Source organism: Girardinichthys multiradiatus, chromosome 11, assembly GCF_021462225.1.
Source record: "Girardinichthys multiradiatus isolate DD_20200921_A chromosome 11, DD_fGirMul_XY1, whole genome shotgun sequence".
In the NCBI taxonomy this organism is placed as follows: Eukaryota; Metazoa; Chordata; class Actinopteri; order Cyprinodontiformes; family Goodeidae; genus Girardinichthys; species Girardinichthys multiradiatus.
Window position 1 is genome coordinate 18,270,931 of NC_061804.1, and position 238,042 is coordinate 18,508,972.

Below are 238,042 nucleotides of genomic sequence, written 5' to 3' on the forward strand. Positions count from 1 at the left end.
TCTCTACCAGAGTGTGTACAATTTCATGAGCACAGTATCAGCAAAGTACTCTCCCAATTTTTTGTTGCATTCAGTTTGACCCATAAGAATGAACTTATGTATTGCATTGCATGATTCAACTAATAAAAGCTTAAGAAAACATTGAGATAAAATAGGCTTATATACACTTAGAAAAAATATTTGCTCATAGAAAGGAAATTAGCTTAACAGCTTTTGCATATTGGTTACATACAATTTTAATCAAATGGTCTTGAATACTTAACCTAATTATTACATACCATATCCTTTCCTGCAGGCCATGTGCAATATTATTACATCTGCTGTGTTGCTTTTATGTTATATTTATAGACAAGTTTTGCCAAACATCATTCAAAGATAATGTTCTCAAAGGATGTAAAGATTTGCGAACTCATCATTACGGTGCCAAACTAACTTTAAATTTGGGCTAAATTGTTAAACTCCTAGTGGTCATAGATCTAATTTTAGACTAATAGGTAATACACATTTGCCGGCTACTTTATTAGATACACGCTACAAGTACTTGGTTGGATCGCCTTCTGCCTTCAGAGCTGTGCTAATTAATCTTGGCATAGATTCAACACGATGTCGGAAACATTCCTAGGAGATTGTGGTCCATATTGGCATGATAGCATCACCAGTTGCTGCTGATTTGTCTTCTCTACATCCCTGATGCAAATCTTAACATCTCACTGGATATTTTCTCTTTTTCAAACCAGCTTTTGAAAACCTGAGAGATTGTTGTGAATAAAAATCCAAGCAGGTGCAGCTTGTTTTTACCACTGAGAGGAACTCATCTCCATATGGACCACACCAACAAAATGGGAAAAAAAAGTCAAATTATTTAGCTGAGGTGAATACTTCTACTTGTTTGTAATTTTCTATGTTAGTCACACCACAATCATTATAAATACTCCAGAGTAGCTTTAATAAATGTTTTTCTCTAATCATTACATGTTGGACTATGTGATTGCACCTTATTTTAGCAATTTCACAGAATTTCCTCTCTACTTCAGCCAACGCTAATGTATCCTTCTTCAAAAAACAATAGCTTTTCTTAACGTAATGCTGTAATAAAAGATTAATTGTTGTAATCGATAAATTTTGTCTTTAATTTGCACCATAATTTGCCAAAAATATGTGCACAAGATGCAGCAGCCAGGTAGGGAGATGGAAGAGTGACAATATGCTGCAAGGTGACTGAGATAAAAGAAAAAAACTGTTCTAAATTGCTGGAAAAATGTTATGTATATATTGATCATTTTAATCTGTTGAATATAAATCAATTTATTTTCCGATGAAAACTCATATTTATGCTTACATTTTTGTTACTCTGGAAAATATTGGTGTCAGACCCATTACTGGTGCAGGCAAAGCTGAAATTAAATTTATTGTTGACCCAAAATCTTCACAAATAAACCAGCTTACGCAGGATGGATTTGAGGTGACTGAGCTACAGGTAGAAAAATACACTTGACATTTTATTCTGTAATTCATTTTGTCCCATACCGAAAGTAGCTATTGTATCTGTTGAACATGACATTGCATTTATCTGACATAAGATCAGCTTTAAAAATGTTCAATGTTGTTTTTTAAGAGTTAAGGATAAAAAAAGGGAAGACTTTTTAGGGTGACTTTTTTTAATTGGATATTTTAAAAGAACACATATGTAACGTTGCATGTTTGGACTAGGACTCAAGTGCAGATAGAAATGTTGGATGAACATGGTGAAGATTTAATAAATAAGAAAAAGTACAAACATACAGGGAAGCACAAGGAGAAGAGGACTGGGAGGACAGGCAGAACAAAGGGCATGGAAACTCATAGTAATGGAAATCTAACGGAACGTGTAATTGGAGGATCTAGTAAAAAACATTGACCAACAGTGAACTTAAATATGGAGGTAGGTCTGGAGAAAGACAGTAGAAGCTGGTTTGTTAATCAGAAGATGATGTGGAGCAGCTGAGGTAGAAGGTAAGGGGGAGACTGAGGGACTAAGACTAATTAATACAGAGGAGCTAAACTATGACACAAGGAAACAGTATACCAAGGGGAAAAACAAATACTAACCTAATGGGAATAAACTAGAATACACAGGGAACAGAACACAGGAATAAACTAAGAAAATTAGCACAAATGAATAACTAATATGGCAACACCTTAGAGACTATAATGACCACAGAGAAATTAACATGACATGACAAAACCTCGTCGTACTCGTCGTCTTCTTTATCCGGGGGGCAGCAGACTCAGCAGAGACACCCAGACGTCCCTCTCCTCAGACACCTCCTCCAGCTCCTCCGGGGGGCGCCCAACGCGTTCCCAGGCCAGCCGAGAGACATAGTCCCTCCGGCATGTCCTAGGCCGTCCCCTGGGCCTCCTCCCGGTGGAACGGGCCTGGAACACCTCCCATGGAAGGCGTCCAGGAGGCATCCGTTATAGGTGGCAGTTCAAGGAGGGGACGACAAAACCTTATAGAGCATAATAAACAACTGGGAGATAATAGGAACAAAAACACAGATGAAAACCAAAATCTAACACTAAATTAATCACCATGACAGAGGTACATGACTGTAAAAAATGGTTTAGCTGATGCTAGTGTATTCTTGTTTTGTCTTGTTAAAGAGTTGACAATTTACCAGCACAAATTGATGTTAATGATCAATAAACTAATTAATTTGCATTGTGTGTCTGCTGAGTTTGCAAGTAGATTTGCATAAATTTTGGACAGCGTCATAGATACAGGTTCCTGTTTTTCTCTCCTTCACTTTGTGAGTGGTTTTTGTGAATACGTCAGAATTACAACAAATGAGTTCAAGAAAGGGGTTTAAGGATATCAGTAAGGAAAAACTATTGTTCTTTAACATTGACTTTATACCTGTTAGAGCTGGAGTAATAGTAGAATCATCAGTCTGAGTTTACACTGATAAAACTAATTGTTAGAATTTACCCAAATAAAACTAGTGGAAAAATGTGCAGTTTTTCTGACTTGATTGGTTTTTATTAAAGATTTTAAAACTTTAACTCTGTATGCTTAACTGCTTAACACTTAAATGAATGCATTAGATTCAAATCAAGCTATAAAATATATCTATTCATCTACACATGTCAAATCCTACTTAAGAAAATTTTGCTCATCGGTTTATTTCACTACAAATTAAAAATAAAGTAAAAAAGAATCAGTTCATGGTAATGGCATAAATAATCGGTGAACTTGTATTAAACTTTTTAAAGTTTATTTTATGCTGAAGTAAACAAAATAATTTCAGTGACTAACATCGAAAACCCTCCAAAATTAATTTTTATAGTGTATATACATGCCGATTATTGTTGCTGATGGATATTTGACTTGCTGAGCATTAGTGAGCTATACAATTATATTAATTGTATTACATTTAATTAGGAACATACGTAATTATTCATTTTCAAATAATACTTAGCTACTTAGCAACTTAGCTCGTCTCACTGAAGTGAACAGCTAGCTAAGTTGTTATAATGGAAACACTAAGAAAACCATTAATTGCATCTGCATCTGTGTCCATTTTCCCATTCGTGCCATCTGTCTTTGTCTCTCAATGCGTGCGAATATGGAGGACCGATCCTGACAAAATAAAAGTTGATAAAAGCAGAAATATATATATTTCTGCTTTTATTTTTATTTCTGTCAGGATCGGTCCTCCATATAGGTACGCAGATCCAGCGTGTGCAGATTTACAGCGAGCTCTCTTGTGTGTTGGTTTGTCTGCAACCACATGGTGACACGCAAAGAGGAGTTGGTCTGAGGGGACAGAGGCGGAGAGGGGACAGAAGGGACGGAGAAGGACAAGAGGAGTTGGACTTTTTCAGCGGAGGAAAACAAAACTGAAGATTATAAAGTAGTAAAACTGCATTCCTGCACCTTTTATTCGAAGTTTAATTTAGTGAGCAGCAAGGAAATTGAAGCGCCATGAGCGGGAAGTCGAAAGGCAAGGAGAATAATGCCACCAAAGGTGAGTGGAAAATTTGAATTAGATTATTAGGAAAAGAAGAAGCGGGCATCGGATAATGTTGTACACAATGCTGAGATCAGCATATTGGTCATTTGTTTTCTTTGTTCTTACCATCTATAGTGTTGTGCAAGAATTTAAGCCTGTAAAATTGACCAAACCTGTTTCTGAAAGTTTTAATAATTAATGATACAGATATTAAACCATATTTTTTTTCTCTATATTCCGCAAGCTTATGGTGGATTCATTTACTATATCAAATAAAGAACGAGGAGTCTCAAAATTCTCTACTTTCAAAATATCATCCAGGAATATATATCTACTATCGATTCCCCCTTGTAAAATCTCTACTATTGTGTATTGTTCTTCAGCTGAATTCTGCGAGCCTCCCAGATCTCATTATAGTAGCGGACACACCTTCCGTCATTAAGCAGAAACATCACCCGCAATGGAAACTGGGAAGCTATCATCGCCATGGAAACAAAAATGAGTTTTTAGCAACCAGACCACCATCATTTATGCAGTTAAATAATTTCATTGCACTCGTTCACAACAAAATACATCTCAGGGGTTTTCATAGGAAATACATTTCGAATAATTAAATGAGAAATGTGATTTATAGGTATTATTTCATGAGGCACATTTAAAAAGAATTCATGCAGTAACAAAAGAGAAAGATCTCATTCTAAAATTATTGTAAAAAAAACATAGCTCAATGATTTCAACTAGACTTCCTCCCTCCATCAACTTCAATTTAAATGTCAATTTTTTGTCCGTTTTTCGCTATTTTTTCATTGAGTTAAAACTGAAGAATATTTGACTTTTATTTCATGAACCAGGCTATGAAAAATGTATATTTCAAATATGACAACTTTTGTTTTTATTTATGTGCATACTTGATTAACAAAAATAATTAAACAGCTTTACGCTCTTCTGTAGGCTGCAAGTCAATGTTAAAGTTAAAGATCATTTGGTTACATGGTACAATATTTGTTTATATATTCAGCGCAAAGTTAATTTGTTTATTATAACCTAATTCACTACCTAAAAACAAGAAAACTTTCCAAATATGTCTAGTTGCTGGTTATAAAATAATGAATGTGGGTGCCACCAGACAGCTACTCTTTCTATGGTGCATGTAACTATAAAGATTCCATTTGTCAAAAAATCATGTTTAAAAAGTGTCTTTTACTGTCTAGTATACCCATGCAAAAACGTGCTATAGCACCAGTTTATCTTTAAGTGAGGTTGCAATAGTTTGACCACTGTAAACTTGCTAAATAATTTGCATTGTCCTCAGAAACAACTTTAGTTATTTAAACAAAATTTATTTTACAACACTTTTTGTGCTAATGAAACCACAAGTGTATTTGTGTGTGTAATTCCTCCCAACAGTCACTAGGAGCAGCAGCGTATATTGAAATACAAAGTGCAAAAACTGCAACTGCTTATATTTTAATGTTAGGTATTGTTTTAGAAAGCCTACATAATAAAGACTGAATACTTTGCGTTAATATATCAACTACAGTAGATCCCAGTGAAAGAACAGTGAACACCTTTGTGAAATAGGATTGATGCATAGAAAACAAAGCCCCACAGAGGTAATATTAACTGAGGAAATTAAATAACACTGACATTTCAGAAAATAATAAACAATGCTTTTAGTATTTATACATATTTTACCAACTGAAGCAACATTTAAGTAATCCTAACTGCTACTTTTAAAGAGCTGCATCAATATTAGGGGTTAGTGGTTCTTCTTTTGCCCAGCTCCAGAGGGTACAAAACACACCAGTGTGTCTTTTAACTTGCACAAGTAAGTATTAGCACATTGCCCCCAATTTTAGTCTCCCTCCAATGGCTTCCGGTACATTTTAGGATTCTTTTTATAATCATTGTATTTGTTTTTAAAGCCCTCATCTCTTTGTTTTGGCTTTTGGCACCTCTTCAGATGCTGAGTTTTACTCTATTGTGTTGTTTTACCTGTTTTTTTTTTTATTGCATGTTTGCTCATACCCCTGTTTTGTGTTTCTTAGTTCATTTTGGTGTCTTTTAATATGTATTGCATATTGGTCCTGTATGGTGTTTTAATGTGCTTTATATAGTTGGATTGGATTAGACTACAATCACCAATTCACCATATTTTAATGGGATTTCATTTGATAGGTCCAACACAAACTATTACCTAATTGTGGAGTAAAATGAAAATAAGGCATTGTTTTCAAACCTTTTCACAAATAGGAATCAAAGAATTGTGGCATGCATTTGTATTCAATCCCGTCTAGAACTCTGAGGAGCTACAAAGATCCACAGCTCAGGTGGGAAGCTCCTGTTGACAAGTCAATTATTAGCTACAAATTTGGCAACATGTGGATGAAGCTTTCTGGTCAGATGAGACTAGAGATGTGCTTTTTGTTCTGAATGCAAAATGTCATATGCAATGAAAGACTAACACTGCACATAATCCTCAGTAAATGTTGTAAAAGTCGTCATTTTGTGGTGTCTCTTTAAGGACAGTTCAACATATTGATCAGTGATGTTGGAAGTATGCAGCACTACTTTGTTGGGAGTTATGGGAGCGTGAGATGGACTTTTATAATTAATTCCCTTAACTCATAGGTACAGTTAAAGGTTCTGTGAGGTGTGGATTGTGTGGACTCTGTTCGCTTTATATATAATAATACAGCAGCTGTCCAACCACGCATTTTAAGGTCGATGAAGAGTGTGTTCAATAAAAAGACAAGCATTGTGGAATTCCCAGTACCAGTGCGGCAATGACATTTTGAGTGTCGTGATATTTGCAAATTCCTCTCAAATACTAAAGACAAATCCAGCCCACGTTGCAAAGTCCACAGCTAAATCTATTTGAGAATGTATGGAAAACCCTCAAAACTGACGTACACAGATGCTTTGAATCAAATTTTATTGAGCTTGAGCTATTTTACAAAGACAAATATTTAATCTTCTAGTCGTGCAAAGATGCTAGAGACGATCGCCAAAAGACTTGCGGCTGTAGTTTCAGCGGAAGGTGGTTCTAAAAAGTATGGATTCAGGGTTGTGTTCCACAAATGCACGACACAGTTTTCAACGACATTGTTAGATCTTCTCTACCTGTAAAGCTGTGCTAATTCATTTTTATGTCTAATACCACAGCAATACTCCTTCCAACTTTGTAGCAGGTCTTGGAATATTTTGAGAGGAACCGGTAATCATATAAAAATACCACTCTGTGCTGATTTTATATCTGATTACATATAATGCATTTGGAGGAGCATGTGCTTGACACATTTTTTCCTGGAAAAGCTTGACATTTTCTTTATAATATCAATTTTTATGAGCACTGCCTTTTTTAACTTGTAGGTAACTAATAATATGGCGCCATCTAGTGGCTGAAAATGTGTAAAAGGTTGTAATTGACAGAAGCTATTGTGAGAAATCTGTTGTAGAACAACAGCTGCAGAGACCTCTTTTTGGAAGAGGCTGCAGGGTTTGTTTGCTGGCCACCTGCCCAGACCTGGATTGTTTTTAGCCAAAATGGACATGCTGGCATCGTTACCATTTGCTATTTCATGCCTAGGATAAAGAGCTATTTTTGGAGAAATTATCTGTTTTTCAAGAAGAGTTCAAATCAGATCAGTTGAGACAAGAAGCATTAAAAAAGTTAGAAAGGGTTAAATAGCTAATCTGCTTTAATCTAAACAGAGCAATGTAATCATACTATACATCTATGTTACTAGTTATGCAACAACTGTAAAATGACTGCTCTGGAATTACTGCTCATCCTAAAGAGAGAGACAGTTATTTCCAAGATGCTGTCTCAGATAACTTACATTTTCTTTCTCTTCTATCAGCTTTACTGTAGAAGCTGCTGAGTTTGCACATTCCCCTGCAACATCTTGCTTCACTGCCTTCGACAACTTTTATGTCTGTGCTGCAGACTGTGCTGCACCAGACACTCTTCAATCCAGAATATTAAAACAGAAATGTGCTCACTGTTGTGTTTTAACCTTTAAAGACTTGATGCAACATACTGCTACAGTGGTTTTCAGCAAACTGAAAGCATGTGAAGTTGTCCTGTTATGATGCTTCAGAGGAGGCATTGTTAGCTGTAGTAGTTTAAATATAACGCTGTATAATATGATGTAAACATTAAGAAAATAACAACAGATCTACTGTTTTGTGTGAAAATCTAGAGTCAATCCTTATTTCTTTCTGTAGGTCTTTCTGAAGGTCTTTTAGATGTTTTTCTTTTGTACTTTCTTTTCACAAATTTTAAGTGTTTGCTGAGCCACTTAATTCATGATTTATTCAGGCAATAAGGTTCTAAACTAAAGGGATGAACCTGTGTTGTGTCTACAAAGAAAACTTGGTTGAGAAATAACCAATTTAATTTGGATTATTTGGCATTTTGTTTCTAGAATCGTGTCACAATAATTCATTTTGTTTTATTTTGGCAGTCTGAGAGAGAAGATGAATTTAACACCAGCAATGTGATCTTCAAAGAGCTTTTACCTGAGAACTTGGCTTATAGTAGATGGTTAACTCCATGATGCTCAGGTCCTGTGTCAGGTCTTTACTCAATTTTTTTTTTGTTACTTAAAGATGTGACTTTTATATATTGCTGATCTGCTGTGGGTAGTTTTTATTTTTAGGTTTTTCTTGTTTTTCCCTCAAATTTTCCAGTTTTCTAGTTTTTAAGCAGACTGTGTGCAATATTCTATCTTGGTCAGGTACAATGTCAGATCAGAAAGTAAAAGAAAAAGCAGCCTAGGGAAAACTTTAAAGGAGCCCCAGAAATCATGAAATAACATTGATCAAGATTCCTTAACAGGATCACAAGAAAGTCTGTTTTCAGCAGGACAATGTAAATAAATTAGTTGCTTCAATCTTTCGCAGAGTATTGTGGAACCAAATGTTGTATGTTTACGGTTACCTCAAATTTGAGAAGGCTTCAAGTGGATGGTGAATACCTATTAATATTAATTTATTGTACATCAAAATTATGATGTTTTATGCCTCCCTGAATACTAAAAATGATCTAGCATTCAGACAGTACAATTTGTGTTCTTAATATGTTTAATAAAAACCGCTTTTGAACAATCAAAACTTATAACAAAATATGTAAGCAAGAGAAAAAACTAAACAGACCATCAAAAATGTATTCATTGTTTTCAAATGTCTTATGCTTATTTTGGACGCTTAAATTATTTTGGTACTGAAAATGACTCCACAAATACTAAAGTCTGCATTATTAGTCTCTCTCATTTGATTAGTTATTTCTGTATCTTTTTTGATGGATAACAGCCTGCAGTCATGACTCAAATCTCTGTCTCAAATCATGAGGAATCCCAGCCCATTCTTCTATTGTCTTCAGGAGGTAGTTCTCTACCAGCAGTGATGTATGTTTTTGGCCATTGTCATAAAGACAAATGTTTAACTTTTAAAATCTGCACACATTCTTCTCTCTTCTTGATTCCTTCCACCTTGAGGAGATTGCCAGTTCCAGATGCAGTGACGTGTCCCTAAAGCATAATACTCCCACCACCATGTTTCACTGTAAAGACAGGATGCCTCCCTCTTCTTTAAAAAAAAAAATATAAAAAAGAAAAAGAAAAAAAATAAACAAAAAGAGTTAATGTTTTCAAAATGCAAATAGTATTTAAGATCTGCTAATTTCTTGCCCTGGTAAAAAAAACAACATGGGATTTTTTTTTTTCAAACATAAATAGTTTTTATAGTATAGTATATAATCATTATGCACCGAACTGCTGTGGAGAGAAGAACAAAGAAATAAAAATGACCATGACTGTAAAAAGAACAATATTAGTGTTTATTCAAGGGCCTAAATTAATGACTTTTTTAACCAAAAAATGTTAAACTTCAGTTCCATAGTACTTAGCCTCACTCAAAACTGTATTACAAAAGACATGGTTCATCAAAAATATATCAACATATTCTCAGATTACCAGGTCTAGAGGAGGAACAAGTAGCACATTTATAATATCAGATTCAGTGCGGAAAGGATATTTTTATATTTTTACCTATGTCTATTGCAGTACTTTTGTGTTTGGCATACAGCAGAATTTTTTAATTCTTTAAGATTCATCCTATTAAATCGGCTATTTGGATCAAAATATTGAGTCAAGACAGGGTAGGGCTGGGTAACCCGCACAACTGAAATTATACGTAAGGTAGTTCAAAGTAAATTACTGGAAAATAAAGAAACAAATGAAAGAAAATTACAATAAAAACAAAAAAGTACTTGAAAATATGAATGCTCATACCACCCTGAATTTATTTGTCATTTTTTTATTTCTTTGCTGTATAACTATGTAAGAATATAAAGCGAGATAGTGCTTCTGCCCCCGAAGACAACTTCGCCTTTTAATATCTGGCAGTTACTCAGTATTAGTGTGTGGTTCTGACTGTGCAATAACAGTTTAAAGGTGGGGAACACTCCCGCTAAATCCTGACTTGTTGATGATAAAAGAGTCAATAGAAAAAAAATTATTAGCTCATAATAGGAGGAAAACTGTATCATGCAAATTTCAGACAAACAGCTAAGACATGATTAAAAATGTTTCACTAGACAGTCATTAAAATAATCTTGTGTTGGACTGCTTTTTTATTCTCATGCTTTTAGAGTAAAAGGGTAAAACAACAAGTATCATGTACCATATGGAACCCGGCCTGCATAGGCTAATAAATATAATCTGTTTGTGCCCACTAGTGTATCACTCTCACTTTTATTTCACTTATAAACACAAAAACACTGTAAGAAGCAAAGCAGTCATTGTTGTCAATAGATCCTTGCATTTGGGAATGGCCTGCTGGCTCCATCCCTCTCTGTCTGTGCCAGATCAGCTGGGTCTGGTGATGAATCATTGATGACTAGTTCCAACAGCTTAATGGCCTCTAATGTTCTGTAATGATCCCCCGTCAACGCCACGCGCACGGCCTTAATGGATCCAATACCATGGGGACTTCTGCGGGTTGGACTCCAATAGCTTGGCCTTTGTCCGTGGAGCGGCGCACAACAGGAAGTGCGAATAGCCATGAGCACACGGCCGCGGAGGAGCTCCATGGGTGCAGCATGGCTTTTCCTCTCCGTCGATCAACCTCAGGTAGGGCCAGAAGCGAAAACTGAGAAACTGAGAAATCTGAAGTGTTGTCATAAAGATGAATGGATATCATCTGGATTTCAAGGACAAGTTATTATTCTTGGGTTTAAGGTTCTGTGTTTTTATTTGTAAGTTATAGCTGTCAAACTGTTCTTAAATACTTAACTAAGTTTAACTACCATAATTGAAAAACCTTCATGTTTAGGCGGTATATACGGGATAAAACCTGTGTTTTTTGCTTGGAAAAAGTCTTGAAGAGCTGTCCTTGGTGCTGAAATTGCGCAGGACGCACCCTTTATCCTGACTGTGAAGGATTCTACTGTATGTGCTGTACACATACTGTGCATATGGAAACACTCATGTAAACTGTGAATTATATAAACTGTACTGTTGATTGTAAATATTTTTTTTAAAGTTTGTTTTATTTTTGCATTGAGAATGATCTATTCATTTTAGGAATTTAAGCCTAAAACTGCATCTTTCCTCTAGGCTCATAGGGAAAAACCTTTTACCTCTAATAAAAGTTATTATTGAGCTAAACTAATACAGATTCCTGTGATAAAAAGTAAATTATTGATTAATTTGGTTATTTGTTGATTATTGCCACAATTTCCCTGAAAAGCCAAATTCTTTGCACTTGGACTAATGTCTTTAATACCTTATTGCTATAATCTATCTAATTCAATTCAAGTTTATTTATATAGCGCCAATTCACAACACATGTTGTCTCAAGGTAATTCACAAAAGTCAGGTACATACATTCCAATTAATCCTAATCATTGAACAGTGCAGTCAGATTCAGTTATTTATTCAAATTGGATAAAATAAATATCTATCTATCTATCTATCTATCTATCTATCTATCTATCTATCTATCTATCTATCTATCTATCTATCTATCTATCTATCTATCTATCTATCTATCTATCTGTCTGTCTGTCTGTCTGTCTGTCTGTCTGTCTGTCTGTCTGTCTGTCTGTCTGTCTGTCTGTCTGTCTGTCTGTCTGTCTGTCTGTCTGTCTGTCTGTCTGTCTGTCTGTCTGTCTGTCTGTCTGTCTGTCTGTCTGTCTGTCTGTCTGTCTGTCTGTCTGTCTGTCTGTCTAATGATGTCTATTTTATACAGCCTTAACTCGTTTCACATTCTGTTTGATTTAAAAGTTAAAGTTGTTGAGCCAACAATGAATTCTAAAAAGCAGTAGTTTGTATTTACAGTCTAGAGTTTATCAAAGTGATGCTAAGAGCACAGAGGATTTGTACCATCTTTAAACAACTGCAATATCTAAATTTTCATCACAGTTTAGGATAATGCTGTTTTATCAACCTCTAAGTCATTGCCATGTGTTAACTAGAATATTTTAATCTTGTCTTGTAGAAGTTCAAATGTTCTTAGGGCTCCCTAAGCAGCTGCATGTACTGTTTATGCTTTGGGCGGGCTCTGACAAATGCCCTTATCCATCGTCTTTGGTACAACTATGAAAACCATCAGTAGGAGGCACTGTAAAACTCTAAACAAACATAAAAGTTTCTGACTTGCGAACGAAACTGGTTGAATAACAGTTAATTGATTATTTTTGTTTTCTCGTCTTATCTTTGGATTAGGGGATCGGTAGTTCTTTGCTTGCTTTTGTTTAGCAGCTTTTAGTAACATTTCACTTTGTCATCAGCTAGAAACAGAACTGATGAACTGGTTGGTGTTAGTGCTGTTCAGAATCACCTTGTGTCTGATTTGTTATCAATGCTCTTAATTTAATATATTTCCAGTGATTTGCAAAAGCACTCCCATTTTCTTACATTACAACCACAACTTTCAAAGTATTTTATTTAAATATTTGATATACTAACAAAACATAGTGCCTAATTGTTTATGTAAGGACAATAATATATGGTTTTTACCAAATCAACGTATTAACAACTTATAAAACAAAAAATTATGATGTGCATTTGCATTTAGCCTCCCTAAATCAATACAATGTAGAACCACTTTTTGCTGTTATTACATCTACCAGTCTTTGGAGATTGCATAGTGTGTCTGTTTTATTAGCTGTCTGGTAAGTATTGACACAGATTCTCAATTAGATTTAGGTCTGGGCCATTTCAACATATGAATAGGCATTTATTTAAACCATTCCATTCGAGCTCTGGCTGTATGTTTTGGCTCATTGTAAACCTTAGTGCCAGTCTCAAGTATTTTGTAGCATCTAACAGGTGTTCATCTATAGTATGACCCTGTACTCAGCTCCAACCATCCTCCCATTAACTGTGAGCACCTTTTCTGTCCCTGCTGAAGAAGACCATACCATAATATGCAGTACCCACCATATTTCATGGTAAACTAAAGAGCGGACAATGCCTTTCTTTCAGCTTTCTTTGGATTCAACAAACTTGTATATCTCTCACAAAGGTCAGATTTTTGGAGTGCATTGTCAATGGATGTTGTGTCAATAGATCCCACCCCCACACACACCATTGAGGTGTGGATTTCTGCAGCTCCTTCAAAGTTACAATAGGCCTCTTAACAGCTCGTCTCTTTAATGCACTTGTTTCCTCTTTTCTATAACCACACTAAATGTTTTAGTTTTAAATATATTGCACTCAGTGGTCGAAGAGAGACTGCTTCAATAACAATTTGTGATGTGTGTTCTTGGTTACTTGGAATGTAGATAAACACTATAGAGCATACGGCAATAAAAAATACATTACGTTTCACGGCCTATTTGTGTAATGACCACCATTTAGTGACACGCTTCAGATTTCTACCAACTTACATTTAGATTACTTTCCACAACTACTAAAGAGCAAGAACCAGTTGTATTCTATAGTTTAGAATGGTTAGGAAACAATGTTTGCACAAATGTGGATTAAAGGTACAGTGAAGACTGTTTTTACCTTCCTATTTTAAAGTTGTAGACATAGCTTTCTATCAGTGTCCATCACGTTTTTCAACTTGTAATTCTTTTCTACGGAAGGTAGTAGATCATGTAATTTACCCCTTACAATCTTTGCTTGATGATTTCCAGCATCTATTCCTTTAAGAAGAACATGTATTGGCTTCTATTTAGCCTCTTAACCTTGGCTGTTAGACTATTAGTCCCTTGTCCACCACCCCCTCTCCATGTTTTGGGGTGCTCGCTCTGCTCCATCCTAGCTGTATCCGGCTAAAACAGTTGTGCATCTGTTTTCCTGTGGGGGCCGCCTGTAGGCAGTAGACATGCGTGAAGTGGCTGATTGCTGCTCTGTGCTTGTCTCCACTCAAGTGCTAATGCAAAGGAAATGTCTACAAAATGGCACACCTCATCTAATCTGAATTGCTCACTCTGTTATTCACCTCCTTCTAGCTGCTGCGTTTCAGCAGTGGTAAACCTCTGCACCAAAAGGTAGTTAGAGGCATCTCCTCTTTGTTTTAAAGATACTATCCAGTGGTGTGTTTTTTTAACTAATAATTGTACTCTGCCAATGAAAACAGAGCAGGGTAATGAAGTATGGATTTTCTATGCAGGACTTCACAAAATTCACAATATTTTCAAAAATGCATCACAAAATAACAAATTCTGATTTTTGTGTATTTTGGTCAGTGACTTGCCATTCCAGTGTGTCCTGCTCATATTGACTCCTGCAGGTTTTATTTAGTGATGAGAACGAATGAAAAAATAACCGAATTTTATATTGGCTTTGCAATTAATTCATCTTAATTAGGCGTATTTTATCAGGTAGCCATATTTAACAGAATACGTTTTTAACCCAAATTAATGCACTTGAAGATATACACAAACTTAAACAGTCATGTCAGACAAAGAATTACTTTGTTCGGGTTCTGAACCAGGCCTGCATGGCACAGTTGGTAGTGCTGTTGCCTTGCAGCAAGAAGGTCCTGGGCTCGACTTTTTATAAAACTCAGAAGTGCATGAGTTTATATTACACACTAAAAATGCAGGAAGCTCTTAGCTTTTATGCATTAAATGACAAAATTGATTGCTTATTATTTAAACTGACGACCACGCATTAGAGCCAATGGTGGGAAATTGGCTGATTTCAATATCTGGCTTGGTGCAAATATTTGCAATCATTCTTTACATTTTCACTTTCTTTACAAAGTGCCTTCACATTAATATGATTCTTCCTTATCCATTCCATCTCTCTCCTGTCTCTTGCATCCATCATTCACTTTTAAATCCTATTTGCGGGTTCATTTTTGCTTCTTTCTCACTCAGCCACACTCAGTATCTCATTTTCTCCCTCAACCCCTCCTCTTCTATTATTCCTCCTCTCATTCATTCACTCAGTCTCGCCTCTCCCTCTTGTTTTTCTTGTATATTCTCCTCCTCATATATTACACCCCCCTCCGTTCTCCGAACACCCAGCCCTTCTGTCTAGCCCTGCCTATCACAGATCAGTGGAACATGTAAATATCATGCCACGTGGGGTGCAGGGCTACAGGTGTCCTATATCTGACAGCTTCCAGAACCCCCTCCTCACCCCATCCCCTTCACCCCCTCCTCTCCCTATGCATGCCCCCACCGCCCCCTTCATCGCTCCTCTTCCTCTGAGTGGGCTGGGCTGCAGCAGTTTTATGAACGGCACGGCAGCATCATGATCCCCTTCCAGCCGATCGCGCCCCAAGTTGTTTCATTGATAAACATTGCGGCTGCTGCATTTCTGTCACGGACGGCGTCGTGGTGCGGAGTGTCTCCGTGGAGAGGAGCAGGAGAAGAGGACCAGAGAAGGCAGCAGCTGCAGTGATCATCAACAACAACACAGCCGGCGCCGTTCACACCAGTTTAGAAGCTGTTGATTCGCCACTTGGACTCGAAGTGGATCTTTACGCAGCCTCTGCTCTCCTTCCACGTTCTCTCGGGACACTTGGGGGGGGGGAAAAATCACCTGAGCGGGTTGTCAGACAGCTTTTGCCACTCAAGACCCCCCACCTCCCTCCCTGGGGGATGGGAGGCGTCGTCGTTAAGGTTCAGGCACTGGAACATTTATGCATCTACTTCCATGAGGCGTCCGGACGCGCCGATGGAGGATTCTGGATGTTTTCCCCCCCAAAAAAACCCACGGAAATCTGCGAGCATTCACCGGCCCGGTGTGTGATGCGAACTGAGTCGTGGGTGGCATAGAACCCCTCACTTTTAGCCCTCTCTTCACACACATACACACACACCCCTACCGGCTTGTCTGCGAACACTCCCTCCAGCCGGGACGCACAGCCTCGTTTCACGCAGCCGGGGTGAGCAGCATGTCCCGCGCAGCGGCCATCGCCAGCTCCCTGATCCGCCAGAAGCGGCAGGCGAGGGAGCGGGAGAAGGCGAACGCCTGCCGCGGCAGCAGCAGCCCGAGCAACAGCAAGGGCGCCAACGAGAAGCCGAGCAAGCTTAATGTGTTCTCTCGAGTTAAATTGTTTGGATCGAGGAAGAAGAGGAAGAGAAGGCGACCACCAGGTTTGAGGGAGGGAGGGGGAAAGAAAGAACCAGCCATCATCATCAACACCATCACCATCCAACTCCATTTTTTCTTCATCACCAAGGCAGGGTCATCATCTCTTCAATTGTCACCATCTAGATGGCTATGGTGTTATTGAGGTTGAAATGTACAGCCTGCATTTATTTAACTTTATTCCGTCCCACTGTGAAGTCCTGTAGCAGCAGGTGTCTGCAAACATCTTGCAAAACAGAAGACTGAGGCTCTGTCACGTGACATCACTTCATATTCATCTGATTTTAATAAAAGCAGCAAAGACTGTCGATATTAACACTTCCTGCCTCTTGGAGTCATGGCTTTGACATGAACAAATAGATTTAATGTTTCCTTTTCTCGTCTCTCCTTTCTTTCAGAGCCCCAGCTAAAGGGCATAGTGACCAGGCTTTCCAGTCGGCAGGGCTTCCAGCTACAGATGCAGCCAGATGGCACCATCGATGGAACCAAGGATGAGGACAGCACCTATGGTAAGACAGCATCCAATTTCACACCTTGTCTCGAATACATGCCAATGTTTTTTTCTTCTCACCAAGCAAGGAAAACAGAAAAATACTTTGTAGTACTTCTCTAAAACGTATTTTTTCCATGTACAAAAACGGGAAATAAGGTGAGATTTGTAGTTTAGTATATTCTGATGTATTACCTTTACAAAACATTATTGTATTAAGTAAAGTTTTGAAATATTTAAGTATTAATCAGATTAGTATGCTAATTAAAGTGTGCTATTTTGTTATAACTTTATATCTAGTAGTATACACTTTTAGTACATTGGCTAGTATAAATATAATTGAAAATTCAAATACATTAAAATTCAATTATTTTTTTAATAGTATATATATTAGTATTACATGTTGTTCTTCCTCAAGTGGAATATTTTTTCAGTGGAAGGACTTCTGGAATTAAATGCGGAGGGTCAGAGGATGCAGGGAGTTTTGTTAGGAATAACCTTGAGAAATGGGAGCTTTGTCCTGCTGCCACATGTTTCTAAGGGATAGGGCTAAGGGATCTGAGGTTTCAGCCCTGAAAATCAGAGATTCTTCAGGGGAAGAAGAATCAGAGGCGAAGGAGCTGTGTTTACACAAACAAATATAAATATTTTTCGCTGTTAACACATTGCAATGGCACAATAACAATACAATTTCTAGTTTGAACATTTTTATTATCTGTAGGTATTTTTGTTAATCAGCATCACAAACAAAAACATTTTTTTTCAATAAAATATTTTACCATACCCATTTTTACCAATACAAATGTGTAGTTTGATGTATTTTAATTTACTGCAATAGTAAAAAAACAAAGGTATAAACTCAACCTTTTAAACTTTTGACAGTGTATTAGAGGCCAAGTGATTAAACTAGGCAAACAGAACACATCAAGATAAGAACATCCATCCATCTATTGTCTACACCTGCTTATCCTTACAGGATCGCATGGGTGCTGGTGCCTATCTCCAGTGATCATTGGGCGAGAGGCAGGGTAAACCCTGGACAGGTCTCCAGTCTGTCACAGGGCACCACAGAGACAAACAGAAGGAACAACCATACACAGAAACACTCATACCGAAGGGTAATTTAGAGTGACTAATTAACCACACATTCAGCCAGAGAACCCACCTATGCATGTAGAGAACATGCAAACTAGATCATTTCTAACATGGAAGCTCTGCCTTCTAGCAAGCTGGACCTGTGCATTAGTGCCATTGCTAGACAAGCTAAAGCAAGGTTCTAACTTGAATTCTTGCTGCAATAGAGCGCTTTCTCAAATACAATAGCCCTTTTCATAGCCTCTAGAGTCAAGTAACATAAAGAAAAACGCATACCCTATTTTGTGCTCTCCATAGTTATAGCATGGATTTAACTTCACACAATTGAAGAGTATTGCATCATGGTAAAAGTTTGGTATCTAGCAAACACTATCTCCAATTTAATTTAGCACCTTTATAAGCACTTTGGGGTTAGCATCTAACTCTGGTTAAATCCAATTTAAAGATTAACGTCACTCTATGGAAACGCTGTTGGATCCTGAACATTTAATTCAGGGAGTCGCTCAACATGTCAAATGCTCATTTAATTAGTAAGATGGAGCACGTTTTTTCTTCCAAATGTCAGATGTCAGCGCTATCTGTGAAATCTATCCATGCTGGTTAAATTAATTGACTAAGCATAAACAGAAAACATGGCATGGTTTTCCAATTTCAGAAATAATGACAGAAATGGGGCTGCACCAGAAAAACGTTCTCCTTCACCTCTTCTGTTGCATTTTCCCTCCTCCTTCACATGAACGCATGCATACATACAAAATTATTAGATTGATACAGCTAAATTCAATTTTGTTGGTGTTTTTAAGATGACAATCTTGTCTTCTTGTGCAAAGTTGATTTGGCAGCATCTTGCATTTATCTGCTGCTTCTCGGGCCACTAACTGCTGAGCACAAATGAAAACACAGGGAAGCGTTTGCTTTAAATAAATGATTCTATGCAGTATACATCATGTAAATGCCTACATGAACCCGGTCACCCATGTTAGGGGTTTGGAAAGATTATCCCTGTAATCCAAGTCTCCAAACAACTGCAGTCATTAAAAAGAACATGGTTGGCTGGTTGATTGTAATTAAATAAAGGCTCCACACACAAAAAGCGAGAAATAATCATATCCCTTCGACAGCTTCTCTTACTGTAGTGACTTTTCAATATGAATGGAAGATATCACAAATAAATACTGCTGACAGTATTTATAGTGCCTGTTAGTTTACCTATGTAAACAGGGATGTGAGTGTCAAATTAATTTTGGACTTTTAATAAAACAACATTTTACCAGGGTTAAGTGATTATACATTAGACAACTTCAATAAATAAAAAAAACCAAACACTCAGGTGCACAAGTTTAAATTTCATGAATATTTTGCTATTATGCATACATTATGCATACATTTGTATATGTCCCTTTGTCTTGTTCTGTGAGGACTCGAATGCAGAGAAGCAGGCAGGTAGGTAGGCAGAAATATGAATGAAACTAAACTGAACTAAAACGAAACTCAAGTTCAGCAGGAACTGGAAGCAAAACCGGTACAAAATGGAGAGCGAGAACCAGAAGGTTCTCACACTGAACTGAGACAAACCAGAGATATATACATGCTCTGAGAAAGGTTACTGAAGCAAGGAACAGGTTAGACTGATTAAATGAGTGGAAGCAGCTGGGAGACAGGAGGCTAGAGGCAACTCAGGACACCCTTATCAAGTTGCAGAACAAAAATAGATGGGTTTATAGCAATTACCAAACTTCTGACATAATTCTGGCTGATTTTTTTTACTTATCTTCTTATAAGAAATAAGCGAGCTCAATTAAATGAGTGGGTTTCCTGCCATGGACTTTCAAACTTCAGAAGAGAGTCTCCACTTTTTCGATAGGTCAATCCTAAAGTTTCATTTACATATGCCTGCTTTATCCATTTTAAAACCTAGTTATACTGTTTGTTGGGATCATAGTTAAACCATCTAGCTTGATTTCATGTAAAGATGAATTATGTAGAGGTAGTCAACCTTCTTTGTTATGCCACTGACTTTAAAGCTATTTATTAACTTCTCCATTTTTCCTGTTCTTGTGGCCGGATAACTTCTAATCAGAAGGCAATGGTTTCTGCTTAGTGGTACTGATTTTCTTTCTTGGTTTGATGTAAGAATCACTTCATCATGGACACTGGTGTTCGAGCACCTTTCAGTTTATAATGGCTCTAGCCTTGGTGGTTCCTGGGTTTTCCCTAAACATCATAAAAAAAATCTTCCTTCGTATGAAGGTGACAGCTTGGGTCAGATGGCTAAAACATCAACATAGTTTGATGTTCCCACAGGCTCCAGTCTTGCAACTGCAAACCATTCTGATTTTAAGAAAGGGGAATACTATTATATTTATGTTTATGCATTTGGCAGATGATTTGATCCAAAGCAACTCATAGATAAGGATATAACAATGCAGTTAATATCAAAGTGAACAACAAGCTACTTAGAAGGAAGACCACTAGTCAGGTTCCGTCAGAGGTGACGGGTGACTGTCCTACAAAGTGATATTTATTTTTGATGTAAATCTGTGAATTGTAGGTAGTATGACTTTAACACGTGGACACAGTGACCTTTTTACACCAAAGTACAGCCATCTCTATAACCCAGGTACCCCCTTGCTGTCAGCATCACACATAGATATCGGCAGCTCAGGACCCAGAGCTTTGGGGTGTTTCAGAGAAGCCCGGCTCATCAGTCTACCTCAACATACTTTCTCTACGTCTCATTAGCCTCTTGTTAAAATGAATACAGGAAATCATCAAACCTTAATCACGCCCCTCTGTCTTCATAATTGCCTATGGAATAATCTAGCACTGCATGAAACTATTGAGTTACCAGAAAAGCAGATCACACTTTGACCAAACCTTTTCATTTGATGAATTTTGCAGCGATGAAGTATGTAGCTCAGCCTTTGTGAATGGAGATAAGGTTAAAAGAGCCATGGAAGATGGCTAACTGTTCTCTACTACATCTATCATTGCCATAAGTGGGGCATTTTAAACCTATCACCAAAAACATTAAACAAATTTGACGCAAAAATCTCTTTCAATTTATGTTTTATAGTATAGTTACTTTAACTCATTAAATCTGATGTACTAACTGGTTTATTTACTTTATCTGAATGCATTCAGCTGAACTGTATTGGTATTAATTGGAATGAGTTGATTTTGAAATCACCTGGATTGAATTCAGCTGCATGTGTTTAAATTTCAGTCTTATTCTTATACCTTGAATTGTAACTGAAATGCACCCAAACCGAATGAACTGAACATATTTGATCCTTTTATTGTGATTAGATATTTTTCTATTTTTCTATTGTGCCCAGTGATGAGTATCGGCTCTACATAAATAAACTAAACTGAATCTCCATGATATAATGCCTGCCTGGGAAAAAGCTGCATCTCAGCTTTCTCTTGCATTTTGCTTTGAGACTAAACCTAAACATTACTGCAGACCAATCACACCTCCCACTCAGCAGCAGCACTCCCCTGGAAATGCAGCCCCTTACTCTAAGAGATAGCAGTGGTGCTGCAAAAATCTACTTAGGAGTGGCTCAAATCACATAGAGAGTTCATGGTGTTTTCCAAGTTCCCAAAATACCAATCTGATGTCATATCAACAATAGGTGGATGCTCAGAAAAAATGGCGTCATACTCAATAATAAGTGGGAGGTCGTAACTTCATGGCTGAATGGTGTTCATTGACATGGATGATTTCCCTATGGAATTACACTGCAACCATTCCAGAGTTACAGCTGTTTTGCCCAAATTTGTAGTGATTTTTTTCAAATAGTATTATTGTTTTAAATAGGTATAAAATCAACAGATGGGGATATAGCACTCACAATAAAAAGGCCAGAAACGCTATTCTTGTATTCAAGTTAATTATTTTGCAGTCACTTCCAACATGTCTAAAATGGCTTTTAAATAACTTATTAATAGATTGAAGCATGTGTTTGTAATGTGGCAAAATCTGAAAAAGTTCAAGGGGTATGAATATTTGCAAGGCCATGTACCGGCTGATTAACATAAGTATATTTCATATTCTTTATATCAAAGAAAACAGCTTTCTCTCCTTTTTTGTAATATGTTTTACAAACTTTGTTGGCCATACCTACCTATTTTCTTGCATATATTGTCCAGGAAGCTAAATGGTTTGTGCCATTCAGTGGCGGCTGTGCCTGACTGAACTTTCAAAATAGCTTCTCTGTGGCAAAATGGAAGTGCCATTATGTCAGTGATATTGATGAGGATCGTTCTCTGCTTTCCTCCCTCTGAACATCTATTTGTTTTCTCTGTGTCTGTGTTGTTTGTTTGGCTCTTTGTGCAGCCGTGTTCAACCTGATCCCTGTGGGGCTCCGTGTGGTGGCCATCCAGGGTGTCCAGACCAAACTCTACCTGGCAATGAACAACGAAGGCTTTCTCTACACCTCTGTAGGACACTAAAAAAGGCACGACTCATGACTAATATACTAAATCTCTGTCACATTGAGTAATGAAGCAAAAGCTTCCACTGATTCTTGCGCCATTGTCACATCAGCACCTTAGTGACACACCATCTGAGCCTAACTTATATGTCTGTTGATATTCTTCTAAGGATTGATTTCTTCTGCTCACCCTCTTGTTTATACGCCTTTGGTCATTCTTGATGAAAAGATTTCTCCTGAAATTTGTCCTCATGTCGTTTCTAGCTCGACACACACAAAACTCGGCAGTGCTGCGTTTATTTAATCAGACAGGCCAGAAGGTTGGAGTTGGCTGCCGGGCTGTGCTTCGAGCACCTCGTTTTAGCTCTTCAGTGCTGGTGGTGGGTGGTGTGGAAGCAATAACAAGAAGAACCAACAAAACACACACAAACACACACAGACATAGTTCTAGCAATCTGTACAAGCAAAGCTACAAGACCAAGTGATGAAAACTGACAAAGAGGAAATAAAATAAAAACGATGCCCACCTCCGCTTTTGCAATCAGGTATACTAGCGCAATATCTGGTCCATCATATTCTCTGTGCTTTCTGCTGTTTTTCTAACCTCTGTCATAACACTGATATCACTTGTTCCATCTTCTACCTTGATATAAAAAAAAACAGAACACAGCACATTCTTCTGCTTTTCACACCAGGGCTGTTCAGATGTCTTGCAGCACAAGCCTAATCAACATTCTTGCTGTATTAACACATGTGAGTAAGAAACAGCGTCCTTTCTATATCTTCTTGTTTCCCTCAGCAACCTGGCCACCATCTTTCCCAGTGGGCTGGTTGGTATTCAAGGGAGTAGCTGGTTGCTATGGAGACCCAGGAATAAGGAAATGCAAATGTCAGCTGTCCTAAGTTGGCGCAGCTTGTTTCTTTGCGACCACAGCCCGGCCGAGATAATGATTCTTAATGCAGAGCGCCTGATGGATGAAAGGAGGAACTGATTAGAAAGTTTTTTAAACAGAACTGCTGTTACAAAGCGCATGTGTTTTGTATCTTTGCTCTCTTGCTGCACCTAACACTTCCACCTTTTTACATCCGCTAAATCACCCCGCTGCACTTTTCTTAAGCAATTTGTTCTAATATACTTCACATTCTCCACTCAGGAACATTTTACCCCGGAGTGTAAGTTCAAGGAGTCAGTGTTTGAGAACTACTACGTCACCTACTCATCTATGCTGTACCGACAGCAGCAGTCAGGCCGGGCGTGGTACTTGGGACTCAACAAGGAGGGAGCAATCATGAAGGGAAACCATGTAAAGAAGAACAAGGCCGCCGCACACTTCTTACCGAAACCACTCAAAGGTAGGAGTGCACAAAGGTTTTGAAAAATGCTCCTGTTCTGCTTATTTAAAAGCATATTTAATTGTAGTGTCTGCTATACAGTGTTGGTGAGAAGATAAATACACTGATCATGGACATGAAAGGACACAACATCCTCTGTGATTTTTAAAACCAATAATTGGGTGTACAAGTTTGAATTTATGAGACCTATCAGAAAACAGCCAAAAAAAGATTGTGGTTTCTCTGCAGCATGTTAATACCCATATAACAGTATTGTGATCTGCATTTTGTCTCAGTGGCGTAGGAAGAAACACTACCTTAGATAAATATCATCATCCAGCAGTGTCATCCTACGTATTTAAAACTGAAACACATAATTTGATTACAAACTAAGCCAGGCTGCAACAGATTCTTTGGCCCTGTTGGAAAATTCTCCAGCATGAACACTACTGCACTTGCATTTCATATGTTAGCCACTACTGGAGCATTTAAAAAACTGCTACTCTAATATTGCAGCAATGACCCAATAGTTATAATACACAATGTCTTGGAACACTATGCAGACACTCTGTCTTCACTGATAAAGATTCGCTCAATTTGGGATGCCAGACGCTTGAATCTGAAACGGACAGCATGACCCACTTTCTGGTTAATTAGGCTAATAATTATTTGGCCACTTGAGGGCGCTCATAGAGCATCAAAATTCAGTCGGCAGTTAATTTTGAAAAAAACAAAAACAAGATGGCGATGCCATGGCAAAAGCAACGTACCGTGTCCTCATACAGCAGAACATTGGGAGCCTTGATGCCAATGGACATGCACTATTCAGAACAGGAGTGCATCAAAGAGACACATATACATTAGAGATTTCCTCATGGTTTGACCTAACAGACGTTTTTCCAGTATGTCAACATACATGGCAGGATAGGAAACAGTGAGACAGCAGCCTAAGAGACATTTAACTAGATGTTAGTAGAGGTGTATGCATATAATTCTACTTGTATGGAATGAGGAAAATTCCCAATATATTGACATATGAGTAGTTAATTCTTGTTCTTAAAAACATTGAATTTGCATGTCATCATTTAACCCTGTAAAAACAAAGTCCTTCCATATATTGATGCCCACAATGAGTGTATGGTAAACGTCTCGCAGGCACTTAATGTCCTTTAAAGGTAAAAATTCACATTATTGTATACATCCTGTACACTAGTGTGGCAAGTCTTATGACGTCTTTGAAGTGCTCTGTTTTGGTTTTATTTTAGTCTTTTTATAGGTCCTCAATTTTAAAAATCTGCACTGACTGGTCAGCCATTTGTTTAGAAAATGGTGTAATAAGAGGCAGCTGTTCAGTCCTTGCTTAAGAAGTGCCAAGCTAGGCACATGCTGATGCATAATAGTGAGAGAAGAAAAATCTGGTGTGCTATTAAAGCATTTCATGCAGTTCAGAAGCAGAGTCTTGAGTGGCGGAAAATTACTCCCTTGCTGTGGCCTTTGTGACTTTGAAGAACACCAAAGAGAAAACTTAACTTAAAAAGCATAAAATGGAATCCTAACATCAGAAATAAAATCAAGTCTTTTTCCCTAATGAAAAAAATCCCCTGAAAATGCATTATTTTCATTCTTTATTTACTTTATTGTTTTAACTTTATTGTACAACACAATGTAAGCTTTGAGCAGCGATTTAACATATTTGACCGATTTTCACATGAATCTGTTGCTGTTCCTTTGAAGATAGCCCTAAGTCTGATAAAGAGAAAAACAGTTGATGTTTGTATTGGTTTAATTCAATTTGCAGCTTATACAACTGTAACGTGGAAAGGCGTGATTTTTTTAGAACAAACACAAGGTACGGTAATTAACCTTTTCCCTCAAGATGGCCTAATGTAACATTATGAATGTTCATGATAAAATATATTAACATATTTACAGATATGAAAGTTACAAAAAGCTGATTACTTATAGGTCTTAAAACATGTTTGGATTACATTTTCAAATATGTACTAAAAAATATGCAATTTTCAAAGTAAATATAAAGAATCATCATTTAATATGGTGGAATAACCCAAAGCAAACTCTTGAATTGGCCTAAGGTCATATGGCTTAAATGCAAGTCTCTCTGCTTTTTTCCTGGCAGTTTGATAAGTAAGGATTTTTGAAGAAAACACTGCAAAAACATACATCCAGGAGGACAAAGTAACAACTAGGATGTTTAACTTTGGCTTGAAGTTGTTTCTGCTTAAACTACTTCATTTATTAAAACATTTCCAACCAAGTCAGTTTTGAAAGTTATAGACTCAACCAGAGCAAAATTGTAGTAAGTTTTGTATTTTAATTAGTTCATTTCATTCTCTCATAGATCAGTTGATAGATTGGCCTCATAAGATTAGCCCTGATCAGTACAAGATTTTTAATATGCTGAAAGAGAAAATGGGTTAACAGTGATCTTATTTTTTGACTGATAACAGTAGAAAATGTGTTCCAAACAAGGTTGTCCAGCTTTGCATGCATTGTAGAAGTAGTGGCTATCTGCTCTCCTCTATCAGACACTTGACGCATCAGTGACAGTGGTAAATCTCGGAGTTTGTTCAGGCAGACATACTTATTTATACTTATATTTAATTGGATCTGCATTAAAGAAAAACTTAAAGGTTTTTATCTCCTACAGTGCAGATCAGTGACTCATAACTAAACGTAACTTTCATCCTTGGGTTAGTACTGATTCTGTTTAGCCCACTGTAGCCTCTGATCAACTGTTAGCGGGGGGGGGGGGGGGGTTCTTGTTCAGATATTTTGCTTGCTTCAGTTTGAGTATGTCAGTTGTTATTTTGGTGTATTTTTAAGGCCATTTGCTTTCTGTCTTCCATTGTCTTCCACAGCTCAGGGCCCCTAACTATTAGAAGATGGCAATGAAAAAAAAACATGCACTGGGACTGGTGGTGGCAATGAATAAAGCATTCAGTTCACAGCTTCCAAGATAGTGTTATGTTAAAGGGCTATTTACCTATTATTAAAAGCTCCAGTCTTCATTTGATCGTTTCTATTTCAATATTTAACATGTAGTTGAGTAAACAGGGTGTAGCCTTGCAATGCTTGCTCATGGCATTAGTCCCAAACATAATGTAGTCCTGCTACATTGCTAAAGGGACCGCAAGCTACCAGGAAATTACATGTATTGTGTTTCATAACAAAGATTTTTGGCCAGGTCAAAAATCGAATGTGTCGAGTCACTGTTTATCACAATGCCCATACATGTGACAACTGCCACCAAGAGTAGCAGCAACCTAAGTAATAGCTACGACCTAACCAAAAATCATAATTTCCTACACTATTTTTTAAACTACAAAAACAAGAAAAAGACATATCTTCTCTCTTTCAGCCTGAATGAACAGCAGACATCTCCTGACCAACAAAGGAAATACAGTTTCTTTCTAAATACACTCTAAGCCCCAAACTATTCCTACTGCTTCTAGATAAAGGTTTAAAATTTTCTTTAAATTTTACAGCCCAATGTTTCTAATATTAGCATTTTGGAGTGGCCAAGCCAGAGTCCCGGGATGAATCTGATTCAGAATCTGTGGTGGGAGCTAAAGATTAGGGTGATGTGAAGGAGGCCTTCTAACCTCAAATGCTCTGAGCTCATCGCAGTCTATCTGTCTGTCAATAATATATCTAAAAACAGCCACTGGCTATATGTTGCTCTTTTAGCAAAATTCATGCTCCAAATGTTGGAGGCAGCTTAAAGGAAACTACTTTCATACACTCGAATTACTTGTTCTAAGGAGTTTTATAATCCTTTTTCCATTGTCTCCGGCTGACAGCTCTCTTGTTAAGGCCCATGTTTCCTGTCAATCAGCCGGCTGAAAATGCTCATAAAAGTCTGCAAGCGTTCTCTCTTCACTGTGGAATCATTCAGTAATATTCAGTTTATTCGCACAGCACCAATTCACAAATGTTTCACCAAACGTCATCTCAAGGCACTTTACAAGATGAACAGATCCAATTTATATACAGAAGTAAATACAGTAGTTGAATCAATTCAATTCATAAAGATTATGTGCAAACTACCATATTTTGGAAATGTAAAAAATCATTAAAACTCTTTTTAAAAATTGTATTCAAAACATCAATTACTCCTTAATTTTTAAGGGATATTTTACAAAGCCAAAGTATAATGTCTAAATATATATATATTTTATTATATTAGTAATTTACATGTTTTTTCTTAATCAAAATTAAACAGTTGAAGAAACATGCTCCAAATGCAGTTATTCCACATTTCTTTTAGCCTGGGGTTCTAATCAATATTACTGTGTGATCAACAGATCCAATAACTATTAAATGACTAACAGCTACTGTCAGTAATGGACCCTTACTGAGCTAAGGACTTCAGTGTTTAGCATTTGCCTGCTTGTCTGCTTGACTTGCAAATGCTTCTGATTTGTTTGGATGCCTGCTTCTGTACACAGCAGGCAGCAGCTTCTAATGGCAAAGCTCTAAAAGCAAGTCAAGTAGCTCTAAAAAGCTCCTTGACTTACCAGATGCACCAGGTTAGCGTAAGAGTGGTAAATTTCCCTTGGGAATCAGCGGAGAGCAAAACAAAGCTGAAAATGAATTGGCTATGGGATTTGCATCATTAAATGGACGCAAACCTGACTCAAAACAAGTGCTAAGGCTGCTTCTGATCTGCTTGTTTGTTAATCAGCAACTGTTTACTAATTGATTATTTAATAAAGTTATTGTTTCTTTGTTAATTTCTTACATTATTGTCAATTAATTACAGGAAAAATCTTAATTTATTGCACTCAAATGCATTGGACAGCTCAAACCTATCATTAAGGAGGAACTGAAGCACACTAAATGCACCGACTAAACATGGCTTGCGCACTTGTGAATGCGACTTGAGGTGTAAAGTGCTCCGAGTGGTCGATAAGACCAGAAAAGGGTTATGTAAATGCATGCATGAGTGGTACAGTAACCGAGTCAATAATTAATGTGTGTGTTTGTGTGTGTGTTTGTGTAGTGGCTATGTACAAGGAACCCTCCCTCCATGACCTGACAGAACTCTCACGTTCCGGCAGCGGGACGCCGACCAAGAGCCGCAGCGCTTCGGCCCTGCTCAACGGTGGAGGGAAGACGCCCAGCAATGATGACCTATCCTAGCCTCTTGACCTCCTCACTGATGCTTTCAAACACAGGCACTTATCCCAACAGGAACAAACACTCACCCCCAAACACACAGATCTCAGGCCAACATTCCCATTACTTCAGAGAGGTAGGAGGCGATGAGGTCAAAAAGCAGGAAGAACAAGTTCTTTCTCTTTTGAGAGCTCACTGTGACTGACTGTGATGTAGATAAATCAAAGACAATCAATCCTTTCCGGCTCTGCTGCCCCTGGCAACGGGAACGTGACTTGTGGATCTCTTTCCTCCAACCCAAACACAACACTACAGAAGAGGGAGAGATAAAGAACGGACAGACAAGTTCAGTCAGTCACACAGTACGTTCAACAGACTGTTACAGAGAACCAAAGAGTTTAAGTATTATCTAACTGGGTATGAAAGAGGCCAGAGAGTTACACAGAGTTACAAAAGTGAGGAGGACAGTCTTTATCTATAGGTGCATATCAATAAATTTGAAATCAGAAAATTTATTTTTCAATTCAAAATGTGAAACTCCTATCATACAGATTCTTTACACAAAGGCACATATTTATGGGGTTTTATTTTAGTTACAACTTGACTTAGAGCTAATTAACAATCACAAAATTCAATTTCTTAGTTAATTAGGATGTCACGAGAACAATTAAAAAAGGATTTATAAAAGTTATCCCTATTGCTTGAGCATCTTTTTCCACCTCCCTTTTTCCTTCCACTCAATTTTACTGTAACATACTTGGATACAGGTCTCTTTGAATAACTAACTTCTTTAGCAATTTCTCTTTGTGGCTTAACTTCTTTGTGGAAGGCATCAGCTACTGTCTGCTGGACAACTGTCAAGTCAGCTCCATTATTGTTTGGCCATATGCATGGCAATAACAAAACATTTCTCTATTAATTAATTCAATTTCTTTTTTTTTTTGCCAGACAGTCATTGACATCCTCCATAACAAGGGTAAACCAATAAAAAGTTATTGAGAAAGAAGCAGGCTCTTCGGAATGTTGTATCTGAGCGTATTATTGGAAGGTTGAGTGAAAGGAAAAAATGTGGTAGATAAGGCTGAACAAGCAAAAGGGAACACTAATATAATATCCTTATTGTGGGAATAACTGAATTTTGGATTTTCTTAAGCTGTAAGCAATATTTCACCCTATGTGCAATGAATCTATTATTGAAATGCACCTGTATTCTACTGTATGTTATGTTTACACACAGCTCATAGGGTTAAGTCATAATTTCAAAAATGACGGATGTATTCCTTGTAAGCTTATGAGGATTTATATGTTTGCATGCATGTGCGCCTGTGTGTGTGTGTGTGTGTGTGTGTGTGTGTGTGTGTGTGTGTGTGTGCATGTGTGTGTGTATGAACGGTGTTTGCAGTTGGCATGTGTGAGTGCGCACGTATGTGTCTTTTACCTTTTTAAGGTCTGATGGAAATAGATGAACCTCCCGAGGGCTTCAGCAGGTCACAATTAAGGTTTACTGTATATGCTTCCATGCTCACTTGTTACAGGTGACGCTGTTGTTTATCCTTCTGTTGGTAGCTGTCGTCCTTTGCTGTTTGTTTGTTTGTTGTTGCATGGACGCTCGTGGACCTCTGCTCAGTAGCAGCATGCCGAAGGTACCCCTGGCCTTTTTTTCTTTTTTTACATGTTAACGACCACAAGTGAACACTAGTGAGCCAATAGTGTGATGCCAGAACACTAGTGAACCAATGTGAGGGTGTTAGATCACTACTGGACCAATAGTATTGCACCAGTGTGGACCAATGGTGTTTAACCAGAACTTTGTTAAACCAACGGGAGCACAGATTAACTTCATATTTTTGTTCCTGCTGTGGACAAACTAGAAATGCACTAAATAAACTTTGTAAAGAAGCAAACTGTTTTTGTCTATTTTTCATGTACACCTAGTTAATATAAACGTTGTTTGTGATTAAAACGTTGCTGGGCGCCCTGCTGGTTCTGCACCGTGGGTCCAGGGGTGTTTTGGGCTTGCCGTTGGTGTGCCCTCTTTTGCGTGGTGTATTCTTGTTGCGGGTGTTGCACTGGGCTAGCTGGTTGGCTCTTTTTGTAGCAGTGGGGCTGTTTTCTTGGTTGCTGCTGCATGCGTCCAGCTGGTACCTCTTCGTTGGGGCTTGGCATCTTCTTTGGTCGGAAGCCAGGTGTCGGGGCTCGGGGTTTGAGGCTTTGGGCTTTTCCTGGATGTTGGACCCAGTTCTGGTTAGTTTTTGGGGCTTGGTGGTGTTGCAGCCATTGGCCCTGGTGTGGATGTGCCAGTGCCTCCCTTCCTTGGTGGATCTCGGTGAATGGGGGTGCCTGGGAGAGCATTTTGCCCCCCACTCCTTCCCATCCCCAGGTATCTTCCTCATCCACTCCATCACACTACCGCTCATACAGGGCCTTGGGGTGCAGGGCGGGTCTTCCTTCTCAGAGGTCCCATGGTGGCCTGGGCTCCACATTTATTGTATAACTTACTTATAACATTCTCACTTATAACATTTACATGTGGGGCCTTGGAGGTGGGCATACTTAATGGCATTCAGAGAGGGATCTATTTAATTAGCCTCATCTCTGGTGCCTACGCCGACCTCTAAATGGTAAATTGCATGTAGACATTAAGGGTTCTGGGTGGGGGGGGCGTGCTGGTACCAGCTGCTGTCTGGTGAGGAGGTGGCTGCTCCATCTAGTGCTGGAGGCCAAGGGAAGGAGCCGTCTGGTCTGGATTTGGGCTTTGGCTGGGCATCAGACGTATCGGGTCTCCCTGGGTCATTTGGATTTTTTTGGATTTTGGTTCCTGGTTTCTGGGCCTGGTCTGATGACTAGGGTGGCTGCTGGGTTCCAGGCGGAGGGGTGGGGCAACTGGGCAGTGTGCGGCAGAGATTAGTGGTGTGCAGCGGTGGGGGTGGGGGGTGCATGGGCAACATGCTTGGGTGCCTCTAGATTTGTGGTGTGGGGTTGGTGGGGTGCCCTGGTGATTGGGTGGGCTCGACAGTATGCTGCACTGCTCACTGTCAGGTTCATAGAAGAGGATGCCGCAGAGGGGTGGTGGGGGGTTGCGTCCCTTTTCGGATGTGGAGTTGCCAGCATTTGGATTGGTCGTGCGGTGACGGTGGAGCTAAGCTGGTTGGCGGTTCTCACTGAGTTGACGTTGCAGTAGCGGTGATGTTGTGTACTTGTGTGTTGATGGTGGCATTGTGGGGGCCGTTGGCCCCAGGTGCATGAAGCCTTCCAGGGCCCGTTTGGCAGGTGAGTTGATCCCATCTTGGTGTGGGGTTGGACGTCTGGTGTAGGTGTGGGGCACAATGGTGTCTGCTCAGTTGCACTTGCGTGCGGGGGTTGCTTGTATCTTCATCACCTTTTCGGTGTCTCTGCCTGTCGGTGCATTGGTGGTGCTCTGTGTCCAGGTGTGTCCCGGTTCACTTACAGTGAACAGGGAGTTGCTTGGTGGGGCCTGGGCCCCCTTGTTCTGTCGGCCTCTGCTGGGGTGTGGTGTGCCCTTGGGCCTCAGATCTCTGGATCTGGATCTGCTCCAGTGTAGCCGGGTGCTGGCAGGGCCTGTGGGCTTGTCGCTGCAGCTCCCTAGGGCTACAGCAGTGGCAGAGTGGTTCCCCCAGGGCTCACTGCTCTTCTCTGGCAGAGTGGGGGTAGTCCTGGTGGTGGGCCTCCCAGGGCCCCCTTGCTCTGGGGACCTTTTGGATGTCTGTGGCTCCGATCTCCTCCATCTCTGCTTGGGCTGTGGTATGACCACTGTTGTCCTCATCCCCCAGCTTTGGAATGTTTCTTCTCTTAAAGAGAAGTTTCTGCATAAGATTTGTTTCGTATTCCAGTTGATTTGTAATAAAGCTTTTTGTATAAATCAAGTGCCAGGGACATGCACAGAGAGACTCTAGATGGTGCTATAGAGCACCTACCCTTTTTTCGTCTGGGCAAAAAAAGTGCCCCACTGAATCAATTTATTATTTTTTTTTTTACAGTGTATAATGTGTGGCCCAAGATAACATTTCTGAATTTAAAGGCCTATAATACCAGTGCCCCACGTTTTTGTAATTTTGCATGACAATCCCTCCCCCTAACCCACAAAGGTGACGTGCCCTGTCTCGTGTGTCTCTCAACGGGGACGGGCTGCGCACAGAGCGGAAAGGTGTACACGTACTGGTGCAGCAGGTTAATACCTCCTCTCTCCTCTCCTCCGCCGTCAGACAGAGCCCTGCCCTGCCGACAGGCAGGCTAAAATTCCAGATAACAAACAAAAGGAGTGCATTTGTTTCCTAAACCTCAGATGAAAAAGTTAAAACTTCACTTGACTCAATTTGATCTATACAGACCAGGCCAATCAATGGCATACCTTAACCTGCTATGTCTACTATGGCCGCCACCAGGCACCAATAGAATGTTTACAATTTAGTCTTAGATTAAATTTAAAGAGAAACATATATTCAAGAGTATCTCATAGATGTAGTTACTACACTTGCTATAATGGTCCCTGCTGACTTCTATTTCACTCATGTTTTTTATTGCAAATATAGTAGACAAGTTTAATATTTCATTTAAATTCATATAAGCCCAAATGTGCTGGGTAACATTACAATTCATACATATACAATTTCCTTAAATAAAGTTCAGTAAATGTGGAGCATGTAGGCTAAGTTGTATTTTCTATTTCTGTGTGCGTAAAAATGATGATGTGATCAGAGTATTTTAATATGTAAATAGACATCTTGTTATCAACTCTCAGGATTTGTAGTTATTTTCACTAAGAATAATTTCTCTCATATATCACACTGGCTACATGCAGAAGTATAGACCATTCTTCTTATAATCATATTATCTGCTGCTGGTTTCATTTTGACTAAAAATTTTATAACTCTTTTTCTGGTTATATTTGATTTACACTGTAGAATAATCACTGGTTACTCAAATTTCTGAGGATAACTCATTTAGTGTGACCTACCTGGTAAATTTGGAAGGGTAACCTGCTTTGCTACAAGATAAGGTTATATGATGCAGAAGATGTTTTGTAATAATAGTACAGAAAGATATTGTCAAGACAAACATGTTGTGCTCGTTGTGTAAAAAGAAAAAGAACTGAGGCAAATGTAAGTTTCAAATTTGACTCAGAAAGTTCAAGTAAAAGCCTGGTTGTGAGTCAGTAATCTTACTTTTAATCAGTCTATGATCATTTTGTTGCTTTATTAATCTTAAGAATTTTGTAAAATGCACTTAAAATGCATCCTTATTATGAGTTAATATTTTTTCCCGGGTGGTAATTTCCCTAGATCCTACAGGACTGCTTGTTTTGTGGGTGCTTACTAATACATAAAGTAAGATTTTGAAAATTGTGCAGGAAGCTCAATAGAAAATCTTTCCCAGTGCACCAAATTGTCTAGGGCTGATTTTGTTGTGAAGAAAGTCTCATCTTGTACCTTTTTAAAAGGGCTTAGTCATGTACTGTGACAATAAAAAAACAAAGTATATGCCAAGCGTTTGTCCTGATAGTGTTTTTTAGTCCTTTTAGAGTCTGAAAATATTTTTTTGCACTTGGTTCGATCAGCAGAAATAAACATTGGTGTGCGAAACTCTGCTGGCAGTACCGCAGAACTAAACACCAATAATGAACACCAACGCTCATATTGTATTCCCAGCACTACTCCTGTCTTATGCCTCTTGGCATCAAATATTTATTTGTGCCTTTTTGCATTTGATCTCTGACTTTTCCTTTTTCTGTTTTCACCATTTATATAAACTGTATACCTATAGGTGTATATTCATGATGTGCAAGCTGTGTCTGTAATAAATCTTACACTACAAAGGCAGCCAACAGGTCTATGTGCCACACAAGGTGCCCTTTTTTTCCACTTGAGCACCTGCCCCCCAAAATGTTTGTGTACGCTACTGTCAACTAAGGCATTATAGCGAAAGCCATTTTACTCCACTTGTGAAGTAAATCTGTTGGGCTTCTGCTTTGCACTCAGACACCTACACTGCCGGACAGAACACGTAAAAAATAAAAAGAAATGCTTGGCATTTGGTATAGAATTAAAAGCCTGATTTGGACCCTGCGAACATCTATAATATATGGAATCATTATTATTATTATTGTACTGTTTAAATGTATTTAGAAGGTAGGCATCTATTTGTTATTTTTCCTCTATTTTTGTGGCACCTTGTAGGAACTGCTCTCTAAATTTCCAATTACTATGTACAATGACAATAAAGACATTCTTCAGGCATTCATTCATTCATATCTGTACACAAAGGTCATTGAAGGTTTGTTGTATATTCATACCACCCTCAAAGAATAACAGTTAAAATAAATAATTAAAACCCCTGGATTAATGTTATTTATGCCAATTATGAGTGGGTGCACACTTTTGACTAGAAGCTAATTAGACATTAAGAGCACCAAGTTGTTCAATTAATGGTTTTATTTCAATTGCAGTGATGAGACAAGAAAATACTTTTCTGAAAAAAGTTGCAGTTATTGTGAATTTCTCCCTTAGAAGAAAGATAGAGCAGGAGAAACGCAAGCTTTCTGTCTTAAAATTACAAGTTCTGAATATGTAATATGTTTGCAGAATAAAATATAAGGCAGATTGCGAGGCACTCCTACCTCCCATGATGTCCTTTCTAAAAGAAATTGAGGTCTACGACTTATGAGAAAAATCAAGGGATAATATTTAATTGTGAGCTGCTTTTAAAAGAAAGAGCAAAAGCACAGATATATTGTCTGCATTAGATTTATTCTACACAATATTTACAAAGTAGGTTCCAACACCCACTTTATTTTGATGTTGCCACTAGATGGTGCTTGTAGGTCCAAAGTTTAACTTAACTCTGGGTTTTTTATTTATAACTTATAACCTCCAATGCAGAGAAGCTTAACCAGCAGAAGTCTTGCAGTAAAACAAAATAACAATAAAAAATAGCAATGAAGATCTTGTGAAACAATCGTTTACTCCATCATGTGTGTTTTGTTCACATCTGTGCAATGACCATGAAAAGCAAACATGGCATTTTTTTCCTTCAAATAGTTTGGGAACAAGGCGCATGTATGCAATAACTGAAAACATTTAGATAATTACAAATACAGCATAAAGTGCAAAAGTTAAATATATATATATAAACATACAATGTTTAGGGTAATCACTTCACATTGCAACAATAAACTTTGGCTTATTTATTTTAGGTGCAGTGTCACACTAATTAGAATGAAAAAAACATGAAAATATGAGATACCCATCCCAAAATCTCAAAGACATTGCTTATTTAGGACATTTTGTTTTGATTTTTAATTTTAACTTATGCGTTTTGTATTAAAAAAAAAACAAACAATATATTTAAGAATCATCCGTCTATCCCTTTACTTTCTGTTAAACAGTTACATGTTCACTTTTTGCAACCATGTGCAATAAACATGTAAACAGTCATGAACACGAGACTTAACTCATGGTTAGAGTGATCCCATTAATACTGTGCTGGTTTTAATCGGTCAAGTCTGTCACATTTACAGTAGCCGAGTTAGCATCAGCCTGTCCATGTAGTTCCGTTATGTTGAAAGAGCAAAAAATATCCTCTTTATCCTCTTCCTTCCTTTCTTCTCATCATCTTCGTTGATAGGTGGTCTCCTCATGCTTTTATCTGGTACAAATTCTCCTGTTCCTTTCTTTTCTCCCCATGATTCCTGTCAATCTGTTTGTATAAAGTCTAGGTCCCCTTCTTTGATTCCCACTCCTGAAAACCATTAGAGAAAGACCAGGACTTCTTGAATAATTTTCTTTGGACACGTTAGTCTAAAGTTATTTCAATCTGTTACCGTGCATTAGAGGGTGCTTGAGGAAAATGTGAGACCGTCTGTTAAACATTTCAAGCTGAACCATAAGTGGACCCTGCAACATGACTGTGACCCAAAGCATACCAGTAAATCCAACAAGAACTGGCTTAAAACTCTCAGGAAAATGCTGACTTGAAACAGGCTTTAAATGAAAGAAAACCTTAAAATATCTCACAGCTGAAAATGAGGAGTGGGGCAAACTTTCCTCAGACTGTTGTCAGAAACTGGTGGCAACAAAAAGCATTCTACTGACATTATCTCATCCAGAGAGGGTAAGACTAGTTATTACAGGGTAGGGTATCCTACATTTGTTCCCTATAGTATATTATTATAAACATATGTACATGCTCATCTATTGTTATTGAACTATACATCTTTCCATTTAGACATTTAGGCTTCTATATACTTCGAAGCACACAACTTTACACTGGTTTCTATTTGACTCAGGACGTCTTTTATTTGAGCTCAGGAGGACGGCTGTCTTTTTGATTCCAGCTCCCCTGGCATTTGCATCGGACTGGGACATTGAACCATGGGTTGGCCACAGTTTGTGGATCGATCTGCGAATGTGTGTGAATAGGCAAGAGTGGCTTGTAGTGTAAAACGCACTTTCAGTCGTCAAGGTGATTAAAACAATGCCATATAAATGCAGTTCGTTTATCATTTACTAATTTTCTTCATAATGAAAGAGGGAGCCTATGTCATGCAAAAGCCCAGATCCACATAGTACTCCAAATGTTTCCTTAAGGTTCAAACTGGGATTTTGAATCAGAACAGAGGGCAGCTGTCATCACTGTCCTATGCATTTAACATCAACAGAACATATTTTACCTTGGCTTTCTGCATGACATTCCCCCTGGAAGAAGCACAAAGAGATGGGGGGCGTTTACGAAGCTCAGATGCTGAGTTGACAGGAACGGTCTCATTGTAAACCTTTTCAATCTTATTTCCTGGAGTCTGTAGATGAAGAGAAAGCCACATGCAAACATACTGTAACTGTGAGATATCGAAAACTCTACCAATGTTTCAAATCAATATTTAGTTTCCAAAATAGTTTTGAAGTTGCATAAAGGATGTGTTGATGCCCACCTTGACGCTAATCTTTGTGTCCACGGGTGGACCCAGTGCGCCTCTAGCCAGTGATTTCTTCAGATTCTCTTTTACTTCTGTCAGTTGGAGCTCCAGCTCTACCCTCTCCTCCTCCTTCTGTTTGCACAGTGTCTCTATCTCATGTAACCGCTTTTCCATAGCATCACCTAAACACACATGCACACACGCTGAGAAATGGTATCAGTCCAAAGCAGGAGTCTAAACAGTGCTGCCTGATGTCTGTCAGACCTGTGTCACTCTTCATTTGCGCCTTCAACTCCTTCTTTTCCTTACGGAGGGAGATTAGTGCGTTTCTTAGCTCCTCCTTCCGCTTCTCCAACTCCTCTTTCTGTCTCAGGTACCGCCTGGCATCTTCCTCTGCACGCATCTTCCCATAGCGCCCATACTGATTCACATCTAAGGGAAAAAATAAATAGGCATTTGAAGAGAGCAATGCTGGTAATGAACTGTGAGAAAAGTAACATCAGTCATCCAGCTAAATCAACAAGAACCACTACAAGAACCAGCTGTGGCAACACTTTCTCCCATGAAATTTTCATGAGGCAAGACCAATAAATTATGAAATAAAAAGGTGACTCACTGGAGGCATGCCTCTTGATGGCAGCCTGTTGTTCGGTTTTTTCTGAGTCCCTGCTGGAGAAGGAGGCATGACGTCTCACTTGACCTGTTTTGCTCTCTACATCCTCATCCTGCAGCCATTGGAAAAATAAAACCCTTTTTACTGACTTTCCATGATGAATTTTATTGTTTAGCCAACAGCCAAAAGCAAAGGAGTTATCTGTATTTAAAACCCAGCAGAGATGCAATCAAAAGCAAACAGATTTCTTCTGTTTTTGCTTTTTGTCACATTTAAATGCTTCAAATGATGAAACGGGAATTAAAATCATACTAACATGACCTGAGTAAATTCAAAATGTGCCAACATACAGCATCAAGTGTTTGCAAATTTTTGAAATTTGACCCACTCTTCTATGCACAATTATTTTAATTGTGGAAAGAATAGTAATTATTATTAGTAGAAGAAGCAGTAGTAGTAGTAGTAGTAGTAGTAGTAGTATTACTATTGCTAAGCCATTTGAGGCATTCAAAGGTGGACTTGCTGATCCCCTTTAGATTGTTGACCTGTAGCATAATCTAAATGGCCTTGCATCATTTTTCTCCAGAATTTTCTAGTACAGATCAGAATTCAACGTTAATTAATTAAAGGCAAGTGTCCAGGTCCTAAAGCAGCAAAGCAGCCCCACACTATAACATAACCACTGTGTTTGCCTTTGAGTAGAACAATGTTTTTGGAAATGCTGTGTTTGTCTTACACCAGATGCAACAGGACACAAACATTCGCCTTTTATCTAGGCAGTCGACAAAATATTTTCCCAAAATCTTAGGGGATCTTCATTTGTGTTCTTTTTAATCAGCAGTTGTTTTAGCCTTGGAACTCCCCTATTTTTGCCGAGTCTCTTTATTACATCATGAACATTGTCCTTAACTGTGAGACAAGTGAGGCCTGCAGTGCTTTAGATGTTGTCCTGGGTTCTTTTGTGACCTCCTGCATGAGTCATCCATATTCTGTCGGGAGTAATTTTGGTTGGGCAGCCACTTTTAGGAAAGTTATTCAGTGTTCGATCTTTTTCAGTGGCTCTCACTGTGATTTGTTGGAGTCCCAAAGTCTAAGAAATGACATTGTAACCGTTTCCAAACAGATATAGGTCAGTTGCTTTGTTTGTCATATGTTCTTAAATTGCCTTTTCACCTGTTTAATGTTGCCAGACACATTCGGTTTAAGTGATTCCTTGATTCTCCAAGCCTAACAGCAATCAGGTCTGGGTATAGCTACTGAAATTGAATTCAGCTTCCCAAAAAATTAGGTAAATCACAGTAATTTACAAAGGACGCCATTGCTTTTACAGATGGGGCAGGCTGGTGTGGATGGTGAATTGACCTAAATCTGTTCAGATTACGTAATAAAACCATCTAAACATTTCAGGTTTTCTCACCGCAATGCTTTCATAGACTTCATCGTAAGTTTTGGAATCTATTGATGCACTGCTGGAGGAAGTAGCAGTGGTAGTAGCCCACCTACCAGAGGAAAGAACAGGGGGATAGTTAAAACTGAAGAAACACTCAGGGATAAAGGAAACTCTTAAGTACATGCAGTAGCACACTGTTAGAAATGACCCACAAGAAGGAGTGCCTGGCTGCGTGCCGTATGTCGGTGAGTGTGTCCACGTCGATGTAGTCGTAGTGCAGCTCTTCAGGGAGGGTGGTACTGCCGGTCTCAGCAAACAAAATGCCCAGCCAGCGGCCAAGATCCTCAGAGGAACTCGCCTAATGCACACACGCACATATAGAAATATAAATATCTAACTAGGTAACTTGATTTCCAAATAAATTTCATTCTGGCTGATCTGTACACGCCCTGACTTTATTTCCCATCTGGATCTATACTGATATGAAAAAAGTCATAAAAACACATCCGTCTGCCTACATGTAAATTCCTCTTCCAGATGGAGTTGTTCTAGATGTTTCAGTGCTACTTCAGTGAAGAGAATTTGGGCTATTAAAACTCATTTTACCAGACTTAACGAACAGCTAATTTACATAAAATATAGTAGAACATTTAAACATTACATAATTAGGGCAAACCTAACAAAAGTTAGAGATGTATGATGACATTGCTAATTTTTAAGTTAGAGATGTCAATGGTGTGCCATTGATTGGCCTGCTCGTTATTTTCTGAATCTGAGACAAATAGTGTAATTTCAATAGGAATGAATTAAAAATATGAAACTCTTGATGAAAACACAAATAAAGAAATTAGAAGAATTTCTCCCAGGATAAACACAAATCAGTTGTGTACAGTTCACTAATTATGAACTAAAATTTTCAGTCTAGGTTCATAAAATAAAATGGGAAAAAATAGATACCTGCACTGTTATATTGTGTATATAAAAGAACTAAAAAAGTCTCTTAATTCATAGCTGGCCGAGTAATTGAAAGGAAAAAAATTATAACAGAAATAACAAAAATTATTAATATCTTATGATTGCATTAGCTCATACCATTAGATGAGATATTTAAAATGTTTCTTGTCATTATTGCGTTTCTGATGTCAGCAACTGCAGATACCAAAATAACATGGCAGACATTTGACACCACACATCAACCACAGTTACAACTGCTCTCCAGATGAAGCCATTATAGAAATAAAAAGGTGTATATAACAAACAATGAATCCGGTTAATAAGTGTTATAGTAAAAACCAAAATACCAACACCAGAATAATAATTGTGACCCAAAAAAGTTTGTAAAACAGCATGTCCTGGTAAAACACTAAAATAAAACCAAAGGTGCCTTGCAAACGTATTTACATACCTTGACCTTTATATTGTGCCTGGCTAGACCAACAGAAAGTGTGGTATAACTGTTAAAAGAAGACTTTTTGTTGTTGTTGTTACAAATAAAAATCTAAAAAGTGTACCGTGCATTTGTAGTCAATGCTTTGTAGAGCCACCATTTATGGTTGTTTGCAAAACGTAGCTCAAGCTCAGCCAGATTGGACAGAGAGTGTCTGTGAACAGCCATTTTCAAGCAGTGCCACAGATTCCCAATTGGAATGAGGTCTGAACTTTGAGTTTTTTAATCCCATCAACTAAAACCAGCTTTCCTGTCCCTACAAAAGAAAACGGTGGATCTCTTTAGTTCCTCCAAAATTACCATGGGTCTCCAGGTAGTATCTCGGATTCATACTATAGTTTCCTGGAACAATGGTCTGTTAGATGTTCAAAGCTTGAGAAATTGTTTTATAATGTAACCCTGCTTTAAACTGCTCTACGCAACTTTCTCCCTGACCTGTCTGCTGTGCTCCTTGGTCTTCATGATGCTGTTTGTTCACTGAGGCCTTCACTGAACATCTCCATTTAACTAGAGAATAAGCTGCACTGAATTTAATAGGGTGCTATTAAAGAGGGTAATACACAGGCATGCCACACTTTTCAGATTTTATTTGTGAAAACAATTACAAACCATCTATTCTTCTCCTTCCCCTTCACAATTATACACCACTTTGTGTTGGTTTATCACATAAAATCCCGAAAAGATATCATTAAAGAAGCCAAAAGAATCTGTACACAAACCCTACAAACAAAATATTACATCACATAAAACATAAGTGAAATTAGTATCCTAAATATTAGTATTTTACCTCTAAAGCTGCCAGCTCATTGCCCCCTTGCATGATATGAAAAGAAAAGGGATGTTTGGGTCCCAGGCCCCCTGGCACCACCTCTGCCCCTTTGAGGGGCACCACAATAACTGGGGGCCGCTGGTCTCCGGGGTCCTTTTGCAAGTACAGGTTTCCACCTCGGACAACACACCAGCGCTCCTTCCAAGAGCCACTGAGACACACACTGAGATAACCTGCGGAGGTGGTTGGATAAAAGCAGGCAGTCAGATAAGCTCCATGTACATATTCCAATAAATACTCTCTGCACTTTATAAGAACCCGTCTATTTGTTACTGAGCACGTCATATGAAAGTGTTTAGTTCTAAGCACACATTTTAGTTAATTCATCTCAATAGCTGCTCATTTAAAGATGAGTAGTAAAAACATTTTGAAATTAGAAGACTTAAATCCTCTAATTCACAAAAGCTTAATATTTTTGAAAAACTGTACGAATGTGTGGTGAAATCATCAGTAAATGAGGATCGACCAGCTGATCATCCAACCAATCAGTGGAATAGCTTCTTGCTGAGATTGTGTCCTCACCACAGCGGGGGTTGTCATGGTGGCCAGAAGATGAGGGAGGGTCTCCTGGTAACGGAGGCTTCTTTTTGGAGAATGTGATGATCCGATTGATTTTCTTTCCTGCCGCTCGGCTCATCGACCCAGTCAGTTCTGAGAATGCGCCCCGCTTTCCCCTGTCTGAAGGCAAACATACACCTGAATAAAATTCAACACTATTGTCACCTACTGGTATTAGGTTAATATTATTATAGTCTTTCTGCATCAAAAGCACATGGATATAAGGATAAAATGTTAATAAGAATAATCAGGCTTAATGGAGCTTTTAATATAAATCAAGCATTTTGTTGATGTCTCTGATGATTTCAGACAATTCGAGTGTGTTTGCAAGTTTATTGTCCATGGACCAGGTGCAGCAGCAGTCTGTTCGTCCAGCTTCCTATGATGTCAGTGGGAGACAATTACAGGAAGAGAACAGGAAGGATGTCATATCTGCTTGAGCCTTGCTTCCTGTCTCTTCCTTACTCACTCTCTCATGTCTCTTCAGGCTCAGTGTTGCTTGATCAGTAAACAACACTGAAACAACATGACTTTGTTTGACTTATTATACATCGCTTATATCCTGGGTGTTTCCTTCCGAAATCAAAGGACAGAAGAACAAAAATATTTATTGTGCTTTTGATCAGTCTCTTGAAAGCATCAGTTTGTGTGTGTGTGTTTTTCTACACTCTTAGGGACTTGAGTGTCCCACTCTTAAAAAGGAATAAAATTAGACAGTGATGTGAGATATACACTGTTTAATTCACCCTGAGTGACACAATTGTGATAATTATATTCAGTGGTGGTTGCATTAATGGCGCCCTAGGCGAGCCCTTCCAGCTGATGCTTTCCATCCAATTAAATTATCTAAGATTCTGGGGCAGGATAAAATGCAGCACATTCCCGCAGAAAGCACCGAACTTTGTTTCCCTATCATTAGCCGCAAGCAGGGGACTAGAGAATGCAAAAGTATCTGTCAAAGTGTTGAAATGTAGTAATTATAGGCAATGCTTCTGAAATAAGTCATTTAGTTTTCTTTCTATGTGTGTCTCAACTGTTAGGTTGCCAACATACATGAAAATGTGCTGTTTTTGGAACCAATCCCACATTAAACTGATAAAAACACTTTTTAGTACATAAATATGTCAAGAATGTTTTACATAAGACAATACAGCGAGAAAAAAGCTTACAGAACCATGGTGTCCAACATGGTTTCCTATATCTATATTTATATACAGATGGTTAAAGGAAGCTGTTCTCACTGTACTATAAGTATTTTATTGATTATAATAAAAAAGTATGTATTGGCATATGGTAAAAGAAGTTCCATAAAGTTTGAATGGAAATGTATTTATTTGTTGCTTTGTTTTTATATGTGCATGTTTTATGTATTCATTCATTCATTAATGGTTGTGCTGCTGGTAAAAAAAAGTGAAGGAACTCTTAATAAAAGCACAACTTCAACCATCAAACATCTAATTTATGCTGTCAAATACTGAACTTTACCATTAATCACATCCCACATACACCAAAAAGTACTGAGTGAAAATACTGGGAATCAGCCATGACTTTGGAATTAAAAATTGCTCAAATTTAATTAATCTTAGTTGCAATTTTGCCCATTGCTGAAACATTTGTACAGCAGAGGCCAGACAGAAAAAACTGAGCAATCAACAGTAGTGCATTCTGCCAAAGCCATGCCTCTAACAATGTTTGCAAAAGTCTGTTCAAAAATCCCATAAAACTTTGCAAACTACACATTTTTTCTTTAAAATAAGCCGTAAAGACTTTAAATACATTGCTACAATTCTCAGGTGATCTAAAAGGAACATAAAGAGAATGTGGAACTTCAAAAACATTCGAAACAAATCACACAGAAAATATTGTTACCTTTCTGAAATAATGGCCTAAATCATTTTTGAAGTTTTTCAGGAAACACAAAATACTTCACAAAATATATATAATATTCATTAACAATTTCACCCAAAAAGGTAATAACAGAGTGTTGACAGCCATTTCCTATGGTCCTTTTTATAAAGCTACACATCTTTCACAATTAGATCATATAATGTGGAAAATTAAAAGAAAAACAGTTGATCAAGTAATCTTTAAAAAAAAAGAAAAAAGTTAAAGAAAAAACGATTATTTGTTACAGCCACAGGTTCTGGAGCTCTTCCACTCTTTGCTAAATGCTAGCTTCATGAATGGAGCTACTTTGTGGACAAAATGCTGACTGATAGACAGAATTAAAATACTAAATGTCTATGCAATATTTAGTGCCTAGCCAATATTGTGGTAATCCTTATCATTTACCAATAGTGGATGAGCCCTGAATTATGGAAATAGCTTCAGTGGCTGAGTAGATTTTGGTTTTTCCTGAAAGGGGTCGCCATTTTGAAAAGCCTGTAAAACTGTTTAAGTCACACTCTTGACATCGACTAATATACAACAGGCATGGAATTGCCTCAACTGAGGATTTAGACAGTTTTATCATCACTAGGAGATGATTTAGGCAAAAAAACATTTTGACAAAAAATGACTTACACCATTATATCAGGAAGGTGACGATATGAATCTAAAGGTAAATCTAACTCAGTCACATTATGTTTTTGGTGAATGTTTGTGACACGTACTGAGTGAGTCGGTGATGTCTCGTCCTGGTCCATGAGCATTGAACTGACAGTCTCCTATTGGACCGCTGTCCGAGTCTGACGTTTGTCTATCTGACTGCAGCATCTGAGTAAAAAATAAAATAAATAAGAAATAAATAAAAAGGAAAACCAAAACATCAGTGATTCATCTCTAAGTACTGTATGTATTAGTCATCAATATCACCACGTGTTTGCCTCGCTCAAAATCTGAAACCTTTGGAAAACGAGCCAGCTCAGCAACCACAACCCGTTCTCACTCATTACTTGCAGACTAAAAGCCAAAGGAACAGTTGTGTCACTGTTGTCTGAAAGGTGACTTCATTTAAGTCCAAACTGTAATCACTAAGAGAAACAAGGTACCGCCTACTGGTTCAGTAAATTAAATCAAACTGCAAAAGAGAGCTAACTAACTACACAGACTATTTAGTAGATAGACAGGCAAAACAAAAGTTAATTACACACAAAACACACCTTGTCGAGCTCCAGCTTCCTCTGTATTATAGGAGATGTTGATCCATTTAGTCCTTCTGTGTTGTTACACTGGCTGCCAACATTATGGACCACCTGGACCAGTTAAAGAAATAAACTTTTACTTCTGGACACAAACTTGATTTTCATAGTGTTTTCGTTTTTACTTTAAGTTTTGGTCTCAACACAAGCACTTGAACAAAGGGAGCAAATGTACCTTGAGCCAGCGCTGGGCCTGCTCTTTACTCTGAACGGCAAGGACCAGAGCTTCACCTCCAGGTAAGGAGAAGCGCAGCTCGTGCCTCTTTTTCCGGCCTTCCTTTGGGACGTAGATGACGTTGCATAGATTCAGGGGGAGCTCTGTGTTGGCAGATGTTTCCTTTATGCTTTTATAGCACTGAAATAGAAAAGACTGAGATTCAGACACAAATATAAGAGTAAAGTGTATGCTTCTGTTCTTTAGAAATTTAATCTTGAAAACTCGGATCATTATGGTTGAAACACTTGCATGCCTGCATTTATTGTGCGTGAAACTGAGCTAATAAAGATATGGAGCCATCAAAAATATCTTGGACAAAAACAATAAGCCAAATGTTCAAATAATGTACCTGCTGACTCTGTTTACCTGGAGTTTATTATCTCTGACCACTACTAGCTGCTTTGTCCAGTGGCCGAAGCGCTTCTTTCGCATCAGGAAGGCACATATGCGGCAGTCCTTGACAGGTCCGTCCGGGCTTCCCTCAGCCGTCCACCTCTGGGATGAGTCCCGCCCCTTTGCCTCCTCGTCCTCTTCCTCGTAAGACTCGTAAGAGCTGCTCAGAGCATCTGAGTCATTGTCTGTGCACAAAAAAACAAATACAGTGATTAATTCCTAGAAGACTTAATAAAACATTCTTATTCGGGTATGAGACTGGATTTTATAGCTGCCAGCATAATTGAAGAAGGATTGGGCAGACTAACTGGAGGATTTAGAGGGTCCATTAATCCTGGTGGTGGGATAGTTATTATCAGCATCTTCATAGTAAGCATCTTCAACAGAGTTCCTGGAATCTACAGGAGAGAGTGATTAGAAAACAGCACCATTAACCTCTATTAGCAGCCATTGTCAAGATACGTTGGTTGATGGTAATCTATATTAAACAATCGAAACTGTGTGTAGGTGAGTGTTCGTACTTGTGGTGAAATACTGAGGGGAAGATCCAGGATCAAGAGGAACAGCTTCTTCATAGTAGTCATCAGGAAGGGGTGCTGCTGGCAAAGGTGGTGGTGTGTCAGTGGGTGTCTATGGGTGAAATAAGGGAAATTATTGCTGAAATATCAGGTAGAAATATATATTTTTATGGAAAAGGTGTAAAAAAAACTTACAGATTTACTAGGCTGTGTATTCTCCTCTTTGTCTTTAGGTTCTTTCTGCTCCACTGGAGATGCTCGAAGCATGTGCAAATCACAATCTGAAGAAACAAGATCTTTTTACTTTAAAAACAATCTTGTAGCATGATATAAGATGTTCAAAATTGAACTAAACTGATTGGAAGCTGTTTTGACGGTTTACGAACCGAAATCCTCAAAGAGAGACTCAACAAAGCTTGTGCCATTCATGTAAACGTCTGATCCATTGACTGTGGAAAACACAGAAGACGAGTTAGTATTATTGTGGCTTTTTCCTGAACTATAACCACCAAATTACGTATATGGATACAGAGAATAGTATCAGTAAAAACCTTTTGCTGTTTATGTGGAAACAGTCATCGGATTACAAGAAAGAGCATTGAAAGCTTATGTACTCAGTAAACAAAGACAAGTGAAGACATAAAATGTGTGTGGAAGTCTTAAACGCAGACAGTACAGAGGCCAGATTAGACCTATTATTATTCCACTTGTCAGCCATCAGGATATCTTGCTCATCCCCTTTCTTTGACCTTGTCTCATTATCCTCTTTTAACTCTGCATTTCATTATCCTCTTACATCAATCCTTTTATCCTCTCTCACTTCCTCCACTCTCCTAGATAAACAAGGACTGGCTTTAGGGAGTACAGGGAGATTGCTGTATATAAATGCTGTGTTTACAACAACTGTTGTTACTGAACAGCCACAATCTGGCAGAATGAGCAGTCATTTTTACATTGTTCTCTTGTATTAAACCCTTTAAGGCATATCTGCACTAGAACAAATATTCAAAATTGCCTTGCAAAAGTATTCATACCTATTGAACTGTTGCTGATTTATTCACATTATATCCACAAAATTTAAAGTACTTTATTTAAACATTTAACCTTATTCTGTACAGACTGGCTAACTCTTATTCTCAATGTGAGATAAATACGCAGATCATCTGCTAAACAATAAAATACATAAATCTCAGTATAAACGCAACGGTTCTGTGAAGGCCTCCGAGGTTCGTTAGAGAACATTATTAAACAAACATCTTCATAAAGACCAAGAAGCACAGCGGACAGATCAGGGATAAAGCAGTGGAGAACTTTCAAGTAGGGTTAGGTCAAATATCCCAAGCTTTCAACATTTCAAGGAGCACTTGAAATGACTAAAGCACAACTGAAAACCTACCTCAACATGGAGGTTCAGACCAAAGTCCAGATTTTAAGCCAAATGAAACCTAAAGACCTAAAAATGTGCAGTTTGCAAAGCTCTCCATACAGTCTGAAAGAGTTTTAACAAGTTGGCAAAAAAGAATTGGCATGCCTCTGGAAATCGTTGTGCAAAGACGATTTCTTCATAATATGAAGAACATTATGGAGAACCCTGAGCATCCTCTCAATGAGACTTTCATACAACAACAGTGTTTTCAATCAGAGGCTTCTTCAGATCTGCTACAAGACAGACCGCTACAGGAGATCCTTCTTGCTCACAGCCATCAGCATCTACAACAGCTCATTGAAGAAACCTGCACAATATGAGCTACAACAACGTTCATTTTCCTTTTGGGATTAATAAAGTATTTTTGAATTAAATTCAATTGAACTTTCAATGGCTTGGTTTGTGTAGCTTGGAAAGAAATACCCCATAAAACTGCCGCTGTAATTGTAGCAAAATGTGGTTCTACAAAGTACAGTAGGATTGCAGAAAAACGCACCGCAAACTTTTCAGATTTTCATCTAAAATTCTTTTGAAAAGTATTTTCCCTCCATTTTACAATTCTGCACTACTTTGTGTTGGGCTATCACGAAAAAAACCCACTAAAACACAATAAAATTTGAGGTTGTACCATGACCAGATAGTATGATCCTGGGTGTAATAGAAATTGTCTAAGCACAAAACTGGATCTTTAAATCAAAGCAAGTCATTTTGTTGGTTATACTTAATAAAACAGAAATTGACGGCAAAAACTAATGTGAAACTTAAGTGCGAAAATTAAAAATTGTTGTGACACATCATACAATAGTAACAAGTATATCAGATGAAAAGCAGTTTACCTCACATTTGTTTAGCACCTCATGACAATTAGACAACAAACTGGCACATCTTTAACTCCTGTAAAAGCTGCGTAAAATGCTCCAAAATATTTTTTTGTTTTTATTAGAGAAGCATAATCTCAGACTGAAAAATGTTAGGAAAATTCATCCTGACTGAAATGCATTTACTTAGTGGGTAAATACCCCATATGGAAATTTATTTGCTTTTAACAAATTGATTGATGGCACAATGATTAGTGAATCAGCTGTAAAAAAAAATTTAACAGACAGATCATTGTGGTTTATACTTTGTTATGCTGATCACAGAGTCAATTATCTTTTTTTTTTATTCAGTTTTTATTGATTACAATTTGAATGGTTTCATACATCCAATACTTACATTTATCCGATGTACTGTACAGAATAACCAAGAAAGCAACATTGAGTCTACACACTAGTTAAATAGCTATAACATCCTTGGTATACATTACATTTTTCATAATACACAAAACCACCCGAACATAAGAGGATTTCCTATCTATTGTTTTCCACAGGATTTCTTCATATTTTTATTTTCTTATCAGCAAAAGATATCTGTAAGAGAACTTTTTATATTTTGTAGCACAAAGGAGCTCTCCCATACTCTTGTTATTACTCAATAAAGTCTGTTCTCAGTGGTGATATAAAATCCACCCAGTTTTTCCAAAATGTTTTAAGTTTGCCAGATTCTAATCTGACCGAAAACCTTTCCATCATATATCAAGAAACTTTTAAGTAGTATTCCATAACTTTGTGGGGTAGAAATTTGACAAATTAGGAAAGTCTCAAGCTGTCTCAGGTTTATGTTACCACCACATACAGTGAGAAGGATGGTAAAGAAGGTAAAACATGCTAAGAGTAAGATGCTATTTACTTGTAAACTGAGACTAAGATTGAGTTTTTGGCAGCAAATATTCCCCAGGGGTCTGCCCTGTAACAAAGATGAACATGTGGAAAGGCACCACATACTAACTGTTATGTAAGGTGAAGTGTCTGTGATGCTGTGGGCCTGTTTGAATCCAAATGCTCTGGAAACTTTGTTAGAATTCACCACATCAAGTACTCCTTGAAATATCGGGGCATCTTAAATTGAAATCTGGTCATCATTGGGCCAACTCATAATAATCCAAAACTGTTTCACCAGACACATAATCAAACTTCTTCCATGGCCATCACAGTCCTCAGTCCTGAATCCTACAGAAGACCTGAGTTGAAGAGAGAAGGGCATAAAAGAGGAACCAGGAGATTGAGCAAAGAGGAATGGTAAAAGATGCCTCTCTCTCTCTCTATGCTCCAACCTAACAGGAAATTATTACTGGAAAAAAGAGGCTGTATAAACAGGATTATTATGCCACACATATTTTAATGTAAGAAAAACAAATATCTTAAAGATCAGTGGATTTGTTTCCCACTGAATAAATAAAACCAAAACAAATGTAGGATTTGATCAAATTTTCAGCCTGAGATTATACTTTTGCAATTAAAGATTAATTTATCTCAAGCCAGTCTACACATCTTTGAAAGGTGTGCCAATAGGACTGTTGCACATTCAGGTTATGTGAAGTACCTCTAGGTCTGAGGCTTTATTGAGTACCTGATGCCTGAAGTGAGTCCAGGATGTTCCGCACGGAGGCCATCTTCTCTGCAGTATCTGGGCTAACCGTCTCCTGGTCCAGCATTTTTAGCAGAGAGTTGAGCTCATTCACAAGGCGCTCCATCACCACTGGAAACCAGTAAAAATAATTTTTATTGTTTGAGATTTTAATATACAAAATTCTTATAGGCTCAAATAGGTTAACAAACTAGTTTGCCATACCCATAACATAAATGAAATACACGCTGTAGCACCAAGTGCATTGAATACCAATTTACCACATGCATGAAAGGCAATTCATAGAAACTGGCAATGGGCAAAGGACATGAACTCAGAAGTTAGCGCCTGCTGCAACAGCTGACAGGGATGAGATATGAAACAGCCATACAAATCGCACATTACCAGGCTGCTTGAAATACTTAGCTCTTTCTCTAAAAAAAAAAGCAGTTTTTATGTTCTGCTCCTACATCCTGTGCAAGTTTGAGTGTGTGTAAATGTGTTTGTGCGTTTTGTTGACCTTGACATTGTTCCAAATATCCTGATATGCACTCACACATCCTGCCTGTTCAGAGACGACAAAGTGAAGAGAGGAGGGAAGAGGGTATGGAGAGAAAAGAAGGTAGGTGGGGAGGTCAGGGGGTTTCCTTCCCTGAAGGAAATAGAGCCGAAGAAAAGGAGAAAATCCATAGCTATCTTCAATGCTCTCTGCAGGCTTTACACACTGTTATAAAATAATAATGATACAAGCTAAGCCTCTTTTTATTTTTAACTTAATTTTACAGATGAGCTAATGTGCATAAAGTTAAACCGAAATTGTTCTTGGGTAATGAAATGCTCCCTTTTTCCAGTGGTTGCAACATAAGCTCAACACAAGTTATTTTACCCATGTTTCCATAAAAGCTTGTACCCTTTCTTTTCTCTGAAACCTGACTGTTGCAAGACCACGCAGTCAGTCTGTTACATCACTGTGGTGCAATTTTGTCCTACTCTTCTTTGCAGAATCTTTTTAATTGAGCCCCCTTGAAGGGCTTTCAAACATAGACAGCCTGTGTAAAGTTGTGCCACCGCATCTGAATTAAATTAAATTACAGACTTTAAAAAGGCCACTGAGGTTCAGATCACAAACTGATGAACTGATTTTCTCTTTAAGGATTTTCTGGTAGAGCGCAGAATTCATGGTTCCATTAATTACGTCAAGTCCTCAATGTCCTGAAGAAGTAAAGCAGCCCTACACCATCACCACCATGTTTGATTGTTGGTATGATGGTCTTTTTCTCAAATTCTATGTTAGTTTTACACCAGATGTGAAGGTTCAACAACTTTCCAGAAGGGTTGATGTTTCTCCTGATGTTTTTTCTTAATGGGGGGTGGGCCTTTGTGTTCCTTTAGGTCAATGGTGGTTTTGACTCTGGGTCTCTCCCACAGTTGCAATATTTGGCCTGTCCTTTTCTCATTGTTGAACAATGAACACAAGTATAACTGAGTCAAGTGGGGCCTGTAGAGCTGTTAAGGTTTTTTTTTTTTGCAATCTTTACAGTCTTGGAGTAATTTAAAGGCTCTCTTTTTGCAGATAATGATACTTTGCTTGTGCCTCAGGGCTTTAGAAACTGCATTGCAACCATTTCCAGAGTAAAACTGTAAAAGACTTTCTCATCTGTACTTCAACGTCTTTAGATCGGACCTACCTTTAGCCTATCTGTTAGCCTACTTGAAGCTGTCAGACAGATACTATTTAAGTAAATTCTTGATTCTACAGGTCTTGCAGGAATTAGGCCTGGGTCTGAATAGTGGCATTCGACAAAATAAAATGTAATTAATCACAGTTAATTCATAATTAAAAAGGGGGCAAATACTTGTTGACATTTGGCCAGGTTGGTTTAAATATTTTTTTCCCTTCATAACTTTAAGTCTATTTTTCGAAAATACTTTTTTTAGTAACACAGGTTATCTTTATCTCATAATAAAACTTGTTTTAAGATCTAAATCATTCAAGTATGGCAAAAACAATAAAACAGAATATATCTGTAAGGGTGCAAACACTTTATCTTTATCCCAGCACTGTAAATAAAAACCCTTAAAGAAACATTTCTAGACCAAGACCAAAAACATATACGAACATGTTTTTTTAACAATATCTTTTTTGAACTTTTGTTTTGAGAATAAGTACCCCCTTTCCACTCAACATTCATCATTGTTCTTCTCACTGTAAAAACAGTATGCCATTGAAAAAAAAGGAAGGGAGTCCTAGATGCATAAAAGTCAGAAAACAGAAATATATACAGTACAGACCAAACGTTTGGACACACCTTCTCATTCAAAGAGTTTTCTTTATTTTCACGACTATGAATATTGTAGCTTCACAATGAAGGCATCAAAACTATGAATTAACACGTGGAATTATATACTGAACAAAAAAGTGTGAAACAACTGAAAATATGTCTTATATTCTAGGTTCTTCAAAGTAGCCACCTTTTGCTTTGATTACTGCTCCGTACACTCTTGGCATTCTGTTGATGAGCTTCAAGAGGTAGTCACCTGAAATGGTTTTCCAACAGTCTTGAAGGAGTTCCCAGAGATGCTTAGCACTTGTTGGCCCTTTTGCCTTCACTCTGTGGTCCAGCTCACCCCAAACCATCTCGATTGGGTTCAGGTCCAGTGACTGTGGAGGCCAGGTCATCTGGCGCAGCACCCCATCACTCTCCTTCTTGGTCAAATAGCCCTTACACAGCCTGGAGGTGTGTTTGGGGTCATTGTCCTGTTGAAAAATAAATGATGGTCCAACTAAACGCAAACCGGATGGAATAGCATGCCACTGCAAGATGCTGTGGTAGCCATGCTGGTTCAGTATACCTTCAATTTTGAATAAATCCCCAACAGTGTCACCAGCAAAGCACCCCACACCATCACACCTCCTCCTCCATGCTTCACGGTGGGAACCAGGCATATAGAGTCCATCTGTTCACCTCTTCTGCGCTGCACGAAGACACGGTGGTTGGAACCAAAGATCTCAAACTTGGACTCATCAGACCAAAGCACAGGTTTCCACTGGTCTAATGTCCATTCCTTGTGTTCTTTAGCCCAAACTAGTCTCTTCTGCTTGTTGCCTGTCCTCAGCGGTGGTTTCCTAGCAGCTATTTTACCATGAAGGCCTGATTCACACAGTCTCCTCTTAACAGTTGTTCTAGAGATGTGTCTGCTGCTAGAACTCTGTGTGGCATTGACCTGTTCTCTAATCTGAGCTGCTGTTAACCTGCGATTTCTGAGGCTGGTGACTCGGATGAACTTATCGTCTGCAGCAGAGGTGACTCTTGGTCTTCCTTTCCTGGAGCGGTCCTCATGTGAGCCAGTTTCTTTGTAGCGCTTGATGGTTTTTGCGACTGCACTTGGGGACACTTTCAAAGTTTTCCTAATTGTTCGGACTGACTGACCTTCATTTCTTACAGTAATGATGGCCACTCGTTTTTCTTTACTTAGCTGCTTTTTTCTTGCCATAATACAAATTCTAACAGTCTATTCAGTAGGACTATCAGCTGTGTACTGTATCCATCTCCTGCACAACACAACTGATGGTCCCAACCCCATTTATAAGGCTTGAAATCCCACTTATTAAACTTGACAGGGCACACCTGTGAAATGAAAACCATTTCTGGTGACTACCTCTTGAAGCTCATCAACAGAATGCCAAGAGTGTGTGGAGCAGTAATCAAAGCAAAAGGTGGCTACTTTGAAGAACCTAGAATGGAAGACATATTTTCAGTTGTTTCACACTTTGTTGTTCAGTATATAATTCCACATATGTTAATTCATAGTTTTGATGCCTTCAGTGTGAAGCTACAATATTCATAGTCATGAAAATAAAGAAAACTCTTTGAATGAGGAGGTGTGTCCAAACTTTTGGTCTGTACTGTATAACAGCCGATTGTCCCTTATTTCTTTTACTCTTGTTGCACATCATTTTGTGAGTTGTAACGTTTATTTTTACAAATGTGTTAATTGAATCTCTGCAATTTTGCCAACTTGTCTCAAATACATTTGACTTTTAATATGATTACTTAGTCTGGGACTGGTTAGTCAACCTCAAGCTGAACAAAAACAACACTGAGGTCCAATGCATTCTTGTTGCATAGTTGCTAGTTTACAAAGCTTAAGGAAAAGAAGGAAAATAAAATGAATGCAGTTGTGTAAGAGCATAAATCAGCCAAGGACAGATTGTGCTGCATAAACAATAAAACAATGTTTAATTTATTTAATAAGCCCACCTTCGCCCCAGGTTAATCTTAGTTGTTTTTGTTTAATTGTTTCATTATGAATAATATCCCTTGTTTTCCTTGTATTGTCTATTTAATTATTTCTTTAGTAAGCAATTACTTACACAGAGTTATTGACTGCAGCTCCCACTGATTTGACGTTGAACTAGTCTGAGACATAATGACAAATATTAGCAGTTTCCTTGACCTCATCGAATAATTGCCTTAGACATAGTTGAACATTTTCAGAAAACAACAAAAAAACCTTATTTTCCAGCAAGCACATTATATTTTTTATTTTATTTGTAACAGTAACCCAAATTAGGACTCAGGCAATTATGGTATATGAGGCTAACAATTTGCAAGACCTGTACTTTGCAACAATGACCAAATGCTAGAATATAGCCAAGAAGGTAATTAGGTCCTCATAGTTTAGTAAAAAGCAGATATTGGGTCAAATTACTTGTTGTGACCAACCATGGTTTTAAAACATAAAAGTCAAGTAAAGTTGAACATCAGACATCAACTATGTATAAAATGTTGAAAAATAAATGTTATATTTTACTTGTTTTTGAACATCAGTTTACCTTTTATTGGTGTCTTGTTATAGTAATTATGGACAAATATCTACAATTTCTGAAAAAAAAAAAGAAAATGTTTTAATAGTTGGCATTAGAACTGTCACATTTTTCATGACAGGAAATTCAAGGACATATTGAAATAAATGGAGGAAAATCAACAAGGCTCCATCTATTCTAAATATGTTTTATTAAGGACGGACTCAGACTCGTGAAACTCAAATATGAACTTTGGTTTAATTTGTTTCAACACTCTTAGTAACTTTACAGCATTTTAAAGCAATGATAATTTGTTACTAGTGGGAAAATTAGAAACTTTGCAACTTTTGACTGATAAAATGGAGCTGCTGATAAATAAAATATATGAAAATATGACCATTCTTTGACTACAGTTTCTAGAGTGAGGCTGATCTAAGATCAAAATATTCTCACTTTGTTTCATTTTAAGTGGAGTCCCAGAGAGTGAGAATAAAGCCCTTACTCTCCCCCAAATGCCTTCCTTTCCCCCCAACTCTAACAATACTCCATTGTCTCTGCATGGGCCAAAATTAGATCACCACAGAGCTCTGCAAGACCAGAGTGCACAATTGCATTGTCAGAATCACAGACTAACAAAAAAACATAACAGGAACAAACAGTCATACACAGTGTAACGGGCGTGGTGCAACACAGCTGTGTTGTCTGGATTCCCGGGCATTCAGGGTTAAAAGATATATCTCCAGCAGCTGGTCGGTTTGGTGTGTGGGTGTGTGTGTAGGGGTGTGTGTGTGCAGCTGTGGTTTCCTGTCTTAGTTGTCGACAGCAGCGTCTCCCCGCTCCTTTCTGATCGCCAATCTCTACACCATCCTACTGCGAGCCTCTCCTCACCTCCTCTCTTTCTTTAGGTCTCACTTTTTGCTCTTCCATTTCGCTTCATCCTGCTATTTATCTTTCTTTTCCAACGTCTTCTATTGTTTCTGGTCTTTCTCAGGTTTTTCTTTAAGAACTTGAGAACTTTCCAAGCTTAAATTTAAAGATCTGTTAGTTATTTCCACAGGACAACTCACACAATAGATAAACTAGAAAAAATCCTTAAGAAATGCAGGCGCTGTATGCTGCTTGGAGCAGACCATAAAACACCATGAATGTGGAACTCAGTTTTTCAATTATCTAACCAATGAAAGACTGAGAATTTTATTTTGAAGAGTATGCATTAATTTTAATTTGAAAGTCCATGATAATGATGTTTTCATCGCACCTTTAATTCAACAGCAATGTGGAGCCTAATTCTTTTTTAAATAGAATCTGCAAAAGTTTATTTTAACAGTCCAGATTACAAACACTGCTGATTGCCAGTTTAGGTCCATCAGGTTTTTGGTAGCTTCTATGGTAACATTTTTGTCTCATTGACAAAAAAAAACCAAAAACGTTTTTATGTTTTAGGTCAGTTACAATTACCACAATTATTTCTGTTTGCTAACGCAATAATAATGGGAGAGACAGAGATTAAATTTTTTCATACAAGTTTTCATACATACCTAAGTTCTGTCTGTATGACTTGGATCAAATATTTTGGGTGTTCTTTCTCTTCTTCTGACAATAATTTGCTGGGATTCCGGCCCATCCCTCCTGACAGAACTGCTATTCAGGTTTGTAGGCTGCCTTGGCAGAATACATATTTCCAGCTTTGCTGACGCATTTTCTATTGCACTAAGATCAGAACTTTGTGGTTACACCAAACCATTGACCTTGTTCTTCTTGAGCCACTTTATAACTAATCTGACAGAATGTCTAGGGTCATTGTCCATTTGGAAAATTCATTTGAGCCCAAGCTTTAACTTCATGTCTGATGTCTTGAAATGGTGCTTCAATATTTACACATAGTGTTCTTTCCTTATAGTGCCATCTAATTTGTGAAGTGCACCAGTCCCTTCTCCAGCAAAACACCCACACAGCATGATGCTGCCACCCCCATACTTCACAGTTGGGATAGTGTTCTCTGGCCTTTTCTCTTCAAATGTGAAAAAAAGACATTATGGCCAAACACTTTTAGTTTCATCAGACCACAGGCCATGTCTCTGTCTATATGTGCATTTGCATAATGGCATTTTTAAAGTAATGCCTTATTCTTCACTGAGTGCCCTTTCAGCCCATGCTAGTACATTCTTATCAACTTCAGCCACCATCTTTACAAGGTCTTTTGCTTTTGTTCTGGGATTAACTCACATATATTGCACCAAAATATGTTCATTTCTGAGTCAGAAACCATCTCCTTCCGGAACAAATGGATATTAACATATTGTTTATACTTATCATTTCAGGAATCTAGAAATTGTATCCAAGGATAAAACTGACTTTTGGAGGTATCCATTTCTCTTCTTGATATCTTTCCTTTTTTATTTATTATGAATTATGTAGATTTTCCAAAGATGCCACATAAAGAAGCAGTGGGTCTAAATTGTTACCGTTAATACTGGTCAGACAGTAGGAAAAAATGTTTTGTGGATTTTTATAGTGTATGAAAACATCTGGTTTCAACTGTGCCTGAGACAGATTTTTTTATTCTAAAGAGTAAATCTTAGCTTAACAGTGACAGATAAAAATTTGCCACCACTGCTCATTTATAGCTATGCCGGGCACCAATTAAAACGACTCAGCATTATCAGTCTACAACGGGTAAACAAAGCCAGCTGTGCTCTACTTTAAGAATCTCTGGTATACATCTTGTTTGTCAGAATCCGACTCTATGCAGTCAAGGCCAGTTCTCTCAGGGGACTAGATGGTTTAAATGCTGAGAATCAGCTGTTCAGCAGGCTTGTGGCTGGTCTCACCCACAGAGGGATCTTTGTTACCTCATATTTAACAGACACACATTTCCTTTTCAGATCCCTTTTTTGTTACTGGCTGCTCAATTATTTCACTAAAAGGAAGCACACACACATTCCCATTAATCTCTCTTTTAAAGTGTCTTGCAAAAGAGTTCTTACTCCTTGAACCTTTTGACACTTTGTCACGTTGCAACCTTAAATGCCACAGTACTAATTTGTGAGATACACAAAGAAAAAGTACTGCACAATCCTAATGGGAAATTAAAATTATACATGTTTTCAATCTTTTAAAACTAAGAATTAAATGATTGTGGTGTGCATTGTTGTGCACTGGTGCCAGTGCACAACAATGAAGCTTTGAAACCAGTTTGGTGAAAAAAGGCTCATTCTGATGCCCCTAGATGCAATCTAGTGCAACCAATTGCCTTCAGAAGTCCCCTAAGAGTAAATAAAGTCCACCCATGCTATGTGTAATTTAACCTCAGAATAAATCCACCAGATCTGTGAATCTCATAGGTTTTTTAGAGAAGATCAGTAAACAAACATCATGAAGACCAAGGGACACACCAGGCTGTTCAGGAATTAAGATGTGGAGATGTCCAAAGAAGAGTTAGCTTATAAAACAATGTATCAAGCTTTGAATATATAACAGATCAATCTTGACTTGAAAATGGCCCTTAGTAACTCAGGAGGAGCTGCAGAGATCAACGGCTCAGGAGGGAGAATACATTAGCAGTACACTTAGCAAATCGAATGTTTATGCAGGAGATACAAAAGGAATGCCATGGTTGAAAGAGGTCCTGTTTGCAGTTTCCCACAAGCAAACATTTGAAAAAAGGTGCTCTGGTCAGAAAAGATCAAAAGTAAAACTTCTGGCCTATATGCAAAAAACTGTGTGGAGGGAAACTAACACTGAACATCACCCTGAACGCCATGCCTATGGTGAAGCACGGGGTCACACCATTATGCTGTGAAAATGTTTTTGCTAGAGGCTGCAAGAGACTAGGGACTGGGGTTGGAAGTTAGTCCTCCAGCAGGACCACAGTCCTAAACATTCAGCCAGAGGGACAATACAATGCTCAAAACATATTTGTATATTAGAACAGACCAGTTAAGTCCATATCTAAATCTAATTAAGAATATTTAGCAAAAATTAATTCTGTTTGAGTTACTTTATAAAATGTTTATAGGAGTGCATGTCTTGGGATGTACAAAGCTAGTAGAAACATACCCAAACTGACCACGTCTTCAACTGCAGTAAAGTGATCTGGGGATGCTGAATAGCAACCTAAATACTAGTTGTCATTTGTAAAACAATTTGAATGTCATGTGTTGTTTTTCATTTTCACAATTCACCCTGCTATGTCTATCAGATCAAAACCCAGTAAAACACAAGGTTTGTAGTTGCAACATGACAAAATGAAAGAAAAGTGCTAGCAGTATGAATCGTTTTGCAAAGCACTGTACATGATAAACAAACAGTCAGAGGAGTGCAAGTAAGAATGGATTTGTGTGTGTTTTCAGACAGACTTCCTAAGGGGGCCTGGTCATGAGATCTGGACCATGCGACTATCATTTGAACTGATTTAACGTGTTTGGTTATAGCTGAGAACAAAACAGCTACTCTATCTCACCACAGAAAAAAAGACACACTCTGTCCTCCTAACCTTAGGCTTTCACTCCCATCCATGACTCGTCTAACTATCAATCAACTCACATCCAAGGCTAACCTCTGCAACTTTCCGCTCATTTCAAACGCTCCCTCCTAGAATTTGTTTTGCATTTTGTCTTACAGAGGAAATACAACCTTTAAATGCTCTGAATTAATAATTTACTGCTTACACACATTGGCTGCTTGGAGCAGACATGAGGAGGAGAATTTAAAGATATGTTTCATGTAAAGATAAGCCTCAAAAGTACATGAAGCTCCTCTTAGTTCATTTAACTGTTCCTGTTTGCTCTGTTGTCAAAAGCTTCAAGAAGTCCTTCAAGAAGCCCTTCAAGATCCAAAGCTTTCTCCAAGACTCTTTTCTTTCCCAATGCTACCACCCCCTCTTAGCCTCTTAGTTCCTTTCCTTTTAACACCCCCCCCCCCCAAATTCTCATCTTTTCTCCAGACACCCATCCTCTTCAGAGGGAAGTCAGAGTTCAAGGCTCGGCATCTCCCTCAAGAGACAAAAGTCTGTTTCAGTATTTTAGCGCGTTTTTCATATTTTCACGACAACGATGGATATTGTGACTGTTCGCCTAGGGGTTAGCATCCAGCCAGAAACGTTAAAAAGACCACAATCAAGCTGGCAAGATCTGTAAAGAGAAACAGCTGTGGAAAAACAGTGGAGGAATTCACTTTTTCACATTCTTTCAGTATCTTATCACTCTGTGCAGATAATGAATGGCAAAGGGGTCCCAAGAAACACAGGGGTATGACACTGACCCTGTCAGTGAGTTTAATTTTAAACTCGCACTGTTACAGAGTTGTGTTTTCACAGAAAAAACAGCTACCTGATAGACGTTATGTGTCTTTCTTTGAAAATCTGCTAAAGAAAAGCGTAATTTCTGCATGTTTCCATTCAATCCTACTCATTATTAAATATTCTTTCTCTGTTGAGATGAGCTGCAGTTGGTACTTTCTCTTGAATGACGACTGTAGAACAAAAACACCCAGAACAATGTCAAGCCCGTCAAACATCAAGCATAGTGACACAAAAGCCAATTGAAAAAAACCTGAAAAAGCCGGAAATAGAAAGCGAAGAGGACAATGGAAATTCCAACGTCGGAACAATCAGTATTTCAATATTTACATTCTTGTGTCATTTATGTGATTTCTACATTCCATAATTTATTCAGTGAGTCTCTTTTCACTGTGTTCAGTTTAGCTTTACCCACTACTTTTTATGCATACTTTGTGTGCAAAACAATATAAAATCTTGCTGCTGCATTAAAATGGCCTATGAATGGCCTTAAAATTACAATTGAAGAAATGACATGACTCAGATGAATGCCTAATATGTTGATGACAGGGCATTTCTAAGATTACATTGTTTCATTGTAAGTAATTCACATCTTTATTCAAAGTATTAAGTCATGTTTCTTCTGACTGACTGTTTTGCAGTTACGAAGCATCTTTTCTACTTTTATACTAGATGATAATACCACAACTTGATGATAAAGGGACTTGCAAAAATAATCGTACTCCTTGAACGTTTTTATATATTGTCACATTGAAACCACAAACTTGTGTGTACTTTATTAGGATCTTATATGAAAGACCAACACAAAGTATTTTTCAAAGGTTTATAATACATTGATAAGAGTATGATATAACTGCAAAGCTAGTCAGACATGGTCCTCCACCTACAATGATATGTTGGACAAAGAGATCATTAATCAGAGAAGCAACCAGGAATCCCATTATAACTCTGGAGGAGCTGTACAGATCAAGAGCTCAGGTGGGAGAATCTGTTGATAGACCTTCATGGAAGAGTGGCATAATGAGCAGAGAGCAAATATGTAGAAGAATATACTCGGGTCAGAGAAGACCAAAATCTAACTCTTTAATTTACACGCATAATGCTATGTGGGGGGAAAAACTAACAATGCAAGGCTGAATACATACAGGGGTTAGACAATGAAACTGAAACACCTGTCATTTTAGTGTGGGAGGTTTCATGGCTAAATTGGACCAGCCTGGTAGCCAGTCTTCATTGATTGCACATTGCACCAGTAAGAGCAGAGTTTGAAGGTTCAATTAGCAGGGTAAGAGCACAGTTTTGCTCAAAATATTGAAATGCACACATTATGGGTGACACACCAGAGTTCAAAAGAGGACAAATTGTTGTTGCAGGTCTTGCTGGCGCATCTGTGACCAAGACAGGAAGTCTTTGTGATGTATCAAGAGCCACAGTATCCAGGGTAATGTCAGCATACCACCAAGAAGGACGAACCACATCCAACAGGATTAACTGTGGACGCAAGAGGTAGCTGTCTGAAAGGGATGTTCGGGTGCTAACCCGGATTGTATCCAAAAAACATAAAAAAACGGCGGCCCAAATCACGGCAGAATTAAATGTGCACCTCAACTCTCCTGTTTCCACCAGAACTGTCCGTCGGGAGCTCCAAAGGGTCAATATACACAGCCGGTGTCATGATTCCAGCCCTTCAGCTCACCTTGACTGTGCTGATTACTCATTGCCTTCACCTGCACTGGGCTGCTCCTATTTAATCAGCTGCTTGTCACCAGCTCAGTGCGAGATCGTCTGTTGCCTCTGTCACAGCTTTCAAGCCTTGATTCATGTTTCAAGAGAGTTTTTTCTGGTAATCTTATCCTGCCTGTTTTTTGACCACAGATTTCTGCCTTGTCCTTCTGCTGTTCGGAAAAGTCTTGACCTCACGTTGCTAAAACCTGCCTGTCTCTGACTGTGTCTCTGGATTACTGGACTATCCCTGCCTAAAACCCTCCAGTGCTTTACCTTGGATTGTCTCCCGCTTCTGCATCTGGTTGGTGGAAATATTCTCTGTCTCCTGTTTGTTCCTGGAACCCCCAAGACCTCCTGTTGTCCACTTCCCCTTCCTCCCCGGCTGGATTTCAATTCCCTGATAAACCTCCATTCCTGTCCTTCCTGTCTGACCGCTTCAGTGGAACTTCTTCTACCCAATTATTATTATTATTTTTTATATTAAAACTTTTGGTTAACCATTCTCTTGTCTGGCTGCGTTTTGGGTTCTGGTTGAGTTGCATCATCGTTACAGCCGGGCTGCTATAGCCAAACCTTTGGTCCCTCAAACGTCGGTTTCAATGGTGCAAGGAGCGCAAATCTTGGGCTGTGAACAATGTGAAACATGTACTGTTCTCTGATGAGTCCACCTTTACTGTTTTCCCCACATGCGGGAGAGTTATGGTGTGGAGAAACCCCAAAGAAGCGTACCACCCAGACTGTTGCATGCCCAGAGTGAAGCATGGGGGTGGATCAGTGATGGTTTGGGCTGACATATCATGGCATTCTCTTGGCCCAATACTTGTGCTAGATGGCCACGTCACTGCCAAGGACTACCAAACCATTCTTGAAGACCATGTGCATCCAATGGTTCAAACATTGTATCCTGAAGGCGGTGCCGTGTATCAGGATGACAATGCACCAATACACACAGCAAGACTGGTGAAAGATTGGTTTGATGAACATGAAAGTGAAGTTGAACATCTCCCATGGCCTGCACAGTCACCAGATCTAAATATTATTGAGCCACTTTGGGGTGTTTTGGAGGAGCGAGTCAGGAAACGTTTTCCTCCACCAGTATCACGTAGTGACCTGGCCACTATCCTGCAAGAAGAATGGCTTAAAATCCCTCTGACCACTGTGCAGGACTTTTATATGTCATTCCCAAGACGAATTGACGCTGTATTGGCCGCAAAAAGAGGCCCTACACCATAGTAATAAATCGTTGTGGTCTAAAACCAGGTGTTTCAGTTTCATTGTCCAACCCCTGTATGTCACACCTTTCAGATTTTTATTCATAACATCTATCCTTTGCATTCCACTTTACAATTATACAATGCTTTGTGTTGATAAATCACATTAAGGTCAAGTAAAATGTGGCAATTTTTTGGCTGTAACGTGTCAAAATGTGAATAAGTAGTAAGCAGTAATCACCCTAAAGAGTTTTTGCTGTTTTTAAAGCATCCCATGTAATGACACATTGCATACATGACACGAAATGTGAGCAATTTCCCTGTTTCGTAATATTTCCATCACTAGCCTAACTTCTGTGAACAATCACCCATTTTGAGTAACCTTTATACAGATCAACTGCTGTGATATTTTTCTGGTACAGAAAGGAATTTGCATAGGGACTTAGTCTCACGTAGTCTCACGTCAAGTGTTGGATAAGTGCAGTTTATGGACGATAAATATTTTAAGTGAGAATAGTATCCTGAATTTAGGAAAAGAAAAATTCCTTGCTCTTGCGGAATCTAAAATAAAATAGGAGATAGGGTGGGTAGAGGGAGGAGGAGGAGAAGGGTTTACATATTGTAGAGTAAAATTCGATTACGTTAAGGAATATAGACTTAAACTGCATGGAGTAAGAAACCTGATATTAACGATATCAAATGGAATTCATTTAAATAGAATTAGTTTTAATAATTTCTCTGCTGGGGGAGGAGAAAGCCGGACAGACTTGGCAGGCCCAAGCGCATATTGAGGGTCTGCTGGGAACGTCTGGCAGACCCCTTAGCCAGGGATGTATCCAACTCTCACCTCCGGGAGAGCTTTGACCAGATTCCGAGGGATGTTGGAGACATAGAGTCTGAGTGGACCATGTTCTCCACATCTATTGTCGATGCTGCCGCCCATAGCTGCGGCTGTAAGGTCTGCGGTGCCTGTCGCGGCGGCAATCCCCGAACCTGGTGGTGGACACCGGCAGTAAGGGATGCTGTCAAGCTGAAGAAGGAGTCCTATCGGCTGTGGTTGGCTTGTGGGACTCCTGAGGCGGCTGACAGGTACCGTGGGGCCAAGCGTGCCGCGGCCCGGGCGGTGGCAGAGGCAGAAACTTGGGCCTGGGAGGAGTTCGGTGAGGCCATGGAGAAGGACTACCTGTTGGCCCTGAAGCGATTCTGGCAAACCGTCCGGCGCCTCAGGAGGGGGAAGCGGTGCTTTGCCAACGCTGTTTACAGTGGGGGTGGGGAGTTGCTGACCTCGACTGGGGACATTATCGGGCAGTGGAAGGAGTACTTCGAGGATCTCCTCAATTCTGCCATCATGCATTCCCTGGTAGAAACAGAGGCTGGGGACTCGGGGTTGGACTCTTTCATCACCCGGGATGAAGTCACCGAGGTGGTTAAAGAGCTCCGCAGTGGCAGGGCTTCGGGGTTGGATGAGATCATGGTTGACACGCCTCTTCAACATTGCGTGGCGGATGGGGACAGTGCCTTTGGATTGGCAGACTGGGGTGGTGATCCCCTTACATAAGAAGGGTGACTGGAGGGTCTGTTCCAACTACAGGGAGATCACACTCCTCAGCCTCCCTGGTAAGGCCTATGCCAGGGTATTGGAGAGGAGAGTCCGGCCGATAGTCAAACCCCGGCTTTAGGGGGAGCAGTGTGGTTTTCGGCCCAGCCGTGGAACACTGGACCAGCTCTATACCCTCTACAGGGTACTCGAGGGTTCATGGGAGTTTGCCCAACCGGTCCACATGTTTTGTGGACCTGGAGAAAGCATTCGACTGTGTCCCTCGTGATGCCCTGTGGGGGGTGCTCCAGGAGTATGGAATCGGGGGCTCTTTACTAGGGGCCATTCGATCTCTGTACAAGCGGAGCAGGAGTTTGGTTCGCATTGCCGGCACTAAGTCGGACCTGTTCCCGGTGCATGTTGGACTCTGGCATGCCTGCCCTTTGTCACCGGTCCTGTTCATAACATTTATGGACAGGATTTCTAGGCGCAGCCAAGGGCCGGAGGGGGTCTGGTTTGGGGACCAGACCTACAGCATGCACTGGGGCGGTTCGCAGCAGAGTGTGAAGCGGCTGGGATGAAGATCAGCTCCTCCAAGTCCGAGGCCATGGTTCTCGACCGGAAAACGGTGGCTTGTCCTTTTCAGGTTGGAGGGGAGTTCCTGCCTCAAGTGGAGGAGTTTAAGTATCTCGGGGTCTTGTTCACGATTCAGAAGAATGGAGCGGGAGATCGACAGACGGATCGGTGCGGCTGCCACAGTAATGGGGGCTCTGTGCCGGTTCATTGTGGTGAAAAGAGAGCTGAGCCGAAAAGCGAAGCTCTCCATTTACCGGTCGGTCTACGTTCCTACCCTCACCTATAGCCATGAACTTTGGGTCATCACCGAAAGAACGAGATTCCGGATACAAGCGGCTGAAATGGGCTTCCTCCGTAGGGGGAAAAATTAACATGCATTCTTGTCTTTATACATTGTATGTAGAAGGCCTGAGGATGAATCTAAACATTGTGTAACCCTTGTAGGCTACGTGTTAGTCCCAAAGGGTCACCTTGGATAAAAGCATGTGAATATTACATCTACTTTACTTTTATGTTTGGTCAAGACAGATTCCAAAATTATAGGTTTGCCCCTGCACAAATGATTCGTGTTTTTCAATCTTAATTTAATAATAAGACTTGTGGAAAAAACTAATAATAATAATAATTCAAAAGTTTTGTGCATTTTTTTTGCAGTGCCAGTGAAACATTTGCATCCACTCCCAGGTCCAAAAAGATCACCTTTATGGTGGATTAAAACAGCCCGCCTGGACACTCCTAAAGCCAGAGGCGACAGACTGAGCTATCATGCTGAGGGTCTCTTTAGCTACTAGTGGTACTGCTGTTTTAGACAAAGTGGTTAAAATAATGAAATTGGAAGACAACCTCCAGTAAACCAAGTAATTTAAATAACATAAAATCTACCCAATCTTCCTGACAATAAGAGTGATCAACAACTAGCAGGAGTTATACCATGATCTTACATGAGTAGAGTTGGGCATTGTTTGAATTTGAACGATTCTGGTTCTTAGCGATCCTTTTAAGAGGCAGGGTCAAAACTTTTCACTTGGTTTAAATGTAGCTAACCAGTTCTTTCTGTGTCAAAATGTTAGAACTTTATTATGAATTTTAATTCTATAAATTTGTACTTTTTATGAACTTTACTATGAATTTCTCACAGCAATTCCAGGTCCTTGGTAAATGAAAAAATACACGGACTAACGTTAGCTGGGTATTTGCATTTGGATTGACCCACCACTTTAGGTGGAGTATTACTTGTTAGCCGCCTCAATATTGGTATAAGACGTATTTAATTGTTTTACTTAGTTGATCCTGACTGCAGGGCAGTGCTAGGCTGAGCGTCGGCGCCAGAAGAAGAGGCAGCGGAGGATGGCTGGCGCAGAGCGTCAGAGAAGGGGCACTCTTACTTCCACATGAATCCGAAGTGTTTAATAATGTTGGTCATGCACCCTCCTTTGCATGACATAATCTTATTGGAAATGTTGCACTTAGTCGACTGGTCATTTCTTTTTTACTTTGGATCATCGCTGCACACTGTCCATGGTTGCACAGACACTTCCTGTGGGTACGTCTCCGTTGGTGTCCGGTGGCTTCTTCTTCCGGTCAGCGGACTGGGTATCAAAACTAGGAATCAATATTTAAAATTTTGAACAGTTCCAGGAGAATCACAATGTTAGTTCCAGGCAATTCTCGAGACTCAATGCCCAACCCTATAACATATTCCAGTAATTTGCATAGTGGCAAATTGGAACACAGTAAAGATGATGGTCTATTTCTTAGACATATATGCTTCAAATAAAGTGACTTTTGACATGTTTGCAGAAAGAAGTGAAGAAAGCAAAGTTACCCCAACTTTATATAGTCAGTTAAAACTGTCTAATCAGAGACTTTGAGCTAAAAGGTTTAGGAGGGCATTAAATCTGTGCCCAACCCAGAGGTCACCAAATATGTTTTTTTTTTTCATGAATGGATGTTTTGCAAACAGTATTTCATATGCTTCCAAAGCATACCTACAAGCCTGCATCCCTGTTAGGTGTTTTAACAAGTTTGATTTTCAAGTAGATAACCGATCCACATCTATTTGAAAAAACCATGTCCATCCTAAAAACATTTTGGTCATAACAACATGCCTTAAGTGAATACTGTGTGAAGCCATGTTTGTTTATTTTACTGACTATGTTGCATTGTCAGATAGAGACCTGGCATTGTTAGTGTAAGATTTTGAGTTGTTTTTTGTATATATTAAGACATCCTGTGTCTAAAAGGACATTTTTGTAAAGGACACACACACACACAAATATATAACCATTGAAACCTAAAGTGGGCCCATACCATTGTTAATCTGCATGAGATAAAATGTCATTGATTAAAGCAGCAAATATTAGTAGTATCTTCAACCATTATACAACTAAATACTTTGCAACTTCTGTTTTAAATACCAAAATGTTTGGAATTTTAATTCTCAATAAGGAATAATCCTATTACATTAATTAGCAAGCATGAATAGTCTTGTCTGAAGACTTATTTCCTTTACTTTCTGTGGATAATTTCTTTGTGATTGACATTAGATAACCACTCTTGATCCTTATCTGCCAGGTTTAAACATTAGACCACTTCTACGTAGAGTCACATAACCCTGCTTCCTGTCCACATCCCTGCAGCGGTTCAAACAGAGCGGCCATTCAGGAGCTGCCGCTTCTCCTCCAGCGGCGCAGTTTCCAACAGGGCAGTCCTCTGTTGGTATCAGGTTGCATCACTCTACCTGGGGATACCTCCTCCATACACACACACGCATACACCAACCGGCGCGTGGCTGCATGACGTCACTCTCACCTACTACAACATATGAGCCGGGCGCGAGGGGCACTCGGTTTGTTACATTTGAAAATCTGTGTCCGCCCATTCACTCTTTTGTTCATGGTACATTCTCTTTAAAATTGACTTTCTTCTTCTAGCCATTCACAAACCACATTTCATCATTTGCGGCACATTTCACTAATATTTCCTAATCTCGGTTTTATATTTGTTTAAATTTACAAGCGCTTATTTTCGTTGGCTTTACTACAAACTCATGACTCCTCTCCTTTTTGTTGTGATAAACAGTTGCTGCTACTCACCACTCTGCCGTTTGGAGTCCATGTCACCTGAAAAGCGTTTTTATGTCCAAACTCGCGCTCAGTTATAATCCCTCTAACATTTTACTTGAAATGGTCTCGAACATGTGAGACGCGTTTCTCCACAGAAACAGCGGCTCTCTGTGAGTCAGAGTGACCGCTATGGTTTACAGCGTGACTCCAGCGGATGCTTGTTCATCATCCAGGAGTACTCTGGGTCCTAGCGCCTGCGCAGTTACGCTGGTCCTATTTGAGGAGATGTAATCCTTGTAAACCCACATGACGATTAGCTATTCAGCTTTATGTAGTAGCCCACTTTCAGTTACTGTTTTAATTAAACCATTACCTTTTAAATAATTCTGAGGTTTTACTTCCCTCCAGTAATGAGTGAGAGTTAACATTTTTGAGCCAAATTTAAACCGTAATAACAAATATAAACTGTTACTACTTCAAGCACTCAGTAGCGGTTAGTAGTTAAAGGAATTTGACAAATTCCCACTGAAATGGAATAATTTTCCAAAATGAGACATACAGTTGTAACCATATGTTTACTTATACTGTAAAAACAGCTAGATGACCTTTTTTACTTTTTTTCTCACAATCTATCAGTCACAATCTGCTACACTTTTCCTGATTTTGGATAATTTAAGATTACCGAAATTATTGCTATTTGCTTAAAGCTATGACAACTGAGAACTTTTTTTTAGTTCCCTGCAAATTCAGACCTTTCTATATATTTCCTTTCATAAAATTGCCTTTTCAGCAGTATAAGATAGGGAAAACATTTTCGGTATCCTTCCACAATCTTTTACCAAATTTTATATGGAACTGAGTTTAGGGCTTTGAGATGGCCACTCCAGAAATAATTTGGCTGTGCTTAGGATCATTTATCAGGCCAATTTGTGCCTGAGCTTTAACTTTAAGGCTAAGAGGTTGCGTCAGTATTTCCACATCATTTTCTTTTCTAATGCCATCTATTTTGTGAACTGAACCAGTCCCTTCTCCAGCAAAACACCCACACAAGATGATGCTACCATCTTCGTACTTCACCATTGGGATAGTGCTGTCAGGCTTGCAAGCTTCCCCACAAAGATCACCCAGACCTCTGAAGGTCTACAATTTTCTTTTTGAAATCTTGGCTAATTTAGTTTTCTCATGATGTGCCACAAGAAAGCAATGTGTTTGAGGTGTTGCCCAATCATATCCATGTGTGCACTCATTCAGTTTACATGTGATTTAATTGATCAAAAGCTTACAAAGCCATGACACAATCAGCTGTGCATATTAATCTCATTGTATGTAAACTTCAAAGTTTGAAAAAGAAAATCCTGAAAAAAGTCATTTCTCATCATGTTGGTATAAAGCAAATAGAAATAATGTTGGTGTCATGATCCACTGGTGTTTGTTTTGATTTTCATGTTTTCATTTGGTCCTTTTCATGTTAGGTCTTGCCTTATTAAGTGCACGTCTGTGTTATTAATAAGATATTGCCTTCTTATTCCTTGTGCTTTATGTCTTTTCCCCCTTTCTCTGCTCTGCTTTATTCTTCTGCCTTAGCTGCTCCACATACCCTATTATTGCTCACACTTCTCCCTGCCTCAGCTGCAACTCATTCCTCTGATTATCTCTTTTGGTTTGCCTGTCATTTCTCTTTCCCTGCCTTAGTGTATCTATACTTACCGGTTCTTTTTGCATTCCACTGGATCCTTGCAATTTGTTCCAGTCCTCTGTTCTCCTTCTGCTAACCTGTAAGTTTTTGTATTTTTATTGCTCACAAGTACCTGTCTGCAAGTTGGGCCAGCTCTTGTCTCACAAAACAAGGCAGTTGGCTGTCCAAACTGACCGAAAACAAGTACAGTTTGGTCTGATTTAATGTCAGAGTATGGGAAAAAAATTGGTTATGTGTCTTTTTCTTTACAGTTTATGTAAATAAGCGTTTTCAACTACATAATGTCAATGAAAGAGCAAAGTTGCTACTGATTAATACTGTTATTAGTAAAATATTTTTGAGTTATAAAAATCATCTAAGAGTCTACTAAGAGATTAAATAAACTTTAGTCAGGTGCAGAGAAGAAAAAAAGATAACATCTCCAACAAAAGGAGTTTTTATTGTGTAAAACTGGTAATGCAGCTGACAGAAAAGTTGGATGCTGAAACTAATCTGCCTGATGGTGAGACTGAGACAATCAGGTTTCTGTAGCTCTACCTATAGATACTAATATGATTAACCAGAATGAACACAGCCTGGAGCAAGGGTGACCAACTCCTGACCTCACATGCTGCCCTTCTGATATTAGATGCGTTTTGATTTCAGTACAGCTGATTTAGAAGGTTGAATTGCCTCTTGAACATGCCAAATGATGCTGTGAAGGCCTGGTAGGGAACCATCAATTCAGGCAGGTGTGTTGAGCCAGAGGAAGAACTAAAGCATGCAGGATACTGACCCTTGGTAACCAACTTTGGACAACACTGGAGCAGGAGTCTCATACTCTTTCCTCGAATGCTGGGTTACTGCAACTTTTAGATGCCTCTCATGCATGCTAAGGAGGGAATTTAGCCTTTTCATTCACGTGTAGCCCCAGGGACATTTTAAAAGCTGCAGAACACCAGCCCTTGAGGACTGGAGTTTGAGACCCCTGCATTAGTCTGCACTGCTGTAGTAATGTCTTACTGCTATTTCTAAAGATGTAACTCAGAATCAAAAGACTTTTTATAATTTTTATTTTGCTTTCCACACTATCCTCCTTACTGTGCATGATGAAAAGTAGAAAATCACTGTTTTTTTTTACATTTTATTACCGAGGTTTCAAATTACCGTGGAGGATGCTTTATGTGCACATTTAAAGTTGATGAAAATAATTAAATGTTGGGATTATGAATCTGAGATTATTTAATATTAATATTTTATCAAATAATATTTCGGTCTGTTAAGGGTTGTCCTGTGAATACCAGCCCAATAAGGCGATGGTATTAGGACAAAATAGAAAGGTGTGAGATGAGCTCTGACATTATTGAACAGCACAACTCTGCACACACATGGAATGAATTCACACAATTTCTTAAAATACAAGAATTTATTAACAAAAATAAGTCAACTCAAAGTCAAACATATTTCAATCAACAAACTCTTTACTATGCTAAAACAATCCAACTAAACTACCAAGCAGAATTAAAGAATAACAAAGACTAATGGACTATGTACAATATAAACAAGTTGATTAAAGATGAAAACCATGACCAAAAGAATGATGAAACATTACCATGCAATGTTTATGTTTGAGAACCAAGGATTATCTTGAAGAATCTGGAAGTGAAGTTAAGTTAGTCTTGGAACTAACTTAGACAACCATTCACAATGCAAGATCAGATAAAATATTTTATTAAAATAATGTTTTAAAGAATGATCTGCTGAATAAAACCAACCTTCTGGATGACAATTTTTCAACAGTGTCTAATTAGCTGCCTTTATTTATTAAAACATTTAAAGAAATATTATTAAAGGAAATGGTAAAATATTTAAGGGAATATTTTGGAAAAGAGCCAAATCTTTCTGGAGAAATGGGGCTTAATAGTGTTTACTTAGTTATCAAATTTAGTAAAATGATGTGAGGGAAATATTATTTACTGGATTGAAAACTAAACCTTTCTGGGTAAATATTATTTAGCAGCAAGCACGTTCTAAGTTGTTAGCAGTTGAAACTAACAAAGGAGGCTAATAGCTTAGCACCATAATCAAACACATACCTTTTAAAATACAGTTAATAAAAAGGGTTCAAATGCATAAGCGCGGACGGCGCGTTATGATCAATCTTGTTTAAAATCACCCTTTAATAAAGTGTGTCTTAACTTTAAAAACACACAAACAAAGAACACAACCTGAACACGTGGGCTGCAGATAGCCTGCTAGCACCAAGACAGCTGAGTTCAACACAAACAAAAACAAACTTCATAAAATGAAAAACGTTCAGATCATTTCATCCTAAATATCTCTCTATTACTCTCTGCCCAAAACCTAACCTCATGAACCATGCTGAGGAGTTGTCCGGGCGACGACGAAGTTTGAAGAAAGCTCTGAACAATGGATTAGCTTCCAGCTAACCTCCAGAGCAGTGGCTGGGCGGCCTCTGTCGGGCGACCAAACTGCACGTTACCGTAACCATGGTGATGCGGCTACTATTGTCCTTCGCTCAGGCAGGGAAAACCGCTTCACTCGGCTTGTAGAGACAACTTCTCTACTGGGGACTTCTCTGGGACAGTTTGCTTCTGCAGGCCTCAGAGAGAAAGTAAGCAAATGCTTGCTGCTAAATAATATACCTTAATTTACCCCTTTTTATGAATGAATACCGGATTCTTTCAACAGTAATTCATCAGTACTTAACTTAGCGCATATGATTGATGATCGTATGAGATCCTTGGATCCAGTTTGAAGAGTTTATGTCTGTTTGCAAGCAAAGAGACATTAGTGTGCTTGTCTACCTCACAGCGGTGTCCCAGGTAGAAGAGGTCGGACCATCTTCTTCTTCTTGTTGGTTTTATTGGCGGTTGGCAACAAACGTTTAGTAGCATTACCGCCACTTACTGGTATGGAGTGTGGTTCGTGTCGGTCTATCTATTTATATATATATATTTAATTCTACAAATTAAATAAATAAATATATCTTACCTATATGTATATATACAAATAGACATACTTACACTTTACATTGTATTCTACCCTTCTATATCCTCCATACTTTCACAATTTTATCTACTATAATCAAATTCTATGAAATAATTTTGTTTTCTTTAAAAAAACGAATCACTATTTGTATATGTTTACTCCCTAAATTCTTCCTCAAAATATCTAATAAATTAACATTTTCCTTAATAACTTCAAACTCTCTTCTCATATATCTTCTTTCTCTTTCATATTTATGACATTCTAATATAACATGTTCTATTGTTTCATATTTTCCACAGTAATCACATTTACCAGTATCATGTTTTTGAATTTTAAAAAGTGTATAATTAAGTCCTGTATGCCCAAATCTCAACCTTGTTATCACTCTTTCCTCCTTTCTATTTCGTCTTCCATTTCTACTTTCTCCTACTGTCTTCTGAATTTTATAAAACCATCTTTCTGTTTTTCCTTCATCCCACCTTTTTTTCCATTTTTCCATCAGCTTTCCTTGAACAATACTCTTTCCCTCAGATTTACTTGTTTTAACTATAAAACTAATAGGATTTTGAATTATCCTCTTTGCTATTTTATCTGCCCTCTCGTTTCCTTCTACTCCAATATGTGCTGGAACCCACACAAATATAACTATCAAGCCCATTTTTTGTATTCTGTATAATGTATGAAATATTTCTAATAAAATGTCCATCCTACTATCTGATTGATTATATTTTAAACTTAATATTGCAGAGCTTGAATCTGAGCAAATGACTGTTTTTAATGGTTTTATGTCTTCTACCCATTGTAAAGCTAATAATATAGCCAATATTTCTCCTGTGTATACTGATAAGCCGTCTGTAATTCGTTTTCCTATTTTTAGATTGAATTCTGGTACTACAAAAGCTATTCCTACTTTTCCATTTATTTTTGATGCATCTCTATATATTTGAATATATCTATAATAATTATTTAAATGTATCTGTACTGAATAACTATCTACTATGGAAGATTTATCTTGCTTCTTTTCCATTATTGACATATCTACTGTTGCTTCTGGTAGAATCCATGGTGGTATAATTGATATTGGTGATGTTTGACTAATTTCTAAATCAATCATTTTAAATTCTTTTACTTTATTTTCAATTGTCCATCCAAAACTCTTCATTTCTTTCTTTTCTTTTTCCCAACATGGATTTAAAATTTCCCAAATTGGATGATCCAAGTTATTACCTTGTAAATTTAACCAATAATTTATGAGGTCGGACCGTTGGAGAAGGAGGTGTTTTTATACAGCCAGTGGCATCATGGGAAGTCCGCTACTAGCCTCAGTTGCTGGAAGTCGGTTAAATGCAATTTATTTAGAAAATTCCAGAAAAGTTTGTACCGGAGTTTTAATGTTGTTTCCATGGCTGGGTCCCAACATGGAGGATGCTTTATGTGCGCATTTAAAGTTGATGAAAATAAATAAATAAATGCATGTAATGCATGATATTTATTCAGAAGCTGCAGTGAAACACAGGAGAGATGATAAATATTAACTGCAATAAATACAAAATAAGAGTTTGATATACCTACAGTGATAATATTGTAAAAGTGATTAATTGTTGCGATCTGTGAACACACACATTTTTTGAATGCAGTCCATACATTATTTGTAACATCTGTTTATCACACACTTGTTTTCCATTTTCATCTTAACACTCTTTACTTGATGTCCTACATCAACATATAATGTAATTACACACACAGATTCATTATCAGTCAGTCTGGTTTATTTCAGGAATTCAGCCCCTCAAGTGACTCTAAATTTGCTTTCTTGAAATATAATGTGTCAACGTTCGAGGTACTAAACCTAAATTTTTTACCTGAACACACTCAGTCACATCACTGCTCAGTCACATTAATTTATATTTCAAACCACACATCAGTACAAAAGTCCTGACACTGATATGGCTTTAAATAAGCTGGAATAGAAATTAAATACACAATTACACAATAAAAAAGCAATAGAGAAGTTTTGGTTTCCAGTAGTTGTAATTTATAAAAACCATAACTATTATATTCAGTAACCTTTACGCTGAGATTCTCACAGGATTTACTTTGCTAAGAATCTTGCAGGTCTTTGATGGCAGTTTCTGAGTAAAGCTGGATCATTGATACTATCTTCCGAACAGCTAATTTTCCAAACCTCTCCCTCATTTTTCACATGAATCTTTCTATATGGCACAATGTATTAAAGTGCCTCGGATTCTCACACTGCAATGCACTGCCATCTGTTGGTACAAGTTGGGAAAGCAGCTTCACGCTCATAATTTCTCTGTTGAAGTATCAGCCCATCTCTTGCAACCTTCCATCCTCCAATTTTGCCCTTGCTGCCCTTATACTTATTGCTCAATAAGCCATAGTGCATATCAGTTTCAGTATGTCAGGCTGAATGCTTTCCTTCAAGCGTACAGTCTCAGTCATTGTTAGGTAAAATCTTTTTGGAAGCAACATTCTGGGTGCTCTTGATGCTTCACCTGGACTGGAACACACTGGACTGGATCTTCTGGCTTTTCCTAGAAAAGACGGACCTGTTTCTTTAGTTCATTCTTTTTCCACTGAGCCAGGCGGTCAAAGGCAGACATAGACATGCCAAAGACTCTGTAAAACTCTTCTGGTGAAAGGTGACGCTGTGCGAGGAAAGATAAGAGCAGTGAAGACAATTATAATGCTGCGACAGGCAAAAAAATAAGTTCATTCAGTTACACCTGTTTGAGAAAAATCTTTAATCACATGGGGAATACTGTAACTCTGCTTAATATACAGTCATAGTAAAAATAAAATACAATTGTGCAGTTTTATGTACATAATAAGCTTTTTTTTTTTGGCATTCTTAATTTTTTTCTAAAATTTTAAACTTCAGCCTCATCTTTGTTTAAAAAAATAACGGCATGCCACCACAGATTGGTGCATGGGGTTACATTGAAATAATAAAAAAAAAATGTTAAAAACAAAACCCAAGCATTTTGAAATGGTGTACTTTCTTTTCACCATTTACATGTAAACTACTGTCCATCATATGTCAGGTTTTAACAAATTATGAGACGAACTGACAATAAAATGGCCTAACAATAAGCTGCTACACGGATCAAAAAAGTTTACAACAAAATAAAAAAAAAAACTTTGTTTTTTATTTTAAAGATAAAAGATGGAAAGATCCGCTTTGCAAATGTATTTAGAACCTAATGTAGTTCTTTACTTAATCACCTAAGAAAGCAACGGCGGTTCCAGGTGTTCTTAATAAGAAAGCTATTTTCTGCTTCAAAATGTCTGCATTATGGAAGACATATTAATACTTAACCTTATTATATTAGGAACATCTGTTTACATTTTTAATGGTTTGGCTCTATCAAAGATCAGAGCTTTCCTGAATTCTCCCCTTTTTCTCAGCTGTATGCTTTGTGTAGTTATTTTTTTGACGCATGTCAGCTTTCTAGATATCATCCTGCATCCATCCTTCAGTTTATCCTTATTAATCTCTCAGTCTTGTCTCAGGACTCCACCTCTACAGCATAATGCTGCCATCAACGTGTTTGAGTTCAGGGATGGAGCAAGTAAATGTATCTGCTTGCTAATGTCCAGCAGTGATGTTTTTGGTGAGGTTCTCATTTGTCTCCAAAGTCAGTTTTGATCTGATGGGGGACCTAAAGGTGACCAATAACCTGTTGGTTCATCAGATATAGATCTAGGTAGCGATGCACTGAGAAACCAGCTGGTGACCAGAATTTGAAATATTTTTAGCTTGATCAGCACTGACCAGCTGACACTCCAAAATCCAGTCTTTTTCTGATCAACAATGCACCATACTTCAGCGCTACCAGGCTGTTTTTACTATCACCGAAGAAGTACAGAGACAAAGGAAGCTATTTATAATGAAACCGAATTGTCTACAACATGTTGGGACATGTCTGCAAATGATTCAGTCTGTGAGAATGAGACTTTGAACAGATAACAGGAAGGCTGACACAAGAGCACCAAAGTTGCTTTGTTTTATTCTTCTGATGTTTCTCTTCTCTCTGCTATTGAACATCCTGGATTTGGAAATGTTACCAGCTTTTTTGATCTACACTATTTAGGGAATACACACAGAGACTGTTGTTTTACTAATGGTTGCTGCACTAACCATGCTAATTGCTAATATAAGAGGCTAAAGCCAGTTTAAAAAGTAATCATTCTGTATTTGTTTCAAACAGCATACTTCTGTTTAACTGTGACTGCTATTTGATGCACACCTCTGCTCTTAATATAAATAATTAATGACAACTCAGGTAAGGGAGGCTAGAAAAAAGTTTTTTAAGTGTTTTTGTTATATTATATACATTATAAATAACATTTAGAATTGGCCAAGCTTTGCAAAAAAAGCAAAGACTGAAAATCAGCTATAAAGTTTGTTGGTCTTGGATTCTTCATATTAAGATAATGTGGTGCACCTTTGCTTTTTTATCGGTTCAACATCTGAACCAAGAGACAGCCCTCCTCGCTGATTTTCTCTCAGCATCATTAACTGGGTTTCCTTCTGTCATATACCATCAGCATGGGCCATAAGGGGCATTTTATATGTTGATATTAATAATGATTATTTTTCAGGCATAGGTAGCCACAAAACAAACATAAAAGCCTATCAAGGACCAGAAGCACTTGATAATTAGAAGAAATTGTAGCTATAATTCTTTCTCAATAAGAGGAAAAAAGAGCTGCTCTGTGACCAATTTTGTATTTATTTGTTTAGTGTAACTGTTAAACTCCAATATCTCAATATTTTCAGCAAAAAAAAGTACTTGTATAGAAAAAAAAGAAGAATTTAGAAGCTATTTACCTCTAGACGGGCTCTATCCACATCGTTGGGAAGATGCTGCTGCCCTCTTACTGACACCACAAGAGCTTCATATGGGTAGATCTAACAGATATAGAGACAGTCATTTAAGCACTTGTCTGTTTTTTATTAGTTAGGATGTTTCATTTTAATATTTAGAAAAGAATATTATTAAACATCAGTTTACAAATATTAATATTTATAATAGCAGGAACTTTTTATAAGCTTTTAACCTAAAATGTACGGCTGAGGATTTATCTGACATGTGGATTAAATAAAAAAGGTGCTGTTCAAAACAAGGTTTCAAACAGAGTTCTAAGAAATCCACTTAACACTGACCCAAAGAAGCATAATACAAAGATTATTTTAATTTCTGTCACCTTCTATTGACCTGATCTAGAAACAGCAAAAATCTGAGACTATACATATATTTTTACACATTGGACAGAACATAGTTACCAAACATTTTCTTTGTGGTAAGAGGTCATTTCTATCCATTGAGACAAGGCTCAGGAATATCCCAAACAATGCTCACTTTACTTTTGTATAGCCTACTGTTTCCCTCATGTCAGTGCTGCCTTGCTTTTGATCTGAGAGTCATTCAGATCCTAAGAATACCATCACTAAGGAGAGCAGTTCTGAATGAGATACATTGGCCAGTCAATATAAACTGGACACACATCTTTCTCATCCATTATAGACTAATCCTGACTTTTCCCACTAGGCTTATTAACAGGTTTCTTGTTATGGTCGCTGTATTTTACCTTGTATTCTGAAAGACAGAAAGAGGAAAAGAAAATATGGTGAAGAAGAGCTGCACATCCTTGCACACTTAGAGCAAAACATGCATCAAGAGGCTTTAAGCTTAACAACAGGCGTACCTCTTATCTGCCAGTTAACTGCATTACTGCTGTCGTACTGGTAATAATCTGTGTTCGCACTTCCAGGCTGCGGGATGAGAACAAGAGCAGATTGAACAACACAAAGGGGCTGAAATAAGGATAATTCAGTTCTGCAAAACACAGCAGAAACTCATTCAATCTGCTTATTGTTGCGTCCAAAATTCATCACAGCAATGTAACGCCACTTGTCTCCCTTGGCCTTGGAAAGTAAACGGCTACAAATGAGTTTCAGCTTCAGCAGTAAATGAAGGACTTCACCATAGATTGTGGTTAAGTCAATGGGCCCAGCAGATTTATTCTCCATCTCTCTTTTTTTTCTTTTAAATTTCACAAGCGGATGCTGATCGTTTCGCCATTTTGCCATTTTGTACATTTGTGAACTGAGCACAAAAAGTAAGACATTTTGTGCTTGGTTGATTATTTCTTTGTTGTAATGCTTTCTTTACTCTTATATTATTGGAAAGCCTGTTTATTTCCCTTTAAACTGTGCTACATTTGTGAAGAAAATGCATTTGTGGATTGAGGAGCAGTGTTGAGTATGAGGGCTGGACTCATGTACCTGAACTCTGTTCACCATGACACTTTTCATACCGACCCTGCCTTTGTGAACCAAAACTTCAAGTGCCAGACTTTGCTTTAATTTAATTAGCAAAATATTTTTTTCACCTTACAGTAAGTTATACATTGATGTCACTAGATCATTAGTGAATAAATGTTAAAAATGAACGACTTAGTTTTATGGTTGAGAATATTTGCAAACCTCCCAACTTCAGTGCAAGATAATAAATAAAAAATCAGTCTTTAGGACATTACTTTGAAGAAATCAAAGTCTAAGCACAAACAGAAAACAAAATGCTATAGCAAAAATTATTGTAAAATTTTACCAATTAATGTTAGACATTAATCTTTATAAATTTGATGTTGCTTGCAAGAAAGAATAATAATGAGCAATTAAATCATAAATGGTGTTTCAGCATTATAATGGTTATTTCATTTTATAATGTACAAAAATTACTCTTTAACCAGGAGAGATGAACTCTTGGTAAACTCAATAATATTTAAAAATCCTCAAAGGAAAAACTGTAATAAAAGCAGAAGAAGCACACGCTCCAGAAACCACCACTGCTTACCCTGTTCAGTCCATTCCTGCCGTAGCCTGGCAACGAGGCAGATTTGGTAGAGTATGAGTCTAGAAAAAACAAACATAAAACCACAATCAGACCAACATCACATTATGAACAGACTCCACACCCTCAATACTTTTTGTTCATTTTGAGAGGAGCAAGCTTGCCAACTTTTAAATAGTTTTATTTTATATTTACTAAGACTTAAATACAATCACATTTTATGGAAGACAGGTTTGTTTTATTTTCTACCTCGTTGCCTTATAAAAATTATTTGTCTGAACATGTTTCCAATAGTAAGCTACCATTATTTACCACTGCAATGCATCCATTTACTAGGAGGGATTTACTAAACGTCATTTTTTCAAGTTTTTCAGGAAACACAGAAAACTTTACAAAATATATATAATATTTATTAACAATTGCACCCAAAAAGGTAATAACAGATGAGTGTTGATATAGCCATTTCTTATTGTCCTTTTTATTAAGCTGCATATTTTTCTCAATTAGATCATATAATGTGGAAAGATAAAAGAAAAACAGTTGATGGAGTAATCTTTCAAAAGAAAGAAGAGTTGAAGAAAAAACGATTACTTGTTACAGTCACAAGTTCTGGAGCTCTTCCACTCTTTGCTAAATGCTAGCTTCATGAATGGAGCTACTTTATGGACAAATGCTGACTGAAAGACAGAATTAAAATACTAAATGTCTATGCAATATTTAGTGCCTAGCCTATATTGTGGTAATCCTTATCATTTACCAATAGTGGATGAGCCCTGAATTATGGAAATAGCTTCAATGGATGAGTAGATTTTGGTTTTTCCTGAAGCGGTCGCCATTTTGAAAAGCCTGTAAAACTGTTTAAGTCACACTCTTGACATCGACCATTATACAACAGGCATGGAATTGCCTCAACTAAGGATTTAGACAGTTTTACAAGAGGTGGCAAGCATCATGAGCAGATGCTTTAGGCAAAAAAAAAAAAAAAATGGTCAAAAAATGACTTAGGTCAATATTTTAGGAACATGGCGATATGGTAGTGGCTCAGAATCATTTACATCCAAGCAGCTTCTTGACAGCTTAACAGAGTGTTACAGACATGTTGCTCAAAGACTAGAAAAGCACTTACTAATTTGTTTTTGTCCCCAACTTTCTAAGAATATCCTGATTGGCGAAACAATTCCTTCTCCTGGGAGTAGGAATTTCAAGCAGGAGCATTCTTGTCACATACTGTAACTACAGCTTCAGTCTTAGAGAACTGAATAATGAATCCTTCCTGGTGAAGCTCCTGTCTCAGAATCATTTTGGTCCCAAGGTATAAATGGCACATAGATCACACATGGGCCTTTTGGGACATGATGGAAAACTAAAAAAAAGCATGGATTATTTTTTTTGCTCATTCTAGATGAATATATTTAAATATTACTCTAAAAGCTCCTCTACTCCTCAGAGGTCCAGTATGGTTGCGCCTTTGTGGAAGGTGATGGATTTGCAGCTTGTACTGCTGCATCGGTGCCAGCAGAGGACAGTGGAGTCCCACATTAACTCTATTCCCTCACTTACCTTCATTGTTATTTATTTCAGCTTCTCCTTCCAAGGCTTCATCATTGACTCCTCCCCTGATATTAACTTATCCCACCCCCATTTTCTCGCCCAGTCTATCTCTTCTCCCAGCCTCAGTCTCCCTTGTTCACTTTCATGTTCAGAGGAATTGGATTCCACAGCAATGTCAGAGAGCTGAGAAAAAAACGCTGTGATGCAGCAGAATACTGACTGGTGTTTAGAGCAACACTACAGAATGTGGAAGATGATGAACTGGGATCAGTTTGTCATCTATGACTTCCTCTTTCGCCAACAAATTAGAAATAAGTGTTACAAACGCAGTTTTTATATTGATGTGTGTTTTGTTTAGAAAACTACTTGCCTCTGTATTTCATTCAATAACATCTGTAGGGCCACTAGGGAATTTGGGGGTCTACATTTCGTAAGCAAGGAGAAAAAATAAGCTGTAGTATGCAGAAAAGCACAATGCTTCAATTCAAAAAGATCTGAAGGATAGTGAGGAAAATAGAAGCATAATTAGGCCCGAGTAGGAAAACTGCAAGGGCCTATTGTAATCGCTCGAATTCTTATTATTATTCCGGGGACTATTGGCGGGGCAATATGGGGACTTTGCCAAGCCCCTACACGCACACGCTTTTACCCAAAATTGTCCCCCGCGTGAAATTTTCGTTCTTTAATGTCGTCGTCAGTAGGCGTGGCCAAACCACTTAGCCATGCCCCCAAACGTGAGATAGGCCGAACCGCAAGTCGTAGAGATATGAAATTCGCCACAATGCTAGAACTCCTCAAACCAAGAAAAAAAGTCTCTTGGGGGTATGTCCTAAAATGCACAGGAAGTCGGCCATTTTGGATTAAAGGTCGATTTTTGCCCGTTTTTCACTTTTACTCACCTCGAACTTTAACGAACTCCTCCTAGGAATTTTTAGCTATCGGGTTCATATTTCGTCAACATGCAGTTAAGGCATGGGGGATTAAAAGTTATCAAAATCCTGAGTTTTTGGCAATGTTTAGGGGGCGTGGCCGTGGCACGAATTTGGCGTTGATGCCAAAAGTGAAAAATTGCAATAACTTTCCCAAAAAAAATACAAATCACACCAAAGTTGGCATGAAGGAGGACCTTCGTGTTCCCGAAGATCCTATGGGGTCAAATGCTGACATCATCAAAGCCACGCCCCCTCAGAACAGGAAGTCACTTTTTTCACTTGGAAAGGTGCCTATCTGACCCTCATGACCCAATCAACTTGAAAGTGTGTCAGAAGACAGATAACTAGTGGGTCTAACTTCGTTTGAGGCACAGTGACTTTTCATAAAAGGGCGTGGCCGTGGAGGCGCCGCGAATTAAGACGTCACGCCAGGGCCATACTTTTGCCTCTAATTTCCACACACATCATCTGATCTGCACCACATTTAATGTGATTGATCCTTGTCCAGTCCCCCACAAAGATCTGATGACATATTCGGTGGGCGTGGCCTAATTCGTCCACAGCGCCCCCTAGAATACTTAAAAAAATCAGCCCCAAGCCATGCTTTGACCGAGGATTCTGAAATTTGGTACACTTATGTATCTTCTCAGGACCTAAAAAAAATGTCTCTTGGAGCATTGGTCTAAACCCCACAGGAAGTCGGCCATTTTGGATTGAAGTTGCCATTTTGACCCTCTGTCGGGCGTTTTTAGCCCGCATATCTGAGCGAACTCCTCCTACAGCTTTTGACTTAGAAATTTTAAAATCACTCAGTATACTCTTAAGGGATTGGGGATCAAAAGTTATCAAAAGCTTTTTGATACATGAAAACGTGTGGGCGTGGCCACGCCTCAAAATATGACTTCTCGCCATAAAACACTAAATTGATATAGCTCCTACAAGGAAAGTCACAGACAAATGAAACCTTCTGGGATTGATCTGCGTCTAGGCCTCAACAATATTCAGTGATCACATGCTGACATCATCGAAGCCCCGCCCCCTGAGAACAGGAAGTATCACGTTTTCCTTTACAGACTCAATGTTTGATGTTCTTCACCTAATCAATGTGAAACTGTCCCAAGTAACAGATAACACGATGCTCTTAGACAGTCGACAGTACTTACTGCTTTAGCTGGAGGGTGTGACGATGGCGTGGCGAATTCTGATGTCACGCCACGGCCATACGTTTGGCTCTAAATTACACATGCATGGTCCGATTCACTCAAAACTGAATATGCTTGATCTTTGTCAGCCCCCAAACAGCTCTATTGGATTACATTTAAATTTGGATCAACAGCGCCCCCTAGGACACTTCAAGGGCTATATCTCCCTCATACATCCTCGGATCCATTTCAAATGTAGTATACATGATCATGACTTAATGATGGACATGTTGACACAGTCAATTGATGATGTCGTTTTAGCCCCACCCACAAACAAACAAGTGAGTGCAGCTTCCATCTGGAAGGTCCGATTTACTCCAAATTTTGAATGCTTTTTGCCAGACTGAAACTCTGCATGACCGAAGATCATATGACATGTTGCTCAAAGTGCCACCTACTGGCGACGTGTTGAAGTGAAGCAGTGTCATCGTCGGTGGCGTGTATGAGGTGATGCCAGGGTCCTGCGGTCGCTCAACAGCCCGAGTTGCGCTGAGGGGTGCGAGGGACTTCAAAGCTGCTTACAGGTTTCTAGTTATATCTATGTCTACATAAGTAATGTGTCTGAAAAAAAGGCCACACCTCAATTACATCTCTAATCATTTGGTAAAACCTAGTTATAGCTGGTTGACCCAAGTAGCACATTATGTCTTACGCTCTTGATCCAATCATCCATCCCGTTCATCTTTTCTCACCTAAACCATCTTCTCTCCCGTTGGGACCCAGCCATGGATTTCAACATTAAAACTCCGGTATGAACTCTTCTGGAACTTTTCAAAATAAAGTGCATTAACCTTCTTCTGGCACAGCCAGGAAACGGGATAACCGCGGACTTCCTGTGACGCCACTGCCCAAATAAAAGCACACCTGTTGCTACATCCGCCCTCTTCCACACGGCCTTCGAAAGGGACCGGATAGGGGAGACAAGTGCACTGATGTCTCTTTGCTGGCAAAAAGACATAAACTCTTCAACTGGATCCAAGAGTGTCATAAGATCACGCGATCATATGCACAAGTTAAGTATGAGTGAATAACTGTGTACCCAGTTTTCATTCATAAAAACGGGAATTAAGGTATACGCCTGGCTTGACTTTCTCTCTCTGAGGCCTGCAGAAGCAAACTGTCCCAGGGAAGTTCCCTACAGAGAAGATGTCTCTATGAAGCCGAGCGGAGCGGCCTCCCAGTCTGGAAGGAAGACAGCAGAGACCCCATCACTGTGGTAACGGTAACGTGCAGTGTGGTTAGCGGACAGAACGGGCCGTCTTTCATCCACAGCCACGGAGGTTAGCTAGAAGCTAACCGTTTGTTCACAGACCGGCCAACAGAACAGCCACCACTCACACAGCTAAGGAGGTTAGTTGGAAGCTAACCCTTTGTTCACAGAGCTCTCTTCAAACTTCCTCGTCGCTTGGACAACGTTCCTCACCACAGTTCATGAGGTTAAGTGTTTGGGCCGAAAAACATAGAAGTGATTTAGGTTGAAATGATCTAAACGTTTTTCATTTTATGAAGTTTGGTTTTGTTTGTGTTGAACTCAGCTATCTTGGTGCTAGCAGACTATCCGCAGCACACATGCTCAGGTTGTGTTTTTTGTGTGTTTTTAAAGTTAAGGCAAACTTTATTAAAGGGTGATTTTAAACAGAAGATTGATCATAACACGCCGTACGCGCTTATGCATTTTAACCCTTATTAACGGTATTTTTTTAAAGGTGTGTGTTTGAATCTGTTGCTAAGCTAGCAGCTTCTTTGTTAGCTTAACTGCTAACAGCTAAGGACACCTGCTTGCTGCTAAATAATATTTACCCAGAAAGGTTTAGTTTTCAATCCAGTAAATAATGTGTCCCTAACATCATTTTACTAAATTTGATAACTAAGTAAACACCATTAAGCCCCATTTCTCCAGAAAGATTTGGCTCTTTTCCAAAATACTCCCTTAATAATATTTCTTTAAATATTATTTTAATAAATAAAGGCAGCTAATGAGACACCGTTGAGAAATGGTCATTCAGAAGGTTGGTTTTATTCAGCAGATCATTATTTAAAACAATATTTTATTAAAATAATATTTTATCTGATCTTGCATTGTGAATGGTTGTCTAAACGTTTGCTGATTATTGCCTAAGTTAGTTCCAAGACTAACTTAACTTCATTTCCAGATTCTTCAAGATAATCTTTGGTTTTCAAACATAAATAACATTGCATGGTAATGTTGCATCACTCTTTTGGTCATGGTTCTCAATCATCTTTGATTAACTTGTTTGTATTGTACATAGCCCATTAGTCTTGCCTATTCTTTAATTCTGCTTGGTAGTTTAGTTGGATTGTTTTAGCATAGTAAAGGGTTTGTAAATTGAAATATGTTTGACTTTGAGTTGACTTATTTTTGTTAATAAATTCTTGTATTTTAAGAAATTGTGTGAATTCTTTCCATGTGTGTGCAGAGTTTATGCTGTTCAGTAATGTCAGAGCTCGTCTCACACCTTTCTATTTTGTCCTAATACCATCGCCTTACTGGGCTGGTATTCACAGGACAACCCTTAACAGACAGAAATATTATTTGATAAAATATTAAAATATTAATACTAAATATTAAACAATATTCTCAGATTCATAATCCCAACATTGGCGTCCCTGGGTGGGCATTATTATGAACAGCTTGCACTGTACATAAATGCGAATGAATAAACCACAACTGCACATTATTGATGTACCGAGTGATTAGCTTAAAACCAGCTGTCACTGGTCACAATAAGACTCAAAACATCAGAGTTCTAACATCAGATGTCACTGATTATATTTAAGAGTGCAGTATCCCTCGTGACATTACAGGAGTTCACAATTTTAGACTTTTGTCAAATTAATAACTCCAACAGTATCTCCGTGCTAGTAACAATCAACTCTGCTACATAGGCAAAATTTTAGATGTTCTGACTCGGTCTGGTTTCTTCTGTGTAAGCAATGACTTGAGACTTGGTTTAACTTCAGTTAACCTCACTGTCCAGACAGTTGCTGCACATCTGTATCCAGAGGCTGTGTTTTGTGTACGACCACAATCTGAAACTGAATTAACTTTGCAGTTAATTTTAGTATCTGACCTAATTTTGATGCATGTATCGATTCAGGAACTTTATAGTTTGTTTTATGTTTTGAAAGAACAGGATTTATTGCCAGATTAAATCCCAAATTTAATCTAATCCACCCTGCCATAAAGGGGGGTGAACCGACAGTCAAATTGCAATTATTACCCTCAGGAGGTGTAGCAATTTTCTTTTTCCTTTGCATTTGTAAACAAAATCCCCTTAAAGTTTAAGAGTAGTGTCTAATCACTAGTCCTCCCAAGAAAGGTGAATGCTAAAATCACAAATATCCTTAGAGAAAGGAGTAGCATTGTAACATTTAGAGTATAGTGTTGTCACAAGTCACAGGTTGAATGATCAACTTCTGTGCCCATTTTACAATCATACAAATGTTTCCAATATATGTATAGTCAAATATACATATATAACTGGACATACATTGGTTAGATGTTGTTGCTTTTAGCAATTTCTCATAACTTTGTTGTCTGCCAGAATGATGGAATCAAACTCCATTATGAATTCAGCAGATGTGGAGATGCAGAAAGTGGTGGTTGCTGATCTCATCCGTTTGTCTCCAGATGAGTGGGATGCTTTAAATCAGTTTGACCTTGCCACCTGTGATGAGAGGATTTAGGAGTTGGTAAACTTCATTAAGTATCCGACCAGAGATGCTCTGATTTCAGATGTTCTTCGTCAGCTTACCTTGTTGTGTCAGACGAAAACACACCTGGAAGCTAAAAGATATCTTCAGTTACAGACTGACCACCAGATGGCTCTTCAAAGGGAGAATGCTGCGAAGCTTGAGCTCTCAAAAGCTGAGGAGAGGACCAAGAAAGCTGAAGCAAAGTTAGTGGACCTGAAGGCAGATGAACTCAAGAAAGCTTCATCCCAAAGGGGGAACAGGCCCCCACCTTTCAGGTACCGGATTTGCATTTTCACTCACATTAGCCACAGCAGGGACCAGACTCAGACAGCAGGCATTCAGCACCTAGGTCAAAGTCTCCCTTTCCTAAATTTAGTCAAAGTGTTCAACTTACTTCCACAGACCTTAACAAAAGTGTTGGAAGTCAGATGGTCTCCAGTGGTGTCCTGCCAAATCCCATTGCAGTGAACAACCACCAAGATGACCAAGTGCCAGACTCAGCGTGCACAAGTGGTCCAATTCGGTGGGAGGAGCACCGTTCTGGCCTGATCGGTACCCCTCTCCCTTCTGACTCTGTGTCGACCCCTAGGGGCCAGGAGAGACGCACATGGTTCTCAGGTGACTCAATCCAACCTGACCCACAACCACTTGCATGAGTCCATTCATTAGAAAGCTCTCATTTAAATCATGGGAAAACTTGTTTTCTTCCACCAGTTCATGAACCTAACCAGCATGACTTCTCAGATGGACGTGGTCCACCTTGGGAGCATGGTGTCCATTTCAAACAGCTTGAATCCCTTGCTAAAGACATAGAGGTTTTTGATCCAGGTAGCCAGGAGTCAAATATTGAGGCTTACCTGTTTGAGGATGAACATTGTCTTCTTGACTTGCGTTGTCCTTCTGATCGTGAGAAGCTAAGACGTATTTGGAAAACAACAGCTAAGAGTGTTCATGTGTTCATAAAAACTCTTCCTCCCGAAATGAGTGACAGTTATCCAGCTCTCTGTCAGGCTCTTAGAGAAGAGTACTATGTTTACAGAGATGAAGCCGCTGCCACTATTAATGCTTTGACAGTTTTGCAAAGGATGAACCTTCCAGAGAATATTTCCACCGTTTAAAGACTGCTTACTTTCAGGGATGTTATGCTCCAGGTCTTGAAGAAGGCCACACTTTTAAGTCGTTGTTTCTTCACAACCTCCACATTAGCGTGCAGTATGAAGTGACCATGCATTGCAGAACAGAGAATCTCTCCATGCAGGAGACACGTAGATATGCACAGCTTGTGTGGGAAACACGTGTTCATTCAGACAGAGCAGGAAAAGGCAAAGTTAGAGTGTTAAACATTCAAACTGAGAACAGGGCTAAGAAGAAGCGCAAAGTAACTTCCAAAGTGATGCAACAGAACCAGGGGGGTGGTAACTGGCGTCAGCCAAAAGACAAGCCACCAGTTAAAAGACAAACACCTTTTCACAGTGCAACATCGAACTGTAAGGTTGGTGGTAAAGAGTGGAACCACTCCAAAGATGTCATCACAAAGGAGGAGTTTGAGATGATCTTCAGGTGCATTATAACTGAGGTAACAGCGTTCCTAAAAGACATGGCAAGCCGTTGCAGTCCAGAATCAACCCTGTAAAATCTATCAAACAAGGTATGAAGATGGTTAGTAATTTCCAACACCCTATATTCTGTTTTAATCTTTTTCTTTCTTATGGTTTTGAACTTCAGAAATTAAAGTTTAAAAGCTGTATTATTATGGTGTGAAAATTATTGCCTGATTTTTGTTTTATGTCTTTTTTTTTTTTTTTTTAAACATTTTATTAGTGTTAGTGTCTGCCCAAACTTGCCTCACTTCTGTCCAAACACTAACCTCTGAACCAAAATGAACTGTTGAACTCTGCCTACCTACAGGAAACTAGTGGCTCTTTTCACATGGCTGAGGACCGATTGTTAGCCCCAAAGACTGTGGACTTCATCCCATTCTTCGGAACTAAAAGGGGGGATGTTGGGACCCAGCCATGGATTTCAACATTAAAACTCCGGTACGAACTCTTCTGGTACTTTTCAAAATAAAGTGCATTAACCTTCTTCCAGCACAGCCAGGAAACGGGATAACTGTGGACTTCCTGTGACGCCACTGCCCAAATAAAAGCACAGCTGTTGCTACATCTGCCCTCTTCCACATGGCCTTCGAAAGGGACCGGATAGGGGAGACAAGTGCACTGATGTCTCTTTGCTGGCAAAAAGACATAAACTCTTCAACTGGATCCAAGAGTGTCATAAGATCACGCGATCATATGCACAAGTTAAGTATGAGTGAATAACTGTTTGTGTACCCAGTATTCATTCATAAAAACGGGAATTAAGGTATACGCCTGGCTTGACTTTCTCTCTCTGAGGCCCGCAGAAGCAAACTGTCCCAGAGAAGTTCCCTACAGAGATGCGGCCTCTATGAAGCCGAGCGGAGCGACCTCCCAGTCTGGAAGGAAGACAGCAGAGACCCCATTGTTGAGCTGAGCTTCAGGGCCTGCCCCTTTCTGGCTGAGTGCAGGTCTGGGTGTGTCTTCCACCCTGGTGGCAGCAGCCTGTTTGCTCCAGGTGGAGATGATTAAATGAATTGTTTGGAGGTACTCTCTAACACATGAGCTGCTGACAATGTGTGAGAGAGGTGCTGGAAAATGGACACTGCAGGACTGAGAAAGCTTGTTTCAAGGAAAGGAAGGAGCCGGTGAGCTGCAGACTCTACTTGAATATATGTAGAAACATATATTTAATGCTTTAAATATATTTTTATATAGATTTTTAGGTGTTTAATTTGGGATGTTATACTTAGTTTCAACAATAATTTATAATCATTTAAAGGGCTAATTATTTTGATCATATTTAAATGTGGTTTATTGGATTTTTGCTTAACCCTTTTGTGTTTTCTTTGTGTTTAAGGTTTTTCACCTATTGTGACCACCTGTGAACTTTAAAAATAAAGGAAAGAACGAAAAGAAAAATTGTTTCTGGGTCATTGAGTGAAATCCAGTTTGAATCCTATTGAAGCAAGCTGCTTTTTCAAGTGGGGAAAACCTGCAGTGTAAGCCCAAAAAAGTGGTTCCCACTAACGGTAAAGGTAACGTGCAGTGTGGTTAACGGACACAGAAAACATTTTGCTGAAGCAGATAACGACATTTTGTGATATTTTGATAAAACTTCATCTGAATTTTTGCTGAGTCCATCTGACAAAAGTTGTTCTTAAACTCAGAGACACTATGTTTACTATGGGTCAAATAAATGAGCTTCTTTTCTCATCTACATAAATTACCTTTTTAAACGTTACACTGTCAAATTGTTCCACTCATGAGGCTCCACGGTTTTAATTTCTTACATTTTAAAAAAGGAAACCGGCGTTAAGATGATTGTCTTAATTCTTGGTCAAATCGCAAGATCCTAGAAACACATTTATTCATTGATTTTATTTCTGCTGAGAGCTTTCCAAACATTTGAGGTTGTTTCATGAACCTGTTTTGCTTTACTGCCATCTTTCCTGCCCTTCATTCCACTTATGAAGAAACAATTTTCATTTGGCCAGCCAAAAAAATGATACATGAAACATTTTACAACACTGTCTGCTGTTCTCCAAAAAGCACGATAGTCTTTAGTGCAGTATTAACTATTAACAATGCATATATATTTACCTCATTTTGATCATTGTTTTTTTTTGACAGCCATTTGGTTCTCTTTTCATGTTTTCAAAGTACAACCACTCTCACCAGAGACTGTATCAAAAGTACAGCAAATGGTAAAGCTCGCTAGAGAAAGCGGTTTGGATGATATCAGGTTTCTGGGAGGAGGAGAGGAGGGTTACATTTCCAGACGATTTAATATGATGCTAATTGTTGGCAAATGAAAATAAAGTCCACAAGTTATTCATGCATGTTATTTTTGAAAATCAGAATGAACAAATTTTATTTGGGGGGAGGGGGGTGTATATTGACTGGATCAGATTTTATGAGGGAGGTCATAACCCCCCTAACCCCCCAGGTTACGCTCTTGCTCCTCATCCCTCTTTTTGACCCATTTTTATCCCAACCATCCTCCTCATCCCTGTTCAAACCCCATTTTCATTCCACTTTTTCTTCCCAGCCCTCTTTTCAACCCTTTTTTTGCTGATCTAGGCAAAATAAAATCCTACTCATCCTTCTTTGTTGTCATGGTCTTCCTTCCCCACCCTTTAACAACTCCAATATAATTTGGTTTTATTTAATTACATTTCAGTAATAATGCTTTGTCACCTGAAGTATCCTTGGGTGCTGCAATCAAATTTTGCTTTAACAACATATTAATTATATTGTCCACTCTCAATCACACATAATGAATTTCATTTACAACATGTAATTCTTACTTTTCTATTTTCTGAGGTAATCCAACTGAGACAGAAGCCCTTCTAAGAGTCTCCTGCTTCCAAGCCAATTATCATGAGTCTCTCCAGATGAAGCTCAACCTTGTGATCCAGTGAACTCACATAGTTTTGACATGGTGCTTCCTAGTGAACATCTCTAATGCTGTACATACTGGGCTGTTACAAAACAAGATGTCGGGGGGGGTTTCAAGTCAGTGAATTTTGGACCAGTTTCCCTTCTTTAAAAAAATGGATAAATATAAACCTGAGATGCAGCTCCATTCATCCTCCCACCTGTAACCCACAAGACTGAGGTGTGTTTGCGAGTGCCACACCGAGTGGATAACAATCTCCCACTCAAAGCTCTGCTGCTTCTGTCGCAGCAGAAACAAGAGGATGAAGAAGGTAGGGGAAACGACTAGCTGAGGATGAACACACAGATAAAAGTAGCTTGATGAACCTTAAACTCACCATTATCTGCACTTAATGTGGACCTGGGAGCTGAAAAGACAAAGAGAGAAGACAAAGATTAGTTGTTTTATTTTTAACAGATTCTCACCCTTGAAACCTGTTTGCAGTTTGTCTCAGCTCCATTAATGATTTTCTGCCAATCACAACAAAAGGATTGCCTGGTAAATATTTACATAACTCCAATGATTTATACCAAACTATAAAAAAAAATAAACGAAATTGACATGTATTAATCATTCACTGGAATCAATTCTTCAGACATCTGTAGAATCTAAAGATGAAGATTAAATGTGATGGAAAAGATCTTATCCACTAAAAATCACAGCATTATAAAAGTTCTGGATTTCATTCTTTGCAGCTTCACTGTACCTGCACTGCAAGAAAAGATATTCAACATGCTATCTAAAAATCTAACAATGTGGAGGAGAAATATTATTTATAATGCAATCAACTGAAACAGCTTTCATGGAAAAAATCAAGGACAAGTCTTCAAAGAGACATTAATCGGTGGACAAATTAAGCATAAAAATGTCCTTTCATCCATCCATCTTCCATTCCCACTTCATTTTCCATCCATTCTCCTGTTCAGGGTTGGAAGGGATCTGGCATCTTTTATGAGGGCTCAGTGGGTGGGAGGCGGAGTACACCTTTGAAAAGTTGTACAAAGGCATACAAAGTGCCTTGCAAAAGTAATCATTACCTCCAACCTTTTTCACAATTGCTCCCATTACAACCATAAACATATAATCATTTCAGTGACTAACACAAAGTACCACATAACTGTAAAGTAAAAGGGTACATTGTGTTTAGTTGTTCTTACTAATAAAAATCTAAACCATGTTGCATAATTTTTTATTCACGTCAAAATACAGTCTAGTGACCCGAGATGCCATCAGAAATCGCTTGGTCAATTTGTATGTACTGTTGTTTTCTCCATATAGATACAGCTGTTCTGTGAAGGTCTCAAAGGTTTGTTAGAGAACATTAGAGAACCAACAGCTCCATAAAGCCAAGGAACAGACCAGACAGATGAGGGATGAAGTTGTGGAGAATCTGTTTATAGGGCAACTGCTGACCATGCACTCCAAAATAATCTCGCCTTAACAGAAGAGCGTTCAACAGAAAGCCACTTTTAAAAGAAAGCCATATAAAGTCTTCCTTGCAGTTTAAAAGTCACGAAGAGGACAAAGCAAACAATATGTGGAAAAAGCTGCTCTGATCATAAGGGATCAAAATGAAACATTCGGGCCACCATAAAAATCCTACATTTAGTGGGAAACTAACACTGCACATTACCATGAACACACCATCCCCTCTGAAATATATGGTGGTGGCAGCATGATGCTGTGGGGACCAGGGAAGCTAGTCAAAGCTGATGCGAAAATTGATGGAGCTAAATACAGGGAAACAGAAAACTGGTCACATTCACCCCCATACTACATCACAGGCTGAAAATGAGGCGCAGCCAAGAAGGGCGGAGGACCCTTCTTGGCTCCTTCCTTCTGGAAGGACCTCGAATATACAACCAGAGCAACAACAGAATAAAAAACCATGATTCCTTTTTCTTCCGCTATTTGACTTATGATATATGTAATAGTTGACTTTAGTGCTTGGAACTAATCTTCCTGATGGTAGTAATAAATCCAGCTGCTGTGGGACATCTATAAAACATCAGCTGTGTGAGGATTTGTCCCTCTAAGCATCATCATGCAAACATAATCATCATCCACATTTACACTTTATGTAAAATATGAACAACCACAGGCACCACAACTGCAGCTACAGAGCTATGTTTATGATTGTGCCATTCATGAATGATTTCTTTACTATTCAGTGATGCTATAGTAACTACATTTCCTGCATAAGATAAATTAGTGAGTTTTAATTTTCAGATTAAGTTTCATGTTAAAATATAGCACACCCAGAATGTAAATGCCATGTTGCTGCATTCATAATATTTGCAATGATTCAGCCTCAGCTTTAAAATAAAAAGTCAATTTCAAGCTGATTGGTTGACAAACCTTTACAAGTATACTTGTTTCCTTATACTGAGTACAGACTGTGTGATTCATGGAATTGAAAAGAAACCAGTTTTCACATGTTGAAAAATTGCCAATAGTCATAGGTTATATTAGAGTCATCTAGTAGTTCAGTGCAGCTAATGTTTCATAAACATGCAAGCTAAAGCCTATTTCTAAAATCTGTTCTGAAATGAAAACTTGCACATAATCAATTACTTGGTTGAAAAGAAAATGAGAAATTACTAATTTCTCTTTTTTGTTTGGTTTAATTCATCTTCTTGGGTTTCATGACATTGTATTATGTGGTTTGGTTGAACCAGGTTTGATTTGTTGCTCTCAATTCATTCTATCTTGCACCGGTTTGGTTTTGTTTTGTTTGTTTTGTATTGTGCTCCTCTCACTCATTAACTTCACGTCATGGCAGCTGTAAACCCTCGATCATACTTTTGATTACCGTCTTTTAAAACGGCACTATTTTTCTAGATAAAATTTGATTTGTCGACACCAGCCTGCCTCTAGAGTCCTGCATTTATTTGGGTTCTCTTTTAACCAGCATCCATTTTACAACAGGTCAGATAAAACAAGGTCTAAGAGATGGACAACTAGGAGGACAACAAAACAACCACATCTAATATATTTGACTAAAATAAAACAATGATAAACTAGTGTGGTTTTCAGGATGAGCATTGTATTAAATGGACCAATTTGAAAAACGAAGACATCCATATAGTTTTTCTCTGAAGTTTGAGTTTTAACACGACCAGAAATGTATCCCATTGTTGGATGTTCTATTCGAAACAGAAAACCTTAAATTTTATTCCACAGAGGTGTAAAGTTTGTTAACATGTCATTAACTATAAACATTGTTTTGCTTGAGAATCCTAATCTGAACCCAGTTATCGGCTCAAGGACCTGCTTAATGGATTTTTTGGTATCAAGAGTCCCTGTACGAAACTCAGCTGCTAGTAACTGCTGTTGGTCTGTCTCCGATCCCCTATTTTCAGGTGCAAGACTGAAATTTGGGGACATAATTGTTATTAAATTATATCATTGGTGAAATGGCTCTAACAAATCTTTAATACTCTCTCTCCACCTCATTTCCTGTTAGCTCATAAAAAAAAAAAAAGGAAAATAAAGGCCAATAGTGTTAAACAATAAGTGAGTAAAATTACACACTATTTGTCCACCATTTTTAGCTGTAATTTTGTGCAGACAAGTTCACAAAAGTCAGGATTAATCTAATCTGTATAATAACAGCAGTCACCATGAAACCCACAGTAATTTTGAATGGCACTTTTCTTTGTGACTCCCTCTTCTGCGCAGAGATCATTTCTTTCATTTGCTCTCTGACCCTGATCTACCTCTAGGGAGAATGTTCTACCTCCTCTTCGAGCAGCTCCAAATTGCTTTAGCTTCACATTACCTCTCCCTCTTTCTCAGTCTCCTACGTCTAATTCAATTTCTGTTGTATTTGCTTTCCTTGCCTCTTCGGATAAAAACCCTTCTTGCTGTGTCTTTTTCCTCACCTGGCCCCCACCTACTCCCACCCTCTGCTTCTTTATGAGACACTCTCTTTATTTCATCCTTTCAGCTGTCCTGCTCACAGAGGAGAGGGATTGAAGGAGCAGTTAAAGAAATGGGAAACTCCCCCGCAGAGGCTTCAGGTAAGTGGGGAAGTGTCACAGTCCTGGGTGACCACCTGCCCTGAACTTGGTTTTGTGAACAATGGTGTATAATTAAACAATGAAACTGTACTGTTAAATGTTTGATCAGTACTGGTTCATGTTTTTCATATCCCTATCTCATTTCTTGGCTACGATTGGACTAAGGTCCCAGAACTATTGTTCAGTTCATTGCTGCATCTTATAAAAGTGCAGTCAAATTGTCATTAAGTAATGGGTGTAGATTCATAAGCTAAAAGTAAGTAAGTATCATGACTCTTAGAACCAGGTTGCTGCTTTAGCTTGTTTTATCCATCTGTGCAGTTTCATTACAATAAGGGAAGCTGCCTGTGGTTGTTTTCCAACATTTCTGTTGTTCATCCATCCATCCATTGTCTCTACCTGCTGATGTTTGCTGGGTTGCAAGGGGTCATGTGCCTATCTGCAGCAGTCTTTTAAACAAGAGGTAGGTGGACAGGTCACAAGTCCATCACAGGTCACACTCTGATTACATGATTCTGGTGTGATTCTAGCTCGGTCTTTGACCAATCTTCCTATTAGAAGTAGCAGAGGTAACTTCCGACTGTTGAACTAAAATCCATAAAGTGGAAGTAGACTTTGTTAGTGTCTGGTTGTTCTGGTTTGTTGTTCTTTTAAATTTCATTTTCCTTTTGGAATGAGAGTGACTGACACTGGCCTCTGCTGGCTGAAAAAAAAAACTTTGGAAAGTTTCATTCTAGATAAAGAAAATATCAATACAGATTCTTCATGTGTACATGTGTAAATTCCATATTTTTCCATACTCCAATTACCAAAGTACCTAACCTCTTTCTGCCTAAATTCACTTACAAATATTTGAAAAACTCATAGTGTTTTACAAAAATGTTAAATTAAGTACAATTTTAATTTAAAGACAGCACAAAGATAGGTTTAAGTATGATGGAAATTATTTAGATTAGTCATAACGGACCATAGTAGTTAAAAGGATTTTTGGTCTCAGGTAGGCTTGTTATTGTATTAATGCTGCGGTTGCTAACCAGAGCTTTGGCATTCAATTAAATATTTCTGGGACAGTGAATAAATACACTTTTTTTTCCTAATCTTTCTCCATGTATGGAAAATATTTAAATAAAATTGCACACTTTTCAGACATGCACAGGTTGCGTAGGAACTCTTAAGTTAAAGCTTAATAAGCCCCAAAATATACAGTATATGACATCATAATTATATACCATTAATTTTGAAGAATTTTAGTCACAAACTGTGTTGAACAAGTTCGTCTTTCGGCTGAATGAAAGGGAAAGGAGATAATATATTTATTTTCACATATTACTGACCTTGCAGCCTAACAAAGTGACAAGTTAAGCCATGATTGTTATCCAACTGTACATAGGTCCTCAGTTCAGTACATTAACAAATAAATTGAGCCTATACTATAGGAGAGAGAGGACATCCTAATCAGGATCCTGAATTAAAAGATAAACTAGAGCAAAATAAAAATAATAAAGCATTCCCAAGTCATCTGCCTTTATTCTCCACATAGTTTCTCAATCTGCCAGACAAACAAAACACTTCACTTAATCACATAAAGTTGCCATGGTTCTTTGCTTGGCAGAGGAATTAAAATCCCTTAGTGACACATTCACAGTGTAAAACTATTAAATACAGAGACCTACAGCCATTAAGGGAGCCATATTCCAGATTGTTCAGTGTCTCCTTGCTGTTACTCTGGGAGCTGCGCGCGCTCCTCCATTGGTTGTTGTCCTGACCCCCTGATCGTGCTTTCATCTCCTCCTTTAGGATCATCCTGCCAACTCCCTGAGTGATGAAAAGAATAAAAATATCAGAAGACTGTTAAATGAAAAAAGAAAAATAATAACACTTGCATAAAGAGGAATGGTGACAAAGTATTTTGATTTATGAGCCGATAAATAATGACTAAATGTGATTATTCTTGTCATACAAGGTAGAAGCATTTAATTAACTCGCTCATTAAATATTAACACCCACTTAAATTATAAAAGAAGGAAGCATTCTTACTTTCTTACCTTGTTTATATTATGATTCAATCCATCCTCTTCTCCTCCGGATGAAAACCTCCTCACCCTGGAGACTGGAGGTGGGATGGCGGGAAGAAGAGGAAATGAAAGGTAAATGGTATGTCAAGTGAGAAAGAGGAAAAATGCAAAATGGTTCTAAAAAGTATTGAATTTGGGTTTGAAGGGGGTTGGAGGAGGTTATTACAAATGCTTTTTAGAATTCATTTGCAAAAATGTTGAAATCCGTGTAACGTTTTCCCTCCACTTGACAATTATACACTTCTTTCCGTTTATCTATCACATGAATTGGTAAGTAAATACACTTTAGTTTCTGATTATAACATAATGAAGTGTAAAAAGGGTCAAGGGTTCTTTAGCAATATGTTGCAAAGGTGTAAGAAGGATAGTTAAACTGAAGGAGATGTACCTTTCGGTGAGCCACCATAAGGAAAATAATTGGAGTCTGCATGATAAAGGCTGTTACAGTTAGAGGTGGAAAAGCGGCTGGAATTGACCAGATTCACATTCATCTTACTCCTATTGGTTGGAGTGCCAGGAATGTCTGACAAAGAGACAGAAAAAGTAAAATACAACATGCATACTTTCAACTTTTTCTTTACTCATACTGTTCATATTCAAACAAAACTGAAAAGGGAACTGGGGGCAATGATTTTGCAACCCATTTTAATTACTTTTATCTTGCAGTCTCTAATGGCACAATTTATTATCAGAAAAACCTATAACTTTAAGGATGGTATTGGGAGCTATCGCTGGCATTTTGTTTTTTAGTAGTAAGTCTCAGTGAAGTAATAAGAAAGATTAGAGAGGAAGTGAATGTGACAGATGGCAAAGGTCATGTGTTGGTTTAAGTTACATCAATGTGGCATGGTAGTGTTTGAACAGTCCAAAGATACAAAAATCCCTTATCACATGCATTACCAACAGGCTTTATATTTATTTGATTACAATATTTTGCCATAATGCAAAAAACGCTTTGCAAAATGATTCAAGCTGCAAATTTAAATTCATCCATTCAACCCAGATCACAAACTGCCAGCTCAGACTCAAGAGAAAGGTTTGTCAGCACTTTGGAGCACGGCGTAAATCATGCAGAGGAACTGTAACTCTGAAGGCCGGACTTCTGTGCATGCTCTGATGGATCACGTACACACTCAGTGTTTGGCAACACTTCTTTCAGTTAGTTTTACCTTTTAAATCACCTACTGAATCTGTAATATAATTTTTAATTTGGCAAGCACTGTCAGTTTTCTGCCTCCTTAAGTATCTGCTTTTCTTTAGTTAAGGTTAATTAGGCAAAGTCATCAGCAGTCAATGTATGATGTTAAAGCGATGCGTGTTGTAAATCTTTAATATACATGTTAAAATATTTAATAGGGGTGTAACAAGAACTCTAGTTTGATCTGGGATCACAATCAGTATTTTTTTGTAAGAATACATCCAAAATCATTTAATTAAAATATACATCAGTATTTTTACAACCATTTATCTCCACATTTTATGAAAATACTTAACTAAAGCAACACATAAACTGATAATGGTTTAAATATGTGGCTATAAAACGGTTTACTTACAGGTTCAAATTGGAAGTAGGAAGGAATGAATTGACGTTGACGTCACAGTTACAAAAGCCCATGGAAAGTCTACACTTCTTGGAAATTATTTGTGTGGCAGCATTGTGTGTAAAGAGTAAAATAAAGAAGGAATTATAATTATATATTAACGATTTGTGAGCGCTGACTTAAAAGCTATCTGGACTGCATTTGATCATCTCTAGTTCAAAACGTAAAATGCTGGTGACACCTGAACTGGATTACTTCACACTGAACAAAACATTTATTTCTCATTATTTTATTTCTAAAATGATCTACAATGCAATTGGACCTATGGCGGCATGTAACACGCAGCAGGTCTTGATGTGGTGCATCGTATGTGTGTTATTGTGTAAAAGTGTGAATTGCTGTAAACATTCCTACTCTCTGACTGAACTATGGACTGTAGGAGTTATGTGTAATATGGAAATTACAAGAGCGTTTCAGTGGTCTCAGAACATCCCAGAAGACATATCAAGATCTCCCTGGCTTGTTTTTGGGCCTGGAAAGTGGCACTGCCAGCTGCCCTTTGCAAACGTGCAGAATGGGCCTGGTAGCCACTCACCCCTGATCCTTTTGACCAGTCTGATTGTCCACAAAACTGACGACAGCAGGAAACGAACAGAGACTGCAACCCTCAGAGACTGCAGTTCGATTATTATCATGGAATCCTTGCTGCATCCACTCATTCCCGATGCCACTGTTCAGCTAACAGGACGCAGTCTGCAATGCTTCATTACAGCCAAGGAGGAGGACTTTGCATCTATAAACATAATGGCTGGAGCACTAACAGAATTATCTATATCCACTGCCGTCTTTACCTAGAGGCCACAATCATATGTCGACCCTTTTACCTGCCCAGAGTGTTAGGCTTAGAGCAACGGAGGAACCCAGAATGCAGACTAGCAGGCAGCATGACGGTAAGTGAAAAAATATTATTTAATTAACAAAAACTCACTCCAGATGAGGCAGGAACAAAACTATAAACGAGGACCCGCGGAGACTTGGGCCTGGCGTCTGGCTTGGACCCAGGCAGGTACCGCGGAGACTTGGGCCGGGCCCGAAGAGACTTGGGCTGGGCCCCAGGAGAACTGGGGCCGGACCTGGCCCCTGGAGACTTGGACTCCACAGACAGGAGTCTGGGCGACCCTTGGAGTCAGCGGCCTGGTGGCTTGCCACGGTGCATCGAGGACCCTCGGAGCTCCGGGCAGTCAGGTGAGTGACTGCACAGGGGCAAGTCAGGCGTGGAGTTCACGATGCCTGACGAATCCTCGGAGGCTGAATCAGTGCCGCCAGAGACAGGAACAGAGCCGATGGGACTGCCGGAGACAGATGCAGCGTCTGGGGGACCCTCGGAGGCCAGAACAAGGACAAGCTGCTCCTTGAACCCCTCAGAGAAAAGGTTTGATGGCGCTTCCTCCTCGAACCCCTCGTCTCTGGATTCAGAAGCCAGACCGAGGACAAACTGTTCCTTGAACCCCTCAGGAACAGGGTTCAACGGTGCTTCCTCCTCGAACCCCTCGTCTCTGGGTTCAGAAGCCAGAATGAGGACAAAACTCTCAGTGGCGTGAGCAGAAGCTGAGGTGTCGACGAGACCCTCAGTGGCGTGGGCAGGAGCTGAGGCGTTGCCGAGACCCTCAGTGGTGTGCGCAGAAGCTGAGGCGTCGCTGACACCCCCGTTGACTTGAGCCGAGGCGTCCCTCTTACGACGTCCTCTGCGACGTGAGGAGGAGGTTGTGGAGGACTTAGGTTGTGAGTCAGGCTGTGAGTCAGGCTGTGAGTCAGGCTGTGGACCTGGCGTGGACTGCTCAATAGCAGCGCTCTGGAGACCTGACGTGGGCTGATCTGCAGTAGCAGTAGCACCGTTCTGGAGACATGATGTGGACTGAGCTGCAGCATCGCTCATGTGGCTTGGTGTGGGTGAAGGAGGACGGCAGTAAAACTGCCTTACTGTCGTTTCATAATCCCTCTCCATCTACCTGATCCTCTCCATCAGCTCAGGAGAGGAATACACGAGGCTGGTCGTCCTGAAGCTTTTGATTTGGCGTGCATAGAACCTTAAGCGCTGCTCCAACTTGTCAGGTGTTGCCTCAGAACACCGGGCTAGAGCGAGCGAAGATGGCATGGGCGGAGATGCAGCGAGCCTGGGAAACTGTGCTGTGGCAGACGAAGATGTGGGCTTACTTGCTGCAGCCCTCACGTCAGCTGGCAGGGAAACCACCTCCTCGCCAGCCGAACCACAGGAAGGTGCTCTGCGCCGACGTTTCTTGCGGCGGGAGGAAGATGACGGTTTTGCTGCTGGTACGGGAGCAGGAAGGGAATGTCGGAGCTGAGGCGGAGGGAAAGAACAGCCCTCTCGAACTCCCCGGCACTGGGCCGCCTCACGCTCCATCTGCTCCAGCAGCAGTGGAGACGGCAGAACCTCCAGGTCCATCGGCAGATGTCTCATCGCTTCCTCCATCTGCTGCTGAAATCAGCGATCCCTGGCTCTCACCTGCCTACTGTCCGCGAGGTCCATTTTTGGCGGAAACATTCTGTTAGGCTTTGAGCAACAGAGGAACCCAGAATGCAGACTAGCAGGCAGCATGACGGTAAGTGCAAATGGATTTAATTAACAAAAAAAACTCACTCATAGAAGAGGCAGGAACAAAACAATAAACGGGCAGGCAAGACAGACATGGCATGATCCAAAAAACCAGACATGAGCATGATTTGAAAACAAGGCATGAACATGATTTGAAAATGATTCCGCGAGGAATAAACAGGACAGGTGTGTATATATGGAGCGTGATCCAGGTGTAGCAAGGAGACAGATTAGCTTGGAGCAGGTGAACCGATTAAAGTTAACAAACAGAACATAAACGTGGCTGGAGCAAAACACCGAAGCATGATTCAAGAACTTAATTGTGAAACAGACCAACAAAACCCAGAGACACCCACAAATCATAACACAGAGAGCTCACTTTCGCCGTTATAGTAATACATCCCACCGAATGCTATTGCAGCCCCCTCCCTACTGTGTGACTGCATGACCAGATGGAGCTTTTATTGTCACAGTGGACTTTAAGAAGGCATGGTTCAAATCTGTGGCACATCTCGAGGTCAAGACTCACAGGGAATGTGGCAAGGTATTCAGTACCTGACGAACTACAAGGACAGCCTGCTGAGTGTAGTTAATGCTGATACCACGCTAGCAGAAGAATTAAACCACTTCGTCAACCGTTTTGTCACATTCATATCTCCTTCATCACTAATCCCTCATCGAATCACTGGTCCTCCAATCATCAGGTAAGGCGAGCCCTGTCAACTGTCAACACACACAAAGCTCTGGTCTGGACCGAGTACCGGGTAAAGTCCTACAGGCCTGTGCCAACCAGCTAGCTGGAATCTTGACAAAACTTTTAATATATCCCTGGCTCAAGTTGAGGTCCTGGCCTATCTGAAAGCAGCCACCATCAGCAGAGGGCAACAATAGCAGGCCATATTGACTACAGACCAGTGGCACTGTTGCTTGTAGTCTTAAAGAGGTTTGAGAAGCTTGTTCTCCAGCACTTCATGTCCTACCTTCCCAAGAACTTTAATTCACACCAGTTCTCCTACAGGCTGAACAGAGCCATGCCGGACACCATCATCTTTGTTCTCCACTCTGCCCTCAACCACCTAGAGCTCCCAGGAACCTATGTCAGTAGGCTCTTTGTCAACTACAGCTTGGCATTCAACCCCATCATCCCTGTCATCCTGGTAGAGAAGCTGGACTACCTGGACTCCCCCCCCCCCCTGCAGCATTCAGATTAGTGGGGCTCTACTTGTTTGCAAACAGCAAGATATATATTTCTGGCAGAGTCTATAAAGGCTTTCAGAAAAGAGATTTGTCTGATTACTCCCCTTTCGAGATGTGACATTTCAAAGCTTTCTCCCTATCATTAGGTGAGTAAAATAGAAGTATTTTGCTGCGAATTCAATACAACATATTCATGAATCAGCAAGTTGGGCAGAAAGGAAACCTTATTTTGATAATAAAAGGCAGAACACTGAAAGACATTCACTAACCTTGTCTCTTGTAGATGGGGGGGTTTCTGTAAATGTTGCTTTCTTCAGATGCTGAGAAAAACAAAATGATAGTTAGTGGCTCACAGCAACTCTTACTTTGAGAGGAAAATGATCTTGTATGTACGGTGTACACATTTACTGTAGATGTAACAAACAAGTACTCAGGGTTCCTACAGTCAGAAAAATTATGGAAAAGTGTGGAATTAGATTTGAGTAAAAGAATGAAAGAGCATAGAAAAACATTTGCATGTACACAACCTATTCCTTTTCACATTGTTTAAATATTGTGTCCAGCCTTCAGTCTTTCTTTCCTTCCTTCCTCATGTCCTTCCTTCCTCCCTGCCTTATGTCTGACCACTCTGGAAATATTTTATGTAAATTCACTGAACTATTGCATTTTATGTTCTAAACTGAATATAAAGGACCAAGATCTCTGGAAAAGCGAGTCTGGAACGTATAGGAATCCTGGATGCAGCAAAGATGCTGCTGTGCGTCCAGACAGCCTGATTGGCATGCAGAGAGGATGCTTTAAACAGCTTTACAGCTCTCAATCAAAAAGAGAGGCAGATGGCAGCAAAATAAAGAAGAGGGAAGAAAGCAGTTCAAGGATGGAGAAGCTAGAAGAATCTAAGAATGGATATTAGGAAGAATTGGGAGAATCCTGATCATTGTTCTAGATTCACTTGTACTGATGTGGGGAAATCCCCACATTCATATGTCACAATAAATCACCACTAGTTTTTTGCTATAAATAAGCAAGTGTATTCAACTGGATGAACAGAGAGGGCCACCAATCCAACGTTAGAGCTTTAACTCCCAGCAGACCATGCTTGCTAAATGCGTGCATGTGGAACTGTGGAGCACTTTGGATAAAAGCATGTGGCAAATATGTATTTTTGCTTGCTCTTGTAGTGGAGGAGGAAACGATTGCTGATGCAGGGCTGGCCAGCATGTCCAAACAAAAACTAGAAGAAGAATGTAGCATACAGAGATGGGCTGAAGAGGGAATGACAAGGCGAAATCAAATGAGAGGCTTGCAGTGAAAGGATGAGGCCTTTAAAAGGGAAATGAGCCAGGATAAAGTGGATTTAAAGGTGAAGTTCAGCATTAAATTTATAAAGTGAAAGGTTGATGGAGTGTGGAAATTAAATTATATTCCATTAGCTGGTAGATAGAAGTGGTCACAAGCCACTCAAGAGCTCTAAATGTGTAAGATTTCCCACTAGAAAGACAAAAGAGGACCTAAATCTTGTTGGTGTGCATTTGTATTCAAACCCCTTAATTATGCTAACCTTAAACGAAATCCAGTACAACTAATTGCCTTCAGAAATTACCTAATTATTAAACATTGTCCATCCGTATGTAATTTCATCTCACTATAAATGTGGCAGTTCTCTGAAGGCCTTAGAAGTTTGTTAGAGAACATCAGAGAACAAACAGCAGCATGAAGGCCAAGGAAAAAAACATACAGGTCAGGAATAAATCTGTGGAGATAGTTTAAAGCTGAGATAGGTTATAAAAAATATCTGAAACATTTTACAGAGCATGGTAAATCCATCGTCTGGAAAAGGAAAGTATGCCACCACGGCCAAACTACCTCAACATGACAATGTACTTAAACTGATATGCAGAGCAAGGAGAACATTAATCAAAGCAATGAAGAGGGTCTTGGTAACTCTGGAGGAGCTGCAAAGGTCCACAGCTTAGTTGGGATAATATGTAGAACTATTAGTTAAGGACTTCATAAACACTCTGCAAGAAGAAAGCTCTAGTTGAAACAAAACCATAAAGTTTCCCATAAGGCATCTGGGGAACACAGTGAACACGTGGAAAGAGGTGCTCTGATCAGATGAGAACAAAATAAAACATTGCACATCACCCTGAACAAACCATCCCCATCTTTGAAACATGGAGGTGGAAGTAGCATACTGTGAGGATGCTATTCAGTTGTGACAGAGAAACTGGTGTTTCTCTGGTGGAGTTGATGGAAAGATGCAATACTGGAAGAAAACCTCGTAGAAGCCAAAAAAAGACTTTAGAGGTTCACCTTGCAGCAGAACAAAGACCCTAAACATAAACACAGAGTTACAATTTAATAGATAAAACCAAGGATACTTCATGTGTTAGGTGGCCCAGTCAAAGTCCAGATCTAATGCCAATGAAGAATCTGTGGCAAGACTTGAAAATGGATGTTTAGAGGCAATCTACATCCAAAATGACTGAGGTTGAGCTGTTTTGCAAAGAAAAGGGAGCACAATTTATTGTCTCTATACTGGAATAATACTTGTGATTGTAGCACAAAGTAGATTCAGGGGGGCTGAATATAGACATTACACACTTTTCAGATTTTTAGAGGTTGTAAAAATGTTGAAAACCTTGTATTATTTTCTTTCCACTTCACAGTTATGCACTACTTTGTGTTGGTCTCTCACATAAAATCCCAATAAAGTGCAGTGGAGTTTGTGGCTATAATATGACAAAATGTGAAAAAGCTCAAGGGATATGAACACTTTTGCAAGGCACTGTACCTGTAACCAGAGTGTAAACTTCAAGGGTCTTTTTTAACAAGAATTTGCTCTACCTTTTCTGAAATACTTTGCTCCGGAGTTATGTTGTTTTTGTTTGTTACATCAAAATCAGTATTAGTCCTACAGTTCCACGTGTTGGGTGCAGGTTTGAACCTCAAAATAACAGGTAAAAAAACAATTACAGCTGGTTATAATCAGTGAGAAACACCATAGTAAAAAAATTCTTTTGATTTCAGTTTAAAGATGATGATAACATTTTTACTCTGCTCTGGTTAAAATTGAAATTACAATATGTTAATATATCTAATTGAAAGGTATAGTTTCATAGTCTCTTCATTTCTTGATTTAAGAAGTGTTACAATTCCAAAAGTTCTCTCTGAAAGGATATAAAAACAAAAAGAATAAGAACAGGACCAGAATATTTGGCTTTCTTTCTTTAAATGGGAGTTTCATTTTATTGGAATTTCATTATTTTTTGAATGTATATGTATACCAGTATGCATTATTTAAAGCTTCATGGTCAGAGAACAAATAATTTAAAATGTTTTTAACTGTAATTCACAAGTTAATGTTGCCTTTTACAAACATGTCAACTGTAGTTTGGAATGCAAATGGGCTCATTCTGTGTTGTAAACAGTTTCGGAGGTCAGGGCAATCAGAGCCTACCTGGGACATGGAAATGCTTGGGAACTTGGAAGGTGGAGGTGGTGGGTGTGGTACACCTGGGCTCTGGCTGAGTGTAATAGGGTGAGCTCCTGCCGCTCACATTGCCTGCAGTCAGCCCAGGCAAGCAGTGACAGAACCCAAAGCATTGATGGCCCAAACAGAAAAACAGAGACTAATGAGACACACAAGGACTCACAATTTGATGAGTGTGTAAAGTCATATATGTCTGCCTGTGAGGTACTGGTCACAATACACCTACTGAAAGAGGTGTTATTTGTATTGCCAGGCAGGGACCTCATTTTCTCTGTGTGCGAGTGTTAGTCTGGATGGGCTCGTTACCGGGGAGATAACAATGCAGCGGGGATCCTCCGTGGTGACTATGAGCAGGAGACTCTGTGAAGGCAGAGGTAGAGGAAAGCCTCTTTCTCAAGTCAACGCTGTCCAAGAGATCCTGAAAGCAAGCATAGAAAGAAGTTTTCTTTCAGTGAACTTCCCAAACTTTCCAGGATTGTTCACAGATCTAAAGAATTGCAAAAACACTGAAAACAATTTGTCCTTCATTGTAACAAAATATCACACTGAAACATAAAATCCAAGCTTATGCTGAGCACATTTATTCAGTGGGTATAAATTTTGGAAATAAATGTTACACTGTTTATGGCTCCCCTAACAATTAATAAAACAAATAAATAAATGTAGAATTTTTATCATAGAAACATTACTTTTATAACTTCAAGAAATATCACTTCAAGAAATATGAAAGAACATAGACATTTTTCTTAGCCATTCTTCAAAATCGGAAAGATGAGAAAACATGCTATTCAAGATGAGTGTTGTATGTTGATCTCATATCTGCTGCATACAGGTGTATATGTATCTTTATAAGTGAGGAACTGGCTAAGTGAAAACACCTCCTTGGCTAAACTTGTCAGGGATTGTTTTCTGTCTGTGCGCTCTCTCTTGTTTTCCTGGAGTGGCAGTGTCACATGGTGGGCAGAGCTGAGCTGCTGAGTCCTGTGCACCTGCACCTGATCAGCCTCATCACCGGAGCAAAAGAGGAGCTGGCTGCTGGTCATTCAACACCAACTATCTGGCTTCACTCTCTGGCTCCTTTCTGATAACCTGCCCGGCTTCCAACAAACATCAAGCATATACACGCTGCCTCTCACATGGACAAACACCTCTGGACTCTGCTTACATCTCCCCTGGTCTGGATTCATCACTGCCAACAGTAAGAACACTATCATTTCTCAATCATTCTGCATGATTAATTATCAATCCCGCTCACCATCAACCCTCTTTGGATCAAGCTCCTTCCCGGCTGAAAATAAACTGTTGTACTTTTCATTGTCTTTTGAGTTTTTCTGCATGTGGATCAGAAAGTGGCTGAAAACTATTATAAAACTAGCCCATATTAACATTAAAAGCAGCAATTATAAAGTTTAAACAACTTAAACTGTGACAAACAAGTTGGGATAAATTTGTCTTACCACACACAATGTGGAGGATGGTAAGGGAGGTAAAAAAAATATATATATTCAAACCTCACTGTTAGAGAACTGCAGCAAATGTGATTTTAAAAATAAATAAATATACAGCAGCTTTTGGAGACTATTACAAGAGAAATGGTATCATTAAAATGAGGGTTTAACATAAAACAACTGTCATAAAATCTGTATAACACCAAACATATTTGGAAATTAAAAAATACAGGGAGGGAGATAAAAATGACAGATAACTATTGATAATATATAAATTGAACTAGTATATAAACACATTTCAGAGTGTAAAAAGGGACTACAAAATCTACTGGAAACCTAAAAAAAGATGTAAAATAGAAATTAGCTAAATGTGTTGCAGTTATGAGGAAAACAAAACATACTGGATCAAAAATCAATAAATATTCTGTATATTTCACTTCCTTTTCACACGGGATCCAAACATTGGTTATAATTCTTACAACCAATAATAATAATATTAAGAATATTAATGTGATCCGATCATTTGAGATCATGGAGGACAAATGGTTAAGGTACTTACATGGGAGTATGGTGATAAGGAGCCCAAGGACTGGAGAAGAAAGACAATAGAAAATTATAAACATTGTTATTCTGAATCAGAATTATAGTCCATCTCCTTTTTGTTAAACACAATATAACTTAGAATCAACAGTTTTACTTTTTTTCTGTGTATCTGTGTGTGTGTGTGTGTGTGTACCCGTCCACAGCTGTTTCTCTCCAGAGCATCTTCTAAGAGCTGAGTGTGTGCATGGTCAGCCTGAAAAGGGATGATGTCTGGCTGCTGGATGTCATATATGGTTTTGACACTGGGCAGAGCCTCCAGCTGCCTATAGCCTAAAACATCAGTGTCCCCCTGAGACTGTAAGAGAAACAGAAGGACGCACACACACACATTCACACGACACTAAGTACAGATGGAGTCCTAAATAGAAAACCAGAGGTAAGGGTTTTATTTAAATACCCATCTTATATGCCTTGCATATAGAGACACACAGGCAGTTGGACAGAGTGAGATCATTGTGTCAATGTGAGTGACATTTGAATGACAGCTGTAACATAGAAAGTAAAAGATGTAACCACTGCAGCTTTGATGCAACCATGACAGCAGTTACTTACACAGATGAGCCGGTGAGGGGAACCAAGGAGTGGAGAGGAACCTGAAGGAGAAATGGACGCAGTCTCAGAGGTTCGTCTCAGCTGGTGGGCCAAACAAAAGAGCAAGAGCATGAACATGCAGGAAGTTGACTCACACACAGCCAGTCAATGTGATGCAGTTAAATGTCACCACAGAGAATTATGGTCAAGCACAAATACACCTGTAAGGTTTAACTTATGTATTTTAGAAATACTTTAATTATTAAAAACATTCTGTTATTAATACTTACAATTTTTTATTTACACATATGGCCATCCAAATACACTAAAATATATTAATTCTTAAAAGAAAAAGAACCAAAACACACATTTTAAGCTGTACCAAACTCATCCACTGATTGTCATATTGTGGGGTTGAGTGTAGGACCAAAGCGCAGAGAAGGACGCCGGGAGCCAGACAAATGGAGGTAACCTTGAGATTTATTCTTGCTTACAGACCAGGGGAAAACAGCAGTATATCAAGCTCCAGCCACAACATAGAATACTAGATGCCAGGAGACCATAATCACAAGCAGGACAGAACCAGGAAATAGACCAGGACAACGACCATTGACTAGGAGAACGACCAGGACACAGTGGGGAACAAAAGGAACAACAGGGTTTAAATACAGTACAGCAGGGGGGAACCAATGGGAAACGAGACCAGACAATCAGGGAGAACAAGGAACAGGTGTGACACAGACGGCATGGAGACAGAGCAAAACACAAACAGACTCAGACACTGGCTGGGCATGACACTGATTGTTTGTTGTCGGTCGTTGTAGCTCAACCACTTACATTTCACATTTCAAAGACACATCTTTGACAATCTCTGACAATCACATGTATCATGTTTACTGCTTCATGGCAGGTTTGAAAAGCTCAGTAAAAGCAGGATTTCAGTTCGGTGGTGTGAAGCACTCAGGTGTCTGCTAACACAATGGTAAATATAAAAGACAATAGCAATAACATATATATATATATATATATATATATATCTATATATATATATATATATATATATATATATATATATGTATATATAGATATATTCAATATTTGGGATTTTATGAGTTGTACCAGAGTACATTGCCCTGTTAGAGGTTAAAGAACTGTTGTTGCCTTTCAGTCTGGGAAAGGCTAAAGGCTTAGTTTACATCTCTCACTTTACAGTAACAATGACTGTTTGACAATTGGAGAACATTCACAACAGTTGCTAATCTTTCCTAGAATGGACATTCCAGCAAGTTAATCTGAAGGTCAGATCATGTGATGCTTGTAATACTACAGGGATTACAAAAAACCCAAAAGCCACTGTGCATCTCAGATTATGAAGGTCTTCTTTAGCCAGCTGAATGCCGAAGCCTAAACTAATACACTAAGAAAAACACTGTATAGCAGAAGATAGCTTCCTCTCCTCAAACAGAATATGGCAGTAGAGCTTAGGCTTAAAAACCCTTCTCTAATCAAAGTGGACGTCTGCCATGTTTGGCAAAAAAAATAAAAGTACATTAGCACAACTGCCTCTTATTTGGGGTGTAACGGTACAAACATTTGTATAAGAATTTTCTGTATGGGCTTCGCACCATGTACCAGAAGAATACAGTTTTACATGTACAAATGCAGAAACTTATAAACAAATATGCATTTTAACTTCTTTAACTCTGCATTCCTCCCAAAAATTTAATAATGTAGCACATAATGCCAAAGTAAAACAAAACAGCACAGAGAGCACAGACAAGTCAGAGCCTATGGACACCCCACCATCATTACTGTCTGCTTTTTGGTAACATTATTTGTGAGCTGCAGATATGGTGGAGAAAGAAGGGGAGATCAAATAAAATCTTTTACAATTATAAGGAAGATAGCTCTCTTAATTTTAAACTTATTTACCCACTTAAAATTACATCGAATACATGTAAACCTAACTGGTATGATGAATAAAACACATACGCACAAAGAAAAAGCCTGTGGACTGGAAGTGGATGATTTTGAGCTTGATTGGCCCTGACGAGTTATTTCCAATCAGTCAAAGCAACATACATACAACTCTTTTATTAGGGCCACACATAATAATCTATATGAGGACTCATAGAAAGTTAATGTTATTATTATTATTACATTGTTATTAGTTCATGATACAGACAAACAAACTACTGTGGTTTACAAAGAAAAAACAACACATTTAGGCAAAAAACGAACAGAAACAGAGAGAGAGAAGAGCAGGGGGTTGTTGCAGGTATTCGGAGAATCACTCACCCTCAGTTTTCTCTCCAGACGAGCTGCTTCTTTACACATGGGGTGCCAAACCTCCGAACCTACACATACACAGAAACACACAATTATTCCCCGGTTAGATTTGTTTATTGTGTGTGGGCAACAGCCATACAGTTTTATGGGATCCTATGAGGAGCAGATCAACCTCTCTCGAGTGCATCAACATAAATCAATCACACACACACACACACACACACACACACACTGAAGAGACAGGCTTTGTGTCTTTGGAGGCAGTTTCTATGGTCTGAGAACAGGGCTTGTAGCTCTTTTGGCTTCCTTGCAAACACACAGACGAAGTGAAAGATAATCTTTAACACAAATCTGTGTAAGTATTGTTTGGTTGCCTGCTTTCCAAACCCACTTTAACCTGTTTGGTGCCTCTTTGAGTCTTCACCAGAATCAGACATTTTTTTTTTTCCTTTACTTTGCATCTCCTGAAATGTAAATGTGTTGCTATTAGTGGCTTTATGAAACAGATAGCTCAGAGACGACACATCTTGCTTTTATTGTTTTCAAATGCAAAGTCCTGTACATACTCCACAAGAAGAGATTGGCTCAAAGTGGCAAGAAGAAGAAACAAGCTCTTTCTAGCTGCATGGGAACTCAAAATTAAGCTCAAAATTAATTGGAAGTCCCTGTAGTATGCTCAAGAAGCATACATCAGTGAAGTGAGAATGCCCCGTTCAAATTTCTGAAACTGAAAAACAGTTCAACACTGAACATGTGCAAAAGGTCCCACACCAGGGGCCTCATGTACACAGCATACGTACGCACACAAATCTTGCAGCACAATGTATTACGCTTAACTTGGCAAGTACAAAAATGAACGTTGCGTGAAAGTGTGCATAAATCCACGCAAACTTTTGACCTGCCGTGAAAATGTGTGGAAGCCACGCAAACGTTTTCACTCGACAACAATAAACTACAGAAAACTAAAACTTATCTAAATACACTGAAATATGACTTCATTCAGCTTTATTTAATTCATGAAGCATCAAACCTGATGTTTTTTCATGAGTTTGAGCTTTTATGGTTTCCACCCAAGCGAACAAACTGAATCACATTTAGCCTCAAACAATACACACCTCAGAAAATGATGGAAACAACCCCAGTTGGATGGAAACTGTAAAACATCCTTTGTTTTTGTCACCTGTGAATGTAACTGTGCATCGATCTGTGAATTGAGGAACATAAAATGGATGCAAATCATCTAAGGGGCACTTTCATTCTCACTGAAAAAGAAAACGTTGTTGGATCAGCAGATTAATTCCTAACAAGTAAGGATTGATGAATCCTAAGGTAGACAAGTTGTAGACAATCACACATGTCCATAAATAGCTGCATAAAGGTGCGCGTAACTATGGAATGATGGCTTTGGCACAGCTGGTGGATGGAAGAAGTTGGAGGGAGCGTTTTAGTCAGAGATCGTACTGACCTGCTGGCACATGATGAGACATGGCTTATCAGCCAGTTTAGATTACCCAGGGCATGAAGCTGGCCTCAGTGTTACAAAGGGAAACCAGGAGGAATTGTGCGTCTGTGGTGCCAGTTCCAGTTCTCACTAGGCTGCAGTCCTTTCCACCAGAGCTTCTCAGAGGGAGCTGACCGACAGGTCGGGTTTTTAACAGTCATCCCTGAGCCGGGCCATGCCACCCATATGGGTCGGCCTCATCTGTATGTTGCCCAGATATAGAAAGTTACCCTAAACTGTGGCTCTCATTTGCTGCGTGGGGATGATTTTTGAAGGTAATCAGAGCTATGGACTGCACTCATACTGCTATAAGGGCCCGATCTGTAAGTGAATACGAATTCATGAAAAGAAAGCATTTTCATTAAACATATGTGCAACCTATTTATGATGCGCTAATGGATCTCATTAATGCAATGACACATTTGCCTCCTCAGCTCATGATTCCTTTATACTATAATAATAATATTAAGTGTTAGGAAGAAACCTCAAGCAGACTACGTGCGTGATGGCATCTTCTAGGTGATTTTCTATTTTTTATGTGGAGTCCTGAATGGTTATAAAGATACTTCACAGTGTGTGTGGTGACGGTCTTCCTAACAGAAATATGGGTGGAGTATTCACGTCATTATAATGAACACGGTGAGCTATGATAGACCTTAGTGCAGCAGCTAGAGTGCCTGTGGATCTGATGCAGACATTGTAGAACTAAACAAGTTCGAGCCGACAACCTTTTTATTTCAAGTCAGGTTTTAGTCGTTGATCTCATTCAAGAAGTTGTTGGTTTGCTTTAATTCACTTCAAACTTTCATCATGATGAGCAGACAGTCTCGTTTTTCCGGCGACAGGAACTGGTTCTTTGACTGTCACAGCACCGTTGCCATGGTTATTTGGACATGTAATGGGTGACTTCCGGCTATTTATAGAACTTAGCATATGTATTTGGGGACAGGAACTGGACGGTCCAAGCGCCTCGTGCAGCTATGGCAAATCCAACGCAAATTGGGATGTATGAAGGCTAAGTGTGACATGTCTACGCACAGTTTAATACATCTAAACTTTTTGTGCGCAGCAAGTTTCAGAATTTCTCCCTACCGCAAACTTTTAGTATGAAAGCTGTGGACTCTTTCGTACATGATGCCCCAGGGCTGCAAGAAAAGTAAGCGTTTTTTGTCCTTGTAGCCCTGAGAGAGAGAACAAAATTCCCTGTTCTTGTGGTGTATGTACAGGCCTTAATAGTTCCACAAATCATTAATGGATTTAAAGATCTCATCTCATCATCAACATGATATTTTGCATCAAAGTAAAATCAGTCTCATCCAGTATGAAACTTCATCTGGTAAAGTTGCTGGAATGGATTATTATGAGACCCAGTGCTGATGGTATCAACGTATTTTTCATTGCTTTCAAATCATTCATATTTGTCCTGTGTGGGGCTCAGGTGGCTCAGGGTAGGGGTTCGTCTTGTAACCATTGGGTTGCTGGTCCGAACCCCCTCTCTGTCTGCCCGGTGGCACCGATTGTATGGCAGACCCCGCTTCTGCCCTGCAGCTGTGGCTACAATGTAGCCAACCACAATCAGTGTGTGAATGTGTGTATGAATGGGTGGATGACTAATTGTTGTGTGAAGTGCTTTGGGGTCCTTGGACTTGGTAAAGCGCTATACAAGTGCAGGTCACTTACCATTTCTTGTCTGACACATTGTCATTAAAGTCTGCTATTTGGAAACATTGTGGTTTCTTACTCAGTTACAGTGAGAAAGGAAGCTGGATCTAAGCAAAGCTTCATGAAAGGGTTTTTTAATAGTGATAAGATCAGTAGCTCACTATTTACTGAACTTTTATACCCGCCTGGTATGATGCCACACAATCCAGCTGCCGGTAGTATTCAAGCAGCACTAAACACCTTGCAACCAAACAACAGAGCTTAATGCTTAGATAATAAATAAAACAAATATTTATGTATAAATAAAACTGTTAATAGATACATTTTAATACATAAAGATAAAACTCGGCCCATTCGTATATTTTCTTGAACTCTCTTAGCTCTGCTTGTCCCACACAGCCCCTCCCCTCGCAGAGGTGATCAAATTTAGCTAAGCGGAGTTGTTCGAGAAGTCACTCGGTGTGAAAATGGACAAATTAAAGAAACGCATGGAGGGCACAGAGAATGTAAAAGAAAAAAAGCTCAAAAGCCTTGAAGTACCAAAAATGCCAGGTCCATTTTTTGGTCCCGGTCCAACCCTGCCACACGACAATACTGTGTTCAGGTGACTCCATAAAACAGCTGAGAGGGTGTTTTCCCACCAGGTGTAATTCTATATTAACCCTCAACCAATCATTTCCTTATAAATTAAAACGAAGTTATTTAAACAGCTTTTAACAATTAAATGCCAACAGTCTTATTGAAATGTTTCTCAACTACAACATTGACCATTCTCAAGCAGTTTAATTGTACTACAATGACTTTACGAATAGACAAAATTAAACCAATCTTCTGTTAGTTCTTGTTTTTAAAATCAAACCATTGTCTAAAAATGTTAATAATCTTTGTTTACTGTTGCATAAAGTGAACACCAGGTTTTCCAAGTCTTGCAAATAAAATGCACCCACTCCAAAATGTAACTTCCAGTTCAAACTTAATGCACTGTAAACTCCTATCCTCTATCATTTATTTGAGTTAAAACTAAAATTCATTATACTTGTGTCTCAGATTTTTCGTTTTATTCTTTGCAATCTTTCACAAGTGAATTTTGCAGCTTCCAATTTAAGGTAGATACAAACTGATTCCGTAAACTCTTGCTTTGAAAGTTACATCAATACAGAACAAAAACTGAGAGAGACAGAGGCAGAAGGAGAGAGTGGCCCGAGAGAGCAGAAGAGGAAAGAGGAAATGAATGGAGGCGTGTACAGATTATTCATAACAATAAACCACTAATGTCAGGATGTTATATGCATGAGGATCTGATAGTGATAATAATGTTAATACATCCGCCCTGCGGCAACGCACACAACACACACTCACACAGAGGCCAGCTGACAGCCTTGCCTGACCCTGGGACAAAATAATCTTAGATGTGCCCACATCCACTCCAATCTGTAACTAATAGAAATTTGACTACTTTTACCATTTCAAGACATAATTGATATTGCATTCCAACCCCTTCAATCTTTCTCCTTAGATCCTCTTCCCTTCACCCTCCCCTTATCTGTTCCATGCTCTGGGTTTTTCAGTCTCCCTCCTTAGAACAGGTTCTAGATAATATTTTTTATAATTTATTTTTGCTTCCTCTGCTAAAGTATATCATGAAATTATTTAAACTGCTGCTGTGTATCACAAAAAAAAACCTAAGATCTAATTTTCTATCCTGCACAGCAACTCAGCTGCAGACCAATTATGTTCTGCAGCACAACCAAGAAGTAAAAATATATATGAAATAATTACTAAAGATTTAAACACAAAATAATGTTTTATTTAAGATAATGATAGATTAATTCTTTTTCTATTTCCCCATTTATAAATATCATCTGTCCCCCTACTGCAAGGACACACAGAACAAAATAGAAAGGGTTGTAAGTATTTTTTCTTCACAAACAGGCCTATTTGGTTTAGTTTTTGACCATAACTTGATGGTTGGAGTGTCCAGTTCTGGCACCCCCTCACACACACACACACACACACACACACACACACACACACACACACAAACACACAAACACGCACACAAAACCTGAAAGCAGAAACACACCCACATCAGTATTTATCATTTTCCCGGGTCTGGGGGCAATGCAGGCCAGCTGAACGGACTCTGAGCTGATCCTTACTCTACTATACAACCACCATCAACATCATAAATCTAACCTGCACATTCGCAATCATGTAAGTTCACACAAACACACTCACACACAAACACACACACGCACAGACACACACACAAAACTGCACACAAAATCAATACTGCAGACGGAAGCCATGCGTGGTGATTCAGTGCGCCCCCGTCCCACCCACACTTCTTGACTCTGCTGCTGAGCAGATGTGTGGCCTTGACATCCTTTATCTCCTGAATAAGAACAATCTGCATTTGTACAAAGAAAGTAATTCATTTTTGAGGAAATTTTCTGCCTAATAGTCTCCTACAAAAACACATATTGCCCTGTTTGTTTTTTCTTCCAGCTATTTATATTTTGTTGTTATGGTATGAGGGTTCAGCTACTTTAGATAGCTCTATGCAAAACAAGAGAAATCAGTCAGAGAAACTTGCTGTCTAACTCTTACCAGCAATATTCAAAAAAGACTGGATGAGAGCAGCCAGTGTTAAACTCTGGAAACAATATTGACATTTGTGTTTGTGTCATTTGAAATTCCAATGGTACTGTATAAAGCAAGAGATATGTAAATCACACTCAGATGAGTTTCCTTTGGCTGAATAATGCTGCCATTTTTATGTGCTGGATGGAAATTTCAGCTGCACCTCAAAAAAGAATGAAGTAGCAGAATAAAAGTTGCAATTGACAGTTCTTCCACGAGGAAGAGGAATGTTTGTCTGGGAGAAAAACAAAGATCCTTTTTTGGCAACCACAGATCAATCAGATATAAGCCTAAACCCATCATTGCTCACAGAAATAACTGTTTTTTTGAGGTCGAACAAAAACTATGAAACTCTCTCTCTATATATATATATATATACACAGTACAGAGCAAACGTTTGGACACACCTTCTCATTCAAAGAGGTTTCTTTATTTTCATGACTATGAATATTGTAGCTTCACACTGAATGCATCAAAACTATGAATTAACATATGTGGAATTATATACTGAACAAAAAAGTGTGAAACAACTGAAAACATGTCTTATATTCTAGGTTCTTCAAAGTAGCCACCTTTTACTTTGATTACTGCTCCGTACACTCTTGGCATTCTGTTGTTGAGCTTCAAGAAGTAGTCACCTGAAATGGTTTTCCAACAGTCTTGAAGGAGTTTCCAGAGATGCTTAGCACTTGTTGGCCCTTTTGCCTTCACTCTGCGGTCCAGCTCAACCCAAACCATCTTGATTGGGTTCAGGTCCGGTGACTGTGGAGGCCAGGTCATCTGGTGCAGCACCCCATCACTCTCCTTCTTGGTCAAATAGCCCTTACACAGCCTGGAGGTGTGTTTGGGGTCATTGTCCTGTTGAAAAATAAATGATGGTCCAACTAAACGCAAACCGGATGGAATAGCATGACGCTGCAAGATGCTGTGGTAGCCATGCTGGGTCAGTATGCCTTCAATTTTGAATACATCCCCAACAGTGTCACCAGCAAAGCACCCCCACACCATCACACTTCCTCCTCCATGCTTCACGGTGGGAACCAGGCATATAGAGTCCATCCGTTCACCTCTTCTGCGCTGCCCAAAGACATGGTGGTTGGAACCAAAGATCTCAAACTTTGACTCATCAGACCAAAGCATAGATTTCCACTGGTCTAATGTCCATTCCTTGTGTTCTTTAGCCCAAACAAGTCTCTTCTGCTTGTTGCCTGCCCTCAGTAGTGGTTTCCTAGCAGTTATTTTACCATGAAGGCCTGATTCACAGTCTCCTCTTAACAGTTGTTCTAGAGATGTGTCTGCTGCTAGAACTATGTGTGGCAATGACCTGTTCTTTAATCTGAGCTGCTGTTAACCTGTAATTTCTGAGGCTGGTGACTCGGATGAACGTATTGTCTGCAGCAGAGGTGACTCTTGGTCTTCCTTTCCTGGGGCGGTCCTCATGTGAGCCAGTTTCTTTGTAGCGCTTGATGGTTTTTGCGACTGCACTTGGGGACACTTTCAAAGTTTTCCCAATTGTTCGGACTGACTGACCTTCATTTATTAAAGTAATGATGGCCACTCGTTTTTCTTTACTCAGCTGCTTTTTTCTTGCCATAATACAAATTCTAACAGTCTATTCAGTAGGACTATCAGCTGTGTACTGTATCCATCTCCTGCTCAACAAAACTGATGGTCCCAACCCCATTTATAAGGCTTGAAATCCCACTTATTAAACCTGACAGGGCACACCTGTGAAGTGAAAACCATTTCAGGTGACTACCTCTTGAAGCTCATCAACAGAATGCCAAGAGTGTGTGGAGCAGTAATCAAAGCTAAAGGTGGCTACTTTGAAGAACCTAGAATATAAGACATATTTTCAGTTGTTTCACACTTTTTTGTTCAGTATATAATTCCTCGTGTTAATTCATAGTTTTGATGCCTTCAGTGTGAAGCTACAATATTCATAGTCATGAAAATAAAGAAAACTCTTTGAATGAGGAGGTGTGTCCAAACCTTTAGTCTGTACTGTATATATATATATATATATATATATATATATATATATAGTACTGTGCAAAGGTTTTAGGCAGGTGTGGGAAAATGCTGTAAACAAAGAATGCTTTCAGAAATATATATGATTGTTTATTTTTATCAATTTACAAAATGCTAAGTGAGCAAACACAAAAATACAGCCAAGTCTTTAAGAATTATGTTCAGCATAAAGAAAAACAAGAATTACTAGAAGTGTTTGTATTGCCCCCACAGAGCCCTGATCTCAACATCATCAAGTGTGTCTGGGATTAAATGAAGAGACAGAAGGATGTGAGAAAGCCTACATCCACAGAAGATCTGTGGTTAGTTCTCCAAGATGTTAGGAACAACCAACCAGCGGAGTTTCTTGCAAGTGTAACTAGAAGAATTGATGCTGTTTTAAAGGCAAAGGGTGGTCACGCCAAATATTGATTTGATTTACATATTTTCTTTTGTTCATTTACTGCATTTTGTTGATTGATGGAAATAAAGGATTAACACTTCCATTTGTGATAGCATTCTTTGTTTACAGCATTATTTCACACCTGCCTAAAACTTTTGCACAGTGCTGTATATTTAAAAAGACACATCAAATAAGAAATTGTAGTTGTGCCTTCTTCACCATTCTTTCTGATAATCCATAGTGAATACACCATTGTCTAACAGTAACTCTGCATGTAGATATGTATGAGTTTACTGTATCTATATTAGCCTACATATTTTAGTTAGAAAACTTTAAAAAGTGTAATTCAGCTATGCTACTCTGTTTTTTCTTGCCAAGAACTTAATAACCTATAACCTAATAATATTTTATTTTACAAATGTAAAAATCCCTAAACATTTTAAAATCCTTTAAAAATGATGAGAAACTGATTGTTCATGGTTGTCTAAAGAGGCAGAGTGTCCATGGACACACACCATTAGCTGATTTTATTAAGGTATTAGAGTATAAATAATGTACAACACAGTGATATTCAATGCAAGTTTAACAGAAAATATGAAATATGAACAATAGCTGACTGAAACATAATGCTGGCAATGTTCAACCAATGAGACATGTTAACACCTCCTTTCACAAAACTCCACTCTGAAGGGCCAGGGTAGTTTCAAAGCTAATACCTGACTACTAGGTTAAGAATATATACCATGGTACTCTGATTTTTACTTGGTTACTGTGTTGGAAACAACAGATGTAAAACAATGGGCCAGAAGGCTACATTGGATCCTAAAATAGGTTCCTACATGCTTTTGATTGCTTTATAATGTCTGTGACACAAGGTTGTGTTAGTATAGTAGTCTTGTAATACTCTACTATGTTTTCAGCATTACACCTACATGTCCGTCTTTGTGGCATGAGGTAGAAGAGTTCTCATGACGTCAAATTCACAAAATAATTGCACTTTTAAAAAGGGAAGCCTTCACCAAACAAAATCAAAACATCATGGAATCAAACTTCCTCCGTCCATCCATTGTCTACAGCAGCTCATAGGACTGGTGCCTATCTCCAGTGGCCGATGGGGGAGAGGACATGGGAGAGGCCCATGACATTTAATAACCAGGTTATGTCACTGAAAAGCACTGGATAACAGTAGTAAAAGTACATGGAACACTGGTTTATAGAGTAAACTTCAGAGATGAATGTTACTACAATGGCCCAACAAATAAAATCTTAAAAAGAGAATATCTGTAGTGGACTGTGACATCCCAAAAAGGTGAGAAAAGAAACCCAGCTGAACATGCTAGCTGTCAATCCAGAAAGTTTTTCTGTTTATACTTTGATGCCTTTTGGTTCAGACTGTAGGGTGAGGTGTTAAGAAAAATGTTGTAAATGTAGAGGATTAAAAAAAAAAAATTACATGTCCACAAAGATGCAATACACATTTGATTATAAAACCAAATGACTTAAACTCTGTTCAGTAAAATCTGGAAATAACTCCCAACATAGTTACATTATTTAGATAAGTATTAAGTGTAAAGCTGCTGGTTTTCCTACTATAAGACATTTTGAATATAACTGTATCTGGATATGTATGGTTGGATGTTGCATAAAAGCAAAGCCATAAAATTCTAGTTTCCAATAAGTTTAGGTAGAAATTCATGTACTTCATAAAATCCAGATTTTATATCCATTTATTGTTTCAGCCACGAACTAAAATTTGTGTAAACTAAAAATAGTGCTTATTGTGCCAAATACTGGTATTTGATTAAAACTTCAGATTAATCATGATTAATTAATTATAAAACTTCTAATTAATCAGATATATTTTTTAATATGTCCCACCAGTACTTAAAAGCTACCCTGAAAAACTTAGAAACACAATACTGCATTAGAAATCTGCATTCATTTCATAAAATTGAGCAACTCCATTAAACTGACAAATGAATGCGAGCAGGCATACATAGACACCATTTGTTATTTCAGATGTGCACCATGAGATTGATTGCAAAGACCTGCATGTGTATCTGTCAGTTTGGGTGTGCATGTGTCCTAATTGTACTTGTCTCATGAGGGTGAGTTTTCAGTCCTCCTACATGGCTGAAATCATCAAAAGGAGCAAATGTAACCTTGGGGCAACTCACTGTAACTGAGCAGAAACACAGACAAAGATACAACCACAAGTACACTTCAACACATACATGCATGTACCTAATCGCATATGCAGAAATGTTATAACATGCTTTAATTACATACATACACACAATGTACAACTTTTGAACACACTCTTTCCAACAGACTTGCTGTATTTTCTCTCTTTTGCTCACCTTCGAAAGAAAACTAGATACAGCAGTGAGGTTAGAGTTGATTTTGCAAAGGAATAAAGGTGCATCTTTAAATTAGAATATAATATAATTGAAAAGTTCATCTATTTCAATAATTCAATTAAAAAAGCGAAACTCTTACACAGATTCATTACACACACTAATATATTTAAATTATTTATTTCTGTTAAGTTATATGATTATGGCTGGCATATTAAATAGAAAATAGGATTATTGAACCTGTTGCTCTGCTGAGGTGTTATTGGAAGCCCAGATTGCTTTAATAGTGTCATTCTACTCAACGTTCCATTAATATGCTTATATACAGCACTCTGTGAAAAGCCAACTTCTTCAGCAATTACATTTTGTGGCTTATCGTGCTTGTGGAGGGCATCAGTGTCTCTCTACTGGAAATGTGTCAAGTCAGTGGTCTTCCGCATGTTTGTGCTAGAGATAACATACCATTTATGTGATAAAAATATTACAAAAGACCAATAAAAATTTCTTTGTTTTCTTAATGTATATCACTCTGTGTGCAACTACTTTATGGATTAGTTTCACGTTTGACTTAAATTGACTTTTCAGTGGTTTTCTGAATGACTGAGATGCACAACTGAAACCGTACAAATCCAATATATATACAATTCTTATGGATGATTAAGCCAATTCAAATATTTGTTCACAAAATTACAGTTAGTCTCCATAGTGTGAGTCATTCAGGCTTAATTAAACACACAAACATACACACCTATAAATACACACTCAGTTTCACAGATGCTGCATCACACACAGGGCATCTGGATTCTTGCAGAGTACAACTAATTCAATAAATTCGAATATGATGTCTATTAACTGTACAAATCCGGAAGCATGTTTGTATTTCTTTGACAACATATGAAGACTGGAAGTTTTTTATTGAATCATTTTAGCCATAGTTCAGAGTCATATGGCCGATTCAGTTGTCAATAAATAATGAACAGTTTCCTCACCTGTAAGGTACATTTCCTCTCCTTCCTGAAACATCATGTGGCAGCGGGCACACCTGGCACAACTCGGGTGGTAATGCTTCCCTCCAGCCTGTAGATATGATCATGGTGCAGAAAAGTTGAAGCAAATGAGATTAAGGAAAATGAGAAAATGAGAACAGGGTGATAGAAAATAGGAAACAAAAGAAGTGATAAATAGAGAGAACAAGAGATAAAAAGAACAGGTGGGGGAGATGAGGGAGTAGGATTTTCAAAGACGTCTCAACCAAAATCAAAACTTCTATTATCTAAAAAACAGAAAGCTGGACGTTATAATTTAAAGAAAAAATCACACAAACATAAAGACAAAGATCCTGGACAGACGTATTCCTTGTTTACATACATAATCAACATTTACACATATCTACACACATTGATCAGCAGTAACATTGTTGAATTGACAATGACAAATGAATAACACAAAAGTTTTCGATGTTGGAACATTTAATTTCTCTTAGGGAATGAGAAGGTACTGTTGAATTTCTGAGTTAAACTGAATTAAGTTGTGATGATATATTGTAAAATGCTTAAATGTCACCTATAATTTAGTTTGATGTACATTAATATCTAAAAACATTGTATTTATCTCGTTTTTCAGACTTGTTTTTCAACCTGTAAGGTTCAGCCTAATGACGTACAGGGCTTAAAGGACACGTAACTCATTGCAGTGTACCAGTGTTGGGACCCACAGCCATGGATTTCAACATGAAGACTCCGGTACAAACTTTTCTGGAACTTTCAAAATAAATTGCATTTAACCGACTTCCAGCACAACTTCAGAAGGGGAAAGGGTGGTAACAGCGGACTTCCCATGATGCCACTCCCCGTATAAAACCCCACCTTTCCAATGGTCCTTTCTCTACCACCTGGACTCCGTGCGAGCCTTGCCAGGGAGATAGCGCGCTAATGTCTCTTTGCTGGCAAACAGACATAAACTCTTCAAACTGGATCCAAGGGTGTCATACGATCATCGATTATATGCACTAAGTTAAGTATGGATGAATTACTGTTTGTGTATTCATTCATAAAAAGGGGAAATTAAGGTATAAGCATTGCTTTACTTTCTCTCTGAGGCCTGCAGAAGCAAACTGTGTTCCAGAGAAGTAGAGACGCTGTCTCTACTGGTAATGTTGCATTACTCTTTTGGTCATGATTTCCAATCATCTTTAATCGACTTGTTTATATTGTACATAGCCCATTAGTCTTCCTTATTCTTTAATTCTGCTTGGTAGTTTAGTTGGATTGTTTTAGCATAGTAAAGAGTTTGTTGATTGAAATATGTTTGACTTTGAGTTGACTTATTTTTGTTAATAAATTCTTGTATTTTAAGAAATTGTGTGAATTCATTCCATGTGTGTGCAGAGTTTGGCTGTTCAATAATGTCAGAGCTTGGCTCACACCTTTCTATTTTGTCCTAGTACCACCGCCTTATTGGGCTGGTATTCACAGGATAACCCTTAACAGACCGAAATATAATTTGATAAAATATTAAAATATTAATATTGAATAATATTCTCAGATTCATAATCACAACATCAGATACCACAGCAGAGCTGCAGATGTCTGTTGGAATCAGTGTATCAAAACGTCAGAGCTGTTTTGGTCTCAAAAAAGGGGAATGTGCTGAAAATCATTTGCTTTGTCACAATGGTATGGCTGATCAACACAAGTACCTCACCTCAAGGACTCTACCACTGATGTAGCTGCTGCAGCCCTCACACCTGATCCCAAACTGAGTGTGGTAGTCATCCTCACAGTAAGGAATCCCATCTCTGCCAGAAACAGGGATATGAATTTAATTTTGACTCCATACCTATTGCAATTATTGTCCTACTTTTCATCTTTTCCAAATATAACAATTCAAAAACTGTGTATTCCGCATACCAATTCTTACAGCATTTATTAAGTCATGTTTGGTCTAATTGCGGTAACGTATGAAGGGCATATTAAGCAGCTTACTTGCTGATGTATTCCCCAGTGAGAGCACAGCCGCACGTCCTACATTTGAAACAAGTGATGTGCCACTGCCTATCCAAAGCCAGCAGAGACTGGCCCTGTTTGATCTCTTGGCCGCAGCCTGCACAGTCTGGAGAGCAGGAACAGGAGAGGTGGCAAGTCACACACTGAGGAAGGACATAGCGTCTTCAAGCACTTATCTTTCTGTTGTGGTTTAAAGCTTTACTTTTTTTATTCCCTCGCTTTCTTCTCCCTCTCTCCTGTTGAGATGGTCACACTGTTTCGGGCAGGTGGAGCGACCAAAATAATGCTGCAAAGCTACCTGAAGCACAGGCCACCTTCTGAGTGAGTGTCTATATTTGAATGAGTTTAGCTGTAGAGAATGTGGCTCTCTTTTTGGTCAGGTTGAATGTTGTAGGGAAAAAGCTATACATGCTAGGTGAATGAGTAAGTGGGATAAAACTATGTAATGCAAAGAACTTGCATTTATACTATCTATAACAAGACTAAGAAATATAGTGCTGTGAAATCGTATTTGCTTCTTGACAGATTTAGTTTCTGTTTTTACTTTTTTGTCACACTAACAATAAATGCTGATTTAATTTATTAAGGGGATAAAAACCACCCAAACCAACCTGGCCCTCTGTGAAAAGGTTGTTGCAACCCTAAACATATTGACTGGTTCTGCACACCATTAAGCGTTTGCAGTAACTGGCGGTGAGTTTCTTACATTGCTGTGGAGGACTTCTGACCCACTCTTCTTTACAGAGTTGTTTTAATTTCAGCCATATTGGAAGGGTTTTTCAGTATGAAGGGTCTTCTTAAGGTCATGCCAAAACATCTCCATCAGATTTAAGTCCAGACTTTGACTAGGACACTAATCAAGGTCTCAGCTAAAGGTTTTAGGCTCAAACATGTTAAACCTTAAATTTAATACTTAATTTTGTTACGCCATTGAGAGTTGGCTTTGCTTTTGTGCTTCAGAATGTTGTTCAGCTGGATCACTTAAGTGTGAGTGAGCTCAAGGTCATGATCGGATGGCCAGACATTCCCTTTCACGAAGGTCTGCAAGAGAGCAGGATTCATCATTTCACCAGTTATAGCAAGTCATAAAGTTTGTGAAACAGCAAAGCGATCCCAGACCATCTTGATATGTTCTGGTAGTAAATTTTGTAGAACAACCAGTCCTCCATATGTGGATAAAGGCTCTCACTGTGGTTTGCTGGAATCCCAAAGACTTAGAAATGGCTTTGCAGCCCTTTTCAGATTGATAGATGCCAATGACTTTATTTCTCATCTGTTTGTACATTTCTTTAGAGTGAAACAATGTGTTGCTTTTGAGACCTACTTCATGTTGTCTGACAGGTTATATTTAGATGGTTCTCAATTCTACAGGTCAGGCAGTAATCAGACCTGGTCGTGGCTAGATATTGAACCAAAAACTAGATTAATCACAAATGAATCATCATTTTAAAATAGGGAGGGTAAATATGTTATTATAGGGTCAGGTTTGTTTGGATAGCTTCTTCCCTTCATGGATGAAATTATTTGAAAAGAGTATTTTGAATTTATACATGTTGCCTTCGTCGGAGATTAAAATTTGGTTGATGATCTGAATTAAGAGGACCAAAAAAAAAAAGAATCACAAGAAATTTGTAATGGGGAAAACACTTTTTTTCACAGCACCATATCCCACATTTTTCTCATTTGATAGAGAGATAACAATTGTGAACTCTTCCAATATTGAACATTCATTGAATTTAGCATACGAAAGTCCATCAAATCCTACTCCTCGCTAGATCTCTTATTGAACTTATATCCTGTTATTCTAGGAAAACATTTCAATTCATGGCAAAGAAAACTGAAACTTTAATTTACACTTTATTTTATTTAAATGCCAAAAACCGAATCACTTATTTGTATTTACTTTAAGGTGTAATGTGTAATAATCAGAGGAAATCAATTTATTGGAATTAAAAAACAGCAAACATTGTCTTTTCAACTTCATAAAAATAATTCTGGGTGTGATCCAAACGGAATTTTACTATTGCATTGTTTCAGAATATGAGCCAATAGCTTGCTTTGTCATCGTTTTTCTAGCTGCTTTGACCCACATGCAGAAATACACTCAGGAAACAGGAAAGGTTTAACAAGTTTATTATGAAATATTTTGAATGCTGGAGAACAAGGAACTCGCCGCTGTATGGAGGAAGGATCAATGGTAAGTGGCAGAAATAATGCTGGGTTGTTGATTTTGATATATATTGCTTACAGGTGGTGACATAGAGATCTGCCGAGGGGGTGGGGGTGTGTGTGGGGTGGGGGGGGGGGTGGGGTGGGGGTGGGGTGGGTGGGGGGGTGGAGTGGGTGGTGGGGAGAGACAGGAAAACCTGGGAAGGAGGACACGAGACACGAGAAGGTAAGTACTCAGAATAATCACAGAGAGATTTGTCTTGGCCAGCTAGAGTTACCACTGCAGGTTGACACTCAGGCACTGGAGTGTTGGCAGCATTGGGTCTTATGCTCCTCTGCTGATGAGGCTGATGGAGAACACTTGTGGACTCAGCTCCTACCGTGCGTCTGGTGCCATCTAGAGGTTGGATGGGGTTAGTAGCAGGCAAAAACAGGTGAACAGAAAAACTCCCAGATCTCCGACAGTACTCACTCCCCAACGGCGGCCGCCTGGCGGCCCAGAAGAAGTGGAGGGAAGGGAGGAGAGGTAATCAGAGATTAGGGACGGGTCGCAGATATTATTGACCGGGGCACCCATGTGGGGTCCTCAGGACCGTAACCCTCCCAGTCGACAAGATACTGCCAACCACGACCCCACCGACGGGACTCCACAATCCGTCCGACCACATAAACTGGGTACCACAATCCATCCAGGGTGGGTGGAGGGTGTTCGGCCGGAGGGCAAGAAGGATTTGTGATAACAGGTTCGATCTGAGAAACATGGAATGTTGGGTGAATGCGGAGACACGAAGGAAGCTTTAAGCGGACAGCTGAAGGACTGATAACCGCCTCAATCTCATATGGGCCAATGAACCTGGGGGCGAGTTTCTTGGACATCGATTTTAAAGGGATGTCACGTGACAAGAGCCAAACCTTCTGACCAGGTTGGTAATTCAATTCAATTCAATTCAATTCAGTTTTATTTATATAGCGCCAATTCACAACACATGTTGTCTCAAGGCACTTCACAACAGTCAGGTACATACATTCCAATTAATCCTAATCATTGAACAGTGCAGTCGGAGTTAACTTTTTAGTCAAATTGGATAAAAAGATGTTCTATCTAAGGAAACGCAGCAGATTGCATCTAGTCAGTGACTTGCAGCATTCCCTCCTCCCGGATGAGCATGTAGAGATAGTGGACAGTGACTGACGTTGACTTTGCAGCAATCCCTCATACTGAGCATGCATGCAGCGACAGCGGAGAGGAAAAACTCCCTTTTAACAGGAAGAAACCTCCAGCAGAACCAGGCTCAGTGTGTAATCGGGAGCTGGAATCCTTCTCCTGTCTGCAAACCTTTTGTTCTGCTCTGCAGTGCATTGAAGAGCTTGTGAGATGGCTGTCCAGATATGTTTGCATTTACAGATGTGATGGCGTACTCAAGTGACAGAGATCTCCTTTTTGTCAGCAGAAAACAATGGTGGTTGGTAGCCCAGAGCAGCTTCGAAAGTGGAGAAACCAGTGGCAGCAGAAGTGTGGTAATTATGAGGGTACTCGACCCAAGGCAGGAATTGGCTCCAGTCTGTGGGGTTGGTTGAAGTTAAACAACGGAGGGTGGATTCCAGTTCTTGATTCATTCATTCCGTATGGCCATTAGACTGTGGGTGATATCTTGAGGTTAGAGACACCTTAGCTCCCAATGCTGAACAGAATTGTTTCCAAACCTTAGCTGTGAACTGTGGTCCGTGGTCTGAGAATATCTCCAGAGGTATTCCATGGAGTTTGAAAATGTGTTTCACCAGAAGTTTAGCTGTCTGGAGGGCAGAGGGTAGTTTTCTGAGGGGGATAAGATGACAGGTCTTAGAGAAATGGTCGATAATAGTGAGTATGGTGATCATACCTTTAGAAGTGGGAAGTCCGGTGACAAAGTCGAGGCCAATGTGTGACCAGGGTCGATTAGGAATACAAAGGGGTTGCAATAGTCCTACAGGTGGTTGATTCGAGGAATTGTTTCTAGCACAGATAGCACAGGCTTGTACACATCCTTTAACGTCTCTATGAAGGGACAGCCACCAAACATTCTGGAGATGAGGGCGATGGTTCGGCTAGAGCCAGAATGGGCCAAGAACTTGGATGAATGGAGCCAGTGGATCAGGCGGGACTGAACAGTTGATGGGACGTAAGTCCAATTTGGGGGTGCAGTTCTGGGATCTGGTTCAATCCTGAGGGCCCGGGATACCAGCTTCTCCACATCCCATGTGAGGGCTCCAACAACACAACTAGGTCGAAGGATGGGAGCAGGTTCCTCGTTAGAGTCGTCCCTTGAGAACTGTCGAGAGAGGGCGTCGGGCTTGATATTGTTGGAACTAGGTCTGTATGAGATAGAGAGGTTAAAACGGGAAAAGAAAAGGGACCAACGAGACTGGCGAGGGTTAATGCGTTTGGCTGCTTGAAGGTAGGCTAGGTTTTTATGATATCTCCATACCACAACTGGGTGTTCAGCGCCCTCCAGCCAATGTCGCCACTCTTCCAGGGTCAGTTATATTGCCAGACGTACGCGGTCTCCCACATCGTAATTTCTCTCTGCTGGATTGAATCTGCGGGAGAAAAAGGCACAAGGGTGAAGTTTGCCGTCAGAATTAGAAACTTGGGACAGCACAGCTCCTGCTCCAATGTTGGACGCATCTACTTCTAGAGTGAATTGTTTTGAAGGGTTTGGGTGAATGAGAATAGGGGCTTGAGAGAAACTGTCCTTGAATATCTGAAAAGCAGCATCTGCCTGTGGAGTCCACTCAAAAGGGTGTTTAGTGGAAGTCAGAGCAGTTAATGGGGCTGCAGTTTGACTGTAGTTTCTGATGAATCTCCTATAAAAATTGGCAAAACCCAAAAACCGTTGAAGCTGTTTACGTGAGTCAGGAGTGGGCCATTCGAGTACAGCCTTTATCTTGTCTGGATCTGAACGAACCTGCCAACCCTCTGGGATGAATCCGAGGAAGGTAACAGAGGTCTTGTGAAACTCACATTTCTCAGCTTTTACATATAATTGGTTCTCTAGGAGGCGTTGAAGGACCAGGCAGACATGTTGTTGATGCTCTGAGAGGTTCTTGGAGTAAATGAGGATGTTATCTTGATACACAAAGACAAAACGATCGATGAAGTCCCTCAGGACATCATTCACTAGGGGCTGAAATACGGCCGGGGCGTTACAAAGGCCGAAAGGCATAACGAGATACTCAAAATGTCCCAAGGGGGTCTTAAAAGCTGTTTTCCATTCGTCCCCCTGGAGGATTCGGACGAGATGGTAAACATTTCGGAGGTCGAGTTTGGAGAATATGCTTGCATGTTGTACAGGTTCAAATCTGGAAGAAATGAGTGGAAGAGGATATTTGTTCTTTATTGTAATAAGGTTGAGTCCCCTGTAATCAATGCATGGACCAAGGGATCCATCTTTCTTTCCCTCAAAGAAAAATCCTGCCCCTAGAGATGATGAGGGATGAATGATGCCTGCAGCAAGGGATTCAGTGATATATTTTTCGAGAGTTTGTCGTTCTGGGCGTGAGATATTATATAGTCGACTGGAGGGCAGAGGAGCCCTAGAGAGAAGGTCAATGGCGCAGTCGTATGGCCTGTGAGGGGGTAAGGACAGAGCCTTGGTCTTACTGAAGACCTGTTTTAAATCCATATACACTTCAGGGACTGAAGTTAAGTCTGGGTACTCCACAGTTCCAGGATCAGGTTCAGGTTGTTTGGGAAAAATGGCTGAATGTAGACAGGATGAGAGGCAGTTTGTGAACCAGGAACATATTTGACAGTTTGACCAATTAAGGAGTGGATTGTGTTTCTGGAGCCAGGGAAAGCCTAACACTAGGGGATTCTGAGAAACAGGAAAAACGAAGAAGGATATCAGTTCTCGATGATTGCCTGAGATTACTAATTCTAGAGGCTTGGTCTTGTGTGTGATGTATTGCAGGTTCTTACTGTCAATGGCGGAAACCAGGTGAGGGAAAGGAAGAAGTTCTGTACCGATCTGAGCCTGCTCCAAGCGTTGGTCGATTAAATTTTGCTCACATCCTGAGTCAATGAGAGCAGATAAGTGGAGTGAATCTTGGGAGAACAAGATGGTAGCTGGTATGGTGAATCTGTTATTGGTAGGGGTGAAGTGATGGTCTGTCAGGTTCCCCTTTACAGCTGGCGGACCCTCTTTTTTGGTTGCACTGGACAAGAGGCGATGAAGTGTCCGTGTGTCCCACAGTATAGACACTGCTTGTATTCCATTCTTCGTTGCCGTTCTTCTGGGGAGAGTCGAGTTCGACCGACCTGCATGGGTTCTGGGGTGGGTAAAAGTGGTTCAGGGCGAGGTGCTGCAGCTGAGCTCAGAGGTGCCTGCGATCTCATAGCAATCCTTTCAAAACGTGACTTTCTTCTATCTCTCAATCTATTATCTATTCCAGTAGCTAAAGCTATTAACTCATTCAAAGTTTTGGGTTCATCTAGCAAAATTAACTCACCCTTCGAAGATTTGTCAAGGGACTGGAAAAAGGCGGCCTTAAGAGCGCAGGTGTCCCAACCTGATGCGGCAGCTGGAGTACAAAACTATAGAAAACTCTGAAATTGGTCTATTTCTTTATTTTAGCGCCCACAGATGGCAGGCTGTATTGGTCTGGTCAAATTCGGTGTCAAAAGTCTGCTTGAATTCACTTATAAAATCATTATAAGTGCAGCCGAAGCGGTTATGATCGGTAAAGCGAGCCTCAGCCCATCTTAATGCCTTTCCAGTCAGGAGTCCTAAAATAAAGGAGATTTTAACATCGTCATGGGGAAAGGATTGTGGAAAACGATAAAACACTAGGGAGCACTGTAGGAGGAAACCTCCACAACAACCAACCTCATCCGAAAACGTCTCCAGGTTAGGGGAAATGACATCACGGGAATGAGGAAGTTGCTGTGAGACGGCAGACTCACCGGTGCCCTCTGGTGCAGCGGGGCTTAGGCTGTTCAGGGAGAAAGATGGACGGAAACTCCGGGATTGTGTCAGGTAAGTGATTGGTCCAGGTAATCCTGTCTTACTTGCACTTGAGGTTGAGGTGGCACCAGGTGGGTAATCTTGAAGGGGGGCACGGTGAAGGGTGAGCCAGGTTCGTTCGCAGGAAGTCTGAGGAGCCTTGTAACCAGAATGCAGCCAACTGAGAAGATAATCTGTGAAGTTCTCTTGCAAAGAGTGGATCTGGGTTTTCTGCATAAGCAGACTGGACACAGAGGCTCGGGACTGGAGGTAACCTGGGAAGGAGGACACGAGAAGGTAAGTACTCAGAATAATCATAGAGATTTGTCTTGGTCAGCTAGAGTTACCACTGCAGGTTAACACTCAGGCTCTGGAATGTTGGCACCGTTGGGTTCTTATGCTCCTCTCCTGATGAGGCTGATGGAGAACACCTGTGGACTCAGCTCCTACCGTGCGTCTGGTGCCATCTAGAGGTTGGATGGGGTTAGTAGTAGGCAAAAACAGGTGAACAGAAAAACTCCCAGAACTCCGACATGCTCATTGTTTTGTAAATCAAGAAGCTGCATGAACGTGCGTCCATGTGTTAGTGTGTGCATGTTTGCCTCTTACAGCTCGGTCCAAGAACCTTAACAGGCTTGTCCTGTTCCAGAGAGTGGGAGCACTGCTGACACACACACTTTTTTCCACAGAAGGTCACTCTGTCTCCAATTGGGAATGGATGCCTAAGAAAACACACAAATTAAATCGCTTTCAACCCAAACACAAAAGTACCATCTGCGGAGCAATATTCATTGAAAAAAATCAGTCTGGTGTTTTATGTGCTAAACCTTTACCAAATAATATTCAAATATCTATTAAGATATAGGATATTATTTAATAAATAAGCAATATAATTTTAGTAACAAAACTTGTCATAATACAATGTGTGAAAAAACCTACTGCTAATAACTGCTTCACCTTGTAGCCCATAAAATAAAATGTTTCAGATCCTTATAATATTTTTTACATTAGACAAAGGTAACTGATTATTAATTATTGCCACAATTGGCAGCAGCTTGAGTTGCCATCAATTATTTGTGATAAACTTCAATTAGCATTTTTATGTCCCTGAATTTTGGTTCACTTTTCTTTGCAGAATTGAATTAATTAACCAACACTGGTTTTCTGACATGAATGACCTCTTCATGCCACAGCATCTCCATTGTTTTTAAAACCAGACTTTGTCTAGGCCACTTGAAAACCTTATTTTGAGTTTTTCTCTCTTTTTTGAGCCTTACAGGGGTGGACTTGCTGATGTGTTTATGATTGTTGTTCAGGTGCTTAAGTGCAGAAATACACTCGAGTTTCTCCTTTAGGATTTTATGAAGCAGAATTTATAGATCCATCAACGGCAAGCAAATCAGCTCATGAAAAAGCAAAGCAACAGCAGACCATCACACAACCACCACCGTGTTTTGCTATCATCACTATTTTCTTTGTCATGGTTGGTTTGAATAGTTCCATCCATGAATCCATCCATAAATACATCCATGAATCCATGAATCCATCCATGAATCCATCCATCCATCCATCCATCCATGAATCCATCCATGAATCCATCCATGAATCCATCCATGAATCCATCCATCCATCCATCCATCCATCCATCCATCCATCCATCCATCCATTCATTCATTCATCCATCCATCCACGAATCCATGAATCCATCCATGAATCCATCCATCCATGAATCCATCCATCCATCCATCCATCCATCCATCCATCCATCCATCCATCCATCCATGAATCCATGAATCCATCCATGAATCCATCCATGAATCCATGAATCCATCCATGAATCCATCCATGAATCCATGAATCCATCCATGAATCCATCCATGAATCCATCCATCCATCCATCCATCCATCCATCCATCCATCCATCCATCCATCCATCATCTATATTCCCCGGGGCTGGTATGGATCTCCAGCTGTCATTGGGTGAGAGGCAGGGTTCATCCATTTCAGCTATTTCATCACACAATCATGCACACACACACTCATACCCAAGGGAAATTTAGAGAGACCAGTTAACCTGACAGGCATGTTATTTGGAGTGTGGGGAGGAGCCCACACATGCACTGGGATGCAAACTCCATGCAGAAAGACCCCAGGCTGGGATTTGAACGTAGGACTTTCTTGCTGCAAAACAGCAATGCTAGTGCACCCCAGTTTGGACTGCTATTTTCCTGAATAAAATTATCAGTTGAAAGCTGTTTTTTCTATATTTAATAAGTTTATGATCTCATCTGACGATGCAAAACTTTTCTTGGCGCTCAATAGTTAAGTTAGCACATGACTTTTGCCATTGGATGACCTTAGTTATTACAGGGATGTCTGTTTTTAAGTGTGGGTGTATCTTTCTCCTTGCCCTAATTTTTATAACAAAATGCATTTTTCTAATAATTTGCAAACTATTTAAGCAGTCTGGTAGGCAATGTTCCAGTGAAAACATATCAGTGCCTCTTTCTGTTTCTAACATTCTGGAAAAATATACCCTAGTTTTTAAATAGGTGACTTGCTTTGAAAAAGTCAGTAAAAGGTGAAATAAAAATGTCAGAAGTTACAGGTCTACAGCAGAAAGCTGCATTTTATTTTCACTTTGAAACGAAGATATTTAAAGACATCTTTTCACAGTATGTGGTGCACCTTGTTAAACTTACATATTTGTTGCTGTTGTTTACATATATTAACAAATTGCACATGATGCCAGGAGAATATCTGATTAAGTGATAGAGCTCTACACAATGCAGCAATATGTGAAATGCAACATTTGATACACACACATAATACATTTTACTTCACCAAGTAAAATTAAAGTTCTCGACACAATCCTTTCTTTTTTATCTGTGTTGTTACATTTCTTTAAACTGCTGATTTGCAAGATAACACTAGGTTCTGTCATACAAGGTGTTACTTTTTTCAAGGTAGCAATGTTTATATTTTCATTGTTTGTTGCGTGTCTGTACAACAAACTGTATTAGCTTGGCCATACCTGCAAACACTGCAGACAAAACAGTGCGGGTGGTACGTCCTCCCCATGGCAGAGACCACCTCTCCAGTGATGTACTGGTCGCAGCTGTCGCACTGGGTCCCGTAGAGCCGCTGGTAGTCCTCCGTGCAGATGTACTCGCCAGAGTGGTGAAAGAAACCCGCCTGCACCAAGTCACAGCCGCACACTAACCATACAGAAGAACAGAGTTCAGTGGTTTGTTTTATGTTCCAGAAAGGTTGATGGACAAAAAAACAGAAAACAATACACCTTTTGAATAGATTAAGGCATGAAATATATAAGAGGACTCATCCAACTGGTGAGGTGTGATTAAAAACCTGCATATGTCGACCTTCTGTGGCAGTAACATTTATGTAAAGTATTTGACCTAAAAACTTTAGTTTTGTGCTAGATTAACAATAATCTTGATCTGATTGTGTTCTGTCTTTCATGGTGATCCTCTAGTCCCATCCATCTGATCTAAAATTATACAATCCTCTCTGGCTGTCATAAGAAAATGTGAAGTGTAAAACATTTTGTACACCTTAGATGGTGAGGTAGTCATCCATCGTGTAATATGGTTTAGAAAACTGCTGACTGGTCCAATGTGCAGCATTAGTTTATCAACAGGCACAAATGACAAAAACTCCAAAAGATCTCCACTTTCCAGCATTTTGTGTAAAGTGTGATCACCCTAACAGCCAATTTGTGTTTACAAAAAATACATACATTTATATGCATTAACGTAGGCATTAACATAGGCAGTTTCAGAAGAAAGTGCATGCTCTGTGTTTAGTGTTTATTGACAGCATGATGTATGGCTTTTATTTAGCAAATTCAGGGTCCCTCAGCCAAATGATTGTTTCTGGTCCAGTTGTGCCAACATTGGGAATTCCTCTGGTCTGCTGGATGGTTAAGCAGTTTAAATTGATCTGAAACCAATATGTGGTCAAGTTAGAATGAGCTTAGCCTCTTACCTTATATTAGCTGTAGTTTTTGGAAATTACATATTCAAAGTATTTATATCAGTTGAACTTTTTCACATCCTGTCATATTATAAGCCACAAAATCCAATGTATTTTGTTGGGATTGGATGTGAGAGAAAAAACAAGTATTTCATTATGCCATGCATCTGCACTCATCTCAGGTCTGTACCAGCTTTACACATCTAAACGTTTAAAGTTTTTCTCCTCTTTCTTTGGAAAATAAAAGAAACTTAAGACTCAATATAGTGCATCTATGAACAGCAATTTCCAAGTCTTGGCACTGATTCCTAATTGGATTTAAGTTAGAACATCAACATACTTTGATCTAAATCCTTCCACTATAGCTATGGGTGCATTTGATAAAGGTACTACAGCCCTTATATGATTGAAAGAACTTCAGAACCATTTTCAACTAATTTATAGCCTCCAACAGGTTGCTATCAGCACCTGCCTGTATTTTGCTCCAGTCATCAGCTTTGACCAGCTTTCCTGTACCTACTGAAGAAAAGCCTCTCCACAGCATAATAAAACCCAGGTAGGTGGGATGCTGGAAAACTTGGTAAGTTTTCTGTCAGACACGATGTTTCAGATGTAGCCTGAAGAGATCAATTTTGGTCTCATCTAACAAGAGGATCTTTATGGTAGCTATTTCCCCTACAAGGACTATGGTAAACTAAAAACGGAACTTATTATGAGTCTCTTTAGACAACTGGTTTCTTCTTGCCACTCTTTTATAAAGGCCAGATTTGTGGTGAATGATAGCTATTATATGAACATATACTACCACCTAAGCTGGAAATCTCAGTTTCCCCATCCAGAGTTACTATGACCCTCTTGGTTTCTTCTCTGATTAATTCTCTCTTTTCTTGGTCTGTCATTTCAGATGTCTTAGTAGGTTTACAGTTGTGCTACACTCTTTCCATTTTTGGATGATGGATTGAACAGCACTTACTAATTGGGTGACTTCAAAATGCAGTTGGTTGCAGTGAAATTTTGGAGTATCAGAATACATTGGTCTCAAAAGAAATGGATTCCACTGTTTTCAGATTTTTATTTGTGAATGGTTTTGTATAAATTTCTTTCCACTTCACAGTTATGCTCTACTTGGTTGGTCCATCTCATAAAATTCCAATAAAAAGCAATAAAAAAAGTTAGTGCTTGGAACGTAATAATATCCGTTAAGTGTATGCATATTTTTGTAATACACTGTATGAGTTTTTGTTTTGTTTTGTATGTTGCATGTGCATATTTATTGAAAGTAATTATGTTGATAAATAATAAAATCCGTATCATTGGTTTCCCCTTGAGCTTTGCAGAAGTCAGCACACCATTTATCTGTCAAAGTAAAATAATCAGCACCATACAGGCACAGGAAATGAGGCCTATACATCAGTATAAACAGCAGGACGATGATACAACCTGAATTAAACTATAGGTTAGACATCAGAAAGGCGGTCAAGGAATCAAGATGTCTGGCAGTGAATTGAGTGTCCTATCTGTAATTAAGGTAATGGCTCTAAACCCAGTGGGCTGAATGGATCTGAGCTGATCCAAGGCAAAGTGTTAAGAGGCTGAGATGGAGGATGAGACTGCAAGAGAAATATTGCACATTAAAGCCGAGTGGATTCAGTGTAGCTTTAGACAAGCCTGGAGTCAAATAAATTAGGGAATATTTATTCAACAGAAAGAGTTTCACAACCCTAGTAAAAACATTTGATCTCTTTGTAAGGTTATTTTTGTAAATAGCTAAACATTGTATATTTACCAGTTGCAAATGTATCCCCCTGTCCATAAACTGCTTATTTTTATTGGCAAGAATACAGTAACGGTAAACAGTGCAATAAAATCTGTATAGTCACAGCATGGCAACTTTACTTGAATAAATGTTGCAATTCACATGCTTAATGCATAAAAGGAATTAGACTATATGCCAAGTGGGATATAAAACCAATTATTGTATGAATAAGAGCACAGAGTGACTACAAAGCGCATCTAAATAATGTAAAATAAACTTACTTAAAGCAATGAACGCAGGCTGAGAAACAGAAAACTCTTTATATTCCCATGTACAGCATTTCCCACATTTTCTGAAGGATTGTTCCTCCTACAAATCAAAGTCCTAACTGAAAAAACATCGGATACAATTTCATAAAGCTTGGTAGCACATATGCTAAAGATAACAGTGTTAACCCCTTGTGGACAACCTTGCTCTTAATGCAGCCGAAGTGGTTTAGCCCACCAACCCTGATTGATGCCTATTCCATATATACCAAGGATTTTATTTGAAACACTTTGACACCACCTAGCAGTTGGATGTTACGCCAGTTTATGCCTCATTTCACACATACTAAAGGCCTGATCTTCAAAGACCCCAATTGGTGGGTGCTAATTTACATGTACTATAAATAAATTGCACGTGCAATAAGTGGGCGTGTTGCATGTTATTTTCAAATATTGTGTGTGCAATGGATAACAGGTGCAATCCAGGTGCAGACCGCCCTATTTAAATGCGGAAATTGCGTGTGCTACTGGCTGGAACAAGAGGAAAAGCAAACAGATCCTCTGCTGTGTTGCTATAAATATGCAGGGATTGCTATGGTTCATCATTATAAATGATTCAGTTGCTGATTTTTTTCCTTCCGTTCCGTTCGGCCCTTGCTTTTCTGGACTGTTACAGTTAGTTAACTTTTGTTGTGCTACTCACAGCAGGTTTGTCATCTGCCCTGACGAGATTATTTCTCTTATCTTGCTCGAAGTAACTTGCAACAAATTGGCCAATCAATATTAACAATATAAAAGACAAATATGTCTGTTAATTGTCTCCCTTGATCTTTTAATTTATTTCAGAGACTCACCGGGTTCTGTTGTTTTTTTGAGAGTATATGTTTGAAGAGTTCGGAGTTTATCATAAACAGCCACAATGTTTAAGACTGAACATAATATTAGCAACATAAAAATAGATTGTTGTAGGAGTTGGCAATCTGTATGTTACAGCTTTGCTAATTTTAAAACATAGTCAACAAAATCATAATCAAACTGCTCCAGCTCCAATTGCCCTCCAATGACATAGTGTTACCATCAAGAATACAATGTGTTTGTTTAGTGACTAGATTAAAGGATACAATGTCTTTGTCATCACATGGAAAAGCTGCCTTAAAATGGTGCTTTTTCACCTGCTAAGAAGTGATTTTAGCATCTAGTTTGCAAATGAAGGAGTTATAATGTCTTTAGTTCTTTCCTATTAATTATATTATCAACATCAAGGCACAGTGGGTCTTTTGCATGATGTGCAATTATAGGCTGTGCACGCTTGATCAGTTATGTACGCATTTTGCCATGATCAGGTTTGTGCGCGTTCAGCAGATGATCACTGACAGCGATATAACGCTGGAATGATGTTGGATGAAGTGTTGTTAGTTTTACCATAGGAGAAATATCATGGCTTTTGTTTGTGATTGGCTCCAAATCAGAGCTTAGATAATCCTACATAGAATCCTCTATTCTTATCTATTGTTACTATTTTTATTTTTGACATCCCAAATCTGTTGGCACATGTACAGAAGATTCTCTCTCCCTGTCATTTGTCATTCTATCTATGCCTCCTTCTGGCCAAAGTGACAGCACACATTTTTGCATCTCATTTGGTACATACATTTCACATGCATAAATTGTGCCCGCAAACAGTTTCAGGCTTTGAAAATTGCATTGCGGTTGGTAAGGGATGACATTTGCATATCCTCCTTCCATGAATTTGCGCGTTTGGGTTATTACCATATTTTTTGCATATTCATGAAGGCAGACACGCTAAAAAGTTTGCGCCCACAGTTCTGCTGATTTTGCACACGCAATCCGATTACCACCTCATTTGTGGATCAGCTTTGCTAACGCAAAGAGGTTTGCGTGCGGTTTTGCACATGCAAATCTTTTGAAGATCAGGCCCTAAATGTATAAATTTCTTCTTAATTGAAAATCTTCAAAACAGCAGAAATACATACAAAAACTGATGGGAAACAAAATACTGTGTAACTGTTTTTGGGAAGTAATTGTTTTTAAAGTCACCAGTTGCCTCTCCTCCACCACAAAGCTTGCCATCATGTCAATATTTGCCTTATATATCTATAAAGGTGAACAGATCCTGACCATTGGCTGACATTTAAGTCGACGGATGAGGTAACTATGTTGTATTGCTTCTAAATGTTGTATTGCTTCTAAAGAAGAGTAAAGATTAACCATCTGAGAATCCGCTACAGGTGCTCCCAAGTGGATAATTATAAGTAGAATGAATCAGACAGCAAGTGAAGCCATGACTTTTACTTTCAAACATCCAGCATCCCGAGTTGAGTGAAGCATCTAGAAAGCGAACTGGAAGATTAAGAAGTGTTACTGTTGGATCATTAATGCACTGTTTGTTGTAGTTGCACTGAATCTGTTACAGTGGCACACACAAGGCATATGTGGCATTTGAGAACTACAGCTCTTATTTAGCTGAATTTTTAACATGTTTAAAACATCTGTACCAGTCTGTCTTATCTAGTGATCAAACTGCGTCTGCTACACAATCAAATGTGTTCTAAGGCAAAGCCAAATTTTTAATTTCTGATTTGACCCTTTCCTCCAATGCAAAGAAATATTTCCATTTACACACTGCACGCAAAATAAAATTAGGTTTTCAATAGTATGATTGGGGCAAAAGCCACGAAACCTTGAAACTCTTTTGTTTCGATCTTGGTAGTGTTCTATTATTTGCATCTTTGAGTGTCAGCCCTAACGTGTGCCTGTGACATCAGAGACCTGGAGGCACGATATATATATTTTTAAGCATATTTTAAAAATTTTATAAAAAATTAATTTTTATTATCTTTTAGTTTCTGATTTTCTTTCTTATAATTATTTAACTACAGCTCTTTATGACTATTTGTTTTAAGTTTATCACATTGGTTTACATTAGGATTACTCCAAAAAGAGCTCAAAGTCTGGAAAGGTCTTTTTCATTAAGTTAAATGACAATTAAAAAAATTATAATTTTATGTGAACTTCTTCTTACTTAAAAATATGAGTCATTTATTTAAAACTTTGTTTTGTAATTTTACTGTTATGGTGCATTCATTTTGCGTTTGTGCAATTTTACCTAAAATAAACTCTTTAATCCCTCTCTATGCTTCATAATTTTTATAAGATGTTTTTTTCATAGGCAATAAAATCTAGGACAACAAAACAAAGTACGTCTGCTTCCAGACAACTTTGAAATGCCTGTCTGACCTTTATTTGCTTGCTTGGGACTAAAGCTCTCCTGAGAAGAACTCAAGCTGCTGAACCAATGTTTCATGCTCTTGTGTGCAAAACAATTTTTACACTGTATCACCACCAGACTCATGTGACATGTAGAAAATAAGTCAAACATCTCCAACTTTAGTGGATTTTAATGTATGTTTATGTGAGTCTTTATTTGACCTGATTAAAACAAATCTACACATAATTACTATTTCTTCATGCTGCTGACTTTAAACACACACTTGAGAATTTAATTTCTCATCCAACTCAAAGCTTTCACACATTCATCACTGTCTAAGTGAAAAACGATTAAGATGTAGAGGAAAGCAGGAAATATGAGGGAGCTGTTGAGACTTGGCCTCTCTGGAGGCTTCTCCGGTATTTTTGGTTTCAGATTCTTAGCCAGAATTGCCCTCACACACTAAAATCATTGCACAAATGTCCCTCTGTCAACTAAGGAAACCATTTCTCAAACGGTTTTCTAACATATTAGAAGTTCAGAATTTTTTTTTACTCTGAACCTCAACATTTTCATTTAATATTGTCTTGTTAGTATTCACCAACAAACATCAGATATATTCTCAGTTATAAGGGTTTATGTATTTAAAAGGGTCTAAAATAAAAAAAATCTTTAATCTAAAACAAAATATGTATATTCTTGCAGCTATTATTGGATTTAAGAGGTCAAGTCGCAGCTTGGCACTGCAAATCAAAGCAATCAATTCATTGATCATAAGCAGGTTTCATTAGCTCTATAATAGCAGGAGATTGGGCAGTTTGCTGGTCTGGAGCGGACATGTGAGTGTTAATGCAATGCCCCAGAGGAAACAACAACCAAGACTTTATAGAAGCTGTTCTAACTGTCCACCATTCTCTAAAGGATATAAGGTCATTTTCAAACTATTTACAGTCAATCATTCTACATTGTGATAGATTATGCATTTTTTGTCTGAGCAGCACAGTCTTCACAGAATATGCTACTCAGAGAAGAAACTGTAAGACTTCAGAAGCCTTTGTTGTAAGGTTCATGACCGTACAGTTAGAAAACTGAACAGAACAAGTATGACTTTATAGGATGGATTGCCATGAGAATGCATCTCTCTCTCTGTTAGGAAGACTGTAGCATGCTTAGGTTTGCAATGTTGGATCTTAATGAACAACACTGCAAAAAGAAGAAACAAGGGCTAGACACCAAAACATTTAGTTAGCAATTTATTGAAAACTGCATGGAAACCCTAGATGTTTATCACCTCATGAAAGGTTTAAGACTATAACCCTAAAAACTGAAGTCTACACTTACATCTGGCTTTCATGTTCCTGTCCTACTATCATGACCTCCTGATGCAAAAGCAAAATGGTTTTCTGTTATTAAACGTGGTACGATTGTGCAGATGCACAAGTAGGATTTGAATTTCTTTGTGATGATGGTGAGGGTAATAGGACAAAAACGTCAACTGGTAAACCCAAAGAAATTTCACCAAAGGTGACCGAGAAGATCCAACAGGCGGTCTGTGGAGACACATGCTAATTCTTGATGATAATTAATGCTCACTCAAGTCAAATAACAATAAGATGCTATCTGCAAGAGAGGAGCTTTAAAAAAGTATATTTAAATGCCATGTCTCATCCCAGGTCACAGACTCTCTGTCAGGATCTGGAGTTTTGTGTGTGTGCTTTTTTGTTTGTTCACTGTGTTCACTTCTCAGATGGTGCTGGAGTTCTCAGGTGTGCTGGGTGACAGGTGTAACTAATCTGCTGATTGCTTGGAGGTGTACTTAAGCAGGAGGCTGCCAGCACTTCAGGGCCAGAGTGTTTGCCTTCAGTGGTACAAGCTCAAGCTACAATTAATCCTTGCTTTGTTCTTTGCTCTAAGTAACATTCGTATGTGCTCCTTCACAGGCTGTTTATCTGAATCTTTGGATAACCCTTGCTGATGCCTCACTTCGCTCTCTGCATCGTTTTGCTTATTTGGATTACCGACTTTTGGAGAAAGGATTCCTGTTGTCGTAGGTTAAGATCCCAAATTCCTGTTTCCTTCATCTTTTCAAAGACCAGCTGGCAGCTTCTTGTTTCACTGTCATCCGAACCAAGGCATAAGTGTAACCTGTTCACCCTCCAACGCAAGTACTACCTTCCTGAACTCCTCACTGTCCTTCACAAGTCTCTCAAGCAGTTTCAGAGAACACTCAGACTCCAAAACTCCCCCCCCCCCCCAGCAGTTAGATTACTCCAACATAGTAAGCCTTTCCTTAAGTTACAGTCACCACGTTAAGTGTAGTGTTTTGATTTATTTGCCCTAGGTTTACTACAGCATTTTTGATTCACCTGCTTCTTCCTCTTCTTCCTGTATAGTTGGCGATCTACCTGTTCCAGAACAGTTCTCATTTATCCTTGTTAAAGAAAATAAACCTTCATAACCAAGTCTCCTCTTCTGAGTGTTTCTCTGCATGTGGATCAGGACTATCACGAACAAAATGACACTCTCCTCTTTGGATTTTGCATAGGAGCTCCAAACATGGGACATTGAAAGGTGGAAAAACGTTTTATTCTGGGTCTTTCAACGGTTAACAACACTGAAGGTCACAACGCCTACTGACAGAGGACCTCTTACATGATAATAACATCCCTCTTTTGGACCATTCTGCATGTTCCTCATATCTAAATCCCACTCAAAATATTTGTGGATGCATGGGAAAGGAGGGGGAGATGTCATTTTCAGACCATGGATATCTTTCGTGAAGCCACCTTAACCCCTTGGGTAATAGACTTGGTTATAGGAACATTTACACTAAGCATGTCATACCAAATTTTTGAAGTAATCAACAAGAGCAATGGAGCTCACTGCTCAGACTTTTGTTTTGACAATTTTACTTCTGTTTTGGTGTTTTGTGCTACGGCCTTAAAATTTTGATCAGCTCATAAACAGCCTATTCAAGTTTAAATGCAGTTTTCAGTAAATTGCCCCTTTTTATTTTTTGTTACCTCTTGAAAAAGGCGAACAGTCCCAAAAGAAAGTGGAAATTATCTCATTTGATTAAAAATATGATTAAATGCATTTAAAGCAGAACTTTCACAGAAGTGGAAAATGTCATTGCAAAAAAGGCCTGGAATATAAACGATAATGTCCCTGCCTGCTACCATCTAATACTCCTTCTAAGTCACATGACATATTACTTTTTCATGAACAGTCAGAACAAATCTTCCTGCTGCTACTAGAACTTGCTGACTGAGGCTCAACATTCAAATAGGTCAAAGGCCTGTTGGATGTTTCTTTGTGAGACCTGTCAAGTAAGACCTCAGGACCATGTGCCTTCTGCTGACCCCATCTGTTGTCCTAGACTTAAGGTTCTCTACATGTAGACAAGATCATCTGAGCATCATACAATTACTTTTTTATGTATCTCACTGGAATCTGGCTGTTACTAGTAAATGTCAGTCAGTCATTTTCTACTGCTTATTCCATAGTGGGTCACGGGGTAGCTGGTGCCTATCTCCAGCAGTCTATGGGCGAGAGGCGGGGTACACCCTGGACAGGTTGCCAGTCCATTGCAGGGCAACACACAAACAACCATGCACACACTCATTCATACACCTAAAGGCAATTTAGAGTTACCAATTAACCAAACAGGCATGTCTTTGGGAGGAAGCCAGAGTACCTGGTGAGAACCCACACATGCACAGGGAGAACATGCAAACTCTATGCAGAAAGACCCCAGGCCAGGAATTGAACCCAGGACCTTCATGCTGCAAGGCAACAGTGCTACCAACTGCACCACCATGCAGCCCCTAGTAAATGTCATTAATGGCAAATTAAGAGAATCTGGATAACTGACCCTCCAATACGGAATAGCAAAGCCAATAAAAGACCTGAGCCTGGACTGTACCTGGCCTCAACAGTGTCACTATTCAGGATTGCCAGATTCCAGTAACTCTGCTATCTGCTTGGACTATGTCAGTGACCCAAGAATTTGAGAATATATCATTAGAGGATTGTATTTTTCCCTGTGTTCCCCTCACTTATGTTTTAAAAGGTAGAATTTTTTTACCATTTCCTGTCATTTTTCTCACTAATGTTCTCACTTTAGGTGTAATTTACCAAAAGCAGCAAAACATCTAAATACTTCAATATTTGTTACCAGTAAAGATTAGCCTGTTTGATCTAAGTGCTTTAGTTAAAGAGATGCAAAACTGATTTTGAAGACAGCAAATCAATTGTATTGGTTTGCTGCCAAAACCAATTGACTGATGCTGTAAAAGAAAACCAGCCCTTACATAAGGAAGTGGTATCACTTAAAAGAGATAAAAGAAAATACATTGGAACCTTTCCTACTTGGCTGCAAAAATGATAAATCTTGATGAAATGTGATTTATGAAACCCTGCGTATATTGGCTAATCCAAGCATAAAAACATTCAGGTGTTAAAAAATCTCGCGGGTAAAAACATACACAAACACTGAGCCATTATGCATAAGGAGAGGCAGCGCACAAGAACCTAAATCTTTTTAAACCCGCTGGCAAGTAAGCCTACTACGAAGAATACTTGAATCCAAAGTTCACTACAATCTGATGTTAGTGTACCTGTTAATCAAAAGACAACCAAAATTTAAGCAAGTTCTGCATCCAGCGTTCATGCTAAATTGAAATTAAGATGAACAGGAATGATCTTTCTTATTTCATCTAAGAGGTAGTGTGGGAAATATAGTTTAGAATGAAACAATCTAAATACTGTTTATTTCATGGTGTTTTGCTTTTGGTGTTTTCTTGTAAGCTAATGCAAACATGCCTCTAAGCCTTGAGGCTAGTTTGTTTGTTCTGAGTTGTGATCAGGGGTGAAAGTAGTTTTAAATTTTTGCCAGTACTGCCCACAGTGTTACTCTCATCTGTGGCCCACTCAAGATCTCTCTCTCTCAGCAAACTCCAAACTTAGTCTTTTTTTTTTTTTTCTCATTTTCTACCACTTATTCCATAGTGGGTCATGGGGGAGCTGGTGTCTATATCCAGCAGTTTATGGGCAAGAGGCAGGGTACACCCTGGACAGGTTGCCAGTCCATCACAGGGCAACACACAAACAACCATGCACCTAAGGGCAATTTAGAGAGACCAATTAACCTAACAGGCATGTCTTCAGACTGTGGGAGGAAGCCAGAGTACCCAGTGAGAACCCACACATGCACAGGGAGAACATGCAAACTCCATGCAGAAAGACCCCAGGGTGGGAATTGAACCCAGGACCTTCTTGCTGCAAGGCAACAGTGCTACCAACTGTGCCACCGTGCAGCCCAGTCCAAACTCAAACTAATTAAAAACGTATCAATATTTTACTTCAATATAGGCTGTCTGTATAAGGCAGAAATTAGAATCACTTGACAATGTAGTTACAGTTGTTAAAAAACTCCCATGTATAAAACAACGATAAACCATTTTCTGATGCATAACTTTTCATCTTCAGTTTCCGTCTTTTCTTTTGAACAAAGAAGTTATTGTTCTCTGCATTGTGGTCAAGTTTTGATTTCATTTAAATAAAAAATTTGACAGTTCGGTTGTTTTCGCAGTTTTTATTTAAAAGTCTGTAGATGGTAAGTGATTTATTGTTCGTCCTGTCCTAATGCAAGCGGCAGTTTTTTATGTCTGTGCACCACCTGTGTAAAATCATCCCAGTCCATTAAATCGAAAGCACCGATGTCCTTGGCAACCGTTCTGTTTTGGTGGTAAGCGCGCATGAGCTCTCGTGTAGTGTATGTGAAATCTCTGGTCGTAAACAGTGTTTCGAGCAGTGTTGCCAGGTGTACAATAATTATCGTATTTGTATGATAATTTTGCTCTCTGTACGATGTACGATCAATATTACTAAAAAAGGCCAAATGTATAATAATTTGACCATTCCGTGAATGTGTGGTTGTAATCAGCCTATCGCCAAAGTCTGTCGGAGTTTTTTTGGGAACCTTGGAGGCATCTGTGTCCGGATTCGGAAACAAATGCTGGAAATTCCAGCCAATCGTGCTTTTCTAAATGACATGAATGCGTTGGCCTCAGAACAACAGCCATGATTGGCTGAATAGTCCACTGCGCCCGCCCATGATTGAGAAAAAGAAAAGAAGAAGAAGCAGAGCCCGGCACTGTGGGGCTGCAAATGTTGATAAATCCATTCCGTACTGACGCCACAAAGCTGCGAGTGCCTGTTAGACGCTATTCAACACATTAACAGACTTGTTATTTTGGTTATGACGAGTGTACGATAATTTCCCTCAAAATACGATAATTTTATGTCTCTAGTATGATAATCCTACATTTCTCACCTGGCAACACTGGTTTCGAGCTGTACTGTGTTGTTGTAATTCAGCAAAATTACATTAACCACAACTAGTTACTGGTTGCACGGTGGCACAGTTGGTAGCACTGTTGCCTTGCAGCAAGAAGGTCCTGGGTTTGATTCCTGGCCTGGGGTCTTTCTGCATGGAGTTTGCATGTTCTCCCTGTGCATGTGTGGGTTCTCACCAGGTACTCTGGCTTCCTCCCACAGTCCAAAGACATGCCTGTTAGGTTAATTGGTAACTCTAAATTGCCCTTAGGTGTATGAATGAGTGTGTGCATGGTTGTTTGTGTGTTGCCCTGTGATGGACTGGCAACCTGTCCAGGGTGTAGGTACCCTGCCTCTTGCCCATAGACTGCTGGAGATAGGCACCAGCTCCCCTGTGACCCACTATGGAATAAGCAGTAGAAAATGACTGACTGACAACTAGTTACTCTCCCTTTGCTTTTAACTGGGGTATTTAGCAGCGAGCAGACAGACATTAAACATAGCGGTGCTCATTTTAAAGGCTGGCCATTCACAACAGCCTCGGGCTCCGAGGGGATAGAAGCCAAGGAAGAGCTTTGAGGCTCCAGTATAGCAGAACAGTTCAGAAACTATTTGAAAAAAGCTACGTTCCTACCCTCACCTATGGTCATGAACTTTGGGTCATGACCGAAAGAACAAGATCCCAGATACAAGCGGCGGAAATGAGCTTCCTCCGTAGGGTGGCCGGGCACTCCCTTAGAGATAGGGCGAGGAGCTCGGCCATCCGGGAGGGGCTCGGAGTAGAGCCGCTACTCCTCCACATCGAGAGGAGCCAGTAGAGGTGGCTCGGGCATCTATACCGGATACCTCCTGGACGCCTTCCTCGGGAGGTGTTCCAGGCACGTCCCACCGAGAGGAGGCCCAGGGGACAGCCCAGGACACGCTGGAGGGACTATGTCTCTCGGCTGGCCTGGGAACGCCTTGGGCTCCCCCCGGAGGAGCTGGAGGAGGTGTCTGGAGAGAGGGACGTCTGGGCGTCTCTGCTGAGTCTGCTGCCCCGCGACCCGGTCCCGGATAAAGCGGAAGATGACGAGTACGAGTACGAGTACGAGGAAAAAAGCTATATTTATAAACAGATTAAGTTGTGTTTTAGACTGCCAATTGATAGGGGATCTGATCTTCTTTGTGTGCTCGTGGGTTTTTGCAGCTGTAACTGGTTCTGGATGACGGCTTCATAGCAGACAGCCGTTCTTCCCTCTTCCCGGTACTGTGTACCGGTGCAGAATCTTTTAGTGGTATGCAGTACCGGACCGTACCAGTTCACTTTCACCCCTGGTTGTGATGTAAAGTTAAGATCAAGACGATGTTTATAAACACTAACGGTCCAGCAATGTGACTTTGCTCCTTTTTATCTGTGATTTACCTTAATCCCTTGAACTAACCTGCTAAAAGTAGGTTCGAATATTGTTTAAAACATTCTAAATGTTGTCTTCACTTGCGGCTAACAAGCTAACAGCTCTGCCTTTACCACACGGTAGACAGCTTTGTTTACAATAGACCTAGTTTCCTTCACTTAGTAGCTGGTAGTTTTGAGTTGAATTGTTTCAAGCCGAAAAAAGAGGGTTTTTTAAATTAAATATTTTATCTTGGAGTTGAATTGTTTTTGTTAATATCTTTTTTTATTTCTGAAGAGAAACTGTTGTGAATTTATTCCATATGTGTGCACAGTTTGCTGTTTTGAGAATGCCAGTGCTCGAATAACTCTTTCATCATTTGTTCTAATATCACCGCCATACTGGGCTGGTATTTACAGGACAATACTTGACAAACCAAAGGTTGTTCAATTAAATGTTAAATAACTTAAGCATATTATTTCTAAACACTCTTGTTTTAAGGAACAACAATGCATGACAATCTGTATGGCTTAAAAACCACTTATGAAAAACTTATGTCATACCAAAATGGGTCAGATTTCGGGCAAACTTTTGTAAGATGAATAACAAGCATCCGATGTTACTGTTTTCTTGAGAAGTCAAAACATTCACAGCTCAAACACTTGGATAGGAATATGTCTTCTCAATGGTCTTAAAACAGTATACAGAACTTTATACTATAAACGGACTCCATTCACAGTAGAAATCTGAGTACTTTTATCTATGATGGCTGATGTACATAACTATTTTCACATACTTAGGCAGAACTGTTTCAGACACAAAGATGAGGTACAAGTGGAAAATAAAAGATAAGAAAAGGAGGATGTGAGTCAGGGAGAGATAAGATTGGTTAAAAGGCACCAATGTGATATGAAAGGGAAGCAGACAGCAAAGTAGCAAAGATCAGACAGAAGGACCCAAGAGAGGTATCAAAGAGATTATTGATCTGTTCATCTAACACACATCTGCCTTCCTGTCACTCTCTTTCCTCCTTTACTAGCATCATCAACACAGAGAGGATTAAGTTTATGACCACCACTCAATTTGCGTTACCTGTCATAAAAGTGGTACTGTTTGGATTTCACTGAATATACAGAACAGTACCTTGTAAAAGTATTGATACTACTTAAACCTTTTCACGTTTTGTTACAACTGCAAATTTAAATATCCCATTGGTCATTAGGCAGGAGGAGGGGTATACCCTGGTCAGATTGCTAGTCCATCACAGGGCAACACAGAGATGCAAAGGAGACACAACCATGCATGCACACAGTCATTCCTAAGTGCAGCTTTATGAGAACAATAAACCTAACAGCCCTTTTTTGAACAATGGGAGGAAGCCAGAGTACCCAGAAAATCTGTGATTGCATAGGGAGAACATACAAACTCCACGCAGGAAGACCAGAGGCTGATATCCAAGCCCAGGTCCTTCTTGCTGCGAGACAACAGTGCTGCTGTGCACAGCCAAGTCATTAGTGTGAGCTCCCACGGAAAGCTAATTTCTGTGTATACAAACTGAAGGTATTCAGAGTGCTGTTTTTTGCATGTGGGATTCTGACTAGTCATAACAACTCCACAGATCTCCACTTTAAAACAATCTGAAGTACCCCATAAAAGTTATCTTTTAATTTCGCCAACAGGTTTCTTCTGACTGGAAGTAATGTTTAGTGTTTCTGTTGGGCCCACAAAGAGCTCCGACTTGAATCTGATAAAAAATATGTGGAGGGAGAAAATAAAACCTCTGCAGTGTCAGCAGTTGTCAGGACCACTTGAGTCGGTTTCTTTAATGTAGCTGTCCAATAAACAGTTCAATCACAAGAAAAACAACTAAAAAAACATCTGCAATTCCACTTTAACACCATTTTCTGCCTCTGTTTGCAAAATAGTTCAAAATATAATTATGTTGTTTACCACAAAAAGAAAACAAAACTGCATTGTGACTGATATCCAAAGCGAAGGCTCAGGATGTGACAAGAAAACAGGGAGAATAGGGAACGAAGACAGAGGAAAACATAATGAGCAGCAGAGGAACAGAAACAGAGATGTCTGTGTAATGATCATTTCATCCTTGTCCATTTCATCAGTTGACACCCACTCAGCCAACTCCATTAGCCTGGTGTTATTAAGCTTACTCTGCAAGATCAAGTGTTCATTAAGAGAAATACCCTAACATCAAAGAAGGCCACTTCCATCAATAAATCTACTCTGTTTCCTATCACAAGGAATGAGTGCATCATTTGAGCAAAAAGTCAATTAGACGAGTCAACTCAACAAACAACCATAAAAATCATTTTCAGCTCAGACTATTTTTTAAAAACCCCACAGAGCAGCGCTGCTTGAGATGAAATCTGGTGTTTTATGTAAAAATAGAAACTCGCCCCTCTTTGGTGCTTTGTAACAGAGAGCAGTGAGGCGATGCTCACTGCAGATCAAACGGAGTGTGTTGTCTTGCAACATGCTTTGGGACTGCGAAGGTCCCAGCCTTTAAAAAGAAGGTTAGCTGGTTGGAGTCTGACTACATGGTGAAAACCTGCTGGCTGCACTGCAAACCTAGCTGCTGACTCCAGACCTCGTTTACTGTGTTTTGTCCCATTTGTTTATCTCAACCAAAGGAAAAACAGACAAATATAAAAGACAATTATATTCATAAATTGCATTTCTTGTAGAGGTTATAAATCTGTGTCATACACTGCTCAAAAAAATAAAGGGAACATTTAAACAACACAATATAACTCCAAGTAAATCAAACTTCTGTGAAATCAAACTGTCCACTTAGGAAGCAACACTGATTGACAATCAATTTCACATGCTGTTGTGTAAATGCAATAGATAACAGGGGGAAATCTTTGGCGATTAGCAAGACACACTCAATAAAGGAGTGGTTCTGCAGGTGGGGACCATAGACCACTTCTCAGTCCCTATGCTTTCTGGTTGATGTTTTGGTCACTTTTGAATGTTGGTGGTGCTTTCACACTCGTGATAGCATGAGACAGACTCTACAACCCACACAAGTGGCTCAGGTAGTGCAGCTCATCCAGGATGGCACATCAATGCGAGCTGTGGCAATAAAGTTTGCTGTGTCTGTCAGCGTAGTGTCCAGAGCCTGGAGGCGCTACCAGGAGACAGGCCAGTACACCAGGAGACGTGGAGGAGGCCGTAGGAGGGCAAACAACCCAGCGGCAGGACCGCTACCTTTGTGCAAGAAGAAATAGGAAGAACATTGGCAGAGCCCTGCAAAAATGACCTCCAGCAGGCCACAAATGTGCATGTGTCTGCACAAACAGTTAGAAACCGACTCCATGAGGATGGTATGAGGGCCCGACGTCCACAAATGGGGGTTGTGCTCACAGCCCAACACCGTGCAGGACGCTTGGCATTTGCCAGAGAACACCAGGATTGGCAAATTCGCCACTGGCGCCCTGTGCTCTTCACAGATGAAAGCAGGTTCACACTGAGCACATGTGACAGACGTGACAGAGTCTAGAAACACTGTGGAGAGCTATCTGCTGCCTGCAACATCCTTCAGCATGACCGGTTTGGCAGTGGGTCTGTAATGGTGTGGGGTGGCATTTCTTTGGAGGGCCGCACGACCCTCCATGTGCTCGCCAGAGGTAGCCTGACTGCCATTAGGTACCGAGATGAGATCCTCAGACCCCTTGTGAAACCATATGCTGGTGCGGTTGGCCCTGGGTTCCTCCTAATGCAGGACAATGTTAGACCTCATGTGGCTGGAGTCCGTCAGCAGTTCCTGCAAGATGAAGACAGTGAAGCTATGGACCGGCCCGCCCGTTCCCCAGACCTGAATCTGATTGAGCACATCTGGGACACCATGTCTCGCTCCATCCACCAACATCACGTTGCACCACAGACTGTCCAGGAGTTGCCGGATGCTTTAGTCCAGGTCTGGGAGGAGATCCCTCAGGAGACCATCCGCCGTCTCATCAGGAGCATGCCCAGGCGTTGTAGGGAGGTCATACAGACACATGGAGGCCACACACAATACTGAGCCTCATTTTGACTTGTTTTAAGGACATTACATCAAAGTTGGATCAGCCTGTAGTGTGTTTTTCCACTTTAATTTTGTACGTGACTCCAAATCCAGGCCTCCATTGGTTAATAAATTAGATTTCCATTGATGATTTTTGTGTGATTTTGTTGTCAGCACATTTAACTTTGTACAGAACAAAGTATTCAATGAGAATATTTCATTCATTCAGATCTAGAATTTGTTATTTGAGTGTTCCCTTTATTTTTTTGAGCAGTGTATTTATATTTACAGTATTATAGGCAGTTTATGGTTATAATGGCTAATATGAGCCTTTTGGAAACCTTTACAGTCACTTGCAATATATAACATTGTTGTGGGTAACTGCAATGACAATAAAATATTCTTATCTTAACTAAAGAGTTCATACTTTTCACATTTTGTCCAGTACAACCACAAGCTTCAATGTATTTTACTGGGATTTCATATGATAGACAATTTAGTGCACAACTGTGAAGTGGAAAAAATTATGCATTTAAAAAAAAGAAAATCTGAAAAGTGTGGTGTGCACATGTACTTAGCCCAGCTGAGTCAATATTTTGTAGAAACACGAGTATATTGTGGTATGTGCAGCTTTGCACAACTATAGATTAAACTTTTCTTCACATTATTGTTTGCAAAAATAATTCACCCTCAGGTAAATTAAATTAAATAAAGACTTGCAGCACAGCTTCCTTAAACCGCCACCTTAACGTGGTTTGAGTGCTCAAATGATCCTAGAGGCTATGTTGTCTGGGGCTTAAATGCCCCTGGTAGGGTCTCCCATGGCAAACTGGCTCTAGGTGACGGGTCAGGCAAAGAGCGGTTCAAGAATCCTTCATGAGCACTAATATATCGAGGCACGTGACGTCGCCCAGTACGGCGGAACCGGGGTCCAACCCTGGAGCCAGGCCTGGGGTCGGGACTCGCCGGAGAGCGCCTGGTGGCCGGGTTGCTCCTCGCAGGACGCGAGGCCATCCCCCAGTGGGCCCACCACCTGCAGGGGGAACCGTGAGGGACCGGTGCAAAGAGGATTGGGTGGCGGACGAAGGTAGAGACCTCAGTGGCCCGATCCCCGGATGCTTCGGCTGGATCTCGCTGGGGGGGAAGGAGCCTGAGCTTGTGCGGGAGGTCGAGAGATATCGACTAGAAATAGTCGGGTTCACCTCAACGCACAGCGTGGGCTCTGGAACCCATCTCCTTGAGAGGGGTTGGACTCTCTTCTACTCTGGAGTGGCCCATGGGGAGCGGCGGCGGGCTGGTGTGGGTTTGCTTGTTGCCCCCCAGCTCAGCCATCTCTTGTTGGGGTTTACCCCAGTGGATGAGAGGGTCGCATCCCTGCGCCTTCGGGTTGGGGAGAGGTCTCTGACTGTCGTTTCGGCCTACGGGCCGAGCAGTAGTGCGGAGTACCCGGCCTTCTTGGTGTCCCTGTCGGGGGTGCTGGATAGTGCCCCTCCCGGGGACTCCATTATTCTGCTAGGGGACTTCAATGCCCACGTGGGAAATGACAGTGACACCTGGAGAGGCGTGATCGGGAGGAATGGCCTGCCCGATTTGAATCCGAGTGGTGTTTTGTTATTGGACTTCTGTGCTAGTCACGGATTGTCCATAATGAACACCATGTTCAAACATAAGGGTGTCCATCAGTGCACTTGGCACCAGGACACCCTAGGCAGGAGGTCAATGATCAACTTTGTTGTCGTAACATCAGACCTTCGGCCGCATGTTTTGGACACTCGGGTGAAGAGAGGGGCTGAACTGTCCACTGATCACCACCTGGTGGTGAGTTGGATTCGCTGGAGGAGGAGAAAGCTGGACAGACTTGGCAGGCCCAAGCGCATAGTTAGGGTCTGCTGGGAACGCCTGGCAGAGCCCTCGGCCAGGGATGTATTCAACTCCCACCTCCGAGAGAGCTTTGACCAGATCCCGGGGGATGTTGGAGACATAGAGTCCGAGTGGACCATGTTCTCCGTATCTATTGTCGATGCTGCTGCCCGTAGCTGCGGCCGTAAGGTCTGCGGTGCCTGTTGCGGCGGCAATCCCCGTACCCGGTGGTGGACACCGGCAGAAAGGGATGCTGTCAAGCTGAAGAAGGAGTCCTATCGGCTGTGGTTGGCTTGTGGGACTCCTGAGGCAGCTGACGGGTACCGTGAGGCCAAGCGTGCTGCGGCCCGGGATGTGGCAGAGGCAGAGGCAAAAACTCGGGCCTGGGAGGAGTTCGGTGAGGCCATGGAGAAGGACTACCGGTTGGCCTCGAAGCGATTCTGGCTAACCGTCTGGCGCCTCAGGAGGGGGAAGCAGTGCTTCCCCAACACTGTTTATAATGGGGATGGGAGGCTGCTGACCTCGACTGAGGATATTGTCGGGCGGTGGAAGGAGTACTTCGGGGATCTCCTCAATCCTGTTCACATGTGTTTTGTGGACCTGGAGAAAGCATTCGACTGTGTCCCTCGTGATGCCCTGTGGGGTGTGCCCTGAGTACCTCAAGTCTCTGGATGTTGTAGGGCTGTCATGGTTGACACATCTCTTCAACATTGCGTGGCGGTCGGGGACAGTGCCTCTGGACTGGCAGACTGGGGTGGTGGTCCCCCGACCGGAGGGTGTGTTCCAACTACAGGGGGATCACACTCCTCAGCCTCCCTGGTAAGGCCTACGCCAGGGTATTGGAGAGGAGAGTCCGACCGATAGTCGAACCTCGGCTTCAGGAGGAGCAGTGTGGTTTTCGTCCCGGCCGAGGAACACTGGACCAGCTCTATACCCTCTACAGGGTGCTCGAGGGTTCATGGGAGTTTGCCCAACCGGTTCACATGTGTTTTGTGGACCTGGAGAAGGCATTCGACTGTGTCCCTTGTGATGCCCTGTGGGGTGTGCTCCAGGAGTATGGAATCGGGGCCCCTTTATTAGGGACCATCCGGTCCCTTTACGAGCAGAGCAGGAGTTTGGTCCGCATTGCCGGCATTAAGTCGGACCTGTTCCCGGTGCATGTTGGACTCCGGCAGGGCTGCCCTTTGTCACCAGTCCTGTTCATAATTTTTATGGACAGGATTTCTAGACGCAGCCAAGGGCCGGAGTGAGTCTGGTTTGGGGACCGGTGGATTTCGTCTCGTCTTTTTGCAGATTATGTGGTCCTGCTGGCTCCCTCTAACCAAGACCTACACCATGCGCTGTGGCGGTTCGCAGTGTGAAGCGGCTGGGATGAAGATCAGCTCCTCCAAGTCAGAGGCCATCGTTCTCGACCGGAAGAGGGTGGCTTGTCCTTTTCAGGTTGGAGGGGAGTTTCTGCCTCAAGTGGAGGAGTTCAGGTATCTCGGGGTCTTGTTCACGAGTGAGGGAAGAATGGAGCAGGAGATTGACAGACGGATCGGTGCAGCTGCCGCAGTAATGGGGGCACTGTGCCGGTCCATTGTGGTGAAGAGAGAGCTGAGCCGAATAGCGGAGCTCTCCATTTACCGGTCGGTCTACGTTCCTACCCTGACCAATGGCCATGAACTTTGGGTCATGACCGAAAGAACGAGATCCCGGATACAAGTGGCTGAAATGAGCTTCCTCCATAGGGTGGCCGGGCACTCCCTTAGAGATAGGGTGAGGAGCTAAGCCATCAGGGAGGGGCTCGGAGTAGAGCCGCTGCTCCTCCACATCGAGAGGAGCCAGTTGAGGAGGCCCGGGCATCTATACCGGATGCCTCCTGGACGCCTTCCTCGGGAGGTGTTCCAGGCACGTCCCACCGGGAGGAGGCCCAGGGGACGGCCCAGGACACGCTGGAGGGACTATGTCTCTTGGCTGGCCTGGGAATGCCTTGGGCTCCCCCCGGAGGAGCTGGAGGAAGTGTCTGTGGAGAGGGACGTCTGGGTGTCTCTGCTGAGTCTGCTGCCCCGCGACCCGGTCCCGGATAAGCTGAAGATGACGAGTACGAGCACAACTCTATTTAGGTCTGGCCCTTTCTAACACATGAAAGCGCCTCATACTAAACCACTGTAGTTGTGGTTGTATGTTTAAGGTTATTGTCTTGTTGGAAGGTGAACCTACACTCCAATCTGAAGTTTTTTTGCAGCAACTAACAGGTTCTCTTCAAGGATTGCCCTATATGTAGCATCATCCATCTCGCCAATTCTCTGCTGGGAAAAAAGCATTAACTAGGCTTGATGCTGCCACTACCATGTTTCATCATCAGCATTGTCTGTTGACTGTGATGTACAGTGTATGTCTATCACCCACACATAATGTTTTCAAATTATAAGAAATATTACTCATAGAATATTTCCTGCAGTTACAACAACACTTAACAATAGTGATCATAAACAGAGAGTATGGTGATCTTTGAGGCTGATTTTGTCCTTTTGTCCTTATTTAACTAACTTATTGGTAATGTTAGCAAACAACAACCTGCAATAGTTGGCGTCAATGGTTCCTGTTAGTTATTTTGTGGGTGATAAAAGTCTGAGAACCAGTGATTTGGAATTCAACCAGAGGCTTTTTTGATATGGCCAATATGGCTCAGCACCCAGGGCACCATTTCATTCAGGAGACAGCATCATTACTGATCAAATTTGGACTAAAACATTCTCTAGTAAAGATTCTTCAGTCACAGGTTTGATTTGTACAACCTTCACTCTGTTTGTAGACAATGTGATTTCTAAGTTTTCCTAAAACGTTCGCTGCAATCGGTTCTGCAAAAACCTTTTTCCAATGTCTCTAAGGTCAAAAATCAACTGTTTTCCCCCCACTGAACTTTACTGAGACATCAAACAGAGACCTCAGTCTGTTGCAGGTATGTTTTACAATTATTGACACTTCTTTTATTTATTTTTGATGTATTACATTTCAATGTTGTTTTAGATTCTGACTTTCAACTCTGGTACAGTCTTGGTTTGACATACACTGTATTTTATTGAGAAAACACATTAATATGGATCCGATAATGGTGGTTCCATCTTGTCTGAGTAGTGGCAATAATTTAATATTTAAACATGCAAACTGAATCTGGGTGTGATTTTACAAATGGAAAGCCATCCAAGACTAGAAAGTAAAACAAGTATGAAACATTTTAGCCAGTGAGAATGAGGGAACAAATGAAAAAGAAGATTAGGATTTTTTTTTACCTTGGCAGGTGAAGCAATGAACATGGAAGTGCGTGTTCTTGACACGCACCACCTCTCCACGACAAGCCTCCCGACAGCGCTCACACATGATTGGTGAATTTCCTCTGCTAGAGAGAGGAGAGCTGCTGCTGTTGTTGTGGTTTCCTCCATAGAGGCCTGACTGGTACTTAACTGGAGGGAAATAAGAAGAGAGGGATGGAATAAAAACATGCAACTTACTGTCATTTTCAGGTTGTTTCTTTCTTCTTTGTTTTAAATATTCTCAAGCACCTCAAAGTTTAATAAAAAGTGCAGAGCTTAAAAACAGAGGGTGCCTGATGTTTTTTATATAAGGCTGTTGTTTAATTAATTTGATTCAATTTATTTATATAGCACCAATTCAACCAATTCAATACTTCATTAAAAAGTCAGTTCAATCAAATCATACAGATTCCAAGTCAAGTACATGCATTCCAACTGATCCTATTGATAAAACAATGAAATCAAATTCAGTTTATTATTCAAACTGGAAAAGTTTTCTATCTAAGGACTTGCAGCATTCACTCTTTCAGAAAAATATTTTGCAGTGAATTAGGAACTAGCTTATCTGGTTCAACTTCAGAATCAAAGAATGGTATCTAAAGTTGCTCAGAAATTAAATTAGTAATACTGATATCCTATCTTTTCACTCAAAACAGAAATTCTTGAAAAGAAGCATTGTAGTTATATTAATAGGCTATGCAAACCTGCCACCAAAATGATCTACAGTGTGACGGGTAGTCATACAATAATCCTATGCATGGGTAGTTGGGTGTTTACAGAGAAAGGCAGCTTAGTGATTAGCTTTTTAACTAACAGTGTCAACTGAAAAGTCTGTTACTGTGAACAGGAGATCAGCAAGTCTTACAAGCTTTGATCACCATGTAGCAGGGAGAAATAAATGGGTGAAACGTGTCGGTTTTTAATGTTGTCTGAATTAAAGCACTTACAAGGTTACCTCAATCTCTGCAAGGTCAAATAACACAACAGAAAAGCAGCAAATTAATTCTATGCGATGGATTGATGCAAAGTAGGGTATACTTGTAAAGTGGAGGGAATTTGACAGCTGGTTTCTAAATGTTTAACAAATAAAAATGCATTTGTATTCAGCCCCCCTAAATCAATACTTTAAAGAACCATGTTTTATTACAATTAAAAAAGCAAGTCTCTTGGGGTATGTCTCTTACAAATTCTTCTCAACAAAATAGCTCAAGGTCAGTCAGATTAGATGGAGAGCATCTGTGAACATCAATTTCTAAGTCTCGCCACAGATTCTCAGTTGGATTTAGGTCTGGACTTTGACTTGGCCATTCTATCACGTGAACATGGTTTGATTTAAACTGCCTGACTGTATGTTTATGGTTGTAGCCCTGCTGGATGGTGAATATCTGCGCTTAATCGCAAGTCTTTTGCAGACTCTAACAGGTTTTCTTGGAGAATTGTTCTGTATTTAGTCCCTTCAGTATGTCCCTACTGAAGGGGTGGATCCCCATAGCATGATGCTGCCACCTCCATGTTTCATAGTGATGGTGTATGAGGATGACGTGCAGTGATATTTTTCCTGCCACACATTTTGTTTTGCATGTAGACCAAAAGTTAAAATTTTGGTCTCATTTCACCAGAGACCTTCCACATCTTTTTGTGTCCCCTACATAGTTTATGGCAAGTTATTGCACTTGCCTTTACTTAGGGGTATCAGAGTAAAAGGGGGGTGACTACAAATGCACATCACACTCTTGAGATTTGTATTCATGAAATAAATCAAACACTATGTATGATTTGTATTACTTCCACTTTTGTGTTGGTATTTAATGGGAAATCTCAGTACCACACATTTTAACCTTGCGGTATCATTGTCACAAAAAGTTCAAGTATGAACACTTGCACACTTACTGTTGTGCACAATGCACTGTGCAACAATCTGAGTTAGAAATTAAGCTCCATGCAATTTAGTTACAGTTAATGCTGCTGCATTATGCAATCACAGTAAACACAGTGTGCTGGCAGGTTAAGCTGATGACAACAGCAAAGGGGTGCACAGAGCACAAGCTGCGGGTGTGTGCATGTTTACAGGAGGGGGAAAAAAGGTAAAAGTAGGACAAAAATGTTTCCTCCAGAATGTGTGGGGCTGTGGGTGTGTATCACAGACGCTGGCTTTGGTTGCGCAGCCAGATGGCAGCACGAAGGTTGGAACAACAGACAGAGAAAGATCTGAGCCACCTGTGAACGACTGCAAAAGGAATGTGATATTTTTATATGTTTATTATTAGTAGCCTTAAATGTAGTTCTAGCTTCTGGAACTGATAAATGTGAGTACATATGTACAGCGGACGTGATCCACTCTTTTGTGATTTGCCTGGATACTGGTTCCAGTTTATTCACTGCTGCTCTCTGTTAAATGTCTTCAATGTCAGGCAAGGCTTTTTATTGTGCATCTTTTGACAGCGCCACTCTGACCATAACCTCATGACTTTGAAGTCTGGAAAGAAACCAATAAGCTCCAACATAGTGTGAGCCAAAGCAGTCAGCTAAAACATAACTCCAGTGATTTCTGATGGGTTCCAGTTTCATAGCAAGGTTCATATCCACCTGCTTTCCTGACAATGCTGCAGCTGAACCACTGAATCCACCTCAGTGCCTTTATAAGGTTTAAGACCCTCTAAGGAGCCAAAGAGCAGTAGCTACCTAAAAGATAGGTGCTGCTCTTTGCCTCAATGGATTGTTCCATGAAATCGGACCAGCTTCTCTGTTCCAGCTAAAGAAAAGCATCCCCACAGCATAGTGTTTCCATAAAAGCCAGACTTGTGGAGGACGCCATTTCTTGGTTGGTTAGCTGTATTAACTGAGATTAAATCACAATCAGATTGTATTTAGTAATTAGGTGCCCTCTGAAGTGATTGATTACACTATATTCCAGGGTACCAGAGTAAAAGGGTTGAACATACCCTTTTCATTCCACTTCACTAATGTGGTAAAATTCTAATATAACACATTGAGGTTTTATGAAGGTGCAGCTCTATCAGAGCCTTACGGGTAATAATGGTGTCAGGTAGATTTTCATTTTTTCAGTAAACACATTGTGGGATTTCATATTAATAACAGTAAAGACTTTATGCTGCCCCGTGTTTGGACAATTTTAACATGCTCTGACCAAAGATTTTGTCTTTGGACTATTATTAAAGACAGGAATATTTGTTCCCTTTATTATCTGATGAGCAGTCAGTCAGTTCCGATTCTTATCTGGATTTTCAGACAGCAATATCCCACAAAACACTAAGGATTAACTAATACAATTAAACTGTAATCAGTTAATTGGGCCAAATCGTTTCTACTCTCCATCCTCTCTGTTGATCGATAGTTCAACCAATATTTGTTACATGTCAGTAATCCACAGATAATGAAGCTTTTTCTAACCATATTGGCAAGAAATACATACTTCAGTATTAGACTAAAAGAATATTTCTGTCATGGAATTATTACACATCGCTCACCTTTTGTTGGTCCGCTCATCGTGCCAAGAGGAATCCCAGCAGCCTGTCTGCACAACTACAGTCGGTCCATATGACCACACGCTGTTTAACTCTCTTGGTCCGTGTCCGACTTAACCTGCTGTCCCTCCCCTCTCACTCTGCTTCAGTCTGGAGAGAGCTTTCCCCTACTCCTCCCTGGCAAGCGGATTACTGTCAGGCAGCAGAGCGCACCTCTCCTGCCTGCGTAAAGACAGCAAATTAAATGGAAACTGACGGCTCGCTGTTCATCAGGCCCCTCAGCTCCAGCGCTTCCCAACCAGACAAACTCCAGCAGCCCAGACGTCCATCCCGCTCAGTCCGATCAGCGTGCCTCTACAACCGGCTGCGTGCCCGAGCGTGCGCTCCTGCATCCAGGCTCAGTGCTGGATGGTGACTCGGGAGTTGTCAGTGACCCCCTCTTTGTCTATGGTGCGAGAGCGCCACGCAGCGTCAGAAAAACAAACTGCAACCTTTACTTTTGTTTACTTCGCTTTCCTCTTAATTTGCTGGTGTTAAACGTACCAATAAATAATTAACAAATAATTAAACAAAGGAACGAATCAATGTCAATGAATGAAAACAAATGTTTGAAAGAATGAAGATGTAAAATTATTAAATTCATTACTGAATTAATTTAAATAAATGCATGACAAAATATAAATGAATGAATAAATAAATGATTCCGTGAATGAATAAATGAAAGAAGGAACTAATAAATATACATAATTAGATTAAAGATTTTTACATAAATGAATGAATAAGGGCTGCATGGTTACCTTGCAGCAAGAAGGTCCTGGGTATGAATCTTTCTGCATGGAGTTTGCATTTTTTCCCTATGTATACGCGGGTTCAATCTGGTTGTGTGAGCTGTGTGTGTCTGTGATGAACTGGTGAGCTGTTCAGGGGGTTTCACTCTTCCCGTCCATTGACAGCCGGAGAAAGGCACCATCCATATGTGAGGGTGCCTTTCTGCTACTACAGATGAAAATTAGTCCTTGTGGCTAAATCTGGCATATTTACATGTGAACCTGTGCTCATGTTATTTAATATACATTGTCCCATTTTAAATAAATAAATTACTATATATATATATATATATATATATATATATATATATATATATATATATATATATATATATGCATGTATTCATGTTTGAAAAGCAATGTCTGACTTTCATTTGTTCATTTTCATAGAATTTTTATTCATTATTACCTTTGTCAGATTCCTTTGTCAAGTTATTTCTGTGATCATTGTAATAAAACTCCCAGTGGACTGCAAACCTCAATAAATACGTCTAAATACGTCTGCATGTACCTGTATATGTGTAAAGAAAAGAAAAATAAATTTATTTATATATATATATAGTTATATAGAAATTTATTTTTCTTTTCTTTTCTTTATATATATATATATATATATATATATATATATATATATATATACACATATACAGGTACATGCAGACGTATTTAGACGTATTTATTGAGGTTTTGCAGTCCACTGGGAGTTTTATTACATACATTATATTGATAAAAGTATTTGTCTGTCTACTTTTACATGTACATGAATTTTTATGACATCCTATTCTTAATCCATAAGGTCCAACTTGTTGATGGACCCACAGTTGCCAGCAGTAGCAACTTTAACTATTCTGTAAACATCTTCCACAGGTTTTAGGAGTGTGTTCACAGTTAGATCAGTAAACCAGAATTGCAGCCTCCACTCTAATTCATCCCTAAACTGTTCAAAAAGTTTGGGGTCAGGACTCTGTGTAGGCTAGTCAAGTTTCTCCTCACCAAACCTTATACACTCTCATCCATCCAGGTGATTGTAACACCTGAATTCATTGATTTGATGGTGTGACCCACCAAATGGTAATGTAGTGTATGTCCTTTGGTAAATATTGAAGATTATTCACATTTCTGATTAGATAAACAAGCCTCATATCTAGAGAGGTTTCTCACTGGTTAAAAAAGTCAAAAATATGTATGTCCTAAAGGCTAGAAGTTTGGATCACACAGTATGTTGCCATGTTGATTTATTAAGGAAAATATACCCAGAGTGTAAATATTATAGCATTGCATAAATTATTGTAACATCCAGAATTGTACCAACATCTGCTTCCCAGAGTGGAATGGGCTTGAATTATAGAGCCTATCAGTGATTCGATTATGCTACTTCCATCTGATGTCTTATTCTTTAAAAAATAAATTAATGTCAAAGCAATTTTTGACATTAATTTAAGTTAGCAAATTAGCAATCTCTTCCAATGTTGTTTTCTATAATGCAAATGGCAAATAAACTGAATCTGAAATTTTTATTTATTTATTTAAGTTTGTGGATTAAAACTAAACCTGTGAGTCAGTCATCCAAAGAGCTAAAGCTGTATATCAAGACATTTTTACAAAAGAAAATAATTGTATTTAGGTTAACTTTTAAAGTTGACAACTAGGTGACCAATCCTCTTAGCTTTACTTGTACAAACTGCTAAATTTCATACTTCTGTGTATACAGTAGTTCTCAATTGCAATGCACCACTGTGCAAATGAATTCAGATAGGTGGAGAGGAGGACAGTCATCGAAGGGGCTTATATTTAAACAGTGGAATCAGGAGGATTTTTCTCTTTGTGGAAATCATATTTACAGACATCTCAGTTTGTTTTCAAAATTAAGTTACAGAAAATAGGATAAACTGAAACAAAAGGGATGGAAGTTCAGCAAAACTAGGCCAAGAGGCAGCATACATTCTGCATCTACATAGAAGCACCAACAGAGGGCAGTATATGTTCAGAAAATAGAAGTATAATATTTTAAGTTCAGAGTATTCACAGTGTATGAAGGACCACAAATGACAAAATGAAAAATAAATATGTAAATAAATAAATACACATATAAATAAATAAATAAATACACATATAAATGTATAAATAAATAACTATTAGAAGAAATAAATACACAAATAAATAAATAAATATAAGAAGAAATAAATACACATAAATATTTAAATGCATAAATGAATAAATATAAAAATAAATAAATACACATATGCATTTATTTATTTATCTATTTATTAATTTATTTCCTCCTTTTTGTGCATTTATACATTTATTTATTCAGACATTCATTTATTTATACTTTTATTTATTTATTCCTACATTTATTTCTGTATTTCTACATTTCCACATGTATTTTTTTCTGCTTTTCTGTCTCCGTTTGTTAATGAGGTGGTGGTTCTAACATTTGTCTTCAGCACCATTGGTTAGAATTGTGTGTATGATCCCAATCCTGCTGCTACTGCCTGGAATCCGGTACCGAAGTTCTGTTGGTAGGCACGATGGAGGGTTCTCTTACATTTATTGCCAATGATTTAAGGTCATTGGCAAATGATATTGACCAAAATGACTACCTCCATTTTCGTTTTGCACAGGTCATGGAGGATTTCAATCAGCTCCAAGTTGAGATGGATGTGGAGGTTGACTCCACTGTATTGGACAGTCTGGAGGAAGTTGGTCTCCAACTTACTTCGGTAAAGTTAGAAAGATATTCACAGATTCGGCTTTTCCGGATCAATAACTCATCAGCCGAACATTGCCTCTAGAAAACCAACACCTCTCTGCAACCACAGCAAAGCAGACAGTGAGCTACAATCGTATTTTTCTCAAAACGAGCCTAACACCGCGCTGGGAGACTTGCATTGGCCTCTATGCAGAGATCGCTGCTCCTCTAATGCACAGAGACCGTCTGCAAATTGCAACACCAGAAAAATATGATGGAGAAATATTCAATAAAGTCGCCAAGGAGAGGTGTATTGTCATTAAAATCATTGTATGTGTATGTGCTGTCACATTTTTCATACTACATTTCTTGGATTGGAAATTAATACATAAAAAATTGGAATTTCCCAAAGCCTATAGCCTAAATACCCAAATATTCAGTAAAATATGCATAAAATGGTCAATAACTTCACTATAGCATGTTGTAGTGCCATCAAACTCATAGCACACATAGAGCACCTCATCTTGAATTTTTTGAATAAACATAACATTGCCTTTATTGATGCAGACTTGCTTATACTGATAATAATAACAACCAAATAATATTAAACTTTTCCTTTACTGTTTGCAATGTGTCACAACCTGAGATCGGACACCATTACATGAGCACACAAAAAAGTCTTACCGCTTGTTCATGCAATAAACATAAAATTACATAAAATAAAATCACAATGAATAATAAAAATCCCAATATTAAAGAAGCCCTTACAGCTGCACACAAAATCCTGTTCAGCTGAATACCATTTTCTGTCTTGTTTCTTGCATTATGAGGGAGACTGCAGTGGGAATTGCCTGTAGTTTTCAGTTTTGTATTTGTTAAAAAAGTTTGACACATCCAATAAATTTCATTCCACTTAACGATTGTGTCCCACTTGTTGTTGATTCTTGACAAAAAATTAGAATGAATCTTTATGTTTGAAGCCTGAAATGTGGCAAGAGATTGACCAGTTCAAGGGGGCCGAATACTTTCGCAAGGCTCTGTATCTGTTACTGCTTGTTTGCTCCTCAAAATATAACAGATAACACATTGTTAATTTATTTATTAATGTATTATGAAGCTACTATACATAAAATCATGGTTTTATTGAAAATACTAACTAGAACTAAAATATGTCATTCCAGTTAAATTCTTCTTTTGTCAGCGAGCAAGTTAGAGTGATGTGGGAATTTATGTCATATTGCATGAACAAGATGTAAGACTTTTTTGTGTGCTCATGTAATGGTGTCCGATCTCAGGTTGTGACACATTGCAAACAGTAAAGGAAAAGTTTAATCTTATTTGGTTGTTATTATTATCAGTATAAGCAAGTCTGCATCAATAAAGGCAATGTTATGTTTATTCAAAAGATTCAAGATGAGGTGCACTATGTGTGCTATGAGTTTGATGGCACTACAACATGCAATAGTGAAGTTATTGACCATTTTATGCATATTTTACTGAATATTTGGCTATTTAGGCTATAGGCTTTGAGAAATTCCAATTTCTTTTAAGTATTAATTTCCAATCCAATAAATGTAGTATGAAAAATGTGACATCACATACACATGCAATAATTTTAATGACAATACACCTCTCCTTGGTGACTTTATTGAATATTTCTCAACAGGATCGGGATCATACACACAATTCTAACCAATAGTGCTGAAGACAAATGTTGGAACCACCACCTCATTAACATACGGAGACAGAAAAGCAGAAATAAATAAATGCGGAAATGTAGAAATACAGAAATAAATGTAGGAATAAATAAATAAAAGTATAAATAAATGAATGTATGAATAAATAAATGTATAAATGAAACATGTATAAATAAATGAATGAATAAATAGATAAATAAATACATTTATATGTGTATTTATTTCTTTTTATATTTATTCATTTATGCATTTATACATTTATATGTGTATTTATTTCTTTTTATATTTATTTATTTATACATTTATATGTGTATTTATTTATGTATTTATTTATTTATACATTTATGTGTATTTATTTATGTACATATTTATTTTTCATTTTGTCATTTTTGGTCCCTCATAACAGTGCCTTGGTAGTTCCTTCTACACGTACAATTAACTTGCTGTGTTTTTTTTTCCATGAGTAGGTCTGATGGTGCTTTGTTTTTTATTTAAAACAGTAATATACTAGAATGTTGTCTAATATAAAACTCATGCTCTTTCAGTTATCTATTTATTTTTTAAATCAAATTTAAAGGCTCAGCATTCGGAACAATTGTTCTTTCTTTGCATGCAATGGCCTCCAGCAACAAAACATGCTTATAGAGTCAACTTCTAGTCCATGGTGGCTCACTTCCCTGTAATTGAGACACAATGTGCAGGACACTTCCTGCAAACACTGGCAAACCGACCGGTGATACTTTCCAACACCTCCTGCTGATGATTCCGTGGAAAAAAATTAAATGTATAAATTGCTCCTTCTCAGGAAAAGAACATCAAATCTCCCAATTTAAGGCTGCATCAAACAGCAGCGTTTTGAACTCTGCCCTGAGTGTTGTGTGTCTTAGATCTGACCTTTTTTTTCTGAACGGTTTTCTAGGCTTGCCTTTACACAGGTACCAAACGTTTGCATGTACACCTTATAACTGTGGAGCTATATTTGATTTGTTTGAGGTATGTAATTTCAGGCAAATATTGCTCTAATACCCTCTCAGGGCTTAACAGGTTAAAAGAGAAAAATCAGAAAAGTGTGGTGTGCCCCAGTCTAAAGTCTTTTGCTGCCTCTAAGAGGTTTTCTTACACAGCTGCCCTATATTTAGCTTTGTCGATCTTCCCGTTGGACAGGAAACCAGTCTTTGAGTCCCCTCAGAATGATGGTGCTAGCACCGGGTTTCAAGATGATGATAGCCTAATATAGGGTGATGTCCAGTGTTATTTTCCCTCTGCACACACCATTTTACATTTTCTTGCGCCTTCTTCCACATGTTTGACATGTTCCAAGAGGACTTCTCATAACTTTCCCTTAACAATGGCTTTCTTCTTGCAGGTCTTCAATAAAGGCCAGATTTGTGTAGTGCACAACGAATAATGTTAGTTACCATGGCCCTCTTGGCTTCTTCTCTGATCAATGATCTTCTTGCCCTTACCCACTGTGTGTTTTTTGATGCACTCCCAACTGAGGCCTTATTTCAGTCAGCATTTAAACAGTTTTCATGAGGGCTGGTAGGTTAAACCTTGGGAAAGATTTGTGCTGTGTATGTCAGACAAGCAAAAAAGAGGTAAACGATATTAGCGAGGAGTTTCTACATAGAACTCAAAATTGTAGTTTGAGAAAGAGAAAAAACACTGCTTGAAATAAGACAGAAAGACTACTGTGAAGCACTAACCCTTATTTTGGCATGAAGTGAAAAATGACTTTATGTGGGAACAAATAAAGGATTTGCTGATTAATACAATAGATAATACAAACACAGATGTTTTGCCTGAGCAGCAAGTAGACACATCCTCTTGGAAAGGACACAGTAAAGGAAATGTGGACCAGCACCAGGTTGTAAACACATTCTTTCTTTGACTACCACAACAATATATATACATGTACAGTGCCTTGCGAAAGTATTCGGCCCCTTTGAACTGGTCAAACTCTTGCCACATTTCAGGCTTCAAACATAAAGATATAAAATTCTAATTTTTTGTGAAGAATCAACAACAAGTGGGACACAATCGTGAAGTGGAATAAAATTTATTGGATGTGTCAACCTTTTTTAACAAATAAAAAACTGAAAAGTGGGGCGTGCAATATTATTCCGCCCCCTTGCGTTAATACTTTGTAGCGCCACCCTTTGGTGCAATTACAGCTGCAAGACGCTTGGGGTTTGTCTCTATCAGTTTTGCACATCGAGAGACTGAAATTCTTTCCCATTCTTCCTTGCAAAACAGCTGGAGCTCAGTGAGGTTGGATGGAGAGCGTTCGTGAACAGCAGTCTTCAGCTCTTTCCACAGATTCTCGATTGGATTCAAGTCTGGACTTTGACTTGGCCATTCCAACACCTGGATACTTTTATTTGTGAACCATTCCATTGTAGATTTGGCTTTATGTTTTGGATCATTGTCTTGTTGGAAGATAAATCTCCGTCTCAGTCTCAGGTCTCTTGCAGACTCCAACAGGTTTTCTTCCAGAATGGTCCTGTATTTGGCCCCATCCATCTTCCCATCAATTTTGACCATCTTCCCTGTCCCTGCTGACGAAAAGCAGGCCCAAACCATGATGCTGCCACCACCATGTTTGACAGTGGGGATGGTGTGTTCAGGGTGATGAGCTGTGTTGCTTTTACACCAAACATATCGTTTTGCATTGTGGCCAAACAGTTGAATTTTGGTTTCATCTGACCAGAGCACCTTCTTCCACATGTTTGGTGTGTCTCCCAGGAGGCTTGTGGCAAACTTTAAACGAGACTTTTTATGGATATCTTTGAGAAATGGCTTTCTTCTTGCCACTCTTCCAGAAAGGCCAGATTTGTGCAGTGTACGACTGATTGTTGTCCTATGGACAGACTCTCCCACCTCAGCTGTAGATCTCTGCAGTTCATCCAGAGTGATCATGGGCCTCTTGGCTGCATCTCTGATCAATCTTCTCCTTGTTCGAAATGAAAGTTTAGAGGGACGGCTGGGTCGTGCTAGATTTGCAGTGGTTTGATACTCCTTCCATTTCAATATGATTGCTTGGACAGTGCTCCTTGGGATGTTTAAAGCCTGGGAAATCTTTTGTATCCAAATCCGGCTTTAAACTTCTCCACAACAGTATCTCGGACCTGCCCTGTGTGTTCCTTGGTCTTCATGGTGCTCTCTGTGCTTTGAACAGAACCCTGAGACTATCACAGAGCAGGTGCATTTATACGGAGACTTGATTACACACAGGTGGATTCTATTTATCATCATCAGTCATTTGGGACAACATTGGATCATTCAGAGATCCTCACTGAACTTCTGGAGTGAGTTTGCTGCACTGAAAGTAAAGGGGCCGAATAATATTGCACACCCCACTTTTCAGTTTTTTATTTGTTAAAAAAGTTTGACACATCCAATAAATTTCATTCCACTTCACGATTGTGTCCCACTTGTTGTTGATTCTTCACAAAAATAAAAATTTTAAATCTTGATGTTTGAAGCCTGAAATGTGGCAAAAGGTTGACCAGTTCAAGGGGGCTGAATACTTTCGCAAGGCACTATATATTTCATCATGAAATATGTAAATAAATACAACATTTAATTAAACCTGGAAGCAAACTGTAAATGTGATTCTCTGATAAAAACAAACTAACAGAATTTGATCTATCAATTTGGTAAAACAGTCTGCTGACCTTTATTTGGGTAGATTTTAATCCAAATTTCTGAGCAGAAATTATGCAAGTTTTGGAGACAGTTAGATTAATTAGTTAAATTCCTATACATTTTTTAACAGTTCTTTCTCAACAATTGCCTAATTACTATATATATTTTGTCATATCTGGTTTGTCTTCCATTTTAAAAACAAACATAAATATATATATAAAAATAGGGTGCTCCCTGACATAATGCAATACTGAGGCACTAAACATAGAAGTCCAAAATAATGAGACACTTTTTTTGGAGAATTTATCACTTTTTGAAATTCAGAAATTGACAAAGATCTCCACACCTATAAACAATTAGGGAGTGCCCCAAAGATAATGTCATGCTTTCCAAGCTTTTGATTCACATTTAAAATAAATCAAAGTGAAGAACATGAAGAACCTGAAATGATCTGCAAACAGGACAAAGAAATGCTAATGAACTTTACATCCCAGAATCCACAGCTAACAACTCACTAGGCAACTCACTGACCAATTGTATGTGCTTTGCTGTTCATCTGAATTGGTCACAGTAAATGGTGGCGTCTGTGCACATATAATTAATTAATTAATTAATTAATTAATTAATTAAGATAAAATAATTTCAATTCAATTCAGTTTTATTTATATAGCGCCAATTCACAACACATGTCGTCTCAAGGCACTTCATAACAGTAAGGTACATACATTCCAATTAATCGTAACCATTGAACAGTGCAGTCAAAGTTAGTTATTTATTCAAATTGGATAAAAAGTTTTTCTGTCTAAGGAAACCCAGCAGATTGCATCCAGTCAGTGACTTACAGCATTCACTCCTCCTGGATGAGCATGTAGAGACAGTGGAAAGTCACTGGCGTTGACTTTGCAGCAATCCCTCATACTGAGCATGCATGTAGCGACAGTGGAGAGGAAAAACTCCCTTTTAACAGGAAGAAACCTCCAGCTGAACCAGGCTCAGTGTGAGCGGCCATCTGCCACGACCGACTGGGGATTTGAGAGAACAGAGCAGAGACACAAAGAGAACAAAGAAGCACTGATCCAGGAGTACTTTCTATGGGAAGGAAAAGTAAATGTTAATGGATGTAGCTCCTTTAGTCGTTTCACCTAGAAAGAAAGAACAGATACAGGTCCTTCTCAAAATATTAGCATATTGTGATAAAGTTCATTATTTTCCATAATGTCATGATGAAAATTTAACATTCATATATTTTAGATTCATTGCACACTAACTGAAATATTTCAGGTCTTTCATTGTCTTAATACGGATGATTTTGGCATACAGCTCATGAAAACCCAAAATTCCTATCTCACAAAATTAGCATATTTCATCCGACCAATAAAATAAAAGTGTTTTTAATACAAAAAAACGTCAAGCTTCAAATAATCATGTACAGTTATGCACTCAATACTTGGTCGGGAATCCTTTTGCAGAAATGACTGCTTCAATGCGGCGTGGCATGGAGGCAATCAGCCTGTGGCACTGCTGAGGTCTTATGGAGGCCCAGGATGCTTCGATAGCGGCCTTTAGCTCATCCAGAGTGTTGGGTCTTGAGTCTCTCAACGTTCTCTTCACAATATCCCACAGATTCTCTATGGGGTTCAGGTCAGGAGAGTTGGCAGGCCAATTGAGCACAGTGATACCATGGTCAGTAAACCATTTACCAGTGGTTTTGGCACTGTGAGCAGGTGCCAGGTCGTGCTGAAAAATGAAATCTTCATCTCCATAAAGCTTTTCAGCAGATGGAAGCATGACGTGCTCCAAAATCTCCTGATAGCTAGCTGCATTGACCCTGCCCTTGATAAAACACAGTGGACCAACACCAGCAGCTGACACGGCACCCCAGACCATCACTGACTGTGGGTACTTGACACTGGACTTCTGGCATTTTGGCATTTCCTTCTCCCCAGTCTTCCTCCAGACTCTGGCACCTTGATTTCCGAATGACATGCAGAATTTGCTTTCATCCAAAAAAAGTACTTTGGACCACTGAGTAACAGTCCAGTGCTGCTTCTCTGTAGCCCGGTCAGGCACTTCTGCCGCTGTTTCTGGTTCAAAAGTGGCTTGACCTGGGAAACACGGCACCTGTAGCCCATTTCCTGCACACACCTGTGCACGGTGGCTCTGGATGTTTCTACTCCAGACTCAGTCCACTGCTTCCGCAGGTCCCCCAAGGTCTGGAATCGGCCCTTCTGCACAATCTTCCTCAGGGTCCGGTCACCTCTTCTCGTTGTACAGCGTTTTCTGCCACACTTTTTCCTTCCAATAGACTTCCCACTGAGGTGCCTTGATACAGCACTCTGGGAACAGCCTATTCGTTCAGAAAGTTTTTTCTGTGTCTTACCCTCTTGCTTGAGGGTGTCAATAGTGGCCTTCTGGACAGCAGTCAGGTCGGCAGTCTTACCCATGATTGGGGTTTTGAGTGATGAACCAGGCTGGGAGTTTTAAAGGCCTCAGGAATCTTTTGCAGGTGTTTAGAGTTAACTCGTTGATTCAGATGATTAGGTTCATAGCTCGTTTAGAGACAATTTTAATGATATGCTAATTTTGTGAGATAGGAATTTTGGGTTTTCATGAGCTGTATGCCAAAATCATCCGTATTAAGACAATAAAAGACCTGAAATAGTTCAGTTAGTGTGCAATGAATCTAAAATATATGAATGTTAAATTTTCATCATGACATTATGGAAAATAATGAACTTCATCACAATATGCTAATATTTTGAGAAGGACCTGTAAACTCTGAGCCAGTTTTCAAGGTTAGAGTCTGAAAGAGAGCACATATAATTAGTTACAGTTAAGCTCAGTCAACCGCTATGTCTAGGAGAAAGAAAGGGTTAAACACAATTTAAAAGTTTTTTTATGGTGTTTTACTTTGTTGTTTTTGAAATTGTTCGGGCCAGAGCAGGCCCTGAACCGCTCACCTGAAGCTAGTTACAGGTTATGTTTTTGGAAAGTTGATGACTGGTAGTGTCGCTTTACTTAGGTAACATGAGCTAAAGCCCTGTCTTTACAACATAGTTTATTCTGTTTATGTCTTAATAGACCACAGCATGCCACCAGCGCTCATACACACCTTAGTATTTGTATTAGTGGTACTGAAAGTTAAATGTGGGACTCAGGGGTTGGTAAATGGCGCCACAACGGCTATTTCCTTTGTTTTTGAGCTGAGACACTAATTCCGGATGTGACATCACCGTGCCGTCTGTGCATCCATCTGCCAAATTGTGAGTCCATACGTGCTTGTCATTGGCATCTTGGTAGTACATAACTCCATTTAATGCGACACCGTGATGGCTAGTTACCACAACATTAAGAATCAATTGTCCAAAATGTGACTGGCTTCTAAATTCAGTACAAATTTTTTTAAACATTTCATCAAAATTAAGTTTTATTTTCCCTTCTGCTTTGCGTTGTGAACAGTTTTTTTTTGAATACCTAGCAACTGTTAATTTTAAAGCTAATTTGGCCTCATTCCCAACTCCTCATTACATACCTTGGTTATTAAATAAACACATTCACATTTAACTGTAATATTCCTACATTATCACATTAGGTATTAATGTTTTGGTTTTAGGGCTGCATGGTGGTGCAGTTGGTAGCACTGTTGCCTTGCAGCAAGAAGGTGCTGGGTTCAATTCCTGGCCAGGAGTCTTTCTGCATGGAGTTTTCATGTTCTCCCTGTGCATGTGTGGGTTCTCTCTGGGTACTCTGGCCTTCTTCCTCAGTCCAAAGACATGCCTGTTTGGTCACTTTAAATTGCTCTTAGGTGTGTGAATGAGTGTGTGCTTGGTTGTTTGTGTGTTGCCCTGTGATGGACTGGTGACCTGTCCAGGGTGTACCCTGCCTCCTGCCCATAGACTGCTAGAGGCACCAGCTTCCCCGCAACTCGCTATGGAAGAAGTGGTAGAAAATGACTGACTGTTTCTGTTTTATTCTTATTTGTTCCAATCATTATTCTTATTATTCTTTATCCTAGTTTTCTAATTATTCTTTTCTCTATTTGTTTAGTAGTTTAGTTGACTATTACTTACGTAGTTAAAGAGTTTGTGGATGTGAATTTTAATTATTTTGTTAATAAATTCTTTGGAGAGAAGTTGTTTGTGTTTATTCTGTATTTGTGTGCAGGGCTTGCTGTTTGAGAACCAGTGTGCAAATTCATTCCTTCTTCTGTTGTCCTCACCAGGCAGGTATTGATAAAACAACAATTGACAACTACTGAGAGCTGTTTGGCTAATAATTCCTGATCAGTTGGTGACAGTAACATTATTAATAATTGCCCTTGTTACTTATTAACAGTATTAATAATTACCAGTATTAATAATAATGCTTGAAGACACCAGGTTCATCTGCTAGAACAATTACATGCAAGTATACACAGCATTGGAATATCCAGGATCATATTGTTCAGGAATAAGGTTCTGTAAAATGAATCTATCAACACCACAACAAGACTTTGTGAAAATGCTGTCTGAACCTTGTAAGAGTGTGTCATTATCAACAGAGAAATGAGTCCTGACATGGGCTGAAAGGCCACTCAGCGGGAAATAAGCCATTGTTCCAAAAGCAACCAAAGCCAAATTACAGTTTGCCATTTCAAAATTGCAAAAACGCTTATGGAGAAATGGTTTGGTGAAAGTAAAATTAAACCACTTGGCTATTATGGCAACAGTTACATCTTGAGGGAAAAGGCAGAAGCCTGCACACTTGAAAACACCATTCCAACTGTAAAGTAGGGGGATGGCAGCATCATTTTAGGTTGGTGTTTTGCTGCAGGAGGGGCTGGTGAATGTTCCAAGAAAATATTCACATTATGGAGAGAGAGTAGCCAGCAGGACAATAAAGCTTTGGTCGAAATGAGCCTTGCCAAATAGACAATGACCCTCAGCATAAAGTTTTGTACCCTCCAAAATTCCTTTTTACATTGTAACATTTTATTGTATTCTTTAACCTCATCCGAGCTGAAATTCATGGCTCCTAATATGCTTCATGATCTGCTTCATTCCACAGTGGGTCCCTAACTGATGGCATGTGTTCCTGGAAAGACAGCTTCCAGCAGGAGCGTAAAGGTTTTCTGGTTAAAAGTGTTTGGAAACAACCCACATGACAGCAGTGAGAGCAAACCATGAACATTTAATGACAACCAAAACAGAGTGTACTTAAAACAACCACATTTTCACCCTGTTATACTGAATTTATAATTATGTAATTAATTACATAAAATGGGACGATATACAGAATTAAAATTAATTGTATTTAAAAGGAGTTCGTTAGTCTTTCTGAGATCCTCTGCCGGGTCACCCCATAGAAGATGGACCAGAATACAAATGGTCCTGCAAACTTTACTTTTGAAGTTTTAATGAGGAATGACCAGAAGAAACACAGTGTACCAGAGTGCCCTGTTTAAAGGTCTCGAGTTGCATTTGGGCTCATGGGAGGTCAGAAAGTCAGCTATATATTCTCAAGCTAACCCTCTGCAAGCCTCAACCTCATCCAACCTAGAGCCCCCTGTGCCAGGTCAGGAAGGGTGGTGCTATTTTTCAAAGGTTTCCCAACACATTCAGACAGAACAAGCTCTCATAACAGCATAACATTTGTTCAACTTGCATTTGAGGTGTTCAGTAACATAATTGGTATTTACTGTATAATGCTCTTCATGTTCTCATCAGGGAGTTTAAAAGATTTCCTTGAGTTATTTAAACTTTTTTCTTCCCTTCAGGAATAGATATGGAGTCAAACTGTATATTCTACTCTGTGGCTCTTATCTCTAGGTGGGCCTCATAGTTATGAATTTGTTACTGAAATGACTTCAGGAATGTTTCTCAAAGGAATTTTAGAAAACAGAAGATGCTTTTTAGATTTTAAGCAAAGCCTTCTGTTACTGATAAATGTTATATATCTATGGTTCTACAGTTCTTATCTGAACTTTACGTCCATTTATCATCACCATGAATATTACAGTTAAAAAGTATTTGTTCAGTTACATCTGGGGTAAAACTAACACAGCATTTAAGAAAAGAACATCATACCTGCAGTCAAACATGGCAGTTGTAGTTTGATGGTGTGGGATTTTTAATTTTTTTTTTTTTTGCTGTTTCAGGGCCCGGATGATCTACAGTAAATGATGGTACCATGACTAATCCTCTCTACCAGAAACTCCTAAAGGAGAATGCCCAGCCATCATCAATGAAGTGCTAAAAATAATTAAAGTTTTGGAATGACATAGTCGAAGGCTGTCTAAATATGATTGTAACGCGGTATGACCTTAAAGAGACTTTCCTGCTTGAAAACCTCCCTTATATTTCCCTTATTATTTGAAAACAGTACTTGTCATTTCATCTTTGTCTTATATTACAATTTTATTTGATGATCTTTGTGTGACAAAAAGCAAAAGCTATCTGTAAGGGAGTACATATTTTTTCATGCCACGGTTGATTACTTTGGGCAAAATACAGATTGATAGGAAAATTAAACCTTCAGACTCAAATACATTCATAAACCCACACAAATGGTTGGCTAAATGTCCTTTAGCAAGTTCACATTCTCTCAGAATAAGGTTTTGTAAATCCATTAATAAGCTTCTGTCTTAATTGTGACTGGATGTTTGACCACTCTTCTTGGCAGAATTGGCAGAACGCATTCAAATTGGTTGGTGTCCTGGCACAAACCTGGTATTTGAGCAGAGTTCACTAATTTTCAACTAAGTTGAGCTTGAGGCTTCAGGAAGGCCATTGAAAATATGTATTGTTAGGCTGCTTTATCCATCACAAAACCAGTTCTAATGCATGTTTGAGACGATTCTCTTTATCATTCTATTCACTGTGGGCATTGCTTGACTGTAAGTGCAATATTCTTAGATTTGAATAACTATTCCAAACAGACTTATTGCCAGTGTGGTTAAATATCTCAATCTATGTTTAATCTGACAATAAACATTTTTCTAGAAGACATTTTGAATATCTATGCAGGTAGCTGCAGACATTTGCAGAACCTAAAGATGTAAATTATGAAGCAGAGACAAATTTTGTTTGACATGTTCTCAGTCCAAGATGATGTAAAACTTACTTCACCCTGGACAGTGAAACCAGTGTTCCAGCAGTTTTCCGTTCATGGCAGGTTTGAGCCTTGGAGGTTCCTGGGTTATTCCCTGAACAGTTTCCACTCATCTGACAGACAGCTTGGTTCTTCTTTGAGGCATAGTGGTGACTCATTCAAATAACTTGTGTTTATTTGACGTGATGATCTTGGAATTTGTATTTGTTTAGAAATGGCTCGGAGAGACTTTCTGTGCTTGTTTAAATCTACACTTCTCCCTCCTCAATCCTTCCTGACTTCCTTGGACTTTCTCAAATTCTGAAAATGCGTCAATCCAATACCTACTGTCAAACTTTTTTTTTCTGCTGACAAAGAAAAAGTACAATCACAAAGAATTTAGGCGAAGGTGGTATGTATCTATTAGATCCTGTATGTACAATTTTGACTTTGTTGTGATTAAATCTACAAAACATTATGCTTTTGCAATCAATTCTTATTTTTGATAACCACTGCTGTGCTATGTTGTGCAACCATTCCACCCAGTTTAAGGAACAGTTCAGGTACATCATGAACTGCCATAAATAGATATGACATTAATGCCTGTTGTGACTTTAAGCAAACTTATCAAAGCAAATGTGACTCTGATTTTATTTATAGTTCCAAGACATTGCCTGATTGGAAGACAAACTTTGGTCTTTGTAAAAGCCAAAAGGTCTTTAATACACATTGTGTGTGTTTGCTTGTTCATCAGTCAGGAAATGGGGCAGGTTGAAGGTGAGGTCAGAGCCATTGTGTGCATGTGTGAGTGTGTGTGTGTTTGCTTCTGTAAATGTAATACCTGAGCCTATACTATACTTCGTATGATTTAACGGTCATATGTGGGGTCTTGGTGTCAGGGCTTTGTTGATTTACAGACAGATTTATTGTTGCATAAAAACAAATCCAGAGGTCAGAGGTGGAGGTGTACACCCAAAATTCTTCAAGATTTATAGATGTAGAAGATTAAAGTAGGAATGATAAATCATAACAAAATCATCTTCTTTCTTTAAATAGAAGACAGACCACACCTTATGTACAGTTCATGCAAAAAGAGTCTCAGATAACCAGATAACCCTGTATTCATTCCATACTGTGTTCTAGAATATTACAAAAATTATTTAATAACAACATTGTTCCCTCTCAGGTTTTTCTAGTAGTTTACTAGATTTCTTTTCAGAGCACACATTTTAGAGTATACATGTTTTCCATTAAGGCCATCTTTCACACAAGAGACCCAGTCCGGCTTTTTTACTGCAACAGCAATGTGAAGATTACAAAGCAACAACTCTTTGTAAATTAACAGGATTACAAGTAATGCAGTCCAGAGTTGCTGTAAGCTGTAGTTCTTACCACCCATTTGGTTTTCTTAAGTTTACACAGACTAGTAGGAGAAACATCTCCCCTGCCAGATCAGAGCCTCCCACACATTGTTTGAACATTAGTATGGAGTCAGCCTTCTACAGCTTTGGTACTTATCCAAAGTAGCTCCAGCAAATATGTTTGGACAGTCAAGAATTCTCTGAGGTCTTTGGTGAGCAGAGAACTTGCAGGAAAGGACTGTACATGACGTCCTAGAGTCTGTGCGCATCACAGAGAAAAATAAAGCATACCAATGCATGGACAGAAAAATGCTGCTATATAATAAAATCATTTATATACTGTTTTGTACTCTCAGCGTGTCATGTTTTCTGAAGTTTGAGCCGGACCAAAAAGCAGACCGAAGTACAGGAGAAACATGATTAATTTTAATATAAACAAAGAACAAAAACTTACAGTAAGACATAAGGCGAACAGAAGAAGAACAGGACAGGATGTAACGGAAGAAACAAGCAGTAAACTATGGAAACCAGGGAGCTGAGATTCAGGAAAGTGATCAATGACATGGGGACCAGGTGAGTCAAATCAGAGGAATGTTGAACAGCTGTAGGAGAGGACTGAGTAGGGGAACTGAGGGAAGGAGATTAATTAACATAGATAACACACAGGGAGTTTAACACAATAGGATCTACAAACCAAAAAGGGTAAAAACCTGAAACAAACATTAAAAGAATAAACCAAAAATGCACAAAGGAAACAAAACATGAAATAAGCAAGAAACTAAACACAAAGGAATGGACTGTATGGAAAAAAAACCCCAATAACAATAATATTAATATTAAGCAACACAGGGGCTGTACAGTGGTACAGTTGTTAGCATTGTTGCTTTACAGCAAAAAGGTTCTTGGTTCGAACCCCAGCCTGGGGTCATTCTGGAGTTTGCATGTTCTCCCCGTGCATGCATGGTTCCTCTCTGGGTACTCTGGCTTCCTCCCACAGACCAAAAATAATGACTGTTAGATTAATCGGTCTCTTTAAATTGCCCTTAGGTGTGTCACCTGTAGACACACCTAAGGGCACCAGTTCCTCTGCGACCCTGTACGGAAGAAGCGGGTACAGACGATGGATGTTCTCTCTCAGGTTGGAGAATCAGTAAGCAGGACAACAATCAGTTAAACACTCTGGTCTTTATGGATGAGTGGAGAGTTACTGATGACCTAAAGTCATAAAAAGTACCATTTTCAGTTTGCCACAAACCATATAGAGAACTAACAAACACGTTAAGAAGGGTCAGATGAGGCAAAATTAAAAACTAGCATTGAATATCACATTGAACACATCATCCCACTAGTGACACATTGTGTTGGCAGCGTCATGGTGTGGTGACACTTTTCTTCAGTAGTGATACAGAAGCTTTTTGATGAAAGCTTCTTTATTGAGTAAATAACTGTGTGCACAGGTTTCTGCAGCATAGTCGTATCATACATGAAAAAAAGAGCAGCATGGTCACCTTAAGGGTTTATTGAAGAACATATATTGATATTTTTGTTAAAAGCCTCATATCTGTTGGAAAGAATTGTAGAATAAATAATAATGAAGACATAAGTTTATCCAAAAGTGATAAGAACAATATACCATTGTTTCCTGTTGGTGCAGTTCCAGGAATGACAATTAACACAAGAGGGATTCATGGACACGAGCAGAAATGAGAACAAATGAAAGCTGTACGGTGCAGCATAAGACTTATGTCAGATAAAGAATGCAGTCACTGACAGTGATGAGAGCAAAGGCAGACAGGGAGTTGTGAACAGGAAGGAAGAGGAGGTGAGCATAATGAAGAAAAGAAACAAGGCAGATGGAGTGGAAGAAGGACTGAATGCTAAGCTCTCACTTCATACCTATTTTCGGCTTTTGAGTGCATACCATACACACAAGGCATGAAAATAAAGCACCTACTTATATCAACTCAAAAAAATCTCTTTAAATTGATAAATTATATGGTGCAGCATATGTAATGCAGTTTTAAAATGATGGTTTCATTTATTAAAGGAGTAAATATAGTGCAAAAACAAAAACAAACTGGCCCTATGTGAAAGTATTTTCTCCAAAACCTAACCACTGTTTAGGTTTAGGCGGCCTAAACAGCCAATTAGGTTTTTAAATAATTAATATGTCAGAAGGTGTGGTTCTTGGAGTGGACCCAAGTGCAGACAGGCAGACAGAGGCAGCATTGTGAGTAGAAAATGTTTAATAAAAATAAAACAAAACCTTACAAGGCAGGTATTGCACAAGGCAAGAATTTTTAGTTTGGAAGTAAAAGCGCTCAATAAATTCAGTTAATTCAGTCAAGTTTTCTGTGGCAAGTTAAAGGAGAAAAGAGCAGAGTGAACAAAGCCTTCTTACGCAAATTAGTCAGAGCAAAAAGGACAGAAAAAAGCAGAAAATGGTGTGAGCAAAAAGTATAAGCGTCAATATTTGTCAGTGCAATTGCAGTACAGACATAGGCCGGCAGAAGTCCAAGTAATGCCTTGTATATAAAAGTTAACCAATGAAGATTTGTTTCTGCACCAAACCAAGCCATCCCACCCATGAATATGAAACACAATGATATGTTTGTCACGATGTGACATTTTGGACTTTCTTTGTGGTTTTTGGTTTGTGTCTTTTTATTAACTAATCCCTTCGCCCATGTTTAGTCTATGCATTAGTTTCACCTGTTCCTTCTGTCTCCCTGCGTCCTTGTCTCACCTGTTCCCTCTTCCTTTGATTAACTGCCCTTTGTATTCCTTTAGTATATTAGTTAGTCTGTTTCATGTGTTGATTGCTAGTTCCTCATCTCTCAAATCGGGTCTCTATCCTTGACTGCCATGTGTTTCATGTTTCTGCAGTGATTTATGTTACGTTTGGATACCTCTGAATAAAGCTGAAGATCACTCAACATGCGGCTGCCCAGCTCTTACCTGCACTTTGGTCCGACAACAAATATTAATGTGACAATGTTGACATTTTGTAGCTTGTAATGAACCTCAGAGAAGAGAGGTAGACAGAGTCAAACAACCTAAGACATTGTGAAGAAGCAATCATATACAAAATATCTCCATAATTCAACACAGACATAAACATTGCAGAGGCAAGCTTCTTTTTAGCTGTGTATGAAAAACACAACTATTTTTCAAAAATAAAAACCCAGTAAGGAGCTAATAAGCGAGAACTTACTAAATGAAATTTAAATGACTCTGAAAACCAGGTATTGTCGGGGTTGGAGATCTCTGTGTCTTGTATTGTTTGTGTTTTGTTTTCTACAGGGCGCTGGAGAGCAGGAGCGGTGAGACAGGTGTGTTCCATTCACCAATGATGAGTCGTGGAGTATTTAAGCAGGAGGCAGCCAGTATGTCAGCGCTCGAGTGTTAGCCTTCAGTGGTAGTTACTCAAGCCAACCTTAGAGCCACTTCTTGTATTGCTTGCTTCAACTTATGTTAACCTATTTCTGTTTTTTCTAGTAACTGTGTCGGTGACTACCTGGATGTTGCCCAGGCCGGCCACCGACGGACTTTGCCTATGAAAGCCTCGTTCCAAGTTTCCCACAGATGAATCAACTAACAAGTGTCTTGCTAACGCTGTACTACTGGGTTTACTCCTGCTGGCTATTTCCTGGCTTCGACCTCCGATCCTACCTCTACGAAACCTGTCCACCCTCCACCGCTCCTCTGGTGCCCTCACACAATCCTCCAAACACTGTTATCGGCCAAGGAAGGAAGTATGTTTGCAAGACTCGCCTCTATAGTTCCACACTGTTTCCTCCGGCCCGACTCCCTCTCCTCCTGGTGGTTTGTCAACAACGAACTAGTAAGAGACAGTACACTATTAGTTTTCTATTTAGCTACCGTCTTTACTTACCTTGTGCTTCCTTTCATACAGCTTTGCCTACTTTGTCAAGACCGTGCTTGTTCCTGTGATTTCAATAAATCTGTTAAACACTTCCTGGTTTCCCTTGAGTGTTTACTGCATGTGGGTCAGATCAATCCATAAAACTATGACAGAACACTCGAGCCAACCCGACCCAGCAGAAACGTTCAGGGGAGTCCTTTCAGATCATACTCACCTCATTCAGACCCATGACTCCACTTTACGTTCTCTCGCCGAACAACAAAGGTTATCCAATATACAGCTTGAACAGTTAACCACCGTGTTCCAACACTCCATGAACAGTTCCACCGCCCCGCCTGTTGAGGTCGCTGCAGCAGTCCCAGTCACTCAGCGACTTCCTTTAGTCTGTGATGTCGTTTCTCCTTGTCCAGAGAAGTATTCCGGTGAGTCAACCGATCGTAAGGGTTTTCTAATGCAATGCACTTTAGTATTTAATCGCTCACCCCATTCTTTTCCTCATGATGACTGCAAGATTTCTTATATTCTAGGCATTTTGACTGGGAGAGCTTTGAGGCGGGCAGAGTCCTGTTTTCCCAGTTGGGCTCAGTTTGGTTGTTCTTTTTCTGATTTTGAAGAAGAATTTAGACGAACCTTTTCTTTCGATTCATATTTTGTGGCTTCTGGTCGTAGTTTATGGACCTTAAGACAGCGGGGTAGACCGCTTACTGATTTCTCTATAGATTTTCGTATTCAGGCGGCAGCGTCTGGTTGGGACAGCCGTGCTTTAAAATCAGCGTTTTTTCATTCTTTGGATGACTCTTTAAAGGATGAATTAGTCTTAGTTGAGAAACCAAAGCCTCTAGAGGATTTCATCACTCTAGCCATTAGGATAGATAACCAATTAAGAGAAAGAAAGCAAACTAGGTGTGAATGCAGCAACCCTAGCGTTCAGCCTCTAGTTATTTCACCCTCCGTTTCCATGGCTGCCTCTCCAGGACCGGTGGGTGTCTCTGAACCTATGCAGATTGGACGTACGCATCTCTCCAGTGAAGAGAGACAGAGAGGCAGGCAGTCTAGGCAGTGTTTCTACTGTGGTTCTCAGGAACACTTAATTGCAGATTGTCCTACCTGCCCTCCCCGGCCAAAAGAGCAGGTCCGTTGGTAGTAGGGGATATACCGGAGGGCCAGACTAGTTCTTCTCAGCCCCTCAGATTATGTCTTTCTGCTACCTTACTTCTTGGCCAACAAGTTCAGAATCTATCTGCTCTAGTAGATTCTGGAAGTGAGCAGAGCCTTATGGATTTAGAGCTAGTATAGGCTCATAGGATTGAGACAGTTCCTCTTGCCACTCCTTGCCATGTCACTGCTTTAAATTATCAGGAACTTCTACGCATCACTCATCAAACTAACCCTATTGTACTTCTGTTATCCAGTAATCATCGGGAACTTATCTCTTTTTATGTATTCCCAGCAGCTACTCATGCTTTGGTTTTGGGTTACCCTTAGTTGTGTAAACATAACCCGCACCTTAATTGGACTGTGGGTAGAATTGAATCATGGTCCACCAGTTGTCACATTACTTGTCTAAAGGCTGCAGTCGTACCTACTCCTGTTAATCCCAATGTTGAAGAAAATGATTTCCCTGATTTATCACACGTTCCAGAACTCTACCACGGCCTAAAGCAGGCCTTCTGTAAGTCCAAAGCACTTTCCTTACCACCACACAGACCTTATGATTGTGCTATTAACTTATTTCCTGGAGCCACCTTTCCTTCTAGTAGAGTTTATCCCATTTCTCAACGCGAACAACAGTCTATGGAGAAGTATATTAACGAGTCCCTTTCTGCGGGTTTAATTCGGCCCTCCTCCTCACCCTTGGGCGCAGGCTTCTTTTTTGTTAAGAAGAAAGATTGTTCTTTACGACCATGCATTGACTACAGGGGATTAAACAACATCACCATTACGAATAGTTACCCTCTTCCACCGCTTTCCTCTGCTTTCGAGCCTGTACGTGAGGCCACGGTTTTCACAAAACTAGACCTTAGGAATGCTTACCATTTAGTTAGGATCTGCCAGGGGGATGAGTGGAAAACAGCTTTCAAGACTCCACTTGGACACTTCGAATACTTGGTCATGCCTTTTGGACTCACGCACCAGCTGTATTCCAGGCTCTCGTTAACGATGTGCTCAGAGACTTCTTAAACATTTTTGTTTTTGTTTATCTGGACGATATTTTGATTTATTCCAGGGATGAGGAGGAGCACCAGTGCCACGTCCATCTGGTACTACAAAGACTCCTTGAGAACCGATTGTTTGTGAAGGCCGAGAAATGTGAGTTTCACCAATCCTCAGTAACTTTTTTAGGTTTTATCCTTGAGGGTGGACAGGTCCGCGCTGACCCGGAGAAGGGCAGAGCAGTTCTGAAATGGCCCGTTCCCGACTCAAGGAAGCAGTTGCAAAGGTTCCTTGGTTTCACCAACTTCTACCGCAGATTTATCCGAAACTACAGCCAGACGGTGGCACCTTTGACGGCGTTGACCTCTACCAAGACCAGTTTCCATTGGACTCCTGCTGCTGATCAGGCCTTCAAGAGTCTTCAGGAGAAGTTCGTCCAGGCTCTCATCTTGATTCACCCAGATTCTTCCAGGCAGTTCGTGCTGGAGGTTAATGCTTCGGACTCTGGAGTGGGATCTGTACTCTCCCAACAATCGAGTGATGATAGTAAACTTCATCCATGTGGTTTCTTTTTGCATCGTCTCAGTCAAACTGAACGTAACTATGATGTAGGTGATGGAGAACTGTTAGCAATTAAGCTGGCTTTCGAGGAGGGGAGAAATTGGTTGGAGGGGGCTACCCATCCCATTCTAGTCTGGACTGACCACAAGAACCTACCTTATTTGCAAACAGCTAAGAGCCTGAACCCTAGACAGGCATGCTGATCACTTCCTTTTTTCTCATTTTAACCTGTCCATCTCTTTCAGACCGGGGAGTGAAAACGCAAAGCCTGATGCTTTGCATTTCTCTCCCGACAGTTCGCACCAGATGATTCGGAAAGGGTTCCTGAGCCCATTGTCCCATCTATCTGAACCATTGGGACTGTCTCCTGGGAGATCGAGGAACAAGTAAATCGTGCTCTGAGAACAGAGCCTGACCCAGGAACAGGTTCTAAGAACAGATCTTTTGTCCCAGCCTCGTTGAGAGCATGGGTTATCCAATGGTTCCACACTGCTAAATTTGCCGCATACCCGGGAATATGTAGAACCATTGCATTAATTAGTAGATGCTTTTGGTGGCCTTCTCTGCACCAGGATGTCAGGGGATGGGTTCTCGCCTGCACGGTTTGTTCCAGGAATAAGAGTGGTAACCAACCACTGTCTGGATTACTCCAACCCCTGAACATACCTAGCGCCCCTGGTTGCATATAGCTTTGGACTTTGTAACCGGGTTACCTTCATCCAGAGGCATGACAGTTATTTTGACTATTATAGATTGTTTTTCTAAGGCTTGTCACCTCGTGCCGTTGAAGAAATTTCCCTCGGCTTTCCAGACAGCTCAGCTTCTCATTAAGAATGTTATGCGGCTGCACGGTATACCCCAAGATATTTTGTCTGACCGAAGCCTTACAGCTTTGCCTACTTTGTCAATACCGTGCTTGTTCCTGTGATTTCAATAAATTTGTTAAACACTTCCTGGTTTTCCTTGAGCGTTTACTGCATGTGGGTCAGATCAATCTGTAAAACTATGACAGGTATGCATGCGCTAAAACAAGATTTAGATAAAAAGACAGTTTTCTGACATTAAATCAGATTCAGTTTAGGACACATTAGATTTGTAAGCTACAAAGGACCTGTGGATGTATTTTAATGCATACAATAAACACTGCTTTTTTGTTTGACATTACAATATCAGGAAGAGAACTGTGGACCTCCACAAGTCTGGATTATTCTGCGTAGATCTGTTCAAACAATCATGCACAAGTACAAACACTATGACAGTGTCCAGCCATAATTTTGTTTAGGAAGGAGACTAGTTCTGCATCTGTGAGATGGATATGTTCTGGTCAACCACAAAAGCATAAGACTGTGTGAAGATGTTGGCTAAAACTGATAAGTGAGTGTCCTTTTCCACAGTGAAATGAGTCCTCTGCTAATATGGGCTAAAAGACCACTTAGAAAATAAGAATCAATTATCCAAAAAGCAACATAAAAAGACAGTTTACAGTTTCAAAATCCACTCAGGGACGAAGACATTTATTTTTGGAGACATGTCCTGTCAGCTGATGAAATTTGTTTATAATGACCATTGTTACATTTGGAAGAAAAAGGGAGAAGCCTGCAAGCAACTGTCTAAGACTTGTTACGATGTGGTCATAATATTGTTGGCTCCCATTGCTCAACAACTTAATAATAACACAGAAACAGCGACATCCATTATTACTTCCGTAAACAGTGCTGCTGTGTGACGTCTACATTCTGTTTTGATTTGGGGTTGTTTTGTTTCTGGTTTTTTCTTATATGTTTTTCACAGTTTTTGATTCATGTTTCTGTTTATTATTTTCCTGATCATACTTTAGCTTTTTCTTATTCATGTTTTGTCAAGTTAGGTTTTTGGATTTGGTTATGCTTTAGTTTCATGTTTTTCTAGTTATATTTCTATTAGTTTGTATCCTTGAAGTTCTGTTTTGCTCCTGTCACGTTGTGTTCTGTGTGTCAATTAATTTTATTTGGTTCACCTGCTCCAAACTAATCTGTCTCCTTGCTTCACCTGGTTCACGCTCCATAAATACACACCAGTTCCGTTACACATCGTGGAAACATTTTCAGATCATGTCACCTGTGTCCTGTTGTTCACACCAAGCCTGTCTTGCCAGCCTGCCCATATCTGTTTTTGCCGGTCTTGCCTGCCCGTTTATTATTTTGTTTCCTGCCTCCTCCTGTGAGTCAGCTTTTTGTTATTAAATATTTTTCACTTAACGTCATGCTGTCTGGTCATCTGCATTCTGGGGTCCTACACAGCACAAGTCCTAACAATGTTTCTGCCAATGATGGACCTCGTGAATGAGCATCAGGCTAGCTCCATGGAGCTCTCTACTTTCCTGTCTCGGGAGGCGGAGAAGACGCTGCGCCGTTCTGCAGGGCTGTATGTGCCTCAGTCGGCTTTTGACGGATCAAGGTTGGCAATTTCATGTCCAGGGACAGGTCCCCTCCGTCGCCATTCTTCTTCTCCTCCCCTTCATATGGCAGTGAAGCCCCCGTCATCCTCCCGCCGCAAGAAACGCCGGCGTGGAGCACCATCCTGTGTTTCATCCAGCAAGGAGGAGTCTCCCACGGCTGCTGCTGCCACGCCTGGAGCGGTAACTCCCTTGCTCACTGGCGGGAGGGTTGTGGCGAGTAATCCCGCGTCTTCGTCTGCCACAGCACTGTCTGCCAGTCTCGCAGCACCTCTGCCCAAGTCATTTTGACACTCTCCAGCCCAAGATTCTGAGGCAACACCAGAGGAGATGGAGGAACGATTAAGGTTTTTTGCTCGACAGATAAAGAGCTTTAGAAAGACCTGTCTCTTGTATTCCTCTCCTGAACTTAGGGAGAGAATAAGACAAATGGAGGAGGATTATGAGATGGCAGTAAGGCAGTTTTACTGCCGTCCACCTTCACCACACTAAGCCACAAAAGCACTGCTGCAGTCCAGCCCACATCATATCTCCAGAGTGCTGCTGCTGCTGCTACATAGCAGCCCGTGCCAGGTCTCCAGAGTGCTTCTGCTGCAGCTGCAGAGCAGTCCACATCAGGTTTCCTAATCGCTGCTGCCGCAGCACAGCTCAGGCCATGTCTCCTGACTGCAGCTGCTGTTGAACAGCCCACGCCAGGTCTCCAGAGCTCTGCTGCTGCTGAGCAGCCCACATCAGGTCCTAAGAGCGCTGCTGCAGCTCAGCCCACGTCATGTCTCCTGAGTGCTGCCATTATACAGCCCAAGCCTGTCTCAACCTCCTCCACACGGTGCAGAGGATGTCGTAAGAGGAGCGCCTCGGCTCAAGTCATCGGGGATCTCAGCGACCCCTTGGCTCAATTCATTGAGGGTCTCGACGATACTTCAGCTTCTGCTCACACCACTGAGGGTCTCGGCGAAGCCTCAGGTTCCGCTCACGCTACTGAGGGTCTCGGCGACGACTCACCTCCTGCTCACGTCACTGAGGGTCTCTGCGACCCCTCAGCTACTGCTCCTAGTCTGCAGGCCTTCCAGGGGTTCAGTGGGGAACTGGTCCCCATCCTGGTTCCTGAACCCTGTGACGAAGGGTTCGAGGAGAAAGCGCCGCCGGATCCTGTCTCTGAGGGGTTCAAGGTGCAGCTTGTCCTTGTTCCAGCCTCTGAGGGTTCGCCAGGCTCTGCTGCAGCCTCTGAAGGTTCGCCAGGCTCTGCTTCAGCCTCTGAGGGTTCGCCAGGCTCTGTTTCAGCCTCTGAGGGTTTGCCATGCTCTGCTTCAGCCTCTGAGGGTTTGCCAGGTCATGTTCCGGAGGAGCCCGTGGGCGGGCTGCCTCCATGTCCTGGTTCTGAGCACCTCCTAGGTTTCCTCTGGGGGGTGCTCATGGAACTCAAGCCAGGCTTCAAGCCCCCAGAGTTCAGAGAGGGGTTCGAGGACGGACCGTCTCTACTGCCTGTGCCAGATGGGTCCGTGGGTGGACTGCATCAGACCATAGGTCCAGGGCCCAGTGACTGTGTTCCAGGCCAGAGTGACGGTGCTCCCGAGCCGACTGACTGTGCTCCCGAGCTGACTGACGTTTTGCCTAAGACACCCGACTTAACGCCTGACTATGGGGCACCAGACTCCACACCTGACTCTGAGCTCCGAGGTTCCTCTACTCCGCTCGGCCTGAACTTTGTGTTTTTGTTTATTTAGTAGCTTGTATGACCAACCAAAAAAAAAAGTATTTCTGTGAAAAATCGTGATGGGGCATCAAGACGTACAGTGTGAACTTAGCCTTAGAGATGGCAGAATCATTCTGTGTTGTTGTTTGGTAAAGGAGGGACTTGTGCCCGCAAAAAAAACATTATGTGAATATATTAAAGCAACATCCAATGACATCAACCAGGAAGTTTAAGATTAGGTGTAAATGGGCCTTTTAAATGAACAATGACTCTTAAAGCTTACTGATTCTTAAAGCCTAAAGGATACCCAATACGTTTAAGTATGTCATACACTTTTAAACGTACTTCTGTTATATACTAATTAATTATATAGGAGCTTCTTAGTTTGAGGAAAATAAAAAAACACATCTAGAATTTTGCTCTGTAATTATTCTGTCTTTGAACAAATAATACATAATTTTGATAGTCCTAACTGACCTAAAACAGTTGTTGGACCATTTTGTTTGCTGAATGTTGGACCATTTGCACGTTGCTGGACACCACCAGGCCTTACGGCATCATCGGCCATTTTGTATCCAAGGACAGTCCGCTACTACAAATCCCAGCGGGCACCACGGCTGATAGGACGGGGACGTTGCAGCTCTGATGCCACAGTCAACTACACAACAGAGTATGAGACGACCCACCATTGCTTTTCAGCTTGGAACCGAAACGCGGTTTCCGGCATCTGAAGCGCATCATTCTGGAGAAGGAAATCCCACGTGGACTTTCATTCATTCTCCCCCTTGGCGAATGAGAACAAACTCATAAAAGAGGCTCCGGGACTACGAAGGCGATCGAAGGCATGGATTTAACACGTAACCAAAAAAAACCACAGAGTTTTCAAGGAAACACAATTTTTCCTCCTTGTTTTGTTTTGTTCCAGTCGACTAGTGATGGTCTGTCATATTCTTCACCTTTCTGCCAAGGAGGCCACAAAGAAGGAAAACGGACCGTTCTTCTCTAAGTTATCCACGGACAAGTGGAAACTCTTACCCCCTCCTTTCTCTGCCTCTCTGGCCCAAGGAAGACAACATCAAGTAAAATCCGTTCTTTTATTTTTATTTCTTTATTAGAAATAGCCTGGGCTGGATAGAGTAGGGTTTTAGTGCGATTTAGAATCCCCACTTATAGTCTAATGTGTTCTGAATTGTATGTGCATGCCATTGTTTTTGAAACTTGATTGCTGTTGAATTTCGGAGGCCACCCAGTCTCGCAAGTTGTGTTTTTACTGTCTGGACACCTGAACGCAGGTGCGTTGTGGAACTGAACTGCTATAATAACCTTATGGTGAAAATCAACCATTTTCTTTGTCTTCAACTTCGTGTTTTATTAGTTGCCGCCAGAAGTTTTACAACCCTTTGTGTGCTCGGACATCCACAGCGGTGGGGGATGTTTTTATGACTTACAGTGTAACTAAGCCCCACTTTGGGAGTGGCTCTTCCAAAGCTTCTTTCAAAACCATATTCCTCTTGTATTTTTGCCATAACTGCCATAACTGCTGGTTTGATTTCATACACACGCAAGGCTGTTGTTTTATTTTGGTTAGTTAGATATTTTACCCTTTCGTGTAGAACTTTGCATGTTTGATTAGGTGAAGATTACTGAATCGGAGGAGCGAGTTGTATCAGGGCTGTTGATTTAATACATTTCACATAGATAAAGAGAAGGCGTTTGTGTTTATTTTGTGCAAGAGTGATTTGTCAGTCAAAATAAGGTTAAAGTTCTCTACGTTTCGGCAGAAACGGTTGATTAAACAGTGACATGTAATAATAGTTATCAACTATTACTGAGAATTCAATAATTGTAATTATCAAGGGCTTTCGGCCACAATTACAACACCAGAAGACATCTCTGGTTTCAATTCATAAATGAGGATTTTTGGTTAAGAAATTTATTTTCTCAAATTATGATGTGTAATCATAATTCTTGATAAATATTAATTAATCATTAATCATAATCCCAACACAGTAAACATTTGGTCTGTTTTAAATTTAGACAGTGAAAAAGATTAATTGTGTGTGTGTGTTTTTCTTGTAGAGTGTATGTAAGTGTCTGGTTTCAGTGGTAAATATATATTTTTATTTTTGTTTATTTCTGTTTTCATTAAACTATTTTGGGGGGTTTTAGAAATATTTTTCTAATGATTATCTATGGTGTTTCCTCATTAGAAACCCTCAGTTACACAGCTTTAATGATTTCATTTGAAGCTCTTTGGAGAATTATGATTGTTCAATGCTCTTAGAAGGGCAAAGATAATATTAATTATCATTATCATCATCATGAAAAAACACATCACCAGCCACCACAGACATTGCAATAAAAATAGCTCTTGCGACAACCTGCAGCAGCTGGTGTCCAGCAGCATCTACAACGATATTAAGTTGCAACTAAACAAACAACCTATAGAGCAGAACCACCGTCTGCAACTATGGGTCTGAGCAGTAAAACTAAAATAACATGCAACCACAGTATTATATACAGTATCTGCAAGCAAACATTACAAACTGCTACTTGAGCTGAACCTGCAAATATAGCAGTTGGACAACAACAGCCCAGTGTTATGATTTGGGGTTGTTTGGTTTCTGTTTTTTTCTTATATGTTTCTCTCAGTTTTTGAATCATGCATCTGTTTATTATTTTCCTGGTCATGCTTTAGTTTTTGTCTTCTAGTTCATGTTTTGTCAAGTTTGGTTTTTGGATCTGGTTATGCGTCAGTTTCATGTTTTTCTAGTTTCTATTAGTTTTTATTCAAGAGTCTCTGTTTTGCTCGAGTCACATTTTGTTCTCTCCTGTCTGTTAATCAACTTTATTCGGTTCACCTTCACCTAGCTAATCTGTCTCCTTGCTTCACCTGGTTCACGCTCCATATATACACCTCCATTCTGTTTATTCCTCACAGAAACATTTTCTCGATCATGCTCATGTCTTGTTTTACAGATCATGCCATGCCTGTCTTGCCTGCCCGTTTATTGTTTTGTTCCTGCCTCTTCCTGTGAGTGAGTTTTTTGTTAATTAAATCTTTTTTCACTTACTGTCATGCTGCCTGCTTATCTGCATTCCGGGGTCCTTCATTGCACGAACCCTAACACCAAGTCACTGTAGCAGACAAACATATTAAGAGGCTCTGGAGAAGCCTTGCAGCTACTGTCAGCTTTTGGCCTGGGAAAAAAGAAGATACAGACACACGCTTGCTGCTGCATGGGATGTAGCAGTAGAAAACAGTCTAGCATGGTCTCAGCAGCCCCAGTGTGGTCATATGTACAGGATGTATCTCACAGAAGTGGCTTCCTCTGAGAAGAACAAACAAACTGCACATGAATCCTTTGAAGGGTTAAGAATTTGTTTTCTTCTGAGCTTTCACTTCCTTGTACATTAATGTTGTATTGCTTTTAGCTTAAGCGCAGATCTGTTTTTTATGACAAAGCAGCCTATGTCTGAGTAAAACTACCACTAAATATTGATACCCCTCCAGCTTTTATCATTTGTCGTTAACCACAAATAAAACATGATTTTCAAAATATAGAGACCCCTTTACTCTGATATTAGTCGAAGTCCAGACATAAGGACTTAGAAACTGCTCAGTGGGGTTGAATTGTCATAACATTAGGTATACTTTTGACCCACATGCAGGAAGTCACCAGGAGAATTAAACAGGTTTAAAAATTGGTTGAAACTGACAGGAGAGCAAATTATCAGGTCAAGGAAAGTCCCAGGGTTCAGACAGCAACTCACTTGGAAAGGGTAGACCAGGTGAGCAGAGTGAAATCTAAAGGAGAATGAAGGTTGATTAAAGAGTTGAGGCTTACTGGTGCAGGCAAGGAGTCCGGTATAGGAGAAAGGTCTTTCGGAGATTGCAGCGGTTCTGTGAGAGTAAGCAGGTGATCTTACTTTAGAGGGTAGACAGGGTTTGTTTGTAGGTTAGTCAGAGGAAACCAGTTGTTTGTCCTGATCAGCGTAAAGGGGATACGTGAATCCAGAAGGCTTCAGAGAAAGGTGGCTAGGCAGGAGCATGGAGGTAATCCTGAAGGAAAAGACAACAGCAAGGACTTCACTGGAAAACTTGAGAACAGGAATCTGAACCAACACTTATACACAGAGGGTAGAGGCACCACAAATAATGACACATGACTGATCAGGAACCAGCTCCTCTTATGCTTCAGCTGATGAGCTCAGATTGTATGCAGCTGCACTCCAAATAAAATCCAAATAAAAAACGTGTGGTTTTTAAATGACAAGATAAGAAAGAGTTCAAGGGGTATGAGTACTTTTGCAAATCATTGTACTGAAGGTTTTGATAACTTTTAGAGCGATTGGGATTATACAGTGGTGAGGTGAGGGTTAATGCAGCAGGGCTTTATTAGCCCAGGATAGCTCCATATTAGATGTAAGTGCAGAGGGTGGAGTGAAGTATATGGAGGGATAAAGGAAGGGAAAAGTCACGGACAGGATGAGGCACTGAGAGGAATGTGTTGGTCAGGAGGACAAGGCCATTCCAAAGAAATCATTTCTTTAGTCTTAGTGTGTTTTTTTAATAGAACACACTAACGTATGAACTAGACAAACCCAGCCTTCAACACATAGCTGGAAGTGGATGTACTAAATTCATTCGGATACCATCTCTGATTTCCACTAGAGGTGTTATAAAAAACCTTCCCTGAACTTCAGCATTAATGACCAGTTTTCAAAGGAGATCCTCAATCGGAGGCAAATACAGGTCCTTCTCAAAAAATTAGCATATTGTGATAAAGTTCATTATTTTCCATAATGTCATGATGAAAATTTAACATTCATATATTTTAGATTCATTGCACACTAACTGAAATATTTCAGGTCTTTCATTGTCTTAATATGGATGATTTTGGCATACAGCTCATGAAAACCCAAAATTCCTATCTCACAAAATTAGCATATCATTAAAAGGGTCTCTAAACGAGCTATGAACCTAATCATCTGAATCAACGAGTTAACTCTAAACACCTGCAAAAGATTCCTGAGGCCTTTAAAACTCCCAGCCTGGTTCATCACTCAAAACCCCAATCATGGGTAAGACTGCCGACCTGACTGCTGTCCAGAAGGCCACTATTGACACCCTCAAGCAAGAGGGTAAGACACAGAAAGACATTTCTGAACGAATAGGCTATTCCCAGAGTGCTGTATCAAGGCACCTCAGTGGGAAGTCTGTGGGAAGGAAAAAGTGTGGCAGAAAACGCTGCACAACGAGAAGAGGTGACCGGACCCTGAGGAAGATTGTGGAGAAGGGCCGATTCCAGACCTTGGGGGACCTGCGGAAGCAGTGGACTGAGTCTGGAGTAGAAACATCCAGAGCCACCGTGCACAGGCGTGTGCAGGAAATGGGCTACAGGTGCCGCATTCCCCAGGTCAAGCCACTTTTGAACCAGAAACAGCAGCAGAAGCGCCTGACCTGGGCTACAGAGAAGCAGCACTGGACTGTTGCTCAGTGGTCCAAAGTACTTTTTTCGGATGAAAGCAAATTCTGCATGTCATTCGGAAATCAAGGTGCCAGAGTCTGGAGGAAGACTGGGGAGAAGGAAATGCCAAAATGCCAGAAGTCCAGTGTCAAGTACCCACAGTCAGTGATGGTCTGGGGTGCCGTGTCAGCTGCTGGTGTTGGTCCACTGTGTTTTATCAAGGGCAGGGTCAATGCAGCTAGCTATCAGGAGATTTTGGAGCACTTCATGCTTCCATCTGCTGAAAAGCTTTATGGAGATGAAGATTTCATTTTTCAGCATGACCTGGCACCATAGTGCCAAAACTACTGGTAAATGGTTTACTGACCATGGTATCACTGTGCTCAATTGGCCTGCCAACTCTCCTGACCTGAACCCCATAGAAAATCTGTGGGATATTGTGAAGAGAACGTTGAGAGACTCAAGACCCAACACTCTGGATGAGCTAAAGGCCGCTATCGAAGCATCCTGGGCCTCCATAAGACCTCAGCAGTGCCACAGGCTGATTGCCTCCATGCCACGCCGCATTGAAGCAGTCATTTCTGCAAAAGGATTCCCGACCAAGTATTGAGTGCATAACTGTACATGATTATTTGAAGGTTGACGTTTTTTGTATTAAAAACACTTTTCTTTTATTGGTCGGATGAAATATGCTAATTTTGTGAGATAGGAATTTTGGGTTTTCATGAGCTGTATGCCAAAATCATCCGTATTAAGACAATAAAAGACCTAAAATAATTCAGTTAGTGTGCAATGAATCTAAAATATATGAATGTTAAATTTTCATCATGACATTATGGAAAATAATTAACTTTATCACAATATGCTAATTTTTTGAGAAGGACTTGTACATGGGCCTCTGGGTTCATGGCCGGATCTTCTCCGTCGTAGACGGCTGCCGGCAGGACCTTTGGGATTGTCGCTGCAGCTATCTGGGGCTTCTGCACTGTGGCTTCTGGGTGGCTCCCTTAGGGCTCTCCTCTGCTCTTCTCCCTCTCTCTCTCGATATATATAGAGCCGCAGTTACCACTAAATACATCTTACATTCATCAGTATCGTGCAGTTTTCAGTAACAATGCTGTTGTTTTGTATGTGTCTGCAGATGTAGAAGCAGTCTTCTAGGGTGTTACCTAGCATTTGCTTGACCCTTCTTTCTCTCCTCTTTTCTTTTTTTCTTCTCTCCCTTTTCGCCTTTTGCCCCACCTCTCTATCTTTCTTCTTGTTCCTTTTTGTTTCCGTCTCTGTGTCCATTGCAATTGAAATAATCCCAAAGCAGTTTCTAATAAAATTTATTTTATAAATATCAAGCGCCGCATTATAACGTTAGCAGCAATGCTCCACTTGTGAAAGTAAATGTGTTGAGCTTGTTCTTGGCACTTACACAACAATTCTGAGTGCTACTCTGCCTGACAGGGCATTGTAAAAAAAAACAACTAAAAAAACCTGCCCCTCTTTATGGGATCTTTAGATGGTTGGCAGTATCTTTGGTTTTGCATGAAGAGATAATACGTTCCCCTGCCCAAACAATGCAGAGTGGGGATCAGCTGGCAGATCAAAAGAGAGCTGATCCAGCCTCTAACAATGAATCTTAGACTTCAAATAGTCAAACACGTCACTGATTAGGTCTTTTTACTATTAACGTTTCTCTGGGCGGCTTGGCAAATATGACCAAAAAGACGTCATCAGGAAGAAAGAGCTGATTAAAGGAGGAAGAAAGATGGAAAATAAAAAAAGAGTCTGTGTGAAGCTCTTTCTCTTCCTGTTTCCTTTAAGCAGCTCAGAGCAGAAACCATGACTGCACTGTCAACACACAAATCATCTGGCAGATGTGATGTGAATTGGGGGGCAGGGGTGGGAGTGAAGAGGTGCTTTGCTTACCTGTGTGAAGTTGTTGACTTTTAGCTTGCTGTATGACTGTTGAAGGATTCAGAAATAGCAGCCTTATGAAGTTCATGTATAGAGGCGATTTATAAAGTGGTCATTTGGAGACTCCAAATGACCCTTTTGGGAAATGCAAGGACATACCCACAGAAAAACTCTAGAAGGGGCAGTTATTGCTATTGCTATTGTTATCAAATTTCAACTTGTAGTAGGCAGAACTTGTATCTAATGTCTCATTTGATTTGAGTCCATATTTTACGCCATCCATGTACAGTTGCATTAAAACACACAAACAAAATCCAGAAAAAAAAACATACATTTCAGTGTAATCCAACCTACAAAATTGTTTCAGTTACAATTGGTTTAACTGCTCTGGTTAAATATTCTGTGTTACCTTTAAAAATTGACCAAGCTTCTGCACGTGCTCCAAAGAGCTGAAGAGCTGCATCTAATTTAATTTGGATAGGTATTTGTTTGGGTATGCAAGTCTTTTTATGTGTTTTTGGGGTAATGTTAAGAATAATGCTTTACTGTTGAAAATCTTACAAGTGTGGCATGCATATATCCTTTAACCTGCAATAATAAATAAACTCATGTGCAAGATTCTTTCAGAAGTCACCTAATAAACAAATAAAAAATCAGAAATCAACCTGTGTGTAATTTGAGCCCAAATAAATTCACATGTCCACTAATAAAAAAATATTAGTAGACAAACTACCTCAATAAGCCCATGATACACAAAAGACATTTCAGGGATAAAGTTGTGGGGAAGCCTAAAGCAGAGTTAGGTTATAAAACAAGACCCAATGCTCCCAGAGCTCTGTTCAATCCATCATCCACAGATGAAAAGAGACAGGTACCAGCACAAACCTACTATACAGGACTGCCTACCTGAACTGACAGGCTGAGTTAGGAAAGCATTGATAGGGGAATAAGCAAATGTGTACAGTGGAGGAGTTGCAAAGATCCACAACTAGGAGGGAGTTGATAAGGCAACTATCAATCTTATTCTACACACATCTGGCCTTCTTGGAAGAATGTCAGGAGGAAACAACATTGTTGAGGGAAAGGTGTAAGAAGTCAAAATGTTTGCAGTTTGAAAACATGTGGATGAAGTTGTTCGGGTCAGACAACACCAAAGTCAACTCTTTGGCATATGTTTACTTGAGTTTCATACTTAAAAGCATTTTCAATTTACTTAGACTTTCTACTCCACTGCAGTTGTATAGCAATCCCGGTTTCTGTGCAGTTGTGTTTATTGATAGAAGTTGCACAATATGTAAACTAGTTTGTATCCTTTTATTTGCAGTTACAGATTAGCTTGCTGGCAGAAAATCTCACCTAGCTGGACTATTGCAGCAATTACTAATGTCAGTTTGGTCTCATGATAGGTAGTTAGTCTTTCGGACAATTTAGCAGTTTAGAATTCTTTTTACATTTTTACCAGAAATTCCCTTTTTAAAGCTGTTCACATATTTTCTCCTTAATCATAAGTCAGTATTAACAAACTTTCTTGCTTCCTCTGGGATTTTGAACGAATCCTATTTTTCAAACCATCCTTATGTCTCTGTCTTATCTATGTTCCTTCCAAACATTTCAGATGTGAAAATGTTTTGCACTCAGGCTAGCCGACCTCAGGAAGTGAATATTTCCGTTACACATTTCAACAACACCCTTTTTTTCATCATTGCCCTGCTGGGAGTATCAGTAATGCCAAGGACGTCATTTTTCTCCAGACTGCTTGATGTTTTTTCCCATGGTTTCATTGTAACATCTGGCCCAGGAATAGGGAAGGCAATGCATGCAACCACCACTTTCATACAATTACTATGAGTATTCCTGCCCGTCGAGGCAGAACCTAAGACTTTGCACAATACTTTAGTGACGGCTACTAGTCCAAAGCTCCATGACAATCCATCAGTTCCTGAATCTGAAGTGTAATCAACCCAACAGTAGACCAGAACTTACATAATCACAAACACCACATCAATGGCTAAAATTAGGTGCAGTTTGAGGCCCTCACCTTAACCTTGGAGTTAAGATATGCTTCTCATCAATGAAGTGTCTAGTAAGCTTACCTTCCAAAAATGATACCAAAGAGGTGTTTTGTCCCATTATAAGAAGGCCTGCCAATGGATGGATGGATGGATGGGTGGATGATAGCACTTGTGTAAACAAAAACATTTAAATTGGAATAGATACAGTGTCTTGCGAAAGTATTCGGCCCCTTTGAACTTTTCAACCTTTTGCCACATTTCAGGCTTCAAACATAAAGATATAAAATAAAAATTTTTTGCAAAGAATCAACAACAAGTGGGACACAATCGTGAAGTGGAATGAAATTTATTTGGATGTGTCAAACTTGTTTAACAAATAAAAAACTGAAAGGTGGGGTGTGCAATATTATTCGGCCCCCTTGCGTTAATACTTTGTAGCGCCACCCTTTGCTGCAATTACAGCTGCAAGTCTCTTGGGGTTTGTCTCTATCAGTTTTGCACATCGAGAGACTGAAATTCTTTCCCATTCTTCCTTGCAAAACAGCTCGAGCTCAGTGAGGTTGGATGGAGAGCGTTTGTGAACAGCAGTCTTCAGCTCTTTCCACAGTTTCTCGATTGGATTCAGGTCTGGACTTTAACTTGGCCATTCCAACACCTGGATACGTTTATTTGTGAACCATTCCATTGTAGATTTGGCTTTATGTTTTGGATCATTGTCTTGTTGGAAGATAAATCTCCGTCCCAGTCTCAGGTCTCTTGCAGACTCCAACAAGTTTTCTTCCAGAATGGTCCTGTACGTGGCCCCATCCATCTTCCCATCAATTTTGACAATCTTCCCTGTCCCTGCTGACGAAAAGGAGACCCAAACCATGATGCTGCCACCACCATGTTTGACAGTGGGGATGGTGTGTTCAGGGTGATGAGCTGTGTTGCTTTTATGCCAAACATATCGTTTTGCATTGTGGCCAAACAGTTCGATTTTGGTTTCATCTGACCAGAGCACCTTCTTCCACATGTTTGGTGTGTCTCCCAGGTGGCTTGTGGCCAACTTTAAACGAGAATTTTATGGATATCTTTGAGAAATGGCTTTCTTCTTGCCAGTCTTCCATAAAGGCCAGATTTGTGCAGTGTACGACTGATTGTTGTCTTATGGACAGACTCTCCCACCTCAGCTGTAGATCTCTGCAGTTCATCCAGAGTGATCATGGGCCTCTTGGCTGCATCTCTGATCAGTCTTTTCCTTGTTCAAGATGAGAGTTTAGAGGGACGGCCGGAAAAAGTCCAGATGGTGAAGTTATCCATTTCAATTCAATCCAAATTAATCCAATTCTGTTCAATATCTCATTAATCCCAAAAGGGAAATTGAATGTTGTTATAACCCAAACTATCAAGATTTCTTAAAATAGTTGTTCTAAATGGTGACATCGGGGGGCAGGAAGGATCTCCTGTAGCGGTCAGTATTACAGCTGATCAGAAGAAGCCTCTGACTGAAGACACTCTGTTGTTGTAGTTTATGAAGAATCCTTCTTAACATAAGGCATCACCAGAGGTTCCAGAGCAGTCCTGAGAACAGAACCAGCCTTCTTTATAAGCTTTAGTTTTTTTTAAGTCACTGACTCTGATGCTGCTATACCAACATATGATGGCAGAACAGAGACTGTACTAAAGGTTTGTTGTGCAGAGACTGTAGGCTGTATTGGAGACCAATAGAAGATCTGCAGCATCTTGTTGCAAACACTATGGGACCAGAAATTTCTCAAGTACTACAGTCTGCTACCTGGCTTCTCCAGGTAAACATTAAGGTATTTTTACTGCTCCACCACCTCCATCTGTCCTCCCCTGATAGAAATAGTTTTGACATATTTTTCCCTAAATGTAAAATAATCTACTTTGCTTTCTTCACCTGAGATAAGATGATGTTTCCACACCATACCACAAAGCTGTCCACCAGCTTTCCGTACTCAGCTTCTCTGATACACCCAACAACTGCAGGTATTTTGCTGCAGAAGGGGACAGTGTGCTTCACAAAACAGATGACATCATGAGCATCAAGAATATCAAGAACATTATGTGGAAATGGTCTAGCAACATATCAAGACCTCCAGCAGTCATTGCATAAGAGGAAAGATAAACCCTGGGTGGGTCGCCACACAGGACAAACAACCATACATAGATACATACCATACATACCTGAAGGCAATCTACAGTAACTAGTTAGCCTAACAGTCATGTTTTTAGACTGTGGGAGGATGCCAGAGTACCTTGTAGGAACCCATGCATGCATGCGGATTCAAACTCAGGACCTTCTTGTTGCAAGGCAACAATGCCTACATCTGCCTCACTATGGAGCCCTTACATTAAAAATACAGCACAGACCAAACGTTTGGACACACCTTCTCATTCAAAGAGTTTTCTTTATTTTCATGACTATGAATATTGTAGCTTCACAATGAAGGCATCAAAACTATGAATTAAAACATGTGGAATTATATACTGAACAAAAAAGTGTGAAACAACTGAAAATATGTCTTATATTCTAGGTTCTTCAAAGTAGCCACCTTTTGGTTTAATTACTGCTCCGCACACTCTTGGCATTCTGTTGATGAGCTTCAAGAGGTAGTCACCTGAAAAGGTTTTCCAACAGTCTTGAAGGAGTTCCCAGAGATACTTAGCACTTGTTGGCCCTTTTGCCTTCACTCTGCGGTCCAGCTCACCCCAAACCATCTCGATTGGGTTCAGGTCCGGTGACTGTGGAGGCCAGGTCATCTGGCGCAGCACCCCATCACTCTCCTTCTTGGTCAAATAGCCCTTACACAGCCTGGAGGTGTGTTTGGGGTCATTGTCCTGTTGAAAAATAAATGATGGTCCAACTAAACGCAAACCAGATGGAATAGCATGTCGCTGCAAGATGCTGTGATAGCCATGCTGGTTCAGTATGCCTTCAATTATGAATAAATCCCCAACAGTGTCACCAGTAAAGCACCCCCACACCATCACACCTCCTCCTCCATGCTTCACGGTGGGAACCAGGCATGTAGAGTCCATCAGTTCACCTCTTCTGCGCCGCACAAAGATACGGTGGTTGGAACCAAAGATCTCAAACTTGGACTCATCAGACCAAAGCACATATTTCCACTGGTCTAATGTCCATTCCTTGTGTTCTTTAGCCCAAACAAGTCTCTTCTGCTTGTTGCCTGTCCTCAGCAGTGGTTTCCTAGCAGATATTTTACCATGAAGGCCTGATTCACACAGTCTCCTCTTAACACTTGTTCTAGAGATGTTTCTGCTGCTAGAACTCTGTGTGGCATTGACCTGTTCTCTAATCTGAGCTGCTGTTAACCTGCGATTTCTGAGGCTGGTGACTCGGATGAACTTATCGTCCGCAGCAGAGGTGACTTTTGGTCTTCCTTTCCTGGGGCGGTCCTCATGTGAGCCAGTTTCTTTGTAGTGCTTGATGGTTTTTTTGCGACTGCACTTGGGGACACTTTCAAAGTTTTCCCAATTGTTCGAACTGACTGACCTTCATTTCTTAAAGTAATGATGGCCACTCGTTTTTCTTTACTTAGCTGCTTTTTTCTTCCCATAATAAAAATTCTAACAGTCTATTCAGTAGGACTATCAGCTGTGTACTGTATCCACCTCCTGCACAACACAACTGATGGTCCCAACCCCATTTATAAGGCTTGAAATCCCACTTATTAAACCTGACAGGACACACCTGTGAAGTGAAAACCATTTCAGGTGACTACCTCTTGAAGCTCATCAACAGAATGCCAAGAGTGTGCGCAGCAGTAATCAAAGCAAAAGGTGGCTACTTTGAAGAACCTAGAATATAAGACATATTTTCAGTTGTTTCACACTTTTTTGTTCAGTATATAATTCCACATGTGTTCATTCATAATTTTGATGCCTTCAGTGTGAAGCTACAATATTCATAGTCATGAAAATAGAGACAACTCTTTGAATGAGAAGGTGTGTCCAAACTTTTGGTCTGTACTGTATATGTAAAAAAAAGTGTGCTAAGATTTAAATTTAGTTATTTTTCTGTCAGTCCTAAAAGCATGGTTGCAGTTTGATGGCCAGGTTATTTAAGAAAAGAATGGCATAGGAACTGCTTGAAACAAAATGGTAATGTTTGCTGCCTGTTTGCACCTATTACCAAACTAACATGTTTAACAAGAAAAACACAGAAAGTAACTGTCATTAAATACAAACAAACAATTTTTACAAAATCTTTTAGCCAAATCTTACTCTACACAGCAATGTGAAAGAGCATGTTAAGCTGAATGTTTAAAATTTGTCTGATGCTGAACCACTTTCCAGCAGCCGAGGCAGGTGGTTTTACTTTGCTGCTGCTGCATGTGACCGAAAGATCTGGCTCTGAACAAAGACGTTGCCCTGCATGAAAAAAGGCTATCACATGGATTCCTAAAACCTTCAATGTACTGGCTACTGTTGAGTTGTCAGAAAACCTCAGACATGCCATATACACTATAAGTTGTTCCTTGCACTCTGATAGGCTACTGTTTTGCTGTGATGTCATGAGTGCTTGCTTAAAATAAGGGCAACAGGCTCAGCTGCTTCAAAGTGTGGTTGAGGGCTGAAAAGTACACACATGAGTGAGAACAAAGAGGAGGAAACGAGACAGTCCCATGTAAGTTTCAATACCTCGTCAAAAAGCCAAGTCTCAGCTGCTGAAGAGCACAGTTCGAACATGTTGTGGATTTAAAAGAACTACAAGAATGAAATCACTGGACTGAAAAGAGCCAAGCCTGGAGGTAAGAAAACAAGCGCTGCAAGTCTGCTTTACATACATGAGGTTCACACACACACACACTGTGTGGCCATGGGTGCATTTACACATGCATTAAAAAACGGACTTTTATTCTTGTTGGTCCTATTCCTGTTTAAATGTTTTAGTACTAATATAATTAAAATCGTTAAAATCTTATAGCTAAATTTAAGGATTTTGTTTCAAATTAGACATTAGAAATTAAACAATCTACATAATTTTTTTTGTATTTCAAATTAATTAAACATTTTAGATTATCTTAGTCTTCTAATCTTACAGCTGCTAAATGGAATAAAATAGTCTGATAGAAAGTCAAAATTGTCCTGACAATTCAAACTTGCATTCATCATACATGGTTTATGTTAAGTGAACAATATGTTTTAGGTCTTGTTATCTGAGCATTTGTACCCTTCACAGTTTGGTCTTTTGGTGTGTTTATTCTACAGAGTACAGCAAAAGCTGGGGGTTTAGGTGCTTCTGAAAGCTGTACAGTTTGTGACTGTGAGTCTGTTGTTTTTTTATTTAGTGCTGCAGGTACTTCTTCTCAGCCTTTGCTGAAATAGTTTGATATTTTTGCTTCAATTAATCTTTTGGGTTTGATCAAAAGTCTTAGATAGGTGGTCAGACTTCCCTTTTACTGACCTCCAGTATGGGGATAGTCAGAGTCTGTTACAAGCCGTGTTATTGCAAGTAACTACCAAGACTATTATTGATCAGCTGCTGTGGGCAGCAAACAGTTCAAAAGTCATCAGTTTAAAGGGTAAGAGGGGGAGCTGATAAACACTGGTCCTTGCAAATATTTACAAATTTATAATAATGTAATGCGTTTTATGTTTAAATAATGCCTGCAACTGTGAGCACGACATGATCATCTTTCATAGCCAGTCTTTCCTGTACACATTCAGTATAACTGAAAGGGCCATGTGAGCACAGGTAATGAAAGATTGATTTTTAGAATGAGTCTGGAGATACGTTTCCTGCTGATCCATCATTTTTCCAACATGGAATATTTCCTAAATGTAAATGTGCAAAGATAGGGATTGTTTTTTAAATAATGACAAATCTTCAAATAAACTCACAGAAAGATCTTCAATACTGACAATATACAAAAAACCAAGATCTTTTTGAGCTATGATGACAGCATTGTTTACATAGGAGAGCAATTTATTCCATCTGAGAGAAGGTTTTCATAAAACAACAAACCTGTCATGGTTCCCCCTGGCATTTTTAATGTGTCCTAAATATTCAGTGCATTTGCTCGTTGGCATGCTGTAGAGCTGAGTAAACACCCGCGAATCAATGCTGCTACTTACAGATGCCATCAAATTGCACTCTAAGTGTTGGAATTATGTTGGAATAAAGCCAGTTAACGTTTTAAGCCAAGTGTGTGAGCACACAGAAAAGTTGACTAACCAAACAGCGTTTACATGTGCATTAACAAACATACTGTACATAAGAAAGTTAAATAAACAATGATACTCTGCAACCATTTAACGGGATAGTTTGGATTTTTTTTTTTTGTAAGGGTTTTTATCTTTAATAATTCCTTTACATGTTGAAGAAAAATATCATAACACAGTGAGATTGTAGAACAGTGCAGAGGTTAAGGGCAAACAGCCAGTCAGACGGACCCTTCATTTTGGCAGATTTTAACCATTTAAACCAACTAAACTTAAAACATACTTATCTCCACATATATTAACAAAGTGTTGTACCATTTCACCCTGACCCGGAACAAGTTCAGCATCTAAACAGTATCATATAACTTCAAAGTCCCACTGTAGTAGTTTTGTGAGCTAAAGTCTTCAATAAAATACAGATTATGAGATCACACAATATTTAGCTTGCTGATTGGGTGTCTTAATTGACTCTCATTTATATGCTTTAGTTTTCAGAAAGCATAACTAGTGTTTGATCATGATAGAACATTTACCCATTAAGGATACGTTTTAATTTACAGCCACTCATACTAAAAGTACTATGAGGTTGATGCTCCTTCTTAATGAACTCCAGACTCTATTTCAACACGTGATCTGAGAAAAATCTTCATTCAAATAATTCAAATTAATAAATCTGTGTTGTTATTTCTTCTAGATTTAACTCTATGATGGTCATAGAGCAAAGTTTAAAGTGACTAAGTGCATCAAACAATTGCATCATTCCTCTAATTGTCTCTGCGGTACCTGCAAACTCTCACTATCTGCCTGTTTTTACTCATGTGTAGTAATAATACACAATAGGTCCAGTATAGAGGGCTTTGAGGGGATAGGTATACATTATCAGCAACAGGTTCCCTCAAAGACAAATATACCACAAACTTAAACATGAACAAAAGCAAAGTTGTCACCAAGCATTCCATTCAAATAATTTACCTCTAACGGTGAATGATCTGCATAAAGAAGCTAAATGTTACACCAAAAGTTTGTCAGTTTATGCTTTTTGTTCACTTCCAAATAGAGCTCTGCGGGGAGAGCTGCGCTCAAATCAAATTCATCATGTAAAAAATAATATTGTTATGTTCAAAGTTCTCTGAGCTTTCACTTTTGTAAGACATTGTTATATTTGTTGCTATTTTCTCAGAAAAACTACTTCTATGCTATTTCGCCAAAGATACGTTGGCAGAACCTTTAATTTACCTGATTAGCTGATCGCAATTAAGACCATTCCCAAAAAACCACGAGATTGGGAAATGCACAGAAAAAATATACAAAAATCCTAAAGTTTATTCTACTCAAAAAATGCAACTTTAGTCGTAACCCGAATGTTTCGACAATGTCTTGAGAAAATATTGCCTTTAACCGCTGTTAACATAGCTTTGCATCACATGGATTTGACCATTTTCTGTCTGAGTTGTTTAAAATGGGGAGCTCTGACCTGTTAGGCTTACTTTTCTACAAACTCTCCATAACATGACATGACATCTGTCTTCTACAGTTATCTAAAACCATCACCACCATAATAATAACTTTACAGAACTTCACTTCAGAAAACCAAACTATGCTCTTTCACTTTTCAGTTAGAAGCAAGTGGGAAGATCTTTCTTACAATGACTTACTTATTCTGAACCTGTGCTGACTTAACAGTGCCAGCTATCCTCCGATGTTTAAAATGGATAGACAGAATAGCAAACAACAAACAGCATGCATCTGCTGTCACTTAGGGCACCTCAGTAAAAGAGCTGTTATGCTCAGTCAGACGGCCCTGTTTAAATAAAGGCAGTTTGCTCATGCATGAGAGTTAATAAACAAATTCTCATGAAATCAAAAGTTAATAGTAATGGCCCGCTGCAGAAAACATCACCATGTTCTACTACTATCACATGTCAGTGTCCAGTATTCCACCTACTGCAGCTGCAGAGTGCATCCAGCATGACTGCAGCAATAAGGGTGCATTTCATGACCATTTCCTGCACTGCCATTTTGCGACCTGCGTAAAGTAATGCACATGTTCCTGTGGCTGCAGCCTGTCACAGGTCCAGCTTGTTCCCAGCTTTAACGTGTTTGCTTGTTGTATACTTAAGTGGACCGATTAGTTTAGAGTGTACAAAAGTAATGTGTACAAAGTGTACACTCTGACCTATGATACAGGAAAAGGTTTCTGACTCCTGATGGCATGAGGATTTGAACTGTCTTTAATATCATTTTCTGTAATTTACAAAAATCTTGAACTTAATACAATCAATATAGGTGGAATGAGAAAAAGTGAAGAACAAGCAGGATAATAAAACACTATTACATGCTGCCAGTAGATTCATGTTATCTGAGGTGATAAAAATGCAAAGACAGGCAAAAAGCTGTACCTGATGAACTCATGATCACAAAGTACATTTGGCTTCCTCTGTGAAAGATCACATATGTTTCGTTCATAAGACAGCGAGAGGACCACCTCCTACTGATCTATAACACCAGTAAAAGGTTTGGTAAAAGCTTTTACTTTAAACATGACCAGTTTCAAACATTGTTAAGCCTTTGCAAATATAGGCCTTTACATATATACAGAGAGTATAGTTGTGTAAAACCAAGACATTCATTTGAGAAGAGAAATGAGCACAAATGGCGAGTCTGACGGGGAGTTTTGCATTCAGGCCACTTGTTAGAGGAGCCACCCTTCCTCCCTTTACAGAACATATCATTTGTTATACACCGCGGTTATTCTTGTAAATGTGTCACCCACTTGTAAAATGACAGACAGACAGACAGACAGACAGACAGACACAGAGATAGATAGATAGATAGATAGATAGATAGATAGATAGATAGATAGATAGATAGATAGATAGATAGATAGATAGATAGATAGATAGATAGATAGATAGATAGATAGATAGATAGATAGATAGATAGATAGATAGATAGATAGATAGATAGATAGATAGATAGATAGATAGATAGATAGATAGATAGATAGATAGATAGATAGATAGATAGATAGATAGATAGATAGATAGATAGATAGATAGATAGATAGATAGATAGATAGATAGATAGATAGATAGATAGATAGATAGATAGATAGATAGATAGATAGATAGATAGATAGATAGATAGATAGATAGATAGATAGATAGATAGATAGATAGATAGATAGATAGATAGATAGATAGATAGATAGATAGATAGATAGATAGATAGATAGATAGATAGATAGATAGATAGATAGATAGATAGGTAGATAGATAGATAGATAGATAGATAGATTTTCCAAGATACCATTTAAAAAATCTCAATCCTTCATTATATCAAGCTTTATATGATGTGCAGACATTTTAGAAGACAAGGCAAGGCAGATTGTTTACCACCAGAAATGATCTCCATCTTGTTTAGAAGAGAAGGAGTAAAGACTCAGTGATACTTAGATCAATAAGCAGCATGTTTGGTTGTTTCATGTGTATGCTCACTTAATTTAATTTAAAGAAAATTTATATAAAAATCGTAATATCAGATCCATAGCAAAACATTTAAGGTGCTCTCAGGTCCTGTTTTGTTCTTTCCAAAATGTTGTCAGATTCCCTCTTCTTTCATCTATATCCGTAAAACGTGTATTATTAGTCTCTGATTCTTTTAACCATTATTACCAACAATGTTTTTTCTATTGTGTGTTTTGACAGTAGATCATGGCCAATGTGACTTCAGTGCCACCACCTATGAACCAGTCACAGCCCAACAATGTCACCAATTCCTTGCATATACCACAATATAGTGATGTGGAACTTGTCCTGCTTGGTGTTGCAATGGCTATTCTTGTTCTAGCAATAGTTTTTGGTAAGTATTGAAAATGCCAGTTACTGTGCCCTGTAAAATTATTCACACACCTGGAACTTTTTCACAGTTTGCATTATACCCATGAATATCATTTTATTCATTTGGATTTTATGTGATGGATCAACACAAAGTAGCAGAGAATTTTGAAGTAGAAGGAAAAGGATGCAAGTAACTTCAAATATACAAAACATGTGGTATTTGTTTGTGTTCAGTCCCACTGAGTCAGTACTGTATAACCACCAGTTGCTGCAATTAAAGCTGCAAGTGCATGGGGTCATGTCTCTACAATCCACATACATATAGAGACTGACATTGTTAATATTTGTCTTTGCAAGATAGCTCAAGCTCAGGCAGTGTGGCTTGAGAATATATGTCAACAGCAAATTTTCTAATCTTGTCATAGATTTTTTAATTGGTTTCGATCTGGACTTTGACTGGGCCATTCTAACACCTCAATATGCTTTGGTCTAAACCATTCAATTCCAGCTTTGGCAGCATGTTTAGGATCATTGTCCTGCTGCATGTTGAACTTCCAAGTCTCACAGGTTTTCATCTACAACTGTCTTGAATTTAGCTCCATCCATCTTTACAGCAGCTGTTACCAGTTTTTCCGTTCCAGCTGAAGAAAAGCACCCTCACCGCACGATCCTGCCGAACACCATGTTTCATTGCGATGATGTGGTGTTACAGTGTCAGTTTTCAGGCAAACAGTGTTTTGTATATAGAGTGATATTCAAAAATATTTATATTTTTGAAAATTTCATTTAGTACAGTAACTCAGTTCCCTATAAATTAAGCATTATATAGATTAATAGCATACAGACTGATGTTTTTAAACCTTTGTTTTTGTTAATTTGATTTTCTTCTTCAAGCTAATGAAAACACAACATTTGAAATTAAAATATTACATCAGACCAATAAAATAACATTTTTATTACAGAAATACGGGTTAAATGAAAGGTATCTTTAATAGTTGCTTAATGGCTGTTATTTTCATAAGATTTTTGGAATCTGACCAATGAGCACATTTCTTATCATTGCTGCTGTGTTTACATGTCTTTACAAGACAGATTAAATTATACACTGATGGACACTTTTTACTAGTTAAATAACTTCTGAAGGAGATTGACTACAGTTGATTTAATTTAGAGGTACCAGATTAAATGGGGTTGAAACTAAAGGCATGGCACTCTTTTCAGATTTTTTGCTGCAAAACAATTGATCTATTTTCTTACACTTTACAATTATGCACCAATTTGTGTTGGTCTATCACTAACAAAATTCCAGTAAAATATATTGTGGTTGTAGCATAACAAAAATAGAAAATGTTCAAGCGGTGTGAATACTTTTACAAGAAACTGGATTTTCAGTGGATGTATTGTTGAAGAATTAAAACTGATTGATTTTATACTTTAACTTCAACAGTTATTGATTTTTTGCAGGTAATGTGATGGTGATTACAGCCATCCTGCGCTTCCAGAGGCTCCAAACTATCACCAACCTTTTCATTGCCTCACTCGCTGTTGCTGACCTCATCATGGGTGTCATTGTGGTCCCGTTTGGCTCCAGCAACATCCTGCTGGGAATCTGGAAGTTTGGAAACGTCATGTGTGACTTCTGGACAGCAACTGATGTGTTGTGTGTGACAGCCAGCATAGAAACACTGTGTGTGATTGCCCTGGACCGCTACCTCGCTATTACGAGGCCGCTCCGCTACCCAATACTGCTCACCAGGTAAGACATCTTTCAAAGGATAAATAAAGTATATTTATAGTGAATCATATTGATTTTATGGTGCAAATATTGTTTAACATCTGTCTGTTGACAAACATTTGTTTCTTTGGGTGCAGTCAGAAGAGCAAACTAATGGAAAATGTTACCCCATTAAGACCTCAAGCACTCTTTGGAAATGCATGCAGTTGACCTTAGCTATCCCTTCCCCAATAGGTTAAGCTCTGCCATGGTAATTATTAACCCTTTTAACTCTGCTTGATTATGTACTTCCACCAACGCAGGCAGTTGTTTAATGGTTCTTAAGAGCATGAGTTTGTTTTCACCACGGCTGATTCACAGTATTATCTTTTCAGAGATTATTGCTGTGTTTTACCAAGCATGCTAAATCTTTGAGCATACTTGAGGTTTTGTATTGCGCAGTGTGGATCATTTTAATCATTAATACTGATTTTAAAATAACAACAATAGTGGAGTCGTAAAGTTCAACAGAGTTGAGATTAGCAGAGTTTTAAATTATTTGGATTTGGCCAAAGGCTTGAAGTATCTAGTGCTGCATGCCAGGCTATAGGTTTTGATTATGAAAAGTATTTTACATAGAATCAAAAGGCGCATTAAACATCAGGTCTCAGTCAAGTCCCGATGCCTGTTTTGCTTATTAATGTCATGTCTGAAAGTAACAGAACAAACTGATGATTTCAAGTTAATACATTGCTAATATTTTCAATGGCAATAACCCCAGTTCACTATTATCAAAGATTTATTTCAGTGACACGATGCAATTGGCTGGGCTTCTTTAGATGAAAAATTCTTTATTTCAATAATAAACTGAACTTGACGGCATTTCTTTTACCTAGCATTGAATTGGAATGTATGTAATTGACGTTTTATCTGTTATATGATTGGATTGAATGTACTACATATTTTTGAATTTAAATTGGATCTTTTTGTAAAGGGTCTTGAGATGGCATTTGTTGTGAATTTGTGCAATTAAAATAAACTAAATTAAAATATTTTAAGTGTCATGGATGTCCCAATTAGATACCCATTACTGGAACTGTAGACTGGTTGAAGGAATCTCTTTTTTGCCACTAACTAAAGTGAAGTCCTTTTTACCTGTGGTGTTGATGGTGTTGGCCAGTGAGTCTTGGATCTGTATCTTGCACAGTCGATTTTAAAAATCAAACTGTACTTTCATGTGCATAGCTTACAAAATTATTATATGTCATTATTGTGTTGATCTAGTGTTGTTCATCCTTTGCAATGATAGTCAAAGTGTAAGAGTTAGTGTTGCACTTCAGCAATTTGCTCCACATGAAAACATCATCAGCAGGAGACCTGAAATTTTGTGCAGTAGAGTTCACTTGGTCAGCTGACCTGCAGTGCACAGCGGTAAGTGAGGGATGAGCAGGACTGCAGCAAAGAAGAAACTCTGATCACTGCAGCTCTTCCTCTGGCATCACAGTTAAAGGACTTTAAACCATACAATTTGTATGAAAATTTAGGACTTTTTTAAAGAGTAATGTTTTAAAACCTTGTTGTATGGGGCGGGGCATGTTGTAGAGGTAGTGTGCACCACATATACAGAGGCTATTAGTTATTAACATAGCTGTCCAGGGTCCAATTAACGACCTTGGGACCTTTGCTGCATGTCTTCCCACCTTCTCTTTCTGAGCATTTCCTTTCTGAATGCTGTAAATAAAGACCACTAGTACCACAAAAACTCACCTAAAAACTTTGTTGTACTTGATACCAGTAACAAGCCCCTAATTTTAACCTATTTTGACATTTAAAACTGCAGATGTATATCTGAACATCGTTAACTCAAACTAACATTGTTAGACTCCAAACGTTCATTGTTTCTAGCTTTTTCATTCTGTGTCACATGAAAAGGCCTTTTAAGAAAGGAGCATATTTTATAAGGTGGATTTCTTAAAAGTTAAATTTACAAGTATATGTTTGGCCCCTGATTTATAACAATAACTTTTACTGATCTGCATGGTCTTTATCATCTTTCACTTTTAAACTTTCTTGTCTCTTGATGCTTACCAGGGCTCGGGCCTTCACGGTGGTGTTTGTGGTTTGGGCAGTGGCCTCCCTCATCTCCTTCCTGCCCATCTATCTCAAGGTCTGGGTGTCGGACAAAGAAACAGCTATTATATGCTTAAACAGTGAGACCTGCTGTGAATTCAACACCAATGCGGCATATGCAGTATCTTCTTCAATAGTGTCGTTCTATCTGCCGCTGGTGGTGATGATTTTCCTCTACACCCGTGTATTCCAAGAGGCTCAAAAGCAGCTGGAAAAAATCCGGGGGAGGGAGCGGCACTTCTACCACCTGCATAAATCTGCACAGCTGACTTACCCAGACGACAGCCCCTCTCTAAACAAACTCAAGACAGGAGCGGATGGAGATGACAGACTAAACATGCAGCAAATTGAAAGTATTGACTCTAGGCAAGAAGAAAAGGGGGATGAAAATAGAGTGAGGACAGAAAAAGAAGGAAAGCAGTCTGCTCCAAAGCGTCTTAAGTTCTGTCCCAGAGAGCACAAGGCTGTGAAAACTCTGGGGATCATCATGGGAACTTTCACCCTTTGTTGGCTACCTTTCTTCATCCTCAATATCGTCATAGCCATTGTAGATCTCAATGGCAATAAGGACCTATTTAGTTTCCTAAATTGGCTAGGCTATTCCAACTCAGCATTCAACCCCCTCATCTACTGCCGCAGTCCTGATTTCCGTCATGCCTTCCAGGAAATCCTTCATTTAAGGGGCAGGAACTCAGGATGGAAGGGGGCATGTGGATGGTGCACCGAGAGACAAGGTTACTCCAAGTCCCCACAGAGGCAGAATGGAAACTCTGACCTGGATCGTGTCAGGGGACTGGATGGTCAGGAGAAATCAGGGTGGAATGGAAGTCTGGAGAGTTCCATCCGAGACAGCTCACTGACCCTTGCTCTACCAGCATCATGTTGTGAACAAGTTCTAGATGTAGCTCCCGGTTCCTTGAATAGTTGGCAGGAAAACAGCTCTGGCAGTAAGACTTGCATGGAAAATATTTCTTCTATTGCTTGACCAAAAGAAAGTAGATGTTAGACCTCAAATTAAAACTGCAGTTTCATACAGCTTTGGCTAATTTGTTTGTTTGACAAATTGACTGATCTTTCTGGTCTATAAGGTGGCTGTATAACGTTGTATTTAGTCAGTATTACTGTGGTTTTACCTAAGATATCTGTTCTTCTCTACTGCATTTAATAGACTGAAATAGTCCAGCCATCCGACATAAAGTTTACATTGATACGTTCACCAAAAGCCAAAAATATAAAATATTTCAAACATAATATAGAACATGTCAACAGTGTTCTGTGGAATCCGTTTAGGAGGTGACTTGGTAAACCCTTCACCTAGAACAGTGAAAAATATGAAACACTGAAATATTTTATGTATGTTGTGAAACAGTCCATTTAAACCCAAACCAAACGTAAGTCTGGTACTTAAAGAAATCAATCTGTAACTGAAACTGAAATTAAGACTAAAAACAAGGCTTGAATTTACAAAATAATCTACATTTACTAAAATATTATATAATCTCATTGTGTATTTAGGTATTCTATCATGCATAGAAATTATGAATGGTACTGAACTGGATTTGCATCAATCTCTTTGGTAGAAATACTTTGTGTGATATTTAACAGCAAAAGATGCTATCCACAAGGGGAGACTGTGGTTTTACTGTACCTACTGTGCCTTGCAAAAATATTTAAACCCCTTGAACATTTTTTTAAAAATTGATCACATAAAAACAAACTTCAATGTATTTTAAAGATCGACACCCAGTAGTGCATCAATGGAAAAATGGACAAATAATGACACATGGCATATAGATATATATATATATATTAATATTTTTACATATTAAAATCTGATAAGTGTGGTGTAGATTTGTAATCAGCGAAATTTATTCTGATACCCCTAAATAAAAATGCTGATTTTTTGGAGAAGGGATGCATCTAAAGCTGATTTTATCTCCGATCCGTAGCCGGGGAAAATCTGCTTCATTCTACACTAGCAGTTCAGAACAAAAATCAGTTAGTGTGAGAAGACAGGATTCAGGTGTGTGAGGAGAACCGACCCGATCTCACCACAGTTGCAGTCAAACAAACATGTTTGACTTTTTTGAGGCGTATCTGGATACAGTCGGGTTGTGTGAACTAGTCACCAACCTGACTGTAAAAAGAGACATTGTGATATGATAACAGTTGCGTGCAAACTTTTTTTAATACTTTGTTAAAATGTGAATGGCCTGCACTTGTACACAGCTTTATCAAGTCCAAGTACCACAAAGCACTTTGCAGTACAATCAGTCATCCACCCTTTCATACACATATTCACACACACAGCAAATACTGCGACATAACAGTTCAAAAAACGCAACAGATTATGGAGAAAACTGAACGGACTGAAAAATATGACCAAAACAAGAATATAAAGATATCCACACAGCACCTGGAGAGACTAAATTAAGCTTTTCTGCACTCCTACAGACTCCAAGTACACAACAAAAAAAAGGCTAAAAAAGTGGATTTTGCATAATATGTCTCCTTTAAACTGTGTGATAAAGTTAAAGGGCTATTGATATGTTTCCAAGGCACTCACAGGTGCACAGAAGAAGGCATTTGCTAGTCATACAAATAATATTATTTAAAAAGTCTAAAATTGGAAGTAATACAATTTTGAAGCCTTTATTTAGAAAATAATATATATTTTATGTTGAAATAATAGATCATTTGGTCATTTTAGTGGGAGACTGGGTTGCACAGGCAGCTACAATGGTGACTGTATTTAAACATATCCTCTTCAGATTCTGCCTAACTAAGAGTCTTACATGTAAACTGAAGGTACTGGTGTGTGTCATAGCCAAAAACGTACACATGTATATGACAACAAATTGGTGTTACTATAGTGATGCTTTTTGACATAAACAGTTTTAAGAGCTGCAGAGAAAGTACTTTAGTATTTTAAAGAGTGATTCGGATGCTGTGCAGGCTACTTCATTCCAAACTGTTCATCAAAAAGATGTTTACATTAATACAAATGTTTCCAGTTCAAGCCCTTACTTATGGTAAAGCTGAGACAGAAAATATTGCACGTTAATTGCAGATTAAATAAAATTACTCACAAATTTGGTGGTGTCAGGATGTATTGACCTACGTCTACTTTTCTGGCTGTGCCAGATGGGAATGGTTAGATTGGATTAGATTGGATTCAAACTGCTCTTTGTGTTAGCCGCTATGTAATTCACTGTGGTTGATCATGATCTCATTGATCAAAACAATGCATCAGCAAATATTTTTCTTAAATATCCGAAACGGCCTAAAACCTGGTTGATTTGATTATTTATTTATAAGAGTTTATTGTCACCGGTGGATAAAGTGTGATCGGATTTAATTTTCAGATGACCAACCTCATTCTAACTTAAACACATATACCTCGTTAGTTTTGCTAATCAAAAGCGCTGATTATAAAGGCATGGACATAGATTAAAAAATAATCAATAAATAAAAATATTTTAAAATTAAAAATAAACTTGCTTAGAGCTTTAGCTTTTCAGCAGTAAATCCCCTTGGAGCTTCAAGTCACATGTTTCTTTTTTATTGATTACATAAGGCAGAAATAAAGCACCATCCACAGTTATTGGCATCCCTAATAAAAATGTGTACAAAGGTCTTAAAATAAATTGTTAAAGGGATATAAGTTTGACTGTGGGTCTAAGCTAAATAAAGTTAGGAATTCATTCGTGTTGGTTACAGTTTTAGTTCTTTTAAACTTTTTAATGATTCCGCTGACTCTGACTAACGTCAATGGCAATGAATAGTGGCGATGAGTAACGTGTCATAAATTTGACAGTGTGAGTTTGTTTGCTACTACAACAATGACAAATTAATTGTAAGGCATTTCCCTTATCTTAACCTGGAGCATCTCTTGTAATTCCCATTTTAAGGAGTTTTAAGGAGAGAAATGGGTCTGAATGTTTCATCATATTTATACTTCAAGGGAACAGGACTAATGGATAACAAAATAAAAGTGCAGAGACACTCTTATCAAGTTACAAAAGTAAAGTATAAAATATAAAATGCTTGCTTTACATTAAATCTCATAGGATTTGTTGGGTTGTCAATAAACATGGTTCTCCCCTTTCTGTAAAAAAAACCAAAAATGTTTGTTTCTCAATGTTGGATTTTTTTTTTTTCCTAACCAAAAAGAATAAGGTGAGATAATGCTACTGCAGTAACAGATTAATTTATTCACCATTCTTAATTACATATATATTTATTTGTATACATCTTTACCAGGTATGGCCATACATGTGGAGGGCACTATATGGTCAGTAATTAACTTTCATCCGAAAACACAAAGCTGGAAAATGTTGTTATTTGCATTGCTAATCAGTTTTTTTTACACTTCCACAAACCTCAAACATCCAGACAAAACATCCATTAAGCAAAAAAAAAAAAAAAAAAAACCTTGAGGCTCCACTTATGATAAGGTTATGAAGAACAGCTCCTCTGTTCGGAATTCCATCCCTGTAAACCTCCAAAGCATTTTTGGTGGCATTTTTGTGTATGAGATAAACATCTGATCCTCTAAACTTGTGACTATCAGATGGTTTCTATTCTCTGAATTCATGTTCTATCATCACATATTGGCTGGGTCTATTTTTTGCTTCTCCAAACATCACTGTAAAGCCACACTTTCCTTTTGTTCTGCTCTCTTTAGCTGCACAAACACTGCAGCATTTCAGACAGAGCCGAGGAGACCGTTATCGCTCAGTTGGGGCCACTGTTTAGATAAGATTGTCTGTCATGCTCACTTTACAAACAGTGTTAGGGTTACACATGTTGAAGTGCTTACATAAAATAAAATAGTCTGATCAGAAGCTTGGTTAATATGGAAAACTAAAGACCTTGTTTTTTTGTTGTACAATTTCAATATTTTAAATAAACTTGCAAGTCTTACGTTTAATAAAATTACATCTAAACTTGCATTTAACTGTAAATATAAAGTACATATGTTTGAATATTTAAATAATTGTGATTGTACGTAAGTGTAAGTTTGAAACATGCCTCTGCATCCATGGATGTCTTAAAGACACTTTTGCTGTAGTCGCATTTGCCTGATTTTAACTTTATCTAAATTCAAAGTGATCCAAATTTATTCCTGCTGTTCTTTATAGACCAAAAAGAAAAACATAGATTTACTTTGCAAAAATGTCTGACCCTAAAGCCCTTTGTATTGGATGTACAGCCAAAATCTCAAAACATCTAGACTATTTTAAATGATGCTTGTGTTATATGTTTCAGAAGCTCATTAGAGGAAAGTGTTTTTTGATTTCTACCTCATGATCTAAATGAATGTCATCTCACTGCTGTAAATATGTATTCATATGATGTTGTATATGTCTGTAAGTAAAAGAACAAAGTTTAAAACTGTCATTTAAATATGTTCCTTTGCTTGTCCTCGGTTGGTGTGTGGTTATTTCTGAGTCAGTTTTGTGGTGCTGTTTGAAAAGGAGGGGAAGCAGAGCAAGTCAGATTAAGTTTTCTATATCTAAAATACCCACCACTTGCTTTCTTAAAACACAAATTAGCACAAAACACAACAGATTTGGAGAGTTTCTGTGCAGCACCTTCCACAGCTAAAGGTGCTGCTGTTAAATTCTTAAAGAGACCGTTGAAGCAGCTCATATGAGAAGATAACAAACGGCTCATTCAGTAAGCTAGTCTGAAAAGTAAATGGCTTGTCCAAGAAACTAACGTCAACTTGAAGAAGCTTTCTTGCACAAGAAAATAATGGCTATTTTGAGAAGCTAACACCTAGCCCAAAAAAGTACAGCTAGGCTGACAACAAACAGCTAACCAGGGAAGCTAACAGGTAGTCTTAGCTTATCCAAGAGGGTTTCTGCAAGTTTTAATAAGGTAAACTTATGACTTTTTAAATAATCCTAGTGATAGTTACACATAAATTATTTTTGTGACAAAGAAACACTTCGTAAGTGTTCTATTTTGCGGTGCCTACTACTGTAATGCATTATTTATCTCAGCACTGGCACACAATATCCATAACCGAAACAGTATTTGTCAAGTAGCCAAGAAGATTTAAGAAGAAATTGGCAAACGGTTTAATATTTTGTTGACCAAGCACAGACAACATAGATTGCACTGGTCCGCCATTAAGTTGTTAAAGAAATGTCCATAAAATCGGGATACCTAACATCAGGAAATGCGAGTTCCTCTGGAACTTCAACATTTTTTTACTAAGCTACTGAGACAGAGCCCTTTTGTGCTCATTCAGTCATCCACATTATTCCATAAGAATCAGTTTGCACATTTGCCTCTGAGAGGTTCCTCATGCTTGTGTGTGCAAGTGCTGTGTGAGCCATGAGGAGGGGTGACAGGTGCAGGCGCTCACAGCGGCTACAGTATCAGCTGCTGCAGAGGAAATACCATCACATGTATTGCTGCAGTATACACAGAAGAAATACGCTTCCGATGTAAGATCGTATTTGTATTTAAATGTTCGTGTTGTTTCCATACTAATCCAGGTGCGCTAATGTATTTAACGTGCCCCTTTTCATTGCATGAACTGTATGGAAGATTTACCTGATTGTGCCACTTGGCAAACAGTTATTTTTGGGATAAAAACATGAAAGGTTATAGGAGTCTGATGTGTCAACATACAAGTAGAAAAGGATGTGTAATTCCCTAATACTTACTAGTCAATTTATTATTTATAAAACTGACTTCAATGTTACAAAAGAAAAATAATGTTCTTTATTCACAAAACGCTCTTTAAAACTGATCTGGAAATTTAAAAAACAAGATTAAACTCTTGTTTTTTGGGGGTTTTTTGGAATGTGACCTCGCTGGGGGGGAAGGAGCCTAAACTTGTGCGGGAGGTTGAGAGATATCGATTAGAAATAGTCGGGCTCGCCTCCACGCACAGCGTGGGCTCTGGAACCCATCTCCTCGAGAGGGGCTGGACTCTCTCGTCTGGAGTGGCCCACGGGGAGAGGCGGCAGGCTGGGGATGCAGTGCTTCGCCATCACTATTTACAGTGGGGGTGGGAGGCTGCTGACCTCGACTGGGGACATTATCGGACGGTGGAAGGAGTACTTCGAAGATCTCCTCAATCCTGCCATCACACATTCCCTGGTGGAAACAAAGGCTGGGGACTCGGGGTTGGACTCTTTTTTCACCCAGGCTGAAATCACCAAGGTGGTTAAAAAGCTCCACGGTGGCAGGGCTTTGGAGGTGGAAGAGATCTGCCCTGAGTACCTCGAGTCTCTGGATGTTGTGGGGCTGTCATGGTTGACACTCTTCTTCAACATTGCGTGGCGGTCGGGGACAATGCCTCTGGACTGGCAGACTGGGGTGGTGGTGTGTGGAGGGTGTGTTCCAACTACAGGGGAATCACACTCCTCAGCCTCCCTGGTAAGGCCTACGGCAGGGTATTGGAGAGGAGAGTCCGGCTGATAGTCGAACCTCGGCTTCAGGAGGAGCAGTGTGGTTTTTGTCCCAGCCGTGGAACACTGGACCAGCTCTATACCCTCTACAGGGTACTCGAGGGTTCATTGGAGTTTGCCCAACCGGTCCACATGTGTTTTGTGGACCTGGAGAAAGCATTCGACTGTGTCCCTCATGATGCCCTGTGGGGGGTGCTCCAGGAGTATGGAATCGGGGGCCCTTTATTAGGGGCCATCCGGTCCCTGTACGAGCGGAGCAGGAGTTTGGTCCGCATTGCCGGCACTAAGTCACCAGTCCTGTTCATAACTTTTATGGACAGGATTTCTAGGCACAGCCAAGGGCCGGAGGGGGTCTGGTTTGGGGACCAGAGGATTTCGTCTCTTCTTTTTGCAGATGACGTGGTCCTGTTGGCCCCCCTCTAGCCAAGACCTACAGCATGCGCTGGGGCAGTTCGCAGCTGAGTGTGAAGCGGCTGGGATGAAGATCAGCTCCTCCAAGTCCGAGGCCATGGTTCTCGACCGGAAAAGGGTGACTTGTCCTCTTCAGGTTGGAGGGGAGTTCCTGCCTCAAGTGGAGGAGTTTAAGTATCACGGGATCTTGTCCACAAGTGAGGGAAGAATGGAGCGGGAGATTAACAGACAGATCGATGCAGCTGCCGCAGTAATGGGGGCACTGTGCCGGTCCGTTGTGGTGAAGAGAGAGCTGTGCCGAAAAGTGAAGCTCTCGATTTACCGGTCGGTCTACGTCCCTATACTCACCTATGGCCATGAACTTTGGGTCATGACCGAAAGAACGAGATCCTGGATACAAGTGGCTGAAATGAGCTTCCTCCATAGGGTGGCCGGGTACTCCCTTAGAAATAGGGTGAGGAGCATGGCCATCAGGGAGGGGCTCGGAGTAGAGCCGCTGCTCCTCCACATCGAGAGGAGCCAGTTGAGGTGGCTCGGGCATCTATACCAGATGCCTCCTGGACGCCTTCCTCCGGATGTGTTCCAGGCACGTCCCACCGGGAAGAGGCCCAGGGGACGGCCGAGGACACACTGGAGGGACTATGTCTCTCGGCTGGCCTGACAACGCCTTGGGCTCCCCCCGGAGGAGCTGGAGGAGGTGTCTGGGGAGAGGGCCATCTGGGTGTCTCTGCTGAGTCTGCTGCCCCTGCGACCCGGTCCCGGATAAGCGGAAGACGACGAGTACTAGTATGAGATTAAACTCTCTAGCCCCTCTGACCTGACTTGTCTTCAGAATGGAACATGTAAGAAAACTGATTACTGTCAGCTTTGAAGTCTTTTAGTTTCACACACAAAACATGGCATATCTGAATGCAATGTTTTATATACATTTCTGCAGGTAGGGGTTATGTGACTTCCACTTTTGCACATTTAGAGACTCTGAATGTTATGTTCATGTTGGTTTGTGAAGTACCCAAGACTAAATTGCAAACAACAGGTCTAAGGGAGAACAGGTCTAAGAACACAGGCGGGTACAGGCAGAGAAACCGAGCAACAGAAAATATAGCAGTCCAGTGAAAGAATCCAGCAATAAGTAATGACAACCAGAAAGCTTATATACTGAGGGAAGTGTGGAGAATGGCACAGAATGCAAGTGTGAGCAATCAGAGGAAAATGCAGAACAGCTGAGACAGAAAGAAGGCAGAAGAGCCAAGGGAGGGAAACTAATTAACACAGAGAAGCTAAATGGAGATGCAAAGAAGCCCAAAAACTCAAATACATAAGGATCATAACACTGAGCTATTTGTCGTTACAGAATATCTAGAACGTGAAAAAAGAATTAACGAAGAGTGTCTGTGACCATCAGTTTTCAAGTCTTGCTATGTGTTGTATGTTGGATCTAGGTCTTCACTTTGACAGGGCCATTCTAACATATGAATATGCTTCGATCTAAACCATTCCATTATAGGTCTGGTCATATGTATAGAATTTTTGTCCTGGTACAAGGTAAACCTCTACCTCTGTCTTTTGTCTTTTTGAACCTCTAACAGGTTTTGTTCTGGGATATTTAGTTCTAGCTCCTTCAGTCTTCCCATCATATCCCTGGTCATCGTTGCTATCTCTGGTGAATATCTTTGCCCACACATAGCAAATGCATGCAAACCACAAGGTTTGCTTGTCTGCTGTTTCCTTTACATGACTTGTAGTAACTTTAAGCTGTACTTCTAATGGCTTTCTATTAACATTGGCTTGCTTCTTTCAACTTCTCCATAAAGTCCAAATTTGACATTAGAGTGCACAACAAATTTTGTCCTGTGAAAAAATTCTCTCACCTCAGCTGTGGATATCTGCAGCTCTTCAAGGGTTACTGTGGGCCTTTTGACCGCCTCTCTGATTAATGCTCTACTGGCCCAACCTATCAATTGTTTGATTGTCCTGTCTTGGTAGGCTTGGAGTTGGAGCATACTTTTGCAAAGAATAGGATATTGTTTTTTAACCCAACCTTGCTTTAGGCAAGACCATATTTCTGAACGTCTGAAATTGTGTGCAGGTTAATTCTCATAATAATTACAACAAAATTACCATTTGAAGTGGGTGTGAGTTACTTAACTTCCTTTTTTCATAAGAATAAATTTTTTTCTTTACTTTTACTTTTCTTCTCGGTGTGTCAACCAATTCAGTTTGAAGCTTTTGGTTGCAGCAGACCTGACCTGTTCCCTTGATAAACACTCAAATGAACATATCCCCTCTGTTTTTCATTACTATTAAGTCTGAACCTGTTATGCAATTATGCTCCATTAAAATGCTGACAAATATGCCCATATGTACTCGTGCATTCAACCATGCATGTATGATGTGTCATGTAATATGTGCAAACATACTTGCAACACATCAAGCCAAGCTATGTGGGAAATGCAGATCACACGTTTCACAGATACACAATGTCCTGAGGGAGTGTGTGTTACAGAGAAGAAGGTTGTGCCAAGTGTATCTTATGATCGGACAGTTTATAGTTAGTGAACTTGTGCTGCTGCCTGTGCTGCTGCCGACCCAACATCTCCTGCCAAAAAGGAAGAAAAACTGCAAAAGCTTTCAAATAGGTTGTGTTTGTTCCAGTGTGCTGGTGTCACAAACCTTCAGACCTCGTATTTTTTTTTTAAAAGGCAGGAAGTCTTGCTTTGCTGCACATTCAATGGTGCAGTAGCTTTGTAGCTGCTAAACTCTGCAGGCTCAGTGTATCAGTCTCATCAAATGTCAACAACCAGAACGGTATCTGACATACATGTCGATTTTCTTTTGCAGAGGGGAGGTTAGTTTTGCACGTCTGAGTCATACACACAACATGCAGAGAGAGACGTGCACACAGTATCTAAATAAAGGACATTTAAAGATGCTGTTTTCCTCAGCATTTCCAAAACTGACATGCATTGGAGTGCACTGCATGTCTACATAGGTGTAGACAGGGTGACAGCCGTTTGTACAGATACATTAAATAATGTTTGCAACATCATATTTAAAGCAATTTGTGGGTCATTATACATGTGACTTCCCTGAACCTAGGTAATAATAGGAAAGTAAGGGAATAAGAGACATTGCGCAGTAAAGGTGCTACCTGCAGGGCGGTGGTTGTGAACCACCTGGACAAGATAAAAAAAACATTTCAGGTTATTTGCTTACTTTAATCATTAGGATGGCTGCTTTGGGAGTTAAAAGGAAATTTCACCGATTTAAATATACTTATCATGGTTTTGAGCATATGGTTACATATTAAAACCTGCTTTGAAAAGTCACAACAAAAAAAACTTCCCACTGACGTTTATACTGCAGTATGAAAGATAAACTCCCTCAAATGTAAATTCAGGCAAAGGCTTTTATCACCCCTTTTAGGGGCATGATATTGATACCACTTCTCTTTTTTCAAGGTGGTATAACTACAACAAATAAGGCACTTTTTAAAAAATAAAAAAGTGGTTGCAGATGTTTGAATTCTTTGTGGAACATCTAACCTACACAGCTTCTAAATTATACACACATACATATACATCCCCTCTGATATTTGGCTAAATGTCGAGATGCTTTTTATAGCTCACTGGACACTCTTCTTATCTGAAAAGGTAGAGCTAATTTATTTTATATTCTTCATTTAAAAATGTGTTACTTATGTTTCCAGATGTGTGTTATATGCAATAGCAAATTTTGTTTAATCTCTTCAATATAAGTGTCTTTTGTTAGGTTTTTTTGTTATTTTAGTTTGTCTAAATTTAAAACATTCTGCCATGGATGGAAATAGGTCAATCCTCGCTTTTTATGGATCACAGCAGTTGTAGGAAACATGTAAAGGCAAGTTTTGAAATCATAATATTTCTAAAAACAATATCTAATATAAAATTATGCATGCAAGAAACTTAAAACATTAGATCAGTCAGAGCTGATTGTGGAACTGCTTTGCACAAAATTCCACAAAAAGATTTAAAAGTGTTGTTTGCACTGTTCAAGTGTTGACTATATCCAGAATCTCAGTTCACAGCTAGCTGATCTATTGCTTGTCCAGAGGGAAATGATGACTGGGTGATCAAGAAGGTAATTTAGGACCCAGCCAAACAACAACACTATTGGTTGCAACGTGAGAGGCACCTGCTCTCTGCCGCTCCACATCTCACGCAAGCCGCGCTCACAGCAGCAGATAGTTTCAGACCGGGCTGTGAAGCATTGCAGATGTCATATACAGCAAAGTAAACAGCACACACAGATCTTTAGATCCCCAACACAGCTGTTTGGATCGCTGTACAGTAAAAACCTAACCTTTAGCAATAAGCTAAGAGGAGCCCTGTTTAACTTGTGGATGACATCTGGGACCCTGATGGTATTCTTGGAGCTATGAGTCACGTAGCTATCTGCTGAGGGTGTTCCTATATCATCTGTATAGATTTACGTGCAACTGTGGATGGCAGATGACTCAATATAGCCCACTGAGGAAGATTTTAAGTAAGGTATTGTGAAAAGTTTAAGATAGTAATGTCATGTTGTGGTTTATTAGGCTTTGCATTTTTCTATTTAAATAATGTTGTACATCCAAGAATGCCTGTTAAGGACACATCATTTACAATCTATTGCAAAAGTATTCATACCCGCTAGAGCTTCCTGAACATTACAACCACAAACTTTAACTTGTTTTATTTTATGTATATTAAGAGCCACTGGGTATGAGCTAAAGAGCAGCATGTTGCTCTGAAGCAACAGATTGAAGACCCCTGATTCAGGTGGACGGCCACGTCTTGGTACATTTGCATTTATACTATTTCCATTTTGAGATGAACTGAACAGTGCTCAGTGGATATTGCTTTATGAACTACCCCTGACCTGACTGCTGTGTTTCTTGGTTTTCATGATATCATATATCTGAAACATTCAAAGAACAGTTGTATGTATAAGAAATGATTGATTGAAAAGACTAATTAGAGGATTTCTGAAGAAAGTTTCTTGCACATTTTCTTTAAGGATAATAAGGGGGCAGCATACAAATACACAGCACAAGATTCAGAGTTGTATTTATTAAAATTTTTAAAAATACGTTTCTTTTCTTTCCACTTCACACTTTTTAGCTGCTTTGTTTTGCTCTATCACATAAAAGCCTAATAAAACACTGTGAAGTTTGTGCTTGTAACATGACAAAAAGTGAAAAAGTTCCAGAGACACGAATATGGTTGCAAGGCACTGTAGGCAGCTTGACAAAATGTATTATTTTTCAGTCATTATTCCCTGTTTAACAGACACCTAAGAGTTTCCTCAGTGTTAAGCTGTCAGCTGATATCATTTTCTGTTACTCAAAATCATAATTTTCTCATCGGTGGCATCAGCTGTCAAGCAGCAGATTACAGGGTTTTCCTCATCTTTAAAACCAATCTCATTTACAACTTTAATAAAAGCCAGGCACATAACACTGGAAAAAAAAATTCAGAGAGTGCGTATCTGCAGTCCACTAGCAGAGCATTTTGGGTACTGCTAATACAGCAACATATGGTGTCACACCATCTGAAAGGCCTGCCTTGGCAACAGGGTTTATTTGTGCATGTGTCGGTGCATGGATTTCCATATTCATCAGCTGCTCTTTCCATGTGCATATTTGTACTTGTTGACCATAATTATAGGTTTGTGTGTTTGTGCGTCTATGGTACAGTTCCAGCAAAACAAAGGAGGCTAAATACTCCTGTTTGTCTAGCTGGTGGTGGACATTTGGCAAGCACTAATACACAATCTGTGTGTTATTCAGTCATTTCAAATGCAAGGTTTATACTGGATAACTTCAGGCTTCATTAGACTCAAAAATAAGAATAGCTACCTCATAAACACAATCTATTATGCTGTGACAATGATGGGTGCCACTCAGAAATCACTTGACAAATCTAATTAGAGTGTGATAATGGATCACATTACATCAGGCCTGATTAGATCTAATCAGATTAGGATCAGATCAGCACTCAGACACCTTCTTAGCCAGGCACACAGAGCAACACGCTGACAGAGAGGAAGATGGATATCCTCTTTAATTCATGCAGACTTTCTAAAGCTGACTTTCTTCCTCCTGTTTCAATGTTAATGTCATTATCCAGTCTTGCCAGGATGCATGAGAAGACACCTCAACAGTGAAAACCTAATTTGACTTGCACTGCGATGGAAGAATTCAAACGAGACGTACAAGGTGTCTGCCGTTCACTTTATGGTCACATTTCTTTGTTGCCTGGATGCGGTCCAGCAGCAAGACACAGTGGTAAAACCCATAAAGAGAACTCACACAATTAGGTGGGTTATGGTTGCATGCGTGAAATCCATTGCAGACATTTCAATGGATGGATCTTTTAAAACATTTTGTACAGAATCCATTTAAACAGGACATCGCTGGTTTGTTTCAATGATGTTACTAATTGCCCTTTAAGCTTTGCCAAAGCCTTCTGGATTTTTCCACAACCAAGCTGCATATTACAGAGGTGAAAAGAGAGCAATTCAGCAGACACATTGTATGGGGACACTTATTGATGACATTTCATTCAAAAGCACTTCTTTATATTAAATGCTTTCTCGTGTTAGGAGGCATTTTTGTTCCTGTTTAAATGTCTACATTTAATTCCTTAATTTCACTTGGAATAAATGCATAAAATGTATGAAAGTGCACAGCAGAATACAAAAAACTAACAGCTGTATTAATTCATTTAATTACAAAAAATATAAAGTATTACAATTCATGTTAAGTTTAAAAATGTATGCAAATGAAGCCTTTTATTTTTTTTAGTTAGTGATCTTGTCTTTAAAAATATTCTTTACAGATGTAGGTGTCCACTCATCATCTGCAAGAATGCCATTTAAAGTTAGACTTTTATTTAAACTTTTATTGATGATTTATTATACTGTTTATTTTTACAGAGTGGAATGATGAGAAACATGCAATTTCAGTGCAAAATTATAAACATAAACTCAAGCAAATGCATACATCCACACTTATGTTTGGTTAAATGTCCCTTTCCAAGCTGCAGTGATACCATGTTGTTAAGGTTCTGGCTGGACAGTTGACCACTTTTGTAATCTAAATGGTAAAATGGTAGGGCTCATTTTAATAGGTTAGTATCTTGGCATGTAATACAGGAGTACCACCAACTGAACCTCAGCATGATGCTACCACCACCATGCTTGACAACTAGTGCAGTGTTTTTCAGCTATACACTGACTTTCCTAAGCATATTTATTATATATATACCTGACCAGTATGTATAATACTATAATTATATATGTACAATAGATTGAAATTGTAAACACAAATCTTGTTCCAAAAAATATGGAAGTCATATGTTGTATCATAGTTCAACCCTGAAAAAGAATGGTTCAAATAAATCACTAAAAGCCCATTTATTTCCATGATGAATGGATGTATACCTCTGAACTATAGAGGTTCTTTCTTTCTTTTTTACTTTTCTTTCAGCGAGATTGCCGCAGAAAGTACTTAAAAATGTTTTTCCATATCCACCAGTATCTTTTGAATCATTTCTAACTCACAGGCACCTATAAACTCAAACCTTTAGATGAAACAGCTGCACATAAATGGTTAAAGCTGGATGAAGCAAGCTCAGTTTTAAAGTGGACACTGTGGAGAAAGTGACAGTAACATCTAAAAGTATTCCATCATGCAATGACTTAGCAACACTACCAGACATGGCAATCATGCTGTAACAAGATCATATAGGCATATATGGGTGCTTGCCTCCAGATGTGCAGTGCACGTTCTGTGGCAAGTATGCACAGAAATGGGCAAGGTTAAAGGCTACTAAGGGCAAGAAAAGGGACTGCAAGAGAAAAAAGAAAAAGAAAAACAGCAGAAGATGTTGAAGCTGACCTTGCTTTATAACTGGAAAATATCCCGCAGCATCCACACCTCAGAACTCAAGCCAGAAACCAGTGGTAGCCAGGAAAAGTTACAGCTCCCAGTATGAAAACAGTGTATTTTAGTTAAATCCAAAGCCAAAAAGCCCATGATGTAAAATTACAGCCAAATTACTCAGAAATGCATGAAAACATGCAAACATCCATGGAGAAATCAGATGCTCTGAAATAAACAATTGTTGAAAATCACAAACGGAAGGTTTGTTAGCAACTGCTTCTTCACCTAATGAAGTATGCAAAAAGTGAGATGCAAAAATCAACATATGAACTATGATAAGAATAATTAACCTTTCCCGGAGCATTGCAAAGTTAGTACTGTTTAAAATGCTGGCACAACAAAATCCTACTTTGTATAAACTGGTTCAACCTTAATCCTTCACTGTACTTTGCACAAACATTAAAGATAAAAATGTTATTGTTAGCATTTCACATAAATTCCATGTTATAAATCAAAGGAACAATCGTTATCACTGGGAAAGAATAGATACATATATATATATATATATATAATATTAATCTACCATACCACCAAAAATATTATTTTTGAGAAGGGTATTTCTTAAACTTCCACTTGCTCCACAAAGTTTGTTCTTTTGTTGGATAAATCTACTGTATCGAATCCTATTTTTGTCTCACGCCCTCACGTACTACTACACGTTTCATTTTAAAGTCAAAGATGGCAGCCACCACCTCTTCAGAAGTGGAGTTCTCATGAATGTTCTTTTCTAAAATCTTTTTAGGAAACTAAGATAAAAACGAATATATGCCAAAATATTTTTCTTAAATAGTGTCATACAGCTTAAATAGTAAAAGCTTAAATATCATTAAATATTTTAAAGAAAATCTTTGGGGAAGATTATGTGTATCAGTTGAAATACTTAAGGCATATTTTCTGGATCGGTTCTTACGTTGTTTTTTAGTGAAATTCTTAATTTACTTTCTACTTTAAAAAAAACAAACTTTAAACCAAAATAGATGTATTTAGTTAGACTTTAATATACAGGTCCTTCTCAAAATATTAGCATATTGTGATAAAGTTCATTATTTTCCATAATGTCATGATAAAATTTAACATTCATATATTTTAGATTCATTGCACACTAACTGAAATATTTCAGGTCTTTTATTGTCTTAATACGGATGATTTTGGCATACAGCTCATGAAAACCCAAAATTCCTATCTCACAAAATTAGCATATCATTAAAAGGGTCTCTAAACGAGCTATGAACCTAATCATCTGAATCAATGAGTTAACTCTAAACACCTGCAAAAGATTCCTGAGGCCTTTAAAACTCCCATCCAGGGTTCATCACTCAAAACCCCAATCATGGGTAAGACTGCCGACCTGACTGCTGTCCAGAAGACCACTATTGACACCCTCAAGCAAGAGGTTAAGACACAGAAAGAAATTTCTGAACAAATAGGCTGTTCCCAGAGTGCTGTATCAAGGCACCTCAGTGGGAAGTCTGTGGGAAGGAAAAAGTGTGGCAGAAAACGCTGCACAACGAGAAGAGGTGACCGGACCCTGAGGAAGATTGTGGAAAAGGGCCTATTCCAGACCTTGGGGGACCTGCGGAAGCAGTGGACTGAGTCTGGAGTAGAAACATCCAGAGCCACCGTGCACAGGTGTGTGCAGGAAATGGGCTACAGGTGCCGCATTCCCCAGGTCAAGCCACTTTTGAACCAGAAACAGCGGCAGAAGCGCCTGACCTGGGCTACAGAGAAGCAGCACTGGACTGTTGCTCAGTGGTCCAAAGTACTTTTTTCGGATGAAAGCAAATTCTGCATGTCATTCGGAAATCAAGGTGCCAGAGTCTGGAGGAAGACTGGGGAGAAGGAAATGCCAAAATGCCAGAAGTCCAGTGTCAAGTACCCACAGTCAGTGATGGTCTGGGGTGCCGTGTCAGCTGCTGGTGTTGGTCCACTGTGTTTTATCAAGGGCAGGGTCAATGCAGCTAGCTATCAGGAGATTTTGGAGCACTTCATGCTTCCATCTGCTGAAAAGCTTTTTGGAGATGAAGATTTCATTTTTCAGCACGACCTGGCACCTGCTCACAGTGCCAAAACCACTGGTAAATGGTTTACTGACCATGGTATCACTGTGCTCAATTGGCCTGCCAACTCTCCTGACCTGAACCCCATAGAGAATCTGTGGGATATTGTGAAGAGAACGTTGAGAGACTCAAGACCCAACACTCTGGATGAGCTAAAGGCCGCTATCGAAGCATCCTGGGCCTCCATAAGACCTCAGCAGTGCCACAGGCTGATTGCCTCCATGCCACGCCGCATTGAAGCAGTCATTTCTGCAAAAGGATTCCCGACCAAGTATTGAGTGCATAACTGTACATGATTATTTGAAGGTTGACGTTTTTTGTATTAAAAACACTTTTCTTTTATTGGTCGGATGAAATATGCTAATTTTGTGAGATAGGAATTTTGGGTTTTCATGAGCTGTATGCCAAAATCATCCGTATTAAGACAATAAAAGACCTGAAATATTTCAGTTAGTGTGCAATGAATCTAAACTATATGAATGTAAAATTTTCATCATTACATTATGGAAAATAATGAACTTTATCACAATATGCTAATATTTTGAGAAGGACCTGTACTGGAATAGATACATTAGGATTAGAATTTGAGATTTATGCCCATTACAAACTGCAATATTTAATTTACTGTATCAATATACTAATGTACAACAACCAGCATCTGTCTGTTCACATCTAGTAGACAGTTGAATTTTTTTAATGTTTGCACTACTTTTTAAAAGTGAAAGTAATAGATCAGTGCCTAAGGGCATCAGATCAAAATCATCACTTAATATAATGTATGAAATAAAAAAAACTTTAATAACCATAAACAAATAAATAGCAAGATTTAAAAGCATGTTGATGCTGTGCAAACCACAGATTGCATTGATTAGTTTCTGTTAAACGTTATAACCTGCGGGGATAAAATATTCAGGGTTTATTTGCTTTTATGGAGTGAAATGTGTCGGATGGCAGGAGAAGAAACAGTTCATAAGCTGGGTGATAGCAGTCTCGTCCACAGTGCATTTTCTTTGGATCTGTCCTTCTAGACAATAAAATCCATGCCATTGATTTTACAGTTAACCTACTTTAACTTGTATTTCTATAAATGATATCTTTTTTATGCTTTAAACAAATGATATGGGAAGTGAAAAAACAAAAACACTCTAAAAGCTAGAATAAATTTCAAAAGAGAGGAGACTGTGATTGTGGAAGCAGAGGGGGCCACTCTGTGGATAACACCTGTGGCCAGCTTGATCAATGCTTAAATGTCACCTAAAAAAGACTGTTCCTCTTGCATTGCTCCCCTCCCTGCGGGGAGTTGCTCTTTGACACAGCTATGCTTTGAACTAAACGACAACATATTCATTGCAACACTGCACAACATACCGGTTTTTGGTCTGCACTATGTACATCCCTGTTTAGCATGTTACCGTACCATAACAAGCTCTCAATAGTGCTGAAAACAAATTGCAGCTGGTTGATGTTTATTGATCTGTGTAGGATGAATCGCTTCACAAAATCAGTCCTTCTCATGATTGTCATAGCGACCACAGTAACGATTAAAGGATCTATAATGTGATAACCCTAAATATCTGTGAAAAAGTTTATATTTTATTTGATTATTAAAGCAACTGACTTTCATTTGTCACTGGGAAAAGACATTTTGTTTGGGCCTCTTTGTTGGAAAGTCATTGAATTTCAGAAACATGAAACCAGTTGTTTACTTACACTCACCATGAGCATGAATGTCACATGCATTTTGGTCCTTTAAACAAATTTAAACCTTGGAGTGATCATAGAACTTCAAGGTATTTCAAAACCAGGAATTGTTTCCCGTGTTTGAAGTTATTGTGGATTTTCCAAAAGTTTACATACAAGCTAAAATATGCATTCTGGCATTATTGTGTCATATTGTTTGACTATACTTTTTAGCAGAGATTGTAGAGTTTTTTTTTATTGACTTGTTTTGGAAACAATTTTAACTGGGATAATATTGGGACCATTATACAAGCATAATGTCTTGCTGCTTTATCCATTCCAGAACCAGTTTTGATGTCAATTTTGGATCATTGTCCTGTTGGAAGGAAGCCCGGTCGTGTCTAGATTTCAACTATGTAGCAAATGATTTATGGTGAAATAGCCCCCCTTCATCTTTATTCCACTCAATTTGTGTAATTTACCTGTACTACTAACAGGAAAAGAGACTCCAAGCATGATGCTTGCCAGTTGTTTACTATTGAGAGCCTGACCTTTCATTCTAATAGTAACTGTGGCCAACATTTTAAAATTATATTAAATAGCTTATGATTAGACAGTCAAGGTATCAACTTCCTGTACTTGCTGGCTGATTATCTGTTTTTTTTTTTTGTTATTCCAATTAAACTTTTACTACAAAAATGTTGTCTCTGTTTGTGCTGTAGTTGTCTGATGAGTTTACCTGAAGATAATTAAAAAGAAGAAAAAGTGTGTTGATCAGTATTTAGTAGCTTTTGTAAATGGTCAGTGTTTTACACAAGTTGTAAAACAAAAACTCTGGCCATATAAAGGTTGGTAAAACGTTTAATGTAAAGTAATTCTTTAACCCTCCTGCTGTCGTGGCTAAGCGCTAGTACAGAGTGAGGCAGATGTCACGGGAGGCCCCAGAAAGAATTGCACCCGGAGTTGCTCTGACCCCGCAGGACCAGAAATCTAGAGTAATGGTCGGAAATGTGATGTGGAGGGCTCCCTGCAGCCCAGCGTGTGGGAAAACCATGAAAGAGATGGGGGAAAACTCGAGTAGTGCACGCGGGGTCCGTGCGACCCCTCCAAGACTGCGGGATAGTTAAAACATTTCCTGCTTATGGATCCAGAGCAACTTAAGGAATAATGGAATTCAAGAATCAACTAACTCTGAAGTTGCTTATCATCTTCTATTATTTGTCAGTTAGGACCAAAAATATTTTTAAGCAAAGTTTTTTGAAGGGAGTAAAGATTTAAATTTTTTTAGGAGACAATCATGAAACCACCATTATTCACTCAGTAAAGCTTTTTTATGATCAAAAAATAAAAACTTTAGCTTATTTTAAAAGATTTCTACTTATGTTTTTGATATTTGTCAAATTAACATTTTTTCTTGATTTTACTATCCGTTATACATTTGAGAATAATCACATTCCCAATTAGAACAGTACCATTTATTGAAACTCCAAGAAAGATATAGCTGAGATATCACTAAATACGCTCTGTTCCTCTGTTTACCTCAGACCTCCAGTGCTTTGCACAGTAATGCTGTTTTTACTATTTGACGTTTTTGCGAAAGTTATGCATTTACAGTTTTATTAAAGATGCTAAAGAACCTTTAAGTTGTCCATCATTTATTCACACAATGCAACCATATTTTCTGGATCGGTTCTTACGTTGTTTTTTAGTGAAATTCTTAATTTACTTTCTACTTTAAAAAAAAACAAACTTTAAACCAAAATAGATGTATTCAGTTAGACTTTAATATACAGGTCCTTCTCAAAATATTAGCATATTGTGATAAAGTTCATTATTTTCCATAATGTCATGATGAAAATTTAACATTCATATATTTTAGATTCATTGCACACTAACTGAAATATTTCAGGTCTTTTATTGTCTTAATACGGATGATTTTGGCATACAGCTCATGAAAACCCAAAATTCCTATCTCACAAAATTAGCATTTCATTAAAAGGGTCTCTAAACGAGCTATGAACCTAATCATCTGAATCAATGAGTTAACTCTAAACACCTGCAAAAGATTCCTGAGGCCTTTAAAACTCCCATCCAGGGTTCATCACTCAAAACCCCAATCATGGGTAAGACTGCCGACCTGACTGCTGTCCAGAAGGCCACTATTGACACCCTCAAGCAAGAGGGTAAGACACAGAAAGAAATTTCTGAACGAATAGGCTGTTCCCAGAGTGCTGTATCAAGGCACCTCAGTGGGAAGTCTGTGGGAAGGAAAAAGTGTGGCAGAAAACGCTGCACAACGAGAAGAGGTGACCAGACCCTGAGCAAGATTGTGGAAAAGGGCCTATTCCAGACCTTGGGGGACCTGCGGAAGCAGTGGACTGAGTCTGGAGTAGAAACATCCAGAGCCACCATGCACAGGTGTGTGCAGGAAATGGGCTACAGGTGCCGCATTCCCCAGGTCAAGCCACTTTTGAACCAGAAACAGCGGCAGAAGCGCCTGACCTGGGCTACAGAGAAGCAGCACTGGACTGTTGCTCAGTGGTCCAAAGTACTTTTTTCGGATGAAAGCAAATTCTGCATGTCATTCGGAAATCAAGGTGCCAGAGTCTGGAGGAAGACTGGGGAGAAGGAAATGCCAAAATGCCAGAAGTCCAGTGTCAAGTACCCACAGTCAGTGATGGTCTGGGGTGCCGTGTCAGCTGCTGGTGTTGGTCCACTGTGTTTTATCAAGGGCAGGGTCAATGCAGCTAGCTATCAGGAGATTTTGGAGCACTTCATGCTTCCATCTGCTGAAAAGCTTTTTGGAGATGAAGATTTCATTTTTCAGCACGACCTGGCACCTGCTCACAGTGCCAAAACCACTGGTAAATGGTTTACTGACCATGGTATCACTGTGCTCAATTGGCCTGCCAACTCTCCTGACCTGAACCCCATAGAGAATCTGTGGGATATTGTGAAGAGAACGTTGAGAGACTCAAGACCCAACACTCTGGATGAGCTAAAGGCCGCTATCGAAGCATCCTGGGCCTCCATAAGACCTCAGCAGTGCCACAGGCTGATTGCCTCCATGCCACGCCGCATTGAAGCAGTCATTTCTGCAAAAGGATTCCCGACCAAGTATTGAGTGCATAACTGTACATGATTATTTGAAGGTTGACGTTTTTTGTATTAAAAACACTTTTCTTTTATTGGTCGGATGAAATATGCTAATTTTGTGAGATAGGAATTTTGGGTTTTCATGAGCTGTATGCCAAAATCATCCGTATTAAGACAATAAAAGACCTGAAATATTTCAGTTAGTGTGCAATGAATCTAAACTATATGAATGTTAAATTTTCATCATTACATTATGGAAAATAATGAACTTTATCACAATATGCTAATATTTTGAGAAGGACCTGTACTGGAATAGATACATTAGGATTAGAATTTGAGATTTATGCCCATTACAAACTGCAATATTTAATTTACTGTATCAATATACTAATGTACAACAACCAGCATCTGTCTGTTCACATCTAGTAGACAGTTGAATTTTTTTAATGTTTGCACTACTTTTTAAAAGTGAAAGTAATAGATCAGTGCCTAAGGGCATCAGATCAAAATCATCACTTAATATAATGTATGAAATAAAAAAAACTTTAATAACCATAAACAAATAAATAGCAAGATTTAAAAGCATGTTGATGCTGTGCAAACCACAGATTGCATTGATTAGTTTCTGTTAAACGTTATAACCTGCGGGGATAAAATATTCAGGGTTTATTTGCTTTTATGGAGTGAAATGTGTCGGATGGCAGGAGAAGAAACAGTTCATAAGCTGGGTGATAGCAGTCTCGTCCACAGTGCATTTTCTTTGGATCTGTCCTTCTAGACAATAAAATCCATGCCATTGATTTTACAGTTAACCTACTTTAACTTGTATTTCTATAAATGATATCTTTTTTATGCTTTAAACAAATGATATGGGAAGTGAAAAAACAAAAACACTCTAAAAGCTAGAATAAATTTCAAAAGAGAGGAGACTGTGATTGTGGAAGCAGAGGGGGCCACTCTGTGGATAACACCTGTGGCCAGCTTGATCAATGCTTAAATGTCACCTAAAAAAGACTGTTCCTCTTGCATTGCTCCCCTCCCTGCGGGGAGTTGCTCTTTGACACAGCTATGCTTTGAACTAAACGACAACATATTCATTGCAACACTGCACAACATACCGGTTTTTGGTCTGCACTATGTACATCCCTGTTTAGCATGTTACCGTACCATAACAAGCTCTCAATAGTGCTGAAAACAAATTGCAGCTGGTTGATGTTTATTGATCTGTGTAGGATGAATCGCTTCACAAAATCAGTCCTTCTCATGATTGTCATAGC

At 39.4% G+C, this 238,042-nt stretch overlaps 4 protein-coding genes across 13 annotated transcripts; 2 read left to right on the forward strand and 2 right to left on the reverse strand.

Moving 5' to 3' along the window:
* Positions 1-9,297: 9,297 nt before the first annotated feature.
* fgf13b (fibroblast growth factor 13b) lies at positions 9,298-35,304 on the forward strand. 2 transcript variants are annotated; one of them, XM_047379676.1, is made up of 5 exons: positions 9,298-11,128; positions 16,954-17,064; positions 22,483-22,586; positions 23,734-23,932; positions 28,935-35,304. In XM_047379676.1, exons 1-5 carry the CDS (start codon positions 10,933-10,935, stop codon positions 29,072-29,074), a joined length of 750 nt encoding a protein of 249 aa, XP_047235632.1. In that variant the 5' UTR covers positions 9,298-10,932; the 3' UTR covers positions 29,075-35,304. The 2 variants fall into 2 exon arrangements, with proteins under 2 accessions (XP_047235632.1, XP_047235631.1); XM_047379675.1 differs by lacking the exon at positions 9,298-11,128 and adding an exon at positions 15,667-16,560.
* A 491-nt stretch (positions 35,305-35,795) lies between these two features.
* afap1l1b (actin filament associated protein 1-like 1b) lies at positions 35,796-69,367 on the reverse strand. Of its 2 annotated transcripts, none has more exons than XM_047378206.1 (19): positions 69,206-69,367; positions 50,959-51,087; positions 47,471-47,533; positions 47,280-47,365; positions 47,088-47,196; positions 46,875-46,964; positions 46,540-46,751; positions 46,132-46,311; positions 45,918-46,010; positions 45,429-45,531; positions 42,781-42,936; positions 42,217-42,431; positions 40,195-40,340; positions 40,010-40,091; positions 38,596-38,704; positions 38,244-38,411; positions 37,995-38,161; positions 37,737-37,862; positions 35,796-36,805 (listed from the first exon to the last, which is right to left on the reverse strand). In XM_047378206.1, the coding sequence occupies exons 1-19, from the start codon at positions 69,225-69,227 to the stop codon at positions 36,779-36,781; spliced, it is 2,283 nt and encodes a 760-aa protein (XP_047234162.1). In that variant the 5' UTR covers positions 69,228-69,367; the 3' UTR covers positions 35,796-36,778. The 2 variants fall into 2 exon arrangements, with proteins under 2 accessions (XP_047234162.1, XP_047234163.1); XM_047378207.1 differs by lacking the exon at positions 69,206-69,367 and adding an exon at positions 55,331-55,349.
* Positions 69,368-75,332: 5,965 nt separating this feature from the next.
* LOC124876658 (actin-binding LIM protein 3-like) lies at positions 75,333-163,229 on the reverse strand. Of its 7 annotated transcripts, XM_047379600.1 has the most exons (23): positions 162,842-163,229; positions 159,333-159,503; positions 136,246-136,429; positions 133,821-133,933; positions 126,040-126,166; positions 125,759-125,852; positions 124,045-124,132; positions 112,489-112,547; positions 110,212-110,292; positions 109,793-109,954; positions 109,616-109,645; positions 107,915-108,026; positions 107,576-107,680; positions 104,382-104,432; positions 99,149-99,283; positions 98,731-98,795; positions 98,359-98,500; positions 93,001-93,030; positions 80,747-80,805; positions 79,596-79,662; positions 79,479-79,486; positions 78,718-78,798; positions 75,333-76,531 (listed from the first exon to the last, which is right to left on the reverse strand). In XM_047379600.1, exons 1-23 carry the CDS (start codon positions 162,858-162,860, stop codon positions 76,418-76,420), a joined length of 2,097 nt encoding a protein of 698 aa, XP_047235556.1. In that variant the 5' UTR covers positions 162,861-163,229; the 3' UTR covers positions 75,333-76,417. The 7 variants fall into 7 exon arrangements, 6 of the variants coding, with proteins under 6 accessions (XP_047235556.1, XP_047235560.1, XP_047235558.1 ...); XR_007040348.1 differs by lacking the exon at positions 79,479-79,486; XM_047379604.1 differs by lacking the exon at positions 109,793-109,954.
* Positions 163,230-204,855: 41,626 nt separating this feature from the next.
* Positions 204,856-219,549, forward strand: LOC124875850 (beta-2 adrenergic receptor-like). 2 transcript variants are annotated; one of them, XM_047378247.1, is made up of 4 exons: positions 204,856-205,025; positions 210,147-210,300; positions 211,743-212,034; positions 214,084-219,549. In XM_047378247.1, the coding sequence occupies exons 2-4, from the start codon at positions 210,153-210,155 to the stop codon at positions 215,105-215,107; spliced, it is 1,464 nt and encodes a 487-aa protein (XP_047234203.1). In that variant the 5' UTR covers positions 204,856-205,025; positions 210,147-210,152; the 3' UTR covers positions 215,108-219,549. The 2 variants fall into 2 exon arrangements, with proteins under 2 accessions (XP_047234203.1, XP_047234204.1); XM_047378248.1 differs by having other exon boundaries at positions 210,150-210,300.
* Positions 219,550-238,042: the final 18,493 nt, after the last annotated feature.

What these genes read in the sequence shown, in the direction of transcription:
- fgf13b (XM_047379675.1), top strand. Translation starts at nt 16,359, where the DNA reads ATGTCCCGCGCAGCGGCCATCGCCAGCTCCCTGATCCGCCAGAAGCGG. An exon ending in GAAGAGAAGGCGACCACCAG is followed by an intron (nt 16,561 to 16,953) that starts GTTTGAGGGAGG and finishes CCTTTCTTTCAG; the next exon opens with AGCCCCAGCTAAAGGGCATA. An exon ending in CTTACCGAAACCACTCAAAG is followed by an intron (nt 23,933 to 28,934) that starts GTAGGAGTGCAC and finishes GTGTTTGTGTAG; the next exon opens with TGGCTATGTACAAGGAACCC.
- afap1l1b (XM_047378206.1), bottom strand. Translation starts at nt 69,227, where the DNA reads ATGGACTCCAAACGGCAGAGTG. An exon ending in GGACTCCAAACGGCAGAGTG is followed by an intron (nt 51,088 to 69,205) that starts GTGAGTAGCAGC and finishes ACTGGTTTCCAG; the next exon opens with TGGTGATGGAGCGCCTTGTG. An exon ending in ATGTCATGCAGAAAGCCAAG is followed by an intron (nt 36,806 to 37,736) that starts GTAAAATATGTT and finishes AATGGTTTTCAG; the next exon opens with GAGTGGGAATCAAAGAAGGG.
- LOC124876658 (XM_047379600.1), bottom strand. An exon ending in TCATTGCTTCACCTGCCAAG is followed by an intron (nt 136,430 to 159,332) that starts GTAAAAAAAAAT and finishes CTGTATGGTTAG; the next exon opens with TGTGCGGCTGTGACTTGGTG. An exon ending in CACATTAAGTGCAGATAATG is followed by an intron (nt 80,806 to 93,000) that starts GTGAGTTTAAGG and finishes TGTTTTTTCTAG; the next exon opens with ACTCATACTCTACCAAATCT.
- LOC124875850 (XM_047378247.1), top strand. Translation starts at nt 210,153, where the DNA reads ATGGCCAATGTGACTTCAGTGCCACCACCTATGAACCAGTCACAGCCC. An exon ending in TGTTCTAGCAATAGTTTTTG is followed by an intron (nt 210,301 to 211,742) that starts GTAAGTATTGAA and finishes GATTTTTTGCAG; the next exon opens with GTAATGTGATGGTGATTACA. An exon ending in TACCCAATACTGCTCACCAG is followed by an intron (nt 212,035 to 214,083) that starts GTAAGACATCTT and finishes GATGCTTACCAG; the next exon opens with GGCTCGGGCCTTCACGGTGG.